Source organism: Peromyscus leucopus, chromosome 1 (assembly GCF_004664715.2).
Source record: "Peromyscus leucopus breed LL Stock chromosome 1, UCI_PerLeu_2.1, whole genome shotgun sequence".
In the NCBI taxonomy this organism is placed as follows: domain Eukaryota; kingdom Metazoa; phylum Chordata; class Mammalia; order Rodentia; family Cricetidae; genus Peromyscus; species Peromyscus leucopus.
In genome coordinates, this window is record NC_051063.1 from 17,300,722 (window position 1) to 17,524,276 (window position 223,555).

The window sequence follows — 223,555 nt, forward strand, 5'->3', positions numbered from 1 at the left end:
AATCCAAAACCTGTTGTTTTAGGGCTAAGACCTAATGGAGGAGACTATGCAAATAAATTATCAATCATGTGTCAAGAGTTAGTATTTATTAACACGAGAAATATCATGTAATTGGCCATTTGGAGCTGTAGAACTGGCAGCTCTGTTTAACCTAAAATCACCATTTAAACAATTTAAATAACAGTAAGCTTTTTTGAGGTGTGAAGATTGCCTCTCACAAGCCTTTGCATGTCTCTGAGCATCTGATGTATGAGAGGCAGTCAAAACATGAGATAACTTGTATGCTTTCACTAATTAGTCTCTGTGAAGCATTTGAGAAGTGCATCCTACATTTGTGATATGCGCACATTGAAAATCTTACAGTTGCACAATTGGAGGAAATCACCTCTCTCTGCATCTGTACTTCCTTGCTAGGAAAATGGAGAGTTAGGCTGGGTAAATCTCTAGGGCTTTTTTCCTTGTTCAGAAAGTCTCTATTCAGACCAGCAGCCTCTGTCGCACTGAAGGGAAGAGTAGATATCAAGGTCTTGCTCGTGTGTATTACCTTAAGGACTGAGTTAAATGTTAGCACTGCTTCGGGTAGATTGTGGTGGGTCGGAGATGAGCAGTGTATGAAGGAAGCTGCCCACACTTAGGAGCCACAACTGGTCAACGAAGTGGACTTGGCAGATGCAGGAAGGAAGAGCAGAAAACCTCCATCCGTGTTTGCTGTTTGTTCTTTGGACTCCAGTTAAGAGTAGGGCGGGAAGCTAACGTATCGTCCAGTAGAGGGAGCCAGACTTAAATGTTAACCAGGCCACAGAGTTAAACGTTAACATTTGAAGTAATTGTTTGCTGGGGCTAAAAAGAAAAAAAAAAAATTTTTTTTTTGATACTGAATCCTCCTGTCTGGGTCCTATATAACAAGCAAAAACTCTTGATAGAGTCAAAACTAATTCCCCAAAGGTTAAGTTTTTCCCCTAGATGTGCTGAAAACAAAGCCAAGCAGAAGATCCCTTGCTAGAGGTCATCAGAAGTGGAGGATGCTGAGAGGACAGGCATGGGTTAGCCTGTGGGTATCTGAGTGTGCATTCAAATAAACCTTACAGGCAGTGAAAATACAGTGGCCTTACTTGTACATCTGGTCGTATGTTTAATTAGGAGGGATGAGTCATGCTGAAGTAGGAAAACCTCTAATTCAGCATTGCCGAGGTCCTTACGAACAGCAGGATTCGGACACAGATGTGTGTAAAACTTGTGGAAAGATGGGTACAGAGCACAGGGTTAGGCCAGGAAGCAACTGGAAGCCAGAGAGAGGCATAGTGTAGATCCCGTCATAGCCCCAGAAGGAACCAGACACACAGACTCCCTGTTTACCACCTCCCCCACATCTCAGCCTCTCAGTCCCCAGAAGGAACCAGACACACAGATTTCCTGTTTACCACCCCCCCACACACATCTCAGCCTCTCAGCCCCCCAAAGAGTGAGACAACAAAGGCCCATTGCTGTCTACACACCTCACTGTGTGGTATCAAACGGCAGCCCCAGAAAACTAACACAGGCTATTACTCTATTGTTTGGTGGCATAAAGGACAGATGTGTCTTCTTAAGTGACACCTTCAGTTGCTTTTCATTTTAATTATTCAGACAAAAAAAGGTTTTTAATATTCCAAAGAAATATAAATGCAGTTTAAATACTAGGAAACATGACTAGACAAAACTAAGAAACTAAAACCACTCACACAAACTAGGTGAAGAGTTTATCCTCCAGATATTTTTATAGGATTATAAGCATATGTGGCATTTTTACAAAAAAAAAAAAACCTTTAAATACTGATTTATTTGCTAAATGATGCACAGCTTCCACAAAAATAAATTTTAATTTTTCTCATACCCAGTCTATAGCTCAGTGCCTTTGAACATTACAAAATGCTCTTGGAAATTGTTTAGTCCAACTCGTCATCCGGTCCAAATTCCCCCTTTTTTTCTTTTAAATCTCAACAACTTGTTAAATAAGCTGGGCCAACTGTTTTACAGAATGTCCCGTCTTCTATATTTATCTGGGTATTTCCATGTGGTATCATTTATGTTTGCATTTCTATCTTTTGTATCTCCAATAGACTAAAATAGAAGCAACAGCTTATGTGTTCGAGTTAAATATTTAGCTAGAGCACATCACAGGTGATGGTACGTGTTTCACAGCAAACAGTTTTAAATGGAGTCTGGTGAGGTCCTCAAAATAGAATGCTTTTGACTCTCATATCCCATAGACATTTTGTATTATAGAAATTCCCTCTCTCTAAAGCAGAGAATAGTAAAGGTGCCCAAGTATGTCCATTATTTAGTAAATAGACACTTTCTGAATGTAATTATCAATTTACTTTCCATGCAGGAAGCTGTAAGACATGAACTCCTAAAACACATCAAAATTGTGTCTTTGGTACTTGTTAAAAATTGAGACTTCCTTTATCTCATCCATCTCATTAACTTCCTAGTTGACCTCAGCAATACATCACTTACACATTTACTATATGATTAAGAAGCATACCTTCCAGAGTATTTTGGGGAATACAGAAGTGAAATGCTCCCACCTCTGTTGAACTTCTAATTGCTCAGAACTGACACAGTATGAAATCAAGTTCCACTAACAGACCCTTAAGCTCATTTGTCACATGTTCCCATTCCTTTGATTGTCTGAGTCCCAGAAGGCCACCTTATAGGATCTTCATTTTCCTGGAAACCACAGTCAACCACACTTTACTTTGAAAGAAAGTAGACTCATTCCTTGGTCAAACATGTGACCAACTCCAGAAGGTCCAGCCCTTCAACTCTGTTGTCTACACAGCATCATCCCTAAATGACTCTCTCATGGGCATTTTGTAAACTCAGACCTCATTTCTTTGAATTGAAGACTGTGTATCTACCATGGCAAATTCCTCTAGATCCAGATCATTGTTCTAGGCTCCATTCCCATTATATATAATAGAGACATCTGAAAAGATTTTTCTGTTTAAACCAGGTGAAGAAAAGAACATAGCAAGTATATCTCGTAGATTCCTCAATAAATAGTTTAAAGTCCAATGGTAAGTGGGCGTTAGTCCCAGCACTTGGGAGGCACAGGCAGGCAGATCTCTGTGAATCTGAAGCCAGCCTGGTCTTACAGAGCTAGTTCCAGGATAGCCAGAGCTAGACAAAGAAACCCTGTTTCCAAAAAATCAAACAAACAAAAAAGTTTAACGGAGTGTGTAAAAAAACGCTTTCATAACACAGATACATATAAAAAGAAGTTGTTGGAATTTCTGGGTCTTATGAAGTATCAAGACAGTAGCTGTGAAAGAACTCATGGAGATGGGTAGTTGGAAGGCAGAATGAGACAATAAAAAAAAAAAAGCAGATGAAGTGGACATGGAGGTAATAATCCTGATGACTCTCACTTCAGAGAAAATGACCCCAAGCCATTGACATGGTGAAGAATCTTGGATGTCTCTAACAGTGGGTTAACCTCAGTTGAAGGCCTGGGGACTGGGGAAGATTTTTTCTGGGTAGACTGTACAGAATTGTATTTGCCCTGAAGTGTCGTTGCTGAAAGGGTAGAAAGGAGATTATTCATAGGCAAATAGCAATGATGAAACTTTTAAACCTTTCTAGACTTTTAACATTGAAAGCAGACATCCACTTTTCAGCTTGACATGATAGAGACATTAAAAGTGTTTGTGGCACTATGACTCCTTGGAGAAAAGCTTGATTTTAAGGTGTGGCAAAGAACATAGAAGAGGCACCTTGATTGACTGTGGATTCCTGCTGTCAGGATGTCCCAGTATATGTTGCATATACCTGGAGCAGGATGCTTTTTTATGCATATCCTCACTTTTCCCTTGATGTTCTTTCTCACCACTAATGCTTCCATTGATTGCATCATGGATTCCTATATGGTCCCCTTCCCATCTAACTCATCATTAAAACCGTTGATAGTCTCTGTATGCTGCTTTCTCTCCACACTGTCGTCTCTCCCTGAACACTTCCGGTAGCTTCTTCACTGTTGTTCTTTCCCCAACCATTTCCTTTTCAACCACTGTCCTCCCTTACCTCTGAGTCATCTCTCTACTTACATTTCTTCCCATGTTATGGAACCGTTCAAGATCACCACCACTTTCTCTTCTGCATTACCTGCATGGCCTTTCGTAATCTCACCCCTTCCCACCCCTACCTCCTTAGCTGCCACCGTTTCCTGTCATTCTCCCAAACTACAAAACTTCCCAAAGTGCATCATCCCCTGTGTTACAAAACAGCTTTTCACACACTTTGTTGGACTTTAAACTACTTACAAGAAAGATGTATCTGCAAGAAACACTCTTTATGGTTTCCCAACATTCTTTTCTTTCATCTGACTTAAACAGAAACCCACTTTCAGATTTCTGTATTTTCTTGTGCTGCTTTAGAAACATTCCTTTATATGATGGACTTCAATTTTGCAAAAGCTATGATATATATATGCAGTTTGTTTCCTTCAGCAGTGACTAAAGGCTTTTATGTGGACAACTCTTAGCTCATATAAACATCCCTTAATTATTGATATCTTATCAACTGCCATGTGAAGCATTATTTGAATTGGCCTTTTTGTGAGTTTATGAAAAATTTTAATAAAGATGTGAATCAAGTCCACCTAAAGAATACAATGCTGAGAAAACACTTTTGCTGACATTCATTCTGTACCTCTCTCTCTTTGCCAATTACAACGTGAATTATACTTGGCAGCCCAAGGTGCACTATTAAAGATGCATTTTTTTTATGATAGTGCCTGAGATTCAGTTGGGAACTTGTCCATATTTTTCACATTTCCAATAAAGGTACACTTACTAGGTACCTATATGAATTCAGGCCATTAAATATTAATGTAAATATGTCTTATTAAATCCTTACACTACTGCAAGTACATAGAATAAAAATAATTATAACCTATAAGTACTTGATTTCACCTACATTAAAACAGTATTTGGATAATTTTGAGGTGCCCATGTCCATACTTGGGAATATCTTCCTTTCTAAAACTCTTCCAGAAACTCATACCCAGCCCTTCCCCTCTTCTGAGTGCCTCTCTTCCTCTCAACTCTAGACATTGACCAAGCAAAGTTCAACATCTAGGTGAGCCCTCAGGAGGCTTCTGCTGGCTGCCTTGCCAAAATCTGCTTGCTCCTTTCTTTCCTGTCAGGAGTAACTTGCTTCTCCTCAAGTGACCACCCAGTAGAATCTAGAGAAAGCTGGTCATCCTTAGCCATAGATAAGTAGTTCCAGTCGTGTTAGGCCAATCAACACAGAGACTGTGAGGCAGAGAGCATGCTGAGGAAGCTCCTGGGAAAAGATTCCCAGATGTAAGAAACAAACTCAATCACACTTTTTCCTCTGAACATTTTGGGTCTGAATGTGAGGCCTGAAACATCTTTAACTGTTATATAGCCAATCCGAGGGAAGAGGCAAGAAAACTCTGGAACCTGGACAGTGCACTAGGTAGACATATACCTTACTCCTAGATTCCTTGTGGCATGAGATCATGAGTGTGCACACTGTTTAACCCAGTAGAAGAATTCTACCTCTTGCAGAAAAAGTGTGCAAACTAGTGTATCCTGTAGTAGTAATTGAGCCTGGAAGTCTGCAGCCAGCAGATGGACTAGCAGGCTGGAGACCAGGAAAGGCCAACACTGGAATTCAAGTCCAAGGACCATTTAAGGAAGAATTCCTCTGCTTGCGGCTCTCTTGTTTGTGCTATTCACGCCGTCAGTTGGCTAGTTGTCCTAGTTTTTCTGTTGTGTGATGAAATACTGATCAAGGCAAATTTGTGGAGGAAAGGGTTCGCTCAGCTCATGGCCTGTATCATGGGAAGCCAAGGCAAGGAACTGAAGGAAGGAACCTAGAGGTGGGAACCAAAGCAGAGACTATGAAGGCTCCCCATGACTTGCTCACCTTGCTTTCCTATACAACACAGGACAACAGCCACAGGGGGTTGGGTCCTCTGTTAGTCAAGAAAATGCCACCACAGATGTGTCCACAGGCCAATCTGGTGTTTTGCTCTTTCCGGGTGACTCCAGTTTGAGTCAAGTTGACAGATGCTAACCAGCACACTAGCTGAGCCTTATCCAAATGTAGGAGATCAATCTGCTTCACACAAACTCCACAGGTTTCAATATGTCTTATCTTAAACACCCTTGTGGAAGCATCTAGAATGATGTTTGGCTATATAGGCATTATGGCTTAGCAAATTTAACACATAAGATTGCCATCATAACCTCTGTATAGTTTCATAACCAATTTCTTGAGAACTTATCACACTCTGGAATGTCCAAAGCTTTTGTGTCATTTTATATAAACATTTTCTTTCATTAATGTCATGCTAACTAAAAGAACAAAATCACAATTTTGCATAAACTTTGCAATAGCTGAAACCAAGACATTGTATAAAGGGAGCAAAAAAGTCTAGCCCTAGAAAACTGCTGGAAAATTGGAGGTATGATAAAGAAACCAGTGGTATAGTTTCTGGAGAGGGAAGGCCAGTGCATGATAGTTCATGCAAGCCTGAGACTCAATATTTCCAATGCTGTGAGAAATTGAAGTTGTCAACACCAGAAAGACACATCAGAGACTTGGTCTCTACAAGATCATCTGTTTCTATATGCAAGTAGGACATAGCATGCCTACTCAAGCTATTTAAGAAATATTTAATAGGGTATAGAAGTAGTACAGGAAATGTAACAAAGTAGAGAAATAATAGTTAATTCTGCCCCGAAATGAGATAGGACCCAGAGCATTCATGTTACATGTATTTCCCCTGGATCACAAGAAACATGTAGAAAAAGATATTCCCATAACATGAAGGCAGGGGACAGGTGTAATCTGCCAAGGGGTGCAATCAGCTAGAAGGAAACATGCTGGAAAAACTGTTCTCAGTCCACTTCCTATGTCACCTGCTGATTCTCTCATCATGCCAAGGGAAGCCAGCCAGAGTGAAACTGCCAGATAAAATACAAGACATCCAGTTGAATAGGGATTCAGATACGTGTATGTATTTATACTATATACATATGAGACATACCTGCCTTAAAAAGCTACATTTATCTGCAATTCAAATGCAACTACGCATCCCTCGTTCTCACTTGCTGAGTCTTGGCAGTAGAATCCAGAAGACTTCTGAACCTATACAAGAGCCTCCAAGCACCATCAGGGCCCAGAAGGGACCACTCACGAGTGTATTTGGAGCAGCCAGAATACTTTCCCTCATGACTCGTGAAACTTGAATGTTTCTCTTCCAACAAAAGTGACCTACTTTTTTTTTGTTTTTGTTCTAGTTAGTGCCCCGGAAACTCTACAAAGGATTCTAGGACAATAAAGATCTTAAAAAGTAAAATATGTAGATACACGATATTTTTAAGATGTCCTAATTAACTTTTAACTACAGTGTTCATTAGTATTAACAAACTCAGGAGAGTAAAGTAACTCTCTGATCTTCTAGAATTATCAAAGTTGAGTTATTATTTTCCAATAAATAGATCTTTTCACGTGCTGCACTCTAAGACTTCAGATGATTTGCCTTCTCTCTTTTAATGTCCCCTCCCAAATTTATGTTTGGATTTCATGACAATAGCGTCATAATATTAAGAGTTGGCATCCTTAAGATAATGAAATTGTCACCAGAGTAGTCTGCCCTCAAGAATGGGTTAGTGTCTATGTTAGGCCTATCACTGTGATAGAATAACACATGTACAAATCAAAAGAGGCATTGTTTATTTGGCCTCAGAGTTTCAGAGGTGTCCACCCATTGTCATGGGGTGGCATGGGGAACAACTCACATCGTGGTGGCAAGCAAGCAGAGTGAGAATGTCTGTACAAGTAGCTTTTTGTTTTTTCTCATCCTATCAGATGGCACAGCTCACATTTACAAGCTTCCTAGTTCCTTATATAATCCTCACAAAGACCCTGAGGTGTGCTTTACTGATTTCCTCAGCACTTCTCAGCCAAACTGACAGTGAAGATTAAGAATAAAGCCCACCCCTTGTCAACTTGCTATTCAAACATCTCTTTAAACTGTTCTGTCCCTGGTTCTCAAAGGGTCCATGCCTGCAGGAGTCTGCCGGAGTCCAGCTCCAAGAAGTGTTCTTGTGGAGAGGAGAGAGAAATGAAGAAATGATAGAAAGAGATGATAAGAAAGACAGAGACATAGGATAGCTTTGGGAGGGCCTTGGGTCAATACCCAGTCACCTTGAGGTTTATTCCAAAGGGCTTTTTGCCGGGCGATGGTGGCGCACGCCTTTAATCCCAGAACTTGGGAGGCAGATCAAGGCCAGCCTGGTCTACAGAGCGAGATCCAGGACAGGCACCAAAGCTACACAGAGAAACCCTGTCTCAAGAAAACAACAAACAAACAAACAAAAAATCCAAAGGGCTTTTTTATCCACTACCCAGGGGAGAGGCAAAAGACCTCCCCCTTGCAAGGTCAAAGTACAATGCACAGTCAAGTGTAGACCCTTTAAAACACCTGGTTCCCACTCCCATGGCCAAATCATCCCACTATGCAGCCCTGCTGGGTAAAGCAAGCTCAGATTCTCTGACCCTGAGTAAGGTCTCACTAGAGAGCCTCTGTGGGCTCCTACACATATCCATCTCCTATCCAGCCTGTCATTGTCCAAAATATCCCATAGCTACAATATTGTTCAAAACACTCTGAGATTCAGGGTGCCATGGATTTAATTTGAAATGATCCCACTGTAGGCTCAGGTTTCTTCTCCAACTTGTGCTACTCTGTGAAGGCTATGGAGTCTTCAGGAGTTGTGGCCTGGCTTGCAGTTATCTCAGAAAAGGTCTTTGAAGTTATACCTAAGCTTTAGTTTGTTTCTTTATTCTCTGCCTCCCAGCATTTATTAGTTTCTTTTTGTTTGCTTGACAAAATACCTGACAAAGGGCAACTTAAAGGAGGAAATGGCTTACTTTAGCTTATAGTTCCAGAAGGGATACAGTCTATCGTGATGGGTGAAGTGTGGTGACAAACAGGGAAAGAATAGCGGTGGGAACAGGAAGTCGACTTTGTATTCACACACCAGAAGCAGGGAGAGAATAGGAAGTAGACCCAGCTTATAAGACATTAAAGGCCGCCCCTGGTGATAGATTTCCTCTAGCAGCTCCACCTCCTAAAAGTTTCAGACCTTCCTGGACAGCACTGGCAACTGGGAGCCGAGTGTTCGAATACATGAGCCGACAGGAAACATGTCTCCTTCAAATCACCATATGGTTCACAGCCACGTGAGCAAGTTGATGCTCCACACTACCACCAGCAAGGACCAAGGCACTCCATTTTGCCTCCCTCCATGATGGACTGTGATCCTCGGGATCTATAAGCCAAAACAAATATTTCTTTTTCTTAACTTGCTTTGTCAAGTATTTTGTCAAGCAAAAAAATAACTCATGAGAAAATTGTCACCAGGGCTGGAGTCATGGTTGTGCTAAACATACAGTTGAACATGTGATCTTAAGTCTTTAGACTGGTCTATGGCAGGGATTTGGAAAGGTTTAGAGCTATAGGCAGAACTCATGGACCAACCTGTATGGTGAGATCCAGAAGACCAGAATGCTGTCAGAATGTGTCCCGCAAAGACCTTCCTCGTAAGGACTCCTGCAGAAAGAAGGACTCTTTTGGAGTAAGTAAAGGCTGCTTGTCTTACTTTTTGGCCAAGAATCTGGCTTTGTTTCGCTAATGGCCTGAAAATGTTAGTGAGCCTTAATTCCAAAACAATGGCATAATTTATTAGGCAAATAAATTTTAAGACAGTATAACATTCAGGCTATGACGTGCTTGCTATTTATTGCTTTTAGTCAGCTTTTCACAGAGTTGGGAGAAAATTGGAGCAGAAGAAAGTGAAAAAAATGTGCAATTTAATGAGAAAAAGAGATTAAGTGCATTAAGGTTGCAAACAAGGCAACTGTAGTTATGAGAGATTAGTGTCATTAGAGAAGATGCTTTCCTCTTTGGGACGGTAGGAAAAGTGTGTTGATGGCAAGACCTCATTCAAAAGAGGCTCCAGAATACAAAAAGGCAGACACAGTTTAAAGACTTTCATTCAAAAGGAGAGTGCCTGAAAATATAGTTCATGCAGACAGCTGAAAGGGGGCCCTACTGGAAAGGTTCCACCCCAGGAATTGTTTTCCAAGGTTCACAGTCAGTCAGAGGCCATGGCAGCCATGTTCCCAGGGGGCCTGGCTGTCACTCCAACTGACATCAGAGTTTGCTGTTGTTCACGTGGTACTGATTTTATGGGCAGGCAGAGTGCAAAAGAGAGGCATTAAGGTTCCATGGAAAAGCCTGTCTAATCAGACGTCCCATGGAGACCCCATGGCAGGGCAATCCATGAAGCTTTGAGGGTGAAGCTGAAGTTGCAAAAGGGTGCTGGAGATGGCAGGAAGGTGCCAAGGGACACTGAAGGCACTTTTATTTCACTGCAGCTATGTGGGCATCCACTTTTATAGTTAACCTTGGGTCATCTATGGAGTTATATCTATAAAAATCATGGGTAAATCAAATTTGCATCTAGGTCCACATCTTATTTAGGTTGTTCTGCTTCATGGGTGCAGCTCATGTACACTGCTTATTTGTGATAGGAAAGTAACTTGTAAGAAAAATGTAAAGAGCTTAAGTCCAGAAGACTATACATACTTGATGACAAAATTCTGTCTTTTGTCCACAAATAAGTTTCAAGCTTATAAAACGAATAAATGGCACCCTAAGTACAGAGGAGATCAACCATCACCCACAGCCTTCTGAAAACTTACAAGTATGTTTATCTGCTGCAGGAATGTCAGGGAGGCATTCTGGAGGCAAACTGTACCACACAGACATGCCATCCATGCTTTAGTTTGCATAAGATCTTAGCAGATTGAATGCTTTGGAAAACTCGGGCTTGCTATACAGGAAGTAAGATTGTCTTAAGGTACTCTTACAGCTCCTCTCGTTTTGCAAGATCATTAAATCCTTGATAGGTTAAGCATGTTAATGAACCAAGTATTTTAAACAAATCATACAGATTGTGCTTTCATTAATTACCTGAGCATTCACTCATAGCAGCATGTGATCATGGCAAACATTTTTCACTCCTTGTCTTGACCCTAAACAAAGTTTCACTAACAGCCAGAGCAAGATCGGTGAGCCTGGAGTCACCCCAAAGGACGAAATCATGTCACTAATTTAAGGCAATGGGGGAAGTCTGTCCTTATTCTGATTGAAATATTATATAGAAGGAAGCATAGTTTTTGTACAAGGAAGGATTTGTCATGAGACACGTGCAGCAGTGTTGTGATTGACTGGAAAAAAAAATGCCAATTGCCCTTCCTTCTAGGTAGGATGCTTGCAAAGTCAGCCCCCACTGGCTTGGCTGGTCTCAAGACTTTTTCTGGCCATGACTCAGTATGCTTGTGACAAACAGATGTTTGAAAAGGCCTTAGACACGGAGAATTCCCTACTCACTGCTCTTGGGAGCCCTGTCATCATTCTATGTCTTCAAGACCTGGCTTTTCCACTGCATGGTAACACATGGCCAGGACACCCTTGGCATTGTCAACCTTGAGTCAGCAGCTGCTATCAGGATGAGAACATTCTAGATCCCAACCCAGTGAGACAAGACCAGGAAACCCACCTATGGATTCCCAAAACAAGAAATTTCATTTGTTGTTCTAAGGCAGTATGTTTCCGGGTGGCTAGAGAAAGTTAGCAGAAAAATTACAAATCCTCTTTTTCTGCACAATAATAGCACATTATACAGTATGTATATGAGTGTATATTCATACATATGTACAGAAAGACTTACACATAATACATGCATATTATCTTCTAGATACGAACAAATTTATATCTACTTCTTCTGTGTTCACACTTCTAAAATGAAAGGCAAGCTTTCCTTACACAGTAATGTGGATTTCCTAGTGCTCTGTCACAACAGAAATACTGCTAACTTTATCAGGTCTAAAGTTACTGACAAAGGAAATAGGAATATGATGAAAAAGTAAAGAATATGTTCCCACAGAATTTTGTGAGTAATCTTAATATTCCTTTCCTGACTGCCCACATCACCAATATCAGAAATATTGACATATTCACATGTACTATTCATTTTTGCATCTTTACCTTTAAGATCTTCCAGACTTCTACTTTCAAATTTCCTGTGTTTTTTTTTTTTTAACAGAAATTCAAATGATTATTTGTGGTGGTATTGAGTTCCTCAAAATATTGTGCACCGTAATAAACTTATCTGGGGTCAGAGACAGAACAGCCACTAGATACAAAGGCTAGAAAATGGTGGCCCTCACACCTTTAATCCTAGCACTCCAGAGGTAGAAATCCCTCTGGATCTCTGTGAGTTCAAGGCCACATTGGAAATGGCCAGGCATGGTGACACATGCCTTTAATTCCAGAAAGCGAGCCTTTAATCACCGGAAGTGGTGGTAGAAAGCAGAAAGGTATATAAGGCGTGAGGACCAGAAACTAGAAGCATTTGGCTGGTTAAGCATTTGGCTGGTTAAGCTTTCAGGCTTCTAGCAGCACAGTTCAGCTGAGAGCCATTCGGATATGAGGACACAGAGGCTTCCAGTCTGAGGAAACAAGATCAATTGAGAAGTTGGCCAGGTGAGGTTAGCTGTGGCTTGTTCTGTCTCTCTGACCATCCAGCATTTCACCCCAATAACTGGCCCTGGGTTTGATTTTATTAATAAGAACTTTTAAGATTCATGCTACAATTATTTCTAAATAAAGTCTTGTAGGCTGCTTCTCAAGTGAAATAAAATTTTTTTCAGATTATGTTCCATTTTTAAAAGTTATAATTCAAAAGTTTGTAATCTTAAAAAATAAATAACAGGGCTGGAGAGATGGCTCAGAGGTTATAAGCACAGACTGCTCTTTCTTTCTTTTTTTTTTTAATTATGTATACAGAGGAGGGTGCTAGATCTCATTACAGATGGTTGTGAGCCACCATGTGGTTACTGGGAATTGAACTCAGGACCTCTGGAAGAGCAGCCAGTGCTCTTAACCTCTGAGCCATCTCTCCAGCCCCAGACTGCTCTTATAAAGGACCTGAGTTCAGTTCCCAGCACCCACATTGGGCAAAACTACCCTTCCTAAGTCTAGCTCCAGGAATTCTGCTTCCCTCTTGGCCTCCACAAGCAGCTTCATTGATGTACATAAATTCCCATAGACACTTACACATAATTTAATATAAAAAGGAATCGAAAGAAAGATAAATAACCTAACCAAAGTATGGGCAAAGCATCTAAATAAAGACTTTTGTGCTGGCTAGTTTTATGTCAACTTGACACAAGCTAGTCATCAGAGAGGAGGAAGCCTCAGCTGAGAAAATGTCTCTATGGTATCCAGATATAGACAAGACTGTAGGGTATTTCCTTAATTAGTGGTTGATGTGGGAGGGCCCAGCCTATTATGAGTGTGGCTGCCCCAGGGTTGGTGGTCTTGGGTTCTATAACAAAGAAGGCTGAGAGAGCATGGTGAACAAGTCAGTAAGCAGTACTCCTTCATGACCTCTGCATCAACTCCTGCCTACACTTTCCTGCCCTGTTTGAGTTCATATCCTGACTTCTTTTGATGATTAACAATGATATGTAATTGTAAGCCAAATAAATCCTTTCCTCCCCGAGTTGCTTTGGTCATGGTGTTTTGTTGCAATAGGAACCCTAAGACAATTCTCTAAGGAAGATATTTTTAAAAGCCAAAGAATACAATTAAAGATGTCCAATATTGTGGGGATATTGTGTTCCCCAGAATATTGTGCATCCTAATAAACTTACCTGGGGTCAGAGAACAGAACAGCCACTAGACATATAGAGGCCAGAAAATGGTGGCACACACGCCTTTAATCCTAGCATTCCAGAGGCAGAGATCTGTCTGGATCTCTGTGAGTTCAAAGCCACATTGGAAACAGCTACGTGTGGTAAAAAGAGCTTTTAACCCCAGGAAGTGATGGCAGGAAGCAGAAAGGTATTTAAGGCGTGAGGACGAGGAACTAGAGCCTACATAAGCTTTTAGGCTTTTGAGCAGTAAGTAGTTCAGCTGGGATCCATTTGGATGAGGACTCAGAGGCTTCCAGTCTGAGAAAACAGGATCAGCTGAGGATCTGGAGAGGTGAGAAAGCTGTGGCTTGTTCTGCTTCTCTGATCTTCCAGCATTCACCCCAATACCTGGCTCCAAGTTTGATTTTATTAATACGACCTGTTAAGATTTGTGCTACACAATATCACATGATTAAGGAATCACAAATAAAATCAATTCATATCCACTAGGACACTACAATCAAGACAGTTAAAAAACAACAAATGTTGGGAAGTCTCAGAATTCTAATCCTGACGTGGACCAATCAGGAGGCAGGATAGTCCCTTCCTAAAAGGACATTCTCCAATAACCATCACTTCTGAGCTCAAGTATTTCTTGTGTCCAGATCAATTATCTAAAGAAATCCACAACAGTATAAGCTCATTATGCTCATTTATTCACTGAGAAACTGAATAGATCAGTTGAAGAAGTAACCATAATTTGAAATCAATGTTTTCCTCAATTATTTTAAATGAAATCTCTCATTTCATTCTTATGCCAATCCACAACAAAACTGGTTATTAAGCTTATCATTCATAGCAGACCTAAGTCTTTTACTCAAAGTATGATGTTTGCCAGTACAATGGTATGCACAGGTGACAGAGTCTTAAGGGAAGGATGTGGATATTAAAACTTTCTGTTCATGGAAAGGAATGATGATGGCACAGTATGGTGTTCAGATACCCATTTTCCAAACAACCATTTCCACCAGAGCTTTTATAGCATTTAAGGCAGGAATTGGAAGGAGAAGATCATCTTTATTTCAGGTTGGGCATACTAATGGATATTAGTAATGATTAAATTGAATTTGTAATAAGTAGAAGGAAAAGCCATCTTAAACAGGTATCAACCAGAGCAGTGGATCTCAATCTTCCTAATGCTGGGACCCTTTAATACAGTTCCTTATGTTGTGGTGACCCCCAACCATTAAATTATTTCATTGATACTTCATAACTGTAAGTTTGCTACTGTTATGAATTGTAGATGGGTTTTTTTTTTTTTTTTTTGGTTGGGACTGCCGACTCCCCAATAACCAACATGGAGACTTATTATTAATTATAAATGATTGGCTGATAGCTTAGGCTTGTTACTATCTAGCTGTTACTACTTAAATTAATCCACGTTTTTTATCTATGTACTACCACATGGCTCAGTAACTTTTTTCAGAAGGGCAAGTTCATCTTGCTTCTCTTTGCATCTCTTGATGACTCCACCATTCTTCATCCCCAGCTCTCTTTTTCCCTGTCTGCAAGTCCCACCTAAGTCTTTCTGCCTAGCTATTGGTAATAGCTCTTTATTAAACCAATGAGAGCAACACATCTTCACAGTGTACAAGACTATTCCATAACAATGAATCATAAATATCTGATATGCAAGATACCTGGTATTCCATAACAATGAATCATAAATATCTGATATGCAGGATACCTGATATGTGACCCCAAAAGGGGCATGACCCACAGATTGAGAAACACTGATCTAGAGTAACTAACAGATAAAAGAGTTAACACAATATAGGCAACACCAATTGTAGATGTAACCAATCGTCTTATTAAAATAAGAAACACAGAGCCAATGTAAAAGAGAAAGCCGAGAGGTCAGAGCTCAGAGATAAAATCTTACCTCCTGCAGTGCTCCTAGCTTCTCCGAGAGAGAGCTACTTCCTGTTTTTCTGTGTTTAAATAGTCTTTCTGTTCTGCCATCTCATTGGTTGTAAACCCAACCACATGACTGCCTCATCACTGCCTGTAAGTACCGCCCTCCAGGTCTTAAAGGCATATGTCTCCAATACTGGCTGTATCCCTGAACACACAGAAATCTACCTAGCTCTTCTAACCATCACGCTCTTGCTATGGCTCTAATAGCTCTGACCCCAGGGCAACTTTATTTATTAACATAAAATTAAAATCACATTTCAGTACAAATAAAATATCACCATATTTCCCCTTTTCTATTTTAATAAAAAGAAAAAAGGCAAAAGATTATAACAAAAGAAAAACTATACACAAAAGTACAATAACTATATACAATATATACAAGTAACAAATACCTAAACAATGTCTAGTCCATTTGTATTTGACAAATCAGAGAAAATAATTCCCTTATCTATCCTATTTTAGTAAGTCCAAAATGTATCTAATTCACTTTCTGTCCTAATTAATCTTCAACTATAACTAACTAATCTTCAATTCCCTCAGAGACCCAAGAAGGAAATAATATTAGCTAACAAAAATAAAAACAGGAAGTGCACAAAAGCAACTTCCAAAAATTTTGTGAGTTGACAGAAACAGCCAGCTGCCTGGACAGTCACCTGAGGTTTCTTCGCAGTGTTGGGACATCATCTTCAGCCTATAGGCTTATCGTATCTGACAGACTCATTTGTGAAGTAGGTTGTACACAAGGTCAACAGTTCAACCTCACATTGGGTGAGAGCAGTCCATGTACCAGAAACACCTGAATTCCACTAGTGTCATGTCATGATTCAGGATTTTAAATTCTGGAAATTGTTGATGGTTTTTGAATTCAGCTGTCCATTCTTCTTGGCTGTGTACATATGGCTTCATCTCAGCATCCCCTTCTTCTCCACATCCCTCTATTAAATGCCAGTCTACTATTGAGAGGCGTGAGCTTTCAGTTGCTGTTCCATTGCACAACAGAAGCCATCGGCCCACTGCCTGTTTAGCTGCCTTCGAAGAAAAGGGCACTGTACCTTTTCCGGATTGTGAAGGCCACTTCAGGGATGGTGCCATATTGTCCTGGCCTCAGAAGATGCCTTTTGATAAAGCCATAACCACACTTGTTTTGGCAGGAATCGGTAGTCCATTGTTTCGTGTTCTGTCTGTCCATTTTTTCCTGTTGATTCGAGGATACTTTGTTGTCCAGTGGCTAACTTTTGCCACAATGAAAGTTAACTCCATATTCAGTTTCTTCAATGCCCATATTTTCTCTGAAGTAGATTGGTACTGCCAGGAGCCGACATGTCTCAAAAAAGAAAAATTTCTAAGTTATTAAAACATTTTAAATGCCATATTCGGTAGATCTCTGAAGGGTTTGAAGATGACCTGTCTAAAACATATCTGCTCAATTTTTAAAACATATCTAATATGACTACAATTTCTATTGTAATGTCTATAACTACTAACTTTCATTTCTTTATATCCTAATAGTTGGTAATAATGTAAAGTATTTAAAACTAGTAATTGTCTTTTTCTTTTTCTTTTTCTTTCTTTCTTTTTTTTGTGTGTTCTTTGAGTACAATAGAGTCATTCTTGGATTCTGGTAAGTTTTACCTGGAGAGAAGATCAATGCTCACCAAAACTGCCCCAGGAAGCAACTTCCAAGTTCATTGTCTCTCTCAAAAATAAGGAATCATTGACAAGGAAGTTAGCAGAGGGAACAAAGATGTATTAAGGTGTAGAGTTGGAATGAGAATGACCCCCATAAACTCACATATTTGAATACCTGGTCTTCAGGTGGTGGAAGTGTTTGGGAAGGTTTAGGAGGTATGGTCTCGTTGGAAGAGATGTGTCATTGGTGGCAGACTTTAAGGTTTCAAAAGCTGATGCAATTCCTAATTAGTTTTCTCTGCCTGCTTGTGGATCAAGATGTGAGCCCTCATCTACTGCTCCAGTACTATACCTGTTGCCATGTTCCCTACCATGATGGTCATGGACTCTAACCTTCTGGAACTATGAGGCCCAAACTAAGTTTGTAAGTTTCATATATTTTATCACAGCAATAGAAATGTAACTAAGGCATAAGATAAGTGGGAATGAATGGCTGAGAAGCAGAGGGGCTCCAGAAGAGGAGTGTCACTGTGTTCCCTTCATTAGTTTTTATAGGACTTATGGCAGCAATTAGATTGAGGCTGAGGTCATCCTTATTAGAATTGCTCTTTTTTGAGCACATCACAGGTTGGAGCAGTAAGGAGCCTCTGTATCCTTCACATAACTCTTGACCAGCACAACAGAGCTATGGCCCAACAGGGTCATGGTCACAGGTGTTCCATCATGAGCCCCATCCATACTGGGAGCTTAATTTTTGTCTTGATGCTTTATTAATGCATAATATACACATTTATGAGTTATATGTTTGTATGTTACATAGACAAAGGCTTTAAAGTGGCAAAAATGCTTATTTGGCTTATCACACTTTTATTAATTATCACTTCTTTCCTCATATAACTTAATAATTGCTCAGTTTGTAAATCAAGAGCTGTATACAATGCTCAAATAGCATTTATCATCACATACTACTTCAGAGGCCAGAAGAGAGCATTGGATCTCCTAGAACTAGAGTCAAGACAGTTGCAAGCTACCATGTAGGTGCTGGGAATTGAACCCAGGTCTTTTGGAAGAGCAACCAGTTCTCATAGCTACTGAACCATCTATCCAGTACATGAAATTATTTTTTAAGTAAAAAATGATAGTATGGGACTGGAGAAATGGCTCAGCATTTAAGAGCACATACTGCTCTTGCAGAAGACCCCAGTTCAATTCCAAACACCCATCTCAGGTGGCTCACAACTGCTTGTAACTTCAGCTCCTGGTCCTGGCCTCCACAAGAACCTGCATGTATACGCACATAAACCCTACAAAAGACACACACACACACACACACACACACACACACACACACACACGACTGAAAATAAAATGAATTAAGAAAATAGTGATGGGAAATTAAAGCTAGGTTAACAAAATGAACCCATCCTCAGAGGAAATCAAAGTTCAAATTCACCTAAAAAAATCAGCAAAATACAGAATATAATATTAATAGAACCCTGGCTGACAGTTGTGTGCTATTCTATGCCCTGCCCAAATCCGTACGCAGAACCCTAAGCTTCAAGCATGACTATTGGAGAGGTAGGGTCTTTAGAAGGTAATTAGGGTTAAGTGAGGTCATAAGAGTAGGCTCTATCTCAACTATACATGGTCTTATTGAAAGAGAGCAAGTCCATCCTTCTCCCACATAAGCAGACACAGCAAAGCACTAGAAACGAGTCCTTGCCATAAACAAAGCCTGTCAGAAACTTCATTTGGGGCTTTTTCAGCCTCCAAAACTGAAAGAAAAAAAAAGACTTCTGTTGTGTAAGCCACTTTGTCCTGCAGCCCCAGGTGGCTGGTACTAATTTATGGGAGGGTAAGTCAAGACAGTATTAAGATTTCTTTCAATCTAATCCTAGATGATTGGATTTCCCAACAACCTCCAAAGGTCTCGTTGTCTGATCCTTCCTATCTTATAGACTCAAAAAGCTTTTACCTTGAATAAATGGGTTGCAACTAGCTACCATGGAAAAAAATCAAAGCCTGTAGGTTACACACACACACACACACACACACACACACACACACACACACACACACACACACACACACACACACACACACACACACACACACACACACTCAACATCACTATAGGATCAGTGCTGCCCAAACCTTAACTCTTGGTCTTTAACCTATATTTTTGTACACGTAGAACTTATCTTTAAGGTGGGGAGGAGAATAGTGGTCACCAGACTAGGAGGGGCTGGGAGGTAGGACAGAGAGAGGACAGAAAACAGGACCAGTTAGAAGAGCCAGCCCAGTGTTCTATAGCACATTGAGGTAATTTAGTTCCAATAATTAATTGCATACTTCAAAATAGAATATAGAATTTTGAATGTTTCTAAAATAAAGAAATGATAAATCTTTAAAAAACTAGTTACTCAACTTGAATATTATACATTATTTATTTGATTTTGTTTGTTTTATTGGTTTGTTTTGGTTTTGGCTTTTTGAGACAAGGACTTGCTATGTAGCCTAGTCTGCTTTTCAACACTGGATCTCTCTGTTTCAATCCCGGGTGCTAGGTTCACAGGCATGTATTACCACACCAGGTTGTACATGGTATACTTGTATTGAAACATATTATATGGCAGAAATATTAGCAACTACTGTGTTTCCACTAAAACTTTTTAAGTGGGAAGAAATTGGTTAGGAATGTCACTCAGTAGTAGAGTGTTTGCCTAGTGTGTGCAAGGCCCTCCATGTAATCTCCAGAACCACCAAAATGAAATAAAATCACCTCACTTTTCAAAAACTTAGCTTGTTTGGAAGTTCTAGCAGGGGAGCACAGCTATGCCTATACCCTTGGCCGAAGACGGGTCCTCCTCTCTTCTGGGAAGGTCATCCTCTTCGTTCTCTTTGACAAAGCGTGCAGCTTTGGGGAGGAACACACATGGGGTGGTAAGGGATAAAGGGGACAGACACATGCCTAACCAACCAGATCAGTAGAATCAATCCTGTCGATCAGTGCAGTGATAGATGTCCTAGCCAGATCACCCTCAAACGCACAGTCAGCTAACCTGGGCTCCCAGGGTCTCCCAGAGACTGAACTGACAGCGAAGGAGCCTGCATGGGACTGGCCCCCTGCATATATGTTACAATGTGTGACTTGGTCTTCTGGTGGGACTCCTAACAGTGGGAGCAGGGGCTATCTGTGACTCTGTTGCCCACTTTTGAGAGTCTTTCCTCCTACCAGATTGCCTCATTCCGCCTTAATAGAAGAGGAGGTGTCTAGTCTCACTGCAACGTATATACCATAGCTGGCTGGTATTCATGGAAGGCCAGCCCTTTTCTGAAAGAAACAGGAGGAGGAGATGGGGGAGAGGAGGGGAGAAGGACTGGGAAGAGAGGAAGGGAGGGGAAACTGCAGTAGGGTGTAAAAACAAACAAAATAAATATTAGCTACATGCTAAACAATTACAAGTTGGATAGTGCTAGTTTTACACATTTTTGTAACAATGAAAGAAATGCATATTCCATACAACAAAAAAAGCAGCCATAAATACATTCTAGAATTGTGTGCCTCACCTTAGTGGCATATATGCTAAATTTGGGAAAATATAGAGTAGCTCATGAGAATATGAACATAAACATTTCATTGGATCAGGAGACTTTGTATTTATTAAAGGAAATTATTACTGCTACATTTGTTATTTTTCATTAACCTGAGAGTCTGATTGCATACATATTGCTTTTAACGTGGGACAATAGGATTGCCCGCTAATGACTAGAGTTTTTGCTTGGCCTCTGAATTAGCATAAATCCCACTCTCATCATGCCATGTGTTGATGCCAAATCTCTTGGAGCCATTTAGGTCTGTGAACTGTGAACGGCACTTCCTGTAGACTATGGAGTACTCATCTCGACGTGGGCAAGCCTACGATAAGAAAAAAGAAATAATAGTCAGTGATTGAAGTATATGTTCAAAGGAGCGAGCTCCAAAGTTTGGTTCTTATGACTAAAGGTGAATTTTCAAAATTAATAATGGATTAGTTTGGTTTTACCAAATGTTTCAGTGAAGAACAATCAAACACTGGCTGGCATTTACAAGTAGTTCCAACCCTGAAAGAAGATCTAGCTCACAGTGGTTTGATAAGACTTTAATCATGCACATTATTATGCATGTATAATTTTTCTAAACTAAGGAAGTACGGAGGCCAATTTAAGCATTATGATAATCTAAATAAAACTGAAGTAATTAGGATTAACTACTTTCAACATCTTTGATTGACAAGTCAGGATTATTTTGAAGAACAATATCTTGTGCTAAATCTTTAATAATTACTAAATCATGCTTCCCACAATGGTAAAGGCCAATCGCTAAGGTTCATTCCTATGAGAAATTTGACTCAAAACAGGCCAATAGAGTTTAAGATGCTTATCTTTAGGCCACTTTGTTAAAAAGCTTCATAGTAATAAAGTATGATGCTATTGTTGACCATTTCCCAAGAAAACACTGGTTCTTTGGAACTATACCGGGAGTGATCATTGGACCACTGCTTTAAACCAGTTCTAATTTTAAAGCACCAGATGGAAATGAAACCATGAAAGCTATGAAATCCTTAAAGAACACCACAGACACTCTCAGATTTTCTTTTTTATTGACATTTTAACCATGTGTTCAACCACAATGTCCACTTATCTGTGGAGTGCCCGTTAGGGGCTGAGGCTGAGCACAATGCTTTAGAGCTGATGTCTTCTGATCCAATAATGGGATACTGGGCTTTGATTCTTACTCCCATTTTGCACATAAAGACTTTCCTAAAGCCCCAGGAGAGAGGGTAAAGGAAGCCAGTGCTAAGTGGCTGAGGCTGGTTATAAACCAGACCTGTCTGACTTAAGACCCAGTGTCATTTCAGAAGCATAAACAATGATATCATACAGCCATACAATAAATCCATGATGCTGCTCCACATGGTTTGAACTTTGGCTTTTGACATTGGGTGCTATTTTCAGGGTGGAAGGATTTTTCTGTTTTTGTTTGGTTTGTTTATTGGTTGGTTGGTTGGGTGGGTGGGTGGATGGATGGATGGGATGGGATGGGATGGATGGAAGGCTAGATGGAAGGATGGAGGAATACATGGTCCATCTGTCAGATACAAGTACTTTTAATGAAATTTTGTATTATTGGTCCAAACTACCCATTCAGAGGAAGCAGGATTATCTCATTCCTTTCCTTACTGGAGTCAAACTGAAGAGTTTCAAGTGTAAGGTCAGTGTGTTCCTTCAGCATCTCACAGGCAAAGAGGACAATGTATTTTTATGAGGTGAATGACAAGTCAAAGTGTCATGTCTTAGGGAAATTATTCTGGCAGCATAAGTATTAAAAGACTAGAGACAGAAGACAATTTTTTTTTTTTACTTTTTATTGATTCTTTGTGGGTTTCATATTATACATCCCAACCCCTCTCATCTTTTTATCCCCTTGCTTCACCCTCTGCCCTTGCAACCTCCCCCCAAAACAAAATTTAAAAGTAAAACCAAAAAATAAATAAAACAAAATCTTGGCATGGAATGTGTAGTGTGGCCCGGTGAGTCACACAGTTTACCCTTTTGTTCATACATCTTTACTTGCAAGTGTTCATTGAAATGAGTCATTGGTTTGGTTCGAGGCCTTTGGCTTCTGTTATGCTATCGATACTGGGCCCTCACTGGGACTCCTCTTGGACATCCTATTGTTGCCCTGTGTCATGGAGATCCTGCAGCTTTGGATCTGCAGGTCCAGGCCCTTCATATAATCTAACAGTTCATAGATGAGGTAGGTGTTGGGGTGGGCTGCCTCATGTCCTGGTTCTGGTTCTGGGTGGTAGCTAGGTTGGTCAGCCTGACAGCTTTCCCTCATTGTCACCACCAGGTAGAGCTTTCTGACACTGCCTCAGCTAGCTCACCCAATGTAGCAGACAGCAAGGGGCGGGGCCAGTTCTCCTACTCTCACACTTTCCGTCCAGCTCAATGGCGTTCACACCACCAAGGCCAGCTCTATGGTTTTGCCAGGTAAGGTACAGGACTTGCTCTCCAGACTGCTGCACTTGGTGAAGAAAAGACTGAATTTAAGACCTGCAGTTGGAATCGGGTCTCAGTAACACACAGCATCTTCCGATGGATGGACAAACAGATATTTCTCAGTACCAAGAGAATAAAATACAGATAGTTATTGTGGTATGGGTGAAAACATTACTCAAAGTGAAACAAGCCAAACATCAAAAAAAAAAAAAAGAATTCTGTGGCATGTAAATTATATCTCAGTAAAAACGTTGTTTAAAATCAACATGTGCATTGATGAGAGTGATTCCAAAGTTAGAGAAACCAGTTAAAAAGATGGTTGCCTGTTAACATGCACTGCAGCATGCCTGCCAGTTCAACAAATGAGCCACTGTGTAACAGCAGCCAGTTTCCATGGCATAAATACCCCTGCTGTTGCCCATTTCAAGGGCCCAGAGCGAGGTTGGAAATAAGGACTTGAACTTAATCTTTCCCACAGAATGCTGAGAGCTCACCCAAGCTCTCCCGAGTTCCCTTTCCCAGTTTGAAGTTGCCAGTGTGAAGCAAGATGACCTCAATCCAGAAGTAGGGGCAGAATCTAATTTACCTAAGAAAATTGGTATATTTTCACCCCATTCTCAAGTCAGCAGGTCTTCAAAGATTAGAACAAATCATTAGGGACCTTGCCAACCTAAATGAGGAAGCTTCTAGACCAAATCGCAACTAGAAGCTTCCCTGCAGGAAGATCATGAGATTAAGTTATTTTTTTTTTTTCTTTTTACTTATTTTCAGTGCCAGGGATGAAACTCAGGGTCTCTCCATCCCCCGAAGCCAACACTGTAAAGAGGAGATTGGAGAGTCTTTAAGAAACAGGACACATTGTTGTATTGATCCTTTAATGTTTCAAAAATGTAAGCCAATTAATTGCCTTTACTGCCTGACTCAGTTTAAGCTGGATTTTGTACATCTTGCTAAAAGCATCTTGACATAATTTCTCAGAACACTTAGGCTCTTGGACCAAGGAAATGAGTCAGAACCATGGCAGCAGAGCATACTCTAAAAAGTGATAGTGAAGGCAAACGGTGGGTGAGCTTGTAGCAAGGGAGATGACTGGGAAGCAGAGAGATCCAAACACAGACCAGGTGAACAACATAGGCCTTCAGAAACAAAAACAATTCATCAGGAACTGCAGAGATTAAATTCCTCACTGGGAAGTAAGGCAAGCCACCTTTCCAAAGTATAATTCAAACACCTTAAGATGGAACATGGAAAAAGCAGGTACCCCACAGTGACTGTAGCTCAGACCCCAAGGCAAAGCTGGGGTAGTGGGAGTCCTGAACAAGCAAGCAATCTGGAGTACCAGGCAGATCAATACACAGGGGGAGATGATTTAAAAATCATTAATGTGTTTCCCCTCAGTGTATGTAACCACCCATTTGCTCAAGGGGAGTATAAAATGTCTTTCAGAACAACACCAGTCAAAGAACAAAGTAATGTTGGCTTGCAGCATGCAAAACAAGATTTTTTTTTTCCCAGCAAGATATTAGCCTTGTTGTAAATGACCAGGCTTAAGGAGTCTGAACAGCAGCCACCAAACAGCAGATGATGGGCTTCCCTTAAAAGTATACAGAAAGTGCCCTTTACTCTGATGGCTTATAGAGGCGTCGGGGAGAGAGGATAGCATCTGAGGAACCTTAGGAAGAAAAACGGAAAGAGAAGGAAATAAGGACATCAGAAAAGGCCAATGATTTCCCCATCCCTGCTCTTTTAACCATGAAGGGTCCCTTTGTTCTGGACAGAAAGAAGTATAGTAGGGAAAATATAATAAAAACAGAAAAACATAGAGGTCTCCTGGCCCCAATACATTTGGGAACTCTTAAAATTGGTGACCTCTCATACTGCCTTTCATTTGCTTTCGATGGTCAGACAGAAAGGACCTCTAAGATTCATCTATCCTGAGCCACTTTGGGTATCATGGTGAGGCCAAGATCTGGAAGGAGCTGAAGTACTGAAAAGGGGTTATTAATAAAGACAGCAGAGATAAGCATTGGAGTAGAGACAGAATGTGAGTCACAGAGGCTTCTGTGGCATCTACAGTACCAATGAGAGTGGAAGGGGGCCAAGCCATCTCCAACCCAAGATTAGAAAGGGAAGGGGCTGAGAATTTCAGTGTTTATCTATGTTAGCCATTAAGGACATATGCTGTGGATATCGTTCTATATAAATAAAACACTGATGGCCAGTGACCAGACAGGAAGTATAGGCGGGACAAGGAGGGAGGAGAATTGGGGAAACAGGAAGAAGGAGGGAGAGACACTGCAGCCACCACCAGGACAAGCAGCATGTTAAGACACCGGTAAGCCACCAGCCACATGGCAAGGTATAGATTTATAAAAATGGTTAATTTAAGATAAAAGAACAGTTAGCAAGAAACCTGCCACGGCCATACAGTTTATAAGTATTATAAGCATCTGAGTGATTATTTTATACGTGGATTGTGGGACTGCGGGGCTTGGTAGAAGCTGGAGAGAAGCCCTCCAGCAACAGACATAAAGTGAAACAGGAGGAATATGCATTACTTTTCATCATCTAGCCTCAAAAGTCCAACAGCGCCATTTCCAGCAGAGACACAGCTCCGCAGATTCCACATTAGGGAGCAGACTTGGCTTTCAGCAAAAGGCATCCATCCACGTGGGGTGGAGCATGGATTATAGTCATTTTTAGTACACCTCTTTCTCTCCTCTTTTTAGGGAGAAGATTAAGTTGGGTCAGGAACCTCCAACCCCCCTTGAGTCTGATGATTTTCTAGGAAGACACATGGTTATGTATCTAGATTCTGCACACAGCTGTGATTTGTTATCTCCAAAGGATATAAAGCAAAATGAGCATTGAAAACAGGTGCCTGGGCCAAAGCCCAGAGGATACCAGGTGCAGACCCCCGGACTGCTCTCCCAGACAAGGGTTAAAGCATCTCTACGGAGGAAACTCATTAGAAATGCATGCCCAGGGTTTTTTATTGTGTGCTGGTCACATCCAACCTAGTCTCCATGCAACCGAAATTTTATACTTCCAGAAGAAAAACAGGTGTTTGGCATAAACCAGGTGGGTTGCATGATTAGGTTTGGCACAGGGAGCCATTCTGATAAGGGAATTGTGATCCTGAAAGCCAAGTCTCCAGATGCAATCCAGGACAACCTTAGAACAGGACTTTGAAAGGATAGTAGTCTAGGCTCTTATTTGTTAGTTTTTCACTGCACAGGGCATGGGAGATGATCTTTGAGAAAGAGTATTTTTGAGAGAGATTGATCTGGGCACAGTGGCTCACTCCTGGAATAACCATACTTAGTAGGCTGAGGACAAGGACTGCCTTGACTTGAGGTCAACCTGGGCTACCATGTGAGATCCTGTCTACAAAAATTTAAGTGGATAGAGAAGGGGAGAAGGCAAAGAGAGAAGGGGAGAAATGGTGAGTAGTCAATCACCTTATAAGAACTAAGTTGTGGTGTCAAAAGGAGGTTTTTAATCTGGAGAGAGGAATTGTTTTCCACTGTGATAAAGTTGGAAAGAAGACTGGCTACCAGTTAGACTCACTTCCTCTTCCAACACAAGCTGCAGACAGTTATCATATGCTCAGCATCCCAATAGAATACCTAAAATCCTTGTCTAATGTTTCCTTAGTGGGTGTGGGAAGAGTGTTTAGAATTATATGTAGAAACAGACATTCGAATTACTACAGATTGTTGGCAGGCCCAGTATTCAGTGCTACCCAGACCATGATTTCTGCCTGTTTCTCTGAGGCAGGATTAGGATTTGAAAGATCTTTCTGAGCCCTTTATAGATAAGAATAACTAGGAACTAGTGCTTCATGTGTACATAATAAGCATTATTGCACAGAGGTTCCTGCAGAATTTAGAAAAGGGACATTTCACAGAAAGAGCTTAGAGCATTTTCATGGCTAACTGCATACAAAGAATCAAAGATGATTCATAGTATCAAATCTACATAGTGAGGAGAGTTGTAACACCACTAAAAAGAATAAGATGCAGGGATAGGGGAGGACTTTTTATGGGGAAATTATGAGTCACATTTTAGACATTTCTAATTTGAGATGGCTTCAGTACAAAATGTTTACTTGGAAGACGGTGTGATAGGACAGATGGCCTGGAGAGAAGTCAGTGCCCTACACGCAGCAGTGATCATCAGCAGGGAGAAAATAGCTGTAGAGAACATCACAGGGACCATGGATCATATCTGTTATGGACTGTGGATTACATAATTGTACTCCGTGAATTTCCCTGAGGTTGAAAACTGTACCATAGCTATGTGTCCTTGCTCTAGTTTACATGTTGATTTATGTAGGATAAAGGAGCATGGTTTAGTTGCCCCTCTTCAGAGGGTAAGCAATGGCTGACTCTAACAGAAGTTATGTGGCTATCCCTGTGGATTTCTTGAAATGTTCTTGTAAGGTTTACATTATATAATCAAAAACTGTGCACCCAGAATGATGGATGCAGAATTCTCTGAGATTGGGTAAAATAGGAGGAAGAGCAGTGTTCTGGAACTCAAATGTCAGTGGTGCCCATGGCTGGGTCAAAAGAGAAGTCATGGAAGATAGGTAAGAAGCAGCAAGGAGAGTATTGTAGGCTAAAGAATTCAGTGGACACCAATAACACTAACTTGGAAAGAAGCGACAGAGCCAGACTTAACCAAACACAGTGGGATGAGTCAATTTCTAGTCACCTTAGCATGTGCTGCTCAGAAAAAGGGTTAAGGGGGTTCAATGAAACATGCCGGTAAAGGGCAAAGAAGAAAGGAACGCCAGGGGCTAAAGAGCCCGGTTACATGCTGGAAACCACTGAAGCTGCAGCGAGGGCACATGGAAGATGGCTAGCCTGGGGAAAGCTGGCTGAGGGGGTTTCTTCTTCCCATCCTTTTGTTCTGCGTCTTTCTTTCTCTTTTATAGATCACAGCAGGCAGCCTAGGATGTTACAATAGGCTTCTTAGTGAGGAGTTTTCCCAACTGACCCTCACTCACTCAAAAGACAAGTAACAGGTTTTATCATGTAGACTGATACACACTATTCATAGCCCATCCCACCCCGACATCCTGTGCTTCGTGGGTGCTATATTCTCGTATTTTAGAATAAAGAAGCGTGGTTCAGTCACCTATATTCTGAGAATAAACCACTACTGACTCTTCCAGAAGTTATGTGGGTAACCCTGTGTGCCATTATCTCCCGTATCATTTTTCCCTGACAAAAAATGACATCGATGTTTCTTAGTCAACATGTGTACCTAATCCTCAGCCAAGTTTTCCAAACCTCCCAACAGGCCATTCTGAGGGTCTATTCTCACTGATTTCATTTTGTTTCCTTGGTTCCTTTCTTATTTGATAGTTTTATTTTTCAAGGTCAGTTTTCAGTTGGAGACCAGTCTTCTGAAACATTGTTAGCTGCCTAATTGTGTACTGTAATGGGAAAACAGTCTCTGTCCATCCACCCAGCTCATCCATAAACATGTATAATGGGTTGTTTCCTGGCCAAGTCGGCCACTGTGAACGACCCTGTGTGTACTGTAATGACAGCCATTGCCCACCTGGCATTAGTACAGCAAAGGCTAGCCTTCCCTGGTATGCCCATAAGGACACTCATTTGGGGTACTTCATTTACTCTTAAAAGGCATTCAAAGCAGCAAGCATTCTGATGTGAATGTCACATTGGACAAAACCAAAGTACATATTTTCATAGCTTGCCTGTAAGGTTTTCTTTTTTATTTTTAATATACATCATGTATAAAAACTCCAAGACTCCTATGTACCTGAATGAAGACTGTACCTTCCCCCTGGGAAAACACACATGCAGAGCGGCATGGGAGGAAATAGACAAGAATCTGCCTTACCTACCCTGGATGACACTGGGTGACAGACCTTACTCAGTTCTTCACCAACTTCAGTGAGTTGATTCCCACTGGATGCTATTTCCTCTCAATGGTTGTATTAGAAAAATAATAGTAATCAGCTGGCGCAGCAATAATAAATGTGTAACTAGCGGGATGCATTTTGTTATACATTTAAGAAGAATATCCTATTTCTTTTTACTGAATACATTTTATAAAGGAAAAGGCATTTAAAAGTAGACGAAGTTCTAAACAGTCTTAATAAATAAGAAACACAGAGCCAAATACAGAGGTAATAGCCAGAGATGAGAGAACCAGCGGAGAGCCACAGCTACCTTATCTTACCACCTCACCACCGTGGCTTCCACAGACAGTTTCTTCCCATCTAACTTGTGTTTTTAGTGCCTTCCTGTTCTGCCTTCTCATTGGTTCTAAGCTCAGTCACATGACATCCTCGTCACTGCCTATACAGACCTCCAGGTTTCTATGGTTAGTACTGGGATTAAAGACTCATGTCATCATGCTTGGCTGTGTCCTTGACCACACAGAGACTCTGCCTGCCATGTGATCGGATTAAGGGCATGGGCTACCACTGCCTGACTCTTGTTTATGGCTATGTGACCTTGCTATGTGACCTCTGATCTCCAGGCAAACTTTATTTTTAACATACAAATAAAATCACATTTCAGCACAATTAAAATATCATCACATTTTCCCCTTTTATTCTAATAAAAAGAAAAAAGAAAAAAGTTATAACTAATATAAGAAAGACTATATACAATAAGTACAATGACTATATATAATATATACAAGCAATAAATACCTCAACAATGTCCAGTCCATTATCTATGCTATTTTGGTTAGTCCAAAATGTACTTGATTCACTTTCTATTCTATCTTATATTACTAACAGAGAACTATCTTATAATGTCTTTCAAATGTATACACTTACCCCTTTTTATTGAGTTTCTTTTCTGAAATTCTTAACAAGGAAAACTATAACTACCTAATCTTTAACTATAACTATCTAATCTTCAACTCCCTCAGAGACACAAGAAGGAAATAATACTACCTAGTAAAACAGGAAGTGCAAGCAAGCAGCTTCCAAAAAAAAAAAAAAATATGAGTTGACAGAAACAGCCAGCTGCCTGGACAGTCACCCAAGGTTTCTCTGCAATGTTGGGGCATCTTCTTCAGCCTATAGGCTTAGCGTATCTGATAGATTCATTTGTGAAGTAGGATGTACACAAGGTCAATAGTTCGGCCTCACATTGGGTGAGAGCAGTCCATGTGCCAGATAAACCTGAATTCCACTAGTGTCCTGTCATGATTCAGGATTTTAAATTCTGAAAATGGTTGGTGTTTTGGAATTCAGCTGTCCATTCTTCTTGGCTTGTGGGTGACTTCACCTCTTTTATTAAATGCCAGTCTACCATAGAGAGGTTAGACTCTGTCAGCCTAGTTACTCTTTCAAGAATAACTGTTTCAGCTACTGTTCCACTGCACATCAGAAGCCATTGGTCCACTGCCTGTTCAGCTGCCTTCAAAGAAAGAGACACTGTACCTTTTCCAGATTGCAAAGGCCACTTTAACAATGGTGCCATATTGTCCTGGCCTCAGAGGATGCCTGTTGCTAAAGCCACAACCATGCTTGTCTTGGCAAGAATTGGTAGTCCTTTGTTTTGTGTCCTGTCTGTCCATTTTGTCCTGTTTGTCAGCAGTCGATTTAAGGACACTTTGCTGTCCAGTGGCTAACTTTTGCCACAATGAAAGTTAACTCCATATGCAGTTTCTTTAATGCCCATATCTTATTTGAAGTAGATTGGTGCTGCCAGGAGCCAACATGTCTCATACTCATAAAAAAAAAAAAAAAAGAAAGAAAGAAAGAAAAAATTTCTAAGTTATTAAGACATTTTAAATGCAATATTCTATAGATCTCTGAAGGGTTTGAAGATGACCTGTCTATCTAAAATATCTCTGTTCAACCTTAAAAACATACCTAATATGACTACAAGTTTGATTGTAATATCTAACCACTAACTTTCATTTCTTTATATCCTAATAGTTGATAATAATAACATTCAAGGATTAGCAAATTGAATTACATTATTAAATAAACTAAGTACAATATCCTGAACAAGATTAGAAATATACATACAGCATTTTCTAACGGTATCAATCTCAATATATATAATTTGTATACAATATATAAAAATCCAATCCAATGTAAAGTATTTAAAACTAGTAATCATCTTTTTAAAGTAGATTCAATAACCGGGCAGCGGTGGCGCACGCCTTTAATCCCAGCACTCAGGAGGCAGAGGCAGGCGGATCTCTGAGTTCGAGGCCAGCCTGGACTACCAAGTGAGTTCCAGGAAAAGGTGCAAAGCTACATGGAGAAACCCTGTCTCGAAAACAAAAACAAAATAAATAAAAAATAAAAAAATAAAGTAGATTCAATAATCTACCCTCTATTCCTTTGCTTAGCCCGTTTCCTAACCATTAACAACAACAACTTATAACCAACCCTCCTAAACAATGAAAATTATCCCAGACCCGAAACTCACTGAAAGACCAAAAACTACCTGCCCCACACCACCTCTTTGGGAATGTGGGTATTGTGTTCTTAAAAATGCTTTCTGCTGGTTGTAGGCGAAGGCATCTTTATTCTGAAAAGAAAAATTTTAGGTTAATTGTCAAGTTCTAGGAAAGGTAGCTATATCATTTGTTGTCCAGTCTCTATATAATGCCAAAGTTCAGGGCTTATCAAATCAAGTCCTTGTTCAAGTAGTCTGTGAAACTGGATCATTTCAGCTAGCCATCTCGAAATTGTTCTGAGCAGTTTGTAGTCCAAAGCTGGTCTGATGTTTGTCAACTTAGTGGTATTATTATTGTCCACGTGGAATCATTGTTGTGGGGCCCCATCATCTTTCTGGAGACTTCAAATTCGATGTTAGGCCTGATAGAGACTCGAACACAAAGACATGTATAGGCAGCTGATTGAAGCCTTTTTTCTAGAATTAGTTAGTGCTCTATATGACCATTAATATCATAACAAAAGTTTAAAATATATATTAATCTTATAAATTTTGATATAAAATTCATACTTTAAGAAAAGTTTAAAGAATCAAAGAATTGAAATTAGTAGCAATAGAATAGTCCCTTAACTTTTTCGTTTTCTTCTGTCCCATATCAGAAGACGGCTCTTTCTTCTGGCATGATACATAGATTTTGCATTTTCCTTTTAACAACATGCTTGGGTGCTGGGGATGTCTTTCTGTATGCAGTAAATGTGTTGCCCTGATTGATTGATAAATAAAACACGGATTGGCCAGTAGCCAGGCAGGAAGTATAATATAGGCGGGATAAACAGAGAGGAGAATTCTGGAAGGTGGAAGACTGAGTCAGGAGACACTGCCAGCTGCCATCACCATGAGAAACAAGATGTAAAGTACTGATAAGCCACAAGCCACGTGGCAACTTACAGATTAATAGAAATGGGTTAATTTTTTTTTTTTTTTTTTTTTTTTTTTCGAACAGGTTTCTCTGTTTTTTGCGCTTTCTGAGCTCACTGTAGCCAGGCTGCCTCGAACTCACAGAGATCCGCCTGCTCTGCTCCGAGTGCTGGATTAAGGTGCGCCACCGCCCGGCGAAATGGGTTAATTTAAGATATAAGAACTAGATAGCAAGAAGTCTGCCACAGCCACACAGTTTATAAGTAATATAAATTTCTGTGTATTTACTTGGGTCTGAGAGGCTACAGGCCTGAGCAGGACTGGAGAAAACTCCAGTTACAGCATTTGTATAATTCTAGACATTTAACCACAAGAAAATTTCACAAGAGGTATAAAGGAGCTGAGGCTGTAAGTACAAATATAAATTGCTACACAACAAACAAATGTACCAAATTTAATAAGGTTTTGTTATAGGAAAAATAGGAAGATCTATATGAATATTCACTTTGACAGGTAAATTGACGTTTTTAAGTAACATCCCACCTTAAGGTCCAGGCAGTAACCCTCACAGCAGCCTATGGAACACTGGATACTGATATTAGTCCTACCATTCCATCATACAAAACACAAGAATAATTTTTCTTATTCTTTAGTCCAGTTTACATCTTTCTTTGACAATGATTTGTATTTATAACCATATGACATAATGTATCACATGTAAAATTGAAGCCTAAGGATCTAAAATATTTTTCTCCTTTATAAAAAACACATGTGTTTTCTGCAGAAATCCAACAATTGAAAAGAAGAAAGTAAAATCTCTCCTAATCCCAAATTCTCTGAAACAGAACTGAGCTAGAGGCAAAGGTGTATGGTACCTAACTACTGTTAGGAGGAACATGGCAATTAGAACAATGGAACATCTTTCTATGGGAAAACTATGGCACTTCAGAACCTGACTTTCCTATAATACAATCCTGGAATATTAGTGACTTAGCAGGTACATGAGGGAATTAAAAGATTATCCAGTTTTCAAACTGACAGAATGAAATGTCTGCCAAAGTCTTTACTCCAGAAGGTCACCTGGTCATGATATTTATAATGGGACAGAGTCAATGAGACAGTCATATCATATCAAATCGTTGAATTTAAGAGTTAGAGAACTCGGAGGGAAACACATAGACTAACTCCAGATCTTCACTTCTCCCTCCCTCCCTCCAAATCCAATCTCCATCACACCCTCCAGTCCACCCCCATGTGTCAGCTCCCAATATCTAAAAGCATATTTTGTCCAGACCCCTAGTGGCTACACCTGTCAGGATCCAGAGGATTTCCCTGCCAGGCAACACATAGCCACCACACTCTCCTAAGAACCAGAAGGGGCAAAAGAAACCAAGGAACACAACACCTGCCCAACCAAGACAAGACCACATATCAGCACCTAGAATGACAATCATCCAAACCAGATGCCTAGACTCTGGTGTAAAAAACAAAAATCAATAACAGCAGAATATGTCTCAACTAGAGCCCAGAAATCTTACACAGCAGGCCCTGAGTACTGCAACATAGCTTAAACACAAGACAAAGAATTCAAAATAGCCTTTATGAATATGATGGAGGTCCTTAAAGAAGAAATGAATAAAGAAACAGTGGAAGGAAATGAGTCAAACAGTACATGACCTGAAAGTGGAAATGGAATAAAGAAAACCAAAACTGAGGGAAATTTGGGAATGAAAATTTAGGAACTCAAACAGGAACCTCAGAGGCAAACCTTACTAACAGAATATAGGAGATGGAAGAGAGAATCTCCTTACATACCCCAAGAATGTTGATTCTGTTCTTCACCAACTGCGTTCCCTTTATTTTCTACATTCTGCCCTACAAATATGAGTTGAGCTGATATAAGAGACCAGTATAAAAATAAAGTCTCAATTCACAAACATTTGAAATGACATGAGTGTAAACACTTTCAAAACTGTTCAATAATTGCATATGTGAAGGTTATAGACTGAATGAGTAGAGAAAGCAACACATGCAAAGATCACATGGTGAAGTCTCTAACGGGGTAACAGATATTCTTCTTTATCAGTATTTTGTGAATCCTACACTTGTTTGTGTGCATGTTAATTTCACTGTAAGAGTTCAATGCTGTTCCACTGTGTTTTAACCATTGCCTGTTACAATTTAAAATATCTTATCAAAATATATTACTATAAACACTTACTAATGTGTTATGAAAAGCAGTGCTAGAACCAGGCCTCAAAGTCAATTATTTTGGCATGAAAGGAGAAATGAATGAACAGAAGTCTTCAGTTAAAGCCAGACAACTGCTCTGGCATGCTGTGCAGCCACCATGGAAACTTTCGAGCAAAGTGAGAAATATTAGCAAGAATGCTGACAATGTGAAAAGCGTGAATGGCCAAACACTTATGTGCTCCAGGAACATAGCTACATTCTTTATATTTTGTCCTTCATATTTTGTGGGTTTTCAATTAAGTGTCTGTGCTGGGTGATTTTCACTATCAACTTGACACAAATAGAATCGCCTTGGAGAGTTGGTTTTTTGTTTGTTTGTTTGTTTGTTTGTTTGTTTTTTCACAAATTGAGAGTTTTGTACAATATATTTTGATCACATTCGCACTCCCAACTCTTCCCAGATCCACCTTCACTTCCTTACACACTCAAACTTATGTTGTTTTACTTTGTTTTAAAAACCCTTAAAGACCAATTTGTGTTACTCAAATATCTGGGAATAGAGTGTTACTGAAGCATCATCTAGATCAGGTTGGTATGTGGGCATGATTGTGGGGTTTGTCTTGACTGTTAATTGAGATGGGAGATCCACCTTAAACGTGGATCCACCTTAAAGCACCATTTTATAGACTGGACCCTGAACTGTGGAAGAGTGAGGGAAGCTAGCTGAGCAAAAGCAGCAAGCAGGTAGCATGGCAGCATTTTTTCCTATCTGCCTTCAATTGTAAATGTGTGCGCTGGTGTGAATGAGAATGGCCCCTGTAGGCTCATAGGTTTGAATACTTGGTTCCCAGTTAATGGAACTGTTTGGGAAGGATTAGGAGTGTGGTCTTGTTGGAGGATGTGTCACTGGGAACAGTTTTTAAGACGCTTGCCATTCTCTGTGTGTCTGTCCATCTGTCTGTCTGTCTCTGTCTATCCCCCCATCTCTCTCTCTCTCTCTCTCTGTGTGTGTGTGTGTGTGTGTGTGCATGTGTGTGTGTGTTGGTCTGTCTAGTCTCTGTCTCACACTTGTGGATCAAGATGATGTGAGCTCTCAGCTACTTTTCTAGGGCTGAGCTGCCTTCCTACTGTCACACTTCTAGCCATGTACTCTAAGCCTCTGTCACTAAAACACCAAATCTATCTTTGTGTGGTGTTTTATCACAGCAAGAGAAAAGTAACTAAGCCAATGTAATATAACTGGTTCCTTCAAAGTTCCTGCTGCTATAACTTCCCTCACAATGATGGGCTATAGCGCATTGGTTCACGTTAGTATTTTATCACAGCACCCGACACAGAATTAGAACTCACAGCTTCATTTTGTTTAAAGATAGAGCCAGGTCTTGTGAAAAAATAAAGAAACAGGCCTGAAATTCATTTTGGAATTATGTATTTCCTTATGCTTTTTCTTGTGTTTATTTCTTGTGGAGAGGAAAATCATGTATCACGATGTGTATGGAGGTCAGAGGACAACTTTTGGGTGGAAATCCTCTCCTTCTGTCTTTCTACCATGTGGGAACTCAGGTTGTCAGGCCTGATAGCTTTGCCCACTCAGCCATCTCATTAGCCTTTGAAAACAAGTTTTGGCATGTGTGTATGGACTATAAATTTTTATCACAAACTATTATCGGTGACTATGGGGGTCCAGCCCCTCAATAGTCCCCTCCCAGGGTCCAGGAAGAATCTACAACCAGCTGATAATTAATCTTTGATGAAATGAAATGAATCTATGTACACAAAACTCCTTAGTCCATATACTTTATTATTCTGTGACAGTTACAAGCTTATATTCTGCTCTCATATTTAGGTCATCTTTAGCCTGATTTCTCTCTACATTTGTCTGCGATCCCCTCTATGTTCTACCTTAATTCCTTCATCTAGTTCTGTCCCTTCTAGGTTCTCATCTATCTAGTTCTTTCCTCTATCAGCTCCTCTCCCATCTCCTTCTCTCTCATCTGGCTCTTCCTCATCTTGTTCTTCCCCATCTGGCTCTTCCTCATCTTCCGTCTTGTTCCTCTAGTCCTCTCTTTTAGCTCTTCAATCTAGTTCTTCCCCATCTCAGTTCGTTCCTCTCAAGTTCTTACCCATCTAGTTCTTCCATCCTCTTTTCTCTTCTCTCTGCCTCCTGGAAGTCTCGGTATATAAAGGGAGGGTCCGAGCTAAATTGTGTAAAGCTATTACTTAACGTCCACCTCTCCTAGGCGGTGTCTCCTTGTGGAATTCACTGTAAATCAGGAGACTTGCATGTGGGCTGTTATCATTGTTAGTCTACCTAGGACTAACAATGGGCGCCCACCTGGGTGGTGTTTCCTGTAGTCCTTGAAAGTGGCCAAGGGAGATAATCTGATTCCAGAGAAAGCCTTTCCTGAGGCTGTTCTCCAAATACCTGGAATGTGTATGTCCAGAGAGTGATCAGTCTACACTGTTAGCCCTTCTTAGGGAAAAGTCAATTGGGAAAACTATGAAGGCACACATGATTTTCATAACAGAAGACAGCTGATATATAACAAGCCAAGTAACACCAAAAACTCCTTGGGATTTGGCTTCCTCTGGAAGAATTCCCTGATCCCTCCAGGTAGTGACTTTGCCATAACCAGCTGAGTTCTTATGATATATTCCTGCGGCCCGCAGCAAACTATAAGTCCTGTTGTATTGGAAAATCCTAAAAATTATATATAAAGATAAAAAATCACCATAATTTCACATTCAATGGCCAATTTTGCCAACATTTTGAGAGCTTCTCTAAGTTTTTTATTTTATCTATATTTTCATGTAGTTTTAATGAACTATACATATTAATGTTAATTTTTTAACCTTCAGTGTTTTATTAAGCCCTGTTCACGAACAATGTAAAGGCTGTACAATGCCTGTGATCATAATATATTAACATTATCCCTAATAACACATATTCATGCATTCTCCAAGTTTTACTATTATAAATAATATACTGACCAGCATATGTGGCTTTATCCTTATTTTGAACTATTTTTCTTTGGTGAAATTTCCTTAAATGAGACTTTCAGGGTTAAATAGTAATCTAATATAAACTGGCAAACTCCTTCCCAGGAAGATGAAACAATGTATCCCTGCCTAACACCAAACAAAACTATCCATCTCCTCCCATCCTTATCCCCCATCATCATTTTAAAAAACATTGCCAATTTTATTAGCAAAATTCTTAATTTAACTCATATTTCTTACTTTCAAATTCTATCTTTTACCTATATTTATTTGGTTAATTGTATTTCCGACCATATGAATTGCCTATACGTGTTCTTTGTTCATTTCTGTAAGCCTTTAACAATTCTCTTGCAATAACTGTTTCTGTATGTATTAAATATATCCATCCATAAGCTATCATATGTTCTGTTGTTATGGATTAAGAGTTATTTTGAATAAGAAAAAGGATAGCGAGAAAGTAACATACAATAAAGATGGTATCATAAATTCTTTTTTTCCTCTAAACTAGTAAAAGCTAAATTGGTTGTGCAACTTTTTCAAAACATTTTTCTATTTGCTTAGTCTATTTGTTCTTTCACATAATTCTTACAATGTTCAATTCTGATAAAAAGCAAAACTCCATTGAGGTTTTAAGTTATATTTAAACTTACACATTTCATTTATAATCAGTTTTTCAGTCTTGTCTCTTTCAGTCACGATTCCTGTATCGGCTCTTGGGATCTTTGTTTTTGTTGTTAGCAAATAAGTGAATAAACTCAGCAACTCCTTCCTCCCTTGAGTCCACAGTAGCTGCAGCCAACAGAAGCCTTAACCAAGGTGGATACCCGAGACTGTTTCCTCTATCTGAAGCCAAACCCTTCAGTGTTCCTTCCCCACCCTTCCCTTTAACAGTAGCTGCATCACTCAGGCCTGCAAAAGATGAAGTGGCTAGCACAAGGTCCTTTTTGTCATGTTCTGATGGCCAATTCAGTCATCTGACAGCTCTGATTCTGGAGACAGAGAAACAATCTCTTGATGATGGAGGAGCCTCTACAAGGAAGAAAGTTTGGGGTTTTCTGGGCGGGCAGGGTACTAAATCACCACATTTCTTGCATTGGGCTTGGAAAAATTCTCTCCAAGAAATTGTTTTATGTTGTGTTGCTGTATTTGTATGCTTTCCTCTTTTACAATTTACTGGCTAGTGTTACATGAAGAAAAAATTTGTTTTATTTTGTTTTTCGAGACAGGGTTTCCTGGCATTCTTGGAACTTTGTTTGGAGTCCAGGCTAGCCTTGAACTCACAGAGATCTGCCTGCCTCTGCCTCCTCAGTGCTGAGATTAAAGGCATGTGCCACCACCACCCAGATGGAAAATTTTTATTTTGTTCATTCTGTTACTTCACAGTTTAATATATCTTGGTTCTTCTAATAGTATATAATTACACCATTTGAGACAATAATGGCATTTTTAAATCTTCTTTGTCAGTAGTTAAATATTTTAATTTTATCTCATAGATATTTTACTGGTTAAGATGCCCAAGGTAATGCCAGTAGGAAGCCACTTTTATTTGGTTTCTCTTGTATATTTTCTTCCCTCCCCCCGCTCCCACCTCCCAGTTCCCATCTCTACACCCCCTTTCTCACCCCAACTCATCATACATGAGATCAGCCTAAGACTTTTCACTGGCTACTCAAGTATCTTAAAAGTGAGGCCTTGCCCTCTTGTCATGTTGTTCAATTGCTAAAATATAAATATATTCCAGCTATAAACTGGACTTCAAAAAAATCAACACTCCATTTCCCGAGCTGAATTAAGTTCCATACTTGTATGTGCTCATAAGATAAAAGTAAATAGAAAGGTGATTTTCATTCCCTGCAAGTTCAAATCAGGGTGGAGACAATAAATAAGCAAGGGGGAAAATGATTAATACATCTTAAATACTTCGAACCTTAGATATTTTCTCCCTTAAAAAAATCCATTAATTTCCAAAAATAAATCATAGATAAAAAACATCATTGATTCTTACAACAGCAAGTGTTTCTTAATAAATACAAGACATTGTAAGTGTCAGTAATTAATCCCTTCTCTCCGCTTATGCACTATATGTGACGAGTCACCCACAGGAGTAGAGTTAGAATAGGATTTGTGTACTCACAGGTGGTGGATAATTATACTGTGGAGTATAGTCTTCAGAGTACGTTGTTAAAGCACACCTAAGAAGAAGAAGCCAAGAGGTCAGAAAAAGAATGACCCCCCCCCCCAAAAAAAAAACACTGACATAAAACAAACATTTTGATAAAGATTGGCACTGATAGTGTTTAAGTCCAGTCTTCCCAGGCCATCTTCACAGTATTACCTATCCCTAGCAAGCATTCCTTCAATTACTTCCAAATCCTTACAACCTTCTGTGCGCCAATACTATTAACACCTATAGCTACCAAGTCCCATGTCCACATCTTAGGTGCTCTGTATTCCCTAGATTCCCTACCTCACCTACTTCCTACCTCAAGATCCTTTTAACTCCATGTCCTACATTCTCTGCCAGATGATAACTAAAGAGATCTGGAAGGCACCTAGGTGGCTGAAATCACAGACTATTCCCAGGCCCCTCCCCCACCTCCTAAACACACTTAAATGTTAGATGAATCATATGCCCTCCGCCAAATATATAAGCCTAGCCAAGCTCAAAAGGAAGCCCTTGGGGTGCTGGAGATGAAAAGACACATGCTATGGGAATCACAAAAGCTGACATCCTAAGCATACAGGGAAGAGTTTTAACTACTGGTAATGAACAAGAGAAGTGATCCTGGGTTTGCTGTACTTCCATAATAGAGAGACTAGAAAAACCCCAGTTAGGAGCCCAGAGAAACTTACAAGGGTTTCTCTGTTTAGAGCTTTGGGTAAGGGAGAAGATGTTCTTCTATAGAAATGAAGCTGCACTTGTGTTCCCTGCAATAATATAGGAATGGATAGTCAAAGAAAATATCCAGTTTCTTTGGAAAGCAAGAGCATTCAACAAAAATCTCAAAATAACAAAATCCAACTCAGGCAGGCAAATGGGTACAGGTGGTAGATTTAGCCTGGTGCTAACTTTGTGCTGCTTCCTGAGCAGCAGCAGCAGCACCTGGGAGCCTGAGAGTTATGAGAATACAGTCTTCCCTGCATTTTGGAGGAAGACCCCAGTAGATACCAAAATCTATGGATGCTCAAGTCCCTTCTGTAAATTCGTATTTGTGTATAGCACATGTACATCCTCATGCACATTCTAAGTCATCTCTAGATTGCTTATACTACTTAGCATAATGTAAATGCTCAGTAGATAGCTTGGACACTACATGGTTTCAGGAATAATAATTTTTTTAAGTCTTTACATGTTCAGCAAAGAGTTGATTTTCTTTCAATTATTTTCAGTCCATGATTGGTTGAATCTACAGATGTGAAATGCATGATAGTAGTTAGGTCTTAATGGGGACAAAGGGATGAAGAGGAAGATGGTGGAGGGGAGGATTATCTAAAACTAAGACTTTATGAAAAAGCCTTATGAAAACCTACTGCTTTGTAAACGAATTAAAAAATATACAACTCAAGAAGATGTTTGAACATAGGGAGCCTGCAAGGGGGACCAGTGTTCCGTCCAGAAGACAGGGGATATTAAATGAAAATTACATTGTGTGGGATACCCCGCCCCTCAGAAATTATTGGTCAGGGAGGCCCCAGAGGCCCCAAAACAACTCAAACTACTGCTACAGCTCTTTATTGTCCACTATAGCTGGATGGTAAGATCATACCGCTGAAGACACAATATACTTTGGTTGAAGAACATAGAGGAAACCAAACAAGAACCAACCTGAATAGTCTTCATGTTGGATAGCTCTCATAGCCCTGGAGGATGCTACATAGGTCACTTGGGGAGAAAAGCCATCAATGGACTTACTGATAGTCTATTCGGTATTCTAAAATACCAACCTCCCTACTGGAGCAATAGGGCATGACCGTTATAGGAATAACCAATAACTGGCAAGTTGGAATGAGGTCTGCTCCACAGGAGGGACTCCGTACCTGGTCCTGAAAACCTGATAAAAACCCATGGGTGTGAAGGTCAAAGACCCCAGGAGGGAACCTACTATTGTTTTGCTAAGTAAGCATATTGCCAATCTGCCTTGTAAATATTTATGTTTATGCCCATAAAGTGGTGCAGCTCTCAACCTCGGTCAGAGAAGCTTCTTTTTGTAGTGGGTAGCAGACAATGCAGAGTCTCCTAACTGGTCAAAAGTACCGAGGATGAGTGACTAAACTGGCTACATATCAGCCTCCTCCCCCAAGGCTCAGAGGACATAGCAGAAGAAGGGTAGACAGGATTTAAGATCTTGAAGATGGGGAGGAGTCCTGTTCAACGCTATCTTCTGGACATGACATAGTCCCCACATTGATGAATCACAGCAGCTGTGGTTCCTAGCATAAGCCCAGCACAAGAACAAGTCAGTCAACATCACAGCATGAATGGGAGAAGAGCTGCTGGCTCTGGGGCTGCTGGGAGAGGGAGGCCAGCTTTCCTCTTTGTGGCTGTGGCCATGCTCTGGTGGGCGGCCTCACACTAATGAGGATGCAGGCAGCACTGAGTGGGCTCAGTGGTCAGTGGGGTCGCTATAAAAACAGGAGAGGGATGAGGAGGGAGAGGGAACAGAAGCAGAAAGCATAATGAAGGTGGAAGGGAGATATATGGCAGGGGACCCAGGGCTAGTAATGAGGTTGGAGGTGATTAAGATAAATTGTATACACACATGAAATTGTCAAAGGATAATTAAAAATTATAATAAATCAGATGTTCAACTTCTTAACTTTCAAATCAGTAAATGAAATTTGAAAGACAAACTTAGAAAAAAAGAAAGAAAGGAAGGAAGGAAGGAAGGAAGGAAGGAAGAAGAAGGAAGGAAGGAAGGAAGGAAGGAAGGAAGGACGGACAAACAAACTGAAGGAGTAGGAAAAACTTAGCAATCTCAATAAAAAGTGAGGGATTTAAGACTCTTTGGCCTTAAATTGAATATCACACAACTTCTTAAAGGTCCATCTGTTTGCTTTAATACTTAACAAAAAATAATTTTCAAAGCAATCTTGAAAGTAAAAATATGCAAACACACATACAAGTATTAGCCAAGAGATATTTTCTTCTGGTAATAGCATATGTAAAAGACAAAATTTTAAAAATCACTAGTTTATAGGGACCATTACTCATGATTAAAAGAGCAACTTACCAATAATATGCCTAGGACACTAAATGTATAAGCTATATAAAGCAGAGAAAGGCAAGATCATAGGCGAGAAATCTACAGTGAGAGGAAGACTATAAAACAACCTTCCATCATTGGTTTCTTAATCCTAAATCTACCATACCCTCCAAAATCACAAACAAAGACAGGTCAACAACAAAGAGAATTAAGTTACACACTTATCCCTAAGGAGAACATAATGGAGCATGAAAAATAGTACTTGAAATAAATTCATAGGCACTCCTGGACCAGACCCAACAGACCAAATCAAAGTGGAACTGTTCATGCTAAACTCTGTGCCAGCCAGCCCCCACTAAGTTGCTCATATGATATTTCAAGAAGATGGGGATCCATCCCATTTTACCTTTACAAGGAAAAAAAAAAACCTAAAGCAGCCAGTTCAGCTCCTTTGTTTCTGCTTTCTTCAGCACTATCAAAACAGCCATGTCCACTCAGCTCATCAGAACACTCTTATTTTATAGGATGAGGTATTTTCTGATTCTAGAATTGTAAATAAAAGCCGGATGGAACTTTTACATTTGTAATAGTATTGATTTTGACTCTAAGTTTCAATTTGTGTGTGATTAAGTTTTAACAATCCTGTCTATTGAGCTAGACCAAAGTCCACACTGGGCCAGAGTGTTGGCAGGGATTACAGGAATACACACGGTGACAAGTGCCTGTGGTTAGACAGAACACCACAGACATCACCTCCAGAAATATCATCCTACCCTGACGGGGGAGATCCTGAGATCAGAGGATTTGAACCACAGTTTTCCAGCAGGAAGGACCAGAACGACAGTTTTGTGAAGGTGCTGTTTCTGGAACAGAGACAGACAACCAAGACAGTCAAGAAAATTGAGAAACTTAACACCAGAAATTAAGGATGCTGGAACTGTGAGACAGTATCACAGCATCAGCAGGCTCCCTACTTCTCATGCCGCCCCCAGTGTCAATCAAACATTGCTTCAGTGGTCTAACAGAAGATGGCACTCATGAACTAAGATAATGAGCAAATGCCTACACTTCTCATTTCCCTCAGTAGGATTACCTGGATGCGATTACCCATGATTGTCGCTAGTCCAGGAAAACACAATAATTAAAAGAAGCAGAAATAGGCAGCATTACTATAAGAAAAACAGTGAGAATCAAAATAAAGCTCATAAATATCCTTTCTTCCAGAAATGCTCCCAACCACTGACTGAGCCTTTCTATTTAAAGATGTACTGCAGAACCTAGAAAATGAAACAAAAAATAAGTGGCCAACAATAATTGAGTGGGAATGCAGAATTTTACTTCCCAAATTGAAGTTGAAAAGGTTAAAAAATCCAAGAGAATCCACAAAATGTACCAAGCAAGTCCCAACAAGGTTGTCAGATACAAGATCATTATACGAAGTCGTTTACCCTTATACTAGCAAAGAGTGGCAACATGTAAGTGGAAAGCTCTCACAATTGCAACACATTCTCTAAATTTCCTAGAAGAATACATATAACCAAAGCTATATAACATATATACAAAGGGAAATTTACAAAAATGTGTTGGTTATAGAATAATTTCTTACTTATGAATGAGAAGAATCATTAATGGTGATCATTATTCCATCTAACTGATGAAGTCTCATGAATCAAAACACAAGGTATTTCGTGGAACTTGGCAAAAAAAAATTCTAATAGACATAGAATTCTATAAAACGCCAATGTAATGATGACAATCTGGAGAAGAGAAATGAATGATCAAATTCCACCAAGGTACAAAGGAGCAGTATGAAGTCGCAGCAATTAAGACAGTGCTGTTGCTTCAGAAGTAAACAAATAAGACAGCAGGATAGACTCCAGAGCTCAGATATCAAGCTGCTTAAGCATGGCTGTGCAGCTATGATAGAAAGAGCATAATGACTAAGCAATGAACAACATGATGCTGCAACAATAGCTAGTCTTACATTTCAAGTAGTGCATGGGTGTCATATAAGAGATGTGCAGCTTCTAAGATGTACTACAGAGCCTAGGAAATGAAATAAAAAAGAGTGTCCTACAACAATTGAGTGGGAATGAGGAATTTTACTTCCCAAAGTTAAGAAGATTAAAAAATCCAAGAGAATCCACAAAAAGTACCAAGCAAGTCCCAACAAGGTTGTCAGATACAAGATCACATACAAAGTAGTTTACCCTTGTACTAGCAAGGAGTGGCAACATGTAAGTTTAGCATTTCATATAACATGTCTTTACTTGTACTGGTCAAATAATACCATACATAAAGTTACAGAAGATATTTGCATAAATTTTACCAAGATAGAATTAATATCCAAATAAAAAAAATTAAGCTCTTGTAAACCAATGGTAAAAAAAAAAATACCAAAGGAAAATTGACCAAGGTAACACAGGCAATTTGCAAAAAAAGTTGGGAAGGCTCATTGCTGTTAGGCAATAAATCCAGTAATTGGCGAAATGCAAAATGAAACAGTGTAGTATCATTTTATCTCCATTACATTATTACTTTAAAACTTTTATAATGTTTTGAAGGTATGAAAAAATAAGTATTCCTATACTCCTGGAACTTACCAGTGTCCAAGAATCCTGTGAACCTGGGGTTATAGGCAGATCTCTCAGGTCTAGAGTCGAGCTGGAGGACCTCAGTGTCAGTACCCTAATCAGACTCAATGGCAGCCTACAGTGACTTGAAGTCCCTTCCCTATCTAAAGCTGATAGGCTCAAAGTCAGATCTACACCCACAGTATCAAGGATTTCCTTTCAGATTTCCCTTAGTAGAAACTGATAGCAACTTAGTAGAAGGTCAGTCACTCTTCTGTGACAGGAGCCATAGAATGTAGTGTCTCCACCTCATGGAAGAAGCTAACAGGAAGATGATGCTGAGGATTGGAGTCCTGAATGCAGGCTCCCCCACAGACTTTCCAATTGTGCCATGGAGTCTTTTAACAAACTTACTCTTTGCCTAAAATGACCTTGTGTCCCTGTCACCTACAACTGCAAGAGTCCCATTCCAGAGTCCGTGGCCATTAATCACTGTAATCATATAACCAATTCCCCTTGCTCTGAGTCCAAACATTCTGATCAAAAGCTGGCTTCCCATATGGTTTCCACAGAGGGAGAATGCTTTCATTAGGCTGTCTGGTGTGCTTGAAATTTTTATTTCTCATTATAAATTAACTAATTAGAATTCTGGTGTGTGTGTGTGTGAGAGAGAGGAGAGAGAGAGAGAGAGAGAGAGAGAGAGAGAGAGAGAGAGAGAGATTATGAGCACAAATCAGTCTCCATGAGTCAGATAAATGCTGAAGCACAGATAAAAACGGCCTTTCTGGAAGTATAAAACTGAAGACCAGATGCTGGTAGATTCATGAGGGCAATGTTATGCTGTCAGGATGTCTGGAGTTAGACAGCTGGCTTTCATCCAGTATCACCCACAATTTGCCACACATACCCTCATTGACCTTTAACAGGTGCAGAGAATAACTAAAGATGTTTTCTGAGATGAGCAAGGCTGATATTTATCATTAGATCCATGACATTAGTTAAAATATCTACATGTGCATTAACATGAGGTGATAATGGGAATGGCTGATAAGATGATGCACCCCAACCCACGGAGTTCTCCTAGCTTGCAAAACCCTCAAAGTTTAATTGCCTGTTCTTTATTTTGTTTAAGGCAAGGGGAGCTATTTTCTTACCTCCTTTCCCAGGAGGTAGAACAAGTATACAATGGACTAATCATATCAGATGGTGTCTTTTAAATATGAGTGACTCAAAGAAACAAATAATTGATTTTAAATTAATCTCTTCCCTGGCAACAACAGAAGTACCTATTATTAAGACAAGTCTAGCTACTGGCAGCCATGGGTCTCCATATTATGGGTGAGAAGGGGAAGATTTTGCACTCAGGGAAATTAAATCCCATTTATAAGCATCATTTTCTTTTACATTGCATGTCAATCTAGATGTAAAGGTACAAGTCTATAATAGCAGATTTGGGAGGTGGAGGGGGACAAGGCCATCCTTGGCAGCATGACAAGTTGGAGACTAGTCTGAGACACAAGACACTGCCTTGTCCTGCCAATCGTATATTGAGCTGATTTGAATGCCCTGGTCATTTCTTCCTTCTTCTCCCTTCTGATTAAGTCAGATGGAATTCAGTAGCTGTTCAACAGCTTCAGAACACAGGCAGATTTTTAGAAACTACCTCCTAAAAAGTTAATGAGTACAGATCAATGATGAACTGCAGGACAATTGGAATCTACTGTTACTCCTGATCAAGGCCAGTACTGGCTTAAAATCCCTAGCATCTTTATAAGGATTCTTCCCCTCCTATCAGGAACACAGTGATATGACCCAAATTTTCTCCTTTCTGCTTTGCCCTTAACTCATTCTGGAACATTCAGACAGTCACTTAAACACTCTGCATCCTAACAACTCCCATTCATATTTATTTCATAAATATTTATGGAATAGATAACTGGATTAATTAATGGGGAATCAGACACATGCTTTAATTTCTTCTTCTACACAGTTAAGAACAACCTCACCCAAATGACCTTGGATGACTGTTAGGAAGGACAGACTGCAGACAAAACATGTAGAAGTTCTAAAGGACAAGGTATGGTATACATAATAAAGCATGAAACACAATGTATTGATTGGTGAAACACTCTGCCATCAACTGAACCAGACAAAATAAAAGTCAAGTTCTACTGCTTTCTAGATCCCTTCCTGTTTTTTGCAAAGTTACCACCTCCTAATGAGCCCTGTTTAGTGAGAATTGTTGCAGCATCTAAAGTATCCTGCAATGATATGGTTATCTCATCACTCCTAAAAGAGAGTATTCATCTGTAAGCTGGAGAATGGATGAAAGGGACAAGGCTGGGCTGGGGGCGGGGAGGGAAACCAACTTTGATACTGATATTAGCAACTGGGGCTGGATCTGTCTGTTCTCCAGTCTCAGTCTCCAAGCCTCTGATGCTGCCTCAGCTCATGGCCTCATGCCCCCCTGGATGCCTAAGCAAGAAGGCTAGGAACCAACCTGAAGCCACCTCACCCCCGTAATCAGCCAGTGGTCCGGTAAATGTCAGTTCTTTCTCAATGCATCAAAAAGCTGCACCCTTCTCTCCTGCCACACTGTCATTGTCAAAGACTGGGATCTTGTTTTGTCTTCTCTTGATACATAAAAGAGTCTCCTGATGGCAGCCTCAGTGGTCTACCAGTGCTGTGCTTTCTGAAACATCAGTACCTGATGTCTTCCCTGTGCTTGAAAACCTTTCCCATCACTGACATGATCAAAACCAAATTCTTCACACAACTTTCAGGCCCGGCTCACTCCGCTGTCTTGAATGTAGACTCACCCATGATGGGCCCTGTCTCCACATGTCCTATATCTTTTGCTGAAGAATGTCCTTCTCTTGCACTGGTCTAGCAATTCAGGGGTCTCTTCTATCTGGAAGCCTCTCCTAACCTTCCAAACTGAGTTACATTGCTCCCTTATATCCTGTTTACTCCCAGCATTCAATACCTTGAAAGTTGGTCCATTCAACACTATTCCAGCCTGCCCCCTCTCATTTTTCTCTACCTAGAAGCCTAAAACAATATTGCAGTCAAGGTGACCCTGCCAGAGTCTGTCATGAGGTATGGGATGAAGATTCTAGAGAGGACTTCCATTCAGCTCGTCACTTTGTCCCTTCTAGAACAGCTTTGTGTTTGCAGCTTAGGAACCACCCTGAAGCTATAAATATGAAAAGTAGCTCATCTCAGGTCCCTTAGCACCATCCCAGCCTTGGATTCCTTGCCCTTAGAATTCAGACCAGGTGGCCAAATGCATCCCTTAATTACTCAGGAACTACTAGCTAAGTTTTCTATTACTTTTAGTTGATTGCTTACCAGTGCACCAGGACTGATTACTTCTCCTGCCTCAGATATCAGACAAATGACACTGTCGTTTGCATCTATACTACCAATATCAAATTTTTCCTGCTGCAAAGTAGACAAACATCAAATGGGTATGTTGGAAGAATTTCCTCAAGCCTAATAAATTTTGGAAGCCATTTGAAAGAATAAAGCATCCAGGTTTAAGTATTACTGTATGGAAATGAAAGCTCAGCTCAAATATAGACAGCAGCAAAGGTTTCTGTAATTCTAGAAAGTCCTTATTGTCTTTAAACTATATTTCTACCTTAAAGATATACTATCCACTGAGAGAAGCTGAAGACTTTAAGTGATTATAAATACTTTGTAAATGACAACTATATAGCTTGCACTATGACTGTAGGCTCACCCCAACATAGGCAAGAAAAGGGGAGGCCTATATGGTCTGCTTAGATTATCTTTTTATCCCATTGATCTGGCAGCTCAGGTGTCATTTCTACCTGGAACTCTGGCATGGGACATAAGGAAATGACAGACATGTGTGAACTCCCCTGTGGTGGTAATCTAATTGTACTGAAATGTGATTTTGATTGTATGTTAATAAATAAAGTTGCCCGGGGGTCAGAGCTATTAGAGCCATAGCAAGAGTGTGGCGGTGGTGGCACACGCCTTTAATCCCATAGATCTCTATGTGTTCAGGGAAACAGCCAGCATTGGAGACATATGCCTTTAAGACCTAGGGGGCTATACATTCAGACAGTGACGAGGAAGTCACGTGTTTGGGTTTACAACCAATGAGAAGGCAGAATGACTGGAAAATCGATTTACAGACAGGAAGTAGCTCTCTTTCGGGAAGCTGGGACACCGCAGGCGGAAGGGTGAGATTTTAGCTCTGAGCTCTGACCTCTCGGCTTTCTCCTTTACATTGTTTCTGTGTTTCTTATTTAATAAGACAGTTAGTTACATCTATATCTGGCGCCCAACGTGACAAGAATCCATTAAAAACCGCTTGGCTTGGCGGCAGGTCCGCTTTCCCGCAAGGGCGGCAGACTGGGCGGCCGCGTCCTAGTCCAGCGCCGGCTTCCTAGTCCAGCGGCAGCCCCCTAGTCCTTGGCCTCAGGCCGGACTAACTGAGCTGCTTGCTTAAAGCCTGCTAACTTAAAGCCGGTGCTACAAACAACTCAGACCTGCCCTGCCGAACAGGGCCCTGCCTGTAAAGCCAACGCACGTGGTCAGAGCTTAAGGAAGCCAGACCCAAGCCTTGACTCGGCACAAGAGGGAACACGTGGCTGGATTTAAGCTTTAGCCGGCTACGCTTTCTTGTGCGTTCTCTCTTTCCTCTCTCTCTCTCTCTCTCTCTCTCTCTCTCTCTCCTCTCTCTCTGGATTTACACCTGGGACACTAGGTGGCTGCTTTGAAAATCCCCTCGGATTTCTACTGTTCTACGCAGATTTGGTAAGTCATAACATATCAGATGTTTTAAAGGAAACTATCTAAAAGAGAATTTTTTCCACATTAAAAAACAAATGGGTTTTATGTGTACATTGGAAGAAAATTGGTTTTTGTTCTAAATTTTAGGCAGTCTGATAATGGAACAACTATATAATATTAGTATTGGTGGAATTATGCAGCTTATCACTATACTAATCCACATTTTAATATTTAAAAAGATAGTCAATTTAAGTGCCAGGATAACAGCTTTAGAAGAACTTGTTAAACCTGTAAAAATTCAGACAGAAGAAATTAACAGTGAAGTTGTTTCAAGTCGGGATCATAAGGTTGCAGAAAGAAAGCCTGTTTTCACACAGTCACCCTTAATTTATCCTGTAACCGTACAGCAGATGCCTGATCAATATGGCTACACAAAATAATTGGGCTCCAATTGAAATGTTGGATTTAAAAAGGTTTAAGGAGGCAATAGTATCTTATGGCATGCATTCCCCATATGTAAAGCAAATGTTAAACTCTTGGTCAACATATAATAGGATAGTACCACAGGACTGGCGGGACTTGCACAAGGTGTTCTGGAACCCAGCCAGAGACTTCAATTTCTGACTTGGTTTAAGGAGGAGGCTAAAAACATAGAAAAACAATGGAGGGATAAAGGAATACAAGTTTGCCAGGATCAGCTTATTGGCGAAGGCCAATATGCTTCAGCACAAACACAATGTTTATATGATGTCCAAACCCTAATTTTATGTCGAACGGCAGCCTTGAATGCATGGGACAGAGTTGAGGAACCAGGAAAAAAATCTGAGTCATTTACAAAGGTGATGCAAGGCCCAAAAGAGTCTTTTACAGATTTTTTACAAAGACTGGCTTCAGCAGTAAAGAGAATGGTCTCGGATTCAGAAGCTGGTAAGGCAATAATTGAATCTTTGGCCTTTGAGAATGCGAATGCAGCATGCAAAAGAATAATCAGGCCATTAAGGGCAAGATCTGCACCTATGGAAGATTGGATTAGAGAAACAATTAATGTTGAGGCTGATGAGCATGATGATACGTGGGTAGGAGAAGTAATTTCAAAAGGTTTGAGGAGTGTTAGATGTTTTGGATGTGGAAAGCAAGGACATTTGAAAAGGGACTGTAGACAGGTCATTCCGAGAAACAATGTTTCTTCAAGGAACAATGGCAACAGAATGCCCCTTCCTTCTGGAGTATGCAGAAGGTGTGGTAAGGGAAAACACTGGACCAACGAATGTAGATCAACAAAGGACAGACAGGGTAATCCTTTGCCTCAGTCTTCGGGAAACTCCCAGAGGGGCCTCGCGCAGGCCCCAGTGCAAATCCAGTTCAAACCTTTCCTGCAGCCATAGAGGAAATGCCTGCTCTGGAGAGCGATTAAATAACCAAATGCCTATTGGAATAAATCATGCTGGTCAGGATGATGAAACAGAGAGAATAGAAAATTCAGGAGAAAACATAAAGAAAATTTTTTGGCAAACTTCTATTAATGAACAAAGACCAAAATTAACGATAAAAATAAATGGTGTTTTGTTGTCTGGTCTGGTAGACACAGGTGCGGACGTTACCATAATTGCACCAGAATTTTGGCATCCAACTTGGCCTCTTCAGGAGGTAAACGTTCAACTGTTAGGAATTGGGACATTATCTCAGGTGAAACAGAGTGCAAGATGGCTCGAATGTATAGGTCCAGAAGGACAGAGAGGAAAATTAAAACCATATGTGGCTAACATAACTATGAACCTGTGGGGTCGAGACTTGTTGCAACAATGGAATACTCAGATTAACATCCCTCCAATCTCAGAAACAAATCATAAACTAGCACATGTTACTGAGAGAAATATTAGAAGATATTGTTCTAATGAGTGGTCACCAGCCATCCATATTATACAAGAACAGGGCACAATAACTGATGATCTTCCAAAGACACCAACAGCTCTACCTTTAAAATGATTAACAGACAAGCCTGTATGGGTCCAACAATGGCCTTTAACAACAGAGAAACTCCAGGCTTTAGAAGAGCTGGTAGAAGAACAGTTAAATGCTCAGCATATTGAAGAATCAACCAGCCCTTGGAATTCTCCTGTATTTGTTATTAAAAAGAAATCTGGTAAATGGAGAATGGTAACAGACCTTAGAGCAATTAACAAAGTAATTCAGCCAATGGGCTCTCTACAATCTGGGATGCCTTTGCCTACTCTGTTACCAAAAGAATGGCCTCTCATAGTTATTGATTTAAAAGACTGTTTCTTTTCAATACCCTTACAAGAAAAAGACAAAGAAAGATTTGCTTTTACAGTACCTACTTATAATAATTCTCAACCAGTTAAAAGATTTCAATGGAGGGTCCTCCCACAGGGAATGTTGAATAGCCCAACTCTGTGCCAATACTTTGTACAACAGCCATTGGAAGTGATACGTAAAAAATTTCCTAAATCTATAATTTATCATTATATGGACGATATTTTACTAGCTGACTCAAATGCAGATACTTTAGAAATAATGTTTGAAGAAGTAAAGAAAATTTTGCCTTGCTGGGATTACAAATTGCTCCTGAAAAGATACAAAGAGGAGATTCTATTAATTATTTAGGATATAAAATAGAGCTACAAAAAATTAGACCCCAAAAGGTGCAAATTCGGAGAGATAGACTACAGACTCTTAATGACTTTCAAAGATTATTTGGAGACATTTCTCATCTACGAACTATTGTTGGGGTAAAAAATGATGAACTGACTAATTTGTTCAAAACCTTAGAAGGTGACAAGGATTAAATAGTCCAGAGAATTATCACCTGAAGCTGAGAAAGAATTAGCCTTGGTAGAAAAGAAAGTGTATGAAGGACACGTGGATCGTATTGATCCAAAGCTGGATTGCATTTTGGTTATTTTACCTTCTAGGCGTTCTCCTACTGGAATATTAATGCAGAGGGAAGATATTATATTGGAATGGATATTTTTACCAAATAAACCAAATAAAAAATTAAAAACTTATGTGGAAAAAAATCTCTGACTTGATTTACAAAGGAAAATTGAGACTTAGTCAATTAGCAGGCATAGACCCAGCAGAAATTGTTGTACCATTAACTAAGGAGGACATTGAAAAATTATGGACAGAAAGTGAACCTTGGCAAAGAGCTTGCAGTAATTTTTTGGGAGAAATTAACAGCAAATATCCCAAAAGCAATAGAGTTGATCTTATAAAGAGAGCTGATTGGATCTTGCCTCGAATTGTACGGCAAAAACCCATATCTGGAGTTCGTACATTTTATACAGATGCCAACAAAGAAGGAAAGGCAGGTTACAAATCAGAAAATTTAAGTAAAGTGGTTCAAAGTCCGTATAATTCAGTTCAAAAATCAGAATTGTATGCTATTCTGTTGGTATTAATGGATTTTTCAGAACCTCTCAACATAGTAACTGACTCTCAGTATGCTGAAAGAGTGGTGTTACATATTGAGACTGCAGAATTTATCCCTGATGCTTCAGAATTAACTTCACTATTTATTCAATTACAAGATACAATCAGGAAAAGGAATCATCCTTTATATATAACTCACATTCGATCCCATACTGGTCTGCCAGGCCCTCTAGCACAAGGCAATGATGAGATTGATAAATTATTGATAGGAAATGTGCTGGAGGCCTCAGAATTTCATAAAAAAACATCACGTTAATAGTAAAGGTTTAAAAAAGGATTTTTCCATAACCTGGCAACAAGCCAAAGAAATAGTAAAGAAATGTCCTACTTGTTCCTTCTACAATCAAACGCCATTACCAGCAGGATGTAACCCAAAGGGTACTCAGAGAAATGAAATCTGGCAGATGGACGTGTTTCACTTTGCAGAATTTGGAAAATTGAAATATGTACACCACACTATCGATACTTATTCAGGATTTCAATGGGCAACTGCTTTGAGTTCTGAAAAAGCTGATTCTGTAATCACTCATTTGCTAGAAGTTATGGCCATCATGGGTATACCTGCACAAATCAAAACTGACAATGCTCCATCATATGTCTCTGTTAAAATGAAACAGTTTTTTGCTTATTACAATATAAAGCATATTACAGGCATACCACATAATCCTACAGGTCAAGCAGTTATAGAAAGATCAAACAGAACTCTAAAGGATATGCTAAATAAACAGAAATGGGTAACAAAAACCCCCAGAAATAGACTGCATAATGCTCTTCTAACTTTGAATTTTCTGAATGCCAATGAGAAAGGAACAACAGCTGCAGAGAGACATTGGATAATAGAAAAAACTACAGAATTAAATCAGCCTATATACTTTAAGGATGTGCTGACCTCAGAATGGAAACCAGGGTATGTATTACATTGGGGACGAGGTTTTGCTTTTGTTTCTACAGGAGAAGATAAGCTGTGGGTACCATCAAAATTGATAAAGGTTGATTTGAACAAGAGAGACCTCTTAATTGAGGAGGTGATAGTTCATCAACCAGCATGAACATCCAATTTAAACTAACTTGTATCAATAACACATGCCTTTTCATTTAATCAGATAATAACTTGTCAAAAGGAAACATCCCCAAAATTAGTCTTGGGAAAGGTTTTTGTTTTTGTCTTTTAGGAGAATGAAGTTAAGGAATCTGAAGAACACTGGACAAATGAGACAACTGAAGAAAAGGGACAAATCATCTATCCCAAGAAACAGAGTGAAACGGTGTATGGGTATATATTATCTAAAAAATTTTTATGTCTTCCTAAATGTTTGTTTCTGCTTTTCTCTAAAGATTTAACACTATTGGTTTTCTAATAGTCCCAGTTCAATTAAAATTTAAAGCTGACTTTGGAGTTGGAGAATGGCTCTCTCCTTCTTTAAAATCAAGCATGTTGTTAAAAGGAAAATGCAAACTCCCTGTATCATGCCAGAATAAAAGAGCCATCTTCTGCTATGGTACAGGACAAAAGCAAAATTAATTAAGGGACTATTCTATTACTAATCTCAACTCTTTGATTCTATTCTGATTCTTTAAACTTTTCTCAAAGTATAAATTTTATATCAAAATTTACAAGATTAATATATATATATATACATTTTAAACTTTGTTAAGATATGAATGGTCATATAGAGTACTAACTAATTCTAGAAAAAAGGCTAGCTGCATATATATGTTTTTGTGTTCGAGTCTCTTATCAGTTTTCTGCAGGAAATCATGGCCAGGCCTAACATCAACTGAAGTCTCCAGAAAGAAGATGGGGCCCACAACAACAACAATCCAGTGGACAATAATAATATCATTAAGCTGACAAACATCATCCATAGATCAGCTTTGAACTATAAGGTGCTCAGAGCAATTTTGAGATGACTAGCTGAGATGATCCAGTCTCAAAGACTACTTGAATAAGGACTTGAGATAAACCCTGAACTTTGGCATTATACACAGACTGGATAATGAAGGATATAGTTACCTCTCCTAGAATTTGACAATTAACCTAAAATTTTTCTTTCAGGATAAAGAAAACTTCGCCCATACCCAGCAGGAAGCAATTTTAAGAATACGACGCCCACATTCCCAAAGAGGTGGTGTGGGGCAGGTGGTTTTTTGGTCTTTTTAATGGGTTTTGGGTCTGGGATAATTTTCAGTATTTAGGGGGTTGGTTACAAGTTATTGTCAAGGGTTAGGAAAAAGGCTAAGCAAAGGAGATTAGATTTAAGGTTCTTGTTTAAAAAAAAAGAAAAGAAAGAAAGAAAAGAAAAAGACAATTACTAGTTTTAAATACTTTACATTGGATTGAATTGTTTTATATTGTATACAAATTTGAAACTGATATTGTTAGAAAATGCTATATGTATATTTCTAATTGTATTTATACCATTCATTTAACAATGTAATGCAAATTTCTGATCCTTGAATGTTATTATTATCAACTATTAGGATATAAAGAAATGAAAGCTAGTAGTTAGACATTACCATAGAACTTGTAGTCATATTAGATATGTTTTAAAAATTGAGCAGAGATGTTTTAGACAGGTCATCTTCAAACCCTTCAGAGATCTACAGAATATGGCATTTAAAATGTTTTAATAACTTAGAAAATTTTTCTTTTTTGAGACATGTCGGCTCCTGGCAGTACCAATCTACTTCAGAGAAAATATGGGCATTGAAGAAACTGTATACGGAGTCAACTTTCATTGTGGCAAAAGTTAGCCACTTGACAACAAAGTATCCTCGAATCAACAGGACAAAATGGACAGACAGAACACGAAACAAGGGACTACTGATTCTTGCCAAAACAAGTGTGGTTATGGCTTTATCAAAAGGCATCTTCTGAGGCCAGGACAATATGGCCCCATCCCTGAAGTGGCCTTCGCATCCGGAAAAGGTACGGTGCCCTTTTCTTCGAAGGCAGCTTAACAGGCAGAGGGCCGATGGCTTCTGTTATGCAATGGAACAGCAGCTGAAAGTTCATGCCTCTCGAAAGTAGACTGGCATTTAATAGAGGGATGTGGAGAAGAAGGGGATGCTGAGATGAAGCCATATATACACACACAGCCAAGAAGAATGGACAGCTGAATTTAAAAACTGTCAACAATTTCCAGAATTTAAAATCCTGAATCATGACAGGACACTAGTGGAATTCAGGTGTTTCTGGTACGTGGACTGCTCTCACCCAATGTGAGGTTGAACTGTTGACCTTGTGTACATCCTACTTCACAAATGAGTCTGTCAGATACACTAAGCCTATAGGCTGAAGATGATGCCCCAACACTGCGGAGAAACCTCAGGTGACTGCCCAGGCAGCTGGCTGTTTCTGTCAACTCACAAATTTTTTGGAAGTTGCTTGCATGCACTTCCTGTTTTTATTTTTGTTAGCTAATATTATTCCCTTCTTGGGTCTCTGAGGGAGTTGAAGATTAGTTAGTTATGGTTGAAGATTAGTTAGTTATAGTTGAAAATTAATTAGGATAGAAAGTACATTAGATACATCTTGGATTTGCCAAAATAGGATAGATAATGGAATTATTTTCTCTGATTTGTCAAATACCTGTTTAGGTATTTATTACTTGTATATATTGTATATAGTTATTGTACTTTTGTATATAGTTTTTCTTTTGTTAGTTATAACCTTTTGCTTTTTTTTCTTTTTATTAAAATAGAAAAGGGGAAATGTGGTGGTAATCTAATTGTACTGAAATGTGATTTTGATTGTATGTTAATAAATAAAGTTGCCCGGGGTCAGAGCTATTAGAGCCATAGCAAGAGTGTGGCGGTGGTGGCACACGCCTTTAATCCCATAGATCTCTATGTGTTCAGGGAAACAGCCAGCATTGGAGACATATGCCTTTAAGACCTAGGGGGCTGTACATTCAGACAGTGACGAGGCAGTCACGTGTTTGGGTTTACAACCAATGAGGAGGCAGAATGACTGGAAAATCGATTTACAGACAGGAAGTAGCTCTCTTTCGGGAAGCTGGGACACCGCAGGCGGAAGGGTGAGATTTTAGCTCTGAGCTCTGACCTCTCGGCTTTCTCCTTTACATTGTTTCTGTGTTTCTTATTTAATAAGACAGTTAGTTACATCTATACTACCCCATTGTGACAACTTGAAGATCTTCACTCATCTTGGCCTTTGTAGTGGTTGCTTTTTAAATAAAGATTGCTTATATTTCTGGTGTGTGACATGATGTTTTGCTGTCCTTGGACACAGTGAATTAATGCAGTCAAACTCACAAAAATATCTTCCCACTGGTGCCTTTTATTTTTGTGGTGTGAATACTCATGATCTACTCTCTTAGCAAACTTTACATGTGCAATCCTAAAGTATTGACTACAACCCCTAACTGGTCAATGACTCTCCGGAATTTATTCATTTTTCAGGATGGAAACTTTGTACCCCTTGATCAACATTGTTCCAGTGCCTAGTAAGCATCATTGTACAACTGCTTCTGGGAATTCAACCTTTTAGATTCCACATATAAATGAGATATTGTAGTACATTTTTGTGTATATAGTTTACTTAACAGGATACTTTTTTTAATATCTCTGATCATTTGGTGGGGTGAATGGTCTCACTGGGCTTCTGTTCCACGTGAAATCAGAACTACTATGCTGTCCATGATGGCTCACTTCCACTCTTGTGAGTATTCTTCTGATTGTATAAGAACTCAACTGGAGATGCCAATGCAGTGTGTTGTCACCTCCATGTGACTGCCCTATGCATCATTAGTTTCACACTATGTCAGCTGGAGTCCAAGATTCAGAAAGTCAAAACTGCCAGTTTTCTTAAGGTCTGCACTGTAAAGTTTGGAATCTCACTTCTGCAACATTCTATATCAGAGGAAGAGTTAACTGTCAGTCAAAACAAGAGTTCTGAAGATATTCTGTTGTATATGCTAGTATTTCCCTTTATTATTCAAGTTCGAGTTGGGCTTCAATAACTTGCAATTATGAGAGCAAAACTAATAAGATGAAATACTTCCAAATAGCTAATTATGTATCAACACTATTCCAATGGCCTTGTATATGTTAATTAATTACTCCTAAGAGCTCTCTAAATTGATTTCATCATTTACATTCTGTACAGGGTAAAACATATGCACAGAGACTAAAGTAATATGTCCAAATTCCCACAGTTGGTACTTAATAACAAGCCAGGATTTGAACTAAGATTTGGTGAGACAACTCAGCAAGTCAAGGCGCTTGCCACTGAGTCTGACAACTTGAGTTCAATCCCCAGAACACACTTAATGGAAAGAGAGAACTGATTCCCAAAAGTCACCCCTGGATGTCCACAAACATGCCATGTGAGCACACCCACCACACACACAAAATATTAAATGCAATAAAAATTTATTAACACCAAAACTTATGGTCTGAGATGTTTTATTATTAATTAGAATGAAAGAATAACTAGAATTTTGATATATAGTTCTCTGTACATCACTTTCTTTTGTAAACACGGAGATAATAATTGCTACATTTAGACAGGCCAAACCCTGAGCCCAGGGACACTGTTGTGTATGAGGATATTTTATTTCAGAAACTGACTGACATGGAGGCTAAGATGTCTATAACCTGCTCTCTGCAAGCCACAGAACCAGAAAAGCCATTGGTGCAATTTGCATACAAGGAAGCTGATGGTATAACCCATCATCAGGCATGTGAACTTGGGGTGGGATGGAATATAAGTTCAGAATCCAAAGTCCTGAGAACAAGGAGCTCTGGTGTCTGAGGATGGGAGACCATGACATGCTAGTACAAGGAGAACAGATCTGGTCCTTCTTCTGTTTTTGTTCTATTGGGACTGTCCATGGACTGGAGGATGCACACTCACATGGGTAGAGAGCATCCTTACTTAGTCTAATTCAAATGCTAACTTCATTCATAGATACCCCTGTAGCATGAATCTTAAAAGTTCTTATTAATAAGAACAAACCTGAAGCGAAGTATTGGGGTGAATGCTGGAAGATCAGAGAAGCAGAACAAGCCACAGCTACCTCACCTCGCCAGTTCCTCAGCTGATCCTGTTTCCTCAGGCTGAAAGCCTCTGAGTCCTCATCCGAATAGGTCTCAGATGAACTGCTGCTCAAAGCCTGAAAGCTTAACCAGCCAAATGCTTCTAGTTTCTGATCCTCACACCTTATATATCTTTCTGCTATCTGCCATCACTCCCTGGGATTAAAGGCCCACTTTCTGGCATCAAAGGCATGAGTCACCAGGCCTGGCTGTTTCCAATGTGGCCTTGAACTCACATTGATCCAGAGGGATTTCTGCCTCTGGAATGCTAGGATTAAAGGCATATGCTACCACTGTCTATCCTCTATGTTTAATATTGTGGCTGTTCTGTTCTGTAACCCCAGATTAGTTTAGTAGCGTGCACAATATTTTAGGGAACACAATACTACTACACACCCCCACCTGCACACACAGAAACAGTGTTTTACCAAATCTCTGGGTATCCATTGGCCCAGTCAAATTAATATATAAAATTAACCTTTGTAAACACCAAGCTTCTAAACTTCAAGTGAAAATTTTCCTTTTTAAACAAGTGGAGATACTGATTATTCAAACATGCATAGACTCTAGCCTGACATTTTCCCCTGTGAGGCAGGGATCATGTTAACATCCTTCTGGGCCTGGAGTGCGATGTTTGGAGTACTGAGTGATGGTGCCTTTCTAGTTGGCTGAATTTGCTGAAATGACTTCAGAGCCAACTAAGTACTATTTCTCTTCACATTATTCCTGTAGGTAGTGTATCCTTGCTCAGATGATATATGCTGCTGCCGAATCAGTGGGATGCTTTTCCTTATAGCAATATTTGGGGCAGTGGCACTGGAATTTGGGTTGTGTGCCTTGGCAAGGTGTTTTAGTGCCTAGTAATATCTTGTTCCATTTGTGCTGTAATTCAAATAATTTGATAACAAAACTTAGGTCAAAGCATGTGATAGAGTGTCTCTTGGCTCTCGAGGTTTGACGTAACAGTTAAACAATGGCTGATCCATACTGCTCTTTGTTCCCCAATGTTAATGTATCTTCTACATCTGAGTCCATTACAGTAGCTTTTCAAGTTCCATCAACAAAGTTGGGTTTCCTAGGTTTCCAGATTTGTTCAATGAGGCAATCAAGAATGATAAAGTTAGGCATCCTTGATTACCTCTTGAGGTTGCCAGCCTGTCCGGTGGCTACAGTCATCCCGCCTCTCTGCATGTGTCAGGAAGAGGCGGAAGATTTGTTTCCTTCTGCTGCTGGGCTGGCTTTGTGATGGCTGTGAGGAACAGTGCTGCAGAGAAGCGAGATTCCAAACTTTCTAGTGCAGACCTTAAAAACTCGCAGTTTCTGCTTTCTGATTCTTGGACTCCAGCTGACATACTGTGAAACTAAAGATGCATAGGGCAGTCACACAGAGGTGACAGCACACTGTATTGGCATCTCCAGCTGAGTTCTTATACAATCAGAAGAATACCCACAAGAGTGGAAGTGAGCCATCTTGACAGCATAGTGGTTCTGATATCACATGGAGCAGAAACCCAGTCAGCCCATTCACCCCACCAAATGATCAGAGATGATAAAGTGGCTGATTTGAAACTGAAACAGGCCTTGCCCCGCTCCCCACAAACTCCATTTCCTATCATAGCATGTTCTCCAAATATCCAAGTCTGGATCATGTGACCAACACCTGGGCTTGTGGGGAGGGTGAAATGGACAGAATCAGCCTGACTGTCGCATGGCCTAACTGAATTACAATGAATGGAGGCAAGGATGCTGCCCCAAAGAACAAGCCTAGACACAGGAAAGTGAATGTCTCTTCTATGAAAGATGGAGATGAGAACGAAGTTCAGATCTATTTCCCTCCATTCTGTGGACCTGCCCACCCCCACTCTGCATGTCACAGCTTATTATTATTTACTCTACATTCTCACAGGGACATTTTTCACAGTGTTTCCCTTCTTGAAATATGTTCGGCAACTAGATGGTATTTCACCAAGAGACAAGTCGTCACCATAAGTAGAAAGGGAAATAAATGCCTTGCCTCATACTTTCAGAGGGGAAAAGACAAAGAGAGCAAAAACACTCTTGTGATTTATATGCAGTCCTTTTTTCCTCTGCAGAGTGAGGCAGGTTTTAGAAATGCTAGCTGCCCCATGAGAGGAATGAACTGTGAGCAGTTAAACTACGGCCTGAGCTTGCTACCGCTTCTGAGAAGAGACCACTTCACACACGGAGAAAGGAGCTCTCTGCCGACAATGGACACTTAACTGCCTCAACTACCTTTAGGTCTCATTTAATTTGCCTATTTGGATACCTTTCCCCTAATAGCCATTCATTAGCACAGGAAAAGGATGTTACAGATCATTTGGTTCAACCCCTCATGTTCCAGATGGAAGGGAGAGAGGATTATTAGCCAAGAGCAAGGTCACCTAGTCTGTTTTGGGCAGTCCCAGAAGAAGGTCCCACATTCCCTATTTTCCCAAACTGTACTGTCTCAGAGAAGCCATTTAGTGTCAAAAGCTACCCAGTGACCAATACACTGTTAATTTTTTTTTTCATATAAATTCTGGAAACAAGACACATTTATTACAAAATTTCAACAAATAGGCACCAATCACTACCACAGGAGGCAATGAAATTTGATAACAATGACAAGACCTTGTTCAAAGTCTTTCTTGGATATTTGTCCACCCAGCAACCAGTGCTCAGTACTGGGTTTCTCTCAAACTAGCACCAGTACCTGGGGACATGCTTCTTACTCCACAAATATCCTGTGCCAGAACTGAATTTTCTCTATCAAGGAAGGAAAGAAGGAAGGAAAGGAGGGGGGAGGGAGGGAGGGAGGGAGGAAGAGAGGGAAGGAGGGAGGGAGGAGGGAAGGAAGGCCTGGGCAGGAAGGCAGGCAGCCCTGATTTCTCTTATGGCTTCTTATCACAAGACCACACATAGTTGTGCGTATGTAGATATGTGTGTGTGCACACACACATACGCATGGCTCCTGATAACTAAAATCCTCACATAAAATGAGTTTGTATTAAATAATCAGATAGTTAAGGATCTACTTAAAAGTAAGTTAGTTTCCCATGCCTCAGAAATAATACTTCTAAATTAAGTTAAACTTACTTTAGAGGCTTGAGAATAAGGTGGAAAGGCAAAGAAAAACTTAAAATTTTTGGGTCCAGGGTCGCTCAATAATGGGGGACAGACCACCAAAGTCTGTTAAACCAGAAGCAAGCTTTATTTAAAAAAAAAAAAAAGTCACCATGGGGCACAAAAGCTTACCCGTTAACTGGGACCACAGTCAGAGTCAGGGATTTTGGAGCTGTGGCAATGGGGTGGGTGTCAAGCCCCTTTTTATAGCAAAAGTTAGCATCAGGCATTGGGTGCATGCTAGGAGTCTCGTAGAAACAACTATTAAAAGTTAACTTGGGTCCAGGCAGTTGTTGGCTGTAAGGGGCAAGGGGGTTATCATTATAAGTTAACCCCTGGCTGTTGACAGAGGAGCGGGCCGTAAAGCAGAGAGCCATGTTAGATGTTTATCTTTAGAGCTGATGACTGTCAACTTTTATTTTATTTTAGGTTTACAATTTTATATTACTATATTCCTGGACCCTTCAAGATTAGCGTATTTGGTAGATCATGCTCCCATTCTCTTCCTTATGTGCCTTAAGCAGATGTGCCTCCCACAACTGTCTTAACTTTGACTGTCTGTATGCATGGAGTAAAAATAATACATATTCAAGATATACCTCAACCACTGAAAGCAAAAGAGCACTGTTGATTTCTAAGAGATCTTTGAGCATCCTTGATTCTCAACACTCCCATCACCAACCATGGCCAATGCCTCAGGAAACTCATTTGTAAGAAAGTATGGCTGGATCTCAAGGGAAATACTAGATAATCCAGTTTTCAAGTCTACAAATGTCATTTCAGGCTTGTCTTTGATATAAATTTTCATCTCCATCTAACTGCTTTCTTTTATTACTTAGGGTCCTCTAAGGGAACAGAACTGACAGAACGTATATGTATATTAAAAGGGGAGTTCTTAGATTGTTTTACAGGATGTGATCTGGGTAGTTCAACAATGGTTGTCTCACACTGGAGAGGGTGAGAATTGGGTAGGTGCTCGGTACATGAGGCTGGATGTCCCAGTGGTCCCAATATGGAGTCAAAGACCTGGAGAATCCCTAGAGAGATGCAGGATTTTGATCTACATTGGATTGGTTTGATTTGATCTACAATGAATTGGTTCTCACATCAGTTAAAGGCAGTCACTGGTAGGCACTATTCACATGTTAGTATGAGTCTTCCTGCTTTCAATAATCTAATAAAGAAACTCTCTCACAGGAGTGCCCAGCAGTTTGTTTTAGTTGATTCCAGATGCCATCAAATTGATAAATCAAGACTAGCTACCTCATTTCTCTAGTACAACTTTCCCCTTTTCCTTAGTCCATGGCATGTGAAGAAGACATTATTAATGGAGCCTCTTTGCTTAGTTAAAGTCAGTAGTGTCAAGACAGTGCCATGAAATACTGTAGTTGTTCTTACACCCAGTGTTTCACTGAAGTATCGTTACCTATTTATGAATAAATAGTGTTTTCTTCATATTGGTGCAAAGTGATATAGCAGCCATGGGTTGAGTTATGAGAAAATGAAGTACACAGTCTAGCACCATTACAACATAAATGGTGTTATCTAGAAATTAAGGTAACAATAGGTCCTAAATAGCAAGGCTATACCCAGTTTCTAATTTTTTTTCCTTAAGAGGTAACATGAAGTTTAAATTTACATTATGAATACAGCTTTACTTTTATAAGCTGAAGCACATTATTTTGGTCCATTGAGCAAACTCATTTTTATTCATTGCCTTTTAAAGTTGACATTTAACTTCCACAGCTGTACAGCTAGCAAACAGCACAAGAAATTTTAATATTCAAGAGAGTGGATTTCAAACTACCACAGGATTCTACTGTGTGCCATCCTGTAATTAATATACATTCACCGAGAGGAAGAATTACATATGGAATTAGTTGAAGAGGGTTGGAGTTGAACATATGTTTATTTCCTTGCTCATACTCACAAATCAAATTACACAAACAAGTAATTCTTGCAACTCAAACTAGTAAGTGTTGGTTTCTAAAAGATTTGTCTTCAAAAGCATTTACTAAAACTGCAAACATTTTGATCTACAGGCCTTGAATCCTTAAATCAAGAAAGATAGGAATTTGGCATTCCTCTTCACTTATAATTTGCTGTTGAACATTAGAAATCAACAATTTGTAACCATGTTACTGCTACAGCATATCAGCTTCTCCACATCCCAGAACCTATAGGGGATGGAGCCATGGCAGCCTTGCCCTTCAGAGTATGGAACTCAGCAAGAAAGACGGGGATCCAAATCATAACATGAAAAGATGAATGATGTTTAGACAAAAGAGGTGCACGGTGCTATGGATATCCAAAAGGAGGGACCTAACCAGGTCATGGGGATGGGGACACAGTGTAAAAAGGTCTTCAGAAAAAGATGATCTTTCAGGAGAGACTGTATGACTTCAGAATTGGGCTTAAACATGCACATCAATCCTGCTTCCTCAAAGACTCTATTAAAACTTTAGGAATATGCATATTCCTAAATACATAAATATATGCATATATATCAATATATACATACATACACATATGTATAAATATATGTATACACACATATATCAATATATAAATACACACATGTATAAATATATGTATATACACATATATATGTACACACATATACACATATTATAGCAATTAATGAAAAAAAGAGGCCATGAGTTTGAAAAAGAGCAAGGAGGGGTATATGGAGGGTTTGGAGGGAGGAAAGGGAAGGGGAAAATGATGTAATTATATTATAATATCAAAAAATAAAAAATACTTTAAAAACTTTATTTTTTTAGAATATTTTAGAAATTAGAGCCCACAAGAACAGAGAGAGCAGAAGAAACAGGAGAAACAACCTTTAAGAGCTCAAAAGAAGAGGAACCTGGCTTGGGAAAGTTAATCTAAAAGTCAGCAAAAAGAGTTGGGAGGAAATATTTGCTTAGTGGTAAAATTCTAACCCCTGCCTCCCTCCCAAGTGGCTGCAGAGCAACTGCCTCATCCCTTCTCATCAGGAGACTCACTCACTGGAAAGGGTAAAAGAGAAAGTCCTTGGTCAACAACCTAATCCTGTGACTCTATCGGTAAACTTAGGAATGATGTCCCAGCATGATTACCCTTGCCTTCAAGGACAAAGGCCTTTCACTCTTCAGCTGAAGGACTGGGAGCCTCCACTAGGAATCTGCCCAGGATGCTGTTTGGAAGCAACGACCTGCATAGTCCCCTCCAGTGAAGCTCTATGTCAGAATGTCTCACGGGCTTTGAATCCTACCATTGACCATGTCTGTAGAGCCAAAGATTACCAGCCTAGAAACATGTCTCCAGGGTAGACAGACAACTCACAAGTGAAAAAATGCAAAGAAAAAAAAAAAGCATCTTGGAGAAAACAGAACACGTGCACAAAGGAAAAAAAAATCAAGAAAAATAGTTATTAATATTCTAGATCTAGAAGAAAAAGATCCAGTGGGTGTGAACTCAGGTAACAAAAGGTGAATTCAAAAGAAAGGAAAGAAGATGTTACAAAACAAAACATAGTAAGAGAGAGTAAAAAAAACAAAAGCTAAGAAAATCAGAGGACCCAGACAAGCAACTCCATCTCCAAATAAAGGATTTGCAAACTAGAGTGCAGAAAAGGAGAAATGAATCATGAAATGCTCCTGACATCGGGCAAGGTTATAGAGTAAAGCATCTGGCAGAGTGACACGAGGCCCACATCTGTCACCTAGTGAGTCCTGTATACAGAACCAGACACTTAGAATCTCATCATGCCCATGAGTCTATTTCCACGTATTTATACATTACGAACATTGTGTCGTCTTTAGAAAGATGAGTGGGTCAGAACTGTTTTTGCAATGACAATTCTTGCTAACCTCAAATAAGTACATTTCTTTACCCATAAAAATATTTACGTCTTGCTTGCTGTATAGTAGATTCTCTTTGTTTACTGCCATGCTCTAGGACACAGCCACAAACACCAAATTAGCAAATACTGAACCGTCACGTGAGGGAAGGTGAGGCCAGATTCCTGCAAGCCTCCAGGTCTCGGGCGTGTTTTGGTTTTGGTTTCTGTAACACGAATTGCTAAATGGTTTTATTAATAAAAAAAAAAAAAAAAAAAAAAAAAAAAAAAAAAAAAAAAAAAAAAAAAAAAAAAAAAAACAGAGCCAGATACTGGGGTGAAAACTGAAAGATCAGAGGAATAGAACAAGCCAGCCACAAGTTCTTACCGCTAGGAAATCCTCAGCCCAAAAGAGCTGCTTCCTGTATACTCACACCTTATATAACTTTGTGTTTCCTGCCCTCTTCCTCTCTCTGCCCCGATACATCACTTCCTTTTTCTGCCTAGCTCTATCACTTCCTGTCTGTCTGTACAGACCTCCAGACCTCTATGGTTAACATGTGCTGGGATTAAAGGCATGTGCCATCATACCTGGCTCTGTTCCCAGTGTGGTCTTGAACTCACAGAGATCCAGACAGATCTCTGCCTCCTGAATACTAGGATTAAAGGCATGTGCTACCACTGTCTGACCTCTATGTTTAATATAGTGACTTGCTTTGTCCTCTGATCCCCAGGCAAGCGTTATTTGTAAGAGCACAAATTAAATATCACCACAGGTTTCTTCTCATTTTGGTAGAGAAAGAGCCTTAATGTCTAACCCAGATGGCCTCAAACATGCAATCCTCCTGCCTCCGCCTCACAAGGTTCAGGTACCTTGAATTTAACTATCAATTATTCTGTAACTCTTGTGTGAATGAAGCTTCCTTAGTGCCTGGATTTTCTTCCTGCCAAAAGGCATGCCACAAGACACCTCTCCAGCTCTACATTTAGGCAGCATTTTTAATGAAACTGACAAAGAGCATGAAAATTAGCAAATCCTAATACTTAGCAATCTGTGAAAAGGACACATGTCCATAGTGTGAGAGCTGCAACAGCACAGAGATCATCTTTTATTGCTTCAGCTACAAGTGTGTGCACAGGTGACTTGATTATCTGCTCATGACACAGATGATTTCATCAACTGTGTAAGTATTCCTTTTTTTTTTTTTTCCACAGTGCATGTTTATTTTGTCTGTTTTGGAAAAGGTCTCACTATGTAACCCAAGCTGGCCTAGAACTCACAACACCCTCACCACAGCATCCCAAGTGCTGGCAATGTAAGCATGTGCCATCCTGCCATCATTTGAAGAGTGGCAAGGAATGTCAGAGAGTAGGAGAATTCACAAATAAGTGCTTGTTGTGGTTATTATTGTTACTATCGTCATTATTGTCATTGATGCTGTGCCTCGTTATGGTCAAAACATCTGCTGTTATAGGAAAGTCCAAAACATCATGTAAAGGGCATTTTGTTGACCTTGGAACACTCCTCACCCCAGCAAACAAAGCTGTTGAATCAACATTTTGTACAATCAGCAGCAGTTTAGGGACAACTTACGGTTTTCTCTGATCTGGTGGGGATCCCATAAAAACATGCCGAAAGCCTGTGGGAGGCAATTCAGGATCCCTGTAAGCAAGACAGTGTCTTTTAAGAACTACATCAGACTTCCACATTTGACATTTCAAAGCCATTCAGAACTAATATGGAGCCAATGACTTTCAGAAAATTTTTTGAAGTTTGCAATATTTATATACTTTGAAAACTAAAATAAGCCAACAAGAGATTTTAATGTTTTCATCATCACTTTGAGCATTTACCAATAATTACAATATAAAACAAAGACTATTCGATGTACTTCTCTGGAGGGGTACTCTGCCTGGTCTAGGACAGCAGGCGTGGCTACACATAGCGGCTACCCTCAAGAACTCTGTCTCTTTCTGGAGAAATACACACAAAGAAATCCCTCATGAATCAGACTTAAAAATACCTGAATCAGACTGCAAGAACAGCAGAGACACTAATCTTGATCAATGACAACTTTCCTAATTCTGACTGGCAAATGGTAGTTCTAGGTATGCTTCATACTTTATTTCTTCCAAACTTCAGAACAACCCTCTGACGTAAGTGTTTAAATAATTCCCATTTTACACATATACAGTCAGGATCATAGATGCCAAAGAACTTTGACAAGCAACTTGTAGAAGTGAGGTTCAAACCCAAACAGTAAGAACCCTAAGCCAGAAAATTCTATCAATAAACTGTGAGTTTTAGTTGAACCTTGAATAAGTAAAACCTTCATTGGCAAATGATTAAGGGTGAAGAATCCTTTTGGAAATAGGGTAGAGAATACGCAGGAAGCAGAGACAGTTATGACCCAGTCCTAGCTGGGACATACTTGGCACATAGCTGGAACATACTTGCCTCTTTCCTGTGCATATAAACCATTCCTGAGATGTGTGGATTCTACAAACAAAAGAAGAGAAAATGAATACCTTTCCAAAATCCCAGGACATATTGTTTCTGCGTTTATCAAGGCCTTTTTCTTTCTTTGCACAAAGTCTTTGTTTAAGAAAACTTGGGACATCTGTTCATGTGTTTCTGATACACAGGTCTGGAGAAATAGAAGCCACATGAAAGAAAATTAATTAATCACCATCAATGTCAGGCACTAAAACATTTCCCTACTAAGGCATTTTCTGATTTTAATTACTGACTCCAGCTGACATTTCAAACATAAAAGTAGCTCATAGCCACTGCCTATTTCATCATAAGTATCCGAAAATAGCAATATCTGTGTGTTGTTGGGAAATAATAATCAATTCCTTTTTCACATAAAATGGGAAGCATTTATTCAACTAGGTACTAATTCTTCCCAATTCCCCCTTCTTTAACCTGTTCAGGATTAGTATATTTTTTAACTTCCCTAAGAAAACCCTAAAGGATTTCAAGTTCTTCAAACATCACTGTCACCATTTTCAGTGTTGTGCATTCTCTACCAAAGGATAATTCAGTGGATTATCAATCAATTACTACTAGGAAGGATCATTTGAAAATTAAAAGATATACTTAGACCATGTACAGAAGCATTGTGGATAGTGTGGTGGTATTTTATTTGTGCTCAAACAAATAAAACTTATCTCTGGATCAGAGGACAGAGCCAGTCACTACATTGGACATAGAGGCCAGACAGTGGTGGCACATACCCTTAATCCTATCACTCAGGAGGCAGAGATCCATTTGGATCTCTGTGAGTTCAAGGCCACACTGGAAACAGAGCCAGGCAATGCTGACACACCTTTAATCCTGGCATTTGAGATCTCATGTTTTTGCTCGGGAAGGACACATGCCTTTAATCCCAGGAAGTGATGGCAAGAAGCAGAAAGGTATATAAGGCGTGAGCACCAGGAACTAGAGGCTTTTAGGCAGTTCAACTGAGACCCTCAGAGATGAGGACTCAGAGGCTTTCAGTCTGAGGATTCCTAGAAACAGGATCAGCTGATGAACTGGCAAGGTGGGGTTGGCTGTGGCTTTTGCTGTTTCTCTGATCTTTCAGTTTTCACCACAATATCTGGCACCGGGTTGTTGTTTTGTTTTTTTCTTGTTTGTTTGTTTTTGTTTTTTGTGTTTTTTTAATTAATAAGACCGTTTAGCAATTCATCTTACAGGGTAGCATCTATTGGACCTTAGAAATGGAAGTTCTTGTTCCTAAGAGCTGGAAGACTGTGGTGAGCTAAGGATTCAGTATTTTTACCATACAAACTTAGATGATCAGGATTCTAGAAGCCCAGAACAGAGGAGCAGAATGTATCACCAAGAAAATGCATTATTTTCCTAACCCAGAAAGTAGATTTCCCAGGACAGCCAGTCAAACTCCAGAATACATTAGACCCCAAAGATTGTTTATAAAATAATTTTTTAAGAAAACAGTGGGGGAAACCAATCTTAGGACACTAGAATTCTTTCACTGCAGGAGGATTATGGCTATAGACAAAGGTTTCGGTACAGTCTGGTTAGCACAGGCTCTGCTGTAGCTACTCAAGGAAATTTTAATGTCTCTAGTCATGGTTCCCTGATTGAGGCCATGGCTCTCTAGATTCTTGGCTTCTCTGACCACTGATCTCAGAAGACCACAACCTCCTGAATCACATGGCCTCCCAACATCACGTTCCCTGCACTGGTCCATATGCCATTATCTTGGTTCTTTCTTATCTTGCATTTTCCTGCTCACAAATCAGGAGCAAGGAAAAGTAAATTGGGCCTTGTACATTGTAACAAAAAGAAGAAATATTTAAATGTCTCTTTGGGGGGCGATGAGTTAGAGGCCCTCCCCTTTGTTTAAAGGTATAAGATTTTAAAAATTAACTTTCCAACTTTCTGAAGGCTGTATGAAGCACAGGGATTTCCAGGAATAGAAAGTTTCAAGACTCCACACCAGAATTAGAATATAGGGATAAAGAAGCTGTCTGGCCACGGAGCCTACTCAAAGCCTCTGTGTAAGAGGCGAATTCAGGCTTTACTTCTTCCTCTTCAATATTAGAATCTCACATTTCAGTTGGACTCACAGAGTTATATAGACTACATCTTCCAGGCTCCCTTCACACTTAGATAAGGTGTACACTGCACTATGGAGCATTAGTAGAAATCATTTATACAGCTTCCTGAGACAATCTTTTATATTCCTGTTCCTGCTACACAGAAGGTGAGTATTGTAGTTGGTATCCAGCAGCCATTCTGGATCTTACCCAAGGAATGGCAGAGCAGAAAGCTATGAGGAAAGATCTCATGTGACCATCTGTGAAACTTCCATACTAGTTCTAGTTTGCTATCCCCCAGACTTTTACATGAGAGAAGAAAATCTTATGTGAACAGCCTCTGTTGATTTTTGGAAGCTCATAGCCAAATCTAATCCTAAACCATCTTAATGTGAAAATTGCTTTATAACCTGATATAAGCATGATTCATAAAAGCACTTCCATATGTTTAAAATTATATATATATACACATACTGTGGGATGTTCTGTATGTTAAATGTGTTGCTCTGATTGGTTAATAAATAAAACACTGATTGGCCAGTAGTCAGGCAAGACGTATAGGTGGGACAAGGAGAGAGGAGAATTCTGGGAAGTGGAAGGTGAGGCAGGAGACGCTGCCAGCTGCCGCCTTGAGTACCAACATGTAAGATACTGGTAAGCCACGAGCCATGTGGCAAAGTATAGATTTATAGAAATGGGTTAATTTTAAGATAGAAGAGCCAGATAACAAGAAGCCTGCCACAGCCATACAGTTTGTAAGCAATATAAGTCTCTGTGTGCTTCCTTAGTTCAGTCTAAGTGGCTGCGGGACTGGTGGGTGAGAGAGATTTATCCTGTGAGATTTATCCAAGCAGGACTGGAGAAAACTCCAGGTACATATATATGCTCACACTGAAGACTGGCAGTTTGGTACATGAGATAGCTAAATTAACACAGCCAAAACTCACAGGACAGTGCCTAAAATTTCTATTTGATTTGCATAATAAAGTCTAGCTTGAGTAAAGCGATAATGCTTTTTAAAAATCAAATGTTTACAAGAAGCTCATTTTTTTCCTTTTATTTTATTTTACAATACCATTCAGTTCTACATATCAGCCACAGATTCCCTTGTTCTCCTCCCTCCTGCCCCCCTCCCCTTCCTCCTAGCCCACTCCCCATTCCCACCTCCTCCAGGGCAAAGCCTCCCCCCCGAGGACTGAAATTGACCTGGTAGACTCAGTCCAGGCAGGTCCAGTCCCCTCCTCCCAGACTGAGCCAAGCGTCCCTGCATAAGCCCCAGGTTTCAAACAGCCAGCTCATGCAATGAGCACAGGACCCAGTACCACTGCCTAGATGCCTCCCAAACAGATCAAGCCAATCAACTATCTCACCTATTCAGAGGGCCTGATCCAGTTGGGGACCCCTCAGCCTTTGGTTCATAGTTCATGTGTTTCCATTGGTTTGGCTATTTGTCCCTGTGCTTTATCCAACCTTGGTTTCAACAATTCTCGCTCATATAAACCCTCCTCTTTCTCGCTAATTAGACTCCCGGAGCTTCACCCTAGCTGTGGATCTCTGCATCCAGATTCCTCAGTCCTTGGATGGGGTTTCTGGCACAACTATTAGGGTGTTTGGCCATCCCATCACCAGAGTAGGTCAGTTCTGGCTATCTCTCGACCATTGCCAGCAGTCTATTGTGGGGGTATCTTTGGGGATTTCTGTGGGCCTCTTTAGCATTTTGTTTCTTCCTTTTCTCATGTAGTCTTCATTTACCATGGTCTCCTATTCCTTGTTCTCCCTCTCTGCTCTTGATCCAGCTGGTATCTCCTGCTCCCACAGGCTCTCTTTCCCTCGCCCCTCACCCTTCATTACTCCCACTCATGTGCAGGTTGTTCATGTTGATCTCAGTCATTTCTCTGTCATTGGGTGATCCTCATGTCTTTCTTGGGGTCCTGTTTTCCAGGTAGCCTCCCTGGTGATGTGAGTAGCAGCCCAGTCATCCTTGTTCCACCTCTAGTATCCTCCTATGAGTGAGTACATACCATATTTGTCTTTCTGAGTCTGGGTTACCTCACTCAGGAGCAAAGAATATGGTCAACAAAGCAAAGCGACAGCCTACAGAATGGGAAAAGGTCTTCACCAACCCCACATCTGACAAAGGACTGATATCCAGAATATATAAGGAACTCAAAAAATTAGACATCAAAACGACCAACAGTCCAATTAAGAAATGGGCTATAGAACTAAACAGAATTCTCAACAGAGGAAACTCAAATGGCTGAAAGACATTTAAGAACTGCTCAACATCCCTAATCATCAGGGAAATGCAAATCAAAACAACTTTGAGATACCACCTTACGCCTGTCAGAATGGCTAAGATCAAAAACACTGAAGATACTTTATGCTGGAGAGGATGTGGAACTAGGGGAACTCTCCTCCACTGCTGGTGGGAATGCAAGCTTGTACAACCACTTTGGAAATCAATATGGCACTTTCTTAGAAAATTAGGAATCAATCTCCCCCAAGATCCAGCTATACCACTCCTGGGCATATACCCAAGAAATGCTCAATCATACCACAAGAGCACTTGCTCAGCTATGTTCATATCAGCATTGTTTGTAATAGCCAAAACCTGAAAACAACCTAGATGCCCTTCAACTGAAGAATGGATAAATAAATTGTGGCACATATGCACAATGGAATACTACTCAGCAGAGAAAAACAATGACATCATGAGGTTTGCAGGCAAATGAATGGATCTAGAAGAAGCTCATTTCAAAATATCATAAATACTTCCTATTTTCTTGAGAGTCAATTCTTTTAAAGATCCCAATTTCTAAATTTCCAGAGTAAACTCACCCATGTGTGCTGCATTTAAGAAAACTCAGTAGATACAAAGTCTGCCTAATAGGTTAGAGGGAATGGAAGGTCCACTCATAACTTCCCCACACATTACACTCAAGGGGAGCCGCACCCTGCTCAGTGTGGCTCACACACTATGGCTCAGCTCATTTCAGAAGCTCCTCCACTGGTACTTTTTCTTGGTTCCTACAGGGCCTAGAAAAGCTGACTCCTCTGAAGGAAGTACAAATACTTGCCAAGTCAAGTTTTTCCCCCCTGATAGCTCATGCTGCTTCTGGAACTTTCTATCCTGTAGTCTTTTGGCAAGAATAAGTGAAATCCCAACCTACAGGGAACACTTAGTTTGCCTAGGTTATATCCTCCAGGCCCTCTTATCAGATGTGCTCACTACCTTCACTCTCTTTCCAGATAAGTCCTCCAAGCCCCAAATACTTCTAGTCAGTTCCTTTCAATTACTTGTTTATTTTCAAATACTCTGGGTGAATAAGAGACCAAAACACTGAGATCTAGTTATTGCCCAAATACTTAGCATGGTCTGCAAGAGTAGCATGTCATCTCTGGAATAAAGATGAGATCTTAGCTCTTTAGTCACTAACAAAGAATGTTTTATTTAAGCCTGTTAAATAGCAGTTATGAACAAGGATAAAGTTTTTTGCATCATTGCCAAAAATTCATCATCACTGTCATCATCAGATAATACCAGGACATTGTAAGAAGTCCTTTATTTAAAAATCACCAGCTATTTCATTTCATTTCAGTATTCCCAGACTTCCTTTTAATCCTGCTGTAGTCTCCAGGAGCCCTACCACCCACTCCATTCCCTGCGGACTCTGCCTCTTGGTGTGGACCCAGGATCCCATGAGTTCTTTCTTGCTGCCCCTCTCAGCCTTGACTTCTAGTCCATCTCCATTCCTTTGTGTCACTTAAAGACCTGAAGAAACACTCTCTACCCACAGCCAATCATTGCATTTACCTAGGATACAAGGTGAGCAATGTCAACCAAAGACCAGAACATCCACCCAACCAAGACAAGACCTGATAACTATATCAAGAAATACCACACACATCCTAACTTCAGATGCTTACATCCCAGCACAAAAGCATACAAACACCAACAGCCAAGACAATATGGCTCTTCAAGAAGACAGCAACTCTGCTGCTATAAGCCAAGAGAAAGGCAATTTAGCTGAAGCACACGACATGTCCTTTAAAATAATAATTACGAGTATGTTCAAGGACTTCAGAGAGGATATGAATAAATGCCTTAAGGAAGATCATGAAAACACAAACTATTGAATGAAATAATGAAGATGTTTCAATACGTGGAAGTACATTTAACAGAGAAATAGAATCACTAAAGAAAACCCAAACTGAAATAAAAATGGAAATGAAAACCTTAGATGCCAAATAAAAACCTCAGAGATAAGCTCATCAGCACATTAAAAGGCATGGAAGAGAAAATTTCAGGTGCTGGAAACAAGGTAGAAGAAATAGATATCTCAGTCCAAGAAAATGTTAAATCTAAAAAAATCCAGGCACTAAACATGTAGGAAATCTGGGACACTATTAAAAAAAAGACCAAATCTATGAATAATAGGGACAGAAGAAAGAGAAGAAACACAGGTCGAAGGCACAGAATATAGTTTTGAAAAATAGTTTCTCCAATCTACAGAAAAAAATGCCCTTCAAGGTACAAATGAATACCAAGCAGACGGGATGAGAAAAAGTATTCCCTACAATATATAATAACTAAAGCACTAAATATTCAAAACAAAGAAAGGATATTGTGAAAGTGAATTTGGTCTAACACCTGACTTTTTAATGGAAACTCGGAATGCCAGAAGGGCCTGGACACATGCTCTACAAACTCGAGAGACCATAGATGCCAGCTCAGACTACTCTATCCAGCAAAACTGCCAATCATAATAGCTGAAGAAAGAATAACATCCTATGATAAAAAAAAAAAAACAAATTTAAGCAGGATTTATCTACTAATCCATCTCTACAGAAGTCACTAGAAGGAAAATTTTAGTCTGAATAGGTTAACTATACCCAAGAAGACACAGGAATAAATAATGCCAGAAGAGCAAATCAAAAGAGGAGGGGGGAATCCATAACACAACAACAAAATAACAGGAATCAATAAATACAACTCATTAATAACTCAATATTAATGGTCTCAATTTCCCCAATAAAAAGACACGTACTAACAGACTGGATTAGAAAACAGGATCCGTCTTTCTGATGATCAAAGAAAGATACTCAACCATCAAGGATGTGCATCACCTCAAAGTAAAAGAAGGGGAAAAGGTACTCCAAGCAAATGGATCTGAGAGGCAAGCAGGTGTGACCATTTTATATCTGGCAAAATAGAGTTCAACCCAAAACTACTCAGAAGAGATAAGGACAGACACTGCATAGTCATTAAAAAGAATTACCAAAGGCTATTACAATTCAAAACATTTATGTTCATAACATAATGACAGCCAAGCCCATAAAAGAAACACTACTACAGCAAAAACCACATGCTGGTCTTCACATAGTGATGGTGGGGGACTTTAATACTCCACTCTCACCAGTGGACAGGTCATCCAGCCAAAACCTAAACTGAGAAATACCAGCGTTAAATGATGGCATAAATCAACTGGACCTAACAGAGACATGGAGCATCCCACCCAGACACCAGAGGATATACTTTCTTTCCAGTCTGTCTGATGGAAAAGACAGTATGAAACTGTCTCCAAAATTGACCACATGCTTAGACACAAAGAAAGTAGTAACATATGAGAAAATTAACAAGATTGACAAATAATTAGCCAAATTAACCAAAAGACAAAGAGAGAAGATCCAAATTAATAAAATCAGAAATGAAAAGGGGTCATCACAAAGAAACCGAGGAAATCCAGAGAATCATAAGGACATACTGTATTCATAATAGCTAGAAGTTGGGAACAGCCTACATACCCATCAACTGACAAATAGATGATGAAAATGTGATATGTGTATGCAAATGGAGTATTATTTGGCCATTAAAGAAATAAAATTTACGGGCAAATGGATGGAGCTAAAAAGAGTTATCTTGAATGAGGTGACCCAGACCCCAAAAGACATTTATTGTATGTTTTCTCTTATATGTGGATGTTAACTTATAAGTTTTCAATATGTGTGCTACAACCTGAATAACCACAGAGTCTAGGTACCTAGTAAGGGACTAGGTGGGAGGAGAGGATCTCTGTAGGAAGCAGAATTAAAATATGATGCTAGGAAGTCAAAAAGGTGAAACTAGAAAAGCAGGATTAAATAGGGAGGTGGGAGAGAAAGGTAAAGACGGAAATACAGGGAGGAACAACTACCACTAAAGGCTATTTGAAAAAATATGAACAACTACTATTGTGGAAGCTTCTTAAAACATATACATATATGGAAGGAATCTTAATGGAGTCACCAAATAATAGGGAAGAAAATGCACCGAGAAATCTCATGCCACCAAGTAAAACCCCTTGTTCCAGGAATGGGTTACAAGAGTTCCCATGGGACTCCAAACATCACAGACTATTGCCAAGTCTATTTGTTGCTCTCCGCAACTGATGGTAAGGCCCTAGTGCTGAAGACGACATGGATGTCATTGGACACAGAGAAACGAAGCTGGTGCCTAACTAGAAGCTTCACCCCTACTGACTAGCATTCATGGTGCTGGAAGTCACTCTGCACACGACTGGAGGAAAAAGATGATCATCAACCCAGCTACAAACCCTAAGACCTACAACTGACCTGCCTGCAAGCTATGCTCATGAAACAGGGGTGCAAGTGTTATGGTAGTAACCAACAACCTTCTCACTGGATTTAAGGCCCAGTCCATGAGATAAAACCCATACTGCTAAAGGGGCCAAGAACCTGAGATTGGGTAGGTCATGTGCCTAAAGGAAATTCTCTTACTAGTATACTCATAATGGAACATAGCACTAAAATGATCCCTAGTAACATACTGCTATACCTATACATCAATACCTTGCTCAGCCTGCATCAGAGAAGCTTTCGAAGTCAATTAGAGTTAATACAGAGAGCCACAACTAGACAGTGTGAAGACAGTGACTTTGGAACACTCAGTCACAAACAGGATTTCTTCAGCAAAGCCCTCCCTAAAGTCTGAGGGAGACTTTATAGAAGGCAGAAAGACTGTAAAAAGCTAGAGGTGAGTCATGGATGACATCAAGGAAACCATGTCTTCTAGGCACAATAGGACCGATCTATATATGAATTCACAGAGATTGTAGCAGCATTCCCAATACCCGAACAAGTTCAAGCCAGACAGGGTCCCAGTATTAAGAGAAGGAAATGGACGCAGGGTCCTACCCCTAACCAAGAAGCTATCTGCAACCTTCTGGAGAGGGAAAACTGATTTTCTCCAACAGAGTTTTACTAGGTATATTAACCACAGTTCAGGGCAGGTCTCACACCCAGGAGCAGTTGGCCAATGCAAAAATGCTGTTTTTGTGAACTTTTTTCACTTTTCTGTATTTTGGCATTCTTTTGTCTTATTGGACTTTTGCCTATTTGTATTGATTTTAGTTTTTTTTGTTTCATAGGGTTTCTCTGCTTAATTTGTTTTTCTTGTTATTTTCACTTGTGTGCCTTGTGGCTTTTGTTTATTTGCTTGTTTGCTTTTGAGAGAGAGAGAGAGTATACAAAGTTGGACTAGGAGGGGAGTGGGGAGGAAAAACATGATCAAAATATTTTGAATGAAATATTTTTAATTAAAAAGAAGTTGAAAATGGAAAAATACAACCTGCTTCATCTATTTAAAAGAAAAAAAAAAGCCTTTAATCCCAACGCTCGGGAGGCAGAGGCAGACAGATCTCTGTGAGTTCGAGGCCAGCCTGATGTACAAAGCCAGTTCAGGACAGCCAAGGCTACACAAAGAAATCTTCTCTAAAGGAAACCAAGAAATCAAATGAATGAATGAATGAATGAATGAATAAATAAATAAATAAATAAATAAATAAATAAATAAATAGCAGGTCACCAGAAAGTTCATTTTTGTTTCTCAACCATTGTGCTGTCCTTGGAGACCCTGGCTCTGCTTCTATATCTAGGGTAACTCAGAATCTGAAGGACCTCGGAGAGGTCCCCACAAATAAAGCCAACCCTGTTTTGAACAGATAGGACTCTCAGAATACAATCAGAAAAAAAATTTTCATTTTCCCTGCTATCTGCTCAAGGAATATTTTGTGGGTTTTTTGTTTGTTTTGCTTTGTTTTATTTTGCTGTTTTCCTGGGTAATCTCTATTTTGTTCTCTGATCATTCTGACATATCCCAAAGCCATTTCCTGTCATGAACTAGCCTTGGTTAAGTGGTTAATAGTAGACCATCACGAAAGCACCTTCTAGTTGCTGAGTTGTCTGGAGTGGGGGAAGTAGAGCAGGTAGGAAGATGGAAAGTCAGTCGGTCCTACCCTGTACTTCACCTTCCCATCCCCTGCTGCAGCCTTTTCTAGACCCAGAGTGATCTCTTTATCTTGATAGAGAAAAGCTTTGGCCTTACATGAAATTCATCACTTTGATGTGATACTCTAATTATTGGAACACAACCAATAGGTTTTTTATGATCTGACCATAAAATTGATGGTACTTGCACAAGATACTATTTTACATATCTACAGTGGAATTTTATTCAGCCATAAAGAAAAATGAAACTAGCAAGAAACTGGATGAAGCTGGAAAATATTGTATCAAGCAATGTTACCCAGGCTCAGGAAGACAAATGCCACGTGATCTCTCTCTCATATACAGATTCTAGCCTACAGCTGTTAAATATTTATATCTAGGTGGGAGTAAATATGTAAAGGCCAGGAAACTAGAAAGGAGCCCATGAAATGATAAAGGAAGAAGGAAGACGCTTTAAGGAAAGCGGTAGGATGGGGAGACAATAGAACCAAGTGGGAAAGAGAGACAATGAGGTAAAAGGGAGCCGTGGAGAGAGGAGGCAGAGGAATGAGGAGACATGGCGGACAGGGACAGAATCAACCAAAATCAAGTACGTATAAAAATGCCATGTGCAAATCTGTTACTTTTGGATTTTTACTTGTCTGAACATTTTTATGTGTGTAAGTGTTTTGCTTACATGTTTGTCTGTGTACCATGTGTACACCTGGTGCCTGCAGAGGTCAGAAGTGGACAAAGAATCCCTTGGAACTTGAGTTCCAGGAAGTTGTGAACTGTCATGTGGGCACTGGGAATTGAACCTTGGTCCAGCAGGGGCTTTTAACCACTGAGCTGTCTCTCCCGCTGTTGCTTTATAAGCTAATTTTAAACAAATAAAATATTTAAATAATGAAAATAAGGATTAGTGATTAATTATGACCTACTTTGGGTATTTGGGTAGACATTGACTCAGTAATAGGAAGTAAGCTGAGGATGGAGCAATGGGAGTTGAATGTTTTCATTTAAATTTTTGAGAATTCCATATATGAGTACTATATTTGTATTATTCCCAGCCTCCCCTCTCCCCTCAGTGGCTCCTCTCATGTCACCCCCACCTCTCAAACTCATGATTTTATAAGCATAATGAAAAATTACTTCCACAAAGCCATATAAACAGGTGGCAGAGGCAAAGGACTACAGAGTGTGTGTGTTCCATCATGTATGTATGTCTGTGACCACTAATAAAATGCAACCCCATACCTGCTTAAACAAACTGATATACATTAAAGAAAAAACTAGTTCATGCTGTGCTAAATTAAGGCATGTTGACTGATGCAGAAATGGAGCATCAAAGGAGAGTGAAGTGATCTACATGGTGTGTGCCCTGTTTTCATTCCTGTCCCAAATCCTTAGAAATTGCAGAGAAGATATTTGGCAGAAGAAATAAACCCACAGATGCAGCAGAAATCAGGCAAGGACCACTCAGTGGGCCAGAATGTATATAGAACTCCTCAAAGAGGAAAGGCAGATGCAGTTGTGCTGATGCTAGGAAAGATGGTCCAAAGGAGTTCCAGGGGAGGATGCACAGAAGGCTGCCATCAACAATTAGGAGGATGCAGAGGTAGGAAACAAGAGCTGGCCCAGCTCAGCAGCCCACTGCCCAATGCCTTCCTTTGATAACAGCACTTCAAGTCACTTATCTGTAAGATTCTGGTTTGTGTGCTTCCTTCAGATATTTAGGCAGGAAGGACAAGAGGCATCCTATTGTAGGGTATTTGATCACACTTTGAAACCCCAAGGCTGTGTTAATAAAATCAATCATGGATCAGGCCGAAGAACCAGCAACTAGTTAACAAGAATTAACCATAGGGAGTACAGAAGAGCCAGGAATATGGATAGGGAGATACACAGGAAGGAGTAGGAAGGGACTTGGAGTTTCATGGTCTTTTTTTATTTTTGGTTTGGAATGGCTGGAGAGAAGCTCTCCTGGTGGATCTCCAGCCAAGAAGGAAGGTCAGCTGGTTGCTGTTGGGCTTCTCTGAGCTACAGGTATTCACCCCAACATCTGACTCCTGAGTCTTTATTGGTAAATAGAATAGAAACTTAGTTAGAAACAACACTTGGTACCTAATGTAGGGGGAAGGCGCCTTCTGATTGGTTTAATTAAGAGCTGAATGGCCAATAGCTGGGCAAGGGGATAGGCGGGACTTCTGGAGAGAGATAGGAACTCTGGGAAGAATCTGGGGCATGGAGAATTCGCCAGTGAGACATGGAGGAAGTTGGATGTACAGTACTGAGGAGAGGTAAGGAGTCATGCAGCAGAACATAGATTAATATAAGTGGGTTAATTTAAGTTTAAAGAGCTAGTTGGGTGTCTGTAACTCCAGCTCCAGGGGATCTGACACCCTCACACAGACATGCATACAGGCAAAACATCAATGCACATAAAATAAAAATAAATCATTAAAAAAAATAAAAGAGCTAGTTGGGAATAAGCCAAGCTTTCATCCTTAATAAGAAGTCTCTGTGTCATTATTTGGGAGCTGGCGGTCCAAAGAAATTCTAACTATAGTATCTTTAAAGTCACACTGTCAATTACCATCTACTAAGTCAAAGGTAGATATCTGAACTAACCAAGTGAGTTATACCAGAATGTCTGAGACTTGATATAATTATTCCCTCTTATTTCCCCTTTAGGGTCATTAAATTTCAATGCCATGTTTTCTACCAACATAGTTCATATTTAGGCATATTATTCTTTTTAAAATCTTTTTCAGATAAATACTAATTACATGAATTTATAGACTATGATGTTTCAACACATTGCATTGCACAATGACCAAATCTACATAATTATTATAGCCATTACTTCAAATGTTTACCATATCTTTAAAGACTGGCAAAACCTTCTCTTTTTATCTATTTCAAAATCCCATTGTTATGAACTATATAGCCTTGGTGCTGTGCAATACGACACCAGCACTCATTCACTCTACCTAACTGGCACTTGGTACTAGTTACTCACTCTCCCCACCCTTTCCCACTCCTACCTTTCCTCTCCAAACCTCTGGTAATGAGTGCCTTACTCTCTCCTTCAACTTTATTCAATTCTACATACAAATAAGATCTTTATTTCAAGTGGAGTCACAAATGAATTCTTGTGAAGTGGCCTTTATCCAGTGGCTCCTACCTCAATGTCAAAGATGGCTCACCAAGTAAAAGTATGTGTGCACATGCTTGTGTGTGTGCATGTACACACTAATAATAACAATAACAACAACAACAACAATAACAATAACAATGAGGATGATGCCTCAATACATAGTTATTTAATGTAGCCCTCCCTCCCTCCCTTCATTCCTTCCTTCCTTTCACAAATATTTATTGAATACAAACTATGTGCTGGGCACTGCTCTAGGAATTGGGGCTCTAACAGGAGCCAAAACAGATCAATGACCCTACATGTATAGAGCTTGTACTCTAGTAGAGACAGACAAAAGCTAAGTCTGAAATGCGGCTGGTGATCTGCAAAGAAACCCAAAGTGAGGACAGAGAATAGAGGGGGTTCAGAGCCTGAGCTGCCCTTTAGCAGGCAAATCTGTAACTGGTCATTGAGTAAACAGGACTTCTTCCTGGGAACAACTAGAAAACACATGTCCTTCCTCCTCCAGCCGCTGCCCTTGCTCAGTCATTTGGAGGGGCTAGTCCTTTCTTGTGCTTGATGAAATATAAAACTAGCCCCAGGACTTTTCTGGCTACCTGCTCTAGCTGTTTCTTTCCCAAGAAGCATCTTGCTGGGTAGGCTGAATGCTCAGTCCCTTATAAAAGGCCACATTTCATTTAAAGTTGAAGAACCTTTGTCTTGGGCTTGCTTTGGCCTGATCTACTTCAGTGGAAACAGGAGGCACAATTGTCTTACTGCACTCTTGGAACTGGTCCCTACTCTCTGGACCCCTCTTGTCTGAGTGGGGTGAGAGGTGCTGATGGAAGGGTATTGGGATGTGGGGCAGAAGAGAGGCAGGCAGAATAAGGGCAGGATGCAATCCGGAATGTCTGTTTCAACACCCATTCCTGACATTTATGGATATTCAAAGATGACCTTCTTTGGAATGCTCTGGCAGCTTTGAGATCTGCTCTGGGAAGAATAAAAGGTATATCTCATGATGCAGGATGACGCTGGCTGAATTTTAAAATACTGCTCCAAAGGTCATGAATTTGAGGTGGGGAGGAAACAGGAATTAGAGAGGGGATGGAAGTCATGCCAATGCAGTACTCCTGTGCAAAACCCCAGTTAAAAAAAAATGTAAGTAAAATAATATCCTACTTCAACCCCTGGAAACTCAGGTGTTCTTCCTCCCATCCCACCTGAGGACAGGTTCTGAAATGACCACGTCATTCATTTTCTCTTCCTTGTGGCACACACTTGATTCACAAAAGCCACTTCCTGGCCTGAGGACATCCTTGCTCCACCCTTGGCAGTCATGCAGCCACCTCCCTCCTTCTCTTGTGCTTCTTTGGGGAGATCATCAGAGCCTTGTGTCTGTAATTCCACACCATCCAAGGAGCTTTACAGATGCACCCTAGAGAACAGCCTTACCCAAATTCTCAAACTCCTCTTTGGGCATCTTGGATCCCAAGTTTCTTGTACCATTCATGTGAATGGGGGCCTAATGGTACCAACTTATATGAGAGCCTTGCACATGTAAGTTCATGCTTTGCTTCAGTTTGTGAAACTTGCTTTGTTCTTAGAGCCTTAGCCAAAATATAGACAGAGTCCTGTTGGATACTCCTACAAATAAATGATGCCCACAGTAATCCCTACAGCCAGGGAATTCAAGCATACAGACTTTTAACTAGCTAAACAGAAATATTGTTGGACATAAGTAGCAGGCAGTCAGCAGAAATCTTGCAAAAAAGTGAAAATGCTGAGAAAGCATTCTGGGGGAGGGGGAACAGATGGGAAAGAGCTAGCCAGCATGTTCATACACATAACTTGAGGGACAGGGACAAAGCTGAAGCTCAGATGCAGGACATCAAAGTCCCAGCATAGAATGATACATTATATAAGATAGATAGATAGATAGATAGATAGATAGATAGATAGATAGATAGATAGATGATAGATAGATAGATAGAGAGATAGATAGATAGATAGATAGATAGATAGATAGATAGATAGATAGATAGATCTAGACATATACAATGAAATGTGTATTATTTCAAGCAAGACTACAGAGTGCAGGATGCATTATATTGGGATCAACAAGCTAATGGACTCATTGTAGAGCAGTGTGGCAAATGCAAGAGGCAGCCTGGAAGTGCTGGGGATGCTGTGAATGTGTTGTTCTGATTGATGGATAAATAAAATGCTGATCGGCCAGTAGCCAGGCAGAGAGTATAGTATAGGCAGGACAAGAGAGAAGAGAGTTCTGGGAGGAAGAAAGAGGAGTAAGGGAGATGCTGCCAGCCGCCACGAGGAGAAGCATGATGTAAGATACCGGTAAGCCATGAGCCATGTGACAAGGTATAGATTTATAGAAATGGGTTAATTTAAGATATAAGAACAGATAGCAAAAAGCCTGCCATGGCCATACAGTTTATAAGTAATATAAGTCTCTGTGTGTTTACTTGGGGGATGCGAATGGGAAAGATTTGTCCTGACTGCCAGCAGGCCAGGACACAGGAAAACTTCAGCTACACTGGAAGAGTATCAGTGTTGGGAGCCATGCAAGGAGACCAACAGGCAGCATTGGAACTCATTGAACATGGCTGGGTGGTTGGCAAAGCGACACCTGAATGAGCCTTGGAGAGGCAAAGCCCCAAAGACTACATGTCCTGAGGACATCACGATGTTATTGAGCATAGCTCTGATTGTTGCCTTCATGGTTATCATATACCTCGTAATCTATGGGTTGTATGAAAACTCTCAGGGGGTTTCTGGCCCTTCACTGGACAAACACTGGTACTTATAATAATAGTGATCGACTTCTTTCAAGCATTGCTGTGGAAACAAATTAATGATTCAACCACCATCTTCAGAAAGAATTTAGATATGTAGAATTGTTAGTAAGGTTAGGTTAGGGTGTTCCTGTTGATGTTTGGAGTAGAAAATCTTGGGGAACAATTTAAAGTTTAGAAAGACACATAGTTGAGTGAGGGAATCCTTGAGGTCAAGAAATAAGGACAATGACAGCCTGGCTATAGCTGGCTGACATACTTTTTGCTAGGATGGTTTGGTGATCAAAGGTGATGATTAATTCTTTGTATCCATTTCTGTCCTCAGCTTCCTGATATAAAAAACTATTGGTGAGTGGGTATGCACCCTGAGTATTTAAAATAGAGCTGACTGGTTCTTTTTCATATATAAAAGTTTAGATTTATGATTCCTTTAAGAATTTTTATAAGATTACCTTTTGAGACAAATAAAAAAAAAATGGTCCTTTATTTGTAACTGCAAAATGCAGCCTGCCAGTAAAAGAACTGGCTGATAAAAATACCTTGCTTTCTTATACTCTGTTAATCTAAAGCAAGCTACTTGGGTATGAATGTATGTGGGTTCTTGGGACAACTTGTTTTTCACCTATAATATGTAAAATGTTTAATCGTGTAAGGCATATGGAAAACACACTGTGTTTTCTTTGTATTCATTGCAATCATTCACTTAAAAATAGGATGTAACCACATTGCAATTTTTTATACTGCTTGAAAGATTGTGCTGGGGTATATGAGCTGTAAGGGAAAAAATAAAGACACGGGAGAAGGAAAACACCAGGAAAGCTGTAGAAAGAAAACACCAGGAACACTGTAGAAGGAAAACACCAGGAAAGCTGTAGAAGGAAGACATCAGGAAGTAGTTAGAAAAAAAAGACATCAGGAGAGACAGCAGGGAACCATCAGGGCAGAAGAACAGAGTAGAACAAGCAACAGAAAGAAGAATAAAATGAAGAACTAAGCTTTGGCCCTCAGAAAAGCCTTCCTGTGTCTGTTTGTCTGTCCAGTAGTTTGCCTGCTCTGCTTCTCCTCTTAGATTTCTCTGACCTGCTGAAGGCTTGCCATTCATCAGCACCCTAGGTGAGGTCCTGACATGTTGGAGATGTGTGTGTATGTGTGTGTGTTTCTCCTCTTTTTTTTTTTTTTTTTTTTTTTTTTTTTTTTGCCAGCCCCAGGGACTTAAGTTGTACTCTGTCCGATAGGAAAGTCAAGTGAGTGATTAGTTCGCCAACTCCGTGTATTCCCGTCAGTCCCTGAGCTGCTGAGGCCTGGTCCTTACAGCAGCAATATTTCAGCCATTAGACTTTAATGCCAACTTGAATACACTGTCAAGTTATTTGACCTTGAACAAGTGAATAATTTCACAAGGTCTCAGTTTCCTTCTCTGTATACTACAGGTCCCAGATGGTACCTGCCTAAGTCATGCAGAGGGCGAAACCAGGTGCTTTTCGTAGTGAACTGAGCTGTGACACTGAACACTGTTAGGACAAGTCCCAAAACTCTCTTAGCCAAACTGCCCCTTCAGTTCCCCACTCCCGGGCATTCTCACTTTTAGTTTGATAGACATCTTGAGATGATATTGTAGCTTTTCTGGGCCCTTCAAGACTCAAGAAGAGTTTAATTCCATTCATGAAAGTTCCCAGTTCAGTGAAACCAGCACTTTTCCCCTTCTCTACTCATGGATGCCTGCCAGGTCTGGCTGGGGGGCAGAGACTGGGTAGAAAGACGTAATGCTAAGTGGCCCTTACTCCCCTGACATGAGCCAATGAACATGGGTTTGGCTGACATTCAAAACCAACTCCTCTCCTCTCCTAGAACATTTTTGAGATTGCTTTTGGGCATTCTTTCACTAAGGATCTCCAATTGCTGCTTGCTGGGGACAGGCAAAGCTCTTACCCCCCCCCCTGTACCCCCTCTCACACACACACACACTCAGTATCCACTTCTTCCCAGGATCGAACAAGGCAGCAGGAGCTCCCAATCCCAAAGATGCAAGGAGAAGGACCACTGACCCAAATCACCACCGCCAAACTAAAGCAAGCAATGAATTAAAGCAAGCTGTTTATTCATGTACATGGGCTGCCTACCAGTAAGGAAGGGAGAGGTTTAAAAGGTCAGCATTGGGTGTAGGGAAGGTAAGGTTTTCATAGCTCAGGAGTAGGGAGTTTCCAAATAGGGGGAGGGGTTGGCAAGTTTACCAATAAGCAGGTTTACAGACACAGAACATAACAAAGTAGTCATAACAACAGGCAGTTAATAACCTTTGGAAACAAAGGCAGGGTTGCAAGATGGTCATAACAACTTTTTGAAACAAAGACACCATTGCCATTCCAGAACAGGCAGCAGAGAACCCTTTGTAGTTAAGGTGATAGGTAGAACATAGCCCAATCCTTGAGAAACAGAGGGTTAATCACAAAAAGCAATGCACCTATTTTGTCTTTACTATAAGATGGCCTTCAAGCCCATGGTGGAGGCTGGCTCATTCATCATTTTTTCCCTGATGGGAGACTCAGTCATTGTCTTGACTGATTATATTTTACTGCCATAGCTTATAACAAGAATCCTTTTCAGTTTATCTCAAATCCCTGCAGTAATAGCCCCGCTGCCTACATGCTATGACGAGCCAGGCTGGTCTCCACCTCCAGGCAGAAGCAGTCACTTCATGACTGGAAGTGAACTGCCACCATTCAGGCAATAATTATTTCCGTTGTGCCAGCAGGACCTCATGGAACTAGACCTGAGATCATGATCCACAAGACCACAGTTTGACCAAGACTGACTGTGCATACTTTCTGACCCATCCTTTTATTCTTCTATATAATCCAGAAGTTCCCATTGGTACCTGGTGAGGGTTTAGGATGGCTCTCTTACTATTCCTTCCGAGTGCAGCAACACCACACTGCTTCCTGCCATCACCACATGTCTCTGACTGGACTCTGGAGGCAGTGTGGTCTATTAGGAAGATCCCACAGCACCACCACTGCCACACAGAGTCAATCCTCTGACCTACCACTGCAGGAACAGCAATTCCTCTCCTAAGCTTTGGGATTTAGTAGGTCTCCTGTGCTGGGCTGCTGGCTCTCTGCTCCGGTCCTACAGTCAAACAGAGTCCAGCAGATTTTACCTTGTGACTTAACCAGGCGAGCACATTCAAAGATAGCCTGGTCACTCTGAGGGCAGCTTGCTCCCTCTCTCTCTTCTGCCACATCAGGCACAGCACCTCACACTAAGGTTCTCGAGCTGGTGTCACAGACTGGGACCCTACATTTTTGAAATGCCAGGACACATGTCTCTCTAAATAGTTTCTTTGAAATCCCTCTCAACCAGAGAAAAAGAAACTAGCAATCCCCAGGTAAACAAATCCTCTTCCAAATCTTTGGGCAGTACTCTCCAAAAATGTAACAGCAAACACTTTTACTCTGGTTTGAAGGTCTTAGATGGTCCTGCCTAGGCAAGTCAGCTTCTTAGGCAATATGCTTCTCAACTACTATCAAGGGTGTTCATAGCTGGGTATAATGGCAACACTTGGGAGGTGGGGGAAGAAAGTTCAGAAGTTCAAGGTCACCCTTACCTACAAGGGAAGTTTGAGGCCAGTCTGGGCTACATGAAATACTAGCTCAAAAAAATTTAAAAATTGTTCCAGACTTTAGGCCTCTGTCAAAACTTTGGTAAAAACAGGAAATGGACTTCATCACATGGTGGCCAGGAAGCCCTGAACTGGTGTCTACCTCTCCCTAAACACTTGGGGCATGAGTAAGTGATGTTAAGATTGATCAGGTTAGGTTTAGAATGAGAATAGTAATTAATATTTTTCTCCAAAACTTTGTAGCTTTGCTATAAAAACCAAAAACAAAAATGGATGGATCAGTACTTTATACACAAAACTATCAGAAAAACAGACTAGAAACTGTTAGGTTTCAAAGGGACAAACAGCTGAGGTGCTTATTTAATATATCAAAGCAGATCTGGCCACCGGGTTCTCCCAGCATCCCTCAGTCCTGTTACAGTGTCCTCCAGGCTTGCATACCCCGCCCCCTACTCTGAACTCTCCAGCCCAGGAGGCTGGGCTGCTGTTCCCATATAATCCAGCCAGTTTGGTTACAGGTTCTTATTATGTACTCTCTTTTGGGCCTCCTGGCTGAATCACCTGGCTCCCCTCTCTCCGCTCTCTCTTCCCCTCCCCCTCTCCTCATCCAGCTCAGGGTCATGTCTACTCAGAATTCTCACAGTTGTCTCTGCCTCTGGCTATGCTCTTCCACATCTCTATAATAAACATTCTCCTCCACCACACCTAAGTGCAGTCATGTCCTTTCCTTTTCCTTCTTTTTTTCTTTTCTTTCTTCTTTTTTTTTCTTTCTTTCTTTCTTTCTTTCTTTCTTTCTTTCTTCAGAAGCTGGTAGAGGAAGGGCAGGGTTTTCATGATCATCATTTTCTATACATTTCACCAAATGTATAGAAAAGGCAAACATCCCCGTTAAGTCTAAGCCTTGACCACTAGAGTATATAGAAGCCAAGGAAAGAAGTGTCTAAGACCCTGTATGGTGTAGTCTCAATTTCAGTTAACCTCCCACAACCCAGAGCCAATGTGCATCTTGCTCAATTTTTTCTTGCTCTAATCACGCACTGCTCAAGAAAGCCCAGGTTTGGGGAAAATGGAGCAGAGGTGCTGTTAACTGAGCTCAACATCAGACACATAAGCTCCACCCACGTGCTGGCTAACTGTCAATGAGACATTTAGAGGCCAAAGAACAAGAAGCTTTGGCAAAAACAGGAATCTCATACTGCCCATGTGATTTGGGCTGGAGCAGTAAAATGTATATATATGAGAACAGAGAAATAGATATGTCAAGAAAACCCCATGTGTGTGAATGAGAACAGTGCAGAGGTAAATGTCTTCTTTATCATTGTTTTGGGTCCTGAAAGTTGTCTTATTCCACATCAAGCCAGCTGTAATTTTATACTGAATCTCATATTTCCCACGTCATCCTACCTGTACTCATTACAACAGGAAGCCAAACTGCCATGCTAAGTCAATTCATTCCATCTACCATAGAGCATAGAGAATATTCTAGAATAATTTCTAACATATAATCATGCCTTTTCTTAGGCCTGCCAATTTCACAAAGCCATCTGAGAGTATCAGCCTTTGGAGGCAAAACATGAGATCCACCCGGTGTTCTCAGCATGTTCATCTTCCGCAGCATCAAGAAAGCTGCTCTTCAGAACCTGAGGATATCTCTCAAGAGATACTCAAGAAGGCCTGGGTTAGAGGGAGTGTAGCAGAGGCGTCATTGACTGTGCTCAACATCAGACACATGAGCTCCACCCACATGCTAGCTGAGTGCCAACAAGATATCCCAAGGTTTAAATGGGTTGGATGGGGTCTTCAGAATTTAGTTGTGTGCATATGATTTTGTGTGTGAGTGCATGGTGTATGTGTACACATATGTTCAGGTGCCCATTCCTTAGATCTCATTACCAATACAGAGGCTAGAAGAGGGCACATGTTCCTCTCTACCATTCTCCTGCTATTTGGGGGTGGGTGGGGAGAGCAAGGTCTTTCCCTGACATTGGAATTCACTTGTTTTTTTCTGGCCAGGCTGATCATCTCATGTCTGTCCTCCTTGGAGCTGGAGTTACAGGTGAGTGACAGATGTCCTACTTGTTGTGTGTGTACTGAGATCTTAACTCTGGTCCTCATGATCATGCAGCAAGGGCTCTCAATCACTCATTATCTCTTCCATTCCTGAAAACAGGCTTTTATCTAGCCCAAAGCTACTGCCATTGTATAGTACAAAGAGTACAGGAGTTTTTCAGACTGCTAAGCTTCTGTACCTGGATCCCAAAATTTTGTGATCATATTAATAGTAGGTTTAATTTCTTGTAACATCTTTTTGAGAAAAGTATTTTAAAAAAGAAAAAGAAAAAAATCAGAGACCTGGCTGTGGTTATATATTGTGTCCCCCAATATATTGTGAATCCTATAAATTTATCTGGGGTCAGAGAACAGAACAGCCACTAGACAGACATAGAGGCCAGAAAATGGTGGCACTCATACCTTTAATCCTAACCTTCTGGAGGCAGAGATCCATCCGGATCTCTGTGAGTTCAAAGCCACACTAGAAACAGCCAGGCATGGTGACACACACCTTTAATCCCAGGAGTGATGGCAGAAAGCAGAAAGGTATATATGGCACAAGGACCAGGAACGAGAGCCTTTGTTAAGCTTTTAAGCTTTTTAGCAGCAGTTCAGCTGAGAGCAATTTGGATGAGGACACAGAGGCTTCCAATCTGAGGAAACAGGATCAGGTGAGGAATTGGCGACATGAGGAAGCTGTGGCTTAAGTTCTGCTTCTCTGATCTTCCAGCATTCACCCCATTATCCAGCTCCAGGTTTGTTTTTATTAATAAAATCCTTTAAGATTCGTATAACACCTAGGTTCAAATTTCACTTTCCCATTCCCTGCGTACATGACTCTGAATGAACTGCTCAACTCTCAGAAGTCTCTCTCCCTGCCTCTACAAAGTGGAGATGAACACCTGCTTCACAGGGTCTTTCTGGAAGACGGAAGTTATCCAGCAAGCTGTTGCTGTTCCAGCAGGACACTGCTGCTGCTGTCGCATAGCATCACATCCTCCCACGGTGGTAGAACTGGGAAGCACGGGGGATCTTTAAGAGGTAAGAGACTCTTTTGAGGGTATACTCTCAAAAGAAATTGGGTGGCCCAGTTTCAGTTTCCCTCTTAATCCTGCCTTAAAATGGGGCTGGTGACCCTGACATGCATTCCCCAATGACATGCCAGTCACCCTTATCAGACCAGTGGGGTGACCTGACTTTAGACTTAAACCTCCAGAACTGAGAGTCAAAATAAATGGCTTGACTTCATATGTAGCCTATGTAAGATATCTTGTTATAGCAACAGAAAACTAATACAGTCAGGTAGCATGCTAAGCACTTTGTTGCATCTAATTCACCCTCTAACCTTAGGAAGTAGGTGCATTGTACAGGTTTGCTAAGTGCACTGCAATTAAGTCACCTAATTAATGTCACAAATGATTTACAATGTTGGAAAAGATACTCCTCACCTTGCTTTTTGCTGCTTCGGGATGACAGAGATTTCGGACAAAGAAATTAACAGCAACTACTTACTGGACAGTCAGTTCCAAGTCGCCAATACGTTGAATTACACAGTTTTTTCACTGTCTCAGGACCCTCTATGTCATAATCTTTGGGAAAAGCTTCTCTGTCACGGTGCCTTCAGGGAAAACAAAATTAAAGACCCTTAGGAATAATCCTTATTGGCCATGTATTGCATTTAAAAATTTTAATTTGCTATATTCCATGCTATTATCTTAATCATAAATTGTCAGATTCATGATGAATGATGTTTTTCTCACCCCTTCTCAAAGAATTTGGAGACTGCTCCCTAAAAACAACTTGGCATATTTAATAAAACTTACACTGTCACAGAAACAGTACTTACTAACACAGTAATTATTCAGTGGCTCCAGTGAACTGGATCTTATTTAATAATGTAGATTAATTACTGACAGTAAATTCAAAAATAAGATATGGGAACAGCTTTAAAAGGCAGCTTGTCACTTTACAAATTCTCTCTTCCGTGAATTTTAATTACATTGTTTTTCAAACAAGGCAGGATGTATTGACTGATAACCTGCATAGTCCCTGTTTCCAAAGAGCACGCAAATAAACTGATAACTACCAGCTAAAACCAAACAACAAGGTTCTACTTTTTTTTTTTCAAGATTTATCTATTTATTTTATGTGTATTAATGTTCTAGTACTCTGTCTGCATGTATGACTTTATGCCAGCAGAGGGCATCAGATCTCACCGTAGATGGTTGTGAGCCACCATGTGGTTCCTGGAAATTAAACTCAGGACCTTTGGAAAAGCAGCCAGTGCTCTTAATTGCTGAGCCACCTCTCCAGCCCCAAAGCCCCACTTCTTAGAATACGTGTGGAAAAAGAGAAAAAGCATTCTAATCATCTTGGCTAAAACATGTTAGGGCTAATTTTAAAAGGAGTGGGGGAAGAGAAAGCAATTTGGTGTGATAAGAAAGGAAAAGGAAGTGCTGTGGTTGGCCACAGAAGTAAGTTTTCCTAGAGCTTTTTTAGATTAAATAAAGGAAGTTGAGACCAAGCATCTGCAGAAGGGTCCCTAAGGGACACAAAGCAGGGGCTGTGCATGGGATACACAAAAATACATTCAACCATCTGTTGGACAACTTGTAAGATCCTGCTTGGCGAGATTTAAAAACAGTGTGTCCCCTCTGAAACTCTGGTATAAATTAGATTTCCTCAATGGCAGTGCTGGAAAATGGGCCCAAAAAGAGGTAATTAGATCATTAAGATGCAATGGAGCCTTTCCTTACTGGGTTAGTGTGGCAGTTTGAATGTACTTGGCCCCCATAAGCTCATAGGGAGTGGCACTAGCAGGAAGTGTGGCCTTGTTGGAGTAGGTATGGCCTTGTTGGAGGAAGTGTGTCACTGTACGGGGTGGGCTTTGAAGTCTCCAGTGCTCAAGCCATGCCCAGTGTCTCAGTTCCCTTCCTGTTGCCTGCAGATGTCGAACTCTCAGCTTCTTTCCCAGCACCATGTCTGCCTGTATGCTGCCATGTCCCAACCATGATGATAAGGGCTTAAACTTCTGAACTGGAAGCCACCCCAATTAAATGTTTTCCTTTATAGGAGTTTCCGTGGTCATGGTCTCTTCACAGCAATAGAAACCATAATGAAGATGGTTTTCGTAATACTAGGTGAATTCTTGCTCCTGAGAGACTGGATTAGTTACCTGGAGAGCAGACAGTTATGTCAAACTACCTCTTGTGCTTGTCTCTTCTATACTTACATGCTTCTCCTGTTCCTCCTGTTTGATTATGCTGCAATGAAGCCTCGAGTCCTTGGCAGGGGCAATCATCTGGTCTTGAACTTCCAACCTTAAGTGCTATGAGCTTTCTTTTATAAATTACCCAGAATTGTGGTCTGAGTATGAAATTCACCCATAGGCTCACGTGTTTGAACACTTGGTCCCCAACTGTTTGGAAAGTTATAGAACATTTTAGGAGGTGGGTCTTTGCTAGAGAAAGTGAGTCATTGCAGGTTGGTCTTGAGGTTTGACATCTAGGCCCTGTTTTCTGTCTGCTCTCTTCTTCCTAGCAGAGGATGTAACATGACCAGTCAGCTCATGTTCTAACCAATTCCCCATCCCTGCCTCATGCCTCCTATGGTATAATATACAGTATCTCCTTGAACTGTGAGACATAACAAACTTTTTTCCTTAAGTTGCCTCTTGTCAGGTTTTTGGTCACAGAAACTTATGGTTTCTATTGCTGTGAAGAGACACCGTGACCATGACAACTCTTACAAAGCAAAACATTTAAATGGGACTAGCTTCCAGTTTCAGAGGTTTAGTTCATTATGATTGTGGCAGAACATGGCAGTGTACAGGCAAACATGATGCTAGAGAAGGAGCTGAGAGTTTTACATCTTGATCCACAGGCAATAGAAAGAAAAACTGTGTTACAATGGCCAGACTTGAGCTTATTAAGACCTCAAAGCCTGCCTCTACAGTGACACACTTCCTCCAACAAGGCCACACCTACTCTAACAAGGCCACACCTCCTAACAGTGCCACTCCCCATGGGCCAAGCAGTCAAACCTGTGAGTCTATGGGAGCCATACCTGTTCAAGCCACCACAGCAGCGAAGAAAATAACTAGTGCACCCAGCCACCAGTACTGTGTCGGCTACATTTTGTTGGACTACATTTGCAACAGGCACAAAATTGCATTGGGGAATAAACCTAATGGAGTCTACCTTCAGCTACTCCCTGCCTCTGTAGAAATGGACCTAACTAAGTAATTATGAGGGAAACCTTAATTTGGCCAATTTCTTCCAGCTATGAGGGGGTTTATGGTATTATGGCCCCCAGAATCCCTCTTTGCTGTCACTTCAGAAGCAGAAGCATCCCCAGTTCCCTATAATCTGCCAGTCTGGATCCAGCCATGATGCATGCTGGGTATTCGTGTATCTGTTGGCCATCTGTGTGACTAAGAAATGTCTGTTAAAGTCCACTGCTATTTAAATTGCATTGTTTTGTTTTTTTCTGATTGAGATTTTTAGTTCACTGTATATTTTGGACGTGAACCTTCTGTCAGATGAATAGTTGGTTAATATTTTTCCCCTTGATCTGCTGCTTCTACTGCTGTGATGAAGCTTTTCAAATGATGTAATCTAGTTTGTCTGTTTTTGGTTTTGTGATTTTGCAGGGGTGAGGTCTATTTCAAAATGTTCCCAGCCCATTTCAATGTTCTGAAGCATTTTTTTCTGATTTTTTTTTCCTTCTTGTAGTTTAGAATTTCAGGTGTTATAGTTAAATTTAATTTTTTTAAAAACTGGTTTTGAATTGCTTTGTTTGTTTGTTTGTTTGTTTGTTTGTTTTTAGAGACAAGGCTGGTCTCAAACTCCTGGTCCTCTTGGCTGAACCTCTTGTACGCTAGGACTATGGGCACATGCTACCACACTGGAATTTTTAATCCATTTGCAGTTGGTTTTTGTTTGTTTTTGTAATTGGTAAGATCGAGATCTAGTTTTATATTCTGGATGTGTGTACCTTATTTCCCTAGCACCTTAACTGAAATTCACGTTTCACTTTTAAAGAGCTGGTGATATTAATGCTCTAAACTGCATTCACAACACATTAACACACTGAGACTCTGATCTCAAAATCACTGTTCTAGACTAGCAATTTTTAGTAGACTTTGGGGCCGAGTTTAAACTGCACCCCAACCCCCTGAACATATTGCAAACATGTATCTAAAGCTCAAAATAGTGGCACTCATCTGTAATCTCAAGACAGATGAGTGTGAAGACATCCTAAACTCGGCTCTGCCTCCAAAGCAAAACAAAACAGATTTCTAGTCTTAGAATCTAGGTAGATTGGGATGTTGCCAGGATCTAGCAAGGAGCTGCTCATGACACTGCTGAATTCCTATGAAGCCCAGGTAGGTGCCCATCACAAAGAAGCATCTAGTAACACATGTCATTAGCACTGAGGTTGAGACAGCTGTTGAGAATCAATGCGGCCCTGACTCTTAGGTCATTAGTATCTAAATCTCTGCTTCCCAGAGCAATCAATCTTCCCCTGAAATGAGTGGAACTCATACAAAGCTGCCAAGTACTTGACTTGAAAAGAGCATTCAAAATAAAGCAGTCATCTATCAACTCTAAGAATAAGATCTTTAACATAAAAAAATCAGCATAAAGTAAAACAATCACATTCTTTCAAATTGAGTAAAGTCAACCATATCAGAAACAAGCTATACTGTCACTGTAGCCTACACAGCGACTTGAATTACCAAAAGGAGTGTCACTGGCCAGCACTGGTCAGGCCCAGGGTCTTTTGTAGATCCCCATCCAGACAGGAATCTGACAAGAACTGGTCTGCAATTAGCTCAAGGCCGAAGGCATCTGAATATAGACATTCTATACCACTGAACGAAGGCTTTCTCTTCCAGGCCAGGTGGGAAGACAGACTGAAGTTCATACTGGGAAGAGGACACATAGCCTCTTGCCAACAGTGCCAGGATGCTCCTCCAGAAATGGCTTTACTCCTCCATTTTCATTCAATATAGTACTTAAGGTCTTAGAGCAATATGACAAGGAAAAACTGACTATAAATAGGAAAGGAAGAAACGTGTTTCATTATGAGCAGATGACATGACTTTGTACAGAAGAGACAACAAAGACTCTACCAGAAAACTCTCAGATCTGATTTAAAAAAAAAAAACTCAACAAAATGGGAGGATATAAAACCATAACACAATATATACCAATGAGAATATATTGAAAAAGAAACTGGGAAAAGGAATCTCATTCACAATTACCTCAAGAAAAAATTTTCTTGGAGCAAATCTAAAGTGAAAGAAGACCTCTACTGTGAAAATTTTGAAACACTTGGAAATGGGAAGAGCTCCCATGCTCACAACTAGAATTAATATTGTGAAAATGGCCATCTTACTAATCAAAAGGTTCAGTGCAGTCATCATCAAAATTCCAATGCTATTCTTTTTGCATGAGCAGACAAGAGCTCAGCTCTAAACAAGACATGTATACCACCCATTCTAACACTCAGGGAATATCACAGAGGAAGGACAGAAAGAATGTGAGAGATAGATGCCTAGGCATGACATAGCCATGGCAATCTCGAATTACAGCTGCCATGGATTCCTCACACTGGAGCCTGAGCAAGACTGGCCCTGTCGATAATTACTGTGAAAATAGGAAACTCATTGTTTTAGTTAGGGTTACTATTGCTGTGATAAACACCACCACCAAAAACAACTTGAGGAGAAAAGGGTTTATGTGGCTTACTCTTCCACATCACTGTTCCTCATTGAAGGAAGTCAGGACAGGAACTCAAACAGGGCAGGAACCTGGAGGCAGGAGCTGATGCAGAGATCATAGAGGAATGCTGCTTATTGGCTTGCTCTTCGTGGCTTGTTCAGCCTTCTTTCTTATAGAACCCAGGACCACCAGCCCAGGGGTGGCACCAACCACAATAGGCTGGGCCCTTCCTCATCAAACACTAATTAAGAAAATACCTTACAGGCTTGCCTACAGCTCAGTCTTATGGAGGCATTTTCTCAACTGGGGACCCCTCCTCTCTGATGACTCTAGGTTGTGTACAGTTGACAGAAAACTAGCCAGCACACTCATGGAGACTTGCCTCTCCCTACTGAAGATTCTGTGACAGAATCATTTCCTTCAGTTGCATGCTCACTGGTGAATCCACCAGGCGCCAGTGGATAATTCCATACCCATGATTGTAATGGCAGCTTTAGTTAAACTCAAGGATCACAAAACAAAACAAAAAGCTATGAATGTGGGAAAGGAATTTGTTGGGGAAAAGGGAAGAAGTTCACAGGAGTGGGGTAGGGGAGTAATTAGAATGCATTTTATACATGTATGAAAATGTCAAAGAACAAATTTAATTAACAAAAGAGATTAAAATTCTTTTTAGATAAAACTGATTCACAATATAAATATTGAATTCTTAAGAGTATTTCAGAAACTATCAGAGCATTATCAAAACCTTATCCACTTTGCTTCAAATGTGTAAGCACCACAAGACCTTGATTCATCTTATAGTTAAGGAAAAAGTAAGCTGATATTGTTGTGAATTAAGGGCAACACAGTTCGTGGACTAGACCACCTTGAAATAGTGGAAAGTGTCCCAAACCTGGGAGGTGTTCTGGTTCTAAAAGCAGGAGCTTTTTAAAGTTCTTGGACACATTGTTTTTAAGCTCAAATTTAATAAATAATTTTTTGGCTTTAGTTCACTACATGTTATAAGAATTTTATATAAAACATATAAAAACACAGAATAAAAAAGCAACACAGTAATTTTTTTCAACACTGGACTATTTTAAAATCCAAAATATAATGCAACATATGTCACTAAAAAGTCATGTAAACACAAAAGACTCTGTGTAGTCAAAGTAGTTCTCAGCAAAGGGAGTAATGCCTCAGGCGTTACCATATGTGACCAGGCTGTAATGTAGAGTCATCGCAGCAAAAGGTAGCATGGTGCTGGCACAAGCAGGAATGTAGGACAACACAGATATATACCCACACAGCTCTGAGCACCCAATTTGTAACAAAGATGGCAAAAACACATATTAGGGCAAGAAAGACAATCGTTTCAACAAATGATGCTGGGAGAACTGGGTATCTACTATAAAAAAAAAGAAAGAAAGAAAGAAAGAGAGAGAAGGAAGGAAGGAGAGAAGAGAAGAAAGAAAGAAAGAAAGAAAGAAAGAAAGAAAGAAAGAAAGAAAGAAAGAAAGAAAGAAAGAAAGAAAGAAATTTGATTCCTATTCCTCACCAGAACAAAAATCAAATATATAGAAGGTCTCAATATAACACTTGGAAGTCTGAAACTATTAGAGGAAACCCTTCATGGTACTGGGATAGGAAGGGCTTTATCAATAAGACTCCAGTCACTCAAGAAATAAGACTGAAGCTTTTTAATTTCATGAGGTCCCATTCCCATTTGTCAATTTGAAATAGTTCATCAAGTGAAGAAAGGGAGAATGTCTTTAGCATCTATTCATCTGATAAAGGAGTAGCACTATCTTGTAGCTGAAAGTTTTCCTGTGTCCCATCCAGTCTGCAGCTGCTCAGACCCAAGTAAACACACAGAAGCTTGTATTTATTATAACTGCATACACAAAGAACTCAAAAATCTAAACAGAAACTCAAACAACAAAACATAATAAAATAGGCAGCTCTCAAAAGATGAAAAACAAAGTGATGATCAATAGACACATGAAAAAACAGGCATTCAGCCAGATATGGTGGTGCACGTCTTTAATCCCAGAACTCAGGAGGAAGAGGCAGGAGGATCTTTGTGAGTTCAAGTCCAGCCTGGGCTACTGAGTGAGTTCCAGGAAAGGCTCCAAAGCTACACAGAGAAACTCTGTCTCAAAAAAAACAAAACCAAAACAAAAAAAAAAAAAAAAAAAAAAAAAAAACTCAAAAACTGTCTAGAGGAACAAAGGGGACAAAAAGGACCAGTTGATGAAGAGGAAGGTAAGGGGGTTTGTGGAGAACACCCTTAAATAAGTACCTCGTTTGTATGAAAATGTCCTCATGAAACTCAGTATCATGTACATTGAAAATACACAATGAAATTTAATTTTAAAATGGGAATATGTTGATGTTCAAGGGTAATGCTGTTGCTGGGGCCATACTAATCTGAGTAGCATGTGCTGCCACTCAAGGCAATGGTGATGTCCAGGCCCAAACTGCAGCCAAGGGTCATGGTCCTACTATAGCCAGGGTCTGTGATGAGATCCCATGTTACCAACTGGGGGCCATGTGGATGCCATATGGTCTAGACTGCCCCTTGAAGCCATGTTGATGTCTGATGGATGTGTAGAGATGACCCGCCCCTGACCAGCCCTGGGAAAAATGGCCCTGCACATCAGTGGAGAGCTGGCCCTAGTAGCCTGGGCATGGGAGAACTGCCATCATCCCTTACCATCTGCCACAATGGGAGAGCTGTCCCCAACCTTCACCATGAGCATGGAGGAAGAGCTGATCCTAATAATGTGTGCACAGAAGAGCTGGCTGTGGCCCTCGCTTGAAGCGGGTGGTCATGGAGGAGGCCTCGACTAACCAACTCAGCTACTACCCAGGGCCACATCCAGGGCTTTGAGTTGGCCCACCCTAATATCTACCCCACCTATGACCTGCTGGAGCTCATGAAGGGACCGGTCTGGTCCTGTGGAACCACAGCCACAGGATCTCCATGACTCAACAGCAGGATATCTGAGAAAAGTTTCATTGAGGGCCCAGTATTGATGGTGTAGCAGAAGCCAGAGGCCTTGAACCTGACCAACAACTCATTGCAATGAACATTTGCAAGTAGAATTGTTTGGGCAGGAGGGTGTACTTGGTGACATACCACAGCTCCCGAGGCTGCTACGACAAATGATGTGTGATGGAGAGGTGGGAAAGAGGGAGGGGCGAAGTGTTTTCTGTTGTTTTGTTTATTTGTTTATTTATTTATTTTTATTTTATTTTCAGAGGGAAGGTGACAAGGGTGGAGGACAGACATGGAGGACTGGAAAATGAGTGGTATTGGGGTCATAATGTAAAATTTCTAAAGAATCTGTTAAAAAAAAATCTGTTTAAAAATAAAAAAGAATGGGCTTGTTTCTTCTAAAAGACCATGTTCTACTGAGAAAATCTGGTAGCTATGGCTACTTTTTCCTGTTTTTCTTTTATTGAAAATAGACTTTTTTCATACAATATATTCTGATTACAGTTTCCCTCACCAAAGCCCTCCCACCTCCCTTCCCATCCAAAACCACACCCTTCTTATCTCTCTCTCTCTCATTGGAAAACAGGCATCCAAAAGTAATAGTAAAATTAAACAAAACAAGCAAGGCAGAGTAGAAACAAAACAAACAATAAACAGAAGAAAAGGAGCCAAAGAAAATCACAAGAAACACATATAGTCACAGAGACACATATTTGCACACACAGAAATCCCATTAAAAATGGAAATAGTTTTATGTCAACTTGACACAAACTAAAGTCATTTGAGAGGAGGGAACCTCAGTTGAGAAAATGTCTCCATAAGATGGGCTGTGGATACACCTGTAGGGCATTTTCTTAATTGGTGATTGATGGGGGAGGGCCCAGCCCATTGTGGGTAGTGCCACCCCTGGGCTGGTAATCCTGGATTCTATAAGAAAGTAGGCTGAGCAAGCCAGTAAGCAGAGCCCCTCCATGGCCTCTCCATCAGCTCCTGCCTCCAAGTTCTTGCCCTGTTTGAGTTCCTGTCCTGACTTCCTCCATTGATGAACAGTGCTGTGGAAGTGTGAGCCAAATAAACCCTTTTCTACCCAATTTTTTTTTATGTCTCTGAGGTGTTTCACCCCAGCAATAGTAACCCTAAGACAGAAATCCTATGTGAGGGCCAGGAAAGGCACCTGCTGCCAAACCTGATGATCTGAGTTCCGCCCCTGTAGCCCGCATGGTGGAAGGTGAGAAATGACTCCCTCAGATCGCCTCTGACTTCCGGTCACATCACAGCACATGTGCGCCCACACACATGCAACACACGCACAACACACGCACACACGCCAAGTAAAGAAGTAAACAGACAAATAAATAAGAAAGAAAAGAAGAAAGAAAAGGAAGGAAGGAAGGAAGGAAGAGAAAAGAAGAGAAGGAAAGGAAGGAAGGAAGGAAGGAAGGAAAGGAAGGAAGGAAGGAAGGAAGGAAGGAAGGGGAATTATCTGAGCTATCCTTAGTCAGCAGTAGATGAGGTGTTTTGGCTCTGCCTTTCTATGAGAGAAGCCACACCACAAGCTGTATGATAATCATCAGAGTTTACAGGAGGCCACTGTTTTGAACTAGCTTTCTGCACCACCCTCCAGCAGACCAAACAAGAATGGAATTACTGTGCCACAAGCTGTATAATCCAACCGAGCTTTAAAACAAATCAGTTTTCCAGAGCACAGGAGAACCCAGGCCACCTGAGTCAGTATGAAGTCACAAATGCCCTCCATCTTAATGCTCTAAAGAAGTTTTTGAAATGACCTTTATTCTGATCTTTTATTCTGTTTCTGTTTTACTCAACTCTTTCTTGCCCACAGAGCCAGTTTTCTAGACTAGGAACAACTGAACACTGTTTCCTAAAATGAGATACTGCCCAGTTGTAGAATTATAAGTAAAGCCAACTTGATTCTTACACCGATTTTCCTGTAATTTTATGTTTTATAAACTATTATAATTATAGACTTAGGAATGGAAAGAGGGCTGCTGAGACAGAGTCCAAATACAAGTTATATAAAAAAGCAGCCTGACAACAGGAATTCGGACCTTGTCAGTGATCGAGGGCTCAGGCAAAGGCCAGTGTAAGTAGATCCCATGCTGGATGATGCCCTGAAGATCTATCTAGTCACTGACAATCATCTGCACCCTCCAGCCTTCCCATCCTGCATCTTGAGCCTGACTCAGTTGCAATTCACTATCTCATCAAAAGGACCAGGCCAAGTTGCTACCCAGGACTCTATGGGAATTTGAGGACTCCCTCATGACCAGTCTATGATTCTATCTCCTATGGATCTGCAAACCCTTCTTATGCAAGCCTGCACAATACTCCACATGAGTTTTGAGGCTCAACAGATTATCCCAGAGCTTTAGCAGGAAGCCACAGTTCTGCTCAGGCCACCCCACCACAGGGGAATCCCAATTCCTTCTAGTAAAAAAAAAAAAAAAGGTGGAGTTAGGGCCTAGGGTTCCTCTCATAGCAAAGGGAACAGGTTGCACTCTAGGGTTTCTGTGGTCTTGTATCTATAAGGAGTGGGGAGGAAGTGGAAGTTTGCAAAGAAACTTTTTTTTTTCACGGTAGGTACCACATTTTGCACTGTTCTATAATGATCGTTATAGAATCCAGCTCTCCTGAGACTGAGGGCTTCTTAGACATAGAGATTATTTTTGATTCATCTTTTTGATCTGGTGACTCGCACAGTCTGACACGTTATAAATGATTAGCTCCTTCATGATTGATGGACGAGTTGAATCTTCCTACATTTTGTTACTGTCACCCTAATATAAATGCGGAAAGAAAAAGGCTTTCAAACGTGTCCACAAAGATAAAGAGTATCCTGGCTCAGTCTTCAAAAGCACCCATCAGGAGGGAGTGATCATGCGTACAGACAAGTTAGCTCTCTGCAACACCAGCTTGTCTCCGGAGGAATCATAAATCTACCTGCTCAATGGGAGCACTCTCACTAGACATATGCATAACACCAATTGCCAAGGTTTTGAATATGAGAAGTATCTGACATGAGAACAATGAAATTTCAGCTTCTGGTTGCTTGACAAGAGACACATTTTCTTTGCAGATTTCAAAGATGTTAGAAATGTTTAGTTAAGACTCCAGATGGCAGAATACATTAACTTTAAGCTTTAGAATTATTAATGTAGTTCGCAGCCATGCTGTCAGCTATTGTATTTTCTGATGTAAATGTAGTGCAAATAAGAAGAGAGATATCTTTGCTATTAAGTTTCATAATCCTCAGCTACCTAAGACTTTAAGAAAATTACCCTGGAGAGTCAGCCATATTCCCTGACACATTAGAAACTTAAAACCAATAGAAGCAAATGCTGCAAAGAGATTTGACGATCCTTTTAAGATTCCGTAGGCAAAAAGATATATAGGCCAAGCTAGTGTTATTCAGTGGTTTATACATTAAACCAACAAGGACATTTAGATATATTTGCTGCATTGTAAGGAAATTTTATGTTCTTGAGAGGAACTGCGACATCTTAGAGTAGTGAACAGGGACCTTTTCAGAGTATCCTATGTTGTATGTGATTTGCACATCTGCACCACAATCCCAAAATTTGCAACCTAAACTGTGCTCTAGAGAAAACTACCTGATGAAGATGAATATGCCACATTTTCTTCATTCAACATATATTGGCATGCAAATCAAGAGTCATCACTATTATAAATTTCCTACATAGAAAATCTTCAAAAATAAGAAATTCCACAGAGGATATTGTGAGGAAAGAAATGAATTCAGCAGTCAGAGGCATAAACAGTTAAGGAAATGTCAGTTTGATTGACTGCCAAACACCTGACAGATAGTTGAAGAAACATGTCTCAGGCAAGGTGACATTACAACTGATTCCACCACCTGGGACACATTTCATGAAATGACGTCCGGCAGAAGACATGACAACCATCCTACTCAAACCAAGACAACTAGCCCTCAGTTATCTCTACATTCTAGTACACTTCTCAGGGTTTCTGTGACCTTTCCCTCCAAAAAATAGCTCGTATTAGATGGCCAAAGACACCCCGAGCCTGGTGTGGTAGTTCAGGCCTGATAATCCCAGCATCTGAAAGGGGGAAACCAGGAGGTTCGTGAATGTGAGGCCAGCTCTGGGGCTACATAGTGAGACACCACAGCTCAGAAAACAAAACAAAACAAAAAAGGTATTCTGAGTGGTGGAAGAAAGGGACTCAAGAGAAAGACTTAAGATTTGAAAGATGGATTACACACTCACTATAGTTCACTGTAGTGCAAAGGACATCTAGATCAGCGTTTCTCAACCTGTGGGTCATGACCCCTCCAGAGGGGTCAAATGACCCTTTCACAGAGGTCACATATCCTGCATATCAGATATTTATATTACAATTCCTAACAGTAGCAAAATCACAGTCATGAAGTAGCAACAAAAATAATTTTACGGTTGGGGGTCACCACACGTGAGGAACCATACTGAAGGGTCGAAGCATCGGGAAGGTTGGGAACCACTGCTCCGGGGAGTGTTAACGGGCATGGGAAGTTGTTGCCCCTCTAGCTGCAAACAAGCAAAAGGCATCTGATTCCTATGCAAGCTCCCCTCCCTCCCTCTATCACAATATCATTTGAGAAAATACCAGACGGCCATATTAAGAGAGTCTAATGTCCATTTTAGTGTGTATTTCTGCAATTCCATGGGCTCTGCACAGTGAATAGATAATATAAGGTTATTTGGTTTCAATTCATTTTATTTCTAATCCTCTGCTATCTAAGACTTGAAAAGAAAATTACCCTGGAGACGCAGATTCCTCAACACATTAGAAACTCAAAACCAAACCAAATGAGATTTTCTGTGTAAATAGGATCTAGAGTTAAAACAGTTTCATCTTAAACAAAGCTAAAGAATGTCCATTTTCCCATTTTCTTATGGGAAATCATTCAAAAACAGGGGGGAAAATAGCAGGAGACTTAAAAGCAAAACTAAAATCTTTGCAGAAGCAGGAACTTTTAGCCCCAGATTGCACCATGTGCATGGACTACTTACTGTGAGTGGGCTACTTAAAAGAAGCCAGGACCCAGTGAAAACCAAGTAAGAGATGGGATGAGAAGAGGTCGTGGGAAAGAGGTCTCTGTGCTGGCTATTTTACCTTAACTTAACATAAGCCGCAGTCATCTGAGAGGAGGGAGCCTCAACGGAGAAACCGCTTCCATAAGATCAGGCTGCTGGCAAGCCTATAGGACATTTTCTAAATCAGTGATAGATGTGGGAGGGCCCAGCCCATTGTGGGTGGGGCCATCGTTGAGCTGCTGGTCCTGGGTCCTATAAGAAAGCAAGCTGAGCAAGCCATGGGGAGCAAGACAGCAAGCAGCACCCTCTACAGCTAACTGCATCGGCTTGTGCCCTCCAGGTTCCTGGTCTGTTTGAGTTCCTGTCTTGACTCCCTTCAATAATGGACTACAATGTGGAAGGGTAAGCCAAATAAACCCTTCTCCTAACCGTCCTTCTGTCATGATGTTTCGTCATAGCAACGGTAACCTGACTGAGACAGGGTCTCAGGAATCAAGTGTGGCAGAGGTGGGAACCTGCAAAGTACTGACCGAACCAGATCACACTTCCGCCAGTTGGCGCCCACGGACCCTTTCACTGTAAACATTGGAAAATGCTCGGCAGAAGACATTTCAGTTTTGTCTCACACACTAGTAATTCTCAAGAGCTGAAAATCCAGGCTGATTTTTTAATGAAAGCCTGTGGTCAGAGAGATAAGAAGAACCTTTGAGTCAAGGCCGTCCTCAGAGTGTTTCCAACGCTGCTCTTCAGCACAGGTGATAGGCGAGTAGCCCAAGGACACCAGCGTTAAAGGGACACAAGCCTATCCCAGAGTCCACCCAGGGGAGTTTTACAAGACAGTCTTCTGTAGGTGACAGGCATTGTGCTCCCCAGTACAATTTCTCCTTTTGTCCTGGGAATACAGAAGACCAGAACCCCAAGGCCTTCAGTGGTAACTGTAAAGACCCCTAACTGGTTCAAGTGTGAGAATCTGGAACTGCTGGAGCTCAGCCATGAATGGGATTTCTGTATCGCCCACTCCGAGGGACGAACATCCCAGAAGGTGGAGTGGAAAGAATGTAAGAGGCAGAGGAAGGATGGAGTGAGGCAGGGCGCTGCACGAGACCTGTGTAAGGCTGGACCTGTCCACATCCCTCACGGCAGAGAGAAAGGCCCTCCAGCTCCCCACTCCCAGGACCTATACCCAAGATTGTGGTAATGGGGAAGAGGATTCCTCAAGAGGCCTCACCCATCCCTGAGTATCAGTGGTCACTTAATGCTTCTATAAATAATCTTTCAACCAGGGCCCAGTAAGCAACCCTAATGAAACTCACTGGGTCATCAAAATAAGAAATGAAGACATGGAAGAGGAGGGGTGAGGAGGGGGGGAGGACAAAGCAGATCAACAGGAGTGAGGGTGGGATAGGAGAGGGCAATAGGGGGTGGATATGACAGAAATACATTACATGTACCTATGAAAATGTCACAATGAAATCCATTATTATGCATAATCAATATACATAATAAAAATAAATGAACTAAAAAGATGCCTGAGCCCCTACACTTAGTGGTAATAGTTGACTTGATCTGGCCAATAGGAAACCATGAGCAGAAATTACACAGTTTGGAGGCTAAGACAGTGGAGGGAAGCTCTGGTTTAAATCCAGCTCTCCTCCTGTCACACAGAAAGATGCCTTTCTGGATGATGGAGTAGCCTGCTCGCTGGTGCTGTAACAGTTTATCTCCAACTGGATAATTTGTAAAGAAAAGAAATTCCTCATGGAGAAGCTGGGAAGCTGAAGATAAAGGATTTCTTATTGTCATAACATGTGGAGGGGTTCATAGGGCAGAACTGGGAGAGGGAGGAAGGGAGGGAGAAAGAGAGAGTGAGAGAGAGAGAAAGAGAGAGAGAGAGAGAGAGAGAGAGAGAGAGAAGGGGAGGGGAGGGGAGGGAGGGAGGGAGGGGAGGGAGGGGAGGGAGGGAGGAGAGGAGAGGAGAGGAGAGGAGAAGAGAGGAGAGGAGAGGAGAGTCTGAAAAGGGGAGGGAGGAGGAGAATGCTCCTACCTTAAAACAGAGCCACTGTCAAGATAATACCAATCCATTCAATCAGGGGTCTCCTGACCTGAAAATGGTGAACTTTCCATTACCATCTCAGTAGCACTTAAATTTCAACATGCATTTTGGAGAAGGCTTTTAAACCCCAGTAAGGAACTGGCCTCAGAGGGAGCAGTGGTTTACCCCCATCCCAGCAAAAACCTAAAGAGGGGCTGTTGTGGGAGCTTGAAATAAATGTTTATATGATAAGCCACTGAGATGGGGGGGTTGTTATCAAATATTAATCCCAACTTAAACTAGCAAAGGAATCTGAAGCAGAAGTGGAGAGACACAGTGTTACAAAAATCTACAGCATACAGCGTTGACAGGAAGATGAGACTAGGAAGGACGGTCAGCTGTTTGATTGCCTCGGGAAGAAGGAAACAAACCATGTGTCCATAAGACCACGCAGACAGTAAAAACCATCACGCATTAGCCAAGGGTAGTGGCGCACACTATAGTCCAAGCAGTTGGGAGCGAGAGACAAGAGGGTCAGAAATCCAAGGTCCTCCTTGTCTACATAGTGAGTTCAAAGACTGCTTGAGCTACAGGAGACCTTACCTAAAAAATTAAACAAACAAACAAAAACACACTCACAAGAATGCATATGATCTCCCTAAGGCAGTACCCAGAGAAAATATCAAAGCTTTAAGTAAGTACTAATATCACTAGATATGAACAGGGGGGAATTTCAAAATAAAACATCAAATTAAAAAACATGGAAGAACAGCAGAACCAAGAAAATTTAGTAAATAAAATGCAGAGGTCACTATCTAATGAGTCAAGGACAAGCAGGGAGAGAGGAACCTGAATGGCACAATACCCACACTATAGAGTACGATCAAGCAGAAAAAAAGAAACGAACCTTGGAAACATTATACTAAGTCACAAAAGCCCATCAACTCTGCAGTTCCGTTCCTATGAAGTGAAAGGCAACTGTAAAAACAGGAAATAGCTTAATGCTCGCGGGGCTTGAGGTTAAGGGCTGGGGAATGTCTGGAAGAAAAGGCTGAGAGGAAAAGAACTTAGATGGGGAGAGTATTAATTACTTTTCCATGGCTGCGATTAGACACCATGACCAAGCCAACTTACAGAAAGCAGGGTTAATTGTGGCTTCATGGTTCCAGAAAGATCACAGTACATTCATATCACAGAGTCAGGAAACTGGTCGTGGTGGTAGATGTGCAACTCTGTGAAGATATTAAAACTCAATGAAGTTTGTATTTTAAAGGAGTAATCTGTGTCTATGGGACTTAGGACTTAATATATCATTTAAAGGGATGGGATATAGCTCAAGTGATAAAGTGCTTGTCTGATAGGCACAAGGCTCTGAGCTCAATCCACAGCACTTCATTAAAATGTGTGGGGGAATGTCCATCTATCATCCCAGACCTCAGGACATGGAGGCAAGAGGATCAGGAGTGCAAGATCATCCTCAGCTATGTAAGGAGTTCAAGGTCAGCCTGATACATATACATGTACATGTGTGTACGCACACACATATATGCATGTATATGGAATACATATTCCTTAAAATAGAAGTCTTAAAGCCTACATTTCCATAATTCTGTGCATATATTAGAAAACTAGATGATATACAGAAATCGCAAAGAAAAAAATCACCAACATTTCCCCCTGTGAAGCAAAAAGCCAAAATGGATGATTACTAAGGAAGATACAGAGAAAGTTTTTAAGTAGCAAGTACTTGTCCTTCAGGACATTATCAGTCCCAGAAGGTTCTCTAGGGGTAAGACACTTGAAATTTGTGCCTGACACATGACAAGACATTTGCCATATCTTCTCCAGCCTGTTTATGGAGTGGCATTGTCAGGAACTGGAGCAGTGAGGATAGGTGCCCTAGATTCTAGTGCTCTGATGAAACCAAAAGGTAAGCTGGGGAAGAGTTTATGTGACTTACACTTACTACCACATTGTAGGCCGTCAATGATGGACAGGACAGGAACTCAAGCAGGCTGGGAACCTGGATGCAGGAGCTAACACAGAGGCCATGGAGGGGTGTGCTTACTGGCTTGTTCCTAGTGGTTTTCTCAGCTTGCTTTTTCTTTTGTCTTATTGTTGTTGTTGTTTTTCGAGACAGGGTTTCTCTGTGTAGTTTTGTGCCTATCATGGAACTCACTCTGTAGCCCAGGCTAGCCTCGAACTCACAGACATCCACCTGTCTCTGCCTCCCAAATGCTGGGATTAAAGGCATGCACCACCATTGTCCAATTTCAGCCTGCTTTCTTATAGAACCCAGGACCACCAGCTCATAGATGACACCCCCCACAGTGGGCTGGTCCTTCCTACATCAATCACTAATTAAGAGAATGCTCTACAGCTGGATCTTATGAAGGCATTTTCTCAAGTGATGTTCCCTCCTCTCAGAAAACTCTAGCTGTGCCAAGTTGACATAAAACTAGCCAGCACAATGGGCCAGTAAATCAAGCTTAATTCACCCTGACTTTGACATAAGTACATGCCAACCAAAGGTAGCTCCTCAGAACACTTCTATTTTTTTTAATCACTTCTATTTTTTAAGGGATTGTTTAACATACAAATAAAAGCTCCAGTTTCAAAAGTGAAGCCATCTATGTAGACTGACTTTTTTGGGTTCAGGAACGCAAGGCCGGGGCAGCTCAAACTTGCTATGCAGCAGAGAAACTTTCCTTCCCCTACCTCCAGAGTTCTGGCATGTGACACTATACCCAATTTTATTCCTTGCTGAGTATCAAACCCAAAGTCAGGGCTTTGGGCATGCTAGGCAAGCACTCTACATCCTCCAGACAATTTTTTCTTTTTTTAATATTTATTTGTGTGTGTGTGTGTGTGTGTGTGTGTGTGTGTGTGTGTGTGTGAGAGAGAGAGAGAGAGAGAGAGAGAGAGAGAGAGAGAGAGAGAGAGAGAGAGAGAGAGATAGATACACATTCAGGTATTCAGTTGTGTATCTATGTGTGTGCACAGAGGCCAGAAAAGAGCGTTTTGTGTCTTCCTCTATCATTTTCTACCTTTTTCTTTGAGGCAGGACTCTTCCTAAAACCAGGACTCCTGTTTTCTCAGCTAGGCTGGAAGAGATCTTCTCATCTCTACCCTATTCAAAGATCAAGTTTCAAGCCTGCACAGGATGCTCAGATTTTTATGTGAGTACTGAGATCCAAATTCTGCTTCTCACAATTGTGCAGCAAGCACTCATACCACTGAGTCATCTCTTCAGCCCCTAATTAATAACTATACATTTATCTTATTTATTGTATGCATATATATGGGCATAGTGCACATGTCTATGGTCAGAGGACAACCTTAAAGAATCAATTGCCACACTCCAGCAACACACAGGCTTCTGGGATTGAGCTCAGGATGTCAAGCATGGCAAAAAAAAAAAAAAAAAAAAAAAAAAAAATCACCTCTGTCTGCTTAGCCACCCCACTAGCTCCCCCCAGTTTTAAAATAATTCATTCATCTTTCTCAAGGTCTTGGTGTAAGGCCATGATAATTTACCCTCTATGGGAAGGCTTGTAGAGGCCCATTGGCTGTTTTATGACATGCATCCCTACAAGGAGGCCAGGAGGCATCAGTTCTAAAAGTGAAAGATTCTTACACAATGAGGAGAGGGGAACTGCCTGGTCATGAGTGAATGAATCACTGGACTGATTAACAATGCCACTATTCTCACTCTGTGAATGGCCATATAAAAACTAGTTAATCTCAAAGTGATAACCCTAGATGCACACTAGCTGTACTATTTCCACCTATCAGGCTGTAGGTCCAAGGATATGAGGTATCATATAGATGGATAAATATTAAGATGCCATAGCCATCCCTAGGACCAAGAGTCCTCAGTCTTATGATCATATATAACACAAGATAGCAGTCATAACACAACAAAAATATCCGCACCTATTCCCAAATATTTGGGAAGAAGTACTACCAGCCTAAGTTGAGAACTACTATATTATACATTAGTTTTTCTGCAGCTGGTAGGGGCAAGATGATCTCCACTGAGAAGCTTTATTTCTTCCACCAGGCCCAAGATACATGCTTCTCCTAGTTGCTCCCAACGCGAGAGGAGAGTAGGCATATGGAGAGAGAGGTAGTGAGACTTACATACAAAAGAAGCCAGCTTGCACAGATAGAAACCCTTCTCTACCTGGGCTATATGACAACAGAGATGAGGTAGAACAGCCCCAGGATACAGGCACAAGGCAGGCACTATGAAAATAACCTATAGAACACAAGAACTCATTTGGCCCTGGGCTCTTGAGCATCTGTCTTGCCAGCTCATTGGCCAGGTTCCACCCTCAAGAGAACCATTTCCCTCTTTTGATAAACTGTCTGTTGCTGTCACTCTCTGTGTGTCTCTGTTCTGATTCATTGTTCGGAGTCAGAGCACCTAGAAACCTCAATGGGTGGGGTCTGGACTCCAATCCGCGCCTAATAACCAGGACACCCCACTTATTTTAGCCCTAACTGTAGCAAATGCCACAAGCTTTACAATTGCTAACTTAGTCCTCCCTACCGCTGTCTCATCATAATAGTCCCCGGCATCCGAAGGACAGGGAGAGTGGTCAATGTGAGGCCTTTGATACACATGGCAATAAAAACGTTTTGACCTTTTTTTTTCAGTGCCACAAATCCAACATAGGGTTTTGTACATGTTCGGAAAATGCTCTACCACCAAGTTATAGCCCCAACCCCTGTAAATATATCTTAAATAAATGATACTCACAAAAGAGCTTCATCTAAGGAGAACATAGTTGGGGGAAAGTTTGATTTTTTTTAGTTCATTTAACACTTCTGACTCCTGGGTAAGCAAGTTGGAGTTTTCCTAGATGATTAAAAGTTACTTTGACTTGCCTTTGGCTGCGGCCTTTTGCTTTGGTTCTGTTGGGGGAGGTGAGAGGTTGTTCTATTCCGGGGTGGGTTTTGTATGTTCGCTTGCTTGCTTGCTTCAGATAAGGTCTTGCTTTGTAGCCCAGGATGTCCCTGACCTTTCAGGCTTCCTGGCTCAGAATGCTAGGATCCCTGGCTTGCACCACTACACCTAATTTGTTTTGAAAAAGTTATGACAAGTTACTTACTCTTACATTTTAATTTCAAAATAATCTCCTCAATAGTTTCTACATAAGGAGCCTAAATTATTTGCACTAAAATTTATTTAGAGATAAATAACATTATATTAATTCTTCCATTTTATTGAAGGTTTAACAATCTGATTAGAGACCTAATATGTTACCAAAGAAGCATGTTGTATTCCTGCCAATCAATTATCTTTGTTAATGCACTAAAGCTTAAATAAAAAAAGAAAATATAGCATGACTAATAACAATTAAAGCATAATTATATTTCAAAATGAATTAAAAGAAACAGAACAAAGGAAGATTAATGTCTATCAAAAGCAATATCACAACATTCAAATTTATTCATAACCTTTTCAAAGCACCAGAAATGTTCTTACCTAATCTATGTAAAAGATTTATTTTTCTGCTCATTACATCTAAAATATTAATGTGTTTTGTTCTAAACACTTGCTATAAACTGAATGCATGGAATATGGAATCATTCTCTGGAACAGGAGCTGTCTCTGGGATCTCAAGTCCCTCATATCTTCTTTCTCCTGTGTACACGTCTCCATGGCGACAGGAGAGGCACCAAGTTTCAGTTTGGTCTTGCTTAGAAAGATGACCCCAAACTGACACTTGATCCAGGGACGTACAACTGACTTCGGATCTTTAAATTTGGAGCTGAAAATACCTTAGAGCCTGACTGTCTTTTGGAGATAGAGATGTAAATCATCAGATGCTACGGCAGCAGTCATGTTTCTCTCCTAGTCTTCCATGAGAAGACGAGTAACAGGCAGCAAGAGCAGAGAAATGAGTAGGAACGAGTGCCCTTGCCCCTGTGTTCCTAAACCCTAAGCCAAGCATGGTGGATGTCATGGGTTAATCCGTTCTCCTTGTTTAAGTGAGTGCAAGCTATTTGCCATTTATAACCAAAAGAGATCTGACTGGTGAACACGTGAAATGGTAATAAGGATGGGGGACTTTTAGAGATATCTGCTTAATACTAGCTCTAGTGCCATTTTAAAAAAAAGAAAAGTGGTCTGAGCCTGGAGTGGTGGTACAGGCCTTCAATCCCAGCCCTCAGGATGCAGAGGCAGGTAGATCCCACGTTCAAGTCCAGCACGGTCTGCAGAATGCATTTTAGGGCAGACTGAGCTCCATAGTGAGACTGTGTCTCAAAAGCCTGAGCCTGGACTTAGGTGTGTGTGTCCATAGCCACATTCTCCTCACCCCCTTCCTTTGCCTCAACACCTTCATCTAGAAGGAGATCATCAGTGTAAAAGCAGCAAAGCTTAGTGAAATCAGACTTGAGATTGAAAGATTACATCAGCGTGATGATGATGAGGGGCCCCAGTGGATCCCACAGTCAGCTCAACTAGGATATCATGAGGATAGGGAATTGGCTAGAGGCAGAGGTCCTCTACATAGCAATCAATGATCGTTCAAATTTCAAGTGTATCCATCCACGTGACAAAACCCCTGCACTCTGCCTTTTCAGGGTTTGTCGTTGTTTTAGTTTCTTTTGCTGTTGTTTTTCACTGCTATAGCAGAATCTCGGACATGAACATCTCAAGGAGGATGGAATATGTTCTGCTCAGTTCCAGAACCTCCAGTCTGTGGTTACTTGACCCAAACGCTGGGGCGAGATGCTGTGGCAGGAAGAGCCATGTGTGAAGGGGCTTCTTGACCTCACTGCACACAGGTAACAAAGAGGGAGACAGTAAGGGGGCAAGGACAAGATAGCCTCCAAAGGCCAGTCATCAGGGTCCTAGTTCCTGGGGTGCTAGAAACCTCCCCAAACAGCACCACATGCTGCAGAGAAGAGTTTAAAGCAGGATCCCAAAGGTTGGGGCAGACAGTCTCACATTCAAACCATAGCAATTTTTCCTGCAAAACTGTTGCGTTTTCATAAAATGCCAGCTAATGAAACATACTTTGCACAGGTGGCACCATCACAACTCCATAACCACTAGTTTTTGAAAAAAAGCATTTGATTGGAATTTCATAAAAGAGAATAGCATTGGGGCGGGGAGACAGGAGCCAGGGTGAAGAAGGCAGAACCTCTTGAATTTTATTTGAAAAGGAAAAAAAAAAGATAGAAAAGAAAAGAAAGCACTTTGCACTCCCCTCCTCCCCCAAAACTGCTTCATTCAAAAAGCAACTGGAGGCAGCAGGAGTATACTGAGGAAAGAAAACGTAGACGAGACTTAAAATAGCTGTGGCGTAGGAGCTGCCGTGGCAGCACACAGACAAGAATGGAAGAGTGGCTAAACCCAAGGAATGTGCATCATGATTCTTACCCAGCCAAAACTAGCAATTAAGGAGATATTTTTAAAGAGTCATAATAAGCCATTTAGAGTGAGTTGTATCCTGAAGAAGGTGAAGTATTATGCCTACATTCTGATCACTTCAAGAATGTGTGCTTTACTGGGCAAGCTCTAGAAGATGCTGTCAATGTTTAAAAGGACTGTCACTTGATTCTGACTATGAAAACAATACGTACCATTTATGGGAAACATAGAAGTAGCAAAGAGAGGGAAAGAAGAGGCCAAACAGTCTGTACTACATACTTTGCTGTAGCTTGTAACCACTAGCCTTCTGATGAAGATTCATGTGTATGTTAAACAGAGAAAGGCTCTAAAGCATGTTCATTTTGTTTAATTAGTATACATTGGTGGTACAAAAAAATAGTGGATTTTTATCATGACATTTTCACCCATGTATGTCATGTCCTTTGGTCACATTGTAGCTCCACCTCTTTCTCTGGACATTCCTTCCCTTCCCACTGACCTCCTTCCTGTTTCCAAATAGCTCCCCCTTCTGCTTTCAATTTTTTTCTTTATCACTTAAAAAAAAACATTCCACAAAGGCAAAAAATGTAAAATTTATTTTTTGAGTCTGATCACATAGCATGATGACATCTTCACTTCCACCCAAACATTGTCTTTTTCAGACTTTCTCATAAGGACCATGGATTTCTGGGGACCAATCTTCATGCCTTGCTGAGTTCCCTTTAAAATAACTTCTACTCTGATAGTTGGAGGCATCCACATCTGCTGTGGCATGAATCAGAACTGTTTCCCCAGAAATATGATCAGCAATAAAGCATTGCTGATTAACTTCTGACAGAATAAATTAAGAATTTTAGTCCTGAATGAGACACTTAAAAGCCAGCATTGTTGAGAAATGAAAACTAATTTCTTTTAAGCTGGAAGTTTCCAAGTAGAGTGACCTTAAAATTTGTCTTCCAAAGAGGAACACTATAGAAATTGAATGAGAGGCTATGATATACGTAGGCCAACAGGAGGGAGCTAGCCTGGGCAAATCAGGTGTTATAGCTTGAACTGAAATGTCTCCCACAAATTTGTATTTTTGACCAGGTGGTCCCCAGCTGCTGGAGAAGTCGTAGGAAGTTGTGGAAACTTTAGGTGAGGCAAAGCTGGAGAAGTAGATCATTGTAGGTGTTGGGGGGGGGGCTCCCTCAAATGTGAGCAAGCTGTGTCTCAAGCTTAAGTCTACAGCCACTATGCCTTCGCCATCACAGCAAACTGTACATTCTGAACCACAGACCAAAATGAATCCTTCCTTCCTTCCTTAATTTGTTTCTGTCACAGACTTGGTGACCATAATGAGAAAAGCTAACACAATAGAGCATATGCAGTACACTTATGTGGAATCTGAGCTATCAGTGACCATGTTGAGGGATAAAGTAGGCCATCAGTGGTTATGGAGTGACAGGTCCATTTCAGGAGCCGGGGAGAACGAGACTGGCACGGGGATCTTCAGAACCAGCAAGAGCCAAGGTGGGAACGTATCTGTGAGCAGACGTACCAAGTCTTCAAAAAAGAATAAATTCACCAGCAGCAAGCATAGGGCTGGGACAAGAATGAAGGGAACAAGGAAAAGGATGTCTACACAGTTCTGAAAGACAAACCCACCTCCGCTACCAAGTGTCACTTAACACTCCTCCCTTGATACACACAGACAGACTGGGAGCACCTGATCCACACAAATGAACGGGAGGACTTGATCCACAAAAAAGAACTTGATCCACACAAAGGGAATGAGAGGACTTGATACATACACACTGAACAGAAGGAAGGAGAATGTGGAGGAGGAAGGACCTGAAAAGAGTGGGCACTGTTCTGAAACTGACTATTTTAACCTAAAACAAGCCATTTAAAGTTAGAAAGGTAGAGATGTGCTTTAACTGGCATGTTCAAATTCTTCTGTGGTAGCCAACAGCTGAAAAGTTTTGAGGATTAATTGTAGAAAATAAATGTTATCATATGCATCTGGATCACATGCAAATCTTTGCTTTCTTTTTTGAAACAGTTGTCTCTAGATGTAGCCCAGAGAGAACAGGAACTCATAGAAATCCTCCTGCCTCAGAATGCCAGGTGCGAGGATTGCAGGCGTGTGCCATCATACCCACCAGTATGCAAATTTTGGATTTTGCTACCCACTAGATAGTGAATATATTTCCATGTCCTCGGTCTACTTTATATTATAATAAATGCACATGCGATATTATAATTTGAACATTTATAAGAAATAAAAATAGCTCTTTACAACATAAGTACTTGTCCCTACCTTAACTCAAAATCTCCTTAGGATCTACCAGTCCCTGATTACGTCAAGTTCTATAAAAGAGATCGACACAGGTTCAGCCCTGTTTTTTAATTCTCCTCCGCTGCATTTCTTACTCTTCTATGTGACCAAAGAGCAGACAAAAAGCCACTTAAAGCAGGAAGCATTTCTTTGGCCATCTACCATGAAAAGGTATGATTCAGCAGGATGGGGAAGGCATGGCCACAAGAGCTGGGACAACGAGGCATAGAGTGACAATCGGAAGTCAGAGGAAGGACTACCAGCATTTTGCCCACTTCCTTTTCATTCAGTCCTGTACCCAGGCTATGGAATGGTGTGGCTCAAAGTCAGGGTCTGTCCACCCCACCCCTTTTAATGCCTCCTTACTTGAATTCAAATTACGTAATTTCATGTGTGGAAACCAAATAACTAGATCTTTTCAAATGTGCAGAAAAGGGTTAATATGCTTTCTTTTGAGGTGGGTGCTGGGTCTATGTTAAAGTTGGAGACGTGCTGGAAGAAGAGGCCCATATGAATTTCAGTGACTCACAAGCTAGAGCACATGGTTGGGAAGGGCTCTTTCTCTTTGCCTTTTTATCCTCCTTTGTAATGCAGATATAGAGATGCACAGGGCAAAGACTGTTAGCAACAGAGCTTTATGTAACTCTAGTTTGGCCCTCAGTGATGTGAGGACTCTAAATCCTTCCAGGTCAGCACCCATGAAAATCATGGATTAAACACAAAAGGAGTGACACATTAAATTAAAGAATCCAGGCACTCTGTTTTCTATCTAAGTACACAAACATGGCCCAGTGCTTCAGAGTGGCTCTCCCCCTTCAGGGGAGGGCTTTATATACACATGCACTCCCTCCTCCGCCAACAGAGCAGTGCAAAAGTCAAAGAGTTTCAGAGAGATATTAATTTCCCTTTGACCCCCAGTTTATTATCAATGCCCAAATCAGCTGTCGTAAAAACCTTTATAATGAGGCAGTTCCCTGTCCCCACAAGGATTATATCTGACCTCCCCCGGGCCCTTTCATTTTCATTTTCTTCTTCTTATGAGGTAGGGGATGGCATGGGGAAAGTGTAACCCTCAAGGTCTTTAGTCTACAGCTTAGGCAAGAAAGGAAAACAATTAAAATTACAAATGCATAAAATTAATCTAAGTCCTTAAAACTAGATATTGCCATGGAGACCGGAGCAGGATCTGTCTCCATGGAGATCTGGATGAAATTTTTTCCCTTTAAATTATTATCGTTTGTTACCAGTTGTCAGTTTGGCCAAGGAACAGAAGAAAATGAATGAATGAGTGAGTGAGTGAGTGAGTGAGTGAGTGAGTGAGTGAGTGAATGAATTTATCTTACATGAGAGAAGGTATTAAAAGCAAGTATAATTTGTTCTGTTTCTTATTTTTCCAATGAGTGGGAAGATATCACAGGAGATAATTTTCTCTCAGCTTATAACGACTAATGGGAACATCTTATAATATGGTTCCATAAATGCTACAGAAAGGAGTGAGCAAAGATGACTTCTAGAGAAGGTATTTCTAACTCAGAAGCAGCAGGCCGAGGCAAGGGTGATGGGTTCTATCTATCCCCACTCTAGCTGCGAGGAGGAGGTGAGTCTTAGGCAATGTCATAGGCCAATCATGGACCAGAAGTATCCCTAACACCCATCCTTGATCATGTCTGCCATACACAGCTATTTTGAATATATTTAGGGAGGTCAAACAGACTTCTGTTACATGTCAGATAGATGCAGGAATATCCCACATGTTTAAACAACAATGAAGAGTAAATCACAAAGTCTCCTAGTTGCACACTTCATTTGTACCCACAAGTACAAAAGGTCCCTGAATGAAACACTCCATTGAGAGGTCACCAAAATGGTAAGCATAGACCTTAGGTGTGTAACAACTGAATTTAAAAACTACTACTAAATATAAGTTTAAAAGAGTTTAAATGTCTCATAAAATAAGGCAATCAGAAGCTAACGACCGTGTCTGCTGACATTGTTCATTCCTAAGTGTGCACTCAATTTTATGCTGCCTTGCTAGCACAGACAGTAAATGACAGGTTGGTTTTGTGAAAAGACAGCAGGGTGTGGCCAGCTTCAGAAGACGCCACTATGTCTGAATCTTTACAGTAGATTCTCCTTAGTGCATGTTCTATAGAGGTCTCAAAACACTCATGAGCATCTCTCACAGAGGAAACAGGTTCAGGTTCCTGTGACCTCCTGGCCACAGTGTAGAGCCTTGTTTTATAAGGGGCTCCTGTTTGTTTTCTTGTGACTTTAGAGATGGAAGCGAGGGCCTCCCACTTACAAGAAAGCACTCTGCTACTAAGTTCCATTCCCAGCCCCTTTGTCCATCTTTAAAGGCATCTTATTTGACATATGTGGGTGCGTTATCAATATTAAACTGCCACCAACAAGACTTCACACACAAACAAAACTTGTTCCAAAAAAAAAAAAAAAGCCGGGTGGTGGTGGCTCACGCCTTTAATCCCAGCACTCGGGAGGCAGAGCCAGGCGGATCTCTGTGAGTTCGAGGCCCACTGGGCTACCAAGTGAGTCCCAGGAAAGGCGCAAAGCTACACAGAGAAACCCTGTCTCAAAAAACCAAAAGAAAAAAGAAAAAAAAAAAACTTGTCTGACACACATTTTCTTCAAAAGACACATCACACACAACCTTCTCATGCATGGAGGCACCAGGAAGCACTTCATCCTGGTGTCCGTGGGCATGCTAGCAATAACATCATCAAAAAGCACAGAAATGTGAAAGAGAGAAGGTAGCATAAAACAGACTATAAGAACAACATCTGTGATAGAAGAAAGAAGGCAGAGTTTTGCCTTGTTTGACCTCAATTGTGAACATGCACATTGAGGGAAAAAAATTGAACCTTTTTGCCTCTCTACACATGTGAAAAAGATGGGGGCAGGAGGTGTCTCAAGTACTGATTCTAATTTGCAAATAATCATCACCAAGTGGGTGAATTTACACAAGAAATCAAGGAAGTCCTGTACTAGCCTGTTAAATCCCTTGAGAACACTGACAGTGTCTTAATACATATAATTTTGTGCTAACTATATACCATAGTTAATGTTAAAGGGTGACTTGTGCTCATATAATAATCCTAAAACTACTATTCTACAATGGCGGAAGTGGTCCTGGAGCTGTCAAATCACTTGTCACATCACATAGCCACAGGGCTGTCATTAAAATCTAGAGCTCAAGTTTATCTAACAGACTTTTTTCTTGTGCTATACTGCATAGGGTTGATTATCATGTATTATTGTCCACTTTTTTTGCTCTAGATGTGTGTTCTCTCTGGTTTTATGTCAACTCGACACAAGGAACGCTCATCAGAGAGGAAGGAGGCCTTCATAAGATCAGACTGAACACACGCTTGTAGGGCATTTTCTTAATTTGTGATTGAAGTGAGAGGGTCCAGCCCATTGTGGGTGGTGCCATCCCTAGGCTGGTGGTCCCAGTTCAATAAGAAAGCAGACTGAGCAGCCATGAGGAGCAATTCAGTAAAAGCATCCCTCCATGCCTTGACATCAGTCCCTGCCTCCAGGTTCCTGCCCTGTTTGAGTTCCGGTCCTACCTTCTTTCAATGATGGAGCTGTGGGATGTGGAAGTGTAAGCCAAATAAACCCTTTCCTCCCCAAGTTTCTTTGGTCATGGTTTTCCCTCATAGCAATAGATAGCGTGTGGAGGACAAAGTGCTTTACAAAAATTATCTCAATGATCTTTGCTTCTCTTTCTGCATCCTAATATGTAGTAAAGTGTATGGCACATAAATACTTGCTGAGCTGAATTTAATTCTTCTCCATTTGAACCAAAGGAGAGCTCTATGCATGTTCAGGAATGGTTGAAGTGACTTATAATCCTCTCCTACCCTTCTTTCTTGACAGGCCCCACACCTTGCACATTTCTGCTCTGCTATTTATATCCATGCTGTTTACAAGTTCTTCAACAGTAACACAGAAGGCAGCCAAAGTGCCGTCCCATTAAAAACCTTTCCTCATCAATAGCTTATAGAGACGATGTCTATTATGATCCAAATCCTTGTGGCATAACAGGTCCACAGAAGAGCTAAGTGTTCTGCTTAACGGTCATGAAATAAGATATGTATGAAGCCAAAAGATGGTACTCAGGACCCCACCCCTGTCATAAGCAAGTACACCATCAATGTGAAGAAGTCTGTTCCCATAATAAATTGTATTATTGAAATAGTCTGCTTCCCTGGGTAGCTTTGGAATTTGTGCCTATCTAACCTCTCACACTGAGTTTAGCGTAGGCAGAGAGAACACTTTGGAAGGAGGAAGGAGTGGGCTTTGGAAATGTAGTGAGTAGACAGGCTTTCATAAGTCTGGAGAACAGAAATGGCAGCATCACCAACAGCGCAGGAATGGTTGTGTCCAAGCAGGCCTAAAGTCGACATCATTCATCTCTCTTCAAAGGCAACAGTGTAGAGTGGACAAGAGTTGTGACTTCTCTCCATTTTGGTCTTCTCACTTCCCTCCAATATTACAAATATCCCAAAAGTAATTACTGTAAGAAACTTGACCATCTTAGGGTTTCATTGCTGTGAAGGGACACCATGACCACGGCAACTCTTATAGAGGAAAATGTCTAATTGGAGTAGCTCACTAACAGTTCAAAGGTTCAGTCCTTTATCATCATGGTGGGACATGGTGTGCAGGGAGACATGGTGCTGAAGAGGTAGCTGGGAGTTCTACATCTTGCAGGCAACAGGAAGTTGACTGAGTGTCACACTGGGCAAAGCTTAAGGAAAAGAGACCTTAAAGCCCTCCCCTACAGTGACACACTTCCTCTAACAAGGCCACACCTATTCCAACAAAGCCACACCTAACAGTGCCTCTTTCCTATGATGGTCAGTTACATTCAAATACCCACACCCCCCAAAACTATCCACTTTTTTCTAGTGTTGGCATTGCAGCTATTGGGCACTTTAATGAGAGAGAGGGAGGAGAGAGAGAGAGAGCCTGAGTGAATTCTAGGCACAATCTCCAAAGCACAGAAGGCCAAATGCTTAATGCTTCCTGGAGTCTTGAGCGCACCATCTTCAGAAGAAGATGGATGTAGAAGGAAGTCCTTTGGGCTGTTCAATTTTCCAGGAGAACACACAACCCTGGATCTTAATGTGGATTTTAAGTGTAACCAAGTAATTAAAAAAAGAAATTAAGCAGAGTATACGCCAAATTGCACTGGCCTTACCCAAGGTGAGACTAAACTTTGCTACCTCTGGCTGGAAGGGTCTTCATGAGTGACAGCCTGCGGGATGCTGAGGGACTTCTCTCAATTGTGTCCGTCCCCACCCCACCCCCACCCCCAAGCGTTGGCGGCGCTGCTCCTCGGCCTGGCTTTCTAATAGGACTTCCATTTACAAGTAAGCATTGTGTCAAGGGGGCGACTTTCAAGCCTGTTAAGTGACTCTCACTCCTTTCCTCTGTGTAGACAGCTGAACGCTGGCTGGGGCAGGTCCTGGTGTGTGCTGGGGAGGCTCACTTTGATATGGCCCCTGCTACATGGAAGATCCGTTTCCCCCTCTCTTTTCTCCGTACCCCTTCTCTCTTGTTCCTTTTCCTTATCTCTTCACTCCCCTTTTCTTTGATTTTTCTTCTCCTCTTTCCCATTCTCTCTTCTCCATTATTGTTTTCTGTTACTGTTAGTCTTCCCCTCTCCTCCCTCCCTAGGACCCATGAAAGGCGAGTATTTGGCTCACCAGGAATACACCAACACTGGCCTCGAGTATTTCTTGTGCTGAGAGCGGAGGGTTAGGGAGCCTTTCCGCTCCAGCAAGTTCGTGGGTCCAATCTCATAGCAGTGCTCTTTACTGTCGAAACAGTCCAGACAGGCGCTTCTAAAGGTCCCCATGCCTGCGCTCAAGCTGAGAACAGACCGGGTTAGTCTTCCCTCAGCACCAGCCCTGCTCTGCGTAACAAGGACTGAGATTCTCTGGTCTCCTAAGCAACTGGGTGGGCGGAGTCAATAGAGAAGGCGGAGTCAGTAGAAGGTGGGGTTTCTCGGCTTTACTCACCTGATCACCTGTCTTCTGATTACTGATTTGAACTACATTTCCCAGGATGCAGTGAAAGTAAGAGTCGGCACAGACTTTGGAAGGCGGGCTGCATGCTAAGGATTTGTAGTTGCACTGGCTGGCTAGCCTAACCTAAACAAGGGGATCAGGGCAGGTAGTGCAGGGAATCAGTTAAGGTGAAATGGCAGTGGCAGCTGTTTTGACTGGCCTTCTGCTACCGCCACACCTCTGCTCACAATGATGTTTGACTGAAAGAGAGCAAGAGAAAACCCCCGTCCTAGAATATGACCTCCCTGTACATCTCTATTGCCTGCCAAACAGTAGAGCCATTCAGCAAATGAGATGAACAGTTTGAGCAGCCAAAGGCTTGGTTCCAGTCCCAGATGCCGAGCACTGCCTTCTTCCTATGACAAACAGCGCCGGGATGGAACTGTGCAGTGTGGGGGAGGGGAGGAGCAGAGAAGGGAATTAGTGCCTTTGGAATATGGAGACCAAACGACTTCCAGGCAGTTTAGGATCTGGAATTCAACTCCCAGAGATCTATCTACCAAGATCTTTATAACTTCTGACATTTTGTGACAACACTAATTCTTGTCATTATTGTGTTGTGTCTTCCCAATGTCAAATGAACAGATGTGTATGATATTGGCTACCCTTTACTCAGAATTCCACAGACCCCAGAGGGTACTGAAAGTTCGCCTGTCTGGTGAGGCATGATAGACTTCTCTAGCGTTCAGGAGGCTGAGGTGGGGAGCTTAAGTTTGAGACTAACCTGGGATACATAGTGAGGCTCCATCTAATAACTAACTAAACAAAAAACGGGCTTAAAATTCATATGAACCAATCAGAAGAGTAGAACTTATTTGGTTCCTGATTCAAATATACAATCTGGAAAAAAAATCGAAATGAGCCCATTTTCATTAAAAAAAAAAAAATCACATGCAAAAATTAATAATGAAGAGGATATAAAGAAGTAATTCACATTAGAAATAGATTCATTTATCAAAGATGCATTGTATTGATGTCTATATTGAGGAGTTCTTCTGGATCTGATTTTTGCACATATGATTACACACATCTTCCAGGTGCTTTCCTGGAACCATTGGTCACAGCGTGGATACCAGGGGTAGGCCAAGATCCTTATTTTGCTCACAGCCACGGCCATCCATGCTACCTGAAGTCAAACGCATAGTCTCCAGTCATGAGCGAAGTGCCAGCCAAGTGCCAAGGGCTGCAATTTCAGCCTTTCCTTTTTGATAGAAGGAGAAAGAGAAGTGGACTTTAAAAGGGTTAATGAGCGCCACACATTCAATCCTGTCCAATGAAAGCAGAGAAGAGTCCTGTCTGCCTCAGGGAACAAAAAGAACACAGCCACATTCCCTTTCTGTCTTAATGTTGTAGGGATCTAGCAGAGTCACTGGATCCAGGGTAAACAGTAGAGTGAATAAATGTTGTCACTGTGTCTAGGGTAAACTTTGGAGTGAAGAGTTGTTTTCTAGAAGCACTTTGACCTTGAAGAAGCATTGTGGGAAACAATGATTGTTTTCCAGGGTTTGTAGAATTTTTTTCCTGACGGAGCTTAAGAGCCTTTGCATGACTTTGGTCACATGATGCTTCTGGCACACCTGAAGCTCTTAGATTATTGGGTGCTGCAAATGGTACACAATAAGGACTAAAGGAGCAGAAGCACGTGATGCTTTCCTTTAGAGAGACATATAGGTTAGATTAAGGATCTTGGTATGAGGAAACACTTTACCCAAAAGATAACTTTGTGTAACAAATCAATAAATATGCTTTTGTTTGAGCTACAGCCCACCACAGACCACACAGAACTAAACATTTATCTGGGAGTGATTTTTTTTCTTCGACTAATTCACACAACACGGGACACCCTGACATCTTAGTCACTGTTCTATGACTGTGAAGAGACATCATGACCAAAACAACTACTATAAAAGAAAGCATTGAGGAGGGTGGACTTGCTTACAGTTTCAGAGGTTAGTCCATTGTCATCATGGTGGGAGTCACAGTGGCCTGCAGGCAGACATGGTATTGGAGAAGTAGCTGAGGTTCTATATCCTGACCCATACTCAGAGAGAGGCAAAGAGAGTGAGATTGGGCCAGGCAGAGGCTTTTGAACCCTCAAAGCTCATCTCCGGTTACAAATTTCCTCTAACAAGGGCACACCTACTCTAAACAACACTATGCCTCCTAATCCTTCTCAAGTAATGCTACTCTATGGTGACTAAGCATTCAAATATATGAGCCTCCAAGGGCCATTCTTATTCAAACCACCACATCTCACTGCTATCATAGCTTTGTGTTTATTTTACTTAGGCTTCAAATGAAGGTGACATTATATGCATGTAGCCAGCATGACAAGTTTCTGCAGATGGAAGATACCCAGAACCACGCTCTTTATGCAGTGGATGGCTGCAGAGACTGGGAAAGTGTTAAGGAAGGATGTGGTGATATTGTGTTTCCCAATATATTGTACACCCTAATAAACTTATCTGGGGTCAGAGAACAGAACAGCCACTAAATATAGAGGCTAGAAAATGGTGGCACACACACCTTCAATCCTAGCATTCTGAAGGCAGGTATCTGTCTTCAGAATGTAGTTCAAAGCCACACTGGAAACAGCCAGGCATGGTGACACACGTCTTTAATCCCAAGAAGTGATGGCAGGAAGCAGAAAGGTATATAAGGCATGAGGGCCAGGAACTAGAGTCTTATTAAGCTTTTAGGCGTTCAGCAGCATTTCAACTGAGATCCATTCAGATGAGGACTCAGAGGCTGCCAATTTGGGAAACAAGATCAGCTGAGCAACTGGCAAGGCGAGGTTAACTGTGGCCTGTTCTGCTTCTCTGATCTTTCAGCATTCACCCCAAAACCTGGCTCCAGGTTTGTTTTTATTAATAAGACCTTTTAAGATTCGTGCTACAGAGGGAAGCCTGGTGGGTCCTGCTGGAGCTTTGAAAGGTGTTCTGCAGAAAAGTGTTCAGCAAAACAAATCCAGTTTTATTTAGGAGTTCTTTAAGCCACGCTGACTGCCCATTTGAGTTAGTGAATATGCTTTTTATTATCTCTTTTCATAAAGATTTATTTTAGTTTAACTACGTGTGTGGCTTTGGGGAGGTATGTGCACGTGAGTTCAAGTGCTCGAGGGGCCACAGCCGCCAGATCCAGTGCAGCCGTACACGCTTGCCCTCTGAGCTATCTTTCCAGACCCGTATTTTCTCTTGTTTATATTAACCTTCCCAAGCTCTATTGCCCTAAATATCTTCCTGCATCTTGTCCTGAGATGTGTCCTTGTGCGCAACTGTATTACACTCTCCTTATATACACTAGCACACTATATAGAATTTTTGATTTCTTGATTTAGCAACAAAATAGGACAGAATGGTACTTTGTGGGTCTTTGTGATGGAACGAATTACAAGCGTTCAGCCCTCAATTTCAATTACTGTTATTATTATTATTGCAACTGGACTATGCCTGTGTTATGTGAAAAAAATGTTGACCATATGTGTGTAGTTCCCTAAATACACTATTTTCAAGTGAAATTTCAAACCATAGGTCTTTCTGATGAATATATTTTTATCATGTTTTCCTTTTCCCCCTTCCCAGAATGTCTTACAGAAGTTGTAATGTCAATAATGCCAGTTCTGTAAAGTGTCTCTCCTGAAGGATCACAAAATGGCACCACTGAGACCAATCCCACAAGAAGACTTTTAACCATATTTAATACAAAACATAACAGTCTTAATCAGAAAAATGGGAGGGAGGTTTTGGGTGTTATCAGTGATGACAGGTTGATTTTAAACTCATACAGAATTCCTCCTGATTGTAAATAAACTTGGCAGTTTACAAACACAAAGTCACAGATCATCAAAACACTCCAGTTTGTCCAAACATGATCAAGCCAACCAAGAGCGCGACTTAAAGTCATGCCCTCTGTTTACATTAGTCCCTCTTCAGCCCTTTGCTGAAGACCAAATCAGGGCCTCTCAGGTAAGTGCTCTACCACTGAGCTACACCCCAGCCCTAAATTTCTTCATTTTATCAGACCCCTGAAAAATCTGCCAGGAAGAATTGAGTGGGACAGCAAACTTAAGCCAAGGAAAAACCAATTAGGTGTGGCTTAGTTTCCTTTCCCGTTGCTGTGATAAAACACCCTGACAGAAGCCACTCAGTTTACTTCTGCTCACAGTTCCAGGTTTGTCATCATAACAGGGAAGTCACAGCAAGCAAAGCTGAAGGAAGATGCTCAGATCACATCCATAATCCCCAAAAGCAAAGGATGGGTGCATGAGGTTACCCTCTGCATTGTACATACTTCAGGAAAACACCACGGGGGGAGGTGAGGGGGGGGGTGGGGGGAGGTGGGGGGTGGGGGTGGGGGGTAGGGGGGTAGAAGGGAGGGAGGGAGAGAGTGGTCCCACCCACAATTAAGATCAGTCTTTCCATATCCATACATGGAAAAGTTAATGACATACATGGAAAAGAGGCCCACCTCATCTTCCATGCCCATCCTAGCTAATAGCCAGGTGCTTGTGCTCAGTTCCTAGGAGAGCCCCAACTCAGGACCTTCCAAGGTCAGAAGCACCATGCACTCCCCCATCATTAAAATTGTTCTTTTTTACCAAACCCCCCCCCTCTCTCTCAAATTGCCTATATTTCTTTTTTTATTTTTTAATTATTTATTTTCATTTCATACACATTGATGTTTTGCCTGTATATGTGTTGTATGAGGGTATCGGATCCCCTGGAAATGGAGTTACAGTTGTGACTGGTAGGTGCTGGTGCTGGGCACTGAACCTGGGTCCTCTGGAAAAGCAGCCAGTGTTCTTAACCTCTGAGCCATCTCTCCAGCCCCAATCAATTTTCTTTCTATCAAGCTAAGAGACAAAATTTTGCATGGCTGAAAATTCATGTGTATGTCAATGCATCTCTATGTCAATCCAGTTTAAATAGATTTAAAACTGTACTTGCATTGTATGAATAGATTGAAAACTGTACCTTCACTGTATCAAGCTCATAGTTGATGAACTGGACACTGATGGTTTAATCAAGGATTGCAGAGCATTTCTATTGCTGTTCTCCAAACACAAGGACCTCCCATCATGTACCACATACACGCAGATGGGTACTTTATCAGACACACAAATGTAGGAGCCACCTGTTATCTGGAAATGATATATTCTTATTCATTCAGATTCTTTCCATCTCTTCTTTCCTCTCTCCCTCATCCTTTCTTGACTTTTCCTCCTTTTGTTTCTTGCTTTTCAATGCCCTTGTTTTTTTCATCCCTTCATTTATTTCCCTGTCTGCTATCTCTCTCCTTTCTTCCCCTCTTTTTCTTCCTGTCAAAGTAGTATAAATTTGAGAGTCAGAATCCTTTCTCAGCATGATGATGAAGGAGAGGAGGAAGAGGAGGAGGGGGAGAAGGAGGAGAAAACTAGTACCGTTCAAGGTTATAAAAATGTGAAAGAAAAATAGCTGGACCTATAAACAAAGTCCTGTAAGCTGGAGCCAAATTTTATGGCCCAGGAACTACTGAAGGAATCAGTTGACAATGGCATCAATCTTCTTTCTTTTCCTCTGACTTCTGGGAAATTACCAACAGTTCAACTGCAGCTGCCTGTTTTAGAATGATTTTAAGTCTGAGTGTGGTTCCTCTGTGTTTCTAATTTAGACTGGACCAGTCAGGCCTCGACTTGCCCTCAGGGCATTGTCATTAACTGGTATTGATTAAGTGTTAGGATGCAACAGGCATTCTTTCAGAAACTTCCACTAGCAACGTGGGATTGATGTATTAAATATTCAACATCTAGTATTCCATAATTCATCATTTCCCTTATTTTAATATCTAATCTAGCCAATAAGTAAAATTCCCTGGCAGAAATGTCCACAGCTATCATGATAAAAATTTAATTTTGTAGAACAGTAATGACGTGCTCTAACATAAATGCAGATTAGAGCCTTCCTTAATATCGTACAAATGGTATATCCTTAATTATTTAAAGACGAAATATCCGCTGTCACCAGTGGTCTAAAGAGCCTTTCATTTCCCCTTTTTCTGCCCAGTGCAGCTTTGATTTCTGGAAGTTTGCCATTTGCCAGTAGCAAGGACTAGACGATTTAACCATCTTAACAGCTCTTAAGAAGAAAGAAGTCCAGGAAATCCAGGCAACATTGCCGAGGCTTTTTTGTTTCTCCTGCTCTTCAATCTGGATAAAGGATTATCCTCTCTCCTTGAGCAAGAAGCTCAGCAGGAGTGGGAGGAATTGGATGCCTCTTTGCTCCGGGTGAAGGTGGACATTTTTTCTTTCCCCAACAGGCCCCGCCCACAGATGCTCAGCAAGGAAGATGGGTAAGGGACTGTCAGTCCGGGCAGTTCCTGGCTGTTTGGGAAGACAAGTGTGCATTTGAGCCCGAGGCTGCCTCAGTATTGCCCATGGGGTTGAAGGGCTCAGATTTGGAAAGCTTCCTGACCCTGGCTGAGAAAGAAAAAGCCCCAAAGGAAATAAAAGTGCCCCCCTCCCACCCTGCATTTGCTTTAATGTGAGGTCTGGAAATTCTCCAAGAAACACCAATGATTTCTAGATAAAGTTCTACTGAGGGCAGTGCCTGGGCAAGTACATTCTTAAGAACAAAGAACAGAGAACTGAGTCACTCCACCTCCTTAGGTCAAACAGAGGTATTCTTGGGCTTATGCAACGTGCTGTGCAACTCGGAATTCCAGGGATACCGCTGACTTAAATATACATGAATCCCAGGCCTGACCACCTTAGGACCAGTTTCTCTATTTCAGCCTCTGACTGATGGAGCAGAGAGGATTCTAAAACTCTACAGAGCCGCCTCTCGATTTCCTGCCTGAATCCAAGGGAATATGAAGATGATGCAATGTTGACCCTGTGGTTACGTCACCTCACACGACAAAGGAGATTTTTCTGATGTAATTAAGAGCACCAATTGCTTGACTTTGAGTTCATCAAAAAGAGACCTTATCGTGAAGACAGTTTCCCCGACTGTGGCAGAAGAAAATGGAGGAGGAGTTTGGGGTGCAGTAACCAGCACTGAAGAAGACAACTCGGTTATGCAAAGTCTAAAGGAAGGGTCTAGAAGTCCAAGGGTGGGCTACAGCTGACGGCTAGCAGGAGAATGAAGGTGTCTATCCTACAACTGCAAGGAACTGGATTCTACCACTACCTGTGATTCTCCCTCATCTCCTCCCCAGCATCCAAATTAGAAGGCGATTCAGTTGACACCTTGGTTGGAGATTTATAAGACCTTAACCAGAAAATTCATCCAAGCCTGGCCAGACTTCTGGCTTACAAAATGTTGAATTAATAAATGTTGTTGCAAAGCTCTTTGCATCTGTGGTAATGTGTTTTGCAGCAATAGAAAATTAAAAGAAGTGTCATTTTTAGAAGTATTGTTTAAGAAATGTAATCCCTAAAGATGATGATTTGTGTCTTGCGGTGTAGAAGCCATGCCTAATGAGCAGAAATCCCACTGGAAAGGGAGGAGTATGTGATCAGGTGAGCTTTTTGTAACTGACATAGTAGAAGAGGGCCAGGAGAACCTACTATTACACTCTCTTTGACCATGTGAGTGGTCCCTTTCCTTTATCCTCAGGAGATGTTCTGATTTTAAATTCTATCCTTTGCTCCATTTGAATTCTTTAGACCCTGAATTTTCTTGTTTCCATTAACATTGCGATTTCTACTCTGATTTGGGGAGTATCTTTTGCTTATCTTTTGCTCTTGGTATTCATAGGTTTGTTTGCTTCTTGAGACAGGGCTATTCCCTGTAGCCCAGGATGGTCTCTAGTTCTCAATCCTCCTGCGTCAGTCTCACTGGTGCTGGGATTATAGGGAGATAATCACCACCCCAAACTTTTGGCTTACCTTTTTGGACTTAGCTTTCTAGATTTATTTAGAAGGAGGGTCATTCACAGAAAATGTAATTAATATTTTCTTTTTATAGAAGGAAATTAAAGTATTTATTTTGGTTATTGCAATTCATATTTTATATAATGGTTTTTCTCCTCTTACAATGTTTCCTTGCTGTCTTCTCAATTCAGCCTACTCTACGGGACATACCCTTTCTCCATTATACTTTTCATCAATGAAAATACATATCATATTCTTGCTTTCTTGGTAGCTCTTGTGAAGTTGTTTGAACATTATCTTTGGCCTGCCGTTCCCTATTCTTCCATCAAGAGTGAAATGTTATCCTTGACATTATGGAAGATGACAGGCCTGAGAAGAAGACATATCATCACAGACACTTACCTGATTAGACTGAGCTAAAACTAGTTTGTCTTCATTCCCATTTGAAATTATTTGAGACATGGAATTCATAGAATATCTCAGGCATCTCAGAGAGAAAGGAAATAGCCTCAGGTAATGCAAGAAGACGTGTTTCTACCTGAATAGGAAGACAGGGCTGCCAAAGTTTCCTTGCTTATGTTTTATCCAAGAGCAAGTTGCTGACAGCCATTCAAGTGGGATGGTTTCAAACTATGTGTGAAAATCAATTCAGTATTGGCCATCTCTTCTAACAAAGCCAAAGGGAGAATGGCTGGTTCATTTTCTCTCAGGGGACTTCAGCATCCACCAAATCTAAACGCCCACATCCAGAATGCAAGAGCACCTCCACAGTTCCCAGAATTACCTCTGAGCTCTGCATTCAAGGGCAGTTTGCCTGCAGGAGAATTAGGTCACCAAGCCCTTCAGCAGGTTGCCCAAGTCAGCATCACAACAGCATTAGTAGTTCTCCTTGGATGACCCAATCCTAAACACACGAGCACAGTGAGAGCAGTCTCAAAGATTAAGGTTTCCAGATAAAATGGGATGGCCGTGAAGGTGGTTTGGTAGAAAGAACAGTGGCCACTGGTTTGTTTTGTGTTTCTGGCTCAGTCTATTTCTCCAACTTTTGCAGAAAAGTTTACGGTAGACTTTAAGTTTTGGCCATGTGATTCTCAAGGGCTTTGAGGAAACTCCTATTCTGGCTCTAGTGGGCTAAGTTTAAGAATGTATTTGGAATAGGATGCAGCAGTCTGGAAGCTCAAGGGCAGTGGACGGGACTGCCAGTGCCTGGGGTTACAGTACCCTTGCAGCCATATTGCTGGACTGAGACACGGGATATGCAAAGGAACAATAATCAGACCACATATAACAGTAGAACTCTGACCCACAGTCTGTAATAATCGGTCCAGGGAATCTACCAGCCTGGAAAAGGGTAGCCTATTATAAGTCAGACTTATAGGAAGCTGCATACTACCGCTTGTGACAGTCTCAGAAGCCATACAATGGCCCATAAAAATTGACCCCACATGGCCAGGACTTCATTAAATGAAAGGTCCACTAATTTTGTCCCAATCTGCATGCAACATCCTATGATAACAGTCCCCAGTCAAGTTTCTTTTTTTCCCCACTTTTATGCCTACCTTTGAATTTCTGCCCAAATGCAAGCTATGGTGGCTAACTCTCACTACAGAAAACTCAGAATAAATAGCTTTTATATATGCTCATGTTGCTAATCTTCATTTAGTTCTAGCATACAAAGCTGACTTTAATGAGGGGCTCCTGGCTTCAGTGAGGAGCTGGGCAGAAATTAAGATTAATCTTCTTGGAGAACTCATCCAGTCTTAGTATGTAAGTCTAGGGGTAATGCCTCCAGAAGGACTAATTGAAATCTCTACTCAGCCATGTCCACTGTCAATATGAACCTTGTGGTAAGAATTTCAGAAGATTGAACCTCTCTTTGTCCTTTGGGGATGAATTTGCTGTTCTCTGAGGTATATTCTAGTTGTGCTGATCTTTAGAACCTTCAGATCATTCAACTATGCCTGATCTACCTCAGGTGAATGTGTCTGCTCATCCCATCAGTCGCAGCTTACAAAAGATCAAGGTTGACATGACTGTAATAAACTACAGTGTAATAGATTTATCTGACTGGGTAAGTAGGCTGTCTCTTTCTCTCTCTCTCTCTCTCACTCTGTGTGTGTCTATGTGTGTGTCTGTGTATACATGCAGGTATAAGTATAGGGCCAAGGACAATCACAAATGCTATTTGGGCATTTTCTACTTTTTTTTGCAGGGTCTTTCATTAACTTGGAACTTGCTACGTAGCCTAAACTGGCAGGCAGACAAACCCCAGAGATCCCCCTGTCTCTGCCTCCTTAGCAAAGGTGGGTTCTGGTATTCAAAATCAGGTCCTTATGTTTGCAAGGCAAGCAGTTACTAACTGAGCGATTTCCCTAGCCCCTGGGAGGTATATGAATATAGAGACATATCTTTTATCCCAAACTCCATAGTTACATATACTATATGCATATAAAAGGTGAAACTAGCAGGAACAAAGGTGAAGTGTGGTTACCATTGAGAAATCGGGTGTTATTCTGATGGGTTTACCTTTATAGTCACTTGCCTTTTTCTTGGCTCTCTTATATTCTTTCTTTATTCTGTACATTTAGTTGTTTAATTATTATGTGTCGAGGGACTTTTTTTGGGGTCTAGTCTGTTTGTGTTCTATAGGCTTCTTGTATCTTCATAGCATTTCCTTCTTTAAGTTGGGAAAGTTTTCTTCTATAATTTTGTTGAATATATTTTCTGTGCCTTTGAGTTGGTATTCTTCACCTTCTTCTATCCTATAATTCATAGTTTGGTCTTTCATGGTGTCCAAATTTCTTGACATTTTGGTTCATGACTTTGTTGCTTTAGTGTTTCCTTCGACTGATGAAACTATTTCTTCTACTGTATCTTCAATGCCAGAAATCCTCTCTTCCATCTCTTGCATTCTGTTGGTTATACTTGCATCTGAAGTTCCCGATCTTTTACTCAGGTTTTCTATTTCCAGCATTCCCTCTGTTTGTGTCTTCTTTATTTTTTCAATTTCCCTTTTCAGTTCTTGGACTGTTTCCTTTGTTTGTTTCATTGCTTTTTCATGATTTTCTTTGAGTGTTTTATTGTTTTCTTCCAGGACTTTATTGTTTTCTTGGAGGGCTTTATTGTTTTCTTCTAATTTGTTTGCCCTTTCCTCTAGTTGTTTACAGCGTTCTTCCAATTTTCTTGTCTTTTCCTCTACACAAGCCTCTACCTTCTTCATGAAGTTACTCATAAGGCTACTTTCTTCTGCTTCTTCCAATTTTTGGTGTTCAGGTCTAGATGTTGGAGGCGGGCTAGGTTCTGGTGATGCTGTATTGCTCTTCATTTTGTTGTATGTACTTCTGCCTTGACGTCTGCCCATCTCCTTGTGGTTCCTTCTTGGTCTTATCAGTGTACTTGTTTCAGAAAGAGCTGACAGATTCAGGAAGACACTCTCTCTTGTCCAAAGGAGTTCTCTGTCAACTCTGGTCCAGAGGGAAGTCAGGGGCAGGATGGGAGCAGGAAGTGGCTGGGGTCTTGGGCAGATGGGCGTGGGGGCAGGGCGCGGAGATTGCAGGGCTGCTGGGGGACTGGAAAGGGGATCCTCCGGTGGGCTAGAAGGGGACCTGCCGGTGCAGAACCTGGGGCAAGTGGGCAGGTCTTCGGGAGTGGCTGGTGCCCAGGGATGGGGTCCGGGTTGGACCCGGATACTCACCTCTGGTCCAGAAGGGAAGTCCAAAGTGTGGTTACCAAGGTGTACAGTATGGGTAGAGAGTTGGGTAAATGCTTCTCAAATGGTATAATATTTCAGGTAAGAGGAATAAATCAACATGCTTACAACACACTAGCTATAGTTAATACTCTATGACAAAAGCTGGCTATTTTCATATTTTCTCATTCTGGATATTTTCTTCCTCACCATACAGCCAGTACCCTGTCAGTTACAAAAGCAAATAAACAAACAAACAAAACCCTATTCATCCTTTCTTCAAAATATGTCTTCATTTGGTTCACTTTTCTCCAATTTCTTCCATGTTTGGCGTCCTCAATCTGACACTAGGCTCTGAGTTATTTGTCCTGCTTCTACTACCATTCATTTTTCCACAGAAGTCAGAGAATGATAGTCACATCAAATGTATCTCAGCATAGCATAATTCAGTGGCTTCTTGTGACTCTTGAAATAAAAGTCTAAGTCTTTGTATTCCTCCATGGCCTTATAGATGAACGTAGACCACATATTTTCCCCAACTCCTTTTTAGTGTTTCTGTCCCTTCTATCACCACACATTTGGATCATTTCTGCTTGCAGAGTACCCTGGGATCATTTCCACATTAGAAGTTTTGGTTTTAGTGTGCCATGGTTTTTGAGTGTGCTTCCTGGACCATGTAGCCCCTCCCTTTCTGTATGGGCATTTCTCATCTGTCACATTTTGTCCCCAGAAGCTCACCCTTGACTGTCCTATTTCATGTGGCTCCTATGTGCCAACCTTTTATCTCCATCACACAACCCTGTTTTTTCCTCTGACTGAAAGCTAAGTTTATCTTTTTTTTTTCTTCACCTACCTCTTTATCGTCTTCTATAAAATATAATCACGTAAGACTTAACTTTTCACTGACACACTGAATCTCTAGCTCCTCTTAGAACACCTGGCACAGTATTAGCATAAAACATCTCCCTAAAAAAAGTCACACAACAGCTACTAGGTCCACAAGACCCCTCCAAGCACACCGATCATACCCGGAACAGATGAGGTAACAGGTTCACAGAACATTAATTATTGCCTGAACCAAATCTTCATCATCAAGAAAATCAAGAGGACTGCACATCAACAAGAAGTTTCTCAAGTTCTATGATGACTCAAGATCATTCTCTTCTGATATTATGTTACAGTCCATGCCCCAGGCCACTTGCCAAATCATCACTGTGTCTTCCTTTGGGTTCCAGCTTGTTGGTGTTAGTTTGCTCAATTGTGGGTTTTTAATTATGATGTCATTAACTTGAGATACAGTTGATGCCCCTGACAATGAATGTCAATGTTTAACCCAGTTACACTGTATTCTGCAGTTTCTCCTTATCTTGATCTGTTTTCCAACAATATTTTCTTTCTGGTTGTCAATTAATCATTTTCACTGTAATAACTGAGTAATTCATTTTCCTCTTTAAAAATATCTCCCTTCAAACAACAATATTCATTGGTCTTTTACTGGGTGGTTTATCATTCATTTATTGATATATGGGCTGTTCACATATTAAGAATTCTGATTATATGTCATGTGTATTCCCACATCTTTCCATTATTTCATTTGTTAATATTTTGTATTTTATTAACATGAAATGTATATAAATACATAGATGTTCTATCAATACTGTTATGTTTTAGGTTTTGGTGACATGTTTAGAAAGACTGTCCCATCTTCTGAAATCTGTTAGAAATATCCAACTAAATTTCCCCAAAGAATCCCAAACTCAATTTTAGGTAAATGTGGGATTTCTGCATGTGTATTTTAACACTGAACATTTAACTAATGAAAGCTTCTCAAATACCGAATAGAAAGTTGCTTGGTCCCAGCGAGAGCGAGACACGAGTGGCCAGGCCCAGCCGCAGCCGCCGCGGTGGCACGGAGCAGCCAGACACAAAGAGAGGGGCCGTTCGCGGGGTGGGGTGGGGGGTTCGCTATGTCGGATGACGATTCGAGGGCCAGCACCAGCTCCTCTTCATCTTCATCCTCCAACCAGCAGACCGAGAAGAAGGAGAGTAAAGTCAGCATGAGCAAAAACTCGAAGCTCCTCTCCACCAGCGCCAAGAGGATCCAGAAGGAGCTGGCAGACATCACTTTAGACCCTCCACCAAACTGCAGTGCTGGTCCCAAAGGTGACAACATCTATGAGTGGAGATCAACCATTCTCGGGCCTCCGGGGTCTGTGTATGAAGGTGGTGTATTCTTCCTTGATATCACATTTACACCAGAATATCCCTTTAAGCCTCCAAAGGTTACGTTTCGTACAAGAATTTATCACTGTAATATTAATAGCCAAGGAGTTATTTGCTTGGACATATTGAAAGACAACTGGAGCCCAGCACTAACCATCTCGAAAGTCCTCCTCTCTATCTGCTCACTCCTTACAGACTGCAACCCTGCTGACCCTTTGGTGGGAAGTATTGCCACTTAGTATATGACCAACAGAGCAGAACACGACAGAATGGCCAGACAGTGGACCAAGAGATACGCTATATAAACTGGGTTTTCAGTTCTTACATTATCTGTCTGTCACAGAAGAGAGCTGCTTATGATTTTGAAAGGGTGGGGGAGGGTGGGAGTTGGTAAAGAGTAGGGTATTTCTATAACAGATATTATTCAGTCTTACTTCCTAAGATTTTGTTGTAACTTAAGGTATCTTGCTACAGTAGACAAATTGGTAATAGTGACTTTTTGAGCTGTCAGTTTTGCAAGATTAGCTGACTTTGAGTCCAACAGGGAAGAATGTACGTGTAGACACTTGGGTTTCATTGACTGTAGTCTACTGTCATTTCAAAATCAGCTTACATTTTTATAGGTTACACACATGGCCATTTATGTAAAGTCCCATTTTCTTGTTTAAAAAAGTTGGAATTTGTCTCTTTCCTTCTTAGAAGGAAACAATGGTATTTAACAGTTTATAGAGATCATTACCTCGTATATATAAAATGGACACCTGGCTATGAGACACCACGTAGGAAACGAGTAGTTAATGTATTTTATTTCATATGCAAATTACTTTAAAGGTTGAATCAGGATTTGTGGAAACCTGTAGTGAAATACCTTAAGCTGTTAACCGTAGGTGAGGAATAGGAACTGCTCAGTGGACTGGTTATGTGTTTTAGACTTCTTAGGTCTGCATTTGTTACTGTGCTAATAAACAATATTAAGAACCAAAAAAAAAAAAAAAAGAAAAGAAAGTTGCTTGGTGCTACACTAAAATCAACACGAGCAATGATGACTTCCCACACTGCTTTGCCATGTCAGTAAGATGCCTTGCATATTGGTCCACACCACCCAAGTGATGTCATCATCACTCCCAGCTAACACAGTCTCAGAAGTAGCCACCAAATCCAGATGTGCATCCCAACATGAATTTCCCAGCCCATGAGAAGTCCAGGAGGACCAATGAGTCGGGGGAAGCACACATGGGAGGGAAAGCTGCAGGGAGCGGTGCCAAGGATGTGCCGGCTTCGTTACATTGACCTTCTGTTGCTCTGGACCAGGTCAGGGTGATCCTAGTTCAAAGTCGCAGCAGCTGCAGGAAACACAGACACTACCAGAGAATTAACAACTGTGGGAGGACTAAAGGGAGAAAATAGTTCTTTCTCAAAGTGCGCACTGGTGGGGAAGTCAGCTTGTAGGGCTCTTGTAACAAAGTAGAACACCTACTGAACTGTCACAGTCATAATTTATGAATTCCATGGGAGGGAAAGAGTATTCAAAGTGATTTATTGTAGCTGAAGTTTTTCTGGTCCTGCCTGGCTCCTGCGGCCCCATGGTCCTGCAGCTGCTCAGACCCAAGTAAACACACAGAGGCTTATATTAATTATGAACTATATGGCCTATTGGCTCAGGCTTCTCAATAGCTAGATCTTACATCTTAAATGAACTCATTTCTATAAATCTATATTTTGCCATGTGGCTCGTGGCTTACCAGTTACTTTACATCTTGCTTCTCATGGTGGCGGCTGCTGTGTCTTTTGACTCAACCTTCCACTTCCCAGAATTCTCCTCTCTGCTCATCCTGCCTATACTGTACTTTCTGCCTGACTACTGGCCAATCAGCGTTTTATTTATCAGTCAATCAGAGCAACACATTCATAGCATAGAGAAAGACATCCCACAGCAATTTATGTCTAAGCTCATCTGAAATATCTGGGTTTCCTTCCTCCAGAGATTGGTACTCTTTTTGCTAAATCTGGTGGTTTGAATGAGAATGGTCCCCATAGGCTCCTCTTTTTGAATATTTGGTCCCCAGTTGGTGCAACTGTTTATGAAGGATTAAGAGGCATGGCCTTGGTGGAAAGGAGACATGTCACTAGGGCAGGCTTTGGGGATTCAAACTTTGTAAATATCATTTCCTGGTAGAACAATGAATACAGCTACAGCTATAGCAACAGGGTGGTAGATTTCATAAACTAGACATCCTACAAGGAGTAAGAATCCCTGGAGTCTATGCACCCCACAAGAACACGACAGGAAGAGAGAATTCCTCGACTGCTGAGGAGTCCCTGTCCCAACTCAACCTCCAACTGAGCATCTCCCCTCATAGTTTCTATCACAAAATCCCAAAAGAAGAAGAGGGGCTTAGGGAACCCTACTCTCTAAATACTATCAATAAAGTTCAATGTCCTCTCAATTCTAAAAAATTTAAAGTGAAATATATTTAATTCATAAATATCCACTGGATAATGCTTTTTGTAATTTTTTTAATTCAAATTATGTGACAAATAATTAGCAAGTATTAAGCCAGGTATTGTTGGAAGCATTCCTAGTATTATCTTAGTGAATAAGCACAACACATCCTCAAAATATTACTTTCATTTCATACAAGACGAAACTGAGGTGGTTTTTAGAAGAGATTACAGGATTGTAGAATCTGTATTTGAAGCCAAAGCATCAACCTCCAGAGCCTTCATTCTTTAGAACAGCAAATACAGCTGCTTCCCTAAGACCTGAGGGGTGCAAACTTCATCAGCCACTCAGCAACATGGAACACTTCATCTTTGCCTAGTGTGAATAATTTAAAAAATAAAGCCTACGAGAGAGAGAGGGAGAGAGAGAGAGACAGAGACAGAGACAGAGACAGAGACACAGAGAGAGGGGAGAAAGAGAGAGACAGAAATGGAGAGGGGAGAGAGAGAGACAGACAGACAGACAGATGATAGACAGACAGACAGACAGACAGAGAGAAAGAGAGAGAGAGGGAGAGACAGAGAGAGAGAGAGAGAGAGAGAGAGAGAGAGATTACTAGTGATTCCAGACTACAAAACTAAGTCATTATGAGTTGTCTCAGCGTTCTCCTGATATAGTCGAAACACAGTTCAATGTGATGACCGAGTAACACACCACCTGGCTTTACCTAAGGCTGTGACTAAAGCAAGATATCCTTACATTTATTTGTACAACTGCTTCTCTGCAAACCGCAACACACTAGAAAATTAAATCACCATCCCTGGACACAGAGAGTCATCCTTGAGCACACTATCTAACTCTTCAGTAGACAGGAATATTTACAGATACAAAAAGCTCTCCCATTTCAACAATTTGGAGCCAAGAATATAAGTCAAAATATTTGACTGATGTGTGTTTCTGTTTGTTATCAATACATGTTGCTTTGGTTAATACTTCCTTTTCTGAAGGACTAGTCCAGACTGAAGAATGAGCCACTGTTCTCGAGTGACTCCAGATGGCAAAAAGAACCATGTTCAGGGGTAAAATAAAGCCATCTGTGGTGATCCCTGTTTCTTTTCTGTAAACTGATGTTTTCTTTTCTCTTTCTTTCTTCCTTTTTATTTTTGTGCTTAGGGTTGGACCTGGGGCCTTGTGTGTTGTAGGAAAGCACTGAGCTGTATCTTCAGTCCTAAGCTTGTCCTTCTAATGGTAAAGAATTAAAACATGCAAACATGCTTCTTCTTCCCTGGCTGTCTCCATTGTCACAAATTATATGTAATCTACAAAAGTTGTTCATTTATATATACTTTTTTTAAAACTATTTGATACATGACGACATGGCTGATTCACCTTCAAAAGCAAGATGTAGTGATAGTAAATAATAGTTTCACCAATTCTATATCTATTTCTTTTCATAAAAAAAGCTGAGAATCTCCTGGTAGGTTTTGACGTGATTTTTCTTTCAACTGATTTCTATTAAGACCTGGAATGAACAGTGAAAGGTTGAATTATTAATTCCTGGTTCATTACCAGTGTGGTGAAATTGTCACTGCTGAGAAATGCTCCAAGGGCATAATTCATACATAAACTGACACTTGGAAAAGCAAGGCAAAGCAGACAGTCACTCAGATTTCACCTTCAGGATGGGGGGGGGGGGGGGGGCGGGAGACGGCTCAGCCAGTAAAACGCTTGCTGACTTCAGACCCTCAACACTCATCCAAAGAGGTAGAAGTGGCGTGGGTCTCTACCCCAGCACTGAAGTGAAGAGGCAGAAATATGAGGATCTTTGGAGTTGGCTGGCCAGTGAGTTTAGCCAATCATTGAGCTCCAAGTTCAGTGAGAGATTCACTGAAAAAGTAATGTGGAGGGATTGGAGAGATGGCTCATCGGTTAAGAGTGTGTACTGCTCTTTCAGAGGAGCTAGGTGTGGTTCCCAGCATTCATATGGTGGCTCCCACCATCTCTAACTTCAGTTCCAGGGGATCTAATGCCCTCTTCTGGCCTCTGCTGGCAACTGTACATATGTAGTGTACATATGGAAAAGGGGACACACATGTACACAAAATGAAAACAAACAAAATTTTAAAAATCAAGCATGGCACAATCAAGGAAGGCACTCAACATCAACCTCTTGTCTCCAAATGCATACACACACATATATGTGTGCAAGCCTGCACACTCATGCACACAGAAACACACATACAAATGTGTACACACAAAATAATTAAATTGCATACTGGGTGAATGAATGACCAGATGAATCAATGAAGTAGAACTAAGATTCTTTAATCTGTCTCCTGACTTTTCTTTGTTCTTGAGAAAATATATTTCCTTGTCATTTTTGCAGCCTACAGAACAGGAAAAGATTTTTTTTTCCAAATATGAATTCAATAGAGGACTAATATCCAAAATATATAAAGAACTAAAAAAAAAACACCTAGGCATCAAAAAACCAAATAACCCGATTTAAAACGGGGTATATACCTAAACAGAAAACTCTCAAAATAGAAAACGCAAATGGTTGAGAAAAACTTAAAGAAAGAAATGTTCAATATCTTAAGTCATTAGGGAAACACAAATCAAAACTACTTTAAGATTTCATCTCATACCTGCCAGAATGACTAAGATAAATAAAACAAGTGACAACTCATGCCAGAGAGAATGTGGAGTAAGGGAACCAAATTCACCCATAGCTTCTGGGAGTGCAAACTTGTACAGCCACTATGGAAATCAGTGTGGCGGTTCCTTAGGAAGATGGAATCAATCTACCCCAAGATCTAGACATATCACACTTGGCCATATATCTAAAAGACATTTCATTCTACCATGGAGACATTTGTTCAATCATGTGCATTGCTGTTCTATTCAGAGCAGCCAGAAATTGGGCTTGGTGGAGAGAGAGAGCTTGGTGGTTAAAACCACTGGCTGCTCTTCTAGAGAACCTGGCTCAGCACCTACATGGCAGCTCACAACTTTCTGTGGTTATATTTCCTGTGTGAGGGATCCAAAACACTCACATAGACATGCATGCAGGCAAAACGCTGTCGCACATAAAATAAAAATTAATAATAGCCAGAAATTAGAAACAACCTAGACATCCCTCAACAGAAGAGTGAATAGAGAAAATGTGGTACATTTTTTCAATGGAATATTATTTAGCTGTTAAAAATGAAATTTGAAGGCTAAAGAATGGAATGATTTAAAACAAAACAAAACCAAAAGCATCCTGAATGAGGTATCCCAGACTCAGAAAGACAAGGATGGTATGTATTTGCTTATATGTGAATATTAGCTGTTAAGTCGATCAATGATAACCAATTACAATCCATTTAACCACAGAGGTGAGGTGTAGAATAAGGGACTAGGAAAGGGGACAGATTTATTTCCCTAAGAAAGGGAAATAGAATAGCTAGGGAAGGATGAGGGTGGACACTGATATGGGAGGATCAAGTGAGGATAGGTATGGACAAGGAGGATTCAGGAGGGAATATGGGGAGAGAAAGCTAAAATGAAGGGCCATTTGAGGGCAGTATAAAAATCTAGCACAGTAGACACTTCATAAAATATATAGATGTATGGAGGCCATCTAACTGAAATTGCCAAATAATGGGAGAGACAGAGTCCCAACGGGACATTTCTTGTCACCAGATGAAGCTTCCAGTACCAGGATTGGGTTATATCTAACTGAGTAGTTGGCTGGTCAAAGGGGTCCCATGGAAACCCCCAGATAATCCAGGCTGTTGCCATGACTATAAGTTGCTCCCCACACACTGACAGCTAGGCCCCAGTGCTGGAGACAACAGCTACACAAGTCATTGAACTCGGAGGGGTTCAGCTGGTGCCAACCCAGAGCCTTCACCCTACATTCTAGCACCTTTGGTACAAAAAGGTCTCTGCAAGCCACCAAAAGCGAAACATAAACACCAACTGGCCACAAACCCTTTATCTGCAATGGTGTACTGCCTGCAAAATATGCTAGAGCCATGGTGGCTCAAAACTTGTAAAGCCAACCAATATCTGCTTTGACTTAGGGCCCACTCCAGGGGAACCCATACCACACACTGCTTGCGTGGCCAAGAACCAGAGACTAGACATCCCAGGAACATAGATAAAACCATATGCTATTTTTTTTTTTAAAAAAAAAAAATAGCAATAAAATGACTCTGGATGACATTCCACTATATTCGTAGATCAGTGCCTACTCGGCCATCATCAGAGAAGCTTCCTCCTGCAGCAGATGGAAACAAACACAGAGACCCACAGCCAGACATTATTCAGAGAGTGAGAGATGTTGGAACACACAGTCCCAAATGGGACGTCTCCATCAAATCCCTCCCTTCAGGGCTCAGGAGATCCCTATGGAATAGGAAGCAGAGTGTAAGAGCCAGAGGGGATGGGACCCTGTTTGTTTTCTAATGAAAAACAGAAAGAGAGTGGATCCAGATAGGGGGAGGAGGGGAGAGACTGGTAGGAGTAGAGGGAGGAGAAAATGTAATCAGGATATATTATATGAGGAAAAAATCTACTTTCAATAAAAGGAAAGCAAAAACAAACTAGAGAGATGTTGGGGCCCATTTGGGTTTCCTAGTGGCCTTATCTAGCAGGTCTGCATAAAGAGGATGATTGGATCACGGGCCTGAGTACCAGGTGCTTGGAAAGGTCTACACTTGGCTGTATCTAGCAAGGGAGAGGGGTCCTTTGCTCCTCCCTTGGCATTGTCATAAAAAGCCCTTTTGAATAAAGTTCTGGGCTGGTGGGTTTTGACCCAGTCCCTCCCAAGGCTATCCTGTGTTCCTGTCTTTCCTCTCATCATCCAGGTATCTCTTTCTATCTAATATTTCTCACTTTCCCTACTCTAGAGTACCCTGGGTCATAAAAGTGGGGGCTGGTCCCCCACCAAGAGAAGAGCATAAGAAGGACAAAGATTGTCTCAAAATTGATGACAGACACAGAGCACAGAACCAAGAAGCTTGGCGAACCCCAAGTAAGATAATCACACACACACACACACACACACACACACACACACACACACACACACACACACACACACACAGTTATTTCCTATTCAAACTATGGACAATAAGCAACAGAACACCGTGAACGAAAGTGGGTGGAGTGCCCTACGTGTAAGAGGTGGGAGGCTAAGAAGCTCTTCTGAAGTGATGCTACAGGAAGACAAGATAGGTAACTAACGATGATACAATTAAAAACTCGCCGGTGGGAATTCAGTAGCAGTGAAGTGGTCCTTCGGAAACAGGCACTTCCTCAGACAGATGAAAACTGGGACAATTTGTCATTTTGAAAGTTCTTCAGAGGGCAGTAAAATTACACAGACTGAGAACTTGGGTTTGTACAAAGAAAGGATGGGTCTTAGAGAAATATATATATATATATATATATATATATATATATATATATATATATATATATATATAATTAAGATGAATCATTTTCTTATATTTGTCTGAAAGAAAAGTATATTCAAAACAATAATGCCAACATTGTATTTGATAATTATCATTCACAGATAAGAGCAATATTCCAAGACACCAGAAGGTAAAGCTAGGATTTCATTGCTTTGAGGTATCTAGACCACACTTGAAGCTGAATAGTGTTATTTGGGAATGAAATTTGGTTAGCTGTAGATGAGTGTCTTTACAGTCTTGGGTGATAACTAACACAGTTTAAAGAGGACAGTTGATATGCAGTGTGGTTTGGGTGATACCCATCCCCATACACATTTCTTATGTTAAAGCACTAATTCTCAGTAAATCAGAATTTTACTGTCTTTTAAAGATTTTAGAGATAGGGCCTTTAAAGATGTCAATAAGATAAAATGATGGCACTACATGAACTCCAAGCCAACATGAATGATGCTCTCATGCAAAAAAGAAATTCAGACACATGGATCCTGGGGATGTGTGTGTATGTACAGAGAGAAAAATCCAACTCAGGGCACAGTAAGTAGGCAGCCACTGACAAACAATAAGGCTTGACTTCAAAGCTTCCAGAAATGTGAAAAAAAATGACGCTGTTATTCCGTATATTCCACTCAGTTTTCAACAGAAAATTATAAAGCATGCTAAAAAGAATATTACAAAAAAAAAAAAACCAATCTAAAGAAACACAGCAAACACAAGAGCCACATGCAATGTGGTTGGGGAAGTGGTCTGGAATTAGATGGTGATGCATATATAGCACACCTTGTGAATGAAATTAAAAACACTAAGTTATATACTTTAAAAGGGTGACATTTTTTGGTTATGATTATCTCAAGGTTATCTTAAAGACATATGATTATTGATAATTTTTTCTAGTATAGTTCCTATACTTTGTACAGTTTTCCAGCTGGTAAAAATAACAATGAATAATGGATTACAATGAACTTACATATTTATAACCAATGAATGATAGATTTTTATAATTATGGTTCTCTTCTTATTCTTTGCCACCCATAACATTAATGATAAAAGAATAATCATGTTTTTTCTCAATAAATGTACACTTGACATTCTCCTCATATAAGAAGTTGTATTGTTTTCTGTGATACTAAAAGGAATATGAGAACCCCTCCTTAGTATAGAGATTTACATAAATGAGTAACTATAAGATATGACAGCATGTGGAAGGTGCCAAAGCCTTACTGAGTGCAGTGAAGTTCAAGGTCTCAGAACACTCCTAGCTGGGGTGATCCAAGGAAGCTTCGAGCTAAAGTTGTCATTTTAGTTGAGACTTTGTTTATTTGACAAATGTTGAAATTCTTGCTACATTCAAGTTCTGTGCCAGATGTCAGGAGAGAAAAATTCATATCAAATGTTCTCTCATCTCACCATCTGATAAAGATTGGGAGTATGTACGTGAAGATAAATGTATATGTGCATTTATGAATGTATACATGCATGCATGTATGGCCAAGGTAAAGTATAAAGTGATGAGAACAACCCTGAGGAATAAGTTGATTTCAACAAAAAGCATAAAACTGTTCAATGTCTTCTGACAACCTTTTTTAGAGAAAATTCAACTGACAAAATGTGCACTCTAGGGACCTTATAATCATGCTTCTGGCTAAGTTCCTAGGAGATTTCCTCTACGTATTACTACATTTATACCTCATATCAGTTTTCCTATGCTTACCACTTTTTCCTCATAAATAATTCTATCTAGGCCGTGCATTCACCTAAGTATTAATTCCAAGTATACTATATGCCAGGCAATGAATAGGGAACATAACATTGCACAGTCTAATAATGTTCCAACTTTTGTGTTTACATTCTCCAGTGCAAAGGTATAGACCAGCATAGACAGCTGCATTATTCTACTTATTATGTATAAAGATGCCTATGTGTATGTAATAAGGGTGTTTAGTCCTTCATTCCTTTAAGGGTTTTGATTTTGTATACAGAAAATAGCAAGTGCCCCTGCCTTGACACATGTGTCACAGAAGATGGAAGATAGGCCCTTGAAACCTTCAGGACCTGACAACTTAGTGATGTTCCAAAGCACAACCCAAAATTTCCACTGAGGGGAAGGGCAAGTTGCTTCATTTTATGGACTCTGTCACTGAGACATGAGAGCCCATTTGGATTCTGGATGTGGCATGCTCCCATTGAGTTCTTTGTCTTTGAGTTATTTATTGAGTAACCTATAGTTTTGAATGGTTTCCAGAGCAATTGGAGACTCTGAAGCAGATGTAAGCCTTTGTGCAAGCCAATCTGGACCATATGACTCAGCATGCCAAAAGGCACTTGAAACAGCAGGTCAGAATGCTCACACAGTAGCACATAAAAACAGATGGCAATACCCTCAGAAGTTTGGAGAAAGCCAATTTGTTGATAAGTTCTGGGGAAAGTGCTGGCCCTCCTCCTATACCCTTGGGACTGAAGACCTGAGACATCAAGTGATCATGTGATCTAAGACATTACTAGGCTTACAGGGTGACAGTGCTAAAGCACTTTCCAAAGACACAAATGGCATGAGTAAGTGACTCCACATCCAAACTACTTACCTCTGCTGCAGCGAAATGCCTTTTTCCTCCTGTTCCTTTCCCTGTCCTGTTCCCTGTGGCAGCATGGAGAAATCCCCCAAGATATGTGACTGAACATGTCTAACTTCCAAATAGTTTTTCATACCCTGTTGTTACTATGTTTTAGCATTTTAGCCTACTTGTGGCCTTAAAGAACCAAGTAGAAAGGAGATTTTCCATGTGAACAATAGATTTTTGTTTGTTTGTTTGTTTTTATTTGAAACTATGTTTAATTTTATCAGCATCATTGAAAAACATAAGATTGCCTCTCAAATAAAAAGAACTTACTGTTTTTATGAAGGTTTTTACTGAAGTAAAATGAATACCATAACATCACTAATTTTGCCCATGAAGAAAGTGACCAAAAAGATTATACCTACCTTCAAAAATCCCTACCCCATAATGCTCTTGTTAGTTACTGGTAGGTGGTCAAGCTTTCAGCAGCAGCAACCAAGGGATGTCAGCATGCTACTACACTATGGATTGCTACAAAGCATCTTCCAAGATGAGAGCAGCAGCTGGACCTGGCCCTGCTTGACTTCTTCTCTTCATGAGATGCCTTACTTATCCTCATGGCATGTCATTAGCACTGGTAGGAGATCGTCTTATCTAAAAATCAAGAGATTATGCTTTATATCCAACATCTGTTTCTACAGTGTGATCTTCACACTCCAGTGGGACTTTCTCCATTCCCTTGACTATTGGTAACTGCTAGGACTGTTGTGCTGTGACCATCAGAACACTGTGAAATTGAAGCCATATCCTTCACTGCCTGAGATTCCACTTCCTTCCTCTTGGGAGCCAGTTCCCATGTATGATGTCCCGAGGTCACCATGTTTTAAATATTTTTCCAGAAGAGTACTAGAGCAGGGCTTCTTCAATCTTTTCCATTCAAAATCCCTTTTCGCCTGAGAAATATTTATGTGATTATAAAGTAGATACAAAAATAAAACATTTGAGACTGGAGCATTGCTCATGAGTTAAGTAAGAGTCTTTATGATGATAACCACAGTTCAGATTCTAGAATCCATATAAAAACCCAGGTGTCCTCACAAATGCCTGACATCCCAGCTTCAAGGGAAGGTGGGACTTGAGGATCACTGAGGCTTGTGGGCTTCCAGTCTGTAGAAGATGTGAGCCAGGGTTCACAGGGAGACCCTGCCACAAAGGAGTAAGTAAAGCATGACAGAGGATGTCACCTAATACCCTGTTCTGGCTTCCACATGTGCACAACAGTGCACACATCTGCACACATGGGCATGTACTCACACACATGTATTAATACACATGTAAATAAAAATAAATCCTTAAAAAGCAAACATTTACTGACAACAAATCACATCTTATTTCAAAACAATTTGATATATATATGATTTTATTGTTTCTTAAAGATGAAAGTAAATTTACATACTAATGAGATTTATTGTTTTGTTTTGTTTTTTACATAAAGATCTAAATCTTGCTGAAGGCTGGCATCATGGCTCAGCGGGTAAAGGCACTTGCTGTACAAATCTGATGACCTGAGCTTAATCTCCAGAATTTATGGTGGAAGAAGAGACACACCTTCCAGAATTTATCCCCTGACTTCCACGCATGTGTTATGGCTTGCTCTCTCTCTCTCTCTCTCTCTCTCTCTCTCTCTCTCTCTCCCCAAATAATAATAAATAAAACATTTTTAAATCTTTGCTAAGAAAATAGTAGAACATCTTTAAGATTTTTCAGAATTGATCAGTATTTTGATCTTATAGTCATCAATGCTGAGACCTTGGCTTTGTATAAATATATAGTATAAAATGGTAGAAGTATATTTATAGGCATTTCAGAAATTTGTAGAAAATTTATCCTAATCATAAGCCAAATTTCACTTGCCAATTTATTTTCAATGAAACTCAAGTCAGAAATCCCAACATCAATTTTTAAAATCAAACATTGCATAATATAACACAAAGACAAAGTTGGTATGTGTTGAAGAATAATGGCGTAAGTGTATTAAAAGCCTTTGTTTTCCACAATCCAATCATCATGCTTCTGTAAGAGCAGAAAAGTTCATTTGTAAAGTACAAATACCACAATTCATAACATATACTAGTCTGGAATCTAAACTGGGGCATTTCAGACACTGTTGTTGCATGGCGGCATTGGCATGTGCCCTGCAAAGTGCATGTGTTGTATGTTCAGAAAGAAGGCTAGAGTGAAGTCACGCAATACAGCATGGACAAGCGCCACCAGAAACACCTTGGACTCATTGCACATTTGATTTTGAATTAATTTTTGGTTGTTGTATGTCAAGAAACCTTCTACTCTTAACATATTTTTCACAGCAGCTACATTCAGTTTTGTGACTCTATATGGAGTTGTGACTCCCTATTTGAGAAGCTGGGCTCACACAGAGAATACCAAGGCACAGGACTGGGTAAAGTAAGTCTTGGACATCCATGCTAGTTGAGCCTTCAGTTGACTGTAGTCTTAGCCATTATCTGACTGCAATTGCTAACTAACCCCCAACCCCAACTGATGCCAGTAAGTACACAGGCCTGTGAGACATGTTTTTCAACTCACAAAACTGAGGTTCTTTTGTTACACAGCAATAGATAATATGATACATAATTTTTTTATTAAAGCTCCCATTTTACAAGAAAAGGGTGAGAAAATAGGCTTCACATCAGTAGGATTCACTGATGATGATATATACCTGACATGTGAAGCAGCTTGCTTTATAAAACAGTGAACTTACTGAAGACTCAGGCTGAGATGGGACAGCACAGTGTGGCTTGTGCTGGTACACTCCGTGATAGACAGATAATCCAAACCACCAATGCACAATACCACTTTTCCCTAACCAGACTCAAGATAGCTAAGGACCAAGATAGGGTGGCTTTTTTTAAACCACTATTCCAATGGATGACTCACTTTTTTCTCACCAAACTAAGAGAGATTTATCTGTTCTAGATTGTCTATTGCCAAACTGGGACCATTAGCACATATTCAGCACTGCTGGTCATTTTAAAATTCTCCTTTGTAAAACAGCTGGGCCTGCTAGCAAGAACATGAGATTCTGGAAGCCAAGAGAAGAGATCGTCATTCTCCAGGAAGTCACTACAAGCAGAAGCAGAAGTTTTATAAGATTCTCTTGAGGGCCTGGAGATATAGCTCAGTGGTTAAGAGCACTGGCTGCTCTTCTAAAGATCCTGAGTTCAATTCCCAGCATCCACATGGTGTCTCACAACCATCTATAATGAGATCTGGTGCTCTCTTCTGGCCTGCATACATGTGGACAGAACACTGTATACATAATAAATAAATAAGTCAAAAGAAATGCTTTTTTTTAAAAAAAAATAAAGATTCACTTAAATAGGTGCTTCAGACAGTGTTGTTGGGGGCCTACCTGAGTTCCTTGAGATCTGCAGTATCTTTTGAACAAATTATAGTCACTGACTTTAGTTCCATAGGCTGGAAGTTGGTGATAGGTTTCCTGACTTTTGCTCTTTTAGCTTCCTAATGGTAGGTAAACCTCAAATGATGAGTCTTAAGATATTTTTACTTAAAATACAGGGTAAATTCTGTTTTTCTGACAGGAATTTAACCAATATACTTAGGACCCGTGAGAAAGAGAGAGAGAGAGAGAGAGAGAGAGAGAGAGAGAGAGAGAGAGAGAGTGTATTTATGGTGTTTGCATGTGTATGCACATATGCATGTATGTGAAAAAGCCAGAGGTCAATGCTGGGTGTCTTCCTCGATTGCTCTCCACCTTATTTTTTGAGTCAGGGTCTCTCACTGAACCAGCTTGGCTGTCCAATAAGCTCCAGCTCTCAGGTCTGTCTCCTTACAAATGAGAGGCACAGAGCCCAGATTTTATATGAATATTGGAGATGTAACACAGGTTCTCATGTTTGTGTGGAGGATGTTCTACTGTCTAAGCCATCTCATAAGCTCCCTCTCCTGCTATTAATTTTTTTTAATTCTCAAAATACATCTAACTAATGGTTGCTCTGGAGAACTGTTCGTTAGAGCATAATGAAGAACACAAAGGACATAGAAAGGAAGAAAGAGTTGGAGCTAGACAATTACACTCCGTTTTGGTAGTCAATCACTCCATTTTAGATGTCAATCACTCCAAATCTGAAATCAATTTATGAACACTCTAAGATTGGAGAGACTTAGTTCAGCTTCTTTCAAGTCTTGAGACATGCCCAGTAAGTCCCTTCTCCAGCTTCACAGTCTTCACACCCCTCATGAAGCCCCTCCCCTGCTTCTCACAGGCCAGGTTCTTTCTCCTTTTTCTGGTTTCTGCTTAAGTAGTATATCACCAAGCAGGCTTTTCTAACAACGCTATCAAAAGCTATACACTTACTCATACTAATATCATATATAACTTGCTTTTTTTGCCTTTGTGTCATATATTACAATTTTTACTTACAAATGTGTCTATCTCTTCATGAGGATATAAGAGCCACAGAGGGGCTGAGCATCTGTTTCTCTCACCATCCGATACCCAGCAGCTACCACAATGTTTTAGATTCAGGAACACTCCCACTAAACCTAATGGAATAACCAAGTGAAACTACTTTGAGTCACGTCATCCCAGGGACACTTTTTAGCCCTTTCTACCTATAGCCTCATATGTCGTCTTTGCCACTGTTTTGGTTTTGGTTTTCATCCTGATGACTTGGAGGATGGGACCATAGGAAGTATAGTGCTTAAAATTAAAATAGTCTTTGGCATTCCCTCCTAAATCTCAGACTAAACATAAATGTTATACTATAATATGGAAATACTATAATAAATGTTATATTACAACAAATACTATAAATAATATAAAATAAATAAATACTATAATAAATGTTATACTACAAGGCATAATTCAAAATCTAACAGGGAAAAGTTAGTCATTCTTATAGGTAACTTTGACCTGATATTAGAGTTGATGGGTCTCAGAGGTCATTTAAAACATGGAAATAGGATGGAACTGAGAAATAAGGTACATTTTTATTATAATATTTCCTGGTTGTCTTTTTGAAAGAGGAAGTATACTCTTTACTTTTAGTCAGATACCAAAGACTGTAGTGGTTTGAATAAGAAATGTCCCCCATAGTCTTGGATATTTGGAACTCGTTTTCCGGCTGGCAGTGGTATTAGGGGAGGTTTAGGTGGTGCGGTCTTGCTGGAGGAAGTACATCACTGGGGGTGCACTTTGAGATGAAGAGCCGCACACCACTTCTAGTTCACCGTCTCGGCTTCCCACATCGAGTTCAAGACGTGAGCTCTCAGCTCCCGTTTCTGCCAGCGTGCCCACCCCTTATGATCGTGCCCTCCTTCTGCCATCATGGATTCTTGGCCCTCTGGAATCATAAACCAAAGTAAATTCTCTCTTCCCTAAGGTCCCTTTAGTCCCAGTGTTTTATCGCAGCAACAGAAAAGTTACTACGAGAGATACTGAACTTCCTCTACAATAAAATGAAGCTCCTAATTGCTGTTACAAAAAAATTCCGTTGTGACTTATGGCTTTCATCTGTCAGTTTTGTTGAACAAAATTATTTAGTCATCCATTTAAAAGGTATACTACTAAAAAAAAAAATCCTATGACAATTTGGAATCTTTACTATGCGAGAAGCATTTATTCCATTGCATTAGGAGAGGAAACTTCCTCTCTAGCTGTGTCCACATGCAAGTCCTGCACTGGCTTTTTCTCTCCAGACATTTTCCCTATTCTTTCCTAATGATTACATCAGGGGTCCCCCGGGCCTCCGTAGTAAAAGGAACAAAGCAAAGGAAACGGGTAATTTGGAACTATCAAATGCCAAGGGAAAAAGAGCCATCTCTTGGCAACAAAACCATTCATGTTCCTAGTGTTCTCATTCTCATATCATTGTGAATTCTAACATCAGCATAAATTGGTCTTTTAAAGTCATCATTATTAGCCCCTTGGTAGTGTTTACCTACTTTTTCAGGTTAAAAGCAGTTCACACTCTATGAGATTGCTTACACTGTAGTGCTATATCCTTTGCATGTGTTAACCTGATTTCATATGAATAGTATTTCACTTAGTCTTCATTTACTATTAGTCTGTTTAATACTGATGGGTGAATAATACTGCTTTCCTTATTTACAGACTTAAATGATCATCTGTACAGTGCCTCTCGGCTTAAATATGCTAACATGTCTATCTTATTTTTATCCCAACAATTGGTATAAAGATGTGTCAACTAAAGATAACAATAGATGGCATTAACATTTCCTGGCACTAATGTGTTTTTTTTAAGTAGTCTTTTAATGTGAAATCTTGTGTTTAAGGAAATAAACCAATATACTCAAACCAAGGGTATTTACCAAGCACCTCTACATTTAATGTTTATGTTTCTAAAAATGTAGTTTTTCTCTTCCTTTTCTCTAAAGTCTAGTAAAGTCCATGAAGACAGATAATGCTCCTGTTGTCTTTTCTTATGTATTAATAAAACAGATAATTGATATTGTATCTTGTTTGCTGATATTTTGTTGTTCTCCTATTTCTTTGCTGGTAAGTTCTTAAACTTTAGATTCTGGAATACTGAAGAGGGCTGAGGTTTGGCTTGTATTCACAATGACAATATTGTATATCATAATCAAGCATTTAAAATTGGGTGTTTATTTTTAGGCATGAGGGCACTATTAAGGAGTAAACCCAAGGCCTCACACATGCTAGGCAAGCACTGTATCAATGACCAATATTCCAAGCCAACACTTAACTTATTTTGCTTTTAGGCAAGTCTCACTGTGTAGCCCAAGGTAGATTGGAACTTACTAGGTAGTCCATCCTGGGCTTGAACACACAGTCCTCCAGTTCTCTGTATGGTGTGGGGATTACAAGAGTGCAGCACCACACCTGGGTCAACACTTACTTGCTGAGGTGATGAAATAACTTTCCTGTGTTAGTAAAAATATCTAGCAATATTATAAGATCACATTTAGTACTATGTGAGCTTTTATAATGTTATCACAATGTAGACTTCAACTAAAAATAGATGGAGCACATATACAAAGAACCAGAGTAATGTAAGTAGAATAATACAGGGTAAAGACATGACCACATTACAAAGTCATCTTCATCTCTTCCCCAAAGTCATTAAAACTAGTCTAGTATCCACCCTTGTTCCTTCTAGGGCCTAACATAATTATTAGGATTTTTGTTTTATAGAGTTTGGAGTATCCATTAAAGCTTAGAACATAAATGTATATATGTGTATTTTTTCTTTTTCTTTTCATGTGTGTGATGTGCGTGTGTGATGTACTGTGTGTATGTTCACATGTACTTGTTTGCGAATGTACGTGGAGGTCCCTGGTTGATACTGGGAATATTCTTCAATTGTTCTTCCATTGTGTTCTTTGAGGAAGGGTCTCTCACTCAAACCCAGAGCTTGACAATTCAGATAGTCTAGTCAGCCACCTTGCCTTAAGCATCTTCTGTCTCCACTCTCCAGAGCTGGAATTACAGCAGAATACCATGCCATGTGGTGTTCAAATAGTTAAAGAGCTCTGTAGAGACCCATAGAGGTTTCCTAGTGAGAACTTACTCAGGCTCCTAAGAATCTGAGCTTGCTTTACCCAGCAGGGCTGCATAAGGGGAAGACTTGACCACGGGCATGGGTCACCAAGTGTTTAAAGGGTCTGCACCTGGCTGTGGGTGTGCTTTGATCTTGCACACACACTATTTGTATATCATTAATAAGGGCTCATGAATTTCGATTCTAAACGTCTTAGGATTTCAACCCTTATTGATAAAATTGAGTTGGATCATTGTTCAAACACATTCTAGTTCTAACCATTTGGGTTCTACACATATTAGATGTGTAATAACAAGGTGAGATAATTTTTAGTACAGTACCATGAGGCATATAATTCACAGCTTTCATCTGAGTACAGAGGGTGGAGGAAGGACAAATACAGAACCATACAGACATATTATCTTTCTGAGATATCAGTTTTATTGCAAGATTTGGGGGGAATCAAGCTTATATTTTTCTAATTAAATGCAAGTATATTAGAAAATTCCTATTTCTCAGTGTTGTTGTGTGCTATTTTGATTGTATTCTGACAAATAAAGCTTGCTTGGAGTCAGAAGGCAGAGCTAGCCACTAGCTGACCATAGAGGTTTGGAAGACTGTAGAGAGAGGAGGCAGGAAGTGGTAAGTGAGACAGGATCTCAGCCTTTTTGGATGGAGGAACAGAAGAGGTAGGAAGCAACTGGCGGCTGCTCTGGATTCTCTGGTCTTTTGGGTTCTTACCCCAATATTTAACTACTGATTTTTTTATTGATAAAAATTAATTAGCTTAGTGCTTCATCTGGCACCCAGCTTTTGGGACATGAATTCATGAAATAGCTGCTTGTCCACGGCTTTGCAGCCACTGTACCTGCTGGAGCTGCACCAGCTGAAGTCACGATGCCACTGACTTTTCCTTTCTTTCCCCAAGCCCTCTGATCCAGTCTGGGATTTTCTTGTTGCAGCCTCTCTACAGCAATTTCCACAATCCCCAAAGTCCCCAGGAGCCTGAGCTCCAAATGCTGATGGAGTTAGCCCCTCACCGCCAGCCAGCTCTGCCTTCAGACAGTTCTGTGCTTTCACTTCCCGCAGGTCGCACGTGATGTGATGTGTTTGCACGTTCCTCTGTGCCTACCTTTTAGATGGCTGGCTCCTTGGCTTCTTTTTCCCATAGGTTGTGTGCTTTACCTGGACCACCTCCTCAGGCTGCTGAAACACTATCAGTTGCAGCTGTGCTCAGCCAGGCTGTACACCCCCTGTGTTATCCACCCAGCCAAGCCACACTTACACTTCACTGTCATCAGCAGATTTGGTGAGACAACTTGGAATTCTTAAAGGGGGAAATTCATTCCAAAAAAGTGGGTGGGGGGGGAGAGTTTTTTCTCCCATTAAAAAAATGGGAAACACTATTTACAATGGAGGGAGTTAGATCACTGTATGATATCACAATGGATGGTTTAAAAATGGAACAATTAAATGAGGGAATAATTAACTTAGCTGTGATTTACATGATGTTAATTATAAACATTATCAGTTTGGTAATTCTTGTTTTATTCCTGAAAAAAAAGTCGGTTGATATGAGTGCCAAGATACAGGCCTCACAAAAGGTTACTAAAGAAAATAATGCAATTTTGAATGATAAGTTACAAGCCTTAGAAAAACTTACTAAAACAGATAAGAGAGATATTCAGACAAAGACAGAGGAATTTAAAGGAGAATCAACCTCACCATTACATTATAAAATTAGAGAGGGACAGCCTAAGGTTATCAAAAACAAAACAAAACACCTGAATTTATCCAGTCACCCTATAGGGATAACTGCCAAATGACAGGTATCCCCAAGGCCATGAAAGAACTGACTGGATTGCTGTGGAAGTGTTAGATTTGAAGAGACTTAAGGAAATGATAGTCTCATTTGGTATGCATTCACCTTTTGTGAAGCAGATGATAAATTCATGGTCAACTAGTAACAGAGTTGTCCTATAAGAATGGAAAGACTTAAAAAAAATAAAAAAATAAAAAAAAAGAATGGAAAGACTTGGTTAGAGCAGTATTACAGTAGAGGACCTGGTTGGTGGAAAGATGAGGCTAGGACAATTGAACAATGAAGTAGGACTAGAGGAATGGAAATTTCCCAAGAGCAACTTATTGGAGAGGGTGATCATGCTGATGTACAAAGACGGTCTATATATGATGACCACACCTTGGTTCTGTGCTGTGCAGAAGCTTTGAATGCTTGGAGTAGAGTTGAAGAAATTAGAAAGAGAACTGAATCTTTTATTAAAGTTATACAGGGCCCAAAAGAAACCTTCACTGATTTTTTTTTTACAAAGATTTACTTCAGCTGTAAATAGAATGATACCAAATCCAGAAGCTAGACAAACAATAATTGAATATTTGGCTTTTGAAAATGATAATTCACAATGCAATAGGGTTACTAGGCCTTTAAAGGTAAGATCAGTACCCATAGAGGAATGGATCTGAGATACAGTAAATATTGAATCTCATAACCATGATGATACTTGGATAGGAGAGATGATTTCCAGATGCTTGAAGAAAAATCAAAATGCCAGATGTTTTAATTGTGGTAAACAAGGTCACCTAAAAGGCATTGTGGGCAGGGCATTCTGAGAAACAATGTTTTTTCTAGGAATAATCCAAAAGAAGGTCCACGCCTTCTGGAATATGCAGAAGGTGCAACAAAGGCTGACATTGGATCAATTGAATGCAGATCAACAAAGAAAAGACAAGGTAACCCTTTGCCATTGGGAAACACCTTTGGGGGCCTCTTTTCAGGCCCCCATGTCAAACTTGGTTCAATTATTCCCTGAAAGTGTTTGGTAAACTCTTCTACAGAACAATTAAAGGATCTAATGCTTATTAAATGTGAAAAAACCATACTGCTCTGAATGATAGAACACATTTAGAAGATAAAACAAAAATTTCAGGAGAAACCATAAAGCAAATATTTTGGCAAACTTCTATAAATCATCAAAGACCAAAGTTAAAGATATGAATCAAACACATTGTAATTGAAAAGTGTTTTAGACACAGGGGCAGATGTAACAATAATTGCACCAGAATCTTGGCATCCAAATTAGCCTCTTCAGGAGGTAAATGTTTAGCTTTTAGGGATTGGAATATTATTTCAGGTAAAACAAAGCACAAGGTGGGTCAAATGTATAGGGCCAGGAGGACAGAGAGGAAAATTAAAGCCATATGTGGCTAATATAACAATGAATTTATGGGGATGTGATTTGTTACAGCAATGAAAAACACAGATTAACATTCCTCTAATCTCAGAAACAAACCATAAACTAACGTATGTTTCTGGGAAAAATTTTTTTTTTGTTTGTTTGTTTTTTGAGATAGGGTTTCTCCATGTAGTTTTGCGCCTTTTCCTGGAACTCACTTGGTAGTCCAGGCTGGCCTCGAACTCACAGAGATCCGCTTGCATCTGCCTCCTGAGTGCTTGGATTAAAGGTGTGCGCCACCACCGCCCCGTGGTTTCTGGGAAAAATATTAAACTGTATTATAAAGAACAGTCACTGACCATTCAGGTTGTACATAAACAGGGTACAACAGCTGCTGATCTTGCAAAGGTACCAACAGCCCCACTTTTAAGATAGTTAACATACCAACCTGTCTGACTGGCATCAGAAAAATTACATGCCTTAGAATAGCTGGTACAGGAGCAGCTAAATGCTCAACATATTGAAAAATTGACCAGTCCTTGAAACTCTCCTGTATTTGTTATTAAAAAAGAAATTTGAAAAATGGAGAATAGTAACAGATCTAAGAGCTGTTAATAAGGTGATTCAGTCAATGGGCTCTTTACAGCCTGGAATTTCCTTGCTTTCTCTATTACCTATGGAATGATCCAATAGAGTGGTTGATTTAAAAGACTCTTTCTTTACTATACTGTTGCAAGAATAGGATAGAGAAAAATTGACCTTCATGGTGCCTACTTATAATAAGTCTCAGCCCATTAAAAGATATCAATGGAAAATTCTCCCGCAAGGGATATTAAACAGCCCCACCCTTCTCCAATATTTTGTGTGACAGCCATTGGAACTAATTTGTAATTGGTTTCCTCAATCTATAATTTGTAGCATAAATTCTAATTGGTCTTAATAATAAAAACCCTGAGTCAGATATTGGGGTAAATGCTGAAAAATTAGGGAAGCCAGCCATTAGAAAGACTTCTTACCTCTAGTGAATCCTCAGTCTGAAAGGGCCAAGCTCCTGTCTCTAACCCACCTTATCACTTCCTCTCTCCACCCAGCCATATCATTTCCTGTTTCCTCCTTCCAAGTGCTGGGATTAAAGGTGTGTGCCACCAGTGTCTGGCCTCTAGTGGCTAGCTCCACACTCTGATCTCCAGGCAAGCTTTATTTGTGAAAGCACGAACAAAATGTCACCACAGTTCTCTTTTTTGTCTAATTTTTTTTAAAAAATATTATAACTAATATGAGAAAAACTGTATACAATAAGTACAATAACTGTATAATATATACAGGCAATAAATACCTCAATAATGTCTAGTACATAAACATTCGACAAATTCAGAAAAAAATACTCCATATATATCCCATCTTGGTGAGTACAAAAGTTGTACCTAAATAATTTACCATTATATGGATGATATCTTACTAAATGATTCAAATGTGGATACCCTAGAGAAAATGTTTGAAGAAATAAAAAAAAAAAAATGTACCTTGCTGGGGATCACAAATCATTCCTGAAAAAATACAAAGATGAGATTCTATTAATTACTTAGGCTATAAGATAGGTTTACAAAAAATTCAATCCCAAAAGGTACATATCAGGAGAGATCAATTGCTGACTCTTAATGACTTTCAAAAATTGCTGGGAGACATTCACTGGCTATGACCCACAATTGGATTAACAACTCAAGAACTAAGTAATTTATTTCAAACCTTACAAGGTGATAAGTCCAAGAAAATTATCATCTGGGGCTGAGAGAGAATTGGCTTTGGTAAAAAAGAAATTATAGGATGCACATGTGGATCATTTGGCTCCAGAGCTTGATTGCATTCTGGTTATTTCACCTTTTATGTATTCCCCTACAGGAATTTTAATGCAGAGAGAAGACAGTATCTTAGCATGGATATTCTTACCACACAGAGTAAAAAATTAAAGACCTATGTAGAAAAGTTTTTTGAGTTGATTCTAAAAGGAAAATTGAGGCTTCGTCAATTAGCAGGAATAGACCTAGAAGACATCGTAGTAACTTTTACTAATGCTAAAATTTCCTCTTTGTGGACGGAAAATAAATGTTGGCAAAAAGTTTGGAGTCATTTTTGGGAGAAATTAGCAACAAATATCACAAAAGCAAGAGAATTCAGTTTATATAGAACTATATGGGGAGCACCAATTTCTGGAGCCCCTACATTCTATATTAATGCAAACAAATCAGGAAAGGTAGGTTATAAGTCAGAAAATTTAAGTAAAGTGGGTCAAAGCCCTATGATTTTGTTCAAAAGTCAGAACTTTATGCTATTCTCATGGTACTATTAGATTTTTCAGAGCCTCTTCATATAGTTACTGTCAATATGCAGAAAGAGTTGTTTTACATATTGAAACTACTAAATTTATTCCAGATAAACATACTTGACTTTGTTATTTGTTCAATTACAGAAAATAATCAGAAATAGAAATCATAGCCAGGCGGTGGTGGCACACGCCTTTAATCCCAGCACTTGGGAGGCAGAGGCAGGTGGATCTCTGTTAGTTCGAGGCCAGCCTGTGCTACAGAGTGAGTTCCAAGAAAGACACAAAGCTACACAGAGAAACCCTGTCTCAAACAACCGAGAGAGAGAGAGAGAGAGAGAGAGAGAGAGAGAGAGAGAGAGAGAGAGAGAGAGAGAAATAGAAATCATGCCTTATACATAAAACACATATTAGATCCCATACGGGTCTGCCAGGCCCTCTAGCACAAGGTAATCAATTATTGATTAACTATTGTTTAAAAATGTGCTAGAAGCTTCAGAATTTCATAAGAAACACCATGTCAATAACAAGGTTTTAAAAAAAGTTTTTTTCCATTACTTTGTAACAAGCCAAGGAAATGTCCTACTTGTTCTTTGTATAACCAAACTCTACTACCTGCAGGAAGTAAACCAAAGGGTACTCAAAGAAATGAAATTTGGCAATGGATGTGTTTCATTTTACAGAGTTTGGAAAATTGAAATATGTACACCATACCATAGATACATATTCAGGATTTCATTAGGCAACTGCTTTGAGTTCTGAAAAGGCTGATTCTGTAATTACACATTTGTTAGAAGTTATAGCCATCATGGGTATACCTATACAAATTAAGGCCGACAATGCTCTGCATATGACTCTAGTAAAATGAAACAGTTTTTTGTATATTACAACATAAAGCTTATTACAGGTATACCATACAATCCTACAGGACAAGCAGTTATAGAAAGATCAAATCAAACTCTAAAATACATGCTTAATAAACAGAAAGGGGTAATAAAGATCTCTAGAGATAGACTGTACAGTGCTTCATTAACTTTAAATTTTCTAAATGCTAATAAAAAAGGAACGACAGCTGTGGAGGGACATTGGACAGTAGAAAAAACTGCTGAGTTAAATCAGCCTGTATACTTTAAAGATGTGATGACCTCAGAATGGAAACCAGGATGTATATCACATTGGGGAAGAGGTTTTGCTTTTGTTTCCACAGGAGAAGAAAAGCTATGGATACCATCAAAATTGATAAAGATTAGGTTTGAACAAGAGAGACCTCTTAATTAGAAGAGGTGATAGTTCATCAATCAGCATGACCATTCGATCTAAACTAACTTATAAGACTAACAAATGCTTTTTGTTTGATCAGATATAACTTGCCAAAAGGGAAACTTCCCAAAGTTAGGCTTGGGAAGGGTTTTGTTTTTGTCTTTTTAGGAGAATGAAGGCATCCAGCTAAGGAATTTGAAGACCATGGGACAAATGAGACATCTGAAGAAAAAGGATGAACCATCCAGAGAAAATGTCCCAAGAAAAAGAGTAAATTGGCCTGTTGATAATTCACATATCTAACAGGATAAAATTTCATAAGTCTTCCCAAATGTTTGTTTCTACTTTTCTCTACAGATATAGAATACAAATGGTCTTTTTATAGTACCAGTTCAATTGAAAATTAAAACTGGCTTTGGAGTTGGAGTATGGCTCTCTCCTCTAAACCTAAGCATCCTTGTTAAATGGAAAATCCAAAATCTCTGTTGCATGTCAGAGGAGCCACCTGATATGGGACAGAAGAAAAACCAAAATTAAGGGACTATACTATTGCAACTAATCTCAATCTTTTGGTTTTATTTTGATTCTTTAAAACTTTTCTTAAGGTATAAATATTATCTCAAAATTTATAAGATTAATATATATTTTTAAACTTTTTGTCATGATATTAATGGTCACATAAAGTACTAACTAATTCTAGAAAAAGGCTTTATCTAGCTTCCTGTATGTGGTTTTGGGTTTTAGGCTCTATCAGGTAACTAGGAATTAAGTTTTTGTACTCTGAATGTACATAACAAATTATGATCCCTTAACCTCTTTGAGATCTTATGCATATGACATTTAAAATGTTTCAGTTTTCTGTAGGGAACCATGACCATGCCTAACAGTGACCTTTGAAGTCTCCAAAAAGAGGATAGGGCCCCAGAACAATTCCACAGGGACTATGGTAACAACGCTAAGCTAAACTAACAAACAACACCCCAAGATCCACTTTGCACTATAAACACTGCAGGACAATTTCAGTGTGGCTAGCTAAGATGGTCCAGTCTCACAGACTACTCTAGCTAGGACTTAAGATAAGCCCTGTACTTTCCTATTACAGAGAGACTGGACAACAAATGATACAGCTTGCTCTCCTAGGACTTGACAATTATCCCAGGCTTTTTTTTTTTTTCAGGATCCTCTAACGATGCTGTCACCTCCAGACAGCAGAAGGCAATTTTAAGAACATGATACCCACATTCCCAAGAGGTGAGGTGAATGGTTTTTGGTTGTTCAGTGGGTTATGGATATTTGTCATCATTTAGGGGGATTGTTTACAAGTTGTTATTGGTAATGGTCAGGAAAAAAAGCTGAACAAAAGAGATTAGATTCATGGATCTTGTTCTGAAAAAAGGGGGGGGGAAATAGAAATAATAGAAATAATAGGATAAAAGGGTAGATTATTGAATCTACTTTTAAACCAAAAAAAAGCAACTACTAGTCTTAAATATTTTATATTGATTTGGATTTTTGTATATTGATACAAATTTGAGGTTATTTTTGTTATATTTTATATATGTTTCTACTCCTGTTTAAGATATTTTTGTATATTGATAAAAATTTAGCTGGCAGTGGTGGCACACACCTTTAATCCCAGCACTGGGAGGCAGAGCCAGGTGGATCTTTGTGAGTTCAAGGCCAGCCTGGGCTACCGAGTGAGTTCCAGGAAAGGTGCAAAGCTACACAGAGAAACCTTGTCTCGAGAAAAAAGAAATTTAAAGTTATTTTTGTTAGAACATACTGTACATACATTTCTACTCTTTTTCAAGGTATTGTATCTATACAGGTCATTTAACAATGTAATATAAATTTCTAGTCCTTGAAAATTATTATTACAAACTAATTAGGATAATAAAAAAATACAGAGTAGTTAGTCCCCTATTACAATCAAGCTTGTAGTCATGTTAGGTATGTTTTCAAGGTCAAACAACTATATTTTAGATAGACAGGTGGTCTTCAAACACTTCAGAGACCTACAAAATATAGCATTTAAGATGTTTTAATAACATAAGGTTATTTTTTTATGACAATGAGACTTGTCTGTTCCTGTCAGCACCATTCTACTTCAGAGGAGATGATGGGCATTGAAGAAACTCTATATGAGTTTGCTTTCTTTGTGGCAAAAGTTAGCCACTGGGCAAGAAACTGCCTTTGCCTTGACTGCTGACAGTATGCTGTCCAAATTGGACAAGCAGGACACACAAAAAAGTGACTGCCAAACTTTACCAAGACAAGGTGGGACATTCTTTCAAAAATCCTGCTTCACAGAAAAGTCTGTCAGATATTGTAGACCTGTAGGCTGAAGATGGATGCCTCAAAATTACAGAGGAACCTTGTGTAACTGACCAGGCAGCCAGCTGTTTATGTCATTTTTTAATTTTGGAAGTTGTTTGCTCTGCACTTCCTCTTCACTCAGGTAATTTTATATCCTTCTCAGGTCTCTGATGATGAGTTGAAGACTAGACAGTTATAGTTAGTTTTTCTTGTTACCAAATTCAAAAAAGAAACTTACAAAAGATGTGTAAAGTGTATAAGGTTGATGATGGTTTTAGTGGCGCTCTTACCCTGGGAGGAAAAGTCACAGAACACAACAAAACCCACTAACAAGAGTTTTATTAAGGAAAGGAGAAAGGGACAGATGTGTTCATGCCTGCTGAAATGACATGTGAAGAGGAGAGAGAGGGGACATGGGATCCACCTTTTAAGGACTACCCTACACATGTGCACATGGGCCCGAGTGGCTACTCCACACATGCACATAGATCACATGGTCACACTGCATGCAATTTATGTGACCACACAGTGCATGGGTTATATAGGACATATGACTAGGCAGAAATGACTAAGTGTCCTGCCAGGGCATGCATGATCATGGGGGCGTGGCTGGAATTCCTATCAGTTGAGAGACATTAAAGGATAGTTTTGGGATTGGTGATGCAAGTTAGGATAGAAAGTGAATTAGGGCTTTGTCTTTGTCTCTGGTATAGGACCTGCGGGGAGACTGAGTGAGGTTCCCTTATAATCTTGTGGTCTGGGTGAGTGTGTGTGCGGGAGTTTGGGAGCAAGGGTGGAGCCAGGTTCCTGCCCTGGCGGGCTTCAAGCACCTGGAGGCTCAGGAGCCTGAATTGATGATGCCCAGAGAATGGGAAACTGGGATCGGTCCAATAAAGGGAGTTGAAAAGCAAAACTAAAAGGATTAGGTACAACACTCCGAACTCACCAAGATAGAATAGATAATGGAGTATTTTCTCTGAATTTGTTGAATGCAAATGGACTAGACATTGTTAATGTAATTCTTGCCTGTATATATTTTATATAGTTATTTTAGTTATTATATATAGTTTTACTATGTTAGTTAAAACTTGCTTTTTATTTAGACAAAAAGGGGGAAATGTTATGTGGTATTTTGATTGTGTTCTGACAAATAAAGCACCTGTCAGAGGGCAGCGCTAGCCAGTAGCTGACCAAAGAGGTTTGGAGGAATGTAGAGAGAGGAGACAGGAAGTGGTAAGGTGGGGCTGAGAGAGGATCTTGGTCCTTTTGTACTGAGGAACAAACGAGATAGGAAGAAACTGGCAGCTGCTCCCAGTTCTCTGATCTTTCAGGTTCTTATCCCAATATTTGACTCCTGATTTTTTTATTGATAAAGATTAATTAAATTAATGCTTCACAGTGTGCTCCTTCAGCTCTGCGCTTCGAAGTCAGGGCTATTCCCTAGTGCCACTAAGGGAAGGATCAATGGTTCTGATGAGAAGAAGCAGACTTATCTGAAGCTATTGGAGGACTGCATCATATTATTTTCTAAAAAAAGTGTGTGTGTGTGTGTGTGTGTGTGTGTGTCTTCCCAGAGAGGCTAGAAGAGGATCTGGATCTGGAGTTACAGGTGGTTGTCATTGCTAGAAACAAATTCTCTTAGTTGCTGAGCCATCTCCCCATCCCCTGGTATCCTACTCTTCAATAGGCCTCTTGAACTTATTCTTGGCCCAGAGATCTTAACATACTCCTTCATTTTACTGCTTCATCCTAGAACTTGTCAGAGAACAAAGGTAGGTTGATTTTATGGTGTCTTCAACAGGTCCATCTTGCTTTCTTGCTTTCTACAATTTTGTAGGCTTTCCCTTGTTTCTTGACCAGGACAACGACCACCCATAGTTTGCTTTGTAAAACTTTTGGCTTTTAGAGATCCAAGTTTCATATAGCCTAGCCAGTCAAAGATGACCTTGAATTTCACATCCTCCTGTTTTCACCTCCCACGTGCTGGGATCACAGTCACAGCTGTGCACCATCTTGCCAGGCAATTTTTTTATGATAAACTTGAAGCATGGGAGAAAAAAAGAACAGAAGGGGGAAGAGGAGGATGAAGAGGAACAACTACCACCACCAGTGGGAGGAGTCAGATTTTTGTACTCAGAAGAGACCAAACCAAAGCAAAACACCCTGCTATATAAAAATTTAATTACAGTTATTTTAAAGTCCACATGGAACAGAGCGATCCTATACAAATTATTTGTGGGGCAACAGACATCAGGAACACATTGCCAGGGTCTTGGTTGTTGTTTTCTTTTATACTCCAAATTAACGAATCCATCACCAAACATTGTGCAAATCAACAACAGGCAAGGTTTTTTTTTTTTGTTTTGTTTTTTGTTTTTTTTTTTTACCCCCCCCCCGCTAGAAATGGAGGTTAATTTTTTTTCCTTTACATTCTTTATCTTTGCTTAATGAATTACAAAGCTCTAATTAAAAGGGCTACTTTAAATTTCAGAAACACAAAGTGGCACTGGGGTGCAAAAGGAGGTCAGCAACAGAACTCCTCCCGGGGTGGGCTGGCATGGTCTTGCCCTCTGGAGGTCGCTGGGAAAAGGCCACCCTGGCCCGCGCCTGCTCGGGAAGGTGCGAGGGACCCTCCTTCCTCCGTGCCAAGCGAACCAAAATTCAAGCAAAGCCAAGGAGCCAATTCAAGCAAAGCCAAGGAGCCAAGAGAGCGAGCCCAACTCGGCAGCGATGCGGCCCTCCCTGACCCGGAAGTGCTCGGGCGGCCTCGGCGAGGGCGCGCCTGAGCCAGCGCGCGCGCGCCCCCGCGGAACTCCCGCCGGCGGCTTGGGTTCTCCCGGAGGCGCGCCCGATCGCGGCGGCCGCCAACATGGCCGAGACGAGCGAGGAGGTGGCGGTGCTGGTGCAGAGGGTGGTGAAGGACATCACCAACGCCTTCCGCAGGAACCCGCACATGTGAGTCGCGCGCCCTGCGCCGCCGGGGTGGTCGGGGGCGGGCCGGTGCCGCGCTCTAGTCCACTCGCGGCTGCCGCTCGGGGCCCACGCGCGCTTCCGACAGGCGGAGCGCGGCAGGGACGGTCGCGCCGGGCCAGCTGGCCGTTACCGGGACGCGTGGCGGGCCAGTGTTGGGAAGCGACCTCGGAGAGCCACGTCGGAGCGTAGAGTTTCCTGCCCTGCCGGGCGCGTCCTGGGAGTTGTGACAACTCTTCTCCCCGCCGCCCTCCGCCCGGGTGCGCTTGCTCCGCGGGCCGCCGCTGTGGGTCCCGGTGCCTCGGAGGCGGCTCTCGGGTGCATCCCGTGTGTGACTGTAGAGGGTTACCCACCCAATCGGTCTCTCCGCACCCCCTTTCGGGTTCCTAGAGGTGATTGGAGGCCGCTTTTGACTTTTCCAATCACTTGTCACAAAATTGCAACGCTAGTAGATGTAACAATTTTTGAAGGTGACCTGGATGGATCTCTCATAAAGCTGTAGCGAACTGGATACTTTTTTATCAGAAGTGCGTCCGAAGTTACAGCCTAGCGCCTTACGGCAGGCATTCTTACCCAGCACTGTTGCCCTCTGTAAGTTCGCTGAAGGACTGACAACATATATCTCCTCCTCCTCCTCCCTGTCCAGTTACTTGTTATTTTCTAGGAAGATACTCTCAAATTTTTATTCTTTCCGGCACTCTACCTTCAACGAATGAGAAGAAAGCTACAAAAAGAGTTACCCACATCAGTATAAAAAGAATCAGAAAGAAGCAAGAGTGTAGCCTATTTCCCATCACCCCTCCCCTGGGGGAAACAAACATGGAGTCTAGTTTTGTATTTTCTCTTTGGTTTTACAATTAAATTTTAATATTCTTTATCTTTTTTTTTTAAACTAGGACACGTGAATTATTTTAGAACATTCCAGCCTCCTTAGCTTTTCCGACTAAATGAAAGTCCAAACCTACATTTTAACAAAACGTTCTTTTTCTTCAAGGTGGTGTTCATAAAAGAATTTAGAAGCCCTCGGATGGCCTGCTCCCTCGTGGCAATTGGGGCTTAAAACTGTACTTCATTAAAGATGAAAGACTACTGCCCTCAAAACATACATGCCAGCTCTGACAGATCCTAAGTCTTCTTCCTGTCCTCTTTTGACTGTTGACTTTTTTCAGAATGAATGTTTGGAGTGATTTCCTGGCAGTAGCCATAGTGGCTGCTGGGCCTTTTTAAAGAATGCTTTGATGTCTTGTGTGTCAGTCTTTGAGGCCCTTTTTGAGAATTCCAGCCACAGTGCAAAGACACATCCTTAAAAAAAAAAAAAAGTTGGGCAAATGAAGGGTTCATTTTTCATCATGAGGTGGAGTTTTTTTTTTTTTTTCCTTCTAAAATAAATTGTAGCAAAGGTTAGAGGTCTAATAGAGTGATCACTTTAGTTTCTCATCTTTGAGGTAGACTAAAAATATATTAGGTAAAACAAGTTTAGGATACTGGGTTAGGCAGGTTGACCAGGTGCAGTATGGAGCAGTATGGAACAGGTCCCTGTTTTTCTGGATCACACTTAACAAAACTCTTAAAGGGCTTTGATGCTTCTCTCTTCATAGTTTTACCTCTGCAGTCTCATGAATATATACTCCATCAAAACTTAGGATTATCTGTAAGTATTTGGGTCATTTGAGATCTGAGAGTTTGAGCTAAGTTGGGCACTTGAAATAATGAATTATGTAAACTAAGCATTTAAATAGCTCAGTTCATTATTTAGCATCTGTCAGCAGCTGCATTTTAGTACACATTCCCTACAGTAGAAGTGTCTTCTAGCTATTATCTTTTAAAATGTCTTGTATGTCGGGACTTTCAGAAGTGCTGGTATGTCTTTGCTCAGTCTAGCCATTTTAGACTAAAAAAACGCTGTATTTCTAGTTTAAAAAAAACAAACAGACGTCTGCCTTTAAGTTAGTCTCTGATATTATAAGTTTTGCATTATTTGCCTTTTTTTTTCCTTTTTCTCCAATGTGAGATAGATTGCCAATTTATTTGTTAACATCTACTCCCTTGAATATATTAACTTTGTTTCTGTAGAAATATCTACCTCAAGCAGTCGAAGGTTCAATAAGAGCTAGAATTGGTGTTTCTATAGGTATAAACTGGTTTTCCCCAGGTTCAATATCTTCTCAATTTTGTAGGGCTAATGAGAATTCAAAGCACTAGACTTAGTCTCAGTCCCTCCACTCCTTGCCAGAACACTACACAAAGTGAAAAACACAATGCAGATACTGTTTGGTAGGAGACTTCGAATCCTATTGGGTTCCCTTCAACTAGTGGTTTGACCCAGGAATATCTATTACCATGAGGTATAGACTGTGCCTTAATGTGGAAGACAGCTGTCTCCTGTACAGGCTAATTAGGCCATCATGTTAATATTCTTTTTATCCAGCAAATTGGTATTTTTTATTGAATATCTACATTTATTTGAGGAGCAATAGGTACCATATTCACTATATGGGACAAGAAGAAGTGCAAAAATATAGTTTGTACTGAAGCCAAATTTCTGGTGTGATTAAATTGTACATCTGCTGTATTAGCCACGTGTATGATTGAACACTTGGAGTGTACTTAATGTTAGTGAGAACTGAACTTTTGATTATCATATAAGAAGTGAGTTCTATGTTGTATAGTGTGGGTTTAGTGGAGACCTGAGACTGAACCTGCCTGAGAGTAAATTAACTGTACAATATAGTTCTTAGTGAGGATTTGTTAGCAGTATTGTAAGTGTAAGAGAAGGGAAGCCGAGTGTATCTTAGCTGAGGCAGCTTTTTACATGAACATCAAAGTCTGAGTGGGACTTCAGTGTCAGAAGAAACTGGGAGCAGTACATTGATCAAAAGCAGCAAGATGTGGTTGAAAAGATTCCACAGGAATGAGTTAATCGAAAAGATTTGGTTATAGAGGTCCTTCACTATCTGGCCTAATTGTTGCATTCATGTGTATAGGAAAAGAACACTCCCGTTTGATAGGTAAAATGCTAGTCTGGAGATAACTGTACTGGGTGCTAAGCATATAGATTAGTGCACAGTTGAGAAGGGATCCCTATCCTTAATGGAACTTCAAACCAATCAACACGCAGCTTATGAAAGTAGGCAGCAAGGGTAAGAAAGACTTTATGAACAGTGATACCCAGGAGACTTTCTTTGGATTACAAGATCAAGATAGTTCTTTCAGAGGGACTAGCATTTTTAATAGAGACACAAGTGATGATACACCTCTAATCAATAGGAAGGCCCCACAGAAAATTGCTAAGTAAGGGTGTAATAATGAAACACAGTTTAAAGTCTGCAGGTTGAGGAATATGAAACCACAGAATACAGTGGTCTTGTACATGTGATTTACTCATTTAAGTGATAGTATAGTTTTTAAAATTTTGTTTAGAATTTGAGTCCTGGGTTGAACCTTGTCATTTTATTTGCTAGCCCAATATACTTAGATAAGGCTCTCATATATAAAACGAGGCAGATTTTTATTGTAAATTATTGCATAGAGTAAACGCAGAATGTGGCATGTAATAAACAAACATCAATTCCTGTTTTTGAAATAATGTCAGTAATGTAGTTTCAGTGGTACAAAAAGTAATTTGAAAATTAATGAGGAAGCTATTAGGTCTCTGAAATATCTTCAGTACCAGTCAAGTTTTAATTATTAATATGCAAGTGTCAGTTCCTGTAGATATTTTACTAAGTTTCCTTTTTGGTCATGCTAGAAATAATTGCAGCATATAAAACAGAACTAACTATTCAATAAAGATATTTATAAATTTCCTGAATCTGGGCCCTTTCTGTTCAGTTGTGACACTTTACAGAGTTCATGTTTAGTACTGGGGACAGTGCATCCTGCCTAGAAGGGAACTTGGTTGACACTGCTTTTGTGAGCAGAACAGTAAGCCGTAGATAAAGGAAAGCCGTAGATGACAGTTGTTGTTTCTGCACCGTATAGACAAGAGAAGCTGCTACACATTGGAACAGAGTTGACATCCATGTGATACGAACCTTGAACCCCATCGGGTCTCCACTGTACAGTGAGACACCCGAACACTATGCTGTGTGGGATCTGAAGTCAACGTGCCGGTCCGTTCCATGTTGTCTCTCCATCAAGGCACCCAATCATTGAGCCTTGTTGGATCTGTGTGAGAAGATTAAAACTTTTGCTGCCCTGGGTCTGGGTTTCTTTGAAAACCCCTGACCTGGGTCATGCACAGAATATTTACCTGAGCAAATGGTTAAGTACAGGACTCTAAATTTCTAGAAACTTAAAAATATGGGGAAAAAATTCATAAAGACTTTTTGGGAGAAATAATTGGAAATTATCTGATGCTTATAGTCATTGTAAGCATTTAAAATTATCAATTATGTAGGGGATCTTAAATATTAACTTCTAAGTTTTGTCAAGTTTATGTACGATGTGATCTCACTTTCCCTAAAAATACTTGAGGAGGGCAAAAAGACATATACACAAACATTAGTAGCAGTAGAGACAGGCTTTTAGTTTTTATTTGTCCTGAGTTTTATATATTTTGAGTATGAGATTATAACTTAAACTGGAGACCCAGATTCTTAAGGTAGCTGCTAGTAATGTTGACTTCAGGCAATCCCCTAAAGCTCAGTGGACCTCATCTGATAAAAGGAGACACAGAAGAATGAGCTTCCTGCTTGTTTTAAAATGATTTAGAATTCTAAATTGCCTGAAAAAATTAGACAGTAATCTAAAAGAATAGATACAGAAACCTAAATTGAAGCATTCTATTGTTCTGAAGCTTATAGAGCACATATCTTTCTAAAGAAAATGCTGTAATTTTTTAGCAGTAACAAAACACTCTATCTTAGGGTCAAATAACTTGACAAAGGATTAACATTTCCACCTCAGCTTTCTATTGCTCTCTAACCAAGAAACTTGACATTGGATGACCTCAGGCTGTTAAATGAATTGATAACCTTTATCTTTGCCCAGCACTTCCTAGTTTACCACATTATTCACCTTTGGTTTTCATAACAAGCAAGAAAGAGAGTAGATTCCTATATTTCAGATGAGCGGTCCAGAGGTAAATGACCTAACGCATCACACTGGCCCTTGGTGATAGAAGGGAGACTAATTAACCGGGACTGCTATCAAGAAACTGTTCTCTCTCAATACTGCGTCTTTTTTTTTTTTTTTTCAAAGGTTTGCATCCTTATGACTTTCATTTTCTTTACATGGAATAGGTGTCAAGTTTCACTATATATACTTTGAAAGCTGAGTACATGCTAGCCATTTTCTTTACTGGGGATGAAATACAGTTCTATACTTTTACAGATGGGGAGGGTGAGGTCTGTTGAGGCTCAAGTTGCATGTTAGATGACCTGTGCTGTTCTCAGTTCACTGTATTACAAAGAGCAGAGGTAATATTCTCCTGGAATAACCTTTGAAAGCTGTGTAAATGTCACTGAGGAGCAAGGATGACCATCCATTCAAATTCAGTCCTAGAGCACCTCTTTCCCCAAGGTTCTTTGTTTTTTGAAAGTTTCTTGAACGTGTAGCCAGCCACAGTAGTGTGTTTTTTTTAATTCTGCAGATGGCTTTGTCCTATAATTTAGGTACCAAATTAGTACTTGGATATTTTATATCTAGTACAACTATAGTGAGCAAAACTTGTTTTTAACATTGTGAATTGAAGTTTAAAAAACCTCCTACCAAACAGTATATCCGGAAGCTGGGATTCTTTTATTCTTGCTAATGTAACATTTTTGGTTTTAGCCCTGAAATTCCTTGAAGTGTTATAAGTAGTTATTAGATCTCACAGAACAGAATCTCTTGAGTAATTAAATTGAGGGGTTGGCTTTTTCATTTGGTTTGCTAATTTAGGTTATTCATTTAGGTTTTTGTTTGTTTGTTTGAGGCAGGGTCTCGCTGCTGTTTAGCTCTGGTTGTCCTGGAATGCACTATGTAGATCAGGCTGGCCTTGAACTCACAGAGATCCTCCTGCCTCTGCCTCTCAAGTGCTGGAATTGAACGAGTTATTTTTCTGTTATTAGGTTATTTCCTAAAACGTTCAACTTCATATAGCAAAAATGTGAGCACCAGGAAACATGAGAGGTTCATATATATATAGCCCAGTGACTGGGCATGGCTAGTTGTGTGTACAGTGCCATAAATGGATTGAGGTTCTTAGGACCAAGTACAGATGCAAAGGCATGCTTTGAAAACTGAATATTAGGGGTTGGGGATTTAGCTCAGTGGTAGAGCACTTGCCTAGCAAATGCAAGGCCCTGGGTTCGATCCTCAGCTCAAAAAAAAAAAAGAAAGAAAGAAAAAGAAAACTGAATATTGACTTGAGGTGTTCTTTCAGGATTTTCCTCACAGAACTTCCTTTGCATTACAGGAAGAGCCGAGTGGTAACCTTTTATTGAAGACATAGACACCTCACAGAGAAACTCTTAGAAGTCTGTGGTACTTTGTTTTTTCATTTTTGCATTATCAGAAACTAAAACTGTACCATATATTCTGTGAATTGTTTTTATATGGTGATAGCACTAGTGTGGTACATCAGTATTAAGAGACCTTTGAATCTACTGAATGTGTTGTGTTGTAGGTCCCATAGTCTTCTGGAGCAATAATTACTTTGGAAAAAATGTTAGTAGCCTTGTTTATTGGCACGTGAGAGTGGGTTGCCTCTGAACTCTCCAGTGTAGAGGTCTTTCTGGACAGATCATTTTAGGTGTGTGCTTCTGACTTGTGGTGACTTACCAGAAGAGGGCTTTCTTATAATCTCTTATTAAACAGGTTTGTCCCTTTTTTTTTATATCTATACAGCTTTCTTCTTGGCAAAAGAATTCTAGGAACTTAAAAGACAATGTCACACATTCTAAAGATCAACTTTTTGTTTATTTTTAAAATTTATTTTGGTGGGGGAAGGGAGACACCGTCTCATATAGTTCTGATTTGCTATATGACCCAGGATGACCCGGCCTTGAACTCAGAGATCCATCCACCTGCCTCTGCCTCCCGTGCCAGGCCTGCTTCTGCCTCTCAAGTTCAGAGATTGCAGGCCTGTGCTATCAGGGCAGATGTGGGTGGTGCTTGGGGTCAACTCTGGAACTTCAAGAATGCCAGGCAAGCACTCTATCTACCGAGCGGCATCTTCAACTCTGTTCTTTTCTGTGAAAAAGAGATGTGGGGCTGTAAAGATGGCTCAGTGGTCACAAGCACATGCTGCTCCTGCAGAGGACATTACAGTGACCAGCATCCATGGCGTATCCAATGACTCACAATCACCTGTATGTACTCCAGCTCTGGGGATCTGGTACCTTCTCCTTCCTGGGGCACCACCACACACAATCTTTTTCTAAAAAATGAATAGGCACATTTTAAAGATAGCTTAAAAAAATTTCTCTCTCTCTCTCTCTCTGTGTGGTGTATGTGGTACACACGCATGTGTTTTTGGATGTGGGAACATAGAAGCCAGATAAGAGCATTGGTTATTTGGTTCTACCATTTTTCAGCTTTTTCTTGTGAAAAAATGTCTCTCACTGAACCTAGCACTTTATTTTGGCAAAAATGACTGGCCAGAATTCCTGGAACCCTTTTGTCTTTGCCCCCAACAGCACTGGGATTTCAGGCAAGTGTGGTCAAAGCTGACTTTGTACATGGGTGCTGGAATCCCAACTCCTCCTCGTGCTAATTCATGCATTCCACTTGCAGAATCATCTTTCTAACTCTCTACTGTTAGTGTTAGAGCCAAGAGCAGAAGGAGGTGTTCAACGCTCCCCCCCCCCCCCATAGCTGGAGTTACAGGTCAGAATAAGCTGCCGGACATGGTTGCTGTAACTGAACTCATGTCCTCTGCAATTAGGCAGTTACTCTTAACCTCTGCGCCATCTCCCTGGCCCCTCTCACAGAGCGCTCGTTACTCATGAAATAAAGGACATCCTAGTGAAGAAATTGTCTAGGTAAGAATTTTAACCACTTTCGCAGATGAAAGATATGAGTTGGTTTTATAAATATTTGTTTCATTTGCTCCATGAAGTCACACTCCACACATTGTTTATTACTCAAGTCTATTTTTAATGCAGGTTTTCAACTTAAGGTAGATTGACTGATCACATTCTGAAATATATTTTGCATTTTGATATTTTTATCATAAGGATGATTTAAAAAAAAACTCAGCAGTATGTAGAGGGAAAATGAGTCAAAAATTTCATGGACAAGCTAACCTTTAATAATAATTTGTTTCTGTTCCACATTTATTATTATATCAGGCAAATATAAACACATTTGTTTACATTCTTAAAAAATGGAATGATTCAAAAAATTTTTTTCCTCATTCATTACCTCTGTTTCTCAAAAAAAAAAAAAAAAAAAAAAAAAAAAGTCGTGGTGTCTTTCCAAGGAAAATTTAAAGTATCTATATATATATTTTAAAGAATTTATTTAAAAGGCTTTTTCATTATATGCATTTTGCTTTCTTCCCATATTCTTGGCAGGTAGACAGTAAGTGCAGACCTGCATCATTTCTTAACAGTTAGCACACCACTGAGCTGTGCTTCCTTTACCTGCATTATGCTGTTAAAACATTTGGGTTGTTTCCTGTCTTGCTGCAGTGGTGTGTTTAGGGTGGGGTAACTGCACGATTGGAGTCTGTGCTTTAAATGCTGCAAGGTGTCTTCAAATTGTCATCTAAAGAAGCTGAATTTTCACTCCTACCAGCAAGGAGAATTGCAGTGTGCTGTTTTCCCTGTACTTCACTGTTCCCAACAAACCACATTAAAAAAAAAATCATTTGTTGCTACAACTCCAGTAAATGAGCTTAGTTTTATATATACATTTTGTCTTTTAATTTTTTCAAGGCAAGGGATCTCTGTGTAGCCCTAGCTGTCCTGGAACCCACTCTGTAGACCAGGCTGGCCTGGAACTCACAGAGATCTACCTGCCTCTGCCTCCCAAGTGCTGGGATTAAAGGTGTATACCACCACACCCTCTTAGAATTAAACTTTGTTGTTGTTGTTGTTGTTTCCAAGACATGGTTTCTCTGTGTAGACCTGGCTGTCCTGGATCTCACTCTATAGATCAGGCCTGCCTCTGCCTCCAAAGTGCTGGGATCAAAAGTGTGCATCCCCACCACCCTCTTAGTTTTATTTTTAAGAGAAATAAATATACGAGGCTTTTTAAATGCTTTAAGGAACTAGAAAAAATTAAAAGCCAGTATTATCTTCAATTTATTTTTATGTCTTACATATTTAGAGATGAGATTGGCCTGATCCCATGCCCCGAAGCAAGATATAACCGGAGTCCTATAGTCCTGGTTGAGAACAAACTTGGTGTGGAGAGCTGGTGTGTCAAGTTCTTACTACCATATGTCCACAACAAGCTCCTTTTGTACAGAACAAGAAAGCAATGGCTAAACAAAGATGGTGAGTATGAGTTTGTCCTCCTCCAAGGGAGGAGCTCTTCCCTGGGGGTCGGCATTCCTGGACCCTGGTTTTGGCTCTTGTCTGCACTGCCTGAGCAGGTGCTCAGCCTCTGTCAAATGAAGAGCTTAGCCTTGAGCGTTCGTGTTCCTGTTTGGAACCACAGTGATTATAGTGGAAGTGTCTCAGGCAGGATTCAAGCCACCTGCTGCAGCCACAGCAGATTTATGTGTTCATATGCCGAGGTCATTTGTAAGATTTTGTTTAAGGATAGCATCCTATCTATAATTTAAAAAAAGAAGAAATTAACCACTGATTTCTGACCCCTTAGCATTGTACGGATGACAGAACTTGTTTCTGTAGCAGTTCAAGGAGCTCGGCCAGGTGCTCTTCTATAGTTGCTGTGTGACCCATCTGTGGTTCTGCTGTGCTGAGTCACTGAGTCTCAGTTGAGATCAGGCCTTCTGAATCACAGTGCCAAAATGAGAAAGTCAAAACTAAGAAAGAAAAATCTTGGCCTTTGCTTCTTCCCTGGTTCTCTAGTCGCTAATATTCCACCTGGTCTCTTCCCAGCGTTCCTCAAATCCTGCTCTGGCTGTACAGATTCTTCTTAGCCTTTTCAGGCTCACCTTGGGACTCACTTCTGGGTAGCGCTCAACTAAGCCTCTTGTGCACTTGTAAGGCCCTTTCCCTTCCTCATCAGCAGCATCTGAAAAGTGCCCAGGGTGCCTGGAGGGTGGCTTTCAGTCAGACTTTATTTTCTAAGCAATTTTAATCGTCATTTCTGGAGTCATTACCTAGGGCTGCTCTTACCAGAAGCTGCTCTGAGGACTGTGGGCATAAAAAGGTGAATAATACCTGCTTCCTTTAGCTAAGAAGTTTTAAGTTGAGTACCAGAAAGCCTCTTTAGGAGAAAAGTGTGTTGCCAGCTGTAGCACATCGGATTTCCTTGAATTCTTCTCAGTATTGTCCTTAAAAGGCTGTCCAAATAGGTTAGTAGTACTTTTTCCTGTGTGGACCATGACATAGTCTGAGGATTTTTTTTTGTTGTTGTTGTTGTTGTTTTTTTTTGGTTTTTTGAGACAGGGTTTCTCTGTGTAGCTTTGCGCCTTTCCTTGAACTCACTTGTGTCCAGGCTGCCTCGACTCACAGAGATCCACCTGGCTCTGCCTCCTGAGTGCTGGGATTAAAGGCATGCGCCACCACAGCCCGGCCATAGTCTGAGTTTTAGTAAGAGGTGGTTTCTATTTTCCCTGTGGCTTCTTTCATTTCATTGGTCCTCTTATACATGTTTCTAATTCAAAGTGCTGCCTAAACTTGGTGTGATGTTAATGGCATGACCTGACTTTAGGGCACATGCTTCAAACAATTGTAAGGGATTTGGCTTTTGTTAGATCTCCTTTTTTATTCTGTCACCGCAGCATAGGCTTCAGAGAGCCTTAGGACTCCACCCAGTTATGTTTTCCAAATGAAACTGTATTGTTTTTACCTGGTGTGCAGAGTAAAAGGTGTGACTTAGGCAAGGCCTACTAGCTGGACAGAGTAACTGTCTGGGAGAAGAAGCAGTAGGAATTTTAAAGATCAAGTCTAAGTTGTCTCATAGCATTAGACTTTGCCCATTTGTGTACCTAGCTCAACCCCACCTCGGTCCTGTGGCCATCAAATCTTTGTGGGCACCATACTGCAGACTTTGCCATCTTATACACGTGCTTTCCATCGTGATAGCCCCACGGGACACTGTCAGGACACACAGGCAGGCTTTGATTTTGTCTTAGATCATCTGGATGAGAGCTATGATAATCTTAAGTGTAGGAAAGGGAGCATAGTTCAGTGCAGTGCCCCAGACCACTCAGGTCATAGGTTGTACTGTCAGTAAAAGAAGTAAATTCTGCTTTGATGTCTGAAAATGCCAATGTAAAAATATTGTGCCAGATTTATGAACTAAAACATTCAGAATGCAGCTGACTCTTGCTAAGGAAAAATAAATCCAAAATTTTTAGTAAAATGCCATTAATTTGAAACTGTTTTTTTTTTTTTTTCTGGAAACAACTTGTATATACAAAGAGCCAAGGGTATTTAATCTTTATTGCAGCCACAATCCACCCTGTTCTAGTCTCTGACTTGATTGTGTGCTACTCCCTTATTTTGCCTTTGTATTGTCATCATCGGCCTGGTCGCCAGCATTAGCAAGCTGAATTCACACTCATCCCCTGGGAAGCCTTTCTGTCTGCTTCAGGAAGCAGCAGGTCTCTGCACTCCGTGGGAGTCCTTTATCTGGGTGACTTTCTTAGTTGTCACTACCATAGTATATTGTATTTTGTTATTTAAACATTTTTTCCTGTTTGACTGTGGGTCACTGAGAACAAGGATTATGGCTCTTACTCAGTACCATTAAGTGTCGCTTGTCAGATTAGCAAGAATTCTTAGCTTAGTCCGCCATTCAGGGTCTATGTACTGTAATAAATAGCTTGATCTTAAGCTATTCTTCATATGGTATTTGAGTATATTTTGGAAGGAGAGTAACCAGTGTACTATCTTGAATTTATTTATTTTTAGATGCACAGAAACCATTCTCTGTCAGAATAGTTGTAAAACCTGGACTATTGCTAGAGTGAAGTACAGCAAAGAAAGTGTATTCGCTCAGCCTCTGACTTCAGGAGTATCTGTGTGTGCTTTTCTTGTTCCAGCTGTAATTTAGCTACTTCCTGCGTATAATGTGCCCAGATTAATTTTCTGCCTGTGAGATGATGATGGATTAGTCATACACTGGAATCTGTATAGTAAGCATGTATTTACGGGCATGTGTTTTGTATTTCGAGAGAGACCTGTCTGATTTCAAGAGTCCGTAGGATATTGAGTAGCTCATGTCTTCTGGGTGAGGCTGTAGAGAAAATGGTCTGTAGTCAGTGACATTTAGAGAGGTGAAATCATTACAATCAACTGTTACTGACACGTGTTTATCTTTAGAGCTTGGTTCATCCTTCCTGTATAGGACAAAGCATTTGCCAAAAGTGTGTTAGCATCTGCTTTGCTGGAAGACAGACCTGAAAAGCCGGAGCATCAGCAGGCTGAGGTTCAATTACTTAATCTCGTTCTTCCTTTCTTCTCCCTGAAAGGGAGTACTGACTGAGACCTCAAGATTTTCTTGCTTATCTGACACTTCCATTTTTAACCTCTCTCTGTCTCGATTGGCCATTCCTGTTTTCTTACATTATACTTTCCCCCCACTTCTTGCCTCGGAACTTGACTTCTGAATGAGGAAAGATGAGAAGATTGTGAGGAGGAGAAATGGTTGTACTTAATACTTGACACCACTGAGGTCTGTCAAGGCTGCTGGTGTTTTAAGTCCCAAGATTCTTAGATGCTGTTAATGGTCACTGCTCATCTTAGATTCCTTCACTTCCTACTGGGCATCCTCTCATAGTAGTGCCTGTGGAACTGCCTAGGAGATGCAAACTTGGTAATGAAAATTAACATCAGAATTCAGTGTTCACTGTATGTTAGATAACCTGATACCTCATGCTTTTAATCACTTAACACTTCTGTGTGAGCTGCATTTATATTGAGAAAACACTAAAGCACAATGAGATTGAGTGAGTTCCTTACCAGTTTGCTTTTGCCCAGAACTCCCAGGAAGTGGCGATGCAGGGCTGTGATCCCAGCAGCAGCTAGCTGTCTGGCAAAGGAAGCACTCCATTGATGAGCCTTCCTCCACAGCCTCTCGCAGATGCGTGGGGACTTCCGCATTGACTGTCTGTGTTCCTGAGCTCTGCCTGTGCTCACAGAGCTTCTCTCTCGCTTGTAGGGAGGAGGGGAGGAGAGTTGCAGGAAACGTACAAACAGGCGTAACTCTCAGTGTACGTTTTCTGTCCTGTAGAAAGAACCATGGGGACCGAGAGCCAGTTTACTTAGGCAGTGGAACAGCCTTTGGAGCAGTTGCTGACGTCAAAGAACTCCACAGCTTCCCTCTCCCATATAACCTCCCTTACGCTATGGTCCGGAATTAGCCAGTTTCACTGACAGCATTGCAGACTCTCTGTGCTGCAGTTGTGCTGTGCCCCCCAGTCTCAAAGCATGCTGGGTGTGATATCACTCTCCTTTGGCTTTCCCGCACCCTCGGCCGTGCCTTACCACTGCACTCCTAATCCCCATGGGGACACTATAAAAATTAGTCACCGCTGCTTCAGAAGGCCCCCAGTGGTGTGTCTTGTCTATTTGCCTTTTCCAACAAGAAGATAACCTTATGAAGGGTAAGATCAGGTCTTATTAGAATTACACCCATGCTCTGAGTCCTGAGCCTGTTCAATCTTTGCTCATTGTTGATACTTAGAACATTTATGGAATTAAGTAAATAGTGATATAGAATATTATATTAGTTTCCTTGGCAAACATTAAATTAATGCCAAAAACTATTAAGAAATTAAAGAAAAAAGGATATGACTTAGATTGTTCTTTATATGCACAGCACGCTTGCACATAGGAACTTGCAGTGGGGAAAATGTGGGGCACAAGTAGTTCCTGCTTCTCAGTTTTTGAATATTTAAATCATCAGTAGAAGAATCATAAGTGTCCAACAAATGCTAATCTTTTTACTAAGATTGTGTGGTAATAGAAAAATCAATAGTTAACCTGACCATTTTTAAGGGTATATATGAGATACTTATGTGTTTGCTCTCATGTTTGAAGTTTATCTTGTACTGAGTACTTCATATGCCTCATTTATCCCTTAGCCAGGCATTTCAACTGCAGTATAACTGATAGGACCCAAGTATCAGGTCACATACCTTGTCACATACTAGTTGGTTAAAACTCTGAACCTCGGGGCTAAAGAGATGCCTCAGTGGTTAAGAGCACAGGCTGCTTTTCCACGGGACCCAGGTTTGATACCCTGTATCCACAAGGTAGCTCACAATGGTCTGTAACTTCAGTTCCAGGGCATCTAGTGACCTCTTCTGGCCTCTGCAGACGCCAGGCACACAAGTGGTTCACAGACATAATATAGACAAAGCATCCATACACATAAAATACAAATAATCTTAAAAACCCTCTAAGTTTCCTTTTCCTGCTGTAAAGCTGAACAAGAGTGGCTTGGATCCTGACTGAGAGAATGTAGTGAACTAGTGTGAGTAAAGCATTTAGTGTTGTTCTGCTCCCTCCCGGCTTGCCACATTGCCACGGGAAGGAAGTGTGTCGACAACTTCTGTGTTATAGTCACTTGGTATTTAATACAGCTGGGGCCTTTATCTGCTTTTGCAATATGTCTCTAGATTGATAATAGCAATTCTAAAATTCTCTTCAATTTTAGTAACAAGAAAATGTCCAGATTTGATCAATTTAGTTCTTTTAAAAGTAGGTTTATAAAGTTTATTTGTACCCATGAACATGTTGTTAAGACCACGAAGAATAAATAATCTAGTAACTATGAATAGCATATCCTCAATGAACTGAAAACAGTAAACAAAAATGATCAGTGATCACATGACTTAAGGTATAAACATGTAAGATAAAACATAGTAGAGCGTTGTTTTTTTCTTTTAACCCATCACATTGATGTTTTAAAATATAATCATAATAAGGTTAGAATTGGAACATAAGCAGTCACATTACTCGTGGAAGTATAAAATAGTCACAATGCATTTAGAGGGCAAGGTACAAGCAGTCACATTTGACTTTTGTATTGTTTTGCCATGGAGATTCTCTTTCAGGAAATACATCCTAAGAAAATAGAAGAGTAAGTCTTTAGAAATGATTACTGTACTTTTATCATTGCTATCACTGTGTGAAATGTGTAGAAAAAAGGGGATTTTTTTTGCAGCAGAACGTAAATTGGATTGTGGGTGATTTTTCTCTTCTCTCTTTTGAAAACTTCCATATAGTTAGTGCTTGAGACTAGTAGAATTAATTAAATGGTGGTTTCAAAATTATTTCTTAGTGCAAATTCAATTACTGCCAGAGCTACTAAAAGAATGGAAGATGAATTATTCTTTATGGGCATATTAAAAAGTTGTTAACTTTTAAAATAATTGTACAGATCACAAATAGAAGACAATCTTGGGGATAACAGTCACACCACTGAGGTCTAACAGTGTGTCTGACATTTAAAACTAATCCAACCTGCATACAGGTTGTGATGAGTGGACGAGGGCCTTTGAAGGAGGCAGGCTTTGACAGGCAGGACTGTGTTTTCAACACGGCTCTCTTTGTTTTAGAATTGATCGATGTCACCTGCACCCTGCTCCTTCTCAACCCAGACTTCACCACCGCATGGAATGTGAGGTATGTCATTTTTGTCAGTGGTGAAATGAAGCTTGCCCAGACTTCTGAAGACAGTTATAACCTTGTGACTTTGTTAGCTACTTGGAGATCAAATATAAACCATTTGTCCATAGCATCCTGTGTTTGTTTCTTATACAAATTCTTCATAATATCTCCATGACAGTTCTAACACATGTGCGATGCCCCTGATAACTGTTTTTTCTGTAAGCATTTCCCCTAAACTGTAGATCGTACCTGCTGAGTTACAGTGTGCTGTTTGATGCCTGTTTGTGTTTTCTTCCCTTTTTGGGGAGTATAGGCATTTTGTGTGATGATTGGAGCACTAGGCATTGCTTGAGAGTTTGGCTACACTGGAGTGCAGGAAAGTGTATGGGATAAGGTTTAAGGCCACACACAGGCTTTAGTCTTCATGTAGCCATAGCCAGTGTGGCGCTGTGAGACAGCCACTTGTAATGTCTGAGGTTCAGGACTTGAAAGAAGGATCACATTTGATTAATTAAGACAAGAACCATTTCTATTGAAGGGTTTTTTGTTTTGTTTTGTGTTTCAGTTAAATAACCCAAATGGGCATATGAGCGTAAATCAACTGCTATTCATTAGACTAAAACAAATTCTCTTGAAGGAAAGCAGAATGTGATTGATAGGAAAAGTAAAGTCTGTTGAATGTTCTGAATTATTTTAAAATTTCCCACAGGATAGAGCCATAAAAATTACAATTCTTTATCATTAGAGATAATTTAAATCATATTTTATTTAACTTTCTATGTGTTTTAAACAAGGTCACATTATACTGGATTTTGTATTTATAAGTGATTTTAAGAATTTAGGTAACTTCTATTATAGACATTTTTTGAGATGTCTTTGGCTCTGCCACTCTGAGCAAGTTCCTTCACCTCTCCAAACTTCAGTTAGCACATCTGTAAAATTAAGATATCTGATTGAACCGTATGAAACTATCCGGTCCCTGGTAAAAGGAACTGGGCTTTCTGGAGAAATGGCTGAATCATAGACCAAAGCAGGCATATACAGAATGGGCCTGGAGCATCTGGGAGCAAGAAAGTAAAGAAAGAGGTTTTAAGAATAAAATGCAGTGGGCCAGGGACCAACTGAGAGAACTTCTGGAAGCCGAAGCTGCAATGATTCGAGCAGCAAAGTGCATACTTACAGTACTGTCTTCTTATCCTGGGAAGAAGATGTGTTCCAAGGCCCCTCCCTGTGCCTTCAAACCCGCTGAGTGACTGCTCACTGTAGACAGCATGAATACCCTGGACAAACGAGTCACGTCCTAAGGAGTTCATCAGATGCTCAGAGCTACTTGTCATTTAAAATTTAGGAATTGTTTCTGAAATTTTCCATTTAACATGTTCAAACCATGGTTGACTATTGTCTTCGTTAGTTTTTTTTCGCTGGGCTAAAACACCATGACTCAAACCAACTCAGGGAGGAAAGGGTTTATTTCAGCTTAGAAGTCTCAGGTCACAGTCCATCACTGAGGGAAGTCAGGGCAAGAGCTCAAGGAAGGAATCTGGAGGCGGGAACTGAAGCAGAAGAAATGGAAGAACACCACTTACTGGCCTGCTTCCCCATGGCTTGCTCAGCTCACTTTCTTATATAACTCAGGACCAAGAGTAGCACAGTTGACAGTAGGCTGGGCCCTCCCATAGCAATCATTAGTCAAGAAAAAGCCCCCCAGACTTGCCCATAGGCCAGTTTTATGGTGGCATTTTTCTCAGATGAGAGACCTCTTCCCAATGATCCTGGCTTTTGCCAAGTTGACAGAAAACTAAGCAGCGTGATAATAAAGTCTCTGTAGTGGTTTCTAAACTGTTATGTGGTTTACACTGTTTCCAGTTTAGTGTCTCTGGGACAAGACCTTAGGATTCGCTTATCTATTGAGTTACAGATGGTGTCAGTGTGCTGATTTGAGATGCGCAGCCCCGAGCCCACAGTCCAGTCCTCCCGTCCCCAGCACCAAGATTGCAGACACCTCTGCAGTGCCTGTTTCTGTGTGGGCTCTGCGGCTCAAACTCAAGCCCTCACGCTCACGCAGCGGGCACTTTCCTGACTGAACTCTCTCCTCAGCCTCTCTTTGTTGTTGTCTATTCTTTAATAGTTCTTCGTGGTTCACCATGAGATTTTATTAAAAGCAATAAAAAATGCTTGAGTAGAAAATTGACGCCTATTTTTCTTTTTGTTACAGGAAAGAGCTCATCCTTTCTGGCACTCTAAGTCCAATTAAGGATCTGCATCTGGGAAAACTAGCCTTAACTAAGTTTCCTAAGAGTCCAGAGACATGGATTCACAGGTGTGATTGATAGGCAGTTTTGTATCCCTCCCTGTTCAGTATTCAGTATTCATTACTATTTGATTTTTGTTCAGAATTTGAATTCTAAAGTCACATTACTTACATTTGAGTCTAAGAATGAACACTTGCTACCTGAGTGCCCATGGGAGCAAGTCCTTTCAAGTTTGAGTTTTCACATTCATAAAACATGAGCAATAATTATACCTGATTCATAGAATTCATAGTTCAGTGCTCCTGAGATCACGTATACAAGCCCTACTACAGTGCCTTGCACATAGTAATTGATTGCTCAATAACGTTGGCTGTTATTGTTATCTATAGCAATTTTGGAGATTGCATTTAGATACTTAACTATAATACATGGGCTTGTGTTCCTAGTAAATTTGGTGGTCTGATGGTTGTGATGATTAAAATTAAATTTTAAAGGAAGATAAGGGTAACTGAGGTGATTGGTATGTGGACTAAACCATAAATACCTGGAGCATTTTTAGGGTGAGAACCTGAGACAACCAGAATACAAGTAGGACTCTGAAAATTCTTGGTGTTGGAAAGCATGCTTTTCTGAGATCTCACGTAAGTGCTCACGTGACTGAAATGCAGTGGTGTCGTCTGCTGTCACGGTGTCCTGGAGAAGTTACTGTCAGGAAGTCTGTCCTCATGCCGCTAACATTCCTCAGTCACGAACATAGTTGGGTTCTTCAGTGGGTTTAAGGTGTCGTGACTGTAACCTTGACTTTGGCTGGCATGATAAGTCAGCTCTAACAAACCAGTCAGTTGTATTTTCTTCCTTACCAGCAGTTGGCATGGTTTGCCCCAGAAAGCCATGTGCTGGTGTTAGGCTGAGGGGAGGGGAGATGCCAGAAGGAAACTATTAAATAAGCATCTCGGTTATTGGGGGTCTGTAATTTAAAAACAAATTTTGTTTATTTTTTATATTTATTTATTTAATTAGTTAGTTATTTTTGGGTTTTTGAGACAGGGTTTCTCTTTGTAGCTCTGGGGCCTTTCTGGAACTCACTCTGTAGCCCAGGCTGGCCTCAAACTCACGGAGATCTGCCTTCCTCTGTCTCCCGAGTGCTGGGATTAAAGGCAATGTGCCACCACCGCCTGGCTAAAAACAAAAATGTTTTATTGTAAAATTTCATTGTTTAAAAATAAAATGAATTTTCTTACTCATTTTTCTGTACCTTTGGGATGGAAATTTTTTAGTTCGAAAGTATGTCTATAAAAATATGAACTGATTAGAAACCTTTTCTGGCCGGGTGTTGGTGGCGCACGCCTTTAATCCCAGCACTCGGGAGGCAGAGCCAGGCGGATCTCTGTGAGTTCGAGGCCAGCCTGGGCTACCAAGTGAGCTCCAGGAAAGGCGCAAAGCTACACAGAGAAACCCTGTCTCGAAAAACCAAAAAAAAAAAAAAAAAAAAAAAAAAAAAGAAACCTTTTCTGTTGCTTTTGACTAAAATATATGCAAATTACACATAGACAAAAGGAGAGTCTGTGATTGAGGACATTTTAAACCTTGATGCTTCAGTGTCTTTTGTTTCTTTTCACATTTTATGCTGTAATATCAAAATTTTGCTTAGTGAAAGCTATCAAAGCAAAACTTTTGTTTGCAGACAGATGTGGGTGAGGCATGCACGTATAACTGAAGGTGGGGGTCTGCGCCTTCCTGCCATAGTGCAGTCAGCCCTGCGCCTAGCCTGCCACACACAGGCACATAGATGGGCTCCTTTATAGTCCTTGGCCAAGGAGAGTTTGGAAGTTGTCATTTTGGAGCTGATGACCTTCTCTTTTTGACAGATTTAAAATTTAGAAAAGTTTCTCTTTCCCATTTGTCATTTTCGTGTCCCTCCTGGCTCATGTTGCTAAGTTGAATTGTATTCCCGAGTGCAGTAGCAGCAGCCCCTTGACATCCCCATCCCTGAGCTTATAGATGACTATTATGGTGCACTCTGTACATGGAAACTAAGAACACGGAAATGGATTGTGTTCTTCCCTCCTCTTTCCCCCATGCTGTATTAACAGGCGCTGGGTGCTGCAGCAGTTAAGTCAGGAAACTTCCTCGCCTTCCTCTGTGGCCAAAGGAAACTTAGGAACAGTTCCTGCAGAGAGGACCCAGCGAATCATACAGGAAGAGATGGAAGTCTGTGGTGAGGCAGCTGGAAGATACCCCAGCAACTACAATGCCTGGTCCCATCGCATCTGGGTTTTACAGAATGTGGCCAAGCTGGATCTCAAGGTAGGGCTATTCTTTTTCCATGGCTAATACTGCCCATCCACCCTTTAAATCTCTGTAGTAATTTATCCCTGAAAGTAATGTTCCAGCAGTCCCAGAGGATCAAGACAGTTGTGGTTTCCAGAGAAATCCTCATAATTACAGAAGGGTTTGCATTCCCCATGAGTGCAGCTTGGGACACTGGTAAAGGAAATACATTGCTAGACCAAAGGCATGCAGAACCAAATACAGAGTCAGTACAACTCATTAAGATTATTCAAGTGCGTATAACGTTCTCTGGACACATGTCAATGAGCTGAATCAGCAGACATTCTTTATATCCTTCGCTCTCAGAAAGGAAAGGAGAGATCAGGGACAGACTTGGCAGAGCCTATAGCTCACCTTGGGATTCTTGAGGCCCTCTACAGGCCTATGACGTCAGAATGACAGTGGGATCTACACATAAGCTCTTTTCTGTAGGTTTAGTATGGCTCTTGCAGCCTGTCTTTTCTTTTTGTCTTTAGAAATGGGAGATGGCAGTTTCCAGGGTATTTTGAGGCTTAGACTTGGCCACAGTTGAATCATTTGGAACATTTAGTACTCATCCATCAGAGTGATAGCCTGACAGCCCTGTATTTCTTTTTCTGTTACAAAATCATCTTCATTTTTCCTTTGCTGGTTATTGTATTAGAAATCCGTAAGAATATATAATGCTGTTCCAAAAAACTTCCAAGGCCAGGGCAGTTAAAAGGTGAAGTTGAATGTCAACATGCCTCAGGGGTGATTTAAAGTCACAGAGAGCTTCCTGCCGTTGTGACTCACCAGCCATGTCCTCTCTTCCTTCCGAGTGCCCTTTCCCTCCTCCTAGTCGGGAGTCTCCGGGTAAATAGAGTTGTCACTTAAAGGGAGTTTAGGGCAGCAGCTATAGAAGAGTAGACCTTTCCACTTCTGTTCATGTCTGTGAGTTTCAGGAGGGAGGTACCCAAAGGAGTCGGCAGAGCAGAGGCTTAGCATCGCATCAGCCTGAGGTCATGTTTGACCTTGACGTGGGAAGTAATTCCTTGAGATTTTATTTTTCAAATAAGGACTCTACTTTCTGCCTGGAGGTTAATGTGAGGATTGCCTGAGTTACTGTGATGGGAGTGCTGGGTTTCTTTCATACATGTCTGCTTGTGTGCTTGATTGGCTCAGGGCAGTTTATTCATGAGAAATACTTAAATGCTATCATTCCTACCTGCTGTGCTGGGTTACTTGATCTTTATACCATCTGGAGCTCTAGTTGAGAGAGTTAACCGACAGTTAGAAAGTAGTGTAACCTTGGAAGGTCTGGGGAGCTCTGAGTCCAGTCGGGAGCACCAGAAATGGTTCCTTAGAAACAGCTGCTGAGTCTAGAGACATACAGGTCATGTGTGCTGTCAGGGATATGGAGTACCACAGCTCCTCACCTCTGCTCTGTAGCGTGATGGTGGGGGTGTGGCCTTGGGGGAGAATTGGGACTGAAAGGCCTGGGAGATGAGATATTCCTGGAAACTTTCCTGCTAGCCCATTCTCATAACGTCAGATGCAACAGGCCAAGGTGAAATTCTTGGTTATTTGAGACCATCTTTTGTTAGATTGATAGCTAATTGGTGAGGTTTTGGCTCAGCTGCCTGGATCTACTTCTGAGCTCACATCTAATCACCCTTCCTTGAGCTGCACTTAGGAGGGTTTGTTGTGTTTCCCATCACTGACACCCTCCACTAGCCTTTCTTACCCTTTTTCTGATCTCAGTAAAATGTACTGAATTTTTTATTTTTATTTTTAGTCCTCTTTCTGTTGTTATAAGTCCTTGGGCTCAGCTGGAACATGCTGTGTGCTTTGTCTCTGAGAGGAAGTAGTTAATAAAAGCACCAGTTGTCTAGACCGACTTAGAAGTGCATGTAAGCCTGAGTGTGATGGTGCCCACTTGTAATCACGGCTACGCAGAAGCTTGGGCGGGAGAGCATGCGGGATGCAACCTGGGCTACATAGTGAATTGAAAGGTGATACGGATGGGCACCTTAGTGAAATCTCACCTCAAAATAGACGTGAGTGGGTTAAAGAACAGATAGCTGAGTGGTACAGTATCACACTCAAGCGCTAGTTCTCAAAGTAAAATAAAGACATTTTAAAAGCACAGTAGGTAAAATGAGCTAGCATTATCAAGGGTAGAAAGTTGAAAATAGTATCTTAAAATGCCTGATGTCCAGTCTTGGTGAGAGGCTGACAGTGAGCTCTGGAAAAGTTGTTGCCATTCTAATAAAAGACAACAAGATCACATTTAAAGTATGTAGAGTCATAGCAGTTGTGGTTTGTGGACTTGATCTTACGCAAAGAAACAGTGGCAGAGACAGCGTGTATGGTATGGTGATTAAAGGTGCCACTCAGTGATCATACAGACCTAGATATGTGTTCTAGCTGTTCTAGCTGTTCTACCATCTTGCTGTGTGCCCTCATGGAAGCTACCCAGCCTCTCTAACCCTCATTTTCCTGCCTATGAAAGGAGTATGGTGGAAACTCCACTAGATAGGTTGAGTGGTACACACTGAAGAGGAGGATCCCCATAGAGTAATTGTCATAGTGTTCTTACTTAGTAAACACTGGCTATGAAATATGAAGATTTCATATGTGAAAGCATTCGTAATTGTGAAAATTAGAGAGGCTTACCCTCGGGAGTAACGGATCCATTAACATTACAGTCTATATTTTAGTCTACTAAAGATCATACTGTATTAGATTACTTAAACAAAAATGTTAATAGTAGGTTATTGGCATAAAAGTAAATATAGTGTAGACTTGACACAGTTTTAGTATACTGGTGTTTAATGAAACAAAAACACTTATGAGTGGTTAGACGGTGCCTGGGACATAGTAAATGCTAACCAGGTGTTCACATGTACAATCGTGTTATGGTTTTGTTTTGTTTGTTTGTTTGTTTTTTAGTAATAAGAATAATAATGTTTTAGTATGAAGAAAAATTAGAGAGTAACGCATGATTAATGGTGCTATGGGGTAGAAACATGATATTTTAAAAATTATTTTTGAGGGGAGTAGAATAATATAAATGAACAAAATGTATTGTGACTAGCCAATTAAAAGTTGTTATTATGTCACTGAAAAAAATAGAGATGTGCAAATGTCTGATAAAGTTACAAAATAATTTTACATCATTAACAAAGGATAGAAATGCAAATCATAACCACAGTGAGTGAAACAGTTTCTTACCAACTAGAATGGTAACAGTAATGGCAGATAGTAGCAAACGTCACTGAGGATATGAGAAGTGGCCCTTAATATGGCTGGTAGGAATGTAATCTGGTGCCATCACTTTGGAAAGCAGCTTAACATTCCCTTAAAAAAGAGAGAAAGAGGGAGAAAACCATAGAATTACTGTATATGGAGGGACCAGGTACAGTTAAAACTAGTAGGTTGTATTCTTGGAAGAAAAAGAATGGCTATTTATGCTCCCACAGCCCCATTCTGGAGAATTAGAGGCATGTTCATACTAAATCCTGTGAGTGAGAATGTTCATAGCCCCAAAACAAACTGTTGACAGCTCAAATGTGTATCATATGAAAAAAGGAAAACCAAAGGTGAGGCCTTGATAAAATGGACTGTTGACCATAATAATGGAATAAAATACTGGAGTGCTGTGTGATGTAGATGAGTCTCAAAACATAATTTAAAGTAACCAGATTCAAAATCAGACTATTTTGTTCCATTGATCTAGTAAGCTCAGATGCTCAGAGGTTATTAAGTGCCTGAGACTAGGGAGGGAATGGGAAGTGAATCCCCATGGCAATAGAGGACTTTTTTGCAGGTGTCTGTGTATAAAAACATTTGAAATCAGCAGTAATGTCTACACAGTCCTGAATATACTCAAAATATTGGTTTATATATCAGTTCCAAAGCTTGGTTTTGAAATTGATTAGAAAAGCTTAGAAAACAGCTAAGAAGTTAGACACTATGCCATTAGATATTTAACTATGTTAAGTAATTAAAACAAGAACTTTTTCAAAAATAAAATAAAAATATAATAGACTCCAGAAATAAATCCTAGTATATATAATTATGTGAAGATTCCATTAATAACCATTAAATATGGCATGTCACATAGAAAAAAAGAATCTCAGTTTATGATGACTGGAAAAGTTGGATTGACTTTTTAAAAAATAATTTAGATCTTTTTATACATAAACTGAATTGTAAATAGATTTTTAAAATCTGAGAAGAAAATAGAGACCTGGGGGCAATGTGTCATGTAAATATTGTATGATTTCACTTTTATGTGGAATCTAGAAAAGTTTGAATTCATTGGAAGCAGAGTACAACAATAGTTGGAAAAGTTGAGGAAGGGATTAAGAAAGGTCACGGTTACAAAATTATAGTTAGGTAGAATGAATAAGCTCCAAAGATCTCACACAGCTTAATGACCAGAATTATAATATCCTATGTAGGGACTGAAGTGTTGGCTCAGTGGCTGAGAGCACTCACTGCTCAAGCATAGGACTGGAGTCTGGTTCCCAGCACCCACAGGGTGACTCATAACTGTCCGTAATACCAGTTCCTGAGGATCTGACACACTTCTGACTGCCCCAGGCACAAGCACACACATGGTGTGCGTACATACACTCAGACACAGATATAAATGTATTTTTAAAAGAATAGTGTCTTATGTATATAGCTAAAATTTACTGAGGGGATTTTTTTTTTAAGTAGTCTCACACAAAAGATGAAAACTCTGTGAAGTGATGCCTGTGTTCCTTAGCTTGGTTTGTGTCATATCACAGTGTACACATGCAAGCCTGTGATTACAGTGTGTATCAGAAGAGTATACATTTTTATCAATTACGCCTCAATAAACCCAGAAAAAAGAAAAATTAATTGTAATAGTATATACTGAGAAATGTTTACAGCATGTATCCTAAAAGTAGAGATTTAATATCTCCTTCATGTATAAGTATCTTTAAAACGCCTGTAAGAAAAATAGATGACTTGCTGATAGTAAATTGGGCAATTCATAAATGAAGAGAATAAGACAAGTGTTTTATTCATAAAGAGGTAACAAAAGAAAACCAAACATAAAGCTTTTAGCTTTTCTTATAACTAAACACAAACCACTTTTAGATAGTATTAATAAATTAGTAGTAGTTAAAGTTTTCATAAGAGTTTAGGAAATAGGCATTAATAATGTACCTCCAATTGAAAGATAAACTGTACAGCCTTTCAAGAGGGCACTTTATAATAATATATGTCATCAATCTTATAAAGTTGTTCTCTTTGTCCCAACAAATAAACTTCTAAACATTTCTAAATACATGATTGGGCATGCACATAGTGTCACGTGTAAGAATTCCTCAGACGGGAATAGAAGCAGGGAGGAGTCGACACTGGTCTTGAGGGTGAGATGCTGTGTGATGGATAGTGAAAGGTGCCGCTGCACAAGGCTCAGTCCGCAGCCGTCCTGTCCGCTGACAAGCGGGGCCTGCGTGAGCAGGGTTCTGCTTGACACACAGTGGGGGGACTTGGACCACCATGGAGGAGAAAGCAGGGCAGCAGGAGCTTAAGGCAGCTCCACGTGGTGTCCTTGGTCAGGAAACAGAGCAAGGTGAAAGCTGCTTTTCAGCTTGCTTTCTTCTTAGGTCTGGGGATGATTCTGCCCACATTCAGGATGGGTCTGCCCTTAGTCAGATCATTCTGGAAATACCCACATAGGCATACCCAGAAGTGTGCTTCCGTGTTGTTTATAAATCCAACTACGTTGTTGGTGAAGATTAGCCATCACTAGTGTGCTTATAATTTAAGCGGAATAGAATCAGTTCAGAAGTTATCTCCCATGGGCTAATGTGTGATGTGATTTTCTATTCTTTCATATTATTGCTGTTTCTATAATGATCATTTTTACCACTGCCGTAGTTAAGGTTGGGTTTATTTCATCTTATAACTCTCAGGTCATACTGTCAACCCAGTGAAGTTAGGCAGGAACTCAGGCAGAAACCTGGAGGCAGAAACTGAAGCAGAGGCCCTGGAGGAACTCTGCTCATTGTCTTACTCCTCATAGCTTGCTCAGCCTATTTATTTACACTATCCAGGACCACTTTCCCAGGAGTGGCACTGCCTCCCACATCCATCATTAGTCAAGACAGCACCCCACTTGTCTACAGGCCAGTCTTATGGAGGAATTTTCTCCATTAAGATTCATTCTTAAATGACTCCAGTGTGTGTCACGTGGACAAAACCTAACCAGGACAATCACTTGTATAACGGGTGAAAAAAAATGATTAGAAATGTGTGCCTGCTGGCATGTGTGTTTTCAGTATTTCATTTAAACCAATCAACCCCTCTGTTCCATAGTCCTGTTGCTGTGTTTACTTATCCACCTTCTTATGTGGAGGTTGGAAAGAATAAGGACACTGAAGGTGCATTCTAAAAAACATTCATTTTGTCAGTACCTGACTTTAAACCATTCCTTCGTCTTTTTAAAGTCACTTAAAAGTAATTACAGTCTTTGTTTTTAAATCATTCCCTATATACTTTTTATTCTAGTTTCTTTTTTTTTAGGAAAAAACCTAAAATAAGAAAATGTCCTGAAGTTCCTTGTTTCTTCTTGAATTAATATGCATCTTTACACGTAGAAAAAAGAATAGAATAGGGTTTTTATTTTTTCCTTTAAAAAGTCTTAATCTGGGACATACTCATGCACATGTGTGAATGTAGAGGCCAGGGGTTGATTTGGGGGTCTTTCAGTTGCTTTCTGCTATCACTCCAATTACTTCTCTCCCCCTCCCTTTGTGTGTGTGTGTGTGTTGTAGATGTGTGAGTGGACAGGTATGCATGTATGTGTGCACCAGAGCAAGCAGTCAAGTGTCTTCTTCTGTTACTCTTTATCTTAGTGCCTGGCTGCAGGATCTGTCACTATACCAGAAACTCATCTTTCTGGCTAGCTGGTCGGCCAGTGAGTTCTTAGCACCTGCCAGTTTCTGATCCCCAGTGCTGGGGTTAAAGGCATGTGCAGGGGCTTTCTCCATGAGCACTGGGAACTGGAACCCAGGTCCTCATGCTTGTGAAGCTAATGCTTTTCCCATGGAGACACGTAGCAGCCCCCACCGTCTGGAGATAGCGTCTCTCACTGGACCTGGAGCTTACTGAAGGGGCTAGACTAACCAACAGACCTCAGCGATCTCCTGTCTCTGCCTCCTGAACACAGGATTTCAGATGTGCTTCCCCATGCCTGGCTTTCTCTGTGGGTGCTAGGGATCTGTACTCGGGGCCTCAAGCTTAGCACTTCACCAACTCAGCCGGCCCCTTTAAGATTGTTTTTAAAATAATTCAGTTGGTTTTATTGAAAAACTTTCATCCATGTGTTGCTCCTGTCTCAAAGTTAAATAATAAATTCCTTTTGAAATTCATCAGTTTGTAATACAGTGTTTTAAATACTTTAGAACCTAATTGCATTCCATTTTTTCATTATCGTCAGTTTGAGGCAAAGAGCCCCACATGTGAGCCCCTGGGAAATCCTAGTTTTTGTGCATCATAGTCTGTGCTTAGCTCTTTGAATTAAGAAGTAGGAACAAACAGACACAGACTCTGCCTTTATGTCATTTATTGTGAAGAACAGTTAGAGTCTCTTACTGAAAGTATAGTGCCTATCCATTCAGTTGAATGTAAATATAAAATGTAATAAGAATCAAAATCACCTCTGAATTTATGTTGTGTATTTTCCCTTCTGCAATAATATTACTTGTAAATAAATACCCCAAAATTCATTAATTTCGAATTTGGTTTTCTTTGTTGGCCATTTACAGTGTAGTAAGGTGAAGGGAAAGAATACAAGTCCTTAAACTCAGTGCTCAAGAAAGAAAAATGCTGTTCACTTTATAAGGGAGAAGGGATGCTAGCATGCATTGAGCTTCTAAGAGAACATCATGTGGGACGTTGTAGACAAGAGATTGGTGACAGTGAATCAAAGAAAGCACAGGTGGTGATGGGAAGGAAAAGCCTTTGTAATGCTCCTCTCACTTCCCTCTCTCTTTTTACAAGATCCTTCTTGATGAGCTGTCTTCTACTAAACACTGGGCATCCATGCATGTCTCAGACCACAGTGGATTTCACTATCGCCAGTTTTTGTTAAAGTCTTTGATTAGCCAGACTGCGATGGACACTTCTGAACTGCAGCAAAACTCTTTGAAAAATGAGCCAAAAGATGAAGAAGCAACAGCTTCAACAGAGGAACCGAGGGTAAATCTTACCCAGCTCCTAGAAGAAGAAGTAGACTTCTGCACAGATCTTATTGATTCCTATCCAGGACACGAAACCCTTTGGTGTCATAGGTAAGAGAAGAGAAAATCCATTTCCTATGCTTAACTGGCTGTGTCCTTCTGAGACTGCAGAACTTTTGTTATAGCTGACTTCTGTCTCTGAACGTAAATATGGTCATCTGGTTTCCTGACTGAGAAAGGGCTTTTGTTCATCATATCATTACCATTGTTAATGTGAGGTTTCTCACCCACATCTTTGCTTGCCTGTGGTTTAGGTTCACCCTTAAGTATACAACAGAATGACTTGTGTTACTTCCAAAATAGTCTAGAAACAAAACAAAACATAAAAATGTTTCATGATTCTTTGGAGAGCCTGACAATTAGCATATCAGGATGGAGGGCTACCACGGGGTTTTAAGAAAAGTAAAATCTTCCAGATCATTTTGATGCAGTCAGGATTGAGACTAATGATTAGACCATGGATAGAAGGTAAGCTTTATCATTTTCCCTGCTCTAGTGGTCTGCACATTAATTATCTTAAGTATGCCAACAATCAGAAAGGCCAGCAGTTGTATTAACCTGGCTTTTGAGTACATTTGATCCTATAAACTTCATCATGGAATGAAGTCCAGGTGAGTTAACACTGTGCTTCCTTTATTTTGGATCTTTATCTATTTGGAAGTATCTCCGTCTGTCTAAGTCCACAGTCTACTTCAGGCCGTAGGATTCAGTCTAGAAACAAAAGACTTGTCTGTGCTAGGCAGGATAAAGATTGTGAAGTCTGTACTTCCTGAGTTACTGAGTCCCCACCCCTTTTTCCAGTCTAGTCTTTCTCATGGACTGCTGAGCTGGTCTGTTAGCTGCTAATCCACACTAAGTACAGGAAGGCCGACGTTATCTTTCCTTTTTGTAGACCTTCATGAGTAGACAGTGGTCTTTTCTCTTCACAGCAAGGCTGCCTTAAGAAAGACAGGACATGAGGCTGCTGTTAGCGACAGTGTAGCTCTGTTGTACCTCCTCTTCACAGTAGGAAGGCCCGGAGACTTCAGACATTGAATGAATGATGAGATGTAACAGCTTAGAACCCCATCTGTCATGTCAGAGTTTGTGTAGCAGATGTGTGCCCCGTGAAAACGGGGGATCATGAAGAGCAGGTTTCATTTTAATGAGCAATTCCAGGTGATAGCTGCTCGTAGATTGAAAACCGGAGTGGCATCTTTTATGTGCTTTGCTCAGAGCTTAGTGTATCTCCACTGAATACTGATATGCAAGACTAAAGTGGAGGTTTAGGAGAGAGCTTAAATAAGACCAACTGCCCCAAGTGTGTTCTTCGAGTTTTAAAAAAGACTAGGGGCTGGTGGGATGGCTCAGTGAGTAGAGGCGCTTGCCAGCAAGCCTGATGGCCCAAGTCCCATCCCTAGAAGTTGGAACATAGAACTTGGTAGAATGAGAGAACTGACTTCTGTACCCACATCTACCCCCCCACACACACACACACACGCATGTGCATAAATAAATGCAATAGAAATGTCTTCAGAAAGGACTGGATAGAGGCTATGAACTATGCCTCTAGTCTCGAGGAACTGTTTAATGTACCTCGTTTCTGGATTACTTCTAAGATTCTAAATGAAGTTGGTATTTTGTTTTATATAATTTATGGAAAATATTGAGCTTTTATTGTTTCTAATTTGTGTTAGAATTAAAACTGAAAACTCACTGTGATCTGAGTAAATGTTTACCAAAAAGTCTTTAACAGCAAGACTGTTTTCTCACATATCAGCAGTGAGGGTTGAAACCCTGAGCTTTCAAGTCACTTGTCTCTTTTCCCCCAGACAGCTCTGGATTATGAAGTGGGTGTGAGCTAATACTGTATATTTTTAAATTATCCACTTTAAAGTATTGCCTGGAAATCTTCAGTTTTGTGATGGTGTTCTTTCTTCCATCCCATATCCCACCCCCATCACAGGCGGCATGTTTTCTACCTTCAACATCACTTAAATGGCAGGTTTCCTCCAAGTTTGACTCACCTGTCACCTGCAGACTGCTCTGGGGGGGCTTTAAATGACTTGCACCTGATTCCAGCAACCCCTCAACTATCTCAGGCAATGGAAGTGGACGGACTGAATGACTCCAGCAAACAAGGCTATTCCCAGGAAACCAAGCGCCTGAAACGGACCCCAGCTCCAGACTCTCTAGGCCTAGAGATGGAGCACAGGTTTATTGATCAAGTATTATCCACTTGTCGGAATGTAGAGCAAGCCAGGTATGCCAATGCATACAGGAAATGGCTGGTGACTTTGAGTCAGTGAAAGGGGTGGATTCATCCTAAGAAATTCCCCTTTTAGTGCAATATTGCTTTCCTTTCTCAATGCCATAGTTGCATGAACTGACTGGCTACCTATGTATTCTTCATCTAGAGCTTAAAAGTCTGTGAAAAACCTTTTGTTGTATTTATTTTGTTAAGAGCCAGCATTCTTTTGGGTACAGAATAACTGTAGAGTTCCTTCTTGCTACACAATGAGTCTTATTTTTTTTTTTTTTCTGTTTGATTCCATGCCCTTTCTGTTTCAGTGTTTGGGCTTCTCATTTGGTTCTTGAGATTGGTTCGCACACCTTTACTCGCCTCAGTTCCGTTGCTACATAAGCAGTTTCTTTAGAAATTGACAATTTAAGTTGCACTTCAGCTTAAGAATATTAGTACATGTGCAGAAGGACTTGATCTAATTGCAGTTTTGAGACTAAAATGGCTAGGTGGGTGGATATGTGAAAATGTGAGCCACCTCTTTCTCAAGCATGTTCTCCAGTTACCGACTCAGAGAACCACAGCCAGGACTGTTAGAATTTATATAGAAAAAAAAATGCTTCCAATGTAATCTATTTTTTAAATGATTATTTAAAAGAAACTAAACTAATTTAAGAGTTTATGTAATTGTAGTACTGGAAAATTATTTTTATTACTAGTTTTGATAGATTGTTTTTACCTCATATTTGGTATATGCCAAAACAGTAAGTCAGCCCTTATAAAATAAATTCTTTTAAAAAAAAAAAAAAACCAGAAATGCCACTTTTAGTTATTACTACTTTTTTCCTTCTAAAATCATTCATGAAAAGTGGGAGAAATCTACACAGAAATGTAGTCCTGGAAAGCTTTCTTTTTAAAAATTTAAGTTACTGAGGTTATACTGGATAAACTGCAGAGTTTTTGTCAAGTGGCTAGTCAGAGTTTACTGGCAAAATCCTGGGGGAAGACTAGTTTTGAGCATTATTTCAATTTTTACTTTTAAAATCAAACAAAACACTTTGATACTAAAATCATCAGGGATAAGTACCAAAGTCCATATAGCTATATCTCAATAACAAGGGCTGTGTTTTTCAGGTTGGCGAAGTGGGGTGGGAATGGGTCAAATACCGTCTCCGTCTCTCTTCTCCATCCACCCCTTCGGATGAGCTGTGATTCTTCTGTGCATCCCTTCTCTTTATTCATCACTCACTGGTCCATATTTTTTTCTCGTGTGTCCTTTTTTCAGGGATGCCCACTGAAGCTATTATCTCTCTTTGGTCAATGAATTTAATACCTGTCAATGAATAAGAGATGTCACTCTCATTCTCCCTTTTAATGGTTGTCTTGATTTGGGTTTCTATTGCTGTGGCGAAACACTATGAATAAAAGCAACTCGGAGAGGAAAGGGTTTATTTTGCCTATGCTTCCAGGTCACAAATAGTCCATCACTGAGGCAATAACTCAAGCAGGACAGGAGTCTATAGGTAGGAGCTGATGTAGAGGCCGTGGAAGAGTGTTGCTTACTGACTTGCTCTCCATGGCTTGCTCATCTGGCTTTCTTACAGCACCCATGAATGGCAGCCCACAGGGTGGCCCCATTCATAGTGATCTGGGCTCTCTCCCATCAATCACTAATTAAGAAAATCTCTTATAGGCTTCTTTATAGCCCAATCTTATGGAGGCACTTTCTCAATTGAGGTTCTCTCTTCTCAGATGAATGTAGCTTGTGTCAAATTGACATGAAACTAAGACATGAAACAGTGGTAGAAGCTGTCTCTTGTCTGCGTGTGCAGAATGTAAGCAATGATTACAGAAATAAGCACAGCCCTCAAGTTTTGTGTGTTCTCTTTCACAGTTGGTACTGGGAAAGGCAACCACTCCTGTCTCCCCCTAGTGGGAACTTGTGCACTTGAGGTAGGCACACTTCATTAAGAGGGGGGGGAACCTTTAACTTGGGCATCATGGTCTTATTAGTGGCAGCCTGCTGAGCTGAGTGACGCATCTAGGATACTAGAAAAACATTTCTACTGACACCAGTACAAAGATCTTACTCTCTTGGAGCAGTTATTTTTACTGTTTTATAGTATTTAGATGATAAAATACTCGACATTGTGAACATAATTCTACAGCTTTCTATATACAAAGCATATTTTGAATCATCAAATACCTCAAGTTCTACATGGGTCTCTATAGGAAAACAGTTACATGATGTTTAGCTCCTCTGAGATTGAGTAGAAATGACCCAGCAGTTCCTGCTGCCGAATCCTGTCTTTATTCGGTATTACCTTTTCCCCCAGCATCCTTTTTAGTTTCCCAAGGAATAGGACTTACATTTGATGTAGTGTGTCAGGACGTGAGCATAGGCTATGCTGTATGAACATCAACTAAATTTGTATAGTGTCCATGCCTTTTTATATCTCCTACTCAGCGTCTTGGTCATCTTCAGTGTTATGTTAGCTGGCTTCTTATGTCCGCCAAGGCTCAGCCCATGCCTCCCAGAAGCCATGGACTCCTCTAATATACACCATGGTCTCTTCTTCCTAATATGGTTGGAAGTTGGTAGTAAAAGTACAGATATCTAAAAGATCCTGTTTGTATGCGGCTTTTCTGTGCTACATTAATTAGTTCTGAAGTCAGCATTTGTAAGAGTTGTTCACAGGACTTAGGATTTCCCTGTATATTTTCCCTGAGCGTTTACCATTTACCCTCTCTAGCAAGCTACTGTGTCTTTGACCAAATGAACTAATGCAGTAGAAAGAAAATGTATAATTTAGGGGCTTGTGTAGTCATATTCTTCTGTACATAAGTTGTTGCTAAAAAGAAAAGATGGTTTAGACTGACACATTGCATATGATTTTTACTGGGAAATTAGCAGGCCATTATACCATCCTATGGATCAGGAAAGCTACTGACGTGCAAAAGTGCTAAGATCTGTGGCTTCTGCCACAGCCCTGCCCTACCTTTCTTAAGTCTGTGTATTTTGGTGATGTATTTTCAGGTTGTATCATATGCCTTGCACATTATAAGGACTTAATAACTATTAAGTTGACTAATTCAGTCTTTGAAGAAGGGAAAGATTGGTCATGAATGATGGAATAATGATCAGGAAATTAATGAGTTATAAGTGAGTGAAGTGGGCTAGTTTCGTTAATACTTAAAAGGAGCTCCCACATGTAAAATTAGTGAGATTTAAATTTAGTGTCTTCATTACCTTGTTTAGACTTGTTAACTCTCAGTCATGAGATGGAGCTCTAAAATTCTCTTAACTGTTTGTTTGTCTACACTAAAAACTCTCAGAGTCAATAAGACCCATTTGATAAGAATATTGTTTTCTTTCACTAGATGATGTTGAAGAGCAGATCTTGCATACAGAGCCAGAGGCACATTTGAGCAGCTAGAATACTGCTTGGATTTAGAGAATTGTTAAGTCTGTATCTGTACAGGAGTCATCCCGATCCCCAACTTGAACTGTGGACCTTTTAGGTACTCCGTGAACCTGTGTGAGCCATTTTTTAAACCTAAGGATTTTATACCTATTACTAACCCCTCTTCCTTCTGTAGAAGCTCTGGGCCCAAACATTTCTTACTCTCATGAGACAGTTCTACCTTAAGCTAAACGCTTCATTAATTCTTTCCCTTTGTTTTTGCTGGTGCTGAGGATCAGGCTCAGATTTATTAATCAGTCATAGAATTAAATGTGTACAGATTATCACCAAAAGCCACTTATAGTTTCAGATAAGGGCTACGTGACATACAATGTAGAAGCAAGCTTTTGAGTTTATATGCAGCAGTCTGCAGAAAGCATGTGTGGTAGACATTGTCATTTAGTTAATGTTCAGATCCTCTCAGTTCATGTGTGTGTGTGTGTGTGTGTGTGTGTGTGTGTGTGTGTGTGTGTGTGTGTGTAGAGCTTACTAAAAATTATCAGTCTTGCAGTTTTCTCTTACACAGCGCAAGGTTGTGTCTGGCATGGGCCAAATGTAACTTAAGTGTGGAACCAACATCATACAGGCATCCCAGTTGGCTCCCTAAGTTAGGGAAGATTCATCTGTAAAATGAATAATTCTCTTTTTTTATTTTCAAAAAAGCTTCTTGGGTTTACTGTTATTTTGCTGTTAGAAAACTGTACTTTAAATTTTTTAAATGCTTTATTCTAAAAATTTTGAGCATTGTAAAAACCATATCTTTTGTCTTAAATAAAACTGCAAACCCTAGCAATATGTGTGTTCCCCCACCCCCGACACATATGATCTGTAATGAGCTCTTGCTTATTAAAGAAGCATGTTGGGGGTACCAGGAAACTTCAGCAAACTTGGTCTCATAGAAGCAGTGAGCAAGAAAAAGCCACCCCAAGAATTTCACATCCTGTCACACAGTGTCTTCTTTAAAGTAACTATATTATGTTAACTTGAGTGCCTTTCTTACCTCAATGTGGATACAAGGTTGTCTTACACTGAACTCTTTCGTTTAACTAGTAAACAAGATAGAAATGTATCAGACAGCTCGTTGTGATGCAGTGGGATACTGACTGGAGAAGACAGGATCTTGTGACGTATATTTCAGTAACTGGCAATTTTTGAGTGCTCTTCGAAGAACCCCGAGACTTAGAATCCGTTCTTCCCCTTTGACCGCTAACGTTTTGAGATTGGGAGGCATCGTGATTACAGGGCAGTGTGCGCAAAGGCTGTACCACCTGCGCTCAAAAGGAAGCAGGCGCCCGGAGCACCTGAGAGAGCAGGTGCTTGTCCCAAGGGACACTTCGCCTTACTCGGAAGACCTTCCCTCCCTCCCTCCCTCCCTCCCTCCCTCCCTCCCTCCCTCCCTCCCAAATCCAGGCATGGGGTAGGTCAGTTAAAAGGGGAAAAATAGGACTTGCTAATACCAAAAGAAACGTGGTAAATACTAAAATGATTTTTCAAATTTTATGTATTTGTGTGTGAAAGGGGAGGGTAGGACCATCATATTTCATGATAGCAAATAATTTTTCTTTAAAGATTCCAGAGTGTTTGCAGAGAACTCTTGAATAATATATCTCTTATTTTGTGTTCATAATTGATGCAGAAACCAATGTATCTATCCTGTGTGGATTTAGGGTGTGAGGGGAATTCTCAGGCTCTCGACTTTGACTTCTTTACCCTCTCAGGCCGTCCCTGTTACCACGGAACAACTAGAGACTGTTCACTTACAAATACAGGGCAGTTAAGTTGCTCCGCTGATGGAACAGTATGCTTCCAAGGCTATTAACTGTATGAAGCGTGTGCTTTCTGAACAACAGCACAAGTCACAAGTCACAAAGCTGAGCCTGACATTATTAGTTCATTGTTGTTCCTCAGGGTGTAGAAAATTTCATCAATTTAGAACAAAATTTTATATTTTGTGGCCAAAACGAAAAGGCAAAATATGCTAAGTACATTGCTAGCTGTTGAACGTTAGTATGTAAAAGCTAATACATACTGTCTTGCTGCTTGTATTGTGAATGTTATCATAAATGTCGCCCATGAAGAGAATTTCTGTGTTCTCTTTCCACTTTGGGGAAGTGGAGAAAATTCTGTTTTGTTTCAGTTGACATCCTCAGCCTTTAGAAATCATACTGAGGAAAACAGTTACTGTTGTTTTGCAGATTAACAGCTGTTTTGATTCTAAGACTTCTTTTTCTCTGTGAGTGTGAGATGCAAGACCTAGGCATGTTCAGGGCATAACATAATTCCTGCCATGTTGTGGGAAACCAACAAGTCAGAGCTGATAAATACTGGAGAAAGAATATTAATATCTCTCTCTCTCTTATTAATGTCCATATTCTTAGTTGTGAGTGAACCGTACTGTCTTGTATGAAAAATACATTATCAAGTTTAAATATAAAAGCAAGACTGTATAACATTGCAACCAGAGTTGAGGTTCCTTTTATGTATCTAAATTATGTGTGTGCACATACACACATCTAAAGAGATCTGAAGATTAGGCATACATGATTTTTTTAACAAAAGATTTTATCCCATGAATTTTATTTTTACATTTGCTCAAAGTGTTCTTATTTAAGGTAATTTTCTTGCAACTTCCTCTAGCAAAGTTGGAAACTGACCTAAGTGTCCATTTGCCCTATTTAAATATTTGTGAAAACAGTTTGATTGGGGTTGCATGGTTTATAAACCATATTGTTCTGCTTTTCTTCCATCTCTTTAAGGAATCAGCCTTTATTTCATGCCTAGCAGTCACTTTCCTCACAGCACTGTGCAGCATATAGCAGATACCTGTTCATGTTTATAAAGTGATGGATAATACATATGAGGTATTTTTTTAATGTGCCATGGGGCAGTATGCTAATGTTGACTCTCCTGGAAACTCATTTATTCCTACATCCAATGTCATGTATTTGAAGCAGGCAGCTTTTGTTGGTTAAAGAGTGGTGTAGATGGAGTGCAGATATGAAGTACTCACTCAGCTGTTGTTCCCACATCCAACAGCTCTCACCAAAGAGACTGTTGCCCTCTCTTCACTGGAGAATGTATTTGTAGAGTAATGTGTTGAACCCTGAAAAATGTTATTACATGACATGATTTATTACACATTTGTTTAGGCTGCAGTTAGAAGCATTATAAAAATATTGTTTTAATAAAACCATGGTATGAAGATAGGAGCATAAAAAGTTTAAGCAGTAGCTTGTTGTGCAAGACACATTTAATAAATGTCTTAAAATATTGGCAACTGAACTCTTAAAAGAGCTATGGCCATCTTTTGCAGCCCGTGGATGTATCAGCCTATCCAGCACTTTCTGGCAGAGGCTCTTTATTTTGCCCTAATTCTCTCTCTCTTTTTCTTTTTTTTTTTTTCTTTTGGTTTTTCGAGACAGGGTTTCTCTGTGTAGCTTTGCACCTCTCCTGGGACTCACTTGGTAGTCCAGGCTGGCCTCGAACTCACAGAGATCCACCTGCCTCTGCCTCCCGAGTGCTGGGATTAAAGGCGTTCGCCACCACCGCCCGGCTATTTTGCCCTAATTCTCAGTTGCTTTCTGGTATCATAAATGTGATAATGATAAATAGGAAGTTGTGCTGGATGACTTCACCTAATTTTCTCAGACTATGTTTGACATGAGGAAGAAATTTTTATCAATGATACTGTAGTTTGAGTACCAATTCAGATGACCTGATGCAAAAGATTTAAACAGTTTTGAAACAAGCATTCCTACCTGAAGTGTGAGGAAGCAAGTGTGTCGTGCAAATGTAAGTGGCTTTGCCTTCCAGTGAGCTTGCTGATGCATGAGTGTGTCACTGGCTGTAGGCAGCACTATTTTTTAGTGTATTTTGTTCTAGGAGAGTAATGGAGTGTACCCTAGACTAGATCACATTACTGTTTCTGAGCTGGAAACATAAAAGATGAGATATTCTAAGTACGCCAAATATTTCTATACTGTTACAGAAACAAAGAGAAAAATTTTAAAAGTACAGCAATGACTTTTTCTAAGCTTGGGGTTTTGTATGCTAGTTAATTGCTTAGTTTAACGTTCTAAAACTGAGGGACTTCCACTGAAGAGATGGATCTCAGATACTATATTCTACTATTAGAAGTCGCCATCTGTGTTGTTTACATTGCTTGTAGATTTTCCAAAAAGAGCATTCAGTAGGCTGCAGTTAACACTGGGCGCGTTCCTGTGATTCAAGGTGCACCATCAGATCCCAGGCATTAAGTGTGTGTTTGTCTAACTTGTTTTCTGGGAGACACTGTCTTCACTGATAGTACTTCCTGCTATCATAGTCTGCATCGAAGTCCTTTAGCTCTTATGCATAGCAATCCACAGTTTTAAAATGATTAAATCTCTTGTGATGTATACCCTGGAGAGAAATAAGAATAAATTTTGTAAAAAGGTATGTGCAAAGTACACATATGGTATTTTAGGGCTTAGTATCCTAGACTGATGGAATTACGCTAAATTCTAAGGTTATCACTTGGACTTTTGGCTAAGATTAAATGTAAATTCTAAGAGTAACATAATTATGTATTGTTTATGACTGTAGTGTTCAATGGAAATGTAATGTGAGCCAAAATGGATTTATAATTTTCTAGTAGTGATGTTTAAGAAGTGTAATTAACGTTAATAATATCTTATTTAACTTAATCTATTAAAATACTATTTCAACATATAATCAATATAGCAAAATTAAGGAGATGCCTATCTCCTTCTTCTCTTTAGTCTTCGCCGTTGAGTCGTCTACACTCACACTGCCCCTCCACTCTGGCCATGTGTCCTGTCCTCAGGCTTCCCATGTGGCTGGGTGCTGCTACAGCAGCGATGCAGATTTATAGGGTACAAAGTATGAATCTGTTTCAATTTGGAGGTGACAAGTAGACATGAAATTTCAGTACTTTGTGGATTATTTAGAATATTTAGAAACATATCTAATGGAGTTTTCCTTCATTTTAATTTAAATTTGCTCTAGAAATTGGATCAACCTGATCCAGTTTGCCAAGCATTATTTGAAGAGGAAATCCTGTGCCATGTAAAATACCATATGTACTGACATTAAGTACTGATGGTGCAATAACAACAGAGTTTTCAGTTTTCACTGAAGTCGATCCTGTTTCTTCCAAATAGCTTAGGTTGCATGCTTACTGTGTATCTGGACCTATTTGTTTTCTATTATTCTTGTTATCTGATGATGTATATTAACCAGCAGCCCTAGGATTCTAATCTATGCAGCTATTTCCCAGAACATAATGATGTACCTATTAAATCATGATAAATGGCAGAGAAATAGGATGAACCATTTCTTTTCTCATTAGCTTTGTTTTTTAACATGGGGCCATGTACCAAACCAGCTGTAAATTACTGTATTTCTGTAGACTATGGAAATGGTGTTGTCTTTGCTGATGTCTAAGTAAACTTTACCTCTCCTAAAACAAGTGTTGTGTGTGATTTATCTCTGTGCATGGAAAACTTGGCAGCGTCCATCTCCCAAGATGTCCAGTTGAACTGCTTTGATAGTGTTAGGTGAGTGAAGTATTGTCTGAATGAAGCCAGTAACTGATTATCTAATACATAGAAAGAATAGAATATTAAAATAAATTAAACTTAGAGAAATTGCATAGTTGTCTTGAAAATATATTAACAGTGACAGATTGACTTAGGAAGGTCATTATGTCCAGAGATACTTTATTTTTACATATTCAAATGAAGGTATAAAGTGAGGCATTACTAGGGTTACACCCTGTCTTGTCTCTGTATGCTGTAAGCCAGAAATAACTTACACTTGATGGAGAAGCCTATAGATGGACCCAGAAAAGTAGTCAGTGAAGTAAATACTATTTTTACTCAGATTTTAAATATTTCAGAATGAAGGGGGTTTTGTAGAGAAGGGTTTTGTTAGCAGCAAAAGTTATGATAGCAATGATAGACTATTAATTATTTATGCATATTTTTATAGGAAACAGGCTGTAGAGGTTTTTTGGTTTTTTCATCATTTCAAAGAGCTATAAACTACTTAAAAATGCAGAGTGTTTGTTTTAACTAATATGATAGGGAAAGTAACTTATTAAATACAATCTTAATGCAGACTAATAGGCAGACTGTATAAATATGATAAAATTGGTATTAGAAAGGTGCTTCTCTGGAAAATCATACTGTTTAACAGCATGCTTCTCCAAATGCAAAATTAGCACTAGTAACAGATGTGGCTGGCAAACTGGCCAGCTAAGTTAATATGAGGGTCCTTTGCCATTGGCCTGCACTTCGCAGACATACCATTTTCCTCGTGCTGTAATTTCAAAGTTTTACTTTTGGCAGTGTGCTATTTTTAAAAGAAAATCAAGTGAATGTTTAATAAGACATAGTGGTGTTGCACCTTTCTGCCTGGCAGCCCATCACAAATGGACAGGTTGGGCGTCAGCTTAAGCAACAGTGTTCTTGAATGAGCAGAAACTGAAAGGCCGATTGCCCCCTCTTCTAAGCTTTAGAAGAAAGTAATGATCAGCATATGTTCTTCCACATAAAGATTCTTACGTAATGTTAGCTTCCAAGATAGAAGCTACATGTTTAGTATTGAAATACTCAGATTCACAGCAGGCTGGCATGATAGGCTTCATATTCCTCTCGGAGTAATTGCACACACTGAAAGCCCTACCTCGTGCTCAGGAGCTAATGGTCTGTCATGTTCTGGTGTTTTGTTAGGTTGCTAGTGATCTCAACAGCCACAATTTTGAAAGAATATTATAAGGTTATTAAATAAATGGGGTTGGTAAAGCATTAATCACCCATTTGTTTTATTTTCAGGTAAATGTTATGATTTTACTGTTTGCTTAGGTCCCTTGGGGGAAATAATCTCCAACTCTCTGAAGACATCTGATTTACATCCATTATTTGATACAAGTCTTCATTAATTCAGTGATGCCATGGGGCAAATAATGAAAGCATTCTGTATAGCACTTAATAGAGTAGGAAATCACAAAAACCAACATCAGGCTGAGTAAATTGCTCTTTTTTTATATACCCACAAAAACAGAAGAATGTATAGTTGCATGGAAAATATCTCACAATTTAACTTTTGGAGTAAATTATAAAGCTGTATATAAAGTAAGATCCTAATTTTTTAAACAAATTTACAATTTTATTTCCAGTCATTAAGAACTAACTTGCTGAACAAAACTAAAATTATTGGGGGGGGTGTTGTTTTTTAAAGTAAGTAGGAAATCCTACTTAAACCAGAACACTGTTGGAAAAGGCCTTCAAAGTGGCTTAAGAAAAAGGATTGAGGAAAAAAAAAAACATGTTTGAACAGCAACATTGAAATTATTGATGTGCTCAAAGATAATGAAATTGATAATGTAGAATTATAAAAAAAAAAGTTGAGGACTGTAGGTAAATACATCTGTGTGCACAGACATGTGTACACACACATGCACACATAGCTCTGTTCATGTAAAGCCTTAAAAATAGATGCTGACATTTGAGAAGAGGGCCAGAGAAACAGGCTGGATGGCTGAGAGCGCACTGACCTTGATTCCCAGTGGAGGGCGATCACAGCTGCCTGTAACTCTAGCCCCACAGGGTCCATGCACTCAGGTGCACATAGCCTGTGGCCTTACACACACACATGTAATTAGAAATAAAATTCAGCCGGGCGGTGGTGGTGCACACGCCTTTAATCCCAGCACTCGGGAGGCAGAGCCAGGCGGATCTCTGTGAGTTCGAGGTCAGCCTGGGCTACAGAGTGAGATCCAGGACAGGCACCAAAACTACACAGAGAAACCCTGTCTTCAAACAAACAAACAAACAAAAACAAAGAAATAAAATTTAAAATTCCTGGATATAGTGGAATCCTGCAAGATTCTTGAGACCGGAGCAAGATGAGAAACACGGGTTGCTGGCTGGGTTCTGTGTCCTATGTGTGCAGTGAAAACATCTTTACATACAAACAGGCACATAGATAGACAATGTAGAAACTATTTTTCCAGTGTTTTGCTCTATAGATTCTGTACTATATCAGCTCCAATGGATTTTTTTCCCACAGACATTGGCAAGTTATATGGAAATATGAATACATTCACTGCCCTCATTGTGGTATTGGTTCTACAAGTATATAAATTCGTAAAGGCTTACTAACTATATTGTGAATATGTTTGGCTCCATTTGTTATATGTCAGTTATACCATAAAGCTGGTAAAAAATAATATAAATATTCTACTGATAATGGTTTGTGTAAGGTAGATAATGAATAGACAATGATGTTTACAAATGTATATAGCAATAGAAAAGATTTAGTATAGCTGAACAAACTTGTAATTTTTTTTTAGTTTATGTATGTGTTTCACCTGCACGTATGTAAATGTACAGCTTGTGTACAGTATCCCATGGCCAGCAGATTTGGAACTGGGATTACAGATGGTTGTAAGCCACCGTGTGGGTGCTAGGAACTGAATCCGGGTCCTCTGGAAGAGCAGCAATTACTCTTGGCCACTGACCCATCTCTCTATCCCCCAGCTGAAAGTTTCTTGTTAAAGAGATAGCTCACCGTAAAGGCACAATAATTAAACTATGGTAGCATAAGAATACTAGATAAAAAGAACAGTGGAACAAGAGTCCAGAAATAGTCCTGTAGGCATTCTGTTAGTTTTTTCCTAACCAAGGCACCAAGCCACAATGTTGGGCATATTAAATGATACTTAACGCTGTGTCCTCGTGGAAAGGGGAACTTTGAGGACCTCCTTGCCTAAAGACAACTTTAAATGAACCATGATATGGAACAAACAACCAAGTCCACAAAATCAAAGAAATAAAAAATAGATTTGCTTTCCTGCAAAGACATGCTTATTCCCACCTTCATACTATCACAGATGCTAAGAGACTAGATGTGACTCTAAGAGTCACTGAACATGGCACATGGATCAGCTGCTGCTGTGATAAGACACCATGGCCAAGGCAACTTAGAGAGGAGCCTATTTTGACTTACAGTCCCAGAGAGTTAGAGTTCATAATGGCTGTTGGCAAGCTGCTCTCAAGCCCTGCCAATTCAAAGCTGAATTTCATTTTTGGTCCATAGGTTTGTTGGTTGGTTGGTTAGTTGGTTTTGGTTGACATGAACTCTCTTGTAGACCAGGCTGGTGGGTGAGACCATGCCTGGTATTCACTTAACAATTTTTTTAATGAAATCTCACTCAGCAATTCCAGTAACAGTTCTTTTAAATCAAACTTTTTGACACAATACAACCCAAAGATATGCTAACTCCAAACTTGCATGCTGAAGAATGATGATAAGGAAATATTAAACTTCATTGTTTTCTGTAAATAAACTTGTTTCTATAGAGCAGAGATGTGTGTTCAGTAAAAGGCACAGTGGACTCCATTTTGAACTGTCTTGCTTGAGGCATCCCTAGTCAGCTCTATGTGATGTGATGATCTCTGCAGTGCAAAGCTGTGATTCAGACCCCAGTCTAGTGGGGTTGTCTGATGAAACCCCACAAGCTTTGCCAGGAACACAGGATTCATTACTTGTTTGATTTTCATTTGATTGTTGCATATTCTGAAACCTCTCACTGTTGGGACTTCCCATATTCAGTTACATAAACCCACAAGGGATTGACACCCACCATAGTGTAAGAAGACGAGCCATAGACAAAGACCAACTCAAACATTTTAGGGATTTAAACCAATCACTTGGACTCTGCTAAAGGGAAGATCGAGTGAGAACTCTTTGGCATTTTTTTTTTCCCCTCACATATAACCCTGAAATCACAGACAACCAAAATAAAAACAGGCCAATGGATTACACACAGCTAAAATACCTGTCATCAAAAGAACCAATCTAGTGAGGAGACAGACAGACTACAGAATGGAAATGTCTCACAAATCTCACCGCCAAGACAATGGTATTACAAAGTAGTGCCTTCGAGAGATAGGTTATCAAGTGTGTTCCAACAGTTCCGCTGTCATTATCTGGAAAGAGCTAGTAGTATGAACAAGCATGAGAGAACCTGGCTGCCTTTATACCAGATGAGAACACAGCAACAAGGACCATCTTTGAAGCAGAAAGGGACCCTTTGCCACGGAATCTGTTGGTGCCTCCAAAATTATGAACAATATTTTGCATTATTTATAAATCGCCCAACCTAAGGTATTTTTTATCTCAGTGGATTAAGACAGAAAATATTTGGAAACCATGCACCTGATAATGGGTTAATATTCATAAAGTATAAGGAAGTCAATTCATAGCAGGAATTTAAATATTCTAATTAAAACTGGGCAAATAACCCAAATAGATATTTCTCAAAGACATTTAAATGACCAATAGATACATGTTGAAGTGTTTAACATTGCAAAGTCTCTCTCTCATGTACATGAACATTCTTCTGCTAGAGAACTAAAATACTGCTGTCCTGGAACTGAACATCTCTGCACTACATAATGGAACATCTCTGCACGACACACAAACTTCTTCCCTACGGTATTGTTAAAATGAATCCTCAGTCATTGGAGAGATCTTAACATGGCTAATAATTCAGTTTCCTCCCCAGCCCACGTGACTATTATCTACCATTCTTTACCCCCCTCACTCTGATTTTTTTAATTAATAATGTTCATGTCTCAATGTCCTTGATCAGTGAATTCACCATGACAGGTGACCCGGACTGTAACCTGAGAGTGCCATATATAATCCAGGTTGGTCAAATCAGTCTAAACTATAGAACTTTTCAAAGGCACCGTGAATACAAATAGATGTTTCAATTCATATGAAGAAGTGAGCGAGAATCTTGTTTTCCAGCCAGTGTGTAGATTTACAAGGAAATCATTCAACACGGGAAACAGCATCTCAGCTTAAGGGAACATGGTGGATGGCTAGCGTTCCCACAGAGTCACTAATGTGCACATTTGCTGCAGTGTTCTTTCTGCTGTATTGTGTGTGTGAAAGAACTTACTGGTTTTTCATTTACTTTAACATGGCGGAAACAAATGAGCCCATGTCTCATGATCTAAGGACTACTGGTGCGGTCCACATTGTGCCCACAAAGCCTCCATTCTGTGTGTTTCTACATAACTCACTCTGCCCATGTCTCGTGAGAACCTGGCGATTAATGTCCAGGGTCCACAATACTTTTAAAATGTTTCATATTTCTTATTATTTGTGTGGTGTGTATATGATCTGTGCATGTATGTGTGTGTGGACATACACATGCCATGTCATGCATGTAGAGGTCAAAGGACTTTCAGGATCCATTCTCTCCTTCCACTGTGGCTTCTAAGGAGCTACCCTGGGTCATCTGGCTTACACTACAAGTGTTTCTATCCCACTCAGCATATCACTGGTCCTAAAGTACTTTTGATGAGCCACAAAACTGTTTTTATTCCTCTTTAAATTAGAAGAAAAGAGAAAATAAAAATTTAGGCCAAATGAAAAGTTTTACCATATAATATACTACATTCTTCATGATACCAACAGTTACAAAACACATCAGACAGCCTTACTGAGCCCTCAGAATCTTTCTTGCAGAAGCACACTCTTAAGTCTGTGAGACTCTCCCTATTTCCTTTCTCACAAAGAAAGCCTCAAAAAAGCCTCACAAACTTAAAAACCTAAACAATTTAGTTGACATCTAGAATCTGCATCTTATTTGAAAAGCTCTTCTTGTGTGTAACAATTGCTGTTTTCCCCTGGAAAGAACTTCAGGTTGGGCGCCACTTGTAAGCGAATCCACAAGAGTCTGTTAAAGGGTATCAAGGATTTATTAAGATATAAAATGGGGAGAAGTACACTCACGGATACAGGACAAAGTAAACAACCATCATTGTCCTCCTCCATTCTGCTCGGGGGCGAATGGAATCAGCTATCTAGTCTTCAATCACCGCATGAGAGAGAGAGAGCACATGCCCCCTCCTGAATTTTAAGCAGTCGTGTACCCAGAAAAAAATCTATTGGGCAAGATACCCCAAAGTCATTGGTGGAGTGAATTCCCACAACATTTCCCCTTTTTGTCTAAATAAGAAAGTTCTAAACCTAATACAAACTATATACAATAAGAACAATTATCAAGTATTGTCTAGAAGAAAGAAAATGTAATAACATAAACAAAAATGGAACTACAACCAACAAGAACAACATTGAGCCAGGTGGTGGTGGCACACGCCTTTAATCCCAGCACTTGGGAGGCAGAGGCAGGCAGATCTCTGTGAGTTCGAGGCCAGCCTGGGATACAGAGAGAGTTCCAGGAAAGGCACCAAAGCTACACAGAGAAAGTCTGTCTCAAAAAAAAGAAAAAAAAAAAAAAAAGAACAGCATTGAGCAAGAAACATGTACTAAATGTCCATGCCAAAGGTAATTGGTGAATGACAGAGATTACTCCAATAGCTGTCCTATCCTGAAGAATCTGAATCTTGTACCTGATATGCTCTTAGCTAAAATACGAGGATTGTAACTGTAACTATCTAGTTTTCAACCCCATCAAAGACCTGAGAAAGAAAATATTAGCTGAGTAAACAGGAAGTGCAAACAAGCAACTTCTAAAACCTGCAAGGTATAACAGAAACAACTGGCTGCCTGGACAGTCACCCTGCAGTGTTTCTCTGCAGTGTTGGGGCAACCACTATTGGCTACAGGCCTAGAATATCTGACAGACCATTTTCAGAAGCAGGAAAGTTTGAAAGACTGTCCTACCCTGTCTTGGCAAGGCTCGGCAGTTGCTTTTCCTTGTGTCCTGCTCGTCCAGATTGAACAGCATGCTTACTGTCAGCAGTTGAGGCAAGGGCAGTTCTTTGCCCAGCAGGCCATTTTTACCAAGAAGACAAACTCCATATGGAGTGTCTTCAAAGCCCAACATCCTCTCAGGAATAGACCAGTGCTGCCACAAGCAATCGTGTCTCATGTCAACAGAATTCTAAGTTATTAAAGCATTTAAATGTCATATTCTCTGGTTCTATGAAGTATTTGAAGATTACCTATTCATTTAACATATATCTCTGTACATCTAGAAAACCTAATATAACTGTAAGTATGACAAGCATGGGTGATTATTAACCTGTAACTCTTACCAACCTCAATAGTTTAAAGACTAAAGCTTCACATGATAAAAATAAACAATCTGTAGACAGATGTACAGTATAAGACAATAACCTTAAATTTATGACAATATACAAAAACATCTTAATCAGAGGTACAAATGTATAGTACAATATGACAACAATACCTTAATTTGTATCAATATACAAAAATATTTTAAACAGAAGTAGGAACAAATGTATAATATGACAAATATAGTTTTGTATTTGTATCAATATATAAATAATCTTAAACAAGAATAGAAAAATAATTTTACATTTGTATCAATAGACAAGAATCCATATCAATGTAAATTATCTAAAGCTGATAGTTGCTAAATTAGTTTACAAATAGATACAATAATCTACCTTATTGCCCTATCCTATCTCCCTTTTTTCTTTTCTAAAAGAGATTTCTGTGGTGATATATTATATACCCCCAATATATTGTATACCCTAATAAACTTATCTGGGAACCAGAGGACAGAGCCAGCCACTAGATTAGACATAGAGGCAAGATAGTGGTGACACACACTCTTAATCCTATCACTCAGGAAGCAGAGATCTCTGAATCTCTGTGAGTTCAAGGCTACACTGGAAACAGAGCCAGGCAGTGGTGGCACACACCTTTAATCCCAGTACTTGAGATCTCATGCCTTTGCTACCAAGTACTTGGGAAGCACATACCCTTTAATCCCAGCACTAGGAAGGACAGAAGATGGCAGGGCACAAAAAGATATATAATGTAGCATGAATCTTAGAGTCTTATTAATAAAATCAAACCTGAGGCCAGTTATTAGGGTGATCTCTGGAAGATCAGAGAGACAGAACAAGCCACAGCTAACCTCACCTGGCCAACTTCTCAGCTGATCTTGTTTCCTCAGACTGGAGGCCTCTGAGTCCTCATATCTGAATGGGTCTCAACTGAACTGTGCTGCTAGAAGCCTGAAAGCTTAACCAGCCAAATGCTTAACCAGCCAAATGGTTAAGTTTCTTAGTCCTCACGCCTTATATACCTTTCTGCTTTCTGCCTTACTCCCTGGGATTAAAGGCTCTTTTTCTGGGATTAAAGGCATGAGTCACCATGCTTGACTGTATCCTTGAACACATGGATTTCTGCCTCTGGAATACTAGTATTAAAGGTGTGTGCTACCACTGCCTATCCTCTATGTTTACTATTGTGGCTGTTCTGTCTCTGACCCCAGATAAGTTTATTAGGGTGCACAATATTTTGGGGAACACAATACCAGCGTAATATAAGGCATGAGTAAATAGGAAGTCTCACTCTGGAGGCTGAGGAGTTGGTAAGGTGAGGTTGGCTATGGCTTGTTCTGTTTCCCTGATCCTTCAGCTTTCACCCCAATATCTGGCTCTGGCTTTTTTTTTTTTTTTTTTATTAATAAGACCTTTTACGATTCATGTTACTGGTTCCTGAGTCTAAACTTTATTGTTCCACCCCCAACCCCATTACAACTTAAAACAAACCCCTTACAGATGAAAATTATTCATAACCCTGAGAAAAGAAAAACTTGTTGGGAGAGGAGGTGTCATTTTGTTAGAATTGCTTCTAGGAGGTGATGGTATCTCTGTGGGGTCCTGTAAAAAAATTTTTTAAAACAATGGTTAAGTCTCATTAGGACTAGCTGTAGCATTTGTAACCAGTCTCACAGTAATGGATAAAGCTTATCTGAAGTTCTGGCTAGAGGTGTAAGATGGTAGACCATCTCAGCTAGCCACCTTGGAATAGTCTTGAGTAGTTTGTAGCCCAAAGTCTTTGAGTGGTGTTTATCAACTCAATGGTATCACTATGAACCAGGTAAAATCGTTGTTGTGGGGCCCCATCTTCCTTCTGGAGACTTCAGAGATTGCTGTTAGGAAATTTCATTGTTCACTGTGGAAAACTTAAACATTATTAATATCAAAACAGAAAGTTTAAATTTTAGGATAGCACTATATCTAAAGAAAGGTTCCAAAGAGTCAAGAGTAAGTATGGGGAGAAATAGAATTTTGACAATAGTCCCTAGATTTTTGGTTTTCTTCTCCACATCAGGTGGCTCTTCTGATATGAGACAGAAACTCTTAATTTTTTCTTTTAACAACATGCTTGGATTTAGAGAAGGAGAGAGCCACACTCCAACTCCAAACCAGCTTTGATTTATAATTGAGTCGGGACTACAACTTTTCTTAGAAATAAAGAGATAAGGATGTTTAGGTAGTGAGATTTTACCCTTTATCTCTATAGGGTACCATTAGGTCAGATGGTTTTGCTTGGTAATTTTTTTCTGGAAGTTTTCCCTTCTTCTTTAGATGTCGAGATGTCCAAGGTCTTTTGATTTCTTGAAGATGGGTATTTCTATTTTCCCGTAAAGACAAAAACAGAACCCTGTGTGGGAGCCCGTTCTCGGGTTCCTCGTGACTTTACCCAGCAGGTCTGCAGAGAGGATGATCAGGACCACGGGCCTGAGTGCAGGTGTCTGAGATGCTCTGCACTTGGCTGTGCTGGGGGAGGAGGTCTTTTGCTCCACCCCTTGGCGTCTCTATAAAAACCCTGGGCCAGAGACAGTCGGGGACCGTTGGAATAGGTTCCAGGCCCTCTCGAGGCTATCCTTTATTTTCTATCTGTTTATCTCCACAAGATTCTCCGCTATAAATCCTTCTATCTAATATTTCCTGCTGATCACACTCAAGAAAACTCTGGGGAACTGTGGGGGTGGTGGGTAAATGCCCCACAGAACCCTGCCCTGACCCTTGTTTCATAAATTTTCCTGACAACTTGTATAACTGTCACATTGGTGGATGAACTATCACTTCTCCTTATTAAGAGATTTCTCCTGTTTGAATTGAATCTTTATTAATTTTGATAGTATCCATTGCTTTTTTTTCTCCTGTGGAAACAAAAGTGAAACCCCTCCCCAACATAACACACATCCTGGTTTCCATTCTGAGGTCAACACATCTTTATAGTACACAGGCTGATTTAACTCAGCAGTTTTCCTATTGCCCAATCCCTCTCCCCAGATGTTGTTCCTTTCTCATGAGCATTAAGAAAATTTCCATGGAAGAACTTTGAGTTCTTCCATGAAAGACCCTCAGGAAAAAAAATTGATTTATTACTATATAAAGAGTCAACATTGACCCCAAAGTGTCCATAGAGAAAACTGTCTCACGACAGTTTAAAAAATAACATACTGTAAGAACCACAAGGGATTACTCTTTCTTCTGTGCACAAAAAAAAAGTAAAATGCTTATTTGCTACTCCTTGAGAAATATGCTAATAATACAGCCCTTCCTGTCAAGAAAGCCTCACTGCTGCACAGGTTTAAGATTTGTGCTACACAGCTCGGTGAGACTCATTTCAATTATATCTCCTCAATTGGTTCCACAGCACAAGGATGAGAATAACTCCCAGAGGGCAAGGATGGGTAGAAAGCCACATCCCTGATCTCATGACATGCAGTTCCTTAACCCCTCAGACACTGTTCCAGGTGGTTTCTTGGTTCTGCCTTGGCTCCTGCACCTCCCCACCTATGTGATTGGCAGTGCTTGCCTTCATTCGGCATGGGGGCTGAAATGAAAATGTGCTTTGGAAATTCAATCCATACCAGAGGGGACCTAACCTAGAAGCATCTCCACGGACAGATTTAATAAGAAGATGGGAGTTGAGGGTAGCAGGTAGAAGGAAGATAAATTCTGAGGAATAGAAATAGAAACTGTGTGTGTGTGTATGAGTGCATTGTGCATGTTTGTATGTGTGTATATGAGTGTGTTGTGTGTGTATGTCTTATATTTGTTCATGTGTGTGTTATGTATATGTGTGTATTAGAGTGTTGTGTGTCTAGTGCTGTAGGTGTTTTCCTGTCCTGCATTCGCTCTCAAATAAACACATCGAGGCTTATATTAATTATAAATGCTTGGCCAACAGCTCAGACTTGTTACTAACTAGCTCTTACATTTTAAGTTAACCCATATTCCTTATTTACACTCTGCCACATGGTGGTACCTTCTACTTCTGGCTGGCAACTCTTCTCTGACTCTGCCCTTCGTCCCAGCATTCTCCTAGTCTGGCTCTCCTGCCTAACCTTGTTCTGTTCAGCTATTGACCAGTCAGCTTCTTTATTAAACCAATCACAGTGACATATATTCACACAGTGTAAAGGAATATTCCACAGCAGTTGTGTGTATGCATTCTATATGTGCATTGTGTATATGTGTGTGTGTATAAATGTGTGTGTATGTGTTGTATATGTATATCGTATATGTGTGTATGTGTGTTATGTGCATGTGTGTGCAAACAGTTTATGATAACTAATGTGCTTTTTTCAAAGTCAGTTTTCTGTTTTACAGGAAATGTGAGAGTTGTCAAGTTCTCTCTTTTCAAGAGTTCCTTCCATCTGGAAGGTGATGTTTATCTCTTTCCTGAAGTGGACACATGTATCTGCTCACAGTGTTTCCAAATGCACATCCCACCTAGAAGAAACCCTCATGCCTTCTGCTTAAACAGAAATAGTCAAACCTAAGCCACAGTGCTTTCTTTTCAAACTATTTTTAATAAAATTCCCTTTAAAGAATAAAATTAACTCTACAGCCAGTCACATCACTAGACATTTGATTTCTATAAAATAGAATTAATTTAATGTCATAAATACCTGCACTTAGCAAAACAAGCAAATTATATCTACAACCGAAACACCATTTTGGCCATATCTCCTTTAAGTAGCTTCTATCATAGCCAGTATATATTGGTAAAATTGTCGGTCAGGTTTGCCTGACTTTCTTAGGACAGAGAAGTTCTTGAAGACAGAACTCGGGCTGTTGGGCCTTCAGATCCTCCCCATGGTAGCTGGCATGTGGTAGGAGATGAATGAAGTGTGTGGACTGAAGATCTAAATGGTTGCTGTCTTTTTCACAGGACAGCCTACTGGAAACATTCAACATTGTCATGACTGGTAATTGCACTGCTATTGTTCATCCTGATGATACTGTGCAAGCATAAGGGGGACCCCTGAGATATGCAAATATCTTACTTTTCCTGTCACTGTGATAAAATGCCCAACAAAACCAACTGCAAGGAGGGTCTATTTCGGCTCACAGTTGCAGTCTATCATGACAGAGAGGTCAGGGAGCAGGAGAGAGCGGGTCACATTGCACCCACAGCCAGGAGGCAGAGAGTGACAAGCACCAGCGCTCAGCTGGCCTTCTCCATTCCTACACCTCCAGATCCTAGCCCAGAAATGGTGCCACTCACATTTAGATCAGTTTTCTCACTCCCATCAACCTAATCAAGAGAATTCTTTACAGGCATGCCCAGAGGCTGAGACTAGGTAATTCCCTCACAGGTGTGTTTGCAGGTTCATCTCCATGGTGATTCCGGATTCAATGATGATGACAACCAATATTAACCATCACAATGAAAAAGAGAGATAAAGGGAGGCAGAGAGAAACAGAGACAGACACACAGGGAGAGACACACAGGGAGAGACAGAGAGATCTCCTGGCTAGCAGAGGAGATGATGACTTATCAAAATTGCCGGTATACTGTTTACCATTAAGCTTTTTCTGAGTCTCTCGCTTTTAAGCCAGTAGAAGCCAGTGGTGCTTTCCCCGCCCCCCAGAAACCATTAGACCTCATAAAAATACACAGGAAATTATTTTTAAAACAAAATCATTTTGATCACTTTGAATGATCGAATGGGATAATTAGAAAGATAACTAATGAGTTCATCAGCCACAACATTTGATGTTCAGAACAGAAACCAGCGAGGAATATAACCGACACTGAGCTACTACTACTATCTTGCAGGGCTCAGGAACTATTTTGAGAGGTGACACCATGGCACTTGGGACAACCCACACACACACACACACAACACACACACACACACACACACACAGGACTAGAGCGGTGATTTTAAATCATGCTTTGGTATCTCAGCGTTGCCCCAGAAATAGCACCAATGAGGTATTCTGTCAAAAATAATCAATGGTAGCCTATTTTTTCCTTGTTTCTCTATAAACTATTAAAAGAGGGGGAAATGGCTATTAAAATTCTCTGTGTTTTTTTAATTTTTATCCTGCACATATTCCTTATGCTACTAGTGTTTAGGACTATTCATTTTCTTGTTTACATATGTATATATATATATATATGTATATATATATATATATTCATCTGGATCTGTGCAGGTGTGCAGACGCTCTGGGCATACACCAAGGTAAAGACCAAAGGTCAGTATCCAGTGTCTTTGATTGTTCCCCCCCCCCTTTCTTTCCCCAACTAGGTCTTTCAATGAATCCTCAGGTCATCTAGTTGGCTAGGCTGTCTGGCCAATGAGCTCAAGGGATCTGCGTCTCTCCTTTCTCGCCACTGAGATTACAGACATCACTGCTGTCCTATTGCACTTAGCTTTCATGAGGATGCTGTGGAAGGGAATTCAGTCCCTCATCCTTGTGCACCAGACACTTTACCATCTGAGCCTTCTTGCCCGGCCCCTTCAGTGCCTTTCATAAGATGACAAAAAGATGCACGTCTGAAGCAAACATGTACCGACGAAAGTATGAAATCGCCAAGCACTTCATTTCATAGCTCCTTATTTTGGAGGAAATGTGCCCCTGACTGTACTGTTATATTTTATAGCGAACACAAAGCCATATTTTCTTCTAGTATAGTTGTCCCTGGTTTATAAGATATATTAAATATATCAATATTTTATGGTACTCCAACGAGATGGGCATAATATCCAGGTATTTTATGACTGAAATAAATTTGGAAACAACCAAGAGTTTAAGCAAGTGTGAAGCAGAATGAGCAACCAGTGTGATATCTTTGTGTCGACTTATGTCCCAGGGTCCTGTGAGCCTAGTGGGGGTGCAAACCAAAGTTCAGATAGTATGGTGCACTACTGAGAACAACATTATTCTGACCGGTTTTCTATGTGCGCAAATCTGTGGCAGCGGGGATGAGGGCGGGGGCGGGGATAAGACTGGCAAGGAGGCGTGGTTGGCACAAACTCTCCTTCCAAATCCTGCCCTGGGTTTCCGGTTTAAATCGAGGACCTCCGGGTCACTATCATGACTCCAGTCTCCCCTGCCTGCTGCTCTGAGGCATCGTTAGCCCTGTGTGAAACCTCGACAGTCTCCCGTGTTGGTTGACACCACACCTCAGCCTTTGCCTTCTGCTGGCGCTTGCTGGGGGGAGGGGACCCCACTTTCTTCGGGACTACTGTTTCAACAGTCTGATAGCCAAAGGGAAGGGTACAAGCATCTGTGTAGACTCTTCCCCTCGCTGTCTCCAGACTGGCTACATGGAGACGATTTCTTGAAGTATGTGGCAGATTTCTTGAAGTATGTGGCATTTAAAATAAATCATAGAGGCTTATTAAATTGGGAAAACACTTTAGACTATGAAATGTCCCAGTAGTAATTTTTATGACATTAATTTTACACCAGAATCTTCAAATAATCTGTTTTTCCCTCCAAGTTTAAGGTCATATACACAGTGTCTTAAGATGTTTTAAATACTTCACTCCAGCCAGGGAAGCAGGTAGGCTAGCTGACAGCTCTTCACCTCTGCCCCCACCCCTCCAAATTCAGTCCCCAAGTCTTATCCCCAACTCTGTAGCAGCCCGCCTGCTGCACCCTCCTCCCCGCTTGCTGCCATCTCCAGTGGATCCCCCAGATCTCCCTCCTGACCTCCCTACCCCCCCTCATTGCTTAATCCCAGCCCCCATCTCCAGCAGGCACTCCCTTCAAACACAGGGGCCACTCCAGCCAGGGAAGCAGGTAGGCTGACTGCAGACCTTCACTCCCCACTCCACTCCTCCAAAGAGAAAAAGGAAAACAACCCTACAACTTCGGTGAATTCTTACTGTGCTAACACTTTGATATCTTTTATTCTGTGTATTGGTTAAATGCTGTGATCATCCACCTAAAGTTTTTTTTGTGTGTGTGTTGTTTTGTTTTATTATATTTCGTGTTTCCAGAGACAGGGTCTCACTCTGTATCCCAGGCTTGCTTCCAGCTTACTCTGCAGCTCAGGTTGGACAGAACTCATGATCCTCCAGAGGTCAGCCACTGCACATGCGCAGCTGCTCAATTTTATCATCAGGGTTGTTGTTGTTGTTGCTGTTAAAATGTGAATGGAAAAATTTTTATGTTGTTCTAAAAATAATCTGTGAATTTGGTGGAGTTTTGTTTTGCTTTATGAAAGAGGGTAGTGCTATGTAGCCTCTGCTGGCCATGAACTCAGGGTGCTCTTGACTCAGCCTCCTGGAAGCTGGGGTTATAGGTATGCACCACCATACCCAACTCTGCGTCCTTAAAGTAGGGATGATATTACACTGATCACTGTCACTATTTCAGTTTGTGTTCCA

At 40.4% G+C, this 223,555-nt stretch overlaps 3 protein-coding genes and 1 long non-coding RNA gene across 4 annotated transcripts; 3 read left to right on the forward strand and 1 right to left on the reverse strand.

Annotated features, from left to right (window-relative positions):
- Window positions 1-21,034: 21,034 nt before the first annotated feature.
- C1H9orf135 (chromosome 1 C9orf135 homolog) lies at window positions 21,035-123,900 on the reverse strand. Its single transcript, XM_028893972.2, has 6 exons — window positions 123,688-123,900; window positions 92,940-93,045; window positions 69,497-69,615; window positions 68,562-68,630; window positions 40,096-40,153; window positions 21,035-21,313 (listed from the first exon to the last, which is right to left on the reverse strand). The coding sequence occupies exons 1-6, from the start codon at window positions 123,837-123,839 to the stop codon at window positions 21,164-21,166; spliced, it is 654 nt and encodes a 217-aa protein (XP_028749805.1). The 5' UTR covers window positions 123,840-123,900; the 3' UTR covers window positions 21,035-21,163.
- Window positions 123,901-123,975: 75 nt separating this feature from the next.
- Window positions 123,976-131,376, forward strand: LOC119087462. The gene is made up of 2 exons (XR_005090930.1): window positions 123,976-124,059; window positions 130,092-131,376. It is a non-coding gene; the product is annotated as an uncharacterized LOC119087462 (long non-coding RNA).
- A 6,128-nt stretch (window positions 131,377-137,504) lies between these two features.
- On the forward strand, window positions 137,505-138,141 carry LOC114709968 (ubiquitin-conjugating enzyme E2 E1-like). The gene has a single exon (XM_037205313.1). The coding sequence runs from the start codon at window positions 137,558-137,560 to the stop codon at window positions 138,050-138,052; it is 495 nt and encodes a 164-aa protein (XP_037061208.1). The 5' UTR covers window positions 137,505-137,557; the 3' UTR covers window positions 138,053-138,141.
- Window positions 138,142-167,711: 29,570 nt separating this feature from the next.
- Ptar1 (protein prenyltransferase alpha subunit repeat containing 1) lies at window positions 167,712-205,512 on the forward strand. Its single transcript, XM_028893995.2, has 7 exons — window positions 167,712-167,880; window positions 177,154-177,323; window positions 183,530-183,596; window positions 185,797-185,901; window positions 187,927-188,140; window positions 196,175-196,464; window positions 198,359-205,512. Exons 1-7 carry the CDS (start codon window positions 167,795-167,797, stop codon window positions 198,699-198,701), a joined length of 1,275 nt encoding a protein of 424 aa, XP_028749828.1. The 5' UTR covers window positions 167,712-167,794; the 3' UTR covers window positions 198,702-205,512.
- Window positions 205,513-223,555: the final 18,043 nt, after the last annotated feature.

What these genes read in the sequence shown, in the direction of transcription:
- C1H9orf135 (XM_028893972.2), bottom strand. Translation starts at nt 123,839, where the DNA reads ATGGGGACCTTTAGAAGCGCCTGTCTGGACTGTTTCGACAGTAAAGAG. An exon ending in GACTTGGAACTGACTGTCCA is followed by an intron (nt 69,616 to 92,939) that starts GTAAGTAGTTGC and finishes CTATTTCTCCAG; the next exon opens with ACCTGTGTATCAGAAACACA. An exon ending in AGTATAATTATCCACCACCT is followed by an intron (nt 21,314 to 40,095) that starts GTGAGTACACAA and finishes TTCTTATCGTAG; the next exon opens with GCTTGCCCACGTCGAGATGA.
- LOC114709968 (XM_037205313.1), top strand. Translation starts at nt 137,558, where the DNA reads ATGTCGGATGACGATTCGAGGGCCAGCACCAGCTCCTCTTCATCTTCA.
- Ptar1 (XM_028893995.2), top strand. Translation starts at nt 167,795, where the DNA reads ATGGCCGAGACGAGCGAGGAGGTGGCGGTGCTGGTGCAGAGGGTGGTG. An exon ending in GCAATGGCTAAACAAAGATG is followed by an intron (nt 177,324 to 183,529) that starts GTGAGTATGAGT and finishes TCTTTGTTTTAG; the next exon opens with AATTGATCGATGTCACCTGC. An exon ending in TGGCCAAGCTGGATCTCAAG is followed by an intron (nt 188,141 to 196,174) that starts GTAGGGCTATTC and finishes TCTTTTTACAAG; the next exon opens with ATCCTTCTTGATGAGCTGTC.